The sequence below is a fragment of the Micrasema longulum genome, unplaced genomic scaffold (genome assembly GCF_059751315.1).
Source record: "Micrasema longulum isolate JH-2025_06_02 unplaced genomic scaffold, ASM5975131v1 h1tg001508l, whole genome shotgun sequence".
Taxonomy (NCBI): Eukaryota; Metazoa; Arthropoda; class Insecta; order Trichoptera; family Brachycentridae; genus Micrasema; species Micrasema longulum.
Window position 1 is genome coordinate 54,345 of NW_028278692.1, and position 288,358 is coordinate 342,702.

At 32.8% G+C, this 288,358-nt stretch overlaps 1 protein-coding gene across 1 annotated transcript; it reads right to left on the reverse strand.

Annotated features, from left to right (window-relative positions):
- Window positions 1-23,069: 23,069 nt before the first annotated feature.
- Window positions 23,070-201,301, reverse strand: LOC148275119 (nuclear pore complex protein Nup88-like; the record flags this gene model as incomplete). Its single annotated transcript, XM_088236118.1, has 2 exons — window positions 201,057-201,301; window positions 23,070-23,239 (listed from the first exon to the last, which is right to left on the reverse strand). Coding segments are annotated over exons 1-2 (374 nt in total), but the record flags the coding sequence as incomplete, so codon positions are not given.
- Window positions 201,302-288,358: the final 87,057 nt, after the last annotated feature.

Genomic DNA, 288,358 nt, shown 5'->3' on the forward strand with positions numbered 1-288,358 from the left:
AAGGTTTAGGCATTTACAGGGCTTATGACCTGTCGTTGCCTGGTTCAATTGGCAATACAACAATATTTCGTTAACCGTGTGCCGCATAATCATTTGTTTCCACCAACCACCAGTGTTCAGCTCCAGATCGGGGGCATGTCCTGGTGTTGGTGCCGCTCGCAATTGACCAGTCGGGCCGCAATTCCATCAAGAACAAACCAGGTTAGTGGCATCCATTCGTGATCCATTTGATTTGTTGGGGTTGAGACAGATTGACATTGCATACCGCATATCAAAGATATTAATTCATATATATTTTAAAATTAAAAATACAGTCCACTATTTCGTAGAAGCCCTAGGGCTTTGCCCCCGCTATTCCTCGCCCCGCACCTGCGTGGGAATTCGTTTTCCAGGCATAATGGTTATGTAACATTCACCATTCTGCTTATATTTGAACACCAGAATATCCTCAACTCTTCCATCTGTTGACTTTTGTGAAGTAAAAGAGCTGAAACTTTTATCATGTGGGTGAGATTCATCCGGCTTAACCAATTCACCTACTAGGCAACGCCTGAAAACAATTTTCCAATTTTTATACTTCTCCTTTTACCAGGTAGTCAATTCAAAAATGTTTTGAGTGTGTCCAAATGCTTGCAAACTGGCTGGATTGCCTCTCTAGGGAATTATTCATATAGGGAATTATCCAAATGCTTGCAGACTGGCTGGATTTCCTCCCTAGAGAGTTATTCATATTTAAATTTGTTGCAACAGAGAGGGAAAACATTCAAACATAGACAAAATGGTGAATGTTACACAGTGTGTTAAGTGGCAACCAGCCAATGACAGGTCATAAGCCCTGTAAATGCCCTGACCTCCATTTTACCTTCTCAAAAATGTTTTCCCTCTTTGTTGCAACAAATTTAAATATGAATAACTCTCTAGGGAGGAAATCCAGCCAGTCTGCAAGCATTTGGACGCACTCAAAACATTGTTAAATATAAACAACTTGAATAAATATTTGTATATAACCACTTACCGACTTTTATGTCTACTTTTTGTTGTGCAATAACTATGGTAAAGGTGTATAGTGGGTTTTGCATGTTGGTTTAATTAGCGTTCTGACGATGAGACGGGCATGTCTCGAAACCGGTTGACATAGAAAAGTAAGTAAGTGGTTCATTGCATTGGCCACGCCCCTAATACGTCACGATTTGGTTGAATTTTGAATTTCGTTTGTAACTGTATTTAAATATAACATCGTCACGAATCTTGAAGTCACAATTGTCAAGGCCAACACGTCGTGTTTTTTCAAGGACTTATTTTTCAACAATTTTTTTTTTAAATTATGCAAGAAAACAGTTTTTCATAATATATATATTGGTTTGAAAATATAACGAATTTTCCTAAATCCATTTCACATGTTTTTATCGGTATTCGTAGAACGTGATATTACTCCATTAGACCTAAGCAAACTCAGTTTAAAAATATATAAAATATGTAAAATAAATACTACACCATGTAGGTGCATCCGCACACAAGTCATACGCTTATTAGTCATTAATATTGCCGGCGCGAGTTGAGAGCCGGCGCCATTGCTACGTGCCCATTTGCACAATATCATAATCCCGATAATTACCTCCCGGGAACCGAACCCGCCCCACCGGGACCCGAAGCTAAGTATTCACTGCTTACAGTGCTTTACACCCCCTCGCAAAGATCTTCAATTCATAAAAAAACATGCATAAGACTTAGGTGTTTAGTATCAGACGTTAACATAAGTTGTTTGCGATTGTCGTTTTGAAGGAGACAGTCTCGACAACTTACGCACCTGTAGAAATGATAATGGACTCGGTATTGATGTAGACATTTTAAACTGCACGTTGCATTTATACAGAAAATTTCTTCATGGGGTCGATTATTTGGGATAGTTGCTGAATGTGCATCTTGAGTGGTTTATGCTATGAATATGTGCCGCATGTAATGTATATGTTTGTGTATGTTTTATATAAGCGTTCATGTGTGTGTGCGTGGATATCTCGGAGTATGCATTCGGGTTTCATTTTTATTTATTTTAATTAATTACCAACGATAACCTCCATGGAAAACGTAAATGTTAACAATTATTTCTCACTTAAATATCTAATTTATTTTGATTTTTTGTCACATTTAATGTTTATATCTTTTGCATAATTAATTAAAACTTAATTAGTCTTTTTATGAAAAAAATATTGTTTTTATTACTTTTAAAATGATTTTTTAAAATATTTTTGTATTATTTTTTTTTGTTTTTTTTACAATATTCATAAGAGGTAAAATAGAGTATTAAAAAAATTATGCATAATTACATAGCAATGAAATACATTTTAATAGTAAAAATAGTAAACAAAATCCCACAAACGCATGGCCTGTTTGTGGGTATACAAGAAAATGCTAATGAATTTTTTCTCTTTTAATAAAAAATGGACTGTTTTAATATTTTTGTGTAACATAAGAAAAATAAAATAAATTATTCCGTAAAAGATTATACAGTATTTTTTTATAGTAATAAACATGGAATCATAAACGAACAACACACATGAGCCAAATTGTGTAAAATAAATAAAAAATAAAATATTCAGTCGCATTTTTCAAACGCAGAATGGAATGCAAAATTTTTAGCTGAATTTCTCCACCAGACTCAATCCGGTATTAGTTATTCAGAGCTGATCTTGGTAAAACTTTTCTGGCAGAGACTCAAGGATGGTTAGTCAATACTGCAAGAAGTAACCGGTTTGTAGGATTACGCCGGTACATACATAGTAGCTACTGCATCCCGAGGGGGATGGCCTATACTCTACAATAGGATAAGGGTTGTACGCCAAAAGGTATACAGAAAGGAGGGCGAAGGAAATTAAGGTCGTTAAAAATACATACATTTGATATCTGTACCTCAGAGGCAGACGGATGCAAATCCAGAATGTGGTGAAATGACATTTCGATTTTCGGATCTAGTTTATGATCAAGTCCATTGATTTTGAAGAAATTTAAGCCTTATAATGAAAGAACCAATGTATTAAGATACTGAAAATACAAATTAATACAATAAATTATTAGAAATTACTTGGAGAAAGTAGATTCTTTAGGCTTGTTTTGAACATTTGATGTTTGGATTTGCATCCGTCCACCTCTGAGGTACAGATATGATATTTTTATTTATATCGCTACAGAGATGAGGTAGATTTTTTTTCAAATTCAGGATTATGGATACTCGAGCGTTTACAGGGCTTATGACCTGTCATTGGCTGGGTTAAGTGGCCACTTTAAGTAGGTACTACAACATTCCCCATTCCGCTTATTAGCGAATATCCACACAGGTAACATTTTTTGATTTTTGTATATATGTTAAGAATTGAGAAACCATCCACAAGCGAGTTGGAGCGCCATCTATGTATTGATATTTAAGTTAAGTATTTTAATTAGCAGATTACTTTATTTTATGTAGTTAAGACTCTTCCGAGTTAAATTAAGTACTAGTAATCAAGTACACGTACCAAAAACAGATATGATACATTACTTTTTTTTCATGTCCATCAAGTTTTATTATTTGTTTATATTTGGTACAGATTTGTTATTACGTCTATTAAGATATGATAAAAAATAATGACAGCTTGCCCACCACATACCGCACTCCGCATCTGAGGACATAAGTCTCCTTGGCGGTGCCCACATACACGGAAAAGTTGCTTGTTGCCGAACGAGAAAAGCTGCCCGAAGGAGCTCTCTGTAATCTGGTAGCAAAAAGGTAATCCAGAAGTACAAAACATGCACTTCATTGAATTGAGAAAAGAGGGAAGTGTTTTAATTAAATTGACTTGACATTATCAATTCGCCGAAAAAGCCTTGAAATTCTTTTTGGAAGCCACCAGATCTGTATGTGCGACGGGACCTTTAATAGGGCCACGGACAGTAGCAAGAAGCTCCACTCGGTAATCATAGAGAGGGGGAAAGGGACAAGACCACAGGACGTGTTCAGAAGATTGATTAGGATATCCGCAGCAGCACGAAGGGGAATCAACAATATTAAAAACAAATAATTTGTCATTAAATTTACCACGACCTGGTGAAAACTGCGTAGTCCAGTGTTCGGAGATAACCAAATATGTACCAACAGTGATTAGTTACATCAAATGCATTCTTATAAAAGAGATAAATAAGTTATTTTACACCAGGACAAATTATTTGTACTATCAGGGAGCAAAGGGTCAGAGTAGACGTTTTTGATCATTTTTTTCTGTGAGTGTATTTAAACATATATTTTACATTGATTTATTTATTTATTCATTCAAAATTACAAAATTAAATATTTATGAACTTATTAAGGCTTTTTAGGCTATGCCCGTGTCAAGCCACAATAAATAACAATAAAAATACATAGTAAAATCAATTCGATCAAATTATAATGACATAGAATCACAATCTAGAAAAAAAGGTAAATGTAATAAATAATCAAATTCCAAAGAATACAATGCAAAAAATATATTCAGAAATAATTTTTAAAATATAAATTATACAAATTAAGAATCACACATAATCAAATATACAAAATAGTGGTATCATTAAAATCAACAAAATAATAGTAAAATATAGTAGTATTAAAAAAAAAAAAAAAACACAAAATAAGAGCATAATTTAAATCAACAGAAAAAGAATATATATATATATATATAAAAGCAAAATTGAAATGATAATTCAGTTATGTTTTCTAGAAATTCACTCAATTATAGTAAGAAATATAAGGAATAAGAGCAATAAATCATATGCCAAATAACAGTACGTACTAAATAAAATTATACAAAAATACATAATAAGAAAAACATAAAAATTATCAACATATATAAAAAGCAAATAAAAGTAAAAGAGTATGGAAGGAAAGCAGATTTGTAAATTTTTGCTAATTTCGTACTTTAAAAAAAATTGAAAAACCTCATCCCTATCGATGTGTAGCAACTAATTGCAAACATTCTTCTTAAATACATTGGCACTTGTGGAGTTTTTTATGGCTGCCGGAAGTTGATTAAAAAATTTCGGAGCCAGGAAGGTAAAATTTCTTTGAGCTAGCTTCAAGTGAGTGGTTGGGCCATGGATTGTAAATATATTTTATAAGCTTGTCCCACAAACATGGTTTTTATCAGTCTTTTAGCTATTCCGCGAAATAGATTGTTTGTTCAATAACCTGTTTTTGCAGTGAACCCTTAAGTAATTAAAGCAAAAACATAGAAAACAAAAAAAAATCTCGAAAAATTATAAACCATGGGATTACATAACCCGACTTATGACCCGTTTATCGGAACCAGCTGTGGTCAAAAGTCGACGACTGCCCGTATTTAGAATCGTCGCGTCGAGGACAACGCATTTCAAGAGGTAAGGAATTCGGTTTTTTATAAAAATACCAAGAACAGTTACCGTTTCACAAATTAAGCTGTTTCGTGAAGACGTTTAAAGAATAACAGTTTAGTGCAGTTGGCGACCCTCCCCCAATCTCAATTTAAGTATGTAAAATATTTTTTTGCTTCCCATTTCCCGATTGCATTGAATAATATGTTATGAATGAAAAAAATATTTAAGTTATTTCCGTTGCTCAATTTCCGTTGCGCCATTTCCCGTCGGAGTAGGCAGAGAATGGACCGCTACACACGTCGATCCTGGCATATATTCCTAGCTTCTTCCACATTTGTACATCTTGTCATATATGCCCTTCGGTTCTGTCTGCTTTTGACGTGACCAGACTTAAGATTTTAGTTTATCTGATCATGCCACGTCTTCCTTGGTCATCCTCGTCTCACGTTACCGTTCATTTTCACCATACTTGTTTTACCATTCTTTTGTCGTCCATTCGTCCTACGTGACCAAAGCATCTAAAAGATCCTAACCTCTTTTAATTATCCTAACATCTAAGAATTTTCTTAAACTTTTTTAAAAATATTTTTATTATTATTTAATTCATGTTATAGGAACCATATTTTATAGCTTAAAACTTTTATTAAATGCAAATAGAAAACTATAAATTCACAAAATGTCATTTAATTTATACCTTCATTATGTTTTCTTTCGGATTGTATGCGTATTAAATATACTTAATTATAAATTTAACATTTATAATAAATTACTCACGTAAAATTATCAATATTGTATATACAAGAAATTGTAATGTAAAATGCACATGTTAATTGGGCGGGCTTTTTTACTTACAATGTTTACGCGAGCTTATACTAAAATTGAGAAACTTGGTAAACTTGGCTTTCTTTTTATACAAACGGCAGAGTCAGCATTTCAGAGAAATAGTGCGTTGATTAAGTGCCTCATTACTGTATGTAAATTCCGATAATATTGTATTAAGTTTGGATGGACGTGTCAAAAACGTAAAAATTAACACCCTACTAGTATTTTAACAGGGTTCCTTGAAACGCAGTTGTTTTTAAACGCTGTGCCTACACCGTTGTGAGCCTTGCCTTTCGAAAGGGTAACTGCTCTAAAATAGCAGTTACATTTTTTTTACCACCTCTACGCAATACTCGCTAAATATGAATTGCGGTTGGTAAGGCAATAACGTGTCTATTAGTTATACGTCAGAGGAATATACGCATCATGATAAATAACAAGTTGACACACTTTACGGCGTACTACATTATGATAACATGTCGTCCTTAAGTGCACACTAAATGGCTTGTCTCCACAAGATGAAATTGCCTAATATTAAGGAATTGATTGCAAAATGCGGAAAGACGGCGGATAATGGGCGCAGTAAAATTAAAACACCGGTCTATCCTGAATTAAAATTTACTAGTACACGGCCCATTATGCTTTGAAGTATCTCTTAGAAACATGTGTGGCTAATTGCCTATAGGGAGAGCGTTTCCTTTACCCACAGCATTTCAAATTCGCACAAAATGAAAATAGTTATCTCTCGGAGTAATCGAATTCGGAACATTGTCGCAGATTTTCAAAACCTTGCTCATTAAAATTATTTATTTTGAAGAAACAAAAAGTCGACAATAATATAATAACAAAAATACAGTTTAAAGACAGACCAGCAAAGTTTCTAAATATCATACATATTATTAAATTGTGTTACAACAAAAGGATGTGTTTATGTGTATTTGTATGAGAGTAAGTGTAGATGTGTGTTTATGTGTATTAGTGTGGGAGTAAGTGTTCAGGAGTGTGCATCATTAAATAGTAAGTGGAATCGTATCGCAGCCAGAAATAATAAGTCTTAATTTATTTTAAATAAATTAAGGGGTATGTAAAATATATCAATAGATGAAGAAAAAACATTAAAGTTAGAGCAAGAACGATAGAAGAAAGATTTATTGACAATTATTGCTGGAATTCCATTGTAATGATGTAATTACTTATGTTTCAATAATTTGTCTCCCTCTGTTCCATTGAAATATTGCGTATTGTATATTTTTCAACTTATTTTTAAATGTACCTACACTTAAGATAATATTTAGTTTTATATAAATGATCCTTACACTGTATAATATTCACCAGTCTGAAGATGCCCATTAGAAGGTGAAAGTGCTAATTGGTCAAAATAAATAAGTGGAAGTGTACCAAGTATTTTTGAAATTAATAACTTATATGCAAATATAAGTTATTACATCATTAATATAAATTGGTTTATAATGTACAATGATTTTGACAATCGTATTTAGATTTTAAAAACTTCCTAGGGAGTTAATCCTGCCGATCTAAAAACATTTGGAGTATTGTTGAACAAAAAGTTCTTTACATTTTTGAACAAAACGTTATAATAATACTAATTATTTATTAACCATAATATACAATGTGATAAATACAAAATAAAACAAAGGTATACATGGTAAAATGGCGGACTTATTGCCACTAGCAAATTCTTACAGCCTGACTGAAAACCAATAAAAAATACAACAACAATAAAAAATAATTGTAAAATAAATAAATAAGGGAAAAAAAGAATCGGGTTGGGGTCCCATGGCTGGTGTTGCGGACTTACGGATCAGAGGTCCAAGGATTTGAACCCCACTCTACCCCAACTTGATTTCCGTTTTCTAATAGTGAGTTATTTACAACTCAATAAAAGTGGTTAGCAAAATTGAAATATTTGGGTAAATTATAAGAACTTTAATTGATATTTTTTTAAATAATATATTAAGCGAGGTGTTTTAATTGTTGTCAATCCACTATTTTACCGTGCCGTTTAGATTAAGACGAAATGTGTGAAATATGCTATTTTCCGTCGGGTATCACGCGGCTGGTTTGTTTATTTGGAAATTCTTGTAATAATGAACAGACTTTTTTGTGATGATAATGAACAGTGTTTTTTAAAGCATTTTTTCCTTTACAATCCTACAGACGAATTTGAAAAAAGAACAATTTATTTAAAAGGTTAAACATTAAAGGTTGTAATATTTTTGCAATTGGAATGGTAGAAGAGCTATATATCCGCACAGCTAAAGCTATAAATGCCACCACGAGACCATATAATAATTTTCTATGTTGTACACGCGTGGGTAAGGGAAACCAGAGTTGGGGGTGTAAAACATCGATGTAAAGATATGGGGATGAAAGTAGAAAGAGATGCATTTGATTTATATGAATTTCGTAATACTTTCGGCAGAAATGTTGTTGTAAACATTTTGGTTTTGTTCTGTGGCGCGCATAATTAGCGAACATTATTTCCGCGAAACACGGCAAACCAAATCAAACCGCGGAAGCTGACAGAAGGCTTGGAGAGACTGTGAATACCGAGCCTTACTTTTAAACCTGATATAAAATTACGCCTAGGTATAGTGGTAGAAAAAATATGGAATTCCCATCTTTATAATACGGGTGGTATCTCATCCGTATTACATCACTTTATTTAGGCGTAACTTTATACAAAGTTCATAAGTAAAGCCCACCATATTTCGCCCAGAGCCCAGAGAGCGGACACAGGTTATGTAAGTAAATACAATCGTATACAAATTAAGAAATACCATCAACAGATAGAATGAAATGATTAAAGGAATATAGATTCTTCATAAATCTGTTTACTTAATTATATATTGCACCAAATAAATGTATTAGTATTATTATTTTATTTTATTATTAAAGAAGTAAATCAAAATTTTAGATATATGACAAAATACAACGGAGATGAAAAACATTTAAGAGAAGGGAATAAAGAAGTCAAGGCATCCAGTGGGCTTTTTTTTCTTAAAATAGGGCACAAATATCATACATATTGTTATATGTGTTCTAATAATAACATTGCAAATATATTTCATTTATAAATTGTTTATCACATATGTCTTGACCATTATTTTAAATTTTGATATGTTTTTTTCTTCATAAATATTTTTTTCCATTTCGTAATACTTTTTAATTGCTTTAAACAAAATTGAATTTTGTGACTTTGCCTTTTTCCTAAATGGAAGTCTAATTTTGTTCTTTTCTCTAGTATTGTGATTGTGTTCATGCTGGTTCCGATCAATTCTGTTTTTTTATTAGAGTTTATAATTTTATGAACAAATATCATTGTATTGTAAAATATTATTTGTTTATATGCTAATAATTTCATTTCATTTACCATCGACTTTACCCTCGTATATCTGTTTTTTTTCAAAATGATTCTAAAGGCTTTATTTTGTAATACAGTTAGTTTATCTATGTTTTCTTTGTTTGATAAAAATAAAATGCTACTACAGTAGTTAACGTGTGGTTCAATAATTGCTTTGTAAATAGTTTTGCAGGAGTCCTTATCAATAAATCTTCTGATCCTTCCCAAAATTGATATTTTTTTTGCAATCTTATTTATTACCATCTTAGCGTTTTGGTGAAATGTAAGTTTTGAATCCAACATTACACCTAAATATTTAATTTCACACTGGCACACTGTGTAACATTTACCATTATGCCTATATTTGAACATTTATATTCCTTCGATTTTTTCCATCTGTTGACGTTTCTGAAGTTAAAGAGCTGAAACCTTTATTGTTACGTGTGAGATTCGATAAAAATTTGGACAAGATCAAAACATTGTTGATAAATTCACCTGGTCCAAGAAGCATACAAATTGAAAAATGTTTTCAGGCGTTGCCTAGTATGTCGGCAACATATGAATATTTTACGACATATATGAAATTTTATTAAATTATATTTTTTTTATTTTTTTTATTTTTTTTTATTTTTATTTTCTTTTATTCAGGAAACATACAGTACAGTTACAAAGTTTAATATTTAACACAATTGGACTTAATTCTAATGGACCAGTGAAGTTTCCATATTAAAAAGCAATTAAATGTAAGGTTAATTATGAACTGAGTAATCTAAATGAGTAATCTAACTGTCAGTTGCCTTCTGTACGCCGATGACGCAGTCCTCCTAGCTGACAGCGAAGAGGAACTGCAATCCTTGGTTACAAAGGTTTACGAAATGTGCAAGGAGAGTGATTTGCTAATGAATGTGCAAAAGTCGAACGTCATGGTCTTTGAAAGAAATGTAACTATGACTGAATGTAAGATTGTAGTAAATGGAGATAGTTTGAAACAGGTCGAAGAATTTGTATATCTGGGTAGTATGTTTACTAGAGATGGAAATATGGACAAGGATATTGAAAGGAGGGTTAGTGCCGGTAACAGAGTTAATGGTGCCTTAAAGTCTGTCGTAGCAAATAAGTGTCTATCGCAAGAGGCTAAATTAGCAGTTCATAATGGAGTTCTGGTACCAACCCTAATGTATGGAAGCGAAGCATGGAGTTGGAAAAAAAGGGACGAAAGTAGACTGAATGCTGTTGAAATGCGATCCCTCAGGCGAATGTGCGGAAAAACAATGTATGATAGGTGCCCTAATGTCGAAATTAGAGCAGAATGCAAGGCTGAGTTAAGCATTATCGACAAAATTAAGAAAGGTCTTTTGCGATGGTTCGGTCATGTGGAGCGAATGAATGATGAAAGAACGGCTAAAAAGATTTATGATGCGAATGTGTCTGGTTGTAGAAGTCGAGGAAGGCCGAGAAAGACATGGCATGATCAAGTACAACAAATTCTTGAAAGTGGTCATGTGAAAAGTCGGAATAATCGACGTGCGTGCATGAGAAGATGTATGAGTGTGAAGGAAGCAAAGGAAGTGTGCCAGGACAGAGTGTTGTGGCGTTCTATCCTCTCTGCCTACCCCTCCGGGGAAATGGCGTGATGGTTAGTTAGTTAGTAGTTAGTTAGTTAGTAATTATGAAAGTATAAAAAAGAGAAGGAAAAAGAAAACATAAATGAAAGTTGTTTAAAAATTAAAATTTAAGTGGAAAAAATATATTTTAAGGTTTGTAGTTTGTAGTGAGTATTTACAAATGGAAATAATATTAAAAATGAAGAAAATTTGTAAGAGTAATTAAGAATTAAGAATGGAAATAAAGAATGAAAAACATGCTCAGATGTAAAAATAAAATAAAATAGTAATAACATTTTTTAAAAAAAAGGATAAACATAAACACATATTTATTTTAAGGGATTCAAAGAAACGATGAGAAGAATCTTTAAGTGAAATATAAGACAGTAAATTTAAATTTAGGTCAATTTAAAAAACATCTTCAAAATTAATGACACATTGTAAGAGCAGCAATATATTGATTTTATTATCATATAGATTTATGTGTCATAATACTTCAAAATGCAATGATTTTAGTATATAACGGCTCTGTGGTGAAGTGGTCATTACGTTTATCTGCCATGATAGAGGTCTGGAGTTCAATTCCCGACATGACTGATATGAAATACTTATTTTAAAAATGAGTTTTTAAACTAGAATATTTCATAGTCCCTGGACTGAAGCGTAAGACTGATTATCTTACCTTCATGTAACGAAAAATGATCAAGTTACGCTGCGATTGGTGTAGCAATGCAGTGCCCTATGCGGAAAGGGAATTATGATGATGATGACTTTAGTATAGAAGAGTCCCGACTTAGCACGGAATTTTCTAACAAATCGGGACGTAAAAAATAATAATTGTGCAATAATAAAATTGTATATTGTGCGTATTAAATAAACATTTTTAAAAAATATGTTTGAATTTAGGCAGAATGGTAAATATTACACAGTGTATAAAGTAGCCATTTAAACCAGCAAATGACAGGTCGTAATCTCTGTAGATGCCTAGACTTCTATATTCCCTTCTCTAAAATGATATTCATCTCTGTTGTAATATATTAACAAGTCACTATCTTTATATTTTTGATAATTTATTTTGAGCGACGATGTTCTCAGCCCAGTGGCGCACACTGTTTCGCTTCATATAAGCTAGACGCTACAAATTTTCGAACGAAGTCGTCTTGGATAATCAGCTTGACAAATGCATGCTTAATTGGTCTGACTAATTCATGCATTTACTAATGATTGTATCCTTAAGTACATATATTTATTTGTGATTACTTAGTTGCATTCATTCGCTCATTGCCGCGCTACAGTCAAGGTTGTATTTTCAGTTTAAAGTGTTTATGTTTGTAAAAAAAATAATTGAATGTTACTTTGAAAGGATTGCACTATAGTTTTTTCTCGTATTTTATTTTAAAACATGGTAGTAGCTGCTGAAAAAAATCTACGAATTTGGTCATTTTATTTATGGTCGATATTTTTAGTTTTTACCTTCTAGAGAATTTTTCGCGAAACTTGAAAAATTGTCTCTTATTTTTTTGTAAAATATACAGTTACTTATTTTAAATTCAATAATACATTATCGTCTTTTCCTAGCAAAACATCGCAATACGATTATTACTTTATTTTTCAGACTCAACGTACATGATTTACAGGCAAGAGATTTGTAGCAGTCAGTGTATAATAATATTATAAATAAATTTCAGCTAAAAAATCAAATGTGTTACGGTTAAAACACACACATTTACGACAATTTCAATTTCTAGAGAATTTAATATGTTTGTTTCAGTGAACTATCATTTATATTGATTTTTTGATAATCAAACTATTACAAGTTTTTTACTGTGAACGCTGACTCTACAGATCGCGTGTAACTAGCGATCGCGCCCGCAGTGCCCCTAGCGGTTGAAATATAAACAACTGGTCACGTAGTTAACGGACTGATCGGCAACGTGGTCATTATGGGATTGCACAACATTGCAGCAATACCGTTGAAGTACTGGAGGTTTCTATTATAATTAAATACTAAAATATTACTCTAACAATACATAACTCAATTCTTTATCGAAACAGGATGAAATACATCGCACAAGCCAAAAATTACCCGAAACTTCGTCTCAGCCGAAACCTGCGGTCGCGATGTGCCGGATTACGTTGGACTGTAAAATTAGCACAATTCGAGACATTGGATTGTTGTCCATTTAAATAATAAGTTATTGTATTGCTTTTGTCTAACATAAAAAACCGGGCTGTGGTCCCGTGGCTAGTGTTGCGGACTCACGGATCAGAGGTCCGATGTTCAAACCCCACTCGATCCCAACTTGATTTCCATTTTATGATAGTGAGTTATTTACAACTCGTTGAAAATGGCCACCAAAATTTAAATATTTGGGTAAATTATAAGAACGCAAATATTTATTTTTTACAAAAAAAAAAAAAAACTAGATCGATCTTGTTATTAGTCGACTATAGTTAGTAGTTCTAGGATCTTCCATATATATATTTCATTGTGTATTTTATTTAACACTTATTTTAATGAACTGGTAAGATTTAACAATAAAACACCTAATTTTAAGCGTTTTGAAGTGACTTTTAATTTATTACAGAGAAGAGTCAATACTTTTTTAGCTCAAAGGCAGCAATATTATATAGGCCCGAGGGTATATAACCTTATCCCAGTTTCGTGGAAATGTGGTGGGATTGCCAGGCTGAGGAAGGTGTTGACTGCATTCTTAATCCATATTGGTCGGAGGGAGTCAGAGAATTTGTTGTCCGATGTAGAAGGACGTAAGCTGGTTGCTTGTTTTACTAGTAATGACTTGGGACTTAGGATATAGAGATTTTGGTATTATTTATGTTTTCTCTGGATATTCATTGTTTACCTATAAGACTGAAAAAGCACACATTATGATAAAACTGTAAATACTTTTAAATATCATTATAAAATACATAATTTACTGCATTAGAACGGAGAAGCTATCCCTAGTTAGGCAGTTTAGATGAACCAACAGCAAAAATAAAAAAATATGTATGCTTACTTTTACTACTGAATTAATTTGTTGTATAAATAATTACTTGTATATTGCTGTAATAAATATGTGAAATAATAAAAAAAAAATAAAATAAAAAAATTTAAATAAGTTTTAGTTTTGACCGAACTAAAAAAGAAGCCGAAAATTTTGTTTCGGTCGCTAACTCTTAGCGTCTAGCTTGTATGGAACGAAACACCGTGCGGCGCATGATCAACCGGTCCGGCTCCGCCGAGGCACACACAACGCGACTATTCCGACAGATAGATTCAACTCTATCCCTCGTTCGTTATTGCCTTAAGCATTCGGCTTAGAGTCCTGGAAGGAGTCGGCACCCGCCACTCTTTTGTATACATTATTGCGCGTCGTTTGCATATTTCGGCAGTAAAATTAATTCAAAGATTTGCCCGCTTTTCTGGCTTGTTCCGCCCCCGCCGCCGCCCCGACACGGTGTACGGAGTGCTGACGCTAAATCCGAACTTATTATTTATACTTTGCAAAACGTGAGGACTGCCATTTTAATGACCGGTTTCGGGGCGTCATTGGCTTCTTGCGCTTAATGGATCGAGTTTATCCAAACATCCCGAGATAAGTTATACTTTAATGGCACTTTTGTTCCGAACGGGAACGCCCGATTACGGCACGAGACATCATATTATGATATAGATATCTCAGGAGAGACGAGTGAGAGGAGTTTAGTCATGTGAAGGTCATATTACCTGTTGTTGACTAGTTTACCCTAACTAGTTTTTAGTAAATAGTTTGTATTTAGCGTTATTTTCATACATAAACATTCCAATACAAAATGTGAATTATGACTATTTACTAACACAGCTCAACCTAACAACACTTTCTGAAAGAAAAACTATTAATGACCTCATAGCACTGTATAAAGTTGTAAACTCTATTTTTGACGTACATTTCAGAGTACCTGCTGTCAACACTAGGAGTACTTTATTGTTTCATTGCTCCAGTACTTCTTCCAACCGACAAAACAATTCATTGATACCGAGACTGCGTAGTGCGTAGGTAAGGTAACACTTATGGAACGGCTGCAGACATTTCGTCCAATTCTTTATTATCTTATAAGTCCACAATATCAAGTTTATTTGTAGCTGCTCGTCAAATTATTATTGACAATTCAATTCCATAAATTAAAAAAAAACTTACTTGTTTAATTTTATTACCTTATACTTGTTTTTTATTTTTTACTATTATATCTAATTGCATTGTGGTATTGGCAAATACGCGTTTCATATATACATATTTTTATTTATTCTTTTTGCGCGATAATATTTTATTTTATTTATTTATTTAAAGAAAACAAGACCAAGCCAGACAAGCCATTACAACAAAAAATACAGTATATACAAATAAACCAAAATTTTAGGCCAATTATAATTTTCTATATAAAAACTAAATAGAATGTAATTTTTTTTTAAAAAAAGCGTACCTGTATTAAGCCACTCCGTATCATATCACTTGCAAAAAATAAAAAAATTAATAATAACTAAAAGTACAAAATTTAATTTATTATTATAATTTTTAAATAATTAAAAAAAAAAAATTATTTTACGGATCCCCACGGAGTAGCTTCAGATCAGCTTTTCCTCTTAGACATAAATACAAATGTACAAGTATATAACAAATTACAAATGTTAGATAGATAGTACTGATTAAGTTAAATGATTATTATCTGCAATTATAGCCTTGGCATTTTTCTTATAGTTAGTTAAAGTTAGAAAATATATATCAATTTCAAAAAAATGTTTGTTATAACTATTTAAGATTCTGGGAAAAGGTGCATTCTTGTTGTTATTTGTGCTTGATCTTCCAACATGAAACAATTGCTGCAGCCGAGTTGTGCGCTGAGGGATACGAATATTAATTTTCTCAAGAAGTTGGGGACAATCTAATTTGTTATTTACTATTTTGTAAAGGAAGACGGTATCAGATATAGTTCTTCTGGATTGTAAGGTTTCAATATTGTGATATAGTACAGCTTCTTCATAGTTATTAAAATGTTCATTTTGTCGATAGTTTAGATGCTTCATAAAAAATTTTTGAATCCTTTCAATTCTTAAAATGTATTTGGAGTATTGAGGAGACTAGACTGTAGAGCAATATTCAAGAATACTGCGGACATGTGCAAAATATAATATTTTTAGTGTTTGTGGATAGTTAAATGGTTTACATACTCTTATTATAAAGCCTAATGTTTTGTAAGCTTTGCTGACCATCTTCTCTATATGTTTCTCATAAGACAATTTTTTATACAAATATACACCAAGATCACGAATACAATCAACTTCGGTAATTGTGCATCCATTAATACTGTAAAAGGATGGTTTTAAAATTTTATTTCTAGTAAAAGACAATATATGCTTGCTTGTTTATTAATTTAATTAAATTTGTCTTTCTTGCTTACCGTAACACTTTATTTACTGTGTTTGCTTTACAGAATTTATTTCATAAGCTTATATCTTTGCTTTTTTTGTTTATATGCTCACTGTTTTTTCTTGCATACCTTTGTTATTATTGTTTTTTTTTTTTACTTTGTAAAATGGTTTATTATATCCTTTCTAACTAATTTCACATATTTTTTCTGTATATTCTGTATTATTTAGTATGTTAACAAGTATTTTATTTTTTGTAAATGCCTTTTGGGCGTTAATGAACAAAATAAATAAACATAGCGGGAGAACATTATACAGAAGGACACATAAGAGTCGATGATTATTTATTTATTTATTCATTTACAGGCCCTACGGGCTTCTACATTTATTAGAAATATATTCAAGTGAAGCAGTGAAATATAAGTATGTACAATGTTTAAGTATGTCCAAATGCTTGCTGACCGACTGGATTTCCTCCCTAGGGAGTTATTTATATTTAAAATTATTTCAACAGAGAGGGAGTCTGCAAGCATTTGGACATACTCAAATATTGTTGAATTACTACCTGGTAAAATAAGAAGTATAAAAATTGGAAAATTGTTTTCAGGCGATGCCATAGGTGATTTGGTTCAGCCGGATGAATCTCACCCCCGTGATAAAGGTTTCAGCTCTTTTGCTTCACAAAAGAGCTTTCACTTCTTCTTTGGCTCTTTGCGGACGACAATAAAATTCTTAAAATTATTCAAAATACAAATGATTGTTTGCTGCTTCCGTAAGATATTAATTCTTTTAATATGTGGTGCAAAGCCAGCTAACTAGAATGAAATATTTAAAAATGTAAAATAATGTCTTTTATAGAATGAAAAAACTCCATTGACTACAAATCTACAAAAATTACTATAAAATTATGAAAAAAAATAAATTGGTAACTAAATATCCACTTTTCTTAATAAATTATCTTTAAATAGTGTTGTTTAATAATTTGGACGGCAAAGCTATCAAGAAATCACAACAAAAAAAATATTTAAAAAAACTGATATTTTCAGTCTGGAAAGATTTCAGTGCTCGCTACTGTATACAGGGTGTTCATTAAACCCTGTCACATCCGAAACCACGATGATCAGTATGAGCAAGAAGACATAATGGTACATTAAAATATTTTTTTTAAACAAATAAAATTTAAAAAAATTAAATATAAAAAAAAGCAAATGGTTGGTTACTTCTGCAGGGGAGAAACGAGAAGGGAGAGCGGAGAATCTGCTACTGCGCCACGCTGCCCTCACCACTCCCCTGCAGAAGTAAGCAACCATTTGTTTTTATAAATATTTTATTTTGAACATTTTTTTTTGTTCTAAATATATTTTTAAATATGCTAAAATGTCTTCTTGCCCATACTGATCATTGTGGTTTCGGATGTGACAGGGTTTAAAGAACACCCTGCATATTTCACGTCAACCCTGCCAGGAATATAATCCAGAACCTAAAGAATGGTAGGTGAACGCGTCGTCTACTTTACTAACTAACTTAACTACTTTACATGAGGCGGACTTGTCACCATTCAATTGCCTTATTTAGGACTTTAAGTCGAAAACACTCGTCCAAGGATAAGGTTTTATTTCACAGATATGTATTCTTCATCCGTCCATGCCCAGAAAAAAAAACGCGTAAATATAATACAATGTATATCTATTTCTATTCGTTATTTAATTATATATATTTTATGAAATCAGACGATACACCAGGTGTTTACGAAGAAACGTCAAAATGGCGAAGGCGAATTTTAGCTGAGTAAGCAAAGCCGGGATAAGCAACATGACGGGTGCTATGGCCGGCGATAATATTCGCGATGTTTTAATAATAATGATAATAAGTATTAAGTCTTGGCGCTAATCTCCTCGCGCCTGCCCCGGTGGGCTCCTTAGCGCTTACTTCCTTCGACCTCCCCCGATCAAAGGGCTCAGAAATTAGGCAGTCATTTCTAATAATTGCAATGGAAAGTTAACAGAGTTATTTTCAATGAGGAAGTTCAGTGGTTTTTTTAAAATTAAATAATAAATTTTTTTATTTGTTAATAGACTGTTAAACTAAGTCAATTTTTTTTTGAATTTTTATATATCGTATTATCGGCGCTACGATTTTTCAAAGTTTTGTATTTCTGAAATAACTCCGCGTGTAACGTCAGAGGTTCATTTCCGCTTATTCTCATTCAGTTCTTCCCATTGGTCCAGAAGCGACAAGCAAATCGAAAATCTTCCATAGCTCTCAGATCATAGGTTGATTCACATGAACCAGTGACGTCATTTAAAGTAGTGCGTTTTTATCAAAATATTTTTTATTATTTTTTCTGTACATTTTCAAGAAACTTTGCGGTACAAATTAATGCTCTAATTTTTACCCCACGTAAGAAAACATTTTTGTATCCAATTTCCCGTAGGGCTGAAGTTCCTCATTGTCAATAAAGCAAAGTGTAAATTTCTGTAGGTAATTTTAAAGGAAAAATAATTATGTATGCCGCCGACACAGGTCTATTTTACAAAAATCAAACTGACGCATTTACTAACAAATACATCAACCATGACCTAACCTATGTTAACTAAATAGACAAACACAAACTTTAGCAATGTTTAAGTATGTCCAAATGCTTGCAGACTGGCTGGATTTCCTCCATAGGGAGTTGTTCATATTTAAATTTATTTAACAGAGAGGGAAAACATTTTTGAGAAGGGAATATGAAAGTCTAGGCATTACAGGGCTTATGACCTGTCATTGGGTCGTTTTTTTTTATTTTTTATTATTAAGTTTTATTCATTTTAACAAATAAGTAACATACAAAATTGTATTTTTGTTCCCGCAAAGCCGAAGCTTGTCTGCGGGTTACATTACATTTTTAAAAAAAAATTATAAGTAAGTACATAGTTTAATAATAATTAATGAATAAAATATATTTATACACTTAAGTTTCACTTGCTGTTTAATAATTTTTTGACTGTTATTTTTAATGAAATTAGGTTTTTTTCTTCACGATTTTCAGCTGGTATTAAATTGTACAGTTTTGGTACTACACTACCCATTGTTCTGTCACCATAGTAGTTTTTCTGTCGTGGTACCATCAGCTGCTGTGCCGATACTTGTCGGGTCATGATCTGGTGGTTTATTTTGGATTTAAAATTGCAATCAAGGAAATGATCTGTCACTATCTTATATTGACGTTTAAGTGGCCACTTCACACACTGTGTAACATTCACCATTCTGCCCATGTTTGATCATCCACATTTCCTCAACTCTTCCACCTGTTGACGTTTGTGAAGTAAAAGAGTTGAAAACTTTATCACGTGGGTGAGATTCATCCGGCTGAACCAAATCACCTACTAGGCAACGCCTGAAAACAATTTTCCAATTTTTATACTTCTTTTTTTACCAGGTAGTAATTCAACAGATGAGAGAGTTGATGAAATGCGGATGTTCAAAAATGGGCAGAATAGTGAATGTTATACAGTGTGTAAAGTGGCCACTTAAACCAGCCAATGACAGGCCATAAGCCCTGTAAATGCCTAGACTTCCATATTCCCTTCTCAAAAATGTTTCCCTCTCTGTTGAAATAAATAAAAAAACACAAACTTACCTACACATAATGGAAAAAAAATATATAAATCTTTTTTAAAATTTAGAAAAAATAACTTAAAATAGATGCTTACATAAACAAAGAACGACTAATTGAAATTAAACATCTGTGAAAACAAACACCTGTAAACGCTCGAATATCCATAATCCTGAATTTGAAAAAATTCTACCTCATCTCTGTAGGGATATTAATAAAAAATATATACCTACTCCCCCTTGAGAGAAATCCAGATTTGTGTCTGTACAAAATACACGTACCAAAAATAATGTTGTGTAATAAGATCTGGTCAAAATATAAGTAAAAATAAATTGCAGAGTCATCTGCAGGCGATTACTAGTACTTAATTTAACTCGGAAGAGTTTTAAATACATAAAAAAAAGTAATATGCTAATTAAAAATACTTAACTTCAATATCAATACATAGATGGCGCTCCAACACGCTTGTGAATGGTTTCTCATTTAATAACATATATACAAAAATCAAAAAAATGTTACCTGTGTCGATATTCGCTAATAAGCGGAATGGGGAATGTTGTAGTACGTAAAGTGGCCACTTAACCCAGCCAATGACAGGTCATAAGCCCTGTAAACGCTCGAATATCCATAATCCTGAATTCGAAAAAATTCTACCTCATCTCTGTAGGGATATTAATAAAAAAAAAGAAATTTAACATGTTAAATATTTAGGACTTCCACCCCCGAACATACCTAGGGCCGACTCCATCCCGTCTCTCCGAGTTCCCACCCACCCATTCAAATCTCCTGCAAGTATCACTCTCTCACTATCTTTTTTTCCAGCCATTACATTCATCACACTTGTCCAAAACTTATCAAAAACTTATTAAAATGCATGTCGTGTTGGTTTTATATTTTTGTGCAACAACTGTGGTGAAAGTGTATAGTGGGTTTTGCATGTTGGTTTGATTGGTGTCCTGACGAAGAGACGGGTGCACCTCGAGACCGGTAGAAATAGAAAAGTCGGTAAGTGGTTACATACATATATTTAATAAACCACAAAGTTAATGCTTTAAATATAATCTGTATTACATTCACAAGGAAAAGAAAAATTCTTAATTATGATTACAAACTAAACAATAATGTACTAATGAGAAAGCGCGAAATTAAAGATCTTGGGATTGTTTTAGACTCAAAACTACTTTTTGAATCGCATATCAATAAAATTACCTCCAAAGCATTGAGCATGTTAGGTTTCATAATTCGAATGAGTAAACACTTTAATAATCCAAAGGCCCTTATTTCATTATATTATACATTTGTCAGAAGCCATTTGGAATACGCCTCTCAGATATGGAATCCCCAGTATGCCATATATATAAGTAGAATAGAAAATATTTAAAACAAATTTATAAAGTACCTTAAATACAAAACCGGTATTTCTTATGTCCCTACTCTCACTGCCTCCACCTTCCATGGAATCATTTCTCTACAATACCGCAGAGTGTGTGCGGACCAACTACTGCTTTATAAAATTGTGACAGGAATGGTTGACTGTACAGAGCTGCTTGGTTTAATAACAATACATGTGCCAGCCAGGATTTGTAGACGGTACCACCTGTTTCATGTACCAATAAGTAAAACATCGTATGTTAAAAATGCTTTTTTTCGTAGGACTTTTTCAATGTACAATACAAAATTTAAAAATGTAGATTATACAAACATCACTCTGTCAGATTTAAAAATTACACTAAAAATGTATTATGTAACTTAGTAGACATTATAATAATAAATATGTACATCTCCCCCCCCCCTCCTTATCCTCTCTTCAAGCATTTTTGTCCTTATCCCGCCCAATTTACAGTAACTTAATGTTCTTAAAATTAATATTTAAAAAATCTTTGATTATTGAGTACAAGAAAATAACATTTTTATATGTATAAATTGTATGTATTTATTTGATATGTAATATATTTTCTTTACTTACTTTGTATACTATGTGGAAATCTGTTATTAGTTTTGAGTTTATACACTATATCTGTTTGTTTACTAAAAATATGTATGTAGAAATGTTGATTTCCCTAATAAAATAAAATAAAATAAATAATAATGTAGAAGTATTATTAATACACTCTACTTGATAGTAGATATTTATTAGTTCATGTAAAACATATTATGATTGAATGGATTTAATGGATTTAATGGATTTAACGGATTTAACCTCAAGGAATAAATAAATAAAATAATTAAGGTTACTTACAATTTTTGGTTTATTACACACGAAAGTACAAAGATTACACAAATAATATTCAAGATACTGGTGAAGACAGAGAATGGCGAGTGACGTATTACGCGCCCTTATATAGGTCCATTAGGCACTGTGGCCATAGACAACAACACATCCTCGTCTCTCACTCTCTGGTTCCCACAATAACTTATATTTTTGTTTAAGTGTTTATATTTGTAAAAAAAAAAGTTTCTTCGTCAGGTATTTATAATTGAGCATGGTCCGAAAATCATATAAATATGATTATGTACAGATCATCGATTTGACTTTATATGTACATTATCGAAACTGCATTTTGTGACGAGCTTCATAGCATTGAAATACAATAGACACATGTTCGGCAATTCTACAGAATCTGATAGCTTCTTAAAAAAGATCAAACTTTGTTTTTGCTCTTCTGTAAACCTCGCAAATTCCAGATTCGATAGTTTACGTAAGGACTGTCGATATATAAAAAAATGATATATTTTTGCATGAATAATAACTGAAGGAAAACAGACGTTAAAAGACAGTATAATTATGTGGACAATATAGGCACATCAGGGAGGTTTTCGATTTTAAGGGCAGTCGGAGGCAAACGGTTGAAGCCTAAAACAATTAACACGAACACGCTATTTTTACTACTGAACAGAATTTTCAAGAAAATGACTTACTTGCAAAGAACTGTGGGGCGTCCGCCCTGGAACAGAGACAGGGGCCCCGATTTGCGTGGGAGCCTGATGACGCACACGCCTTGGGGCCCGGCAACACAGGCGAACGTCGACAGCGGGTTGAGCAGCAGTCGGTCAACAGAAAAACCAGGAGTCTCCGTCGGCAGGAGGCGCTAAAATAACATTTTTACGATTAATATACTGATGATGTTATAACTTATATTTACAAATATGTTATTGATTAAAAATATTTGGTACACTTCCACTTATTTATTTGACCAATTAGCGCTTTCACCCTCTAATGGGCATCTTCAGACTGGTGAATATTATACAGTGTAAAGATAATTGATATAAAACTAAATATTATCTTAAGTGTAGGTATATTTAAAAATAAGTTAGAAAATATACAATACGCAATTTTTCAATGGAACAGAATGAGATAAATTATTGAAGCATGTGTTGGTGGTGTACTTTAAGATAAGATTCTATTATATGAAAAAAAATTGTTTTTTTACAATGTACAGGATCCAACTATCAAGTATCAAGTACCAAGTATTTTAAAATTAATAACTTATATGTAAATATAAGTTATTACATCATTACAATGGAATTCCATCAAGAATTGTCAGTAAATAATTTAAAAAAAGATTAATATACTTGTACTTGTTTGTATTTTTTTTTATATACAGAATAATGTTCCCTCACTGGGGTGTCCCGTGCCGAGGGAAACATTTTACAAAATGTGAAACATGCCTTAAAGCATTTAAGAATGATTATCAAAATTATGAGTTCTTTTAAACCTTAATGAGGAAACCTATCAACCACCTTATCGATCGATGTAAAATTGTTAAGAACGCTCCGGCCTAAAATCCAAATTTAAAAAGACTAGTAAAAATAAACAAAAAATACATATGTCCAAGTACTTATATACACATACATATATGATAACACGTATATTTGTATAATATGTAAATATTTAGGATGGTTCTTTTAGAACATCAATAATGAAGTTATTTGTTCAAATAAAAATAAAGTAAAAAAGTTAAATGAAAAAAAAAATGTGAATAAATTGGAATCAATATTTTTTACAAAACAATCTTTAACTTCTTTTTGTATAAGAAAAAAAGAAGTAGTAAAATCTGTATTTTTATTTTTAAACCATCGATGTTTCGTACAATTCCACAGGAGCAATTAATCAAAAACTTGATAAGCAATTCTACTGAGAACAGGGACACTCGTGTTAAAAAAACTTTTATTAAAAAGAACAAAAGCCTCTTCCAAAGATAATTGATAATACAAAACGACGAACGTCCTCCCCCCTCCACCCGGCGGGGCAGGGGTGGGGGTGCCGCCGATGGCGAAGCTCTCATACTGTAAATAATTCGTTTCGAAAATTCATTCGTTTCGTATGCGAGGGAACGAGAGCAAAATACGATTTCGGTCGCGCTAGAGTGAGTCCGATAAATGACGAATGAACGAACTTACGAAACGAAATTGTGTCAGAATAAGCCTGCAGCTTTACGTGCGCCGAGAACTTTGGGGCGAAGATGGGCGATTTTCAATTATTCATTCCAATCTTTATTTCGTTTATTGTATTTTTTGTTTTGTTTTGAGGATCGCGCGAAAAACCAGGGATTTGAAGAATTTTTATGTAATTTAATCTAAAAAATAAAAAAAAAGTTATTAACACAGAAATAACGGAAAAACAAATGGAAATTTTGGGACACAGAAAAAAAACTATTTAAAACATGTTAAAATGAAATGAAATTATTATTATTGAATAATTCATTTACGTATTTTTTAACTGGCATAATGGGAGATCTTAAGAGACTCCAAATAATACAAAACAAAGCGATGAGGATAATATTCAGATGTGGGAGACGCACAAAATTTAAGCAAATGATTCAACTTCTAGATATTATGACAATTGATCAAATAATCAAATTCAATGTTGCTAATGAAATTGACAAAATTATTAAGGCTGTAGTCTAGTAAAACGCACGCAAAATGATGAAATCATACGATTTTGCCATTTTGAAACGAATGTTTTTTTTGATCGTGCAATAATAAAAGAACAAACACTAAATAAAAAAAAAAAATTTTAAAGGTATTTCTGTTACAAAATATACTTAAAAGTTTTATGTAACTAAAATATAATTACTTTTAGACCGGCAGATTACGCCATTTCAAATTGAGACTAAACTTAGGTATCTGGGATCTCAATAAAGACTAAAAATCGAACTAAAATTAGTAGTAGTAGTATTAGTAGTAGTAAAAGAATAATAGCGAGTCCATAGTGAGCAAAATCACAACTCTAGTACCAAATGAAGAAAAGTCATAACGCCATTCCTCATAAATGTCCATTTTAAGCCTTGACAGAGGAACAATCGTATTTTGAAACCGGTCGGCATGTTGTATTTCTTTTATTAAATATACTCAATGTTTACGCAGTTTAAACAATGAAAAAAGCTTCGTTAAAAAAAAAATTAGAAATACAATAAAAACTTTTCGAACAGCCCTCGATCTTGATAGGCGTTCGCCAAAAACAAAAGAAAAATGCGTAAGACATTAATGAAAAAATAGAATAAAACAAAATCATAAAAAACAGCTTATCTTGTGTAAGTTGGAGGGTGCAGCTGACAAGAGACGTAGAAAAATACACATTATTTAGTCGCTAAATTAAAACCACCCCGTGAAAGAGAACGGGCAATATCAAAAAAGAAATCAAATTACGGGGTATTGAAAGACACCCTTTTCAAAATTCGCTAATAAGGGATTTTGAAAATATGAGATGGACGAAGACGAATGAAGATATTCTGCCGTGCAGAGCCAAAACTGACATACACACCACAGCAACTCACATTTTGTCGTTTTTGAGTTATTTATTGATTCGTAACCAGTATTTAATTAGCTATAAGCGTATCCGACTCATTTCGGAATGTTGCGCAGTAACATCAAGATTATTAAAATACGAAAAAATGTATTACATATTAACAAATTACAACAGGGATGGAGAATACCTTAAAAAGGGAACATGGAAGTCTAGGAATTTACAGGGCTTTGGTCATTGGCTGGTTCAAGTGGCCACTTTACACACTGTGTAACATTCACCATTCTGCCAATGTTTGAGCATCCGTATCTCTTCAGTTCTTCTGTTTGTTGATTTTAGTGAAGTTAAAGAGCCGCAACCTTTATAGTTGTAAAGAGATTCATCTGACTGAACTATTTCACATACTAGGCAACGCCTGAAAACAATTTTCCAATTTTAAAACTTCTTCTTGGACCAGTTGGTTTTGTAACAATATTTGAGTTTGTCCAAATGTCTGTAGACAAAAGACTGGATTTAACCCCCTCGGGAGTCATTAAGATTAACAAATTACAACATATTTTTTGGTTGATAATGCTGATATTTTTATTTGCGAAAATAAACGCCACTTGTTTTTGATATAATAACTTATATTTTAATATAAGTTACCAATTTAAAATACTTGGTACACTTCCGCGTATTTATTTGACCAATTAGCGCTTTCACCCTTTAATAGGCATCTTCAGACTGGTAAATATCATACAGTGTAAAGCTAATTGACATAAAACTAAATATTATCTTAAGTGTAGGTACAATTTTAAAAAAAAGCCGAAAGAGATAAAATACATAGAATGAAACAGAGTGAGACAAAGTTCTAGAAAACATGTGTTGGCCGTGTACTGTAAAGAAGGATTCTACTTTAAAAAATATTTATTGTTATTTTACAATGTACAGGGTCAAACTAAGGGGGCTAATAAGGGTGAGTTTTTCAATTATATCTGCTGATTTATTTAAATTCTATCGCTATTGATACTATTTTTTACTAAAAAAAATCTGATCAATCTAACTTTGGACCTTTATGTTCTACATGTGAAATTTGAATGATAACTTAAATCAAAGCCTCCTGTTTTATTTTTTACATTATATACCGCGTATACACAGACTAGAAAATGAAAGTACCTCTTAAATCGACATTTTTGACTCGAGTCTCTGTGAATTCAAATCATCTCTTTATAAATATTTTATGATGTTCTATAGTAACAATCAACGAACTATTTGCAAAAGCTACTTTATGCCAATGATCTGGTGTTAATTCATTTAATATTGTATTGTGATATTTTATATTGTAAAAGGCACTTGTGCCGTAAAATGAATAAATAAAATAAAATAAAAATACTAGGCTGGTAAAAAAAAACACGTCTGTTTCAATTACAAGTCGAAATAAGTATATGTTAATATTGACATATTACAACAGAGATGAAAACATTTTGGAGAAGGGAATATAGAAGTCTAGATATCCACAGGGATTATGACCTGTCATTGACTGGTCATTGGCTGGCCTAGACACCCATATTCTCTTCTCTAAAATGTTTTCATCTCTGTTGTAATATGTTAATATTAACATCTCTCTAGGGGGTTGAATCCAGTCATTAAATATAAAACATTTGAAGCGGGTTGTGATCCCGTGGTAGTAATGTTGACTCACTAGCCTAAGGTCCGAGGTTCAAATCCCACTCTACCACAACTCGATTTCCATTTTTTCAACTCTATAACAAAGTTATTTACGACTTGAAGGAAATGGTCAGAAAATTGAGATATTTTAGTTAATAATAAAAACTCAAGTATTTCTTTTTTTTATTAAAAATAAAATAATAATTTTAAACAAACTCAAACCATCGTATCTTCTACGAGTATTAGTTTTCTTCAAAAACCAAGTAAAACGCAGTAAACATTGCGAAACTGCATTTTAGGCTGTAATGATTACAATTTTTTTGAATCGCATATCAATAAAATTACCTCCAAAGCATTGAGCATGTTAGGTTTCATAATTCGAATGAGTAAACACTTTGATAATCCAAAGGCCCTAATTTCATTATATTATACGTTTGTCAGAAGCCATTTGGAATTCGCATCTCAGATATGGAATCCCCCGTATGCCATATATATAAGTAGAATAGAAAATATTCAAAACAAATTTATAAAGTACCTTAAATACAAAACCGGTATTTCTTATGTATCTACTCTCACTGCCTCTACCTTCCATGGAATCATTTCTCTACAATACCGCAGAGTGTGTGCGGACCAACTACTGCTTAACAAAATTATGACAGGAATGGTTGACTGTACAGAGCTGCTTGGTTTAATAACAATACATGTGCCAGCCAGGATTTGTAGACGGTATCACCTGTTTCATGTACCAATAAGTAAAACATCGTTTGTTAAAAATGCTTTTCTTCGTAGGACTTTTTCAATGTACAATACAAAATTTAAAAATATAGATTATACAAACATCACTCTGTCAGATTTAAAATTTACACTAAAAATGCATTATGTGACTTAGTAGACATTATAATAATAAATATGTACATCTCCCTTCCCCTCCTTATCCTCTCTTCAAGCATTCTTGTCCTAATCCCGCCCAATTTACAGTAACTTAATGTTCTTAAAATAAATATTTAAAAAATCTTTGATTATTGAGTACATGAAAATAACATTGTTATATGTATAAATTGTATGTATTTATTTGATATGTAATATATTTTCTTTACTAACTTTGTATACTATGTGGAAATCTGTTATTAGTTCTGAGTTTATACACTATATCTGTTTGTTTACTAAAAATATGTATGTTTAAATTGGGTTGTGGTCCTGTGGCTAGTGTCTCGGACTCACGGACCGCAGGTCCGCGGTTCGAATCCCACTCTACCCCAACTCGATTCCATTTTCTAATAGTGAGTTATTTACAACTTATTAATTTCGTTAATGTTTTTGGTTGCTTATGTGTATTTACCTACTTGTTACTATTGTTATAGTTATGCAATTTTATAATTTTTTGTCATGTATTTATTTATGTATTTTTTTTCATATTTGTGTTCAATATAGGTTAAGGCAATTTATGCCGTTTATGTAAAAATAAATAAAAAAATATCTTTGCGATTTACTAGTTTGAAATGTTTTTTGCGTTTTTCATGAAAGTGGATTTTTCGAGTAACGTTGGCTTAGGTATTGCACGGCAGTATAACATGTTTTTTTTTATAAAGGTACTAAAACATAACCACTGCGTGAAAAGGAATGAGAGAATACACCACAAAACCAAATGCCAGGGTCAGGAAATACATCCTTTTTGTAATACATGATTTTTGAACAATGAGATAGGCTGTGATCAATTTGAATTATTTAGACAATAAATAAAATCAGCGCGTAAAAAGGACGCATAGAATTCACCGCAAAATAAATTTTAAGGTGTAGTGAAATATCCCATTTTAATGAGTTAAGATTTTTTAAACATATATTACGATAGTAATGACAGATCGAATTATTTGGGAACTAAAATAAAATCACGGAGTCAAAAGGGAGGCGAAAAACACAATAAAATATTCAATATAAGGATAATGGATGCACCCTTTTTATTATTTAATTCGCAAATAAGGAAATTTGAAAATATGAGACGACGATTGGAAATAAGGGTGGAGGTGAAATTAAATATAAGAATGGGGATGAATGGGGTGGTTCCGGGGTGAAATGACAAGAACAAAAGTGGATTCAGCGGTTGGATGTATATTGTAGAGGGTGGTTGGGTGAATATTGTGATGGGAGGTTGGGTGAATTGACGATTGTATTGTCTTAGCTAGCGATTCGGTTCAGGGGAGTGAAGTTTGGTGCTGGTCAGGATTAAAAAATAAGGGATGATTATAAAAGCATTTGATTTTTTTTTTAAATTCCACATCAACAAATTATTTATAACGACAGATCAGCCCTGTAAATGCCTAGATTTCCAAGATTACCTTCACAAAAATGCTTTTTAATTGATAATTCAGTTAGATGAATTTCTCAAAAAGTCAACAGATACAAGAGTTGTGGAAATGTAGATGTTTAAACATAGGCAGAATGGTGAATTTAACACTGTGTGCACATTCTAAAATGAGACAAGGATAGCCGAGACTAATGAGCCAGGTACGAACATGTCCGCCTTCAAGTATTGTTGGATTTGATCGTGCCATGTCTTTCTCAACTGTATGCGTTTTCTGCATTCATCAACATTCGCATCGTATATCCTTTTTTTAATTTTTTTTATTCCATTAAAAATCTTTTAGCCTTTCTTTCGCTGTCCATTCGCTCGACATGTCCAAATCAACACAGCACCCCTTTCTTGATTCTGTATATAATGCTTGTGCCTTACATAGTGCACGAATCTCGACATTTGTGCAGCTATCATACATCGTTTTACCACACAGAAGCCTGAGAGATCAGATTTCGACAGCATTCCACCCACTTTAATAATTACTTTTCTAATTCCATACTGCGCTCACATACATTTGGGTCGGCACCAGAGCTCCATTGTAAACTGCTAGTTTTGCCTCTTGCGACAAACATTTGTTTGCCAAGGTAGATTTCAGTGCACCATTCACCCTGTACCCGCCACTCGCCCTCTTTTCAATATCTTTCTCAGTCTTTCCATCACTAGAAAACTTACTTCCCAGATGCTGAAATTCTTCTACCTGATTCAGAATATCTAAGTTTACACTGATCTCAAACTTCGTTATAAGAAGCACGCCATTATCAGAAAACAAAAGACAATTATGTTAAAAATGCTGACACTAACAAAAATTTTCACTGAAAAAAAAAAAAATGAACAAAAAATAGAAAAAATTAGATTTTTTGAATATTTTTTTAGAAAAAAAAATGTTTGCGTTCTTGTGATTTACCCAAATACTGATTTTTTAAGGCCATTTTCAACGAGTTGTTAATAACTCACTATTAGAAAATGGGAATCAAGTTGGGGTAGAGTGGGATTCGAACTACGGATCTTTGAGCCGTGAGTCCAAGATACTAGCCACGGGACCACAACCCGATTCTTTATTTAATTCAGAAAACAAAGTCATACGTAATTAGTATAAAAAACAATAATTTTTTAACATAAAAAGACAAAGTAAGTTAAGTATATATAACTACTTACCGACTCTTTACGTCTACCGGTTTGGGGACACACCTATTTCTTCGACAGGACACTCACTAGGCCAACATAAAATATTTTTTCAATACAGCCCACATTTTCTTTTAAAATTAACCTATAATGTAACTTTGAACCTTCTAACCCCTTCCTTCCCCAAACCCCCACCATCACCCATTCTTCAAAATACCACTGAATTTTATAAAGATAATTTTTTAGTGCATGTTCGGTCGCGGCGGTGTATGTATTCCCTTTAAATCTGCATGTTATTAATTTATTTTTTCATAATTACTATATATTCTACGGTGCATTTGCATGTAAGTGTAGTGAATGTCCTGACGAAGAGACGGGTATGTCTTGACTATATATATTTTTTTCTTTTTACACATTATATACATATAAAGGCGGGCCTTATGCCTAGGGCAATTTCTTCGTACCCTACCCAAACCGTTTAGTTTGAGAAAATTACAAGTACATGGACATATTCTAACAGAATACAATTTTATATAACAATTCAAAACAAAAATTAACTAAAAATTTTACACTATATTATGAAGAGAGGAGAGGAGAGGTGATAGGATGGAAAAAATAAGGAGGAAGGAACAACTCAAACATTTAGATAATGACATTTCAATCTTGATTTAAATGTAAATAAAGAAGGGGCCGTCTCGAAAATTAGTGAGTAGATTATGTCACGGTCGAGCGATTACTACTGTGAAAGAGGAGGCAAGAAAATAAGAGCGATGAAGGGGTACTAAAAGGGTTCTCTCGTTACTAGAGCGAAGATATAGATGTTAGAAGAGCTCTCTGAGATAGACAGGCGAAGTGGGATGATTAAAAATATCGTGAAGAAGTGATAGAATGTGAATGAAAAATAGTAAAATAAATAAAAATCACGCTGTACACGTGTAATTTGACGGTGTTTTCTTGCAAAGGCCAAAAAATATCGAAGCGTTAACTGCGAATGAAAAAATCTTCCACTGAAACGGGGACAATAATTGAATAACTTTTTAATAAAAACATTGTCCGTGTGATTGTTTCCCCCTCCACGGATCCCACCCCCCACCCCTACTGCAAGCCCCCTACTGCCCCGCATCGGAAACCATAAATATCTCGACCAATCAGAGGGCGAGTAACAATGGAACTGAGAACAAGACTTAATCAAAAACTCCTAGTTGGAATTTTGTTATTGAATTTAAAAAAGGAACGTCATTGAATATTAATCAGCATTCTTTTGTTTTTTTAAATTCGCCAGAAATCTATTGTCTGACGTCATTATATTTTTCCCGCGCATTGTAATTAGATTTTTACAATTGGTTTTTAATTTGTTTTTGGTCATATTCAAATTTGGAATATTACGATATTTTTTTAGTTTGAATAATGTCTTAGCGTGGTGGGAGACATTTTATTAAAAAATCATTCCATAATAAATAAATAAATTTTGTTTATTTATTTTTATTTAATGCACAAAATACACAATTTTATAATAGACACAATTATTTGTTTTTCATGTCCCGACTTGTTAGAAAATTCTCATAAATCCAACAAAAACCCAAATTGTACTTGTTGGTAGTGCACAAATGTATTCAAAAGTGAATTTTTCCACACTTCCTCTTTTCAAAATAGATGGTACAGAAATTCCATTCATGACTTCAGTCAAAAACTTAGGTATTATCATTCATAAGCATTTAGAGTGGCACGATCAGGTAAAAGAAGTTAGTCGTAAACTTTATAGCAGTTTGCACTTACTTAAAAGATTACAGAATTTTCGCCAATTTAGGTTAAGCAAACATTAGTCCAGAGCTTACTTCCTCCACTCCTTGACTACGCGGATGTATGTTATCCAGATGCTCAATCTGAATTGCTTGATAAGTTAGAACGATGCAGAATATCTGTATTCGTTATATCTTTATATAGATAGTGTATAATATTAGTCCAGAGCTTACTTCTTCCACTCCTTGACTACGCGGATGTATGTTATCCAGATACTAACTCTGAATTCCTTAATAAGTTAGAACGATTGCAGAATATTTGTATTCGTTATATCTTTAATCTTCGCAAATTTGACCACATAACCGAGTATCGCACGCAACACTGGCTCAGTATCAGGCATAGAAGAAACATTTACATTCTATCACTTCTTCACAATATTTGAAATAATCCAACTTCGCCGTTTATCTGAGAGAGCTTATCCAACCTCTTTTACAACACGGACTATCTTAACGTTCTAGTAACGAGAGAACCCTTTTAATACCCATTCATCGCTCTTATTTTCTTGCCTCCTCTTTCACAGTAGTAGCCGCTCGATTGTGGAATAATCTACCCACTAATGTAAGAGACGCCTCTTCTTTATTTATATTTAAGTCAAGATTCAAATGTCACTATCTAAATATTAAAATATTTCCTTTATCCTTCTTCTTTTCTTCTCATCCCCTCTCCTCTCTTCATAGTATAGTATTTTATTTTTTAAAATTTATATTTTAATTTTGTTTAACAGTTTTAATAGTTTTTTTTCAAACATATAAAGCGGGATGTAGGACTGTCTAAGTACGTAAAAAACATAGCGTCGGCTACCTTTATATAAAAAATGTAATGTTACAAGAAAATATATTACCTTTTTTTTGTGTGATTTTAAAAAAACTCTTAAAAATATATAAAAGCTAGGACGACCTCGAGAGAAGATCTGGTCTATCCTAGGGATTTTTTAAATGAATAAATAACACCAAAAATACGAGATTCGGTTTCGAGTTTATAAAACGACACAATCGGTTCATTGGTACATGCAAGCCATAATTTATGCTGTGCTGATCGAGGAACAGCACATAATTATTTGTAAAGTTTAAAAAAAATCATGTGAAGAGGGAATATACTAACGCAGGCTATGAAAATATTATGTCTCACGGGGGTTGTTGGGAACATTGTTTGGAAACGTTTTAGCTACAGGGGTCAATTTTATTTTTCAGAATTTTTATCAAAAGTTAGTTCGCATCACGTTTCTATAATTTAATTCCTTTTAATAATGCAATGGATGCATCAGGCCGGAGGGATTATAGCTTTCGGTTAGATAGTGCGCGCGGGGAATTTAAACGAAAAATAATGCATTCGTTTGCATTTCATTTGGACGGCTAAATGTCAGAAATGCACTGCATGTGTTCTATTTTTCTACTTCATTTTCAGTGGTCTTTTTTTCAGAATTTTTACCGGAAACACACGGAAAGTTTTTGTTTTCAGCCGATGTACCGAACCAACGATAAAAACATATTTTTTTAGATTGTTGCCCTAAACATATGATGGAAACAGTCAATTATTTTTTATTGCAAATAATTGATATTTTGTGTAAATTTGGACATAATATTGTTAATTACCTTATAAAAGACTGCGCTGAGAAGTCCCATTGCGAACGATGCTGTAATGTGATATTGCATAAATCAAAAAATGATATATTTGGAAATAAAGGTAGCTAAAAACAAAAAAAAAACAATACAGTAGAGATCTTCACCCGTGACCCTGGGCCAGAGATTGCGTTATACCTCGCAATACCTTTTAAATTTATTCAAAATTGTAAATTCAATATGGGATTGCCCTGAACTATTATCTCTCATCAACTTCAGGGTGCCTGGAAGAATGACTAGACAGGTGCCACCGTTTTGTAGCAACAATTCACGGACAGTGTATACTTGTAATGCCGTATAAAACAGACTTCATGAACTCGGCAATAGTTGTTCCCACGGATCCGATATATTTAGTGTAGGGTATTGTTCGTATAGAACAAACCCTTTGAACTTTTTCAAAGGTGGTAGATGGTAATTATATTTATTTATTCATGCATTTTATAATATACACAGTCAATTGTTCACTTTGCCCAGCTGTATAAAACAGTACTTATGATTTTCTTGTTCTATTACTGTAGAATGTTTTATTATTTAAACTTTCTACTGGGTATGCTGTATAATTTTTAGGTTAATTTTATAAACATAAATCTTGTATAATTTTAAGGTTTAATTTTTTTTTTATAAATCTTAGGTATAAGGAAATTTATGTTTTAAAATAAAAAAAATAAATATTGATAATAATGTTTGGATAATTTATATAGCGCCATTTTTGTGAAAATCACCTCAAGGGCGCTGTACAATAAATAAATATCCAAATTAAACCAAATATGTAGTATTATAAATGTTTGTAAAAGGCAGATTTGCCGTTTATGTTAATAAAATAAAATAAATAAAATACTGGGTCCTCGTCCAAACTTTCAATTGAATACCTAATATCGACCTAATTCATAGTGCTATTTTTATTTATTTTTTAATGAGTTATGTATGAAAGTAATGGATAGTATACATATTTATATATTATATCACGAAGTTACGTCGTTTGAGTTGATTTCATGGATGAGGTTGCTCTATCACACAGAATCACATAAAAATATATATTACTTACATTATATTATGAACCATCTACGTAAGTACAAATAAACGTTTTTTTTTATAGCTTACCTGTAAAACAAATCACCATTCGCCACTGCTACAAATAGAGTACAATGCAATGCCCTATGAATCGTGAGGTGCGGATAAGGGAAGTGATGACGAGCTTATTTTTTGAGCTTTTGGTAGCTTTATTTAAAAGACATGAATTAAAATGAATTGCGTATTCGAAATTATGTAAACAGGGTGGGTTTTTACTTTTTAAAGAAAATAACCTTGGCAGGACTGGGGTGAGTGGTAAATTTACGTGCACGGGGTGAAATAAACCTGCAGGTTTAAATCGAGGTGTACTGTTTTGGACGTGCGTCTCACGTCACTTCTACATTATTCAAAAAATGTACCAAATCATTTCTACCTTTCATTGTTCACGATGTTTTTCATGTAAGCTCAGGGTCATTTAAAAAAAATCTTAAATATAAAACAATTTATTTACTTCTGAGTAAAAACTTTTTTAAATATTTAAAACTACGTAGGTAGAAATAAGAAAAATAAGGGTAATTTGTTAAGGAAAAGAAAAATTAAAACACTATACACATACATATGTACCATATTTAATTGTCATTATTAATTGTCATTATTATAAATTTTTTTTAATTAATTTTTTTTTGATACAAAATAATTTTATATTATTTAATATACTTATATTTTGTACATTTTAAAGAAAAATATACAAAAAATATTTTCCTTTTAAAATTTTATTTGCACACATTGTTTAATTATTTTTTATATCTAAATATGTTTTTTATACAAAAAAGCTGAGTTATATATTTAGTATTTATGTAAAATAATACTTTTATATTAAGTTTTTCACATTATTTTTAATATGTATCTCTTTAAGGTAAAAGGCACTGCGTGCCGTGTATGTTAATAAATAAATAAATACAAGGAACTCACCTGAAAATTAATGCCTACTCTCGGCTGACCTAATATTGTCTGTCTTAAGGACAGTTTTCCTGTATGTAAACAACAAAATAATCAAAACATAAAAAATACTGATTACCTAGCACGGATGTCGAATAAGAGAACATCACTATTTTTGAGAATGATACATACATAAGGATCTATGAAATACTGTGGAGTAAAAAAAAAATTTATGTACTATTAATAGCATAAACCATATTTTTTAATTCGCATTTTTTTACTCCCGCGAAAACGGTGCATTGAATTGGCTACACCCATAATACGTTACAATTCGGTTAAATGTTGACTTTTGTTTGTGACCGTTTTAATTCAAATAGAACGTCGTCACGAATCTCGACATCCCAATAGTCAAGGCCGAACATGTCGCGTTTTTGCGAAGACGTATTTTTTAACTTCTTCTACAGTCTTCTGTCCTCCACTGCTGGATATATGCCTCTTCCATATTTTTTTTTTAATAATAAATTTCATAAAAAGAACATGTATATGTAAAATTCTAACAAATCTACTTGTACACACCTGGTAAATGTTATCACTGTAACTCTCCAAAAAAGAGACTAACTCTTGTGCTTGGAGAGTGACTTACACTGTTTTAGTTGTTTATACATAGGAGTTTATTTAATTTTAAATACGAGTACATGAGAAATAAAAATAAAAACATATCCTTCCATTTTTCTCGGTCGGTTGCTACTTGAAGCCAATGCCAACCCCCTTCAGCAGCTATGTCGTCGGACCATCTTTTTTGAGGTCTTCCGACGCTTCGCTCCATCTTGTGGGTTCTTGTCTCGCAACACGTCCTGCCCATTGCCACTTCAGCCTTGCTACGCGATCCATGATATCCGCTATTCAGGTTCTGTTCCTAATTTCCCCATTTCTTACTCTGTCTTTTAGGCTTTTACCGAGCGTGGATCTTTCCATGGATCGCTGTGTGCATTTGAGCTCTTCTACATTTCTTAGTGTGAGGGCCAGCGTTGCCAGAGCCGATCAAGCGAAAAACAGTAGATTCAGAAAAATAAATCGGTAGATTTCGGTAAATTCGGGAGAGGGGGTAGGAGGGGAGGAGGAGGGCAAAAATAAATTTGACAGTTGTTCGAAATTAAAGCGCCGTTTTGCCTAAAGCCGTTGCTTTAAATAGTTGCAAACGCTTGGTAAATAAACAATTGAAAACCCAAAGGACTGTAATAAGTGAATCACCAAAATATAGTGATTTATAATGTCTTCGTTTTCTTACAAAAAAATGTAAATTACAATAGTTCATTTCAATACCCAAATATTCATTTAAGAAAATAAATATTTGAGTTGGTTCTTATAAAAAATAATAATATAATATATAGATTAAAATCCAAAATATTATTTTATTGAATGAATGACACAATTTTATCAAAATATATAGTATTTTTATTGTCAAACAAAGAAATAATTAACGTTTTAAAGTTCTTTCAGTGCAACTTAAAACTTAATAAAAACTGCTGAAGTACTGAACAAATTAAGAAAACAATGATCAACTAAATTTAAATAGATATTTAACTGAAGATAAAACCATTTATATTATTTTTAATATGAAAAGTGATCCCTTTACATTTCACTTCATAAAATAGACATATATACATTTTTCAATAATGTCATGAAATTCTATGCCATGATTTATTTTACCATATTATATTCAACAATACTAGCCAATTCCATAATGAATATATCATTCATTGTATATGTACGATAGATAAGCAGTTTTTTTAAATAAGCAACTGATGGCAATCGAAGTGAGCAAATAAGCAAAAAATTATTATAATATGAATTCGTTTTATTTGCATCATTATAAATTCATTTCCCATAATTTTATTTGTATTCGTAGTATTTGATATTTCCCTATTGCTGAAAGCAAGGAAAATAGACGACGACCTCAAGTCCCTACTCGGAAGTATAGTGAACGCTATGGACAACTAATATAAAAGCAGTAGCACTCTTCACCATCAGTCGTTTAGAAAAATTCCGTTCAGATATATAGTAGAGATCAGTTCGATTCAGTTATAGCCGTAACTCTTTCGCTGTATAACTAAATTCCGTATTTTATTCAATATTAGCGGACCCGTCAGACGTTGTCCTGCCCGAACGTTGGCTTCCCTGCTATTAGCTTGGAAAAAGACTTTTCATTGATAAGTAGGTACCTACCTAACTACTTGTCTGTGATCAAATTCCAAAACTTAAAATTGATAATATTCAAATATTTCATTTAAGTAGGTACCTAGGTACTTGTTTATAGTTGAATTCCAAAACATAAAATAATTTTGTTTTCAAATATGGCATTCTTTTAGCAAACGTCAAACTCCGGTCGTCTCACCAACAAAAGGGGTGTACTTATGTATGAATACGATTTTTAAAAATGTATTGAATTTAATATTATTTAAGTGTTACCAAAAATCCAATAAAAAGAAACAAATGGGTAGAAATTATAACTAATTTTAAAAAAATCAGATTGAGATAAAGCTGTTTGTTTGAACAAAAGCTGTTTGTAAACATTCGAAAACAAACTTTTTTATTCACAAAAACTCCTCGAATGCAACTCTGGTAGATCGATGAATTAAACATTTATGCTCCTAACTTATTTTTTACATATTCGATTGAAGATTTTAATATCTACGAACACGCAGAGCGCAAATATCTATGTTTCTCTGAAAACCGCACGTAAATCGGTTAAGCCGTTTACGAGGAGTACGGTGACATCACACGTACAGAGAATTTTTTTATTTTTTTATTTATTAATTACATTATACATACATTTGTTAAGGACAGAGACACAGTTTATAGCGACACAATCAGGATGTCCGTGTTGTCGGGGCACTTGTAATGCATTCATAACCATACATTCACACACATATATATTCGCACATACATATTTATATTATATTTTATACATACGTATACATAAACATATATATTAAGTTTAAGTTTATACACATCATTGATACCTTATACATTACTACATTAATAAATAAATATTAATCATTTACCAGTTAGTCAACATTTGATCGCAGAAATCCATTCCCGTTCGAGCAAACCAGTTACTCAAACCAGATTACCTGATCTAGTAAAATAAAAATTCTTGGACCTACCACAGAGAAGTGTCTCTTGGCCAAAGTTATTTAATTTTTGGTACGTAGTAATTTACTTTTGAGGACTATCTTGTTATTATTTCCTGTTGTGTTCTTTGTTTACTACTTGTGGTCCAAAAGCTGATCAGATCTGACCTATAATAGATTTGTCTAATTGAAAGTACTTTGGCCTCTTTAAACAATAAATCCGATGAAAAGGTATGAGGATATTTAAATATTATTTTTAATATGGTTTTTTGAGTTATCATGAGCGGTCTGTAGATTGTCTGAGCACAACCACCCCATCCTATTATGCCATATGTTGCCACTGATTGAAACAGTGCGAAATACACCGAACGAAGAGTGTTGAGGTCTGACACATTTCTTAGGTTGTAAAATACATAAATAAGTTTTCTTAATCTATCTGTTGTTGTGTCTATGTGAGATTTCCAGCGAAGATGTTGGTCAATGACTACTATTATATATATAAAGATGTAATAAATTCGGATTAAAAGCAAAACGTCGTGATCTTATAGCAATTAGTGATACCAATAGCCAATAGCAGTGAGTATGAAAGAGCAGAAAGTAGTTACAAAGTGTGCAAGAGAGTGGTTATGGGAAGAAAGATTGCAAAAACTATTAAACGAAGAGGGAGGTACAAAAATATCCACCCTTTTTCTTCTTTTTTACATCCGCTACTAAGTGGAGCGTGTGGACATCACCAGTTGCCTCCAGGAGACGCTATCGCCAGCCAGCACTCTCGTCTCCTTCTACGTCAATCCAGCGCCCCTTAATTCCGTCGAATAAAGTCGAAAGATCGTCATTGACGGCTTTCCAAGACGGCGAGAGCCGGCAGTTTTAAACCCCATTTTCATAAATAATTAAAACTTTTTTGGAAATTGGTGAAAAAGACGAAGAACTCCTCCAAAAGTGGAAGTATAAAAGCGATTGAATCAAAAATGGCCGAATGTAATGAATATACGTAATTGCCGAAGTGGAGGAGTGAGATGACTGAATTTAGAGATTCCGAAAATAAGTCTCGCTGCAGCATTTAATACTAACTGGAGGCGAGTCATTTTGTTTTTTTTTAAAAGAAAAATACATATTTGCGTTCTTATGATTAACCCAAATATTTAAATTTAAAGGCCGTTTTCAACGAGTTGTAAATAACTCACTATTAGAAAATGAAATCAAGTTGGGGTAGAGTGGGATTCGAACCACAGACCTTTGATCCGTGAGTCCGAGACACTAGCCACAGGACCACAACCCGATGTTCATTGGTAGACCAGCATAGATACAACAACAACAACAAACCATCACGTCGTTTCCCCGTAGGGGTAGGCAGAGAGGATAGAACGCCATATCACTCTATCTTTGCATACATACATACATACATACATCTTCTCATGCGCGCACGCCGATAATTCCCACTTTTGACATGTCCATCTTCAAGTATTTGATGGACTTGACCGTGCCATGTCTTTCTCGGTCTTCCTCGTTGATTGCATTCATGAACATTCGCATCGTAGATCCTTTTAGCCGTTCTTTCGCTGTTCATTCGCTCTACATGCCCAAACCAACGCAGCACCCCTTTCTTGATTCTGTATCGACTCTAGATGCCCTGCTTCCAAATTTCCTTCTATTTAATGTTCTTCATCTCTATTGAAATATGTTAATCCTAATGACTCCCTAGGGGGTGAACTCCAGTACATTGTCTAAAAAAATTGGGACAAACTCAAAATAAAGTTGAATTTTTTTAGTAATGTCACTGTTGTTATCACTGGGATGTGCTTTGTGTGATATAAGCTCGAATCGTAGATAAAGCAAAATCTACGTGAAAAGAAAAATGGCATGGCATTCTATCGTCTCTGCCTACTCCTGCGTGGAGGGGGCGCGAGTTAGCAAGCTAGTTTTTGATGATAATTAATTATGTCCCGAGAGTCTAGTACGTAGAATGTAATATGCAAAAATACGTTTCGAAATTTCACGCTTTTCTGAACATTTGAATGTGCCTGAAACTACCTACAAGCCATCTTAAACTTCACAGGGCGAATACAGAGGGAGAGTACAGAAGGGCGGGGGTACAGAGTACTGGTAAAATAATTAAAATTAGCACCGTGAATGCAATTCAAATATTTATTAGCATTTAAAAAAAACAATCTCAAGAACTGTGTAATTTTATGTTAAATGAGTTAGCTATTTAATTTTGCGCAAAATCACTAAAATATTTTTTATATGGCGATCGGTTTTAGAGCATTTTCCTTTGCCAAGGCTTTAAACACAAACTTAATACTTAGAATCTTGACAAAGCTTTTGATAAATTTGTTGCAAAAGAGAGGGAAAACATTTTTGAGAAGGAAGAAGAAAATATTTAACATATTACAACAGAGATGAAGACCATTTTAGAGAAGGATATATAGAAGTCTATGAGGCATTGGCTGGTTTAAGTGGCCAATTTACACACTGTGTAACATTCACCATTCTGCCCATATTTGAACTTCCATATTCCTTCACTTGTTTCATCTGTTGATGTTTGTAAAGTCAAAGAGCTGAAACCTATATTTATGTGGGTGAGATTCATCTAATTGAATCATTTCACCTACATACTAGGCAACGCCTAAATTCAGGCTATTTATTTGTGTTGCATTAATCCGGCGGTTCGCAATTCAAATGTCAAAAAAAACAGTCGCCATAGAAATCGTGATTTAATTTTCACTTTTTTGTATTAGATACTCTTAACTATTTTGCAAATGCAATAAATTGTATATTTTTTTATAGTAAACGCCGATTTTTCGCCAATGAACTATATTTATTTACGAGGAAAAAAAAACAAACCGACACGAGCGTTGAATTAGAGATAACACACGCGTTGACTTATGACTGCGATAACTTAAGCATGTTCATTGTGATCGCTCAAATGCTTAGCATGTTTTTAAGCATGTCGATAGTTATTTGTGATTGAGCTACAGGACCTCAAATATAGTAGGCGAGTACGCCCACCCTTCCTATTCAGATTGTTCGGCCATCGAGTCAAAAACACTCATTCAGGATTTTGGTTCTATTTCACATTCACCGATCGTAAAATAAATAAAAAAATAAACAAAAATAAAATTAAGTTATAAAAAATAGCATTTCATATGCTAACGAAATCAAACAAAAATAGCAATATTTTATCACTGGCACAGAAGCAGAGTTACAGGGGAGAGTGGGGTAAAGAGGAAGCGTGGGGGCAACTGTATGTGACACTCTTACAAAACACCGTGATTTTTCTTTCATAATAATAATTCCGCAACAAACACGCCACCGCAGCAGAGCACAGAAATAAATAAATAAATAAAATGTGTTCTCGCCGCACATGACTCGCGGAAGGAGTTGACAAACTGGTTGGAAAATGAGAACGTAAATTGAAATGTGTACAGCTATCGGATTTCGCAGAGGGCGTTACGCCCTCGCGACACTTGAAATGGAAAAGAAAATAATCCACACGAGTAAGCAGTAAAAATAACCCTTTAAAGGTAATATCTGCAAACAAGTACAGGGATTTGATATTTTTTGACATTCTTATTTTCTCCATCCGCTCCTAAATGGAGTATGTGGACATCACCGGACGCCTCCAGGAGAACCTATCGCTGCTAGCATTCTCGCCTCCTTCTACGTCAATCCCGCTTTCGTCAAATGAAGCCGAAAGATAGTCATCGACGGCCTTCGAGGACGGCGACAACTTGGGTTAAGGTTCTCCTGAGGCATGTCCAGCACGTGTCCAAGCCAAGTCCACCGCCACATCATTAAAACGCTCGTCCTGGAAGGCTCCTGCGTCCGTTCTTGGACTTAAACCATCTTAAGCCTAATATCCTCCTTAAGTACTTAATCTCGAAATTTGGAAACAAGGTCTTTTGGGTTTTGGTAAACTCCCAGGATTTTAAATTTTTTTTTGTTAATAAAACATATAATACAAAAAGTATATTTTATAGTATAACTCATTTGGGACCGTACATAATAAAAAACATTTCTTTGATTTAATCCATCCGAAATAAAAAGAAAACATTATTGTATGAGAAACATAAAACACCATCTTATATAAACTACATGAATAATTATCACTATCAAAAAGATTTAAGAAATATTTTTTAATTGTGACACTTCTGGATTTTTAATTCAATTTTTCGTGTTTTAGCTCATCAGGCAGTTTATTATATTTGGAATGGCCAATATTTTCCAAGGACCTACTGTCAAACTTTGTTGAGCAAAACTTAAACACATGAAGATTCCCTGAATAACGCGTATTGTAATTATGAATATTTTGACCAAATGTGTATTTTAAATTTGAGTGAGCAGAAAAGTTTATGATATTTAAATAGTATTGGTTATGTCATGCAGTGGCATTACCTTGAAAGGAAGTATCTTTGTTTGTCGGTAGATTTCCTTGACATAGGAATCCCATTTAAGTCCAAGAATTTTTCTTAGAGCTCTGTTCTGAAGAACTCGTAATTCCGAGATCTTATTTTTGCTGGCAAAACCCCATATGCATGATAAATAAGATAGGTGGGAATAAATCATAGCGTAGTAGACGGCAAACAAAACGGAATGAGGAAGCAAGCCTCGAAGTCTATGCAATACGCCAGTTACGGGATTCGCAGCCATAGAAGAGTACTGGCATTATACAAGAGTTGTATAGTTGGAATTTCGTTTTGACTGAACATAGACTAGAGTTCCAGAGAGCACGCATCGTGTTAAAAATTCCTCCAGCAATTCCTAGACGGGTGGCGAGCTCTTTGTGCATGTTGCCATCTTTAATTATGTGAACTCTCGAGTATAAAGCTGTCATCTTTCTCGATCCTCTGCCCATTATTGTAGAGAAGCTGACCAGGTTAAGGGAAGAATTTGTTTCACATAATCTGGGTCTTTTTGACATTTGACTAAAGGAAAAAAAATGCGATGGGTGATTTAACTTTGTTTGGTGATGATGCCATTTTGTTTGCTAGCAATCAAGAGGACCTGCAATTCTTGGTGATATATGTCGAATATGTGTGTAAGGGGAGCGATTTTCTGGCGAATGTTGATAAATGTAATGTGATGCCTTCAAAGGAAATGAAAGAATAATTAAATGTGAGATCACTGTGAATGAGGTTCATCCTGGAACGGGTAGAATAATTTGTATATCTGAGATGTTCGTTGACTAGGGATAGAAATATTGAGAAAGATATTGAAAAGGTTGAGAGTAAAGGTAACAGGGTGAACAGTGCACAAAAATCAACCTTGGCAATGTATAGAAAAAAAGTATGGGATTGGAAAAACAAGAATGACAGCAGGCTTTATGCTGCCGAATACGCGATCTTTCAGGCACATGCGTGGTGAAATTATCGACGTTAGTTGTGCAATTGTCAAGATCCTTGCATTACGTAAGGCTGAGAGAAGCATTATCGACATAATACGGAAATGAGTTCTGAGTTGGTTTGGATACGTAGAGCGAATGGATGACGAAAGGACGCCTAAAAAGATTAACGGTGCGAATATTGATAGATGCAATAAACGGAGAAGATCGAGGAAGACATGGCATGACCAAATACAACAAATGGCTCGCCTACAATCTGTATTGAATGCTGCAGCGAGACTTTTTCGGAATCTCTAAGTTCAGTCATATTACTCTATTATTTCGGAAACTACGCTGGATACGTTTTCCACAGAGGGTCGATTACAAACTCTGTTGGCTTATGTATAAGTCACTGCACAACTCTGCTCCGGAATATCTAAGGGAACTATGCATTCCAGATGAACTAGCTGACAGGCGTCTCACGCTTAGATCAGCTACGTCTACGGCGAGAGGAAAAGTTATTATACCTCTAATAACTTTTCGGAAAAAAACTTAAAACTCACTTGTTCTTTAAATCATTTGAATAAATCCGTAGCATGTGTCAACAAAATAAATTGTTTTAATTGAATTACCAATTTAAAAGCTTCAGTGAAAAAAATAACTATAGAATCACTACGTAAAGCGCCCTTGAGGTATTATATTGCAAAAATGGCGCTATATAAGTTATACATAATAATAAAATGCTTGAAGATGGACATGCAAAAATACGTAATAATAGGCGTATGTGCATTAGAAGATGGATGAATGTAAAGGAAGCGAGATCTGAATGTAAAGACATATATGGCGTTATATAAAGTCACGATTAAAACTGATTAGGTGATTTGCGAATTCGGAACGTGAGAATCTTATTACAGAAAAAAAACATATGCTTTTTACAATTTCAATAGCCGATACCAAGATTTAATTACAACTTTGTGGCATTTTCTCCATCAATATTATTAGTAATTTAAATAATATGAGAGTAAGGGATTCGACTACCCTTCGGACAGAAAACATCCCCCGGTCTCACACTAAATCAGCGCCAACAGAAACGTAAAGCACAGCCTTGTCGCATATCATTTTTCTAAAGTACGCGACCGGAATAAAGTACCACCCGATATTATTATTAAAACAAAATAAAGCTTCGGGCGTACCGCAAGGATTCTAAATTGGCCCCGTATCTTTTGCGGGGGAAATTAATATTTTAAATACATCCCTTAACTGTTTATTTTAATTTCGCGTGTGCTTATGTTTTCAGGCATTTTTATCCGCGGAGTACGTCGTTGCAATTTTAATGCGGAAGATTTGTGTATTGTGTAAATACGGGACTGTTATATTAAGGGTTTCCGCCTCCGCGCAATAGGACTAACCGGTTTGCGGTTAATTTTACAACGGACGACGGACAAATCGGTAAAAGTAAAAGTTTTATAAGACAGATTTAAAAATGTAAATAAAGAAATAAATAGTGTGTTCTCAATATTCATAGAATCACTCTGTAAAGCGCGCTTGAGTCATTACATAACAAAAATGGTCCTTTATTTTTTTATTTTTTTTATTTTATTTTTATTTTATTATTATTATTATTATTATTTTTTTTTTTTTTGAAAATTTATTTATAAACCCTTAAGGATTATAACATTCATTTTACATAAAATAATATATACATTTTTCATTTATACTCTGTTGTTCAAAATAATATTTTTTACATCTTTTGTAAAGTTTGTCCGAGTCTTTTGTTTAGTTTTGTCTGGTAGTTTATTGTAAAATTTCAGTCCCTGGTTCATTAGTCTTGATTGTCCTTGTCTTGTTTTAGAAAGTTGTATATGGTATTTGTCTGATATTCTCGTATTATGTACATGTTGACTACAATTTTTTACTAGTTTTAGTTCTTCGTCTACAATTACATTAGTGGCTAATTTATGGATAAATTTTAATGATTCTAGTTGAAAGAGTTCAGTTATATTTAATTGCTTAGTTTGTTTAAAAAGTTCTCTAGTTGCAGTTAAATAGGGAAGGTCATATACTAACTTTAATATTTTATTTTGTTGTCTTTGTAGTCTGTTTATGTCATTTTGATATCCTGCTCCCCATAATAGTTGCGTTTAACATATTTTAGTTTTTACATAGGCTTCATACATTAGAATTTTTCCGTTTTTGGAACAAAGTTTTTGATTTTTAAAAAAAGACTCGATAATGTCGCCACTTTGCTAATTAAATTGTTGATATGAATTGTCCATGTTATAGGATATCCATAAGAATAACAAGAAATTTAGATGATAAATGTTTTAAGTTCAGTCATTATAAAATCCTCTCCTCTCTTTATAGTATAGTGTTATTTTTTTAATATATTTATATTTTGTTAATCTTTGTTTTTAATTTTTGTATAAAATTGTAAGATTCAATATGTCCATGTATTTATAATTTTCTCAAACTTAACGGTTTGGGTAGGTAGGAAGAAATTGCCTTAAGGGAATGTGCCCGCCCTTATATGTATCTATATATTGTATATGTATATAAAGTCAAATAAATAAATTAATGTAAAGCGCAGTAGTGAAACACAAGTTTTTTTTTTGTAAAAAAAAAAGTTTTTGTTGCATATCAAACCACAAGGAAAAAATGACGTAAATCTTCCCAATGAACTAAAAACTATTAAAAATAAATTATCAATAAATAAATATAAGTTAATGAAAATACATTAAATTTTAATTAGTATGAATGTTAAATTGTTTGATGTTTTTTCTTTAAATATCCTATGTTTTTATTTTCTTTTTCATGTTCTCGTATTTAAAATTATATAAACTCCAAGCATAAAAGTTAGTCTCTTTTTTTGGAGAGTTACAGTAATAACATTTACTAGATGTGTAAAAGTAGATATGTTTAGAATTTTACAAAAACAAGTACTTTTTATGAAATTTAATAAAAAAAATTAAAATTAAAAAAAAAATTTTTTTTCTTAAAGTTACAAAATATTTTGAGTTTATCTAAATGTTTGAAGATAAATAGAAGAATTACATATTCAAAGTAGATAAATAAAAAAAATTGAAAAGGAAAAGTTGAAATCTAAATATTTAGGGGCATATGACATCAAACATTTGCAAGAGAGTTGTTACCATCTTAAATGTTATTATTAATTTTTAGTAATGTTATTTACTTTTATACATTTTTTGAAGCAGAAAGAAGAATAAACTTTAATATAAGAGTAAAAGAACACTAAAGGTGCCTAAATAATAATAATTGTTCTGAATTTGCAAACCATCTGATAGAAAATAATCATTATTTCAATAAAGACACAGGATTAAAAATTCTTCATGTTGAAATAAAAATATTAAAATTCAACAACGTGGAAATCTTTGAAATTAAAAAAAACAATTCATAAAAAGAAAAAAAACTAAATAAACCATATTTTCTTAAGTCCACTCCAGTCTAGTTTTAAGCGTATCCATCTCAAATTGTGCTTCCCATCCTTATAGCACAAAGATAATTGATTCATTAGTTCCATGCGAAGCACAACATTGATTGAATAAAATATGATTGAATTCATTGGTTAGGTAAACCTTGACAAATAAGCTTGTATGGCTTTGAAACCGGTCGGTAGAAAAAATAAGTGGTCAAAAACAGAGCTGTTTTTTTTAATTTTATTATTTACTTTTATTAATTGATTTATTTATATTTACATCAACTTCATAATACTATAAACAAGGCCCAGACGATATTACCAAATCATAAAACTACTACTACTACCATCACGCCATTTCCCCGCAGGGGTAGGCAGAAAGAATGGACCGCCAAACACATTTATACTGGCATACATTCCTAGTTTCTTCCACATGCCCTTCGGTTCTGTCTGCTTTTGACATGACCAGACTTTTGATTTTGGTTTATCTGATCATGCCACGTTTTTCTTGGTCGTCCTCGTCTCACGTTACCGTTCATTTTCGCCATATATACTTGTTTTACCATTCTTTCGTCGTCCATTCGTTCTACGTGACCAAACCATCTCAGAGCCCCTTCCTTATCTTACCAATTATACTCGACTCAGAGTTACACTCTCGCCTGATTTTATCATTCGTAACCCTGTCATACATTGATTTCCCACACATTTTTTTTTATTTTTTTTAACTCTTTGTACATAATGTTATTTGTACATTGGCGGGCTTGTACACATTCGTCTGAGAGATCGCATTTCAACCGCTCATCTTAGATCTACATTAGATCGCATTACCAAATCATTTTTACTAAAAAAGATTGCCCTAACCGGTGTGAAAAATACAACGTTTTCAGTGCAATTGATGAATAAAATGTCGCGATGGTGTTATTTTAAAATGGCAAAAAACCGTTCACCCGGTCTGAAGCCCTTGGAAGTCGCAGGTCGCAGGACACGTGTTGTTTTAGCGAGTTAAAAATATCGGTGGGGATACATCGCACGTGGTTATTTCATTCTACAATTTATTAAATTGGGGCTGGGGGAGGTGCACACGACACAACCCACACAGATAGCCGAGGAAAACGATGTGATTTATTTTACGCGGTTATCAAAATGTTCGCTAGGATTTCCCAGAAGTAATGATTAGAAAAAACAGAAATATTGTTACAAGTTGCAGTAGAAACAACAGGAACTATTTTTAGAAAGACCACCCAGATATTAGCCTACGCAGATGACCTAGACTTAATCTCCAGAACTGTTCCGGGATTAAAAGATGATTACTTAAAGTTTGAAATGGCTGCAAATGACATGGGTCTTAAAATAAATACATCTAAGAATAAATATAAGTTTGCAAGAAAGTCACAAATAAACTATGTACAACAGGCAATTGACGATGGGTCACACCACATAGACAATGTCAATTCCTTTAAATATTTAGGCACTGAAATGACTAATGATAACAATTATAGTACGGAGATTAGAGCACGGCTATCGGCAGCAAACAGATGTAATTATGGCTTGTTTAAACATCTGGGATCCAAATTGCTCACAAGAAAAACTAAAAACATTATTTACAAAACTCTCCGCAGACCGGTCATTACATATGGTGCCGAATGCTGGGTTATGACTAAAAGAGATGAAAATATGGTATTAGTATTCGAAAGAAAAATATTTATGAAGATATCTGGTGCTGTCAACCAAAACGGAGTGTGGAGGAGACGGTTTAATCACGAATTAGAGGCACTGTATGGCGAACCCAACATTGCGCAATTCACCAAAATAAGAAGATTACAATGGTTGGGCCATGTGCACAGAATGAATGATAACCGCACCCCAAAAAAGATTATTTATACCAATCCGGAAGGCAGACGAAGCAGAGGCAGACCAAAATTAAGATGGCTGGATAATGTGGAAAGTGACATAAGAGCGATTGGCCTGACGCACTGGAGAAGAGCCGCGGGGTGCAGAGACGAATGGAGACAAATTCTGGAGGAGGCCAGGGCCCACAACGGGCTGTGGCGCCACTGGTGAATGATTAGAAAAAACAGAAATATTGTCACAAGTTGTAGTAGAAATGTATCATGTGAGCGGCATGCGCATTGAGGAAAAGAGCCTTTCTATATTTATGGGGACAAAATCAAAAGTGTTTTATTGACAAATATTAATACGAAAGTGAAATAGGGTAAAGTGGGTAATGATTGATCGCTGAAGGTAATTTTGATTTTGAATGGTAGGTTTGACCTTTTTCACCCAATAACAATGACTCGCCTACAATCTGTATTGAATGCTGCGGCGAGACTTATTTTCGGAATCTCTAAGTTCAGTCATATCACTTCACTACTTCGGGAACTACACTGGCTACGTTTTCCACAGAGGGTCGAATACAAACTCTGTTGGCTTATGTATAAGTCACTGCACAACTCTGCTCCGGAATATCCAAGGGAACTATGCATTCCAGATGAACTAGCTGACAGGCGTCTCACGCTTAGATCAGCTACGTCTACGGCGAGAGGAAAAGTTATTTTACCTCTAGGCAAACAGCGCAATAAATTTAGTGAACGCGCATTTGCGGTCGCAGGCCCTATGGCATGGAATGCTCTCCCAGCAGAGGTGCGAGGCTGTGAAAGTGAAGTGATGTTTCGGAAAAAACTTAAAACCCACTTGTTCTCTAAATCATTTGAATAAATCCGTAGCATGTGTCAACAAAATTAATTGTTTTAATTACATTACATATTTAAAATCTTCAATATTTTATTTTTTTAACTATAGAATCACTATGTAAAGCGCCCTTGAGGTATAATATTACAAAAATGGCGCTATATAAGTTATCCATAATAATAATAATAGCAATAAAATAGTTTCATATGATTTTTTTATACATTTACCTATTGTACCTTTGTATTAAAATATATAAAGTGTAACATAGTGACCATTTTATTATTTAATAAAACAAAGCTCATAAAATCACAGTGATTCTGTTTTTATTTATTTATCATTTTTTTTATTTGTAAAAACAACAGAAAATTTATAAGCAACTCATATTAAATAAATAATAACACTTCGCCTGTTTATCTGCAAATGTTCTTCCAATCTCTATCACAACACGGATTATCTCTTCGTTCTAGTAACGAGAGAACCCTTTAATACCCTTTCATCGCTCTAATTTTCTTGCCTCCTCTTTCACAGTAGTAGCTGCTCGATTGTGGAATAATCTACCCACTAATGTTAGAGGCCCCCGTTCTTTATTTACATTTAATTTCTTTATTTTGATTAATTTCAAATATAAAGTATTATTAAGATTTCTGTTTGAAAAATACAATATGCATTTTTTTTCTCGTAATGTTTTCAATTACACAACACCGAAGAAGATACTTTAAACTTTCATACAAATATTGACATTTTATAATTAAATTTAGAATTTAGTTTGCGGACAGTCAAAGATAACTCTAAAATTTATATTTCAAGCACTAACTTGAATACTTGTGGTTATTCATTATAATAAATAAATAAAACAAATTTGTTTTCAGCCACTATTTTTTTATATATTTTTTCCACTGAGGGGCGATTTAATCTACATTGGAAAAACTAAAAGAATCTTTAATAATAATATAATAATATGTTTTCTGAATTCGTAAACCAACTGATAGAAAATAATCATAATTTCAATAAAGACACTGGATTAAAAGTTCTTCATGTTGAAAATAAAATACTAAAATTAGACAATTTGGAAATCTTAGAAATTAAAAAAGCCAAATAAACATATCCATCTCACGTTACCATCCTTTCAAGACAAAAAAACATGATTTATTAGTTTCATTGGCAGCATAGTGATAAAATAAAATAGCAAAGAATTCATTGGTTAAGCATACCTTGGGAAACTAGCTTGTTTAGCCTTGGAACTGGTCGGTGGAAAAATAAATTTTTGGTTAATAATAAAATTGTTTTATTTATTTTATTAGAGTTTTTAATGGAATAACGCAATTTCCAGTAACAGAAATGATCCAGATACGCTACGGTTGGTGTAACCAATCTAGTGCCTGAAAAGAGAATGATGATGATAAAAAATAACAATGTACATATTTATATTTCATTTATGTTGTTTAAAATATATTTATTGACCTTCAATAAATCTTGTTTTTTTTTTCTCATAAATGTTTCTTAATTATTTTTGAAATGCAAATAGTAAAATTCCTCTCGATGCATGCACTTTTAGTAAGGCAGGTCATTAGAAAACAAAAAATATGTAATTATCAAAAGAATGATATAGTTTAATGGTATTACTCGGCAAGAGATGTCTATAGCATGTGCAAAACGTGAATACAAATTGTGTTTTGTCTTTTTACCACCAGGTTCGTAAACGTCTAGCCGAGATTCTAACCAAAGAAAATGTCTAACAAATGATTTCTTTTATCAAGTTTATTAAATAAAAAGTGAAAAAAAATTAAATAAACATGATTGAATAACTATCAGAGCTATGCACTTTTATATGATTTAACATTTATTTTATGTCGACAATAATTAAAACGTTTATAATTATAATACTTGATAAATCTTTATTGTTGTGAAGAGATACATTTGATAGAATTATTTCACACACTAGGCAACGCCTGAAAACAATTTTTCAATTTTAAAATTTCCTCTTCGAACAGTTGATTTTATTGCATTATTTTAAGTGTGTCCAAATGTTGGTAGACAAAATACTGGATTTCACCCCCTAGGGAGTCATTAAGATTAACAAATTACAATAGAGAAAGAGAGCATTTTGAAAAAGTGAATATGGAAGTCCAGGCATTTACAGGGATTATGACATGCCGTTCGCTGGTTTAAGTGGCCACTTCACACACTGTAACATTCACCATTTGTCTATATTTAAACATCCTTGACTCTTTAGGGGCTAGGGGGTGAAATCTAATATTTGGTCGACAGACATTTAGATAAACTCAAAATATTGTAACTTATATCGCGACATTTTCGTAAAAAAATAAAAATAAATTTTAACTTTTTGAATTTGTAATTTAAGTAAAACAATTTACTTGAACCGGTTTGTGGTCCCGTGGTAGTATTGCGGACTCACGGGCTTAAGGTCTGAGGTTCGAATCCCCCTCTACCACAACTCAATTTTCATTTTTTCAGCACAAGTTTTTTAAGACTTTTAGGAACTGAAGTATTTCTCTTTAAAAAAAAAACTTTGTTATCACACGCTACGGATTGTTTCAAATGATTTAAGAATGAACTAAGATAGATAAGTGTTTACGCCCAGCTTAATACGATTAAAATGGTATAAACTTTTAGACCTAAGACAAATATATTGTTTTCAATGTTTAAAATATATATTTAAAATTTTTAAATATATATTTAAAACATTGAAAACAATATATTTGTTACTCAAAATTTAATTACAAGTAATTTAAATAGATCAGGTCAAAGAAGGAATCGTGTGTTAGAGAAAACCACGTTGTAAAACGAGGCTCGCACAGAGACATGTATATTTTATAGGCCCAAAATTTTTTAATTCTTTTTTTACTGATAATATTTCATTGATTCCAGACTTTCAAAAATTTCCTTCTTTTAAAAAACATGCACTATCCTGGATTCAAACTAAAGATATGAACTCTTTTTTTCTATGATATATTTTGTTGCCCTTTAATAATAAGGAATATTATTTTGTTTTTTAAAATATTTTTTATTTCTTCTTTTAATTACTATAAAAAAAATACCACATTATATTTTAAATAATATTTTATTTTTTCTTTCTTATGTTATCAAAAAATATTATAGCTGTCCATTATTTATTATAGGAGCAAAAATTTATTGACATTTTTTTTGTATACCCACGAACAGGCCATGCCATTGTGGGATTTTTTTGTTTACTATTTTTACTATTAATATGTATTTCATTGTTTTGTAATTATGCTTTTTTTATACTCTGTTTTATCACTTATGTTTATTGTAAAAAAACAAAAAAAATAAAATAAAAAAATTTAGAGAACAAGTTCATCAATTATATATTCGTCCCAATGCAACACAGGACTTTGGTTCCATGGAGTTGGGATGTTATATAAACATATTATGAATAAAATAAATAAATTAAGTGTTGTTTATACACGTTAATCCCCTTAGGGGTAAAACACAGCATTTGTCTACAAATTTTGAAATAAATTAAGAATATTGTTGAATAAAAAAACATGTTCTGAAGCAATTTATATATGTAATATAATATGAATTAAAGTATTGTTATACTAAATGTTCTTAAATATTTGTATATAACCTCTAAACGACTATTCTATGTCTACCGGCTTCGAGACGTACCCGTCTCTTCGTCAGGCTGCATAAAATTGATTTATTTTGTTATTTTTATTTATTTTTTTATTTTATTCTAGATTTTTATAGCTATTGCACAAAAAATAGGTAGAAATATATTAACAATACTAGAGCCAATGAGAAAAATCCACTGTAAATCTAACGAGACATAATATATAAGAAAAGAGTTTACATAATTGTATGTGTGTGACGTTGTATTCATGTAAATGTGTATATGCCCGAATGAATGCGGGAGAGGGTGCGTGTGTGTGGGTGCGTAAGTAAAAATATAGTTTAAAACTGGTAATTATATTAAAAATGGTACACGAAAGAGCTTGGTAAAAAGTTTAAAGCCTTTTTGTAAAAAAATTAAAACAAGAAATGTTATAAATTGTTTTTTTAAAAGTATGGTAAATTTCATAACCGAATTCTGAAAAAAAAGCATTTTATTTTAAAATTGAACTGATACACTCTGAATGAATAATGTGCGACGAGTCCCATACAATACGAGTACGGAAGGTAACTACAAAATGCAGTAACTACAATATAATGTCAACAATAAAACATAATGCGGATAATGAGGAATTCCAGCCCAACCCGGAATTAAATTTTTCAAATGTTTTAGTGTACACGTGAATACTTAAAAAATTTGGAGTAGGATGAAATATCTCAAAAATGCACGCAAAAATAAATAAAAAATGTTAAAAATAGTATTCATTTTAAAATCGTAAATAATGACATCACTCCTTATATCTACGTGTAGTATTTCCGGTTTCCGCTTTAAAGCCCCCGCACCTTGTAAGGAACGTTTTGACCATAGAAAAAAAAGAGTATAATTTGTGATTGGTGATATGGCGGCGAATAATTCGATTACGATCTACGACCTGAAATCCGGCAAATAATACTTTGTTGACATTTCAACCAGAGATTATGTCAACTTTCTAGGTTTTTCGAAATCGAAACGTTCGTAAAAACAACCATAACATAGAAATAAGCAAATTGCGATCAACTTAATGAAGTAATCAAAGCAATATTCCATAGATTCTTGTCAGGTTTGTTATTGGCTGGAGAAATAAAACTTACCGCTATCAGTGAAAGTAAGAACGCCAACCGTTTCATGACGTCACTACTGAAAAGTGACACACTGATTACAGTCATTTGGCGCGGTATTTGATAAATGTAACTTTAACAAATCATATCTTTGTAAATAACGCACAAAAAAAATAATATATTTTTGCTTAGTTAAATAGTACGCTTATAGAAAAAAATAATTAGAAAACAGTGGAATTCCTCATTGTAATGTTTTTTTTGTCAATTTGTTCTACGTTTAGGTAGGTTATATGGAAAAGTTGTGTGAAACGCGTTTACTTTCAAACATTGCATTATTTTGAAATGAAAAATAAATAAATTATTTCGGGAAGGAAATGGATAAGAAAAATGAATTAAGAAAACAGAAGATATTGAAAGGGCAATAACTCAGAGCTTCTACGTGGGAACGCGTATTCAAATATGTATGTAATAGTTATGACGCTTCCCGCGAGATTTATTCCGCCCATAAAAAAGTTAAAAACAGATAATTTCCAAACGAAACTAATAAATTATTTTTAACTGCAGCTATTCGATGGTTTTCCATTTTTCTATGGGGAAAAATACTTTTAAATTTCCATATCAATTTTCCCGAGGCGCGGCGGGTAGCGAGGAATACGCAGTTACATGCATAATTACCTAAGGCGGGCAAACGCGCTCCTTAAACTTGCGGGGGAGGGGGCATTAATGATCTATAAATCAAATGAACCATTTCATTAGATGAAAAAATCGGTATAGCGAGGCGCGGCCGAATAGTTTCATTAGTAAAATATTTATTTATTTATTCATTTTTTTTTTTTTAGTTTCCCGTGCCGAGGACACTTAACGATATATATATTTTTTAAATTACATCTGAGAATAAACAAAGAAGACTAACTTAAAAAAACGAAGATAACTAACAAATATATAGAAAGTTTAAAAAACAAGGTATTTATGTACATCTATATTATTTATATTACAAAACACACAATGAAAATAACAAAAACCTAACATAAGCTATACACTTGTGGAGCAGTTGATTCAATATTGGTATGGGCGAATGAGACAATCCATTTTACTTCTACCTAGCTCCACTACCCATTTTTTTATAGCCTTTTTAAACATTCTCTCGTTACTATGTGTATAATGCAAATATTACTTCTTCTTTTCTTCTTCAGCTTTATTCTCTCCATTGCTGGATAAAGGCATCTTCTAAACGCCTCCATTCCTTCCTATCATCCGCTTTCATCATCTACGTTTTACCGGCAATAGAGGCAATGTCACCGATCCATCTTTTCTGTGGCCTTCCAACACTTCTTTTGTTTGCCCATGGTCTTCACTTTATTATTCTGGATGTCCACCTGCCATCATTTTGTCTCGCCAAGTGTCCTGCCCCCTGCCATTTCAATTTCGCTACACGATCCATGATATCCACGACTTCAGTTCGGCGCCTCATTTCTTCATTTCTTACTCCGTCTCTTAGACATACACCGAGCATCTGGCTTTCCATGGATCGTTGCGTGCATTTTAATTTCTGGCTACTTTTTTGTGTTATATACGTGGTTTCTAGTCCGTATGTTGTCACCGGCAATATGCACGATTCGTATACTTGTTTTTTCAAGAAATATTACTTAATTAATGAAATCGGATATGCAAAACATTTTCTTAAATGTGGTAAAAATAATATCATTTAACTATACAGCGAAGTTTCACGAATACGAATGAAAAAAATTAACTGCTTTTGACTACGTCAAAAGTTCTTCTATTCCAAACCACAGCCAAAGATTCCTGAGCCGCGATGCTCTTTTACATGGGCTCATTTTAGTTGGGCTTATCGAGAGACCAATATACGTATAATGAGTTAGAAACTACCTTAAATATATCTCCTCTTCAAGACCGTCGAAATAAATCCAACCTTATAGTCATATTTAAAATCCCCAACTTACTCTTTGATGCGCCTGAACTACTGAGCTCAATTAAATTAAATATCCCAACTAGAAACCTCAGACAAAACTTACTCTTTCATACCGATAACCATATAATTAACTATGGTTTTCATTCCCCTATGTCCAGAATTCTTAGGTCTGCCAAGAAACATACCAGTCTTGATTTATTTGGTAACTAGTTGTCTTCTTTCAAACGATCACTGAATCAAATTCAATTATAAACACTTCTCTCCCGTTTCCACTCCCACAAAGTCTAGTATATACCATTGAGTCCTTCTACTTTTTTTATAATAATTTTCTATGTATAAATATGTATTAAAAATCCCCATTGGGCGTATATAAAAATAAATCTTCCCGTCCACTATGAGCTGTACAAGGGCATATTTTTCCCCGTGGAATACGTGGTCAAAGTATCCGGCCTTTTTTCTTTTGACATTAGTTAACAGTTCGCCATATGTTTCCATTACGTTCAGTACCCTTTCGTTGGACACTCGATCAGCCCATTAGATGCGCAGCATTCTCGTGTACGACCACATTTCAAATATCTCAATTTTATTCATATAACGAGTAGGGAAATATCACGTACTACGAATACCGATAAAAATATATAAAATGGATTTGGAATACTTAACTGTATTTTCAAAATCAATATGGATATTGCGGAGAAATGTTTTCATATATAACTTTAAAAATGAAAAATATGTCACAAGAAAAACGCGATATGTTAGGCATTGATGTCGTGACGTCAAGATTCGTGACGAAGTTCTAAAAAAACATGAATAGTTTGGAAGAAAGTTGAAAATAAACGTAAATCCTGAGGTATTTTCTTGTTACTTGGCAGTATTTTATAGACCCTGATTACTGTGAAAATGTAAAAAAAAAAACGTGATATTTCCCTATATTGATCGAGACCAAAAATGCTTTATATTTTTCAAAATTATTGTTACTATCACTATTATTATTATCAAAGATAACTTATAAAGCGCCGTTTTCGTAATATAATAACTCAATGGCACTTTACAAAGTGATTATGTAAATATCATTTTATTTTGTCTTCACACGATATGGATTGATTCAAATGGTCTAAATAACTGGTGGGTTTCAAGTTTCTTTCGAAACCTAACTTCACTTTCAAAGATTCGCACCTCTGCTGGAAGAGCATTCCATGCCATAGGGTCTGCTCTACCGCAAATGTCCGTTTTGTCAAACTAAGTGCGCTGGTTGCGTACAGGTATTGTTCGATTTCCGAGTTCCCATTTCCTAGCGTGCTCTACGCAAAAATAACTAAACGTGTGAATGTCGGTAACAAAATTAAAATTGCAGTACTAACCGAACCTCAATCGAGTGAATTGCTTAACAAATCTTTTATCAAGCGAGCTGTGCCAGCGTCCATTTAGATCGCAAGCTCCATATAAGCTGTGCCAGCGTCTCACGACCGCCAGCTCCACCAGCCAGGTTCCAGCACACGTCACGCCTCATCGTCAGCAGGTTAGTGTTGCGCAGTTGCGCAATCTTCCTTCCCTAACAATACTGTCCACTCCACCTAAGGCGAGGTATCTTTCACATCTCGTACACTCCTCAACAGGAATGATTACTTACATTTCATATCGCCGTAGATGTAGTTGATCTAATCGTAAGACGTCTGTCAGCTAGTTAATCTTAAATGCATTTTTAAAAATATTTCGGCGCTAAGTTGTGCAGCGACTTACACATAAGCCAACATAGTTTGTATTCCACCCTCTATGGAAAACGTGGCCAGTGCAATTTCCGAAGCGGTGAAGTAACATTTATTTATTTATTTATTTACTAATATACACGGCACGCAGGGCCTTTAACCTTACGAAGATACATATTATATTTAAAGAATATAAACACTTCAATATGTGAAAAATATGAAAATCAAATTTAAAAGTATTATGTTACATAAAAACTACAACACAACAGTTTCGTATAAAGAACATATTTAGATATAAAAAAAAATAATTAAACAATATGTACGGATACAATTTTAAAAGGAAAATCATTTTTATATTTTTTTCTTTAAGATGTACAAAATATAAAGCATTAAACACAATAATGTCTCAAAAAAAATCCAAAAAAATAGTAATAATAATAACAATTAAAGTCATTTAAATAATAATTATACACGTAAATATGGTACTCAAAAGAAAACACATAAAGCACTATAATCTAAAAAATGTAAATTACCGTTCACCATCTTTAAAATGATTGAAAATAGTTGATTTATTATTTTATTTAATACGACTGAACTCAGAAATTCCAAAAATAAGTCTCGATGCGACGTGCGAATATCCACATTTTTATACCATATTTTTTAAATTAAAAGTGATCCTACAAAAACTAGTTGAGATAAATTCGATTAAAAATAAATGAAGACTTCCCCCCTAAAGAGTAAATACCGAGAATACACAAAGTGAACAGCGTCGTTAAATAAATATTTAAGAGTAACAATAATAATATAAAATTTGTAAATTTTACGACTGGGAATAAACTTATTAAGCGCTCCTCAAATTTCTCAAGAAAGGCTCATAAGAAAGATAATCGAAATTGGAATATCGCCCACTATGAAATAGGGGTTAATCTCATTTTTATTACACACGAACCACCCAATAAGGGTGGTTTTATCGAACCAGACGTACCATTGGCGTCCCTCTCCTTCCGAGTCTATGGTTCCGGGAGAGAGAAGGACAAAGCGGTAATTGAGATGCAACTTGGATAAGTCATTAGAGGGCTTAGAATATTTCATTTTTGCAATTATTTCTTTGGAATGGTATGGTTTATTGGGAATCATAGGATGGGGTGGGGTGAACAAAATTTAAGGGAACAGATTTTAAAGCTGATTAATCTTTCCCTTGTATCCGCGGTACCTAATTAAAATGTCAAATATTTAAATACAAGATAGACATACCCTGACTTCAAAAAATGACCTGTGATATGGTCATTTTTAATACAATTTTTATTCATTTTAAATTGTTTTTAAATACATTATATTTTTTTGCTTAATTTTATTCGTGTTACTATATTACAATAGAGATGAAGAACATTTAAGAAAATGTAATATGGAAGTCTATAGTCTAAGTCATTGATCGAGCTAATAAAGGAGCGCCATTATCCTTAGTGCGCAACTTAGAAAGAGCCAACAATTTCATTTATCTAGGTTCTCTCATCAGCGATGGCGGTAGGTGTGAAGGTGAAATACGGCGACGTGTTGGTATTGCCAAAAGTGCTATGAGTCGGCTGGTGAAGATCTGGAAAAATCGCAGTATAACCATTAACACCAAAAAGAGACTGGTGAAGGCCGTGGTTTTCTCAGTGAAGGGACAAGGTCGCGTGGACGTCAACCGACAAGATGGAGCGGCACAGTCACTGAGTTATCAGAATCATCACTGACGAATGCCTATAGAAGAGCACAAGACCGTTCCAGATGGAGGGAGACTGTCCACAGACAAGCCGTGCCTGGAGTCAGGCGTAATCACCATCCTCAGACATGAGGCACGGATTGAAGATATAATATAGAAGTCTAGGCATCTACTATTGGCATCTATAATTGGCTGGTTTAAGTGGCCGCTTTACACACTGTAACATTCACCATTCTGCCCATATTCGAATATCTATATTCCTTCAATTCTTTCACCTGTTGATGTTTGTGAAGTTAAAGAGCTGAAACCTTTATTTATGCGGGTGAAATTCATCTAATTGAATTATTTCACCTATATACTAGGCAACGCCTGAAAATGATATTTTTTTCAATTTCTTTACTTCTTCACGGACCAGGTGGATTTAGCAAAAATATTTTGAGTTTGTCCTAATTTTTGTAGACAAGGACAGGATTCAATTCCCTGGGAAGCTGTTAATATTAACGTATTACAACAGAGATGAAGAACATTTTAAAGACGGTAATATAAAGGTCTAGGCACCTACAGAGCTTATTGGCAACTGTCATTGCCAGGTTTAAGTGGCCACGTTACACACTGCGTAACATTCACCATTCACCATTCTGCCCATATTTGAACATCTAGATACCTTCAATTCTTTTACCTGTTGATGTTTGTGAAGTTAAAGAGCTGAAACCTTTACTTATGCGGGTGAGATTCATCTAATCGAATTATTTCACCTACATACTAGGCAATGCCTTAAAATTTAAATTTAGTAAAATAATATTAGTTCCAGGTTGGCACCTAAAGTGTAAGACTGATCATCTTATCTACACTTACCATAAATGATCAAGATACGCAACAGTTGGTGTACGAATGCAGTACCCTATGCAACACAATAAAATAGAATGATAAAAAATAATTATTGCCGGTATAAAATGTTACTGTAACTTGATATTTGATTACAATTTCGCTCTTTTTTGCACCGTTAAAAGGTGTTTTGTTTCAACACGAGAGTCACACGACGCAAAAAGGGATCGCATTTATGCGAGCGACCTATGTAGACTCTTAACAAGCGAAAATGATAAAAGGAAAATGGCGGCCTTTGACGCATAAAATAATATATTTAAAAATATAAAATAACAAGAAAACAAGCCTCGTCTCGGCGCGGAACGGCGTCTGATACAAGAGAAAAATTACCCACAAAAAAGAAGGCAATTTTCGCAAACGAGAAAAAATAGTCTTACTAAAACTACCACCCCTTAAGATAAGCGAATACGCACAATTCGCCCTTGTTACAAATCACGTGAAAATTTTCCGAAGAAAATTGACGGCCGCGATTAATTGCAATTTTAAACTGTGGAATGTAAAAAGGTTGCATATTTTCATGTGTGATTCTGAATACAATAAGGGTTAAACATGATTTTTTTACGGGCGTTCTTATTTTGTTGTTGTGATTTGTCGATGTGGATGGATTTTAAAGTTTCATATAAAGTAATATTAGTAAATAATAGTGTATAACTATTTACAGACTTTTTTTGTCTACTGCTTTCGAGACGTACCCGCCTCTTCGTCAGGACGCTCACTGACGGAGGAAGAGACAGGTACGTTTCGAACGTTTATTTATACCTTTTTACTAATTAACATATTACAACGGAGATGAAGAACATTTAAGAAAAGGTAATATAGAAGTCTAGGCATCTACAGGGCTTATGACCTGTCAATGGCTGGTTTAAGTGGCCACTTTACACACTGTGTAACATTCACCATTCTGCCTATATTTGAAAATCTATATTCCTTCAATTCTTTCATCTGTTGATGTTTGTGAAGTTAAAGAGCTGAAACCTTTATTTATGCAGGTGAGATTCATCTAATTGAATTATTTCACCTACATAATAGGCAACGCCTGAAAATGTTATTTTTTCAATTTCTATACTTCTTCATGGACCAGGTAATTTATCAACAATATTTTGAGTTTGTCCAAATTTTTGTAGACAAGGACTGGATTCAACTCCTTGGGGAGCTGTTTATATTAACATATTACAACAGAGATGAAGAACATTTAAGAAAAGGTGATATAGAAGTCTAGGCATCTACAGGTCTTATGACCTGTCAATGGCTGGTTTAAGTGGCCACTTTACACACTGTGTAACATTGTGTAAAGTGGCCTAAAGTAGAATATAGATGTTCAAATATAGGCAGAATGGTGAATGTTAACAGTGTGTAAAGTGGCCACTTAAACCAGCCATTGACAGGTGATAAGCCCTGTAGATGCCTAGACTTCTATATTACCTTTTCTTAAATGTTCTTCATCTCTGTTGTAATATGTTAATATAAAAAGCTCCCCAAGGAGTTGAATCTAGTCCTTTTTACTAACATTAGTCAAAATATTTGACCATAAATTTAATGCATGGAATAAAAATAATATTCATATTAAGTCTTGCGTGCATTAATCCATTTGAAAGTGCGAAAAATAATATGATATTTTAATACACCGTGTGTTAGAATCTGAGAAAACAAGTATCATTAAAAAAAAAAATAGAGAAATATCATGTTTTTTTAAAACATTTTTAAAGAAATAAAGGTGTATGAAATACTATCCATTAAAAAAAAAATTTAGGTAAATATTAGTGGCATAAAAAATACTTTTAAATTTGCTATTTTGATTATAATAATAAAATTATGGATATTATTATTTATCATTGGGTGAACGGTGCACTAAAATCTACTTTGGCAAACAAATGTTTATCGCAGGAGGCTAAACTAGCAGTTCACAACGGAGTTCTAGTTCCAACTCTAATGTACGGGAGCGAAGTATGGAATTGGAAAAATAATGATGAAAGTAGGTTGAATGCTGTCGAAATGCGATCCCTCAGGCGAATGTGTTGTAAAACGATGTATGATAGGTGCACAAATGTCGAGATCCGTGAAGTGTGCAAGGCTGAGACATGCACTATTGACAGAATCAAGGAAGGGGTTCCGCGTTGGTTTGGACATGTAGAGCGAATGGACAGCGAAAGAACGGCTAAAAGGATCTACGATGCAAATGTTGATGGATGCAGAAAACGAGGAAGACCGAGAAAGACATGGCACGATCAAGTCCATCAAATACTCGAAGATGGACATGTCAAAAGTAGGAATAATCGGCGTGCATGCATAAGAAGATGTATGAATGTAGAGGAAGCGAGGTCTGTATGCCAAGATAGTGTTATGGCGTTCTATCCTCTCTGCCTACCCCTACGTGGAAACAGCGAGATGGTTTGTTGTTAAATTATGTATATAGTTTTACTCCACTTTTATTTATAATATTTTTCCAGTGACCGGGTTTCGTCGTGACCGACATCGTCAGACTGGTGGGAGACTCAACAAATTTCTACGTTATATTCAAGTGCAAGCAGGGGTTGTAAATCATGATTTTATATAATTATGGAAATGAAAGAGTTTAAATAAAAATAATTTAAGTGTTAAGCAATAACAATTATTTGGAATATTGCTATTGTAGAAAATTTGTTTTCAGGCGTTGCCTAGTAGGTTATTTGGTTCAGCCGGATGAATCTCACCCGCATAATAAAGGTTTCAGCTCCTTTACCTCACAAAAGTCAACAGATGGAAGAGTTGAGGAAATTTGGATGTTTACATATGGGTAGAATGGTGAATGTTACACAGTGTGTAAAGTGGCCACTTAATCAGGCAATGACAGGTCATAAGCCCTGTAAATGCCTTGACTTCCATGCTTACTTGTGAAAATATTTTTCATCTCTGTTGCAATCAATTTAAAAACAATTGTATGAACAATGTTTTGAATACGTCCAAATGCTTGCAGACTGGCTTAATTTTCTCCCTAAGGAGTCTGCAAGCATTGGGATATACTCAAAACATTGTTGAATTAACTATCTGGTAAAAGAAGAAGTATACAAAATTGGAAAATTGTTTTCAGGCGTTGCCTACTAGGTGAATTGGTTCAGCCGGATGAATCTCACCCACATGATAAGGGTTTCATCTCCTTTACTTCACAAAAGTCAACAGATGGAAGAGTTGAGGAAATGTGGATGTTCAAACAAAGGCAGACTGGTGAATGTTACAGTGTGTAAATTGGCCACTTTAACTAGCTTATAACAGGTCATAAGCCCTGTGAATGCCTAGACTCCCATATTCCCTTCTCAAAAATGTTTCCCTCTCTGTTGAAAAAAATTTAAACAATTATATGAATTTAAGTTTTGTTTGAATGTATATAATAAATACCGGTGAAAATGATTTAATTTTATTAAATTTTATAATTAAAATGTATTTGAATTATATGTATTTAAATTTAATTAAAACAATAACAGGGGGTGCTGGTTGGTAGTTCCATCGACAGCTATGTCTCCGGGCCCCGGGGGTAATTAAGTGATTCTCAAAAAATAAAAATTCCCGGCAGTTAATTCTTGTCAAGTGGTTTTCATTGTTTGTATTTTAATGGATACAATAATGGAGAATGAAGGTGTGTTACCTGATCGTTTAATATGATTTTATCGGGTTTAGTCTCCCATTTGTTCAGTCTCCCCTTCGTTTAGTCTCCCACCAGTCTGACGATGTCGGTCACGACGAAATCCGCTCACTGGTTAAATATTATAAATAAAATCCCTTTCAATGGTTTCGTCAATAAAGGATCTTGGCATTACTTTAGATAGTAAACTCTCCTATCGTGAACACATTGATAATATTGTAAACAAATCTCTCAAACTTCTCGGTTTTATCAATAGAGTGACGGCGGACTTCAAAAATATTAATACCATCAAAACTCTTTATTGCTCACTAGTTCGACCCCATCTAGAATACGCTTCTCCTATTTGGTCTCCATTATACAGGACTCATATTGACCATATCGAGTCTGTCCAACAACGTTTTTTAAGAAAAGTGGCATGGTTGCTCGGATTACAAAGGGGTAATTATTAAAAAGTTTTATGTTCTTTTTGTTCAGTTTCTTGCATTTATGTTTCTTCATGTAACTGTTGTAGTTGGCTTAGGCCGTATATATATATATAATAAATAAATAAAAGTGGAATAAAACTATATACATACGTATTTTTATTACTATAATTAAAATGCAGTTCCACCAAGAAATATTATTAGAAAAACTCAATCTATTTGTAATTTTGAATTCCTAACCTAACCTATCCTATGAAGAATTTGCTGATGGTAACCAAAATATGAAACGTAGGGCATAATCTTCGGACTAAGTTGACGTACACACGCTATCGATATATCAAACTATGCATCACATTTAAATGAGTAAAAACATAATTTTGACGAATCAAAATACAAACATTTTACATGTAGGACATAAAGGTCCAAAGTAAGATAGATTAGAAATTATAGAAATAAATAGATTAAAAAATATTTTTTAAATCAACCATTTAAAAATAGCTTATTACTCAATTGTACAATCTTAATTACAATATGGTATTGTAGGATGGGGTGGTGCTTATACCAATATGTTAAGCCCTCTTAAAATAGTACAAAGTTTTTTTAAATAACCCGCTAAACCTCTATTTTGAGGCTTGTCAGCAGGTGGGATAGAGAGGATATGGAAGGAGGTAACGAAAAATATGCCACAACACCCAGACCAATTGAGAAAAAATCATTATTGGATTTTTTTCTTGCAACTGGCGGGAATCGAACCCGCGACGCCAGTTTCACAGTTGGCCGTCTAACCAACTGCGCCACGGCGCCTATCAATCAATCAATTATTAAAGCAATTCTAAAGAAACCTTCAACATTCAATACGGAAAGTCAATTTAAAATATTTAAGATTCATACAGTAGACACTCTTTATAAAATAATAATTATAAAAATATTTAAAAAAATAAAATAAAATAATTTGAGATGAATAAGCCTCTCAGATACCAACATAATATTAAAATTCCTAAATTCCACACAAGTCGCGGTCAAAATAGCTTTGTCTTCAAAGGTGTAAAAAATTATAATAATCTTCCCAATGAACTACAAACTATTAAAAATAATATATCACTAAATAAATTTAAAGTAAATCTAAAGAAATTTTTCGAACACGTGTAAAAACAAAATAAAATTTTAATTAGTATGGATGTATAATTGTTTTATGTATTTTCTTTATATTTCAAATGTTTTTTTTTCTCATGTACTCGTATTTAAAATAATATAAACTCTTATAATAAACAATATTTAACTACAACAGTGTAAGACACTTTCCGATTTTCATCTCTCGTATATGAAATATGGAAGATTCCTTATAGACAGTACACCCGTTTAGTTGTACGATGTCAGAAATTATGTATGTACTCGTATGATCATATGTATGCTCATATGTTCAAATCGGGTTGTGGTCCTGTGGCTAGTGTCTCGGACTCACGGACCAAAGGTCCGTGGTTCGAATCCCACTCTACCCCAACTCCATTCCATTTTCTAATAGTGAGTTATTTACAACTCGTTGAAAATGGCCCTGAAAATTAAATATTTAGGTAAATCATAAGAACGCAAATATTTCTTTATTAAAAAAAATAAAAAAATAATGTTCATTATTATATTTTGTACCTTTTATATTATTTTTATATAACTTTTTTCTTTTCTTATTCTTTAAACTTATCTTGTTTCTATTTACTTTATTTTTGTTACTGTATATAAATATACGTATTTTTATTTTATTTGCAACTCCTAAGTGCCTAACATTTCTTAATTGTTAAATTGCTTTTATTTTGATACCGATAAAGTACTTAATCAATAGTTTACACCACTGGAAAATTTGTATTGACTATTTTCACAATTTTCGTTTATATATATTCTTATTTTCTGTATACAATATATGTAAAAACTGTTGCCTTTTTCCCAAATAAAATAAATAAATAAATAGCAGTGAAGATAATGGATTTCATCGAACGAAAATAATTTTAAAATAGCATTAATTTTCATCGTTCGCGTTCGTCGCTTGGGACTTTAGTGGCGTGGGGACCGGCTAAGCATTATAATGGCCGCTTTGACTTTTTAGATGGATTTTTTAATGCAATAATTTCAATAATTTATCGCTCGCGGCCTCCGTCGGTAGCGGGGAATTCAAATTAAGAGCGCGGAGGAGCACAAAGATGGCGCCCTCAGACGATGCTGATAATCGCGTTGGAAGAAGAGATGATAAGAAAGCTCTATAACTTACAAGAGTTTAAAATAACAACAGGGACGTTTAAGAAAAGGGATACGGAAGTCTCGGCATTTACAGGGTTTATGATCTGTTGCTGGCTGGTTGACATACGTCTACAATGTGTGCAAGGGGATAGATTTTCTGATGAATGTTAATAAATCGATATGGTATTATTTAAAAGAAACGAAAGTATGAATAAATGTGAGATCACTGTGAATAAAGGGCGAATCGTCCGTATAATATAATATAATATATACTAATATAATATAATACTGTGGAATCATGTTCCATCCACCATCAAAGATGTTACTACATTATCTCTGTTTAAATCACGTCTGAAGAAACATCTCCTTTATCTTCCTTAATCTCTCCTCCTTTCCTCTTTCCTCTTTTTTCCCTTTTCCCATTGAGTAATAGTTTTGATTTAAGGTAATTTATAAACAAATACGTTTATTTCTATTTTTACGTATCTTTAGCTTTTTTTTTTCTATTGAATATGTTCTGTAACTTGAATTATAAATACAAAACATTTATTTTATTGGTTGGTTGGAAGAAATTGCCATTTGGCAATAAGCCCGCCAATGTACAAATAACATTGTGTACAACAAGTTAAATAAATATAAGCTTTTACGCGCAGCTTACCGTTATATTTGACTGTCGATAATAATATTTAATGGTAGTTGTATTTATGGGAAAATAAATGTAATTTGTCATAAATTACCGTCACCATTTATATATGCCTCTAAAAATTTTTTTTTTCTTAAAACCCTGTTGGTGTTTTTCCTTCTCGAGTAAGCTTGTTGATTACATATATCATTTGAAGATCGTCTATTTGAAAAATAGTATTTCGAAAATGACTTCCTAAAGCCTATTTTTCTTTAATGCTATAGAGTTGACAAATGGCATGCGGCACTCGATGTGGCTCTTTTTGACATTATTTATTAATGAAGAACTCGGCGCGGTGCTTTGTTGACATTTCAATAAAAATGAAAATAATACCTACTGTATTCTACTATGTAAAAACGTTGTAGAATATAGCTAATTTATTTTTAAACAAATTAAGGGTCATGTAAAATATATCTATGGATGAAAAAAAAGTATTCACGGGGACCCGTCACAATAGCTCTTCACAGGTGGCAGTGACGCCAAGAGCTTGTGTAGTACCGATTTCCACTTCTAAGAATCAAAATAAGAATATGTTAACATTCAATATATCGACTTTGTATATGCTCATTGGTCGCATATATAAATAAATAAAAATTCTTAAAATTTTAAACTTTGAAGTGATGATTTTTATGAGAAAGTCCTAATATTCTTCTTCTTTGCTCCAGAACGGAAGGGCTTTTCAAAAAAATTTTGACGATTGAATAAAATATTTTTGCGTTATTAACGAGCTCTATACAACGTTCCCAACGCGATTAGTATGAAATTCAAAGCATTGAAAATTATGATAATAAAAAGGGACACACTTGGATAATACAGCACAGTACGTACGTGGGTGTGATGGAAAATTCGCTATATTAAGACACTTTGTAAAAAAAAACACTGCTACTGGGGTGGGAAAAATTAAAAGCATTTCAATTAGGGGTGAAGTTGGGTGACCTTTTACCCTTAACGTTAGGGTGGAGGGGTGTGATGGAGAATAAATGAAAAAACTGTATCACTTTTCATCCGGTAATCAGGTAGTTAAAGAAACGTCAAACAGGCGCCGACGGGGGAGTATTTTCTTATTTATTTTTTTTAAAACCGACCCCAGTCTTACAATATTTATATTTAAAAAAAAAAAGTTTTTTACGACTTTCCTATTTAGTTATTTAAGGACTTATCCATTCCATTTAGTTACAACAAAAAACATTTTTAATATCTACAACGTTTTTTACTTTGTGGTATGACATTTTACAGTCATTTATTTATAAATTTGTATAAACTACTTTAACTCAAAGTTTTGTCTAGGAGAAGACACCATTGCAGGAGACTGCTGCGAGACAAAGCATAGATTTATACACGGTTTTTCAGGGCCAGACCGCGAAACTTCAGAGGAATATTCCTCATGGTAAGCTTTAAAAAAATCCTTATAAAATTTTTCCAAAATGTCAATTAAAAAAAAAAGTATTTTTTTATTTCAAAATGTAGTAAATCTTTAATTTCTCGGACAAGCAGGCCCTCCACAAACCCCTACCCTTCTCCTACCCAGCCGCTTTCCTTGCCTGCGTCTGGTGCGTATCGCTTCGTTGGTCAAATACGTTTTTATCGCAGTTTAATTTTGTTAGAGAGGTATTAGTTTGCAGAAGGGATGCTTGTCCGAGAAATTAAAAATTTACTCCATTTTGAAATCATTATTTAAAAAAAAAAATTTAAATGGCTTTTTGGAAAAAAATTGTTACGTTTTTTTTCAAAGCTTACCGTGAGGAATATTCCTCTGAAATTTCACGGTCTGGCCCTGAAAACCGTATATATTGTAAATCGTGTTGTCCACATGTTGATTAAAATAAAGGTTTATGTATTTAATGGAGTTCTGGTACCAACCCTAATGTATGGAAGCGAAGCATGGAGTTGGAAAAAAAGGGACGAAAGTAGACTGAATGCTGTTGAAATGCGATCCCTCAGGCGAATGTGCGGAAAAACAATGTATGATAGGTGCCCTAATGTCGAAATTAGAGCAGAATGCAAGGCTGAGTTTAGCATTATCGACAAAATTAAGAAAGGTCTTTTGCGATGGTTCGGTCATGTGGAGCGAATGAATGATGAAAGGACGGCTAAAAATATTTATGATGCGAATGTGTCTGGTTGTAGAAGTCGAGGAAGGCCGAGAAAGACATGGCATGATCAAGTACAACAAATTCTTGAAAGTGGTCATGTGAAAAGTCGGAATAATCGACGTGCGTGCATGAGAAGATGTATGAATGTGAAGGAAGCAAAGGAAGTGTGCCAGGACAGAGTGGTGTGGCGTTCTATCCTCTCTGCCTACCCCTCTGGGGAAATGGCGTGATGGTTAGTTAGTTAGTTAGTTAGTTTATGTATTCATTGTTTTTGTAGTGTTTTTTTAATAAAATGTATGCTTCCGCTTTCTCCTGCTCTCTCTGGCTTCTGGCCTCATGAAGTTAAGTATTAATAATGATAAAAAAATAAAAGCCAGTAAGATAATACAGGCAGAAATGGCAATTACCCACGAATTGAAATGCCATTTTTTTGTGATAGTAATATATGTCACTGGGTCTACAGATGCAAATTTATAAACAAAAAGTGTCGGTACATATAAAGACTGTCCTCTTAAGAGCGCTCGAGAAAAATAAGCACATTATGTTAAAGCCATCTTCTCTGTTTTAATGTCTTGTAAAATTCCGATACTTACAGCTGTTCGGGTGTCACTTTATTAATGTGATTACTCGGCCCGTGTCGGGGGCGGAGGCGGAAGCCGGCGCCCCCACGGGGGGGACGGAGCCCGACACTGAGATGTGACAAATAAGAAGGCCATTAACTCCGGAAGATTAGAATCCATCGGCGATGAAAGAATGCAAAGGACAAGATAGGAAAATAAGCGTGACGGAGTGGCGGAACGTTTCTTTCTAATAACAATGGGTACTTATTTAATCCGTGTCCGGGCGGATGAAAAAAACAGTCACGTGTGTGATAAATGAAGCTTTGGTACGAGCTTTTTTTTCAACTAATTCTCCAACAACATAAAATATTTTTATAACCTCGGGTTGTGGTCCCGTGGCTAGTGTCTCGGACTCACGGATCAAAGGTATGTGGTTCGAATCCCACTCTACCCCAACTTGATTCCCATTTTCTAATAGTGAGTTATTTACAACTCGTTGAAAATGGCCCTCAAAATTAAATGTTTGCGTAAATTATAAGAACGCAAATATTTCTTTTTTAAAAAAAAAAAAACCTTATCAGTGCATAAATGCATGTCGTGTTGGTTTTATGTTTTTATGCAACAACGATGGTAAAGGTAATGATGTAATAACTTATATTTACATATAAGTTATTAATTTAAAAAATACTTGGTACACTTCCACTTATTTATTTTGACCAATTAGCGCTTTCACCCTCTAATGGGCATCTTCAGACTTTTTAAAATTAAAAACTTATATGTAAATATAAGTTATTAGATCATTACAATGGAATTCCATCAAGAATTGTCAATAAATAATTTAAATGAAATAAGATGGTAAAGGTGTATAGTGGGTTTTGCATATTGGTTTATTTAGTGTCCCGACGAAGAGACGGGTACGTCTCGAAATCGGTAGACACGGAAAAGTCGATAAGCGGTTATACACAAATATTTAAAAATATTTCGTAAAATTTTTGATCACAAAGATGGTGGTTTAAATATTAATAATATTGCTGCTGTATATCTTGACAACCATAACCCCCCCTTAGTCAACCCTCCTTTGGTTCCTCTTTCTGTTTCCTTCCAAACTCATAACCCGGGTCCGTATTCTGATGGAAGCTAACGTTAATGTTTAATTTTATCTACTAAGTAAAATCAAGTTTTCTGTAAGTAAAATATGATATGTTTATATATTTTTTTATAAACATGTTCACTCACATTTCCTCAACTCTTCCGTCTGTTGAAGCTGTAACTTTTATCGCGTGGGTGAGATCCATCCGGCTAAACCAAACCACCTACTAGGCAACGCCTGAAAACAATTTTTCAATTTTTATACTTCTTCTTTTACCTTTTACCAACAAAGTTTGAGTATGTCCAAATGCTTGCAGACTGGCTGGATTTCCTCACTAGGGAGTTATTCATATTTAAATTTATTTCAACAGAGAGAGAAAACATTTTTGAGAAGCGAATATGAAAGTCTAGGCATTGACAGGGCTTATGACCTGTCCCTGAAAAAAAAACCACAAGACCATTATTTAAAAAAAAAACAATTCATTATAGAAAACTGGACCACTAAAATATTTTGGTTTGTTGATCGAATTGAAGTATTTTTTCAGCCCTACTGAACATTTTTGAAAATTGAGTGTCTTCTGCCACCTGACTACCAGTTTTTTGTAATATTTTTTTAGTTAACAATTTTGACCAATTCTGCTTTTGACAAGTCTGTTTTTTGGTTGGCTTGAAGAGATTGCTTTTAGCAATAAGTCCGCCAAAGACTTCATTTTTTTGTACTTGTAAATAAAAATTAGTGAACATAGAACCAGAATCCTGGGCAAATCGCACACCCGATAAAATAATCATAAGTAAAAAAATCACTTTATCGTAAAACCATGCATTTTTCTTTTTTCTATGAGTCTCTTTGTTTTTTTTCCACCATTTAAAGGAAGCCGATGTGTCATATATATTTTAATTTGTTTTGAAAAATGCAATAACATTTATTAAAGAAAATCTCAAATGTCATAAAGAAAATAGTTAAAACATGACACTGTTTGAGAACGGTGGCGTTCAAATATGTTTAAGTGTTAAGAGGAAACGCGGTGAACCTTTTTTTCATACAAACATATTTCCGTATTTTCTCCGTGGATTATATTATCACTACTTTATTTATATAAAGATACATATAACAAAAAAATAATAACGTATTCCTAACTATATGAGGCCAAAAGCCCTGTGTTGAGTTGGGATACAAAATAATGTAAGTGGAAGCATGAATATTTTTAAACAATAGAAATTCCATATATTTCAATAAACTTATGGACAGCACCAGAAATATTATTTAGTGTGTCATAAAGGTAAATCATAAAGCTAGAATAATTTCAACTTCTGACACGTCCATCTTTCAGTTTTTGTTGGATTTGATCATGCCATTTCTTCCTCGGTTTTCCTCGATTTCTGCATCCATTGACATTCGCGTCGTAAATACCTTTTGCCGTTCTTTCGCTGTCCATTCGCTCATAAACAATGACAAAAAAATTGGAAAATTTTTCTCGAGTTTCTAAAATAACGATACCCGGTAACTGAGAAAGTTTACGGGAGAGGGAGGGGTAGCATTAAAAAATATCTATAAGGCAACCCCCTCCCTCGCTTGCCTCTTCGCTCACCCAAAGTCTATGACCGTAGCCGTAAAAAACGCAAATTGTATTGAAGTAGCGAAAAAAGCACTCGCCGTTTGAAAAGCTAATTAAAATCAGCTCGAGTGATTTTTAAATTAAGCAGTTAAAATTATCAGGAAGCCATTCGATAATCACTTTGAGAACAAAATTTTAATTATAAAAACAAATACGTAATGATGACATAACTTACTCACTAATGGTTGAGATAATACAGAGGAAGTTTCTTCGATCCTGTATTTTTATTTAACTTTTTGTACATAATGTTATTTGTACATTGGCGGGCTTATTGCCAAATGGTAATTTCTTCCAACCAATCAATAAAATAAAAGTTTTATTTTTATAATTCAAGTTACAGAACATATTCAATAGGAAAAAAAAAGATTAAAAAGTTAAAAATATATAAAAATAGAAATAAACGTATTTGTTAATAAATTACCTTAAATCAAAACTATTACTCAATGGGAAAAAGGAAAAAAGAGGATAGAGGAAAAAGGAAAGGAGGAGAGATTAAGGAAGAAAAAGGAGATGTTTCTTCAGACGTGATTTAAACAGAGATAATGTAGTAACATCTTTGATGGTGGATGGGAGATGATTCCACAGTCGAGCCGCATGGACACTATATGAGTTAGAGGAGAAAGAGGAATTGTGTATGGGTATTAAGAGAGTGCCTTGAGAATGAGAACGAAGAGGTAAACCATGAACTGATAAGCGTTGAAATTTTTCACACAGGTATATAGGAGCGGTACATTGAACGGAAGTGAGAGGGAGTGATAGTCTCTCCGCAGTCTAATTTTGAGCCATTTCAGTTGCCTACGATAATCAGAAATGTGGTCATATTTCCTAAGACCAAAAATGTACCTTATGCATGTATTCTGAAGTCGTTCTAGTTTATCGAGTTGCTCACAGCTTAAATCAGTCATGGAAACATCAGCGTAATCTAGAATGGGTAGTAGTAATGCTTGTACAAGGGTGCATTTAGTACTAATGGGTAAGAATTTTTGCAACCTTCTAAGTGAGTGTAGACTGAAAAATATTTTGCGGCTTAATTCATTAGTATGAGCTTGCCAGCAGAGATGTTCATCCATTAGTACTCCTAGATTTTTTACGGATTTCCTGTATTGAATATTGGTACCATTGACAATAAGAGGATTAAGTGAAGGTATGTCTAGCTTACTAAGCAATCTTTGACTACCTGCAAACATAATTTGTGTTTTAGACGGGTTTATAAGTAAATCATACTCTTTTGTCCATGTTGACACGCAATTTAGTGTATCCTGTACATGAGAGACTGTGGATACTACCCATTGCCGTACTCAGCATTGCAGAGGCGAACCGTCCATATAATCGATTCTGCGCAGCTATAAAACATAACAGCGGCATAAGGCGGCCTCCGTGGTGTAGTGGTCAAGACGCTTGACTCACGCACGGAAGGTTCCGGGTTCAATTCCCGGTGAGAACACAAAAATTAAAATGTGATTTTTCTCAAGCCTGGGTGCTCTGTGATGTAATTCACCACTGTAATTAGGCCTCCTGGCCTGTTGTGGTGCACAAAAAAAAAAAAAAAGAAGTAATGTAAATGTAAAAATGTAAAATGTAAAAAACAGATTACTACAAAACATTATAAATAATAATGTTTTATAGTAGTTTTAAGTAGGTACGGGAGAGTAAATAAAATAATATATTATAAATTAACGTCACCGTTGTTTATATCTTCTTCAAAAAATAAATATAAGCGTCTAAAAGCGCACCCAGCGCATAGCCCGTTCTCAAAACGTGAAAGAAACCAGCTGATTGTTGAGAGCTGACTTTTTTAAGAGTTCTTGAACTTCACTAATATCAACAGATGGAAGAATTGAAGAAATATGGATGTTCAAACATAGGCAAAATGGTGAATGTTAGACAGTGTGTTAAGTGGCCACTTAAACCAGCCAATGACAGGTCATTAGCCATGTAAATGCCTAGACTTCAATATTCCATCACATCGCCTTTGCTTGATGACAGTTGTCATCGGCGTTTGCTGCGTCCGTTCTCTTGTTACTTCATTCCTCACAAAGCCAAAACCGCCGCACAACCAAGATTCTCCTTAGACAACTATTCTTAAAACTAAGAATTTTCCTGTTTTGGGCTCTAGTGAGGTGCCACGATTCGCATCCGTAGAGAAAAAATAGGTGTTATGCAGGCGTTATATAGGCGGCATTTGGTTTTTATTGAGTAACAATCCTATCTCCAGGCAGCATTCGAACTGTTGAATGTGGCACCTGCTACCCCTAACCGCACTCCCAGTTATTTTTAAAAACTGCCATTTTATGTGACATATACTCCCAGGTATTTGAAACTATTTTGACAGAACCAAGGGATTTTGAGTATCAAGGCACGAAGTATTACACAGTACATGGGTTCCTGCAATATTGATTTTTAAACCCATGCATGCGGAATTGAGAGAATTCAAAGCATCTATTTGTAAATATTTTATGATGTTCTATAGTAACTCTGTTTCCAATGCACCAGCAAGGCTTATTACGGGAGTAAATAAATAATCTCACATCTTCGAGATTTGCACTAGTTAAAAAGCCCAGAGATAATACAATACAAGCTTTGGTGGTCAGTATTCTAAAACCTTCATTAAATGGCTCCAAGATACCTATGGGGCCTTTGAATTAGGGAAAATACATGTCGAAGAAATCTACTCTTAGGTCAGCATTTGATTCAAGAAGAGGAAAACTTAACGGAATCTGGCGTTCCCCAAACAATAGATTTGGAGATCGTGCTTTTGCCGCCGCCGGCCCCTCTGCCTGGAACCAATTGCCTTCAAACTTACGAATTATTGACAGTCCCAGTCAGTTCAGATCCCAGCTAATATCTCACTTCTTTAGATTATCATACCTTCAATTTTAAATCAGAAAATATAATATGTCACTTTAGTTTAGTTAGAATGTAAGTTTAAGTATAGAATTGAAAAGCGCCTTTGAGGTAATTTTTCATAAAAAATGGCGCTTTGTAAATCAGCCGAATATTATTATTATTATTAACTACTATCATACCTACTAAAAGTAAATAGGTGCGAAGGTTTTCACGGTCACTGTTATCAATATTATGTATCTTTTTTGGGTGATACCGTGTATGTTGGATTTGATCCGACGTTTCGGCTACCATTGCAGGAGCCATCTTCAGGGAAAAATGTGAGAAGATGGCTCCTGCAATGGTAGCCGAAACGTCGGATCAAATCCAACATACACGGTATCTCCCAAAAAAGATACATAATTTTGTTAAAAGTAAGAACTTTTTTTTTTGTCAATATCTCTACTAATAATATTCAACAGCACAAAACCGTTCCAGATGGAGGAAGACTGTCCACAGACGAGCCATGCCTGGAGTCAGGCGTGATCATCATCCTCAGACATGAGGCATGGATTAAAGAGAAAATTAAATCAAATAAACAAAACAATTGGGCAATTTCGATGGAAAAATAAACACAAGTAAATATAATTTATAACATACACAATAAGTATCCCTACAGGCATTTCAGTGATTTAATGTTGCCTATGCATAATTAAATTTTGAAGCTCGATTTAATTTTACTGATTTTTTTCGTTTCATTACTGTCAGATGATCCCCTTCGAAGAGTAGTAATATTAAAATCAAAGTAACGCTGTTTTTTCACGTAATCAGCGTATAGCTTCTTACTCAGATAGGGGGGAGGGGGTCGGACCACCCCGGGTAAGCGCGACCCCGTCACGGGGGTGTTGTGTACCACGGGGGACGATTTCTATGTTGATGTTAAATAATTGATAATTTGAAGAAGTTGTGCCGTCGAGAATAAAAAAAACGGAAGCGAAGATATACTTCTCAATATATAGAACATATTTTTAAAAATCTATGATTTAAATAAGTACATATAAAAACGAAATTGAATCCAAGAATAACACGTTTTATGCATACTTTTATTTTATTTTATTCAGGAAAAAAACAGTACAATTTTTTCCATCATTTTACAGTATACAAAATAAAACATAATTCTAATGGACCGGTGAAGTTTCAATATTATATTACATGCTAAGGTGGTTAATTAATTAACTGCGGCCTCCGTGGTGTAGTGGTCAAGACGCTCGACTCACGCACGGGAGGTTCCGGGTTCGATTCCCGGTGAGAACACAAAAATAAAAATGTGATTTTTCTCAAGCCTGGGTGCTCTGTGATGTAATTCACCACTGTAATTAGGCCTCCTGGCCTGTTGTGGTGCAAAAAAAAGTAAAAAAAAAAACAAAGTAAAACTATTTTTATTATCTCCTTGCCATCACGATTATAATATCTTAAGGAAAATAAAAAACGATACTAAAAACAATTTTAATATCAAAAGAAATAAAAATCAACATTAATGCAAGTAATGTAAGAAAAAAAAACAATACCAGAAGTGGCTGGTTTAAGTGGCCACTTTACACAATGTGTAACATTCACCATTTTGCCTATGTTTGAACATCCATATTTCTTAAATTCTTCCATTTATTGATTTTAGTGAAGTTAAAGAGATTCATTTGACTGAATTATTTCACATACTAGGCAACGCCTGAAAACAATTTTCCAATTTTTAAACTTCTTCTTGGACCAATTGGGTTTGATTTGTTAATCTTAACGACTCCCGAGGGGGCGAAATCCAGTCTTTTGTCTACAAACGTTTGGACAAACTCAAATATTGTAATGAACCAAGAAGTTTCATTGATAAGTTTATTTATAATTTTATCATAATCATTAACTATGGAGTTTTATCAAGAAATATCAAAATAAAACATCAATATCACATAATAATATACTGTTTTTTAACATTTTTGCATGTGAGAATGCAGAGATAATTAGACAGTTTTAAACACTACGTATTTAAGTTTATATTTAATGTATGTACAAATATATTAGTTATATTTTAAAATGCACAATAAAACAACAAAAACATAACATAAACTATACATTTGTGGAGCAGTTGATTTAATATTGGTTTGGGCAAATGAGAGAATCCATTTTACTTCTACCCAGCTCGACAATCCATTTTTTTTATGGCCTAATTATTAATTTTGTAATTTAGTATTTGTTTCTATTGACATCGTCGTCATCAGCATCCCTCTATCCGCACCCAGTGGTGCAAAGGGCACTGCATTAGTAAATCAAATTCAGCATAGTTCGATCCTTTGTTACATGTAGGTAAGGTAAGACGCTTCAAGTCCAGGAACAATGAAATATTGCAGGTGGACTTTTCTGCCCTTGATTTCCTAGGTCGGGATTTTTTACCTGAGAGCAGCCGCCGAGTCGAATGTACTCGTTAATGGTTCTGGTTCTATTTCACGAGCAGAACTGTATTCTTCATCCCAAATGAACGACAAAATATTTTTACTTTCGAAATTCACATTCTACTGTTAATGACAATATTTTTAATGTCTTTTGTAAAGGTTGTCTGAGTCTTTTGTTTAGTTTTGTCTGGTAGTTTATTATATAATTCAGTTCCCGGTTTATTAGTCTCGATTGTCCTTGTCTTGTTTTAGAAAGTTGTGTATGATATTTTTCTAATATTCTCGTATTATGTTCATATTTACTACATTTTTTTACAAGTTTTAGTTCTTCGTCTACAATAACATTAGTGGCTAATTTATGGATAAATTTGAATGATTCTAGTTAAAAGAGTTCAGTTATATTTAATTGCTTAGTTTGTTTAAAAAGTTCTCTTGTTGCTGTTAGATAGGGAAGGTCATATGCTTACGATATTTTATTTTGTTGTCATTGTAGTCTGTTTATGCCATTTTTATATCCTGTTCCTCATAGTAGTTGCATGTAACATATTTTTGTTTTTACATAGGCTTCATAAATTAGAATTTTTTCCGAAAAAAATTTCCGAAGTTTTTAAAATACGCCGTTGAAAATAAAATGGCGTCGGCTTCAGGTAGGTGCTTGTATTACATAAGATCCCTTGTAAAATAATCACAAAACAGTCAACGATTTAATCTTAAGTGGGTGTAATACAAAACCGCCATCAGATCACTCTCACACACTCATAACGGGGGTTGAACACACATAGGCAGGTTCTCCTCGCGGGTGTGGGGGTAAGAACGAGGGAGGCAAACAATAAAACGTATAGGAAGGAAGTAATGAGGAGGGGGAAGCAATTGTGAATAAGTATTAAAAATTAATACTGACATCAAAGGATAAAGTTTGACGCCAAAACTCTTGGATTCTGCTATTTTGATGCGGGAAATATAATACTAGATAGATGTGTATGTACATACATATTAACGTCAGCGGAAATTTAATGTGGAAAAAGCAATATTGTTTATTAGTCAAATATAAGAAAAATGACATTTAAAAAACCAACGACAGGCGCAGTGGCACAATTCGTCAGACGGCTAAGAGGTGAGTTTTGCATAGCGAAAAAATCCAAGAGAGGTTTTCTCTCAATTGGCTCGGGTGTTGGGGCGTAACTATTTTATTTATTTTAACACTTTATATACATAAACAGTTAATATACAGATAAGGGCGGGCATATTGCCTTAAGGCAATTTCTTCCTACCTACCCAAACCGTCCAGTTTGAGAAAATTACAAGTACATGGACATATTGAAGCTTACAATTTTAGACATAAAGAATGTTGCTTAGCAATAAAATCCAAGAAAGGTTTTCTCTCAATTGGCTCGGGTGTTGGGGCGTAAGTATTTGATTTATTTTAACACTTTATATACATAAACAGTTTATATACCTATAAGGGCGGGCATATTGCCTTTAGGCGATTTCTTCCTACCTACCCAAACCGTTCAGTTTGAGAAAATTACAAGTACATGGACATATTGAATCATACAATTTTAGACATAAAGTATGTTGCTTAGCAAAAAAATTCAAGAAAGGTTTTTTGTTAATCGGTGTGGGTGTTGGGGCGTAGGATGTTGCTTAGCAAAAGGTCGAAAGAATGTTTTTTTTAAATTGGTTTGAGTGTTGGGGCGTATATCGCGTAGCAAAAAATCCAAGAAAGGTTTATTTTTGACTTGTCTGGTTGTATTTGGCATAGCGAAAAAATCAAGAAAGGGTTTTTCTATTTGTCTAGGTGTCAGGGTGTATGTTGCGTAGCAAAAAATCCAAGAATGGTTTATTTTCAACCTGTCTGGTTGTATTTGGCATAGCAAAAAAAAATTAAGTACCGAAGGCCTCAAACGTTTTGGGGTGTATTTGCGTAGCGAAAAATCCAATAAGTATTTTTCTCAATCAGTCTGGGTGTTTTTGCATGTATTTTGCATTACTTCTTTTATATCCTCTGTTCCCCACCTGCCGACAAGCCTCTTAAGTTTATTTATTTATTTTTCAACTTTTGCAACGCAAACAGGTTTATTGTTTTACCCTTCAATGCCCAATTTCTCTAATTCTAAATTATTATATTTTTATGTATGTTTTTCATGCAAATACTGAGAAAAAAAAGGATATTTTTTTCAGTTTTAATTTCATATTTTAGTCTATGTGAACAATATGCTACATCGGGCATTTAAGGGTTAAAAAATAAAAGAATGCAAGGAAAACAAGAACTAACGATTCTTAGAAACATCTTTTTATCTACGGGTAATAATGAAAGTGGCAGAAACAATTGTAACTTCAAATCTTTAAAATAATTTTAAAAACCACCCTTTAAGCTTTAGCAAAATTACACTTTTGACAGAATACGTGCAACGAAGCAAAGAAGACCTTCGATTCTTGGTAAAAAAAAGTCTACGATGTATGCAAGAAAAGCGATTTGTTTATGAATGTTGATAAATCGAAAGTGATGGTTTTTGAAAGGGACGAAAATATAACTAAATGTGAGATCAGCGTGAACGGAGATATTCTGAATCGGGTAAAAGAATTTGTGTACCTGGGAAGTATGTTTACTACGGACGGAAAGGCCGAGAAAGATATTGAATAGAAGGTGAATGCCGGGAACAGGGTGAACGGTGCACTAATATCTACTTTGGCAAACAAATGTTTATCGCAGGAGGCTAAACTAGCAGTTCACAACGGAGTTCTAGTTCCAACTCTAATGTATAGGAGCGAAGTATAGAATTGGAAAAATAATGATGAAAGTAGGTTGAATGCTGTCGAAATGCGATCCCTCAGGCGAATGTGTGGTAAAACGATGTATGATAGGTGCACAAATGTCGAGATCCGTGAAGTGTGTAAGGCTGAGACATGCATTATTGACAGAATCAAGAAAGGGGTGCTGCGTTGGTTTGGACATGTAGAGCGAATGGACAGCGAAAGAACGGCTAAAAGGATCCACGATGCAAATGTTGATGGATGCAGAAAACGAGAAAGACATGGCACGATCAAGTCCATCAAATACTCGAAGATGGACATGTCGAAAGTAGGAATAATCGGCGTGCGTGCATGAGAAGATGTATGAATGTAGAGGAAGCGAGGTCTGTATGCCAAGATAGAGTGTTATGGCGTTCTATCCTCTCTGCCTACCCCTACGGAGAAACGGCGTGATGGTTTGTTGTTGTTGTTGTTGTGCAACTGACTTTTTGTTTCAAATTTTATCGAAAAATGTTACCCTGGTGGCGACGTTTTAAAATAAATTATTATGTTATTATTTATATCACTACAGAGATGGGTAGAATTTTTGTTTCAAGATTATGGATATTCGAGCGTTTACAGGGCTTATGACCTGTCATAGGTTGGGTTCAAGTGGCCACTTTATGTAGAATTCTACAACATTCCCCATTCCGCTTATTAGCGAATATCCATATCGGTGACATTTTTGGTTTTAGTATATATGTCATGACATATATACTAAAACCAAAAATGTCACCGATATGGAAAAACGATAACGATATGGAAAAATGTCACCGATATGTCATGACATATATACTAAAACCAAAAATGTCACCGTTACGGATATTCGCTAATAAGCGGAATGGGGAATGTTGTAGAATTCTACATAAAAGTGGCCACTTGAACCCAACCTATGACAGGTCATAAGCCCTGTAAACGCTCGAATATCCATAATCTTGAAACAAAAATTCTACCCATCTCTGTAGTGATATAAATAATAATATACCTACTCCCCCTTGGGATAAAACCCAGAATTGTGTGTGTATAAATATGTAAATATATATACAGATACCAAAAATAATATTGTGTAAATTATTATGGCTAATATGTATACTATATAATAAACTAGTCCTCGGGTGATAAATATGTTTGAAATCACTTTTATACACCGATTATCGATACGTAGCACATCATCTACATTTGGCACTGTAAGGTTAAGGTTCTGACAAGCTAGGAGCCTTCCGGGTTTAATCAGTAACTTTTTATTATTTATTCTTTGTTATTTATTTATTTATTCATTTAAAATTACAAAATTAAATATTTATGAACTTATTAAGGCTTTTTAGGCTATGCCCGTGTCAAGCCACAATAAATAACAATAAAAATACATAGTAAAATTAATTAGATCAAATTATAATGACATAGAATCACAATCTAGAAAAAAAGGTAAATGTATTAAATAATCAAATTCAAAAGAATACAATGCAAAAAAGATAATCAGAAATAATTTTTAAAATATAAATTATACAAATTAAGAATCAGACATAATCAAATATACAAAATAGTGGTATCATTAAAATCAACAAAATAATAGTAAAATATAGTAGTATTAAAAAAAAAAAACACAAAATACGCATAATTGAAAAATTGAAATATTTAAAAGCATAATTGAAATGATAATTGAGTTATGTTTCTAGAAATTCACTCAATTTTAGTGAGAAATATATATTCTAGTAAAATTCTAGTAAAACATTGTGCAATTTGAAATTCATGTACCTCCAAGCTGGTGGTCTACACATTTTTTAAAGATGTCAGCCTTGATAACAATAGGAAGTTAGGAGAGATATCTTCAATTGTCTATAATGTAAAATATAATTTTCTGTGCACAAATATGTATATTCGTATGAATAAAATCAATGTATTTAGTTTTGTGTCGACGTACAAAACAACTTGGGTTAAATAAATACAAGTTACAAATTTGAAGGAGGCTGATTTTCACTACCCTGTAGCCCAGTTCGACAAACAATCTACACCAGTTCTTTGAATCCGCCCGCACCCTTTAATTTCATCGGCCCCCGAATTCCACCCCTTGCACTATATTCTCCCAAGCGTCAGATCTTCGATTCCTAATCTCAGCTGATATGGCATGCACTTTCTATTGATTCACCGAACATGGAATAAAATAAAAGATGATTAATGTAATAAAAGATACAGAAATATGGAAATCTAGGCATTCACTGGTCTTATGATCTTTCGTTGGCTGGTTTAAGAGGCCACTTTACACACTGTGTAACATTAACCATTCTGCCTATGGTTTAAACACTAAATATTTCTCAATTCTGCTGACAAAAAATAAATAAAAGACCTGAAACTTTTATTGATATGGGTAAGATTCAACTGGCTGAATTATTTCACCTACTCTGTAACGCCTAAAAACATATTTTAATTTTTTGTACTTTCTTCCAGACCAGTTGGTTTTTATCAACAAACATTTTGACAAACCTTAAATATTATTTCATTTATTTATCATACCGCACAAGTGCCTTTTACAATATAAAATATAACATTATAATGAGTTCAGTCATACAAAAAAAAAACAATTTGAAAACATGGAATTATTCAAAAATAAAAAAAAATATGTTCACATACATGTATGTCAGCATACAAAAGATATAAAAAAGTCGGTATATTGTGAACATAAAATTAAATAACAGTAGATCATTAGCATAAGTAGCTTTTGCAAATGAATCGTTAATCGTAACTTTAGAACATCATAAAATATTGATAAAGAGATGATTTGAATTCACAGACACTAGAGTTAAAACTGTCGATATGAAAGGTACATTCATTTCCCAGTCTGTGTATACGCGGTATGTTGGCTTAATTATTAATATAATCATTAATATAATAATTATTATTTATTATTAATTTTTTTTTTGTAGCTTGAATTTCATTTATTTGTATTTTATTTTATTAGTGCCTGTATTTATTATAAGAAATTGTATTTACCATCGTTAGAATGGACTGCATAAGTCCGTCGAATAAATATAAGTTAGTTGAATCATACACACACCAATAAAGGTTTCAGATCTTTTATTTCACAAAAGCTGGGAGAATTAGACTGGTGAATGTTAAACAGTGTGTAAAGTGATCACTTAAACCGAAATAAGTTGTGGTCTAGTGGTAGTGTCGCGGACTCACAGACCATAGGTCCGAGGCTCGAACCCCGCTTTATCAGCAATTGTATCTATTTTCTTAACCACTTATTTACGACTAACAAAAAAAAAAACACAAAATCGAAATATTTGGGTAAATTATAGAAACATTTTTTTTCTTGGCAACTCATTAGCCCTCTATTCTTTCATTGAAATATTTTGTTTTTACCAATGCAATAATATTTTAGAATTAAGGTTAATTATAAAAAATAGTTTTGTGACGGTTTATGGTCCCGTGGCAGTTTCGCGGACTCACGGATCAAAGATCCGGTGTTCGAACACTGATCGATCACAATTTTTACCTCATTTTCTAACGCGGCTATTAATGGTTATCATGGAATGGCCCCGACATTAGGGTAAATCAGAAGAAATATTCTTTTTAATTTAAGGAAAACAATGTACTTTGTCACCACATGCTAAGGATTTATTCAAATGGTTAAGAGAATAAGTGGGTTTTAAGTCTCTTCCGAAACATCACTTTACTTTCACAGTTTCGGACCTCTGCTGGGAGAGCATTCTATGCCTTAGGGCCTGCGACTGCAAATGCGCGTTCGCCGAATTTAGTGCGCTGTTTGCGTAGAGGTATAATAACTTTTCCTTTTGACGTAGATGTGGCTGATCTAAGCGTAAGACGTCTGTCAGCTAGTTCATCTGGAATGCAGAGTTCCCTTAGATATTCTGGAGCAGAGTTGTGCAGTGACTTATACATAAGCCAACAGAATTTGTATTCTACCCTCTGTGGAATACGTAGCCAGTGTTATTCCCGAAGTAGTGGAGTGATATGACTAAACTTAGAGATTCCAAAAATAAGTCTCGCTGCGGCATTTAATACAGACTGTAGGCAAGTCATTTTATTCATTGGTAGACCTGCGTAGATACCATTACAATAATCGACTCTAGACACTACATACGCATTTATTTATTGACGGGCGGCATCAACTGGCAATTTTTTGCGTATGCATTTAATCTGTATCAGCTGGTAAAAGCATGAGCTTATTGTTCTACTAATTTGAGCGTCAAGAGAAAGGTCAGGATTAAGGATGACTCGTGAAAACCACGTGAAAACACGGGACCGGAACACAATGCATGGTTATTATAATCACGTGTTTACACGGCTCCGGGATACAAAGCACAATAAAAGAAGTGAAACCCTGTATATGTGCGAACATTGCAATGTGGCTCGCTACAAAGGCCAATGTTGGCAAAACTATCATGAAAAAGGGCTTGGTGGACTTATTAAATTGTTTAAAATAAATATGAGAAGTTTAAATCTGTTTAACCCAGTATTTTCATAATTATGACACTTTTGAGAAACCCTTCACAAAGCATGAAATTTCACAAAAATGGGCCGGGCACCGGGTAAATTCTATGTGTATTCGGCTGGTGCTGAAGTGTTAAAAAAAAAAAAGATTTCAAAATGGAGTAAATCCTTAATTTCTCGGACTAGCGTCCCTTCCGAAAACCCCTTTGCCTCCCCGACAAAAAAATGCGATATAAACGTATTTGACCAACGAAGCGATACGCACCAGACGCGGACAAGGGAAGCGGCTGGGTAGGAGTTTGTGGAGGGACTGCCTGTCTGAGAAATTAAGGATTTACTACATTTTGAGATTCCATTTTACGGAAAAAATTTATTAGGATTTTTCTAAAGCTTACCATGAGCGGATGGATCCATAGCTTAGCGTGGATGCTTGGACTAGAGAGAGATAATTATTCTTATGCTGAAATAGAGTCAATGTTAAATATTTCTAGTCTACAAAAACGTAGAACTAATATTGACTTCATATATATGTTCGGCATACTAAATGGTATAATCGATGTTCCATCATTACTGGGACAAGTAAAATTCAATATTCCGACTCGTAGATTGAGAAACAATGAATTACTGTTCATCGATCAGCATAGAACAAACTATGGCCTAAATTCTCCAATGACCCGCCTTTGTCGTATTGTTAACTCAAGACAGGATCTGGACTTTTTTGGTTTAAGTTTACAACGATTTAAACGAGCACTAAATAAATAGTCCAGATCTTGTCTCGATGTCCCTTATGCTTGTCAATGCTTCTTTCTTTTTTTTAAAAATGTTTTAAACTATTCTTTTATTGTAATATTTAAACCTTATAAATTGTATACATGGACAATGTCCGTTAATAAATAAATAAATAAATAATAAATAAATAAATAATAAATAATGAGAAATGTTCCTCTAAAGTTTCACGGTCTGACTCCCGTGAAAACCCGTGTATGATTTGATTGAATGAAATGAAAGTAAACGCTAAACTATTGTCAGAATCTCGGAGATAAGTTTTGCACTGCGCTGCGTCTTTAATAACACCGATAATCCATTCAGTATTTCATCGAACTGACTGAAAAGTCTACCACTTACCTATCTTTATTAACGAATTCAAAAGACCCCCGCTCGGGGTGGGTCCGCCCCCGAGAATTAATCAGGGGTATGTACTACCTGTATGGGGAAATCTCGCGTATCAAATTTAATTTATCAACCGATGTCAAATAACATCGCAGTCAAAAACACGGTTGCCAGAATGCCGATATATTAAGTGGAGTATCTTTGAGAGAAATGATAAGAAAGGAATATATATTATATCATAAGGGTGGAAAGTGTTCCGGGGTGTTCGGAAGAATGGTGGAAGGGGTGTTTTTAAACGTCCGTATGACGTGAGATGTCAAACGGTAGCTTGGTCTACGGGAAACAATGAAGACTTTAATGAAAATAAGCGTTCGCGATTGACTTCCGAATTATTATTTATCGGAACGAGAATTCTGATGGAAAATGGCTAAATATCTGCCACATTATTAGGGAGATCGGGTTATACATAGATCAACGGATTTTTAAGCGATTTTAGTAAACACGCTATGATGAAAAAAATGAACTAGAATAAAAATTTTCAGTGGCTTTTGCATTTCTTTTTTATTTGTGAATAGACCATTAAACTAAGCCAAAAAAAAATATTGCATTCTTATGTTTCGTTTAATAGGGAAATATATTTTTTTTATTTACATTTTTAAAGTAATAAAGGTCCATGAAATACTGTCCAGTAAAACATTTTTTTAGCTAATTATTAGTAGCATAAAGTTCCCCCAATAACGATCATTTCATTGGCCACGCCACTAATACGTCACGATTCATGTTTATTTGTTCCCGGCGATTCAAATTTGTTTAGAAGATAATCACGAATCTTGACCTCACAACAATCAAGGCTTTCTTGCAACATATTTTTATTGAATTTCTTTCTACATTTCGGTAGATTATTGAAAATAAAATGGTAGATTCGTTATCAACTAGAACGGTTTCTCAACAAATACTTGAACTGTTACTTGTGACGGGCCACGCTGCAAAAAACGAAACAGTTTTACATTGCCGCGCTACTCTAGAAACTGTTTTGAAACAGTTTAAAAACCGCGGTGAGCTGTTTGAGAAGCATAATAAGTTTTTCTGGGTTAATATGCCGTGTTTCGTTCGTACTCTTTACAGACGTTTCGAATCGCATTACAGCGTCCATTATCAGGGTTGATTTACGCCATAATAACCCAGAAATACTTATTGTGCATCTGAACGGTCGCGGCCGTGAAAATCTAAGAAGTTTAATCAATTGTTAAAAGACATTTAAAAATCGTAAGTGGGAAATTTCAAATACCACGATACCGATAAAAATATGTGAAAGGATTAAAAATTATAAAATGTAATTTCAAAATATGGATATTATGGAGAAATTTTCACAAACAAAATTTTAAAAAAGAACTTTTAAAAAAATATGTCGCTGGAAAAAAAAATTAAAAATCGGGTTGTGGTCCCGTGGCTGGTGTCTCGGACTCACGGACCAAAGATCCGTGGTTCGAATCCCACTCTACCCTAACTTGATTCCATTTTCTAATAGTGAGTTATTTAACTTGTTGAAAATGGCCCTCAAAATGAAATATTTAGGTAAATCATAAGAACCAAATATTTATTTAAAAAAAAAACGCAACAGTTGTGACGTCAAGATTCGTGATAATGCTCTTAACAAATTTGAATGGCCAGGAACAAATAAACATGAATCGTGATGTATAAGGGGCGTAGCCAATGGAATGACCGTTTTCGCGGGAATTCAAAATTACAAATTAAAAAATACTTTTTATGCTACTAATAATTATCAGATTTATTTTACTGGAAAGAATATTTCATAGACCCTTCTAACTTTAAAATTTTAAAAGAAAATACCTTTACCATCGAATTCGGTAGCTCGAAAAATCGGTAGTTGATAACGCCGTTCTGGACACATTTCCTAATTGTAAACTATTCAAAATTCTATGAAAACGCCGAAAAAAATCTAAATATTTCGGTAAATCGCATGAATTGCAAATATTTATTTAAAAAAATATATATTGATCAGAATCAAATTGTTTTACAAAATGGCGTCAAGATACCGAGGACACAATCGCGAGGAAGAGATATTGTAATATGTGAGAATAATGAAAATCGTCAAGCGTGAAAGATGAAACGTAATTCGCGCGTGTGTGTGTGTGTGTGTGTGAGGGGAGGGGGTGTTAGTATCGGAGGGGTGCGGGCGTGCCGGGGGAGGGGGGAGTCCTACTAACGCCATCTGGGTAAATACTTAAGGTGTAATTTCCCTAAAAGTAGTAATCGGCTACGTAGGCGTAGGAAAATATACAGAAAGGGTTGTGGGGCCCGCGCGGAAAGGGTTAGAAACAGGGCTGTCAAAATGTGAAAAAAGGCAAAATGTTTTCCAGTTACAGACACACTTTTACACGTTGTTTTATTCTATTACAGTGTACGCGAGCAGCCTAATATGTGTGTTAAATTGTTTCCGAGTTAGTTTGCGTTTTGTGTTTAAGAAAAATAAAAATAAAAATGTATGATTATATTTTTATTTTGTCTTTATTAAAATTAATAGAATATCCAAATGTAGTTTATGCTATGATTTAGCAAGAAAGGAAGCAACAATCAAAGCAAAAGAAATTGGATGCTTTTTTTAAAAAAGTGTGAGAATTTAATTTAGTACCGACGAACTGGTTAGTTAGTATTTATTATGAAAAAATCATAATTTATTTATTTAATTTACGGACTTATGCAGTCCATTCTAACTATGGTAAATACAATTTCTTTTAATAAATACACGTATTAATAAAATAAAAAAACAACTAAATAAAACTAAAGCTAGGACAAAAAAAAAAAATTACTACCTCAAGACAAAATCCGGTCTATCTTAGTGATTTTTTAAATCTATAAAGATTTACACCAAAAAAGTCCGGATCTTCTCTCGAATTTACAATACGACACAATCGGTACATTGGTGCATGGAAGCCATAGTTTGCACTGTGTTGATCGAGGAACAGCACATTATTATTTCGAAACCGGCGGATTTGAACATTGAATGCCACTAGTTCCAGTAAGTCCGGTCATGTCAAAAGCAGGCAGAACCGAAGGGCATGTATGACAAGATGTGTGAATGTGGAAGAAGCTAGGAATGTAAGCCAAGATAGACGTGTGTGGCGCTCTATTCTCTCTGCCTACCCCTACGGGGAAATGGCGTGATGGTAGTAGTAGTAGTAGTAGTGAGTTTGTCCAAATGTTTGTTGACAAAAGACTGGATTTTACCCCCTCGGGAGTTATTAAGGTGAACAAATTACATGTATGTATGAAAAGATGTATGAATGTGGAATAAGCTAGAAATGTATGTCGGGATAGACGTGTGTGGCGCTCCATTCTCTCTGCCTACCCCAGACGGGGAAATGGCGTGATGGTAGTGGCAGTAGTAGTAGTCAACAGTAATACATGTAAAAAAATATACAGAGAACAAAACCAATGACAGATAGAAGTTTAGAAGACGTAAATAAAAGCTTACCCACCACATACCGCACACCGCATCTAAGGACATAAGTCTCCTTGGCGGTGCCCACATACACGGAAAATTTGCTCGTTGTCAAACGAGAAAAGCTGCCCGAAGGAGCTCTCTGAAATCTGGTAGCCTTAGCATCTTTGTGCTGAAAGAAAGTAATCCAGAAGTACATAATATGTACTTCATTGGATTGAGAAGAGAGGGAAGTGAATTCTTCACTGACTGGGATTAAATTGATTGGACATGATCAATTCGCCGAAATGATTACAAAACTTTTTAAAAGCCTCGAAATTCTTTTTAGAAGCCACCAGATCTGTATATCCGACAGGACCTATAACAGGGCCACGGATAGTAGCGAGAAGCTCCATTCGGTAATCATAGAGAAGGGGAAAGGGACAAGACCACAGGATGTGTTCAGAAGATTGGTTAGGATATCCGCAGCAGCACGAAGGGGAGTCAACAATATTAAAAACAAATAATTTTTGATTAAATTTACCATGACCTGATAAAAACTGCGTAGTCCAGTGATCGGGGATAACCCAAGAAGATTCTAAGCGCTGACGGATTGAAGGAAAAAAAAGAAAGGTAACCCTCCCTGAAGAGGAAGATTCCCATCGCGATTGCCAAGCATTAAGAAGAGCATTTAAAGTCATTTTTCTAATATTTGATTGAGACATTCGTTCAGTTAGACGTAAATAAAAACAAAAAATGTGTCCTTTAAGGGAGAAAAATATCGAGACGACAGGAGCGGGCGGGTATTTCACAACCCTGTTCGAGGGTGTGCACCAAAGATATTTGATGCGAGAACATCATCAGATGTTTTAATATGTGGGGAAATTACGCACTTCGGCGCGGGTCCCTTTGTGTCTGTACGAATCGCTCCTTCAAATTTAAATTGCCGAACATAATCCGAGAGGGGGTGGGGGTGGGGGAGGAAGGCGGGTGCGTCGGGCGGGGGGAGGGGCAGGAGGCATACGTCACGCGCGAACCACACTATAAACTGCTAACTGTTGAATTATCAGAATAATTATTAATATCGGTGGCGTGTAGTGATGGCAATTAATGCGATTTTTAATTAATTACATAACCATGCGAAATCAACTAGTCGTACCGTACACGCGAAATGCTATCACATGATGCTATATTTTTTTATATATTACTTAATTTGGAAACTCTTAACTAAATAAAAATTCACGACTGCAAAGGTAGCAACATTTTTTGTTTAACAATGTTTTGAGTATGTCCATTTGCTGGCAGGTCATAAGATAAGCCTTGTAAATGCCTGGACTTCCATATTCCCATCTTAAAAATGTTTTCCGTCTGTGATGCAACAAATAAAGATATGAATAACTCCCTAGGTAGGAAATCCAGCCAGTCTGCAAGCATTTGGACATACTCAAAACGTTGTTTAGACATACTCAAAACATTGTGAATGAACTACCTGGTAAAAGAAGAAGTATAAAAATTGGAAAATTGTTTTCAGGCGTTGCCTAGTAGGTGAATTGGTTCAGCCGGATGAATCTCACCCACATGATAAAGGTCTCAGCTTTTTTACTTCACAAAAGTCAACAGATGCGAGAGGAAATTTCATAGAAAGAAGAGCCATAAATGCGTATGGAGAGAGGACCAGGGCGTATATACTCCCTCGCATAGTAAAGAGACTCCCGGACGAAATAAAGAATAGTGATATGAATACAAAAAAAGTAAAATTGGTTTTAAAAATCTTTTTCTTAAATTCTAAGTTTAGTCTGTAAAAAAAAAAAATATATAAAAAATGGGGAAACCAAACAATTTAAAACAGTGTCAAAAAAAGTGTTTGTTTATTATTTTTTATATATTTCGTTTTCAAAAAAGACTTGATTTACTTGTATTTATTTTTTTTTAAACTTTAATTTTATTGATATTTCAAAGATTTTTTAAAAAATATTTTATGTAAACATTATTATATTGTGTTACAAAAATGTTTAAAGAGAGAAATCCCTGCAAAAAAACTGCTTTTGCAGTTTGGCGAGAATTAAAAATAAAATTGTTTAGAATTTAAAAAAGAAAAATAAATAAATAAAAAAAATAAAAATAAAAGATGGAAGAGTCGAGGAAACGTGGATGTTCAAATATATGCAAAATGGTGAATGTTACACATTGTGTAAAGTGGCCACTTAAACCAGCCAACTACAAGTCCTAAGACCTGTAAATGCCTAGACTTCCATATTCCTTTCTCAAAAATGTTCACCCTCTCGGTTGCAACAAATTTAGTCAATTTTTGTTGTTCAAAAACATTTCCTACATTTTTGCATTTATTTTCAGAACAAGTGATCACACGGTTTTCATTGTAAGGGTAGGCAGAGAGGACAGACCACCATCATAAAACACTCTTTCGCACCTGATAGTACACAGGGCATTGCATTGGTAAAGTAAAACGTAATGTTTCTCCATCATCTGTTTCAGGGAGGTCTTAGTTACGTAGATCAGTCTTACGTTTTAAGCCCAGGAACAACGAAATGTTGCAGTGAAAACCACCGTATAAACAAATATTGCATGTTGCCCTTTCCTAAAATCAAACCTGGGACCTCCAGCATAGCCTAGCTTCCTATTCATGTTTCACATAACATCTTTTTGTGAATGCACATCGATTATTTCAACATTCTATTGAAGTAAATTTTTGGTTGTACAATTATGTTTTAAAATAAGAAAACCTAGTATTTTAATCACAAAAATTAAGTGGAAATTTTCTAAAATAAAGGGTTGAATTATGCCCCCGAAAACGTTTAAACAAAGTAAAATAGTAAAGTAAAAAAACTTTTTTATGGAAGTTTTTCCATTATTTATTTTTTTTGTCGGCCTCGTGGTGTAATGATCAGGGCGTTTGCCTACCATGCAAGAGGTCTTGGGTTGGATTCCTGACATGGTTGATATGAAATATTTATTTAAAAGGGTGTTTTCACACTAGAATATTTCATAGTCCAGGGACTGGTACCTGAAGAATAAGACTGATCATCTTACCTTCATGTAACTAAAATGATCAAGACACGCTGCGATTGGTGTATCAATGCAGTGCCCTATGCACCATTAGGTGCGGATAGGGAATGATGATGATAATGATTTTTTTCCATTATAAACTAATATTAATAATAAAATAATGACACCTCACTGGGGTGGGGTTACTCGTACCGAGGACACTTAATTATATACTATTTTTTAAAAATTATGTGAGAATAAACAAAGAAGACTTAATATACAGAGATACTAAACAAAATGTTTAGAAAACACCTATATTAAAAATCGAACAATAAAATTACAAAAACATTATATTAACTATACATTTGCGGAGCAGTTTATTCAATATTAGTTTGGGCGAATGAGATAATTCATTTTACTTCTACCCAGCTCCACTAGCCATTTTTTTATAGCCTTTCTGAAGATTTTCTCATTTCTAATTGTTTTAATAAACAGTGGAAGTAGGTTATAGATTTGAATTGCATAATACTCAGAATCCCAAAAAATCGATAAACCTTATTGTTGAATTTATTTTCTTCAAATCATTAGAACAAATTTGACTTAAATACTTCATCAGGTATTTCTGTTAAAAATGTATTAAAATGAAAAAAAAACTCAATAAGTCATTCAAAGAAATTTTAATTTTATACAGTCTTTATGTGAGTATTAGCGTACTAATCTTAATTTCCAGAGGCGTAATTTTCCGGTCAAAAAATATTTAAATTTTAGTTATGGAAAACTTTAAGTATATTTTTTACCAGAAATTCCTTGGAAAATGGTAACTTAGAACGGTGTTTCGAAATGGAAAAATCGTATTCTTATCATACTCTGGAAGAAATGAAATCAAATACAGTATTAATTAATTAATAGTACTGCTATGCACAAATACAATATGCAAATAGACAATTAAGAGGAGGAATAGCTGTACAGTGCACCGAATATCCGGGTAGCAGAAATTTATAGGAGATGTTCAATATGTTCGCACAGTCCCTGTGATGTCTTACCCTACATACAATATTCTCCGGGACAATAGACAATGAACAAGTTTCTTACATCGTAGGATATCACCCCCGCCACGGCTCCGGGTTGTTTACTGAGAGAAATGAAGGAAAACATGCACTCCTAATATTTAGCAGTGACCATAATGTGTTAAAACGAGAGTATTATAAATGTTGCTAAAAAAACATGCAGAAACCTCTCTATGAGTTCGGTTGACCAGAATTTTTTATCGATACTTACAAATTCGATTGATAGAAGTGTGGTTCCGATGGATTTATTTTGCCTTTTTCGCTACAATTATCCTGGCATACGTTTCTAGCTTTTTTCACATTCATACATCATCTTCGGGTCTGCCTGATTTTTCTTTCTTCTTTTTTAAAAATTTATTTATTTAGTTCTATGTAACATAGTCTAATATATATTTCCTATACTTCTTCACAACATTTTAAATAATCCCACTTCGCCTATTTATCTGAGAGAGCTCATCCAACCTCTTTCACAACACGGACTATCTCTTCGTTCTAGTAACGAGAGAACCCTTTTAATACCCTGTCATCGCTCTAATTTTTTTGCCTCCTCTTTCACAGTAGTAGCCGCTCGATTGTGGAATAATCTACCCACTAATGTAAGAGACGCCCCTTCTTTATTTACATTTAAGTCGAGATTGAAATGTCACTATCTAAATATTTAAATTGTTCCTTTATCCTTCTTCTTTCCTTCCCATCCCCTCTCCTCTCTTCATAGTAAAGTGTTATTTTTTTTTATACATATATTTATTTTTGTTAATCTTTGCTTTTAATTTTTGTATAAAATTGTAAGATTCAATATGTCCATGTATTTATAATTTTCTCAAACTGAACGGTTTGGGTAGGTAGGAAGAAATTGCCTTAAGGCAATATGCCCGCCCTTATATGTATATTTATTGTATATGTATATAAAGTGTCAATAAATAAAACAATAAATATTTACAACACAATATTTACATCCATACTTTTTTACATTTTCATTAATTATATTTACTATTTACACTATATACTACCTAATATTTTTCGGATATATACTTTTTACATTTAATTTTAAATATATTTACAATAATTTCATTTTTTATGCTTTCTGGCATTTCTTCAAATAGTTGTATTCCCTTGTACATAAGGCAGTTCTGGGACATTGCTTTTGATTTCTTGACATGACCAGACTTAAGATTTTGGTTAATCTGATAATGCAACGTCTTCCTTGGTCGTCTTCGTCTCACGTTACCGTTCATTTCCATCATGCATACTTGTTTTACCATTATTTCGTCGTCCATTCGTTCTACATGACCAAACCATCTCAGAGACCCTTTCTTAATCTTATTAATTATACCTGACTCAGATTTACACTTTCGCCTGATTTTGTCATTCGCAACGCTGTCATACATTGATTTCCCATACATTCGTCTATGAAATCGCATTTTAACCGCGTTCATTTGGCTTTCATCCTTACTCTGCCAGTTCCATGTTTCACATCCATAACATAAGTGTTGGGACTAAAACTCCGCTGCGCACTGCCAGTTTAGCTTTGATTGACATATTTTTATTAGCAATTACTGTGCTTAGTGCGCCGTTCATTTTGTTGCGCGCATTCACTCTCTATTCAACATTTTTTTCTACTCTTCCATCTCTTGAAAACACGCTTCCCAGATACACAAATTATTTCACGAAATTCGTTGTTTACATTAATTATGCAGTCTAATAATATTGAATAACGATCTCCATGGTGTAATGGCCAAAACACTTAAATCACGTACGGAAGGTCCCGGGTTCGATTCTGTGTGGTGATACAACAATTAAAACGTGATTTTTTTAAGACCCGGGTGTTTTTGCTGTAATTTACTACATTAATTGGGTTCCTGGTCATCTGTGGTGTAAATAAATATTAAAACCCAAAAACAAGTTATTTATTTATTTATATACAACAATAGGGAAATATCATGTATAAAAATATATAAAATAGATTAAGAATGATAAATTGTTTTTTCAAAATTAATATGGATAATGTGGAGAAATGTTTTCATACATAAATTTAGAAAAAAAATAAAAATAAAAAAATACGTCAGAAAGTACTGACAGTTTTGACGTCAAGATTCGTGACAATGTTCTAAACAAATTCGAATGGTCAGAAACAAATAAACATGAATCGTGACGTATTAGGGGCGTGGCCAATGGAATGACTGTTTTTGCGGGAGTTAAAAATTACAAATTTAAAAATATTTTCAATGCTACTAAAAGAATCGTGATACTTCCGTATTATGCATTATTAAAACAAGTTGTGCAACAAACGAACGAACGACTTAGAAAAACAGGGATGAAAGTGTAGGCTGAATGGTGTCGAAATGCGATCTCTCAGGCGAATGTCTGGTAAAACCATGTAAGTTAGATGCAGAAATGTCAAGATTCGTACATTATGTAAGGCTGAAGTAAGCATTATCGACAAAATCAAGAAAGGAGCTCAGCGTTGGTTTGGGCATGTAGAACGAATGGACAGCGAAAGAACGGCTAAAAAGTTCTACGATGCGAATGTTGATGGATGCAGAAATAGAAGAAAACCGAGAAAAACATGGCATGACCAAATTCAACAAACCCTTGAAGATGGACGTGTCAAAGGTCGGAATAAACGACGTGCGTGCATGAGAAGATGCAAGAATGTAGATGAAGCAAGATATATATGGAAAGACAGAGTGATAGGGCGTTATATCCTCTCTGCCTAAGGGCATGGTCACCCCTAAAATGCAAGCTCACATATCGATCACGTGTACGATGCAAATTAGCTAAGGGAACAACAGACGAAAGTTTCCGAAGATTGGAACTGTTACACGAAGGAAATTCACAGTACGTCTGAGGGTACACGGCCGGGGGCTATTTTAGCGGCGGATATCAATAAATACACGAGACATTATTATAGATCTCCCTTTGCGTCGAGGGGTTGTCTCTGTAATGAGGCCAGGGGAGACATATCTAAATTAGTTGATGAAATATTTAGAATTTAAAAACAGATATCCTTCAATGAAAAATGTAAAGAAGTGATCAAATTATTGATTCAAGTAAAACAAACAAACCATCACGCCGTTTCCCCGTAGGGGTATGCAGAGAGGATAGACCGCCATAACACTCTATATTGGCATACAGACTTCGCTTCCTCTACATTCATACATCTTCTCATGCACGCACGCCGATTATTCCTACTTTTGACATGTCCATCCTCAAGTATTTGATGGACTTGATCATGCCATGCCTTTCTCTGTCTTCCTCGTTTTCTGCATCCATCAACATTCGCATCGTAGATCCTTTGAGCCGTTCTGTCGCTGTCCATTCACTCTACATGTCCAAACCAACGCAGCACCTCTTTCTTGATTCTGTCGATAATGCATATCTCAGTCTTACATAGTTCACGGATCTCGACATTTGTGCACCAAGCATACATCATTTTACCACACATTCGCCTGAGGTTTCGCATTTCGACAGCATCTAACCTGCTTTCCTAATTATTTTTACAATTCCATACTAAGAGTTGGCACTAGAACTCTATTGTAAACTGCTAGTTTTGCCTTCTGCGAGAAACATTTCTTTGCCAAAGTAGATTTCAGTGCACCGTTCACCCTGTTCCCCGCCCTCACCCTCCTTTCAATATCTTGCTCGGTCTTTCTATCCCTAGACAACATACTACCCAGATACCTACACAAATTCTCCCACCTGATTCAGAATATCTCCGTTCACATTGATCTCACATTTAGTTATATTTTCATCACTTTCGATTTATCAACATCATTAGCAAATCGCTTTTCTTGCATACATCGTAGACTTTTGTTACCAAGAATTGCAGGTCTTCTTTGCTGCCAGCAAGAAGCACGGCACCATCAGCATACAGAAGACAGTTTTTTTTAAGCCAATCAACAGACTTATGAAAGGCCTAACAGATTGGCATTATTGAGTATATATTATATAATAACACTTAATCTTAACAATTTTAAAGTCTATTTATATTTACAAAGCTATAATTATGGCATAATCTAGGCGGACATAGAAAGTGTGTCATCTCGAACCGCTTGCTTCTTGAATGCTTGCCTTTGCTGTAGGAACACATCGACAGTACCGTTTAATAAGATTTCATTCACTGTTCTGAGGCTCCTTGACAGAGGGGAAAATAATCCGATGTTGGTTTTATAATTTCCCACGGCAAAGACAGCATTGGTACGCAAGTTACGGTAAGGTATATTAAGGTTAATTTGAGCAAGAATATCATGGGCTATACAGTTAGATATTAATTTGTAAAAGAATAACAAACCAGCCAAAATCTTTCTGAATTCTAAACTGAAGATATGAAAGTACTCTAGACTACCATAATAGTAAATTATGAAAATATTTGATCCGATTCTAAGAGTTATATCACTCATTTTTGCTCACATTCTTAAATCTCATTTTTTTTGCTTTTTGCTCCCATTCTTAGTTCTCTGTAACTGTTCCATAATAAATTAAATAAACAAATATCAGTATTTTGATGAATCTTTACTCGAAGTATTTTGCGAATTAAATTAGGTTTAATTGTTCTCCCTCGAGCCGGAGCATAGCGTGCCCGTTTGATGCAACGTAACGCCATTAGCACAATCGATAAGGGCCCGAGATGAGAGCCCTGAGGTACTCCACAACTGACCACGTGTCCTCACTATCCGCTGGCTTAACCTATTATCCATTGCTATCAGCGTGGAGTCACGCCAACCACCAATCTATCAGCGGCAAATTGGAGATGTAATGGAAAGATATAGATCATTTGGAACAACATTTTTCTCTATTTCAACACGCTATTGTGTAACGTACCTATTATTATTCACTCTCCAGAGTATGGAATATTTATCAAATGTTTATACCTACATTTATATCTTATGGAATAATTGGATGGGGCGAGCCTATAATAATCATATCAAACCATTAAAAACTGATTATTAAAATTATGTTTCATTAATAATGATAATTTGGAGATGAGATTTTTAAGATCGAGTTAGCAAAAAACTTTTACGTCTCAAATATTTCATTTTTATTTCACTTCTTACCTATTTCAAGAAAATAACAGCCATTACAACACAAACACAAAGTTAACACATAAGCCAAAATAAAAGTTTAATATATATTTCTAAATACAGGCGGCCGCGTGGTGTAATAATCAGCACGTTTAAAAAATAAATTGTTAAGTTATTAAAAAAATTAAAATTAAAAACTATTTTTAAAATGTAAGGTTTTAGATATAAAATTGTTATATAAAAAGAATTGTTTACTTCAAATACATAAAGACAAAATAAAAAGTAGTGTTTCTACGTCACAAAACGTAAGTACGCAACCTAGAACAGGTGGTAATCTCTTATTCCAAAATTAAAAACAACTACAGCAAATCATTATACTTACAGAGGAATATTTTTCTTTATGAAATGAACAATGAAAATAAAAAGTGCAGTCAGGAATACAATATATTTAAGAAAGAAGTGAAAAGTTACATTTATAATTCTTTTTTGTGAAGCACTGATTCAAACACCGTTTTTTTTGTAACTTATAAGTTATCCTAAAAATATTAATAATAAAAAAATTAAATAAACAAACTATTGTACGTCACTCCCCATTATGTACACAAGAATTGTTTTTTTCTTTTGCGTAATGGGAAACGTTAATGTAAATATATGTATTTAATTCATATAAAAATTATATTTAGTAGTAATATTGTTTACTCATGTTTGTGATCTAAATTAAAAAAAAAAAACAAAGTAGTTTTATATTTATTTTATGTTTTATTTATTGTAACATATTTTTTGCATTTAACAACACATGTTACAATTGCAAAATACACTATTTTATTATAATGAATAACCACAAAGTTAGTTTTTCGAACATTTTTTTTTTTTTAATAACTTTTAAAAATACATGAATTAATTCCTGTGACCGGGCGGATGAAGAAAAAATATGAGTTAGGACACAATACTAAAATAATACAGTACATAGATTTGTTAGATCCATAATTTCGTGTATATTTGAATGAATATTTATCTAAATTTATTGCAACAGAGAGGGAAAACATCATTGAGAAGGAAATATGAAAGTCAAGGCATTTACAGAGCGTTTGACCTGTCATTGGCTGGTTTAAGTGGAGTTGAGGAAATGTGGATGTTTAAACATGGTCAGAATGGTGAATGTTACACAGTGTGTAAAGTGGCCACTTAAACAAGCCAATGAAAGGTCATAAACCCTGTAAATGGCTAGACTTTTATATTCCCTTCTCAATAATGTTTTCCCTCTCTGTTGCAATAAATTTAAATGTGAATAACTCCCTAGGGAGGAAATCCAGCGAGTTTGCAAGCATTTGGACATACTCAAACATTGTTGAATATTTATTTATTCATGTACACGCACAATGTGCATTTTGTATACAGAAAATTATTATAAAATAAAGTAGAAAGACACAATGGTATATAGTAGACTTGGTGGGAGTGGAAGCGGGAGAGAGGTGTTTATAATTGAATTTGATTTAGTGATCGTTTGAAAGAAGACAACTTGTTATCAAAGAAATCAAGACTGGTATGTCTGTTGGCAGACCTAAGAATTCTGGGCATAGGGGAATGAAAACCATAGTTAGTTCTATGGTTATCGGTATGAAAGAGTAAGTTTTGTGTGAGGTTTCTTGTTGGGATACTTAATTTTATTGAGCTCAGTAGTTCAGGCGCATCAAAGAGTTAGTTGAGAATTTTAAATAGTTCTAGAAGGTGGGATTTATTTTGACGGTCTTGAAGAGAAGATATATTTAAGCTAGTTTCTAACTCATTATACGTATATTGGTCTCTGGATAAGCCCAACCTCTAACCTATCTATCAGGGGCGAACCGTGTATAGAAGCAATTATGCGCGGCCTACCATTTTATTTGACTAACCATAATAATGTTTCATTGTATTTTTATTTACAGAAAAACAAATAAATAATTAACAATTATTTTAAATCATTTCCACCGTTTGTATTTTTATCCTAATATAAATATAAATTTTAATAAATCGCGCCTAGCGCCTGCGGTGAGCCAAGAAACTAGCCGATTATTTCAGCTTATTTTTTCATAAAAATAAGTATACTATATTTCCTTAGTGCGGGTTTTTTCTCCTAGATTATACTTGCAGATTACACAATTTTTTGGAAGATTCTTGATTTGGAAAACAGTATTTCAAACATTGTTTCTTAAGGACTATTTTTCTTTGAGATGGTACTTTTGACATAAGACCATAATTACTTTCATGTGTTATATTGCAGAACATATGGCGCTCGACGCGGCCGTTTTTAACAGTATTGATTACTAGAACAATGCGGCCAGTTGACATTTCAATTGAATACCTAATATCGACTGAATTCATAGTGGTTTTTTAAATTTATTTTTTAATGAATTATATATTAAAATAATGGATAATATATCTATATAATATAATATATCACGAAGTAAAATCGTTTGAGTTGATTTCATGGATGAGAGTTGTTCTATCACGCAGAATCAGAAAAATATCAATTTATAGTGTACGTTACTTAAATTATATTATGTACCTCCTATGTAGGTACAAATATATGATTTTTTCTAGCTTACCTGTAAATAAAATCACCATTGGCCACTGCTATCTATCCAGAATATTATTATAAGCCACATTAATGTCCGGGCTTTCATAATTTCCGTCTTAAAGTGGTATATTTATGTTGGAATATTTGTCAAGATTGTTTACTCCTTATCATACAGGCGATGGAGCCGATGGTCCAAGATTGTGTGAGGGTTCGATCAGAAACCGAAGGATGCAAATTGAGTCTGCAAATTGGAAACCGATGAAGCTGTAGCCCGCGGGTGGGGCCTAACGAGAAGCTGGATGAATCATCAATCCATTATGAGAACAAGCTCTTATGACTTGGCAAAGGGCGACTCGTCAGCGTTACCGAATATTTAAATTATCAAATCTTCATGATCACGGAACAACGACGCATGTGATTTTTTTCAACTTTACATCAGAGCGGTTTATTTTTTTACTTTCCGTAACCTGATGAGTACGAAAGAATAATCGATTAATTAGTTTTTAAAAAATATTTATTTATTAATATACACGGCACGCAGTGCCTTTTACCTTACAAAGATACATATTTTATTCAAAATAATATAAACACTTCAATAAAATGTGAAAAACATAAAAATCAAAATAAAAAGTATTTTGTTCTCAGAGTTATACACTATTTAGGTTCGTAAGTAAAAATTATTGATGGAAGTTCATTATAATTTATTATATAAATAAAAGACGAGTGATACTTTAATCCAGAAATTTGGAATATCCAGTGACCGGTTTCATCGCTTTCACGACATATTCGAGACTGGTATCTTTACTACCCTATCACTATGTTTCATAGAACGCAAGCGATGTTGGATTGTTGGTTAGCAACCAATTGGTGGCCATTTTGTTTTATTTGATAACATAAACATAACGGTTCGATCGGATGCTTTTGTAGCTGTGCTTGGTATTGTTTGGAAATAACTTGGATATTTACGTTATAATAAATACAAATCGACTATTGTGAATTGCAGTATGTTTGGTTGCAGCAGTAGGAGCGTCAAAGGTGGTAAAGGAGTCAGTTTTCACAGGTAATTGATTTCGATTATTTTCCTATGATTTACATTGATTTTTGGCATTTATTGTCTCGACACGTGTATTATGTTGCTTAAAAACTTTCCTTATATCAACATATTTACTTCAGATACTATTTTGTTTAATTAAGGGGATAAATTTTTTAATTAAAGTATGTTTACTGTTGATAATGGCAGTTGATTAGGGGCAATATGTCAGGGCCGCACTAGGCATCCATATAAAGTTAGAGTTTTTATCGAGTAGAGGTCAATTAAAATTTTACTCAAAAATAGCAACGTTTACCTTGAAATCGCATCTTAAATGACGTGTCCAAATTTGAGGCCGCTACGACTCGCCATTTCGGAGATGTGACGGACAAACAAACAAACAAACTCAACACAGGACTTTGGTTCAATGGAGTTGGGATTTGTGTCTCAATAAATATAACATAAATATATTGCGAATAAAATGAATAAATATATAAAAAAATAAACACAAACATTTTTTCAGTTTTATAAAATAAATATGGGCGAATTATAGAAAAATAAATTGGAATAACCCTGCAATGATAAACACACATCTACAAATTTAAAAGTAATTACAATGCAAATAAATATCCATTTGGCCATTCTCGACCTGAGTACGGCCCATTGTTTTGCTGCGAACTGTAGCTAACTTAATACCCAATAGTCATAGAATGGTTTTCCTACGTTTGGGCTCCTCTCTAGGTTACGAATTATTGCTATGAGATTATGTTACATAAATACTATAACACAGCAGTTTCGTATAAAGAATATATTTAGATATGAAAAAAGTAATTTAACAATGTGTGCAGATAAAATTTTATAAAATTTTATAAATTATAAAAATACAATAAAATTCTTTTGTCTCAAAAATCAATTGGCTATGCAGTTTATGTGACTAACGAAAGACAGCTTTTGATCGAAGATGACGCCTAGATCTCGCACTTCAGAAACAGAAACTAATTTATCATTTGCAATAAGATAATCAAATAAGATATAATTTTAAACAAACAAACCATCACGCCGTTTCCCCGTAAGGGTAGGCAGAGAGGATAGAACGCCACAAAACTCTATCTTTGCATACAGATCTCGCTTCCTCTACATTCATGCATCTTCTCATGCACGCGCGCCGATTATTCCGACTTTTGACATGTCCATCTTTAAGTATTTGTTGGATTTGGTCATGCCATGTCTTTCTCGGTCTTCCTCTATTTCTGCATCCATCAACATTCGCATTGTAAATATTCTTAGCCGTTCTCTCGCTATCCATTCGTTCTACATGTCCAAACCAGCGCAGAGCTCCTTTCTTGATTTTGTCGATAATGCTTGTCTCAGCCTTACATAATGTACGGATCTCAACAATTGTGCATCTATCGTACATAGTTTTACCACACATTCGCCTGAGAGATCGCATTTTGACAGCATTCAGCCTACTTTCATCCCTGTTTTTCCAAGTCCATACTTCGCCCCCATACATCAGGGATGGGACCAGGACTCCGTTGTGAACTGCCAATTTTGCCTCTTGTGACAAGCATTTATTTGCCAAGGTCGATTTAAGTGCACCGTTCACTCTGTTCCCGGCACTCTCCATCCTTTCAATATCTTTCTCAGTCATTCCATCCCTAGTGTACATACTTCCCAGATACACAAATTCCTTTACTTGTTTTAGTATAACTCCATTCACAGTGATTTCACATTTAGTCATACTTTCATTTCTTTCAAAAACCATCACATTCGATTTATCGACATTCATCAGCAAATCGCTTATCTTGCATACATCGTAGAAGGAGTACAGCATCGTCAGCATACAAAAGACAATTGACTTTTAAATCACCCATTTTTGCTCCCATTCTTAAGCCTTTCAGTTCTTTCATGCAGTTATCGATATACACGTTGAACAGCCATGGTGACATAACATATCCCTGCTTCACTCCTTTATGAATGTTAAACCACGATGTGTATGATCCATTTACCTTAACACATGTTGTGCTGTCTTTATACAGAGAAGCAATAGCACGCGTTAGATTTCCGCTTACTCCGTACTCCGATAACACCTTCCATAATTTTTCTCTGTCAATTATTATTAATAAAAACTATTTTTCTATTAATATGTATTTCATTGCTATGTAATTATGCTTTATTTTTTTAATACTCTGTTTTACTAATATGTTTATTGTAAAAAAACAAAAAAAAATAATAAAAAAATAATAAAAAAATATTCTAAAAAATCGCATGATATGACATTTTTTAATGTTAAGTTGCAACTTGTTTGTCGAACACCACAAAAACAATTTGTCAATTTTTTTCTGTAGAGTTAAAAAATCATTGCCAGTGTTTATTACTTTAAACATCTTTATATCGCCAGCAAACAACAAACCTCTACATTATTAAATATATAAACTGATAGAAAATATGCGAAACTGAAGAAAGACACAAACAGTTCCGGGGAAAGGATGGTTGCTTTAATTGTACACATTTAGTAGTTCATCAATTTAATTATGTTTTTCACATACGAATCAGAATACAACTTGTTCGGAAGAAATTTGCTTTTGGCAATAAACCCACAAATGTGCAAAAAGTCAAATAAACGGGAATTCCTACGCAAAACTGAAAAATATTGTTGAAAAATTAAAAGCGTCTACACCACTGCATCGCAAGATCTGGATTAATCCACAGATGACTGTCCCGAGGCCTTTGATTGGTGGCGCTTTACCACCCCCTCCTCCCTAAAGTGAGTGCGCCCTCTGTCAATATTGCTCTATCGGCTGTAATAAACAATATTGAGACTTTTCAATTAATACGGAAACGGGGGCGTTCTAATAACGCGACAGATCAATGCTGAATCCGATACGATCAAGCGGATATTCGTCTAAAGGAAAATGTGTGGCAAAATACATAGTACTACTCACATGGAGATGTTTTTTAAATTTTATTTAAATGTATAACACAGCATGACTGCCAATTGCAATGTTCATTTTTATTTTTATTAGTGTACACGGCATAAATGCCATTATAAATAAATATAAACACGCGATGTGCATAAAACATAACAACGTTCTATTACAAATATATTTAAAAATAACAAAAACAATTTAGCTATACACATTACACAGGTTTTAAAAATTAATATAATACTATGCAATACATTATACTTAATACACTTAGGTAAATAAATAAAAGCAGTAAATAAGGAATGGTAAAAAACATAATTTCTTAATTTGTTGGAATTGTTGAAATGTTCTGATATTGAATACCCTTAATATAATACAAAACACGTGCGACTTTTGATCAGATATTTTTTTCTTTCGTGGTCTTAAGATTGTTTGATGTCACGGATAAGCATATTAAGTCTTTCCAAACGAGAGGCATTTTCAAAAGAAGTGCACAAGTTTGGATTTTGTCTAAGGGATGAGACCATTGCGGGAGACTGCCGCGAGATATTGCATATTTTTATATGAATATACTACTAAGCGCGTTGTTCAGATGTTTATTGAATTATATGTTTATGTAATCATTTTAAATTTTTGCTATTATTTAATAATGTACATGCTTCCACTCTCTATTTTGTAACACAAGACTCTTTGCCTCATAGCGTTATGGATGCGCTATTTTTTTTGGTAATATACATGTATTTGCATGAATAAAATAAATAAAATTAAATAAAAAAAAAAAAATAATAATAATAAAATAAAATAAATTAAATAAAATGAATAATAAAAATAAAAAAATTAAATATATAAAATAAATAAATAAAATAAAATAAATAAAACAAATAAAATAAATAATGTAAATTAAATAAATAAAATAAAATAAATAATTTATGTATATTACATATGCATAATGGCGGGGATATTGCCTAAAGGCAATTTCTTCCTACCTACCCGAACCATTTAATTTAAGAAAATCAGCAGTATATGAACATATTGTTGGTATATTATAATATTTAGAATATAAAAAAAAAATCATAAAAAAATTCTATTTTTTAAGAAATAAAAATTACTAAATATCTACACTGTACTATGAAGAGGGGTTGTGGTAAAGAGGGAAGGAAAGGGGGGGGAGAGAATTGAAAAACTAAAATATACAGCAAGTGACATTTCATACGTGATTTGAACGTAAATAAAAAAAGGCCGTCTCTGACATTAGTGAAAGAGGAAAGAGGTCACCGAGTCGATCAAGGAACCACCAGTCACATTGATTTCAATAGAAACTACACAGAACATAATATTGACTGTTTGGCTTTTTCTCAATAGCAGATGATAAAATGGTTCTTTAACTTGTTTAAAAAAAATATTTCACTATTGTAAGAATTCAGTGTGTAAAGTGGCCACTTAAACAAACCAATGACAGGTCATAAGCCCTGTAAATGCCTAGACTTCCATATTCCCTTCTCAATAATGTTTTTCCTCTTTGTTTCAATAAATTTAAATATGAACAACTCCCTAGGGAGGAAATCCAGCCAGTCTGCAAGCATTTGGACATACTCAAACATTGTTGAATAAAATAGTATTTTAATGAATTTTTAATCAGGTTCCTTTACTTTTTGTTTCACCTGTACGAGAGTAATCAAAACGAATATAATATAATATGATATTAATATACCTACAAGTTTGGGTCATAAATGACTTTTGGGTTCAGAATCACCGGCATTGAACGGGTCAAATGGCTCATTTGACTACCTCACCTTAATGGGCCGATAATGGACGGAAAGGGTTAATATTAGTTGAGATGGGACCCTCTGGGCCGCCATTGGCCCCGGGCGTTATGATCGCCTGTTATTGGGGCCGAAAGGGTTAAGGGAACGAATGAGAGGGAAGGCTTTATAGATTGATAAGGGTATGTTAATATTATAACGATTGTTAAAATAAATCTCAAACAGACCAAGAAAGGCCTCCTAGAAATTTGTGAATAGTTGTGACAATGATTTATTTATTTTCAAATTATTAATTTATTTACGTCAGGACACGTGTGAGTTAACTAGAATATAGTACTATACTACACTCGCAGATTACCTTGTTCGTTTGATATATGAAGGCAAGATGACCAGTCTTACGGATCAGATCCAATCCAGCGAATATTTCACGTAAAACTTTTTTTAAATTTTGTCTTTTCAATATGAACACCTCACTAGGCATAACCCATATCAAAGCATCCATTTACGTTATGTTCTAGTTACAGTAGTCGGTATCCATGATAATACTCGTATTCTGTATGAAAAAAGAATACAAACAATGTAAAAGTATAAATAAATATATTTATTTTATTTTTATTTTGAGTCTTGAAATGGGTCACACATAAACATGTTCTTATGTGCGCTCTAATAATAACAATGTACATATTTTTAATTTTCAAGTTATTTAACACATATTTCGTAACCATCGGTTTAATTTTTTTTTTCATATACACCCCCAGCAACATAAATAGCCGAATGACTAATTAAATAAAAAAAATCCCGTTAAGTGTTCAAAGTAATTGAACCTTTGATTTTAATAAAATTATAAATAAAGTTATCAATGAAACTTCTTGGTTAAGTTTTACTTTTTTATTATTTTACAACTAAAATAATATAATTAACATAAACTTGACTATCAAAATGAATAACTTCATTCCATAAACAAATGTATTATCTAGATATGTATCTTGCAATATTTCGTCATTCATCTATAGGTATGTAAACTTCCCTGTCAAGAAATCAGAGTATTGTGCTAACTTTATCTGTTAAAATGTGTATTTCCAACTCTGTTGTATTTCGCCATGTGTTCTTTTCCCACCTTTTAAATAATAAAAGCATAATTTTAATTTCGTTCCGAAAACTCCCAAAAATGAACTGTTTAGCAAACTAGTGGTAAATATTTATGATTTCTGTCCCCTGTTAAAATACTTATTTGATCTTCTTATCTCCGAAATATGATAAAAATAGTATAAAAGCTGTTTACAGCTTTACAAAGTTTACTTTGGAAACAGTTCAAGAGTCTTGAAGATGCCTTCTTAGGCGAAAGCCCTCATTAATCAAAATAATAAAAAAGCAAAACTAAACCTAGAAGTTACATTGATAACTTTATTTATAATTTTATCAAAATCATTGCTTTTGGAGTTTTATCAAGAATTTTTCAGTTTTCAATTTCAATTTTCTGCTCACTCAAACTTAAAATACACATTTAGGTTTGATATTCACAATTACAATACGCGTTACTCGGGGAATCTTCATGTGTCTAAGTTTAGCTCAACAATATTCGGCAGTAGGTCTTAGGAAAATATTGGCCATTCCGAATATAATAAACTGCCCGATGAGCTAAAACATGAAAAATTGAATAAAAAATCCAGAAGTGTCGCAATTAAAAAATATTTCTTAAATCTTTTTGATAGTGATAATTAATAATGTAATTTATATACACGGTGTAAAGTATTGTGTTTTATGTTTCTTATACAATAATGTTTTCTTTTTTTTTCTTTAGGATGTATTTATATATATGATATTACGTATTGTCAAAAAAAAGTTTGTAGTGATTACTGTATATTACATCGAAAATATGGAGCTAATAAGTCAAGTCTTTTTGTCATGTTGTTCTTCTTGCTTGTGTAACTAATGAGATTTATTTTTGCCCGCCCTTATATGTATATATATTGTATATGTATATAAAGTGTCAAATAAATAAATATTTAAAAAAAAAACAAAATTGTTTTATATTTATTTTATTTATTGATTGATTCGGTGTTTATTTTGTAGAACTACATATTTAAACTTATAATATTTTAAATCAAACACCGATTTGAGTCTAATAACACTTTATTTTATTTTTACAAATATAAAAACAAAAATTTCTTTTGAAAATGTTCGTTCGAACATTCGTTTGAAGATGCCCTAACTAGGCGAAACAATTGTCACGAAATTTTTATTTTTTATTTTTGTAAAAATAAAATTAAGTGTTCAGCAGACTAAAATCAGTGTTTGATTTCTAATATTATAAGTTAATTTTATTTAATTTATAAATTATTTAAATGCACAATCGGTACAGTCTTGGCGTGATCTAGACAGAGATGGCAAATGTGTCATCTCAAGTCAGGTGTGATAACACCGCTTCCTTCTTGAATGCTTGTCTTTGCTGTAGGAACACATCGACAGTACTGGTTTTAATTAACACACAAAATTGTAACCAACTTCTCAATCAGCTGTGTCACGGGAATACCTACGTAAAAATAGACCCAAAAAATAAATAAAAAATAATATCTTCAAGCAAAGAACCATGTAAACATTTCATAATATTTGTAAGAAAAGAGGAGGTTTGAAGTTATTAAAATATTTAAAAACGTATTTACAAATACATAGAAGCCTAATTTCTGAAGGGATGTTTAACAAAAAAGGTAGATATTTTTATAAAAATGAAATTATCTAACTTACATTTCTCGTTGATAATCCAAACAAGATTACTCGTATAATAATGATACAAAAATACATACATCTTAATATTGCATGTAATTTATAATGTATGGCAAATTGGTACAATTTCCGAGCGAGTAATGAGTGTCTTCAGGGCACATAATAATGTATGGCGAAGGCGTATGACTTTTAAATAAATTCAAAAGAAAACGGAATTCATTCCTATAAAATGTAATCTATCGTGATTCGTAAATCAAATTAATATTGAAAGCGTGTGAAAACTACCGCCTTCTATTTTTTTCTCCTTTTAATTATCAAGAAATAAAAATGCAATTACATGGGTTGAAAACCACACTATGGACGATTTACTTGTCACTTTTCAATATAATCTCCGTTCATTTCAAGAGTTTTGGTCTATTTTTTACAAAGAGCATGTATTCCATTGAGGTAAAAAGCACAAATGTCAAATAATCGTAAGTATAGATTTATTACACTACCATTCATCTAGACATTCAAATGAATCAGGGAGGTATTTTGTATGTGCAGATAATACTCTATTAATATATAGTGGTGATAATGAAACCCAACTGCAAAACAACATCAATGAGGATCTGAATAAGTTTATGTACTAATTAGAAAATAACTTATTAACAATATTAACAAATCACAACAGGGATAGAGAATACGTTAAATAAGGGAATATGGAAGTTAAGGCATTTACAGGGATTATGACCTGTCATTGGCTGGTTTAAGTGGCCACTTTACACACTGTGTAACATTCACCATTTTGCCTATGTCACGTTCACTTCACTAAAATCAACAGATGGAAGAATTGAAGAAATATGGATGTTCAAACATAGGCAAAATGGTGAATGTTACACAGTGTGTCAAGTGCCCTGTAAATGCCTTGACTTTCATATTCCCTTATTTGAGGTATTCTCTATCACTGTTGTAATTTGTTCATCTTAATGACCCCCGAGGGTGTGAAATCCAGTCTTTTGTCTATGAACATTTGGACATACTCAAATATTGTCATTAACAATAAATACAAATAAGACTGAGTATACGATAATAAAAGAAAAATACTTAACCTAATAATTAAAGATGAGCAAATTAAACAAACAGAAAATGTAAAGTACTTGGGTTTGGAAGTGGATGAAAAATTAGCGTGGACCAAACATATCAAAGTAGTTATAAATAAACTGGGTTCAATTATTGGAATAATGAGAAGAACAGAAGTCTTTGATAAAAGTACAAAATTAATGATATACAATGCATTTATACTTCCACACTTTGTATATGGAATTATAATATGGTCGCAATGTAGTAAACAAATGCTAGATTCAATACAAAGAGCAATGAATAAGGCACTTAAGGTAACATTTAATTTTAATAAATATACTAGAACCAGAGATTTATATAGAATAACAAAAATGCTCAATCTAGAGGAATTAATCTACACAGAAAAAATAAAAATGATATTTTAGATAAAAAAGAATAAAATAAAGACAAATATTAAATTAAATTTTAACTACAACATACATAAAATAAATACAAGAGCATCAAATAATTTAACTTGCGAACAACCTAGGACCAACAGAAAAAGAAACAGTTTTTTGTATACAGCGATAAATTTTTACAATTCACTTTTTAATAACCTAAAAAATATACAAAACATATACGTACTTAAAAAAACACCTAAAAAAAACAGTTCTTACAGACCGTGTGACGAGTGATATGTGATGTTATTTTATCGACTTTTTATTTAAACTATTGTGTTATTATATATCTTATACCCTCATGCCAGCACTTCTGCTGATTGGGAATATTTCGTACAAATAAAATAAATATATATATATTATAATGTATTGATTTTTTGGTGTATTAGTTTAATGTAATAATAATGTTGAAGTCAAACTGAAGGATGGGTCATGGGGTCTACTACAAACTCTGAATTCGGGCAAAGAAATTTGAGGTTTCTGGGCCCCAAAATATTCAATATGTTACTCGTACATAACAAAACCTTGACCCGAATTCAATTAAATAAATTTGTAAAAAATGGTTACTGGATTTAGGCAGAGAAAAATCGGAAAATTTACTCAAAAACATGTAGAAATAATAAATGGTATATTTAAATATTTATCATTTATTTATTCATGTATATGTACATTACAAAATGGAATATCTTAATTCATACATATAGAAATAATTAGGTAAAATTAGGTATTATACATAATATCCAAAGAATAATATGTTAAAAAAGTAAGAGAATCTTGTAACGAAAAACTCCCCTAGAGACGTGAAAAATGACAATGTCCAAAGTGATGTTGTTAAACATAGAGATAGCCCTTCCAACAGGCATAACCATTGGCAGGTTGGTCCTGTATATTGGAATGTGAAACATTCTATGCTGACGCTGTCTAAGGTAATTACCAGGAACATAAAAGCTAATGCTCCGCAGAACTAATTTACAAAACAATCATTCTTCCACATATAGATTACTGCTTAACAATATTATTTTTAGCAAACGAAGGAAATTTAAATAAACTAGAAATTTTACAAAATAAAGCGATGAGAATAGTTCTTAAGAAAAATAAATATAGCAATGTAAAAAAAATGAGAGATGAACTAAAATGGTTATCTGTAAGAAGGAGACTTAAATTTAATATGTTGATATTTATACATAAATTTTTTCACGATAAATTACCAAAATATTTTAAGGATAAAGTTGTCTTAAACAAAAATTGTCATGAATATGCTACTAGACAAAAGGATAAAATAAGACTACCATTATTGAAAAGAGCTGAGTCGCAAAATTGTTTGATGTATAAGGGTTTAAAAATGTATGATGAGATGCCTGAATGTATGAAGAATGAAAAGTGTCTAAAAGAATTTAAAAATAAATGTATAAGTTACTAAGGAAATGTAAATATATATAGATGATGTAAATGTACATAATAGTTTATATTAGTTTTAATATAAGCTAACTTAAGAAATAAATAAAAAAATAAAAAATAAAAAAAATAATTTCAGGGTTGTCAATAATACCGCGCAACAAACGAAAGAAGTGCGTTGTTAAATACACATAATATTGTATAACTCTATAAAAAATAAACTAGTCGGTAGTCGTGTTATTGTTTATTTTTGCATTAACATGTCTGCCTAAACAGGTTGTACCTAGTTAGGTAGACTAGACATAATCCAGAGAATCTATTACGTAAGTGTGGATGTAGTAGATAAATTGTAATTTTTTGTTAATAAACCATGATGATTATTATTATTATTTAAGATTTGAATGGAATGTATATTTTTAGGTGTTTGAGATACATTTTAAAACATAGCACTTTACCATGAAACGGTGCGTAAAATTCTCCCTTCCTATGTTTAAATAATTGTTTTTCCGTCCCTAAATTGTGACAGAATCCACGCTCGGTTATGACTGGGGAGACAGTCAACACATTCTGGCCACACGAATTTACGATACCTTTAATTGACAGGAGCAATGGAAACGCGGATCAAAGGGGTCCTGATAGGAAGGGGTGGTTACTGCACCGGCCGGATGTAACACCAGATATTCCACCCCGCGAAAACAGGGGTCGAAATGCAAGCGAAACGCATAAATTTAAATGCCACGTCAGTAAAGAAAGGACAAAAAGAAAATTAGATTGAGTTATTGGGCCAAACAAATTTTGAAGTATCAACTCCATACATACTTTACGGGTTATTTTTAAGCGTTGACATAGGAACTGGCATGTTCTGAAACCGATCAGCATAATGAATTTATTTTTATTGATTTTACACAAACAATTATTCAAACATCCCAGTTGTAATTTGTTAATCTCAATGACTCCCGAGGGGTGAAATCTACAAACTTACTTTTGTCTACAAACATTTGGACAAATTCAGTCAGATGAATTTCTTCACTACAATAAAGGTTTCAGCTCTTTAACTTCACTAAAATCAACAAATGGAAGAAATATGGATGTTCAAACACGGGAAAAATGGTGAATGTTACACAGTGTGTGAAGTGGCATCTTAAACCAGCCAATGACAGGTCATAAGCCATGTAAATGTCTTGACTTCCATACTACCTTCTTTAAGGTATTCTCCATCCTGATGTAATTTGTTAATCTTAATGACTCCCGACAACAACAACAACAAACCATCACGCCGTTTCCCCGTAAGGGTAGGCAGAGAGGATAGAACGCCATAACACTCTATCTTGGCATACAGACCTCGCTTCCTCTACATTCATACATCTTCTTATGCACGCACGCCGATTATTCCTACTTTTGACATGTCCATCTTCAAGTATTTGATGGACTTGATCGTGCCATGTCTTTCTCGGTCTTCCTCGTTTTCTGCATCCATCAACATTTGCATCGTAGATCCTTTTAGTCGTTCTTTCGCTGTCCATTCGCTCTACATGTCCAAACCAACGCAGCACCCCTTTCTTGATGACTCCCGAGGGGGTGAAATCTACAAACTTACTTTTTCCTACAAACATTTGGACACATTCAGTCAGATGAATCTCTTTACAACAACAAAGGTATCAGTTATCGTAAAGGTATCAATAACTTCAGTAAAATCAACAAATGGAAGAATTGAAGAAATACGGATGTTCAAACATAGGCAAAATGGTGAATGTTAGACAGTGTGTAAAGTGGCCTCATAAACAAGCCAATGAAAGGTCATAAGCCCTGTAGATGCCTTGACTTTCATATTCCCTTTTTTAAGGTATTCTCCATCCTGTTGTAATTTGTTTATCTTAATGACTCCCGAGGGGGTGAAATCTACAAACTAACTTTTGTCTACAAACGTTTGGACAAACTCAAATATTGTAATAAAACCAATTGGTCCAAGAAGAAGTGTAAAAATTGGAAAATTGTTTTCAGGCGTTGCCTAGTATGTGAAATAATTCAGTCAGATGAATCTTTTCACAACAATAAAGGTTTCAGCTCTTTAACTTCACTAAAATCAACAAATGCAAGAATTGAAGAAATATGGATGTTCAAACATAGGCAAAACGGTGAATGTTACACAGTGTGTAAAGTGGCCACTTAAACCAGCCAATGACAGGTCATAAGCCCTGTAAATGCCTAGAGTTCCATATTCCCTTCGTTAAGGTATTCTCCATCCCTGTCGTAATTTGTTAATATTATTAGATGTTTACATAAATTGTGTCCGTTTATTTTAAATTTGAAAATAAACACCAAAAATAAAACAAAATAGTTAAAATTATACGTCATTCGAAAAGAGATTTTCAGCCCTACAAGATGTTGTGTTTGCTTTTACGTTACCAAGTAGACGGAAGTGAGATTTTCCGACACCTCCTTCTGTTCGCGTTCAATCGAGGAAATAAAGCTGCCAACGATGCCCGCGATATTTGCGCAGTGTACGGTGAAGATGCTATGAATTATTAACTTATTTGTTTAAAATAATGAAGGAGAATACATTTTTAACTAGTTTGTCTTGTTATTTAAAAAAAAAAACCGTGAAAACTTACACCCATACTCAAATTTTTATCACGGTTTTCGAGAAAGGAGTTCTTATTAATACCGACCCCGATAATTCTCCTTAATTATTTAACAACATATCAGTCAATGATGTCCTCGTATTCTCCTTATTTGATTTCTCCTTTATTCACTCGAATGAACGCGAACAGAAGGAGGTATCGAAAATTTCCATTTTGGTCTTCTTGTCATTCCATTTCGAAGGCTTGTAATCAAATTGTATAATTTAATATGCAACGCAAAAACAAACACATTTTTTATAAAACAAAGAAATTTTCTTTCGAAAGACTTATTATTTTAACCACGTTGTTTTACTTTTTGTATCCTCCTTTTTTTTACTAAAAAAAAGGACACAACTTATGTTTGCACTGTGACTGTTGTCTCTATTGTCCTAGAATTAATTTTTTTAAATTTGTATCTGTATTTAGTAAAAGAAAATGTGTTTACTATTGTTGTAATTTACTGTATAAGTCTGTCAATAAATAAATAATAATAAAAGAAAAATGACTGTGTCGTGAAAGCGTGCAAAAATTGTCCGGATAAAAGGCAAAAGACTTTTCATTGATATGAAGGTACCTGGGTACTTGTTTATGATTGAATTCCAAAACTGATTATTTTTAATATTTAATAGTAAAATTTAATCAGGTACCTAGGTACTTATTTATTTTATTTATTTACTTATTTATTTATTCTTTTTTGCCACAGTACAGTTGCTTTCTTGACTCGCCGTCGGGAAAGAATATGACGTCAGGGACTGTGAAAATCAAGACAAGGGTCACCGAATTTTATAGTATAGGACGCTTTGACACTTGAATCGAAATATACACGAATCCAAAACATGGGGATTCCCGGGTTCAGGAAACGGGAAAGAAACTTAAATTCGTAGCAAAATATTTGCGAATTTCGATTTTTTAAATAATTATATAAATAAATAAAAATAGTCAGCAAAAACAAACTTACTAGAGTAGTTTCATGTTCCGTACATTGACATTTCGTTTGATCACCCCCTTTGGGGTAGCAATAGCTTGGATCAGGTCCCAACCCCTATCTCCGGCACCAGAAGACGGTAAAAAGCCTAATTAAAATATTAATTACCCTCTTAGGGGTGCATGTTGTGGAATTATTAGGAATATTGGCGAAGGGGGTGGGAACGCTAGATAAACCGGGAGATGTGATGGCACCATTAATAAACTCGAAGTAAGGGATGGTTTTACATAAATGCGCGTGAGTACCTTATGCACAATATTAATTCAGTAACTGGTGCCAATGGGATGAAACAAACATCAAATATTGAATATAATGACGGTGAAGTCTCAGTTGGAATATGCATTTCAAACATAGAATTAAGAATAGTCCAGAAATACGAGCATCAAACAGAAGACGACTTAACTACTCATAAATTAGTAGTTTTACGTTTTGACCCATTAGTTTCCTTGTAGACGTGGCTCAGTACGCAACCCTGATTTGAATTCAACTATGCCGTGTTGTGTCCTTTTAAAGTGTATAAATACTGCTAGGATCTTAAAGAAACAGGATGGGATCACATTTCATGTATAATGAGCAAATAAGTGGGTAAATAGCAAATACATTACTTAAAAAATGAATTATTTTTCAAACTGTAAGATTGTCGAAGAAATCGAAATGTACATTTTATTAGTGTTGCCAGGGTAGTAATTTTGTTTACCCTACATTGCTCATCTAATGAGAGAACGAATGAAAATTGGACCTTGGATTAAACAGCTCTGTGGTGGACATTTGACCGACAGTATATTTAAAACATCAAATATTATTTAACATGATATAAAAATATCCGTTTTATGTAAATTAAATTTGTTTTATATTTTCAGTTCAAAGTTCATTAATTAAATTACTCTTATTAAATAAACCTTTACTTATCTACTATGTTGTGTCAATCAATATTTCTGAGTGCACAATAAAATTTTAGAGAAATTAACAGATTGCCTTTTTTTATCTTACATTTGGGTTATGATTATATTTTTTCTCATCGTGCAACATGACGCGGCGACATCGCGAATGCGCGCGGCGAAAGTGGGGCATAGTGGGGGGTTTTTTGGACACAGTCCGATGTATTCAAATATGATTCTACGCTCCTTCTGGACTATTCTTAATTCTATGATTTCAAATCTGGTTGCCTATTTCTAGCACGCATTTCATTTATTTGAAAACAGTATAAACATTGTTATTACAAAGATCCTCCAATATCTTTCTAGAAAATAATAATGTCAATATAGATAACTTAGAGAGAGCATTTATTCCAGCAATGCATGAAACATAAAATGCTATCAATTAAAAAAATAAATATATATTTATATATATATATAAACTTATATATGTATAACTAGCGGACCCGGCAGACGTTGTCCTGCCCAAACGTTGGCTTGCCTGCTATTTATTACCTTGGAAATAGACTTTTCATTGATAAGTATGTACCAAAGTACTTGTTTGTGATTAAATGCATTCTCCTAGAACGCAACCTCGGTAGATCGATGAATAAAACATTTATGATTCTTACTTCTTTTTTACATATTCGATTAAAGATTTTCTACGAACACGCACAGCGCAAAGATCTATATTTCTCTGAAAACCGCACGTAAATCGGTTAAGCCGTTTAGAAGGAGTTCGGTGACATCACACGTACAGAGGAATTATATATATAAAGATAATTAAAAAAAACACCATTCAAACCTTAAGATTCAAAAACTAATATCAATAAATTTCCGAAAAAAAAACCGTTTTTATAAATATATTTATGAGAGTAGTAGTATTAGTTCAAAATAGGCATATAACATATTATAAAAATGAGATTTTATAAGCAAATAGTTTTACTCACGGTTTCTAGAGAATAAAGTGTACACGTGTTTTAAGGGCCAGACGGCGAAACTTCAGACGACGATTTCTCATGGTAAACTTTAAAAAAAATCCTAATAATTTTTATTTTTTTTAGATTAAAAAACAGACCAACGAAGCGATACGCACCGGACGTGGTCGGCTTAGAAGAGAAGAGGTAGGGGTTTGTGGAAGATATGCTAGTCCGAGAAATTAAAGATTTACTTCATTTTCAGATTGCATAAATAAAAAAAATATTAGGATACTTTTAAAACTTTACTTTACTTGCTCAAAAGTTTCGCGGTCTGGCCCTGAAACACCGTGTATAATCCCAAATTTATTAATACGAACAAAATGCATGCAAATCCACTTCTTTTGCGTGTCAAACGCGTAATTTTGACGAAAAATCGACAATCCATTCGACAGAAATTAGTGATGTGTCCCGAATTGGAACATTGCCATTAGTTCCAAATGTGTTTGTAATAATAACACGGAGTAGCGTTTGAAATTTAATATTAAAAAAATGTTTTTTAGAATTTAATTTAAATGAAAAATACTAAACGAGATCAATTTGACGACATCGAGTAAGGGCGAAGTGTCTATGATATAATATTACTAATTATAGGCGTCGGAGGGAAAATTCACCGTGATCGCTAATAAATGATAGGTTTTCTAAGTAAATTACGCCGCGTCAGTTAATAGGCATTATTTGGCCGCACCCTCTGACGAACCACGTGAGGATAATAATCTAATTGATTAAAAAAAGGTCATTAATGAAATACGAACAACGCGATATTAAAGGCGGCCACAAACACGTAATAATGATTACAAATATTTCATATTTCGGATTAAAACGATCATCGGACGCTATAGCGTGTAGACATTTCAACAGATATGAAGCGAGCTCGACGATGTTTTGAGTTTTTCCTAATTTTTGTAGACGAAGGCTGGATTCAACCCCGAGGGCGCTGTTATATTAGGTGTACCCATAAGTAATCAATTATTTTTAGTGTTTGATAATGACGCTTTAAAAACACGGGTGGAAACGAATCCTAAACTGAATATCCAGGAAATAGCAAACACTCTTTAGGCTACTTGATCAACAGTTCATCTTCACGAAATCGGGAAGGTTTGCAGACAGGGTATATGGGTCCCACATCTATTGTCAGAGATGAATAAAGATCATCGGCGTACAATTTGCACATCTCTTTTGTGCAGAGAAAGACGTGATCCATTTTTGCGAAGGATTGTTACCAGGGACGAGAAATGGGTCTTGTACAACAACAACAAGCGCACTAAACAATGGTTTTCTCCAAATCTACTAGCCGCACCTACTCCTAAACCATCCCTCACTTTAAAGAAGGTGTTATTGTGCGTTTGGTGAGACTGTGGTGACATCATTAATTTCAAACCACGAAAACCGGGAGTAACAGGAACGGCTGAATTATATTGCCAACAATTGGATAGATTGCACAACCAATTGTTGGTATAACGACCAGGTCTGGCCAACAGAAAAGGGGTTATATTGCAACACGATAATGCCTGGCCGCATGCAGCCAGATTGACCCAAGAAAAAAATAAGGCAGCTAAACTGGGAAGTTTTACCACATTCCCCATATTCTCCAGACATAGCTCCATCCGATTTTTATTTATTCCGGTCCATGGAACACTAGCTGAAAAATAAAATTTTTAAAAATGTCGATGTTCGAACTTACCTAGAAGCATATTTTTCTTCAAAGGATACTGAATTTTACGAAAAAGGAATTAATAGTCTACCAAAAACATGGCAAAAGGTCCTAGATAACGATGGAGATTATATAAAATCGATTCAAATTAAATGTAGTTAAATTCTTTTTTTTTTGTTGCCATTTAAATAATTAATTATTTATGGGTACACCTAATATTATCATATTACAACAGACGTGAAAAACACTCAGGATAAGTCACTCAAATAAAAGTCCGAATACAGTATTCATTATTTTTTAACCCGTTTATCCCCTTGTAATCTTGGGGGGAAGGGACAGTTGTCAGATCTTGGGAAATTCATGCCTCCCCCATATGGATTTATGAATTTTAAAGGTACTAAATTTTATGCGAATTACCGAACATCATAGGTCACTATGTTACTCTAGAAAATCCATAAGAGATGCAGGAGTAGAAACAACAAGAACTATTTTTAGAAAGAGCACCCAGATATTAAGCCTATGCTGATGACCTAGACTTAATCTCCACAACTATCCTGGGATTAAAAGATGATTTCTTAAAGCTAGAGATGGCTGCAAGTAACATGGGTTTTAAAATAAATACATCTAAGACTAAATATATGTTGGCAAGAAAGTCACAAATAAGCTAAGCACAGCAGGCAATTGACGTTGGGTCACAACACGTAGACAATGTCAACTCCTTTAAATATTTAGGTACTGAAATGACTAATGATAACAATTGTAGTACCAAGATTGAAGTACAGATATCGGCAGCAAATATATGTGATTATGGCTTGTTTCAACATTTGGGATCCAAATTTCTCACTAGAAAAACTAAGACAATTATTTACAAAACTTTCATTGCATATGGTGCCAAAAGGTTGGTTTTGACCAAAAGAGATGAAAACATGGTATCAGTATTTGAAAGAAAAATATTAAGGAATATAATTGGTGCGGTCAACCAAAACGAAGTGTGGAGGTGACGGTTTAATCATACATTAGAAGCACTGTATGGCGAACCCAACATTGCACAATTTATAAAAATAAGAAGATTACAATGATCGGGCCATGTGAACAGAATAAATGATAACCGTACCCCAAAAAAGTTTTTTTATACCACTCCGGAAAGTAGACGAAGCAGAGGCAGACCAAAATTAAGATGGCTGGATAATGTGGAAAGAGGCATTAGAGCAATTGGTCTGAGAACTGGAGAAGAGCTGCAGGGTGCAGGGAGGAATGGAGACAGATTCTGAACGGGCTGTAGCGCCACTGATGATGATGATAGGCCACAATAGCCGAAACGCCCATCTCTACTATCTATGGAATACTGGAATCGAATGATTCATTCAATTAATACATTCGATTGTACAATTCATTCAATTATTGTCGTCTCTAATTGTAGGTACTGTTTCAAGTGTCAAAAAAACAAATTCATCAAATTTATAATATGTGCATGCATTATCTGCTCACTAAACACCTTTAAAATCTATAAATACACACATTTACCAATTTACTCCGGTCGGGAAAATTTCACAAGTTGTCTACAAAACCATGCACATATTCGTATGTTTTTTTTATGAAAACGTGTTCTATAATATTACGTCATCGTATTTCATGTTCGTTCCATGTTTTTAAAATTGTACCGGTCAATTGCGAAAATGCGCGCGATGTTTATGTATTTTCGAATAATATCCTGAAAAATGTTTTCCTGAAAAATATGCGTTGTTTTTTTCAACATAGATTACATTGCAGGGGGAAACGTGTATGGGTACGAAATTTTAACACACATGTTTTGTGCGTTCATTGTAAAACTACTTTGGTATTTGCTAAAATACCAAGAAATTTCAATGTTTTTCAGAAATGAAAAAAAAATGGATCGGTCATGGTCCCGTGGCTAGTGTCGCGGACTCATGGATCAGAGGTCCATGGGTCGAATCCGACTTTGCCGCAATTTGATACCCATTTTCTAATATTAAGTTATTTACAACTCGTTGACAATGCCGCCCTAAATTGAAATATTTTAATATCATAAAAACGGATATATTCAATTAAAAAAAATATCGTATTATCGTAAGTCCAGGCGGATGAAGGATACGTATGTGAAATATAAGCAGTACCCTAGAAGAGTGTTATCGACTCGATAACTCTTAGGTACAAAATATTAAAAAGGAAATCGAGTGGAGATTAGTCAACCTCATTGTGTAGTTGTTTTAGGTTTGAGGTTCGATTCCAGGTAGGGCGGACGCGAAACATTGAATATAAATGTGGTTCTACACGGCAGTAATTTGTTATTCCTGGACTGGCTGGCACCTCAAATGTAAGACTGATGTACTTACCTTATATGTGATAAAAGTAATCCGGATTCATAGCAATTGGTGTACTAATTCTCTATGCACAATCAGGTTCGGACAACGATATGATGAAGATGATAGTGTGATATTTTTTCTTATCGATATTAACTTTATAATGTTTTATTTCTAAAAAATTCTTAATTCGGCACTGAGACTGAATCTAAAATGATATTTTCAATGTAATGCTGATTACCGACGTATACAAAAAAATAGGGGTTCCAGTAATTAAAAAATAAATTCGCTGCTTTTAAATTTCGGTAGATACGAGATAATAAAATCTAAAAATTCTTAAATATTTTAATGAACACCCGGCTGAAAGGGTTAATAATAAATTGTGGAACAGGTCAATAGATAATAAAAAAAAAATAACAATATTTAAACCACTCCAAATTTTTATAGACAAGAACTGGATTGAACCCCCTTCGAAGTTACATATTAATATTAATATATTAAAACAGATATGAAGAAAATTTTATGAAAGGTAATATAAAAGTCTAGGCATTTCAAACATAGGCAGAATGGTGCATGTTACACACTATGTATGTGGCTACTTAAATCAACCAATGGCAGTTCGAAAGCCCTGTAAATGCCTAGAATTCTATATTCCCTTCCATAAAATGTTTTTTTTAAAATAAAAATAGAAATACTCTTATTATTTACTAAAATATTAAAATTTTTAGATTATTTTCCTGAAAGTTGTCAATAACTTGAGTGGGGATTAAAAATGGGATTCGAACCTCGGATCTTCGGCGCGTGAGTCCACAATACTACCACGGGACCACAACCCGGTTCAACGTTCCTAGGTTCAACACCCGGTTCTGCATTTCTATTGTACCCAATGTATATTTTTTAAAATTAATTCCCTAAGTGAATTATCAAAAATATATCTTTATCTTTCGAATTGTACTCGTGAAACTTAAAAACCATTTGCACTAGTTAAAAGCTTGACGGGTTGCAATAGGCGCATTTTTTTTCACAAAAAAGGGTGCATTTGGGTACATGCAGGGAGGGGGTTGCAATCAACAGTTGGTTCAAAATGACACTGCTGTCGAATGTTCATAAATTCGATGATTTACGCGCTGCAAAGCTAACAGACTGCTCCATACACTGTAAAGCTCCTATCAAATATACCGCAACCCTCTATCGGGGAGGGGATTATGGATGCGATCATAGATGGCGAATATGATTTATATAATGGGATCGGATTTTACGTGCGGTTCGACGTAAATAAAAGTACAAGATATTAGATAACTCGCACCACTTCGATTGCCTCAAAAAACATGAAAATAATATGAACTAATTTCAAAAGAGACGGAGAACATTTTAGAGAAGGCAATATGAAAGTATAGACATTACCGGGGCATACGACCTGTCATTGGAATTAAAATATATATATATATTTTTAAAATTACACGGCTCAACGCCTTAACAGTACACAGTTATAAAAAAATATATATCTGCTACATTGGTACGTGTGATGAGAAAATTAAAATAAAACAAATTGCTTTAAAATATACGTTACACAAACCAAATACATCATCATTTCTTTTCCCAATCCCTTTTCCCATTCCCCATCATCAGGACTTTTAGTCCCATGAAGTTGGGACTTATGTCTCAAATAATGTACAATAAACTTATGTATGCACATAAATAAAATTCACTTTCCGCACCTAATGGTGCAAAGGGCACTGCATTGGTAAACCAATCGCAGCGTATCTTGATACCTAAATTCCCCATTACCTATTAAACACTTAGCCTTGACCCTAACTAATGGTTTTTCCCACAATTATAATTAATGTACATACCGCCCTTGAGGTGATTTTCACAAAAAATGGCGCTATATAAATTATCCAAACATTATTATTATACTAAATAAGATTTATTTTATTTTTTAATTAAACACCTTGAATTATATAACTGTAAAAGGAAATTTAATCCATCTAATCTTCACATTCGTTTGAAAACGCCCAAACAAGGCGAAACAATTGTCACGAATTTTTTGTTTTTATATTTGTCAAAATAAAATAAAGTGTTCAGTAGACTCAAATCAGTGTTTGTTTTCTTATATTATAAGTTAACATTAATATAGAGTTCTACAAAATAAACACCAAATTAATCAATAATAATATATTGAGTTTTTCTACTGACATTTCTTGGTGGAACTGCATTTTAATTATAGTAACAAAAATACTTTATAGTTTTTTTCCACTTTTATTTATAATTATTTTATACATTTTTAACCAGTGACCGACATCGTCAGACTGGTGGGAGACTAAACCCTGCTTGCACTTGTATATAAAATAGAAATTTGTTTAGTCTCCCACCAGTCTGACGATGTCGGTAACGACGAAACCCGGTCACTGGTAAAAAAATTATAAATTAATTATAAATAAAAGTGGAATGAAACTATAAGTTTTTTATTATTATGAATAATAATATATATTTTCAAAGACTTACGTGACCACCGGATCAAATCAATGGCAGAAAATAAATACCTGTGGACAAAAAAAACAGCATATTATTAATAGAAAATGAAATTTACCAGTTCACGAGCTAGCAGTTTATAATGGAGTTCAGATGCCGACCCTTATGTGTGTACTTGCAAAAACAGGCATGAAAGTAGGCTGAATGTTGTCGAATTGCGATCTCTCAGGCGAAGGTGTGGTAAAACTATGTACGATAGATGCACAAATGTTGAGATCCGTACAGTACGCAAGGCTGAGATAAGCACTATCGACAAAATCAATGAAGGAGCTATGTATGTGTTGGTTTAGACATGTAGAGCGAATGGAGAGCGAAAGAACGGCTAATTTATTTTATTTTATTTTATTTTATTTATTTTACTTTATTTTATTTGGGATTTTTACAGCAAAAAGTTCATTAGTTGCTGTTAGATAAGGTAGGTATACAGCTTATTTCTTGGTTAAGAAGGTAGGTAGCTTTTGATGAAAAGCTAACCTTTACACACCATAGAATGACAATTGCTAAAAAGGATATGCAGACGCTGGCCTTCATTATCCGGAATACGAGTAATTTTTTATTTAAATTTTAAAGTAGGGCACACATATCATACATATTGTAATGTGTGTTCTAATAATAACATTGAAAATATATTTAATTTATAAATTGTTTATCACATATGTCTTGACCATTATTTTAAATTTTGATATGTTTTTTTCTTCATAAATATTTTTTTCCATTTCGTAATACTTTTTGATTGCTTTAAATAAAATTGAATTTTGTGACTTTGCCTTTTTCCTAAATGGAAGTCTAATTTTGTTCTTTTCTCTAGTATTGTGATCGTGTTCATGCTGGTTCCGATCAATTTTTTTCCAAAATTCTGTTTTTTTATTAGAGTTTATAATTTTATGAACAAATATCATTGTATTGTAAAATATTCTTTGTTTATATGTTAATAATTTCATTTCATTTACCGTCGACTTTACCCTCGTATATCTGTTTTTTTTCAAAATGATTCTAAAGGCTTTATTTTGTAATACAGTTAGTTTATCTATGTTTTCTTTGTTTGATAAAAATAAAATGCTACTACAGTAGTTAACGTAGTAGCGTTAGCGTACTTTAGTAGCGTCGTTTCTATAAAATATCTATCGTGCTCTGGTCCGATCACAACTGAAATATGCATCGTCAATCTGGAGCCCTTTGTACAACTGCAACTCTTTTAACTTGGAAAGAGTTCAGCGGAAGTTTTTACGCTACATACAGTTCAAAAGGGGTAAACCTAAAAATGAAATTTGCTACCAAACTTTGATGTCTGAGTTGAGGTTACCATTGCTCTCCACCAGAAGGACAATTGCTGACCTGACTCTAATGCACAAAGTGATATGCACCATAATAGATTGCCTAAAATTACTATCCCTGATAAACTTTCGTGTACCCACAAGGACCACCAGACTCCGACATATATTCCAGTGTGAGTACAATAGGACAAACTTCACCCACCATTCTCCCCTCCCCCAGTGAGCATCCACAGAACTGCCAATAATTATGCTGAGCTGTTGGACTTGCTCCACACCACTCCTGCTTCTATTAAATAACCTATCATTTCCATTGATTGACCATCCTCTCAATTCTTCTCTTTTCGATTTCTATTCATCTTTACTTATTTCCTTTTTCTTTTCTTTTTTACAGATATCATATTAGTGAAATATTTCTGATTATATTACTATATTACTATCATTAATATTTTATTTTGCTGTCTTTGTAGTTTGTTTATATCATTTTGATTTCCTGTTATAATTATAATTATGGATAACTTATAAAGCGCCATTTTCGTAATATAATATCTTATCGTAATGTAATATCTTATCTCTTTCTGATATTAATTTATCAAGTATTTTTGTGTACCGTATATTATATTATTTTGACATGTATACTTACTGCTAACTAATTTTCATTATTTGTTTTTAACAATAATTTGCTGATACCATTTTTTTATACTTATAAGCATATGAAAATGTATTTATTTTTTTGTTTGAATTCTTTACAAGTTATTTACAATTTGCTTTTTAAGTCAATTACTTTTATTATATCCATTTATTTTATTTTTTCGTTTTTACTATGTAAAGTTTCAATTTTCATTTTGCATGGCAGTATGCTTCTTATTGTTTCTAAATGTATACAAAAAAGCATTGTTTATCTTTTAAATTTTTACGCACTATGTTTGTACTTACCTGTATATTTTTTGTAAATGCCTCTTGGGCGTATTGTAAAATTAAATAAATAAAAAATAAATAAATAATACCTCAAAGGCGCTTTACAAAGTGGTTATATAAAGATATAAATTTAATTTTGACTTTTTAATTTAAGAAAAATAATGTACTTTTTCATATTACTTTTCCACCACATGCTAAGAATTTATTCAAATGATTTCCCCATAGTAGTTGCATATAACATATTTAAGTTTTCACATAGGCTTTTAGTACATTATATTTTTTCTGTTTTTGAAACAAAGTTTTTGATTTAAAAAAAAGACTCGATAGTGACGTCATTTTTCTATTTAAATTGTTGATATGAATAGTCCATGTCGATTGTTTGTCTATTGCTAGTCCTAAGTTTGACATTCTAATGTGATGCTTTTGAGTGACAGTAATGTCACCGAGAAAAAATGCTCGACGAAGGGACGCGCTCGGCAATTTTCGTCAGATTCAGAACGTCTCACCTGCACGGTCCCGTTGCGTACATTTTCGTCCGGATAAAAAGAGGAAATTACCTAATGTGAGTATTCCCAAATCGAAAAGACCGCACTCATCTGCGCGCGGTGATAATAAATTTGGCGCGGGGCGGGGTTGAGTAAACAGAAGTGGTGGGGGGAGGGGGTGTAAGTAAGATATATTTTGGACAGAGCCGGTGAATGAGACACACAGAAAAAAAAATCATAAAAAAATGTAGAGTACTTATGTAAGTGTAAACATTTGTAGGCCGGATACTGGAATTTAAACGATTTAGGATTTAATCTCAAGAGAACGAGATCTCAATAAAGATGAATAAAATAAATTTGATAAACGTCACCATCTACATTATCTCAGATGAATAAATTGAACGAATCAAACAAATCACAATAAAGTCTCAAAATTGCATTACGAATCATCGTTAATATCATTAATTTAAAGGACACTGCACTCGTACACCAATCGTAGCGTTGTTACATATAAGCAAGATTTATTTTATTTTTTTTATTTATTTTATTTATGCTTTATTAAGTTAGTTCATAACATTTTAAGAACTGATATAAACATTTAATTATATTACAATTTTTTTTCAAAATTTCTCAATAACATATTTTTTCAAATTAATTTTAAATATTTCAATTTTTTCTATTTGTTTTATTTCTTCAGGTAACTCGTTGTACAGCTTCAATCCCTTGTACAATGAGTTTTGAGATTCTGTTTTTTTCCTCATTGGTAATCTTATCTTTTTTTACCCTTTGTTTTATATGTATGACATTGTTGGTTAAATTTTATTATTGTTTTTATTTTATTCATCCCCTTAATTATTTAATGTATAAAAATTGCCACATTATATTGAATTTGTTGCTTTACTGTGAGCAAGCCAATTTCTTTATGCATTCGTTCTACATTAGAATATATATATTTTTTAGTAAAATCCTCATTGCCTTATTTTGAAGAATTTGTATATTTTGAAGATGATCAGTCTACTCGCTTCAGGTACGAATTTTTGACCAATTTTTCCTTTGAGCAGTCTACTTTTCGGTTGACAGGAAGATATATTATTTTAGCAATAAGTCCGCTTAAGTACTTATTTATTGTACTTGATGTTTTAAATAAATAAATAAAATTAGATAGAATGGTGAATGTTACGCAATGTGAAGTGATCACTCAAATCATCCAACGACAGGTTATAAACTGTGTAATTTACAAAAAACATAGACTATTTCCTAGTAATACATTATACGTTGAGAGTGGACTACTTAGTTTTAGAAAATTATATTTATTTCAGTGCCTGAAATATGTTTTCTTGAATAGGGAATTGTTTAGTGATAATTTAAATCGGATTAGTAATAGATCCGATAGTGTACTTTCAGTTCCAGGATGCAGAATTAAGTTTGCATAGAGCACTCCTTACATGTTGGTCCAAGATCCTTCAATCTTCTAACCAAGGAACTACAAAAAAATGAAATAATTGATACAGTTTAAAGTAGGTTTGAGGTCTTGGATTAGCATGGAAGGAACAGATAGACACATTCTTAAAAAAAAAAAAAAATGCATACTGTAAATGCATTATGTTTTCGTAATATCCGCATATGTTAATTTGGTTTTTCTTTTATTTTCTTTTCATGGTCATGTCATACCATATATATATGCTATAAACTTTTTAATAATTAAAAAAAGAATGGCCCACGCTCAGACGCTGAAGTCTTTGTGGGCATTTTTCCCAACTCATGTTATAGCTTAATTTTAAGATGTATTTTTCTAAAGTGTATTTTTGTAATTATATTTCTATATAAATAATATGTGTATGGAAAAATAAACAAATAAAAATAAAAAATAAATAAAAATGCCCGGATTTCTACATTTCCTGATACCCCCTTGATCTTGAAGTAGAAAGCTATCAACGTTTTTTTCTTTTCCTATGTTAAGATATCGGTGTATTTGGAAGTAATGAAGTATTTAATCGTTCTTCTATTTGGTTGTAATAGACGATATAAATTAATTAAAAAAATAAACTGATATTGGAAACATAAACTTAAAATAATAAAAAGGTCTCCCAAATATTTTTTTACTTGAAAAATATAATGTGGATGCGCCCCTGTGCTGGGAGGAAAAAAACTTCTGTCCAGTGTTGTAGTAGGGGCTAGTAAGAAAAATTGCCTCCCACTGAGAAAACATAAAAGATGGACACTCGGCATTGAGTGAAATATCGTCGGGATCTAGGTTACGTTAAATCAGGGTTGCCACAAAACTAAATTAGGTAAAAAAATATTTAAAAAATTGGAAGATAAAACATCAAATGAGACAAAAAATAAATAAAAAAACTTTAGTAAGAAAAGAATAATCGTTAACATTTACGTTTTTCATGACAATTGATAAAAATAAAAATACCGAATGCTCACTCTTGAGTCATCCATGCACACATATATGAACGTATACATATACACACATGCATATGCACATCTATATGCATATATAAAACATGCACATATCAAACAAAACGTATATATGTATACATATAATATATCTATTTGTTTTTAGTTTTTACATATGCAATACTTTTATTATTTAAAAAAAATGTTTTTTCTTTAATTAGAAGATAGAATAAATAAAATAATTAGTTAAGAGATACCTGAAACATTACATATACAAACAGTCGTACTTACTGAAGTGGGTACTACTGACTTTGCAACTATAACCGCTGAACCAGAGATTCAATCTGTTTTTATAATATACTTATATCAAGGTGTATTTATTTTTATTTTTGCTGAAGTTGAGTGCCTAAAAATATGTGCCTATGTAAGATTCACAAACCTAAAATGTTTTTTTTTACTATACATTACTTGTATAGAGTATTAACAATTAAGTATGTTTTCTTTCCATTATATTTAACTTTAATTTTGTACAAATCGGCTGCAGCTGCGGCCGTTAGTTATAATAATAAATAAATACACAAACACATACATTACATGCGGTACATATACATAATTATAAACTACTCAAGATGTACTTTCTGCAGCTATCCTAAATAATCGGATGTATTAATTTGTATGATATTATGTATTGTCAAAAAAATGTTTTTTCTTATGTACGGTCCAAAATGAGTTTCTAATAACTCCTGGGAGTATAATATGTAATGTTTGTATTATCTGTTTTATTAATAATGAAAAAATAAAAAAAAATCAACTTCATGAAGAAATTTTCTGTATGTGGGCAGTTAAAATGTCTACATTAATACCGAGTCCATTATAATTTTTACAGGTATGTCTAATAAATGAATTTGAGGTGTAATTGTTTTTACAAGTTGTACTGTAGCCGTGCACAGGACAAGTAAGGCTACTTTTTTTACAAGTTGTACTGTAGCCGTGCACAGGACAAGTAAGGCTACTTACTAACTATATACGTCCCAAGAATATATTATTTAAAATATATCAATATTTCAATAGAAAATTCTTTGCGGAAATAAAGATAAAAGACTGGTAGAGACTGAAGATGTCACGAAAGCAATGAAACCGGTCACTGGTTATTCCAAATTTGGGGATTTTTTATTTATGGAAATCATTTACGAATAACTTAAATTAATTTTTTTTCTTCTAAATTTTGTGACCCTGTTTTCCGCACGATTTTTCCGTAATATTTGGAAAAATCCGCGGCCTCCTGGCGACCGCATGAGGAACTAAATAATTAATGGTTCGGGTCCAGAATACGTTGTATTGCAGAGAATGCTATGACATGTGACGCGCGTTTGAGTGGCCGACCCCGATTTATGTGTTCTTCTGGAAAAATCTAACCGAAATACAGCGAAGATTCACAATGAATGAGAAAAATCTCTGCACGGAATAACTTACGTACAAAAAAGATTATTATTTTAACAACCTTCTGAGCATGTCCAAATGATCGATTAAAAATACTGGATTTTACCGCCTCGGAAGTTCATTTAAAGTATTATTATTTAGAAGTTTTCACAGCACTGTAGCGTGAGTGGGATGTGTGCTGCTGCTAGACTCTTCACTAGAATGGACTGCTGCGAAAAATCCCAAATGCAAAAACCAACTAGTGGTAGGTACATTGCTGGGCCTCGTCTGTACGTTTTAATTAATATTTTTTTAATAAAACAACAGATATGAAGAACATTTTATAGAACAATGGGCATTTATAGAGCTTATGACCTGCCATTGGCTGGTTTAAGTGGAGACAGTGTGTAACATTCACCATCTTGCCCATGTTTGAACATCTATATTCCTTCAATTATTTCATTTGTTGATCATTGTATATTGTTTTCTTTATATAGGCTTTATCGAATCTCTTATAATTTTCACTAAAATTACAACTATAAAATATAAATCAACAACTACAAAATGTAAATTAAAAATTAGTAAAATAAACCTATCAAACGAATCATTTTGAATCAAGAACCCAATTTAAATCGACAAACTAAAATCAATAAATTATAATCAAAATCAATAAACACGAATCTAATACCAAGCTGTCATCTCGCAAATAATCTTCGACTCTATAGTAGCTCTTTCCAAACAGGCTGTGCTTGACAAAATCTAAAAATTTTTTTTTGACAATGCCTGAATTTCAAGACGTACCTTATTGTAAAATCGTATGCATTGAGAAGTTAAATGAATTACATAACTGTATATAAGGACCTTAATCATCATTCCATGTCCGCTTCCTAGCTGGAGCATATGCTATCCACAAAGAGCCTCCATGCATCTCTGTCGGCCGCCAATTTCTTTGCGTCCTCCCAGGTCAGGTTCTCGTCCCGGAAGGACCTTCAGACTAGTTAATTTTCACATTCGTTTGAAGACTTTAATTCCGTGTGCCATCTAGACCGACAAGACAAAATCTTCTATTTTACACAGACAACGCGTCAACAAACTATTTAAAACAATCTACAATACCTGGAATATGCGAGCAATATAACAATCGATTTACCGAGGCTGATATTTTTTATGACAATCTATGTAAATGTAAGTAAAAAATCATAGAAACATTGAGAGAAGAAGATATTTAATTAATTTTATTATTAAAAACATATTTTTCATTTCTTATCTTTTGCATTTGTTATATTTGACTTATTTTAAAATATTGTCTTAAGTGTAATCAAATTTTTTAGTGTGTGCATGAGTGTCCGACACAAAGAAATTGTCATTTTTTAAATACGTACCCAATAAAATAAATAAATGCCATAACAAGGAAAAATATTTGCTAGATTTTTTGTTTCAGAGTTTGAAAATATTTAAAAAAACTTTTTAAGTGTTGGTGACGCGAGAGAGAGGCGCGAAAGATTTTTCCTCGATAGCTTAGAGAGCTCATGAACTGATCCAAGATGGTCCAACAAGGTCAGCCAACACACGCGTTATTAAGGACGTTTTCTGCCACTTAATATGCAATGGAAATCGACTCACCTGTGTTGAAGTGTTTCCCTTCGCTCCACCAGATAATAACGCTGGAATGATGCGGATGTTAGGTTCTTTCTCGTTCTGGTTTGTGCATCAGTATTTTTGGATATTGGATGCGGTGATGATAATAATGCTAACCTTTAGCGGTAACTTTATATGGCAAGATAGCGGTACGAATCTTATTTGTTGTCAATTTTTCATGCGGGTCACAGAAGACATCATTTCTTTGAAGGAAGAATAAATGTCAGTTTTATTTGAATATGGAATTTGTGAATTGTTGCAATGCGGTAGGTACTGCCAGGCTGCTCGGGTTCCTACTTCTCAAGAAAATCCGACAGCCAAAACATATAAATGGCAGTAAACATTCACGCGTGACCAAGTGTACTCAAATCAGTGTTGAATTTTAATATTAAAATTAAAGCATGGAGTTCTACAAAATAAACGCTAGGTCAATTAATAAATCTGTTATATACTGTTTAATAATGTATTTACTGTTATTCATAAAAATTATCTTCTAATTAAAACTTTGAAAAATCAAAACACGACATTTTTTTCAATTAGAGAAGTTTCAAGGCTTCTATTTTTTGTACTCATGTGACAAGATAGCCACACACGAGTTCAAATATTGCTAGAATAACATTTATTTTCTGTATTATATCCGAGTGTATCGAAAGTTCATTAAATTGCAGTCCTAACATCCCTTGCAAGAAAGGAGTGTTGCCATATGAAAATCTGGGGAGGAGGGAATATTATTGCGACATTATAACCATTTGCGGCGCAATATATACGGCGAGTTTCTGCAACTGTTTTGATCAATGGCAACACAGGCTGTACGGCGGAGACAGCGAGGCAATTACGCCCAATACCGGCGCGATTTTTGAAAATGTATTTTTTTATTTATTAACTACGAATTTTATTTATTAACTACTTTTTATTTATTAACGATCGCATTTTCGCCAATAAGGCTTTTACATGCCAGACATAAAATTAAAGAGTTTTGTGGTATAAATGTATTTTACCCCCAAAACGAATTGTTTAAGTCCATTTGCTCCCTGGCGGTACAAATTTGTCCAGGTGTAAAATGACTAATATATCTTATACAGAGTGTTCTTTAAACCCTGTCACATCCGAAACCACGATGATCAGTATGAGCAAGAAGACATATTGGCACATAAAAATAAATTTTTAGATCGACCAAAATCTTAAAAAATATAATATGGAAAAAAATCTAATGGTTGCTTAATTCTGCAGGGGAAAAACGAGGAGGGGGAGGGGATACACCGTCAACCGCACATCCAAGCCCCCCTCGCTTCTCCCCTGCAGAAATAAGAACCTCTTGTTTTTTTTACTATATATATATTTTTTTTTTAAATTATCGTTCTAAAGATTTTTTAATATGCTTATATGTCTTCTTGCCTATTCTGATCATTGAGGTTTCGGATGTGACAGGGTTTAAAAAACACCCTGTATAAAGAATGCATTCGATGTAACCTTTATTTCTAAATTTGTCGCAACAGAGAAGGAAAACACTTTTGATAAGGGAATATAGAGTTCTAGTCATTTAAAAGGCTTAATGACCTGTCATTCGCTGGTTTAAGTTACCACTTTTTACACACTGTGTAACATTAACTAATCTGTCCATGTTTAAATATCCACAATCTAACAAATACTTGGAGATGGCATACCACCAAAAGCGGGAAAAGAACGAGATGTATGTAAATTATTTTATTTTAACACACATTCTCTGTTAGCCAAATAGCTTGCAAACCATTTGTACAATGGCTCGTTTATACCATGAAGGTGAAGTTTGTTAACTATTTTTTTTTAGACATATTCTGACACGTCAAAAGTCGGAATAATCGGCGCGCGTGTATGATAAGATATATTAATGTAGTGCAAGCGAGAGCTGACCGCAAAGACAGTGATATGGCGTTATGTCCTCTCTGCCTACCCTTATAGTGAAACGGCGTGATGGTTTGTTGGTGTAAATAAGTGTTTAATTTTCATATTAAAATTATATAATGGAGTATTCAAATCTTATACCGACGGAGTCTTGAACCAACAAGAACAAGTTTAAAAACTATCGTACATGTAAAAGTAAAGATAAGGTAATGATTAAGGCAAAATATAATAATAATGTATTATTTGACTATGTTAACGTTTTGCCTATTGACAAACAGTGTATAAAATAATGACAAATCATTTCTTCGACTGAAGTGTTAAATACAAAGTAACCCACCAGATCGTGACCCGACAAGTATCGGCGCAGCAGCTGACGGTGCCTCGACAGAAAAACTACTATGGAGATAGAACAGTGGAGAGTGTAGTACCAAAATTGTTTAACTTAATACCCAGTGAAAATTGGGAGGGAAAAAACTAAAATTCATTAATTTTTTTTATCAAAAACACACTAAAAAGAGCATCTAAATTGTGCACATAAATATTTTCTTCGTTTATTATTACCTCTGTACCTACCTTATAAAAAATGTAATGAAACTCACAAACAAGCCTCGGCTTTGCGGGAACAACAATACAATTATGTATGTTTTTTTTTGTTAAAATAAATTAATATTTAAAAAAAAAAATCTACAAAATAAACGGCAAGTCAATAAATAATACATATGTATGTACGTCAAATAAATTAGTATTTCATCTTTGTTGAATTATGTGATTAATTGAATATTTCAGATTCTCATGAAATTGAAATCAATGTAAAAGTATGTGTTTAATTTTTTAGTTTGATTTTTTCGCTGAAACTTGCACAAAATATTGTTTCTATTAGCGTTCTATCTCTTCTGCCTACCCCTACGGAGGATCGGCGTGATGATATGTTTGTTTTTTTTTTAATAAAAAAAATATACATCATTGATGGTCGTTGATAGGAACAATACCTTCTACAACATGCCTTAATATTTTCCACCGTATTCAACGCAAATAAATGTCCCAACTACTTTAATTTTATTTCATTGGTTTTCAGTATGGAATAATTTATTAGAGGAACCCCTTACAATAGGGAAAAGTATCTATCCAATAATTAATTGCGGTGATATAATCCAATAATCTACATCTCAACGTAAGTGCAAGGTTATGAGATTTTTTCACCGAACGATGAAATATTATCATCTGTGTCTAGTATACGAGATTTGGGTATTATTCTTGACACTAAACTTTATTTTACAATTCATATTGAACATGTTATCAACAAATCCTTAAAACTTCTTGGATTTATTAACAGAAGCACAGCTGACTTCAAAAATACCAAAACCCTTAAAACTCTCTTCTGTTCCCTAGTTCGCCCGCACCTAGAGTATTCCTCTGTTATCTGGTCTCCATATTATGATGTTCACATCAGGAATATTGAATCAGTTCAACATCGATTTTTAAGAAAGATAGGCTGGAGGTTGGGCTTATCCAGATACCTATATACGTATAATGAGTTAGAAACTACGTTGAATATATCTTCTCTTCAAGACCGTCGAAATAAATCCGACCTTATAGTCCTATTTAAAATTCTCAACTCACTCTTTGATGCGCCTGAACTACTGAGCTCAATAAAATTAAATATCCCAACAAGAAACCTCAGACAAAACTTACTCTTTCATACCGATATCCATAGAACTAACTATGGTTTTCATTCCCCTATGCCCAGAATTCTTAGGTCTGCCAACAAACATACCAGTCTTGATTTCTTTGATAACAAGTTGTCTTCTTTCAAACGATCACTGAACCAAATTCAATTATAAACACCTCTCTCCCGCTTCCAATCCCACAAAGTCTACTATAAACCACTGAGTCTTTCTAATTTTGTTATAATAATGTTCTATGTATAAATGTGTCCATAAAAATGCCCATTGGGCGTATATATGAATAAATGAATAAAAAAAATAAAAAAATAATATAAAGCTGGCATATGGCACAGTGATGCGCCTATTGGCTACTGAGAGAGACATCGAGCTCGATTCCAGGAAATTCCCCATGAAATATTATGTTTAATAGCGAAATACTGAATAAATTGCACGTATAATTAACAGCATATGCGGTGATAAGACTATTTTGATGAAAAGGTTTTTTTTTTTTTTTAGTTTATAAATTAAATTAAGTATTTTAGAAGTATAATACGTTGAATTACATTCCCAGGAGTTACAACAACTTAATTCGGGACATAAATAATATTAACATTTAAAAAATAACACATATTGAGAACAACAAAGAAACAAAGCAAGTTTAGCACCTTTATAACTAAATATAGCACAACAATATATACGCCTAAAACCTTTTCTTACACAAGCAGAATAAATATATTAAAAATACGCTTTTAAGAATACTTTAAAAAAGCAGTTAATCTACTAAGGGAGATAAGGTCATTAACATCACATGCCATGCAGATGATGCAGCCATAGTGATGATGAGAACATATCCATCTCAGTTAGTAAACATCTGGATGCCTAAGAAATGTCGTATAGTACAATGAACACATGATTATTGGAAAGATAATTCGGATATACAAAACGTGTGCCAGACCGATCATGGTGTATACAATAGAGGCGAGGATAGATAGAGAGAAAATAAAAAATACGAAAAATCAAGTAGAAAAACAAAACAGAAAAATTAAATAGAAATTTAAAAATTGTTTTTCAGTAACTCTCAAGCAGATCACTGGCGGCCTCCGTGGCGAAGTGGTCAAGACGTTTGACCCATGCAGGGAAGGTTCCGGGTTCGATTCCCGGTGAGAACACAAAAAAAGGGATTTTTCTCAAGCCTGGGTGTTTTGTGATGAAATTCAACACGGAAATCGGGCCAACTGACCTGTTGCGGTACAAAACAAATATTTTTAAAATATCCGTTTATATAATAAATGATTACCGATACTGTGCGAAAAAGATAACTGCACGTCGGACTGATTATATCTAATTAAAATCGACGTTTCGCAGTCCCGTTTTCTGCACACCAGAACTGAACCGATTTCGTTGTTTTTTTGTCAAAGTATAAAGACTACATAAGACGTAACGCTACTCAAAAAAATGTCATCGTGAGTGATAAGAAAAAGAGTTAATTCCACTGTCAGTGTGGAAAACAGAAAATATATTTGAGTATTTAAAAAAAAACTGAATTCAACTGTCCATTTTTATTTAAAACGTCTCTATTTCACTTCAACACCATAGATTTTTTTATAATCTATAAATATAAAAGGCAATGTTCGTATGTGATTGAGATCCACAAAATGCAAATGCTGTTTGTAAACATTCAAAAACAAACTTTTTTTTTACCCACAAAATAACAACATCGTTCCATTTTTTTTGCAAATGCATTCTTCTCGAATCCAACCCTATTTTTCTTTTTTTTTCTTTTATATTTAAAAAAAAAAAAAAAATTATACGCCTTCAATCGTTTGTGCAACCCTATTAGATCAATGAATAAAACATTCATGCTCCTTACTTTTATTTTACATATTCGATTGAAGATTTTAATATTTAGGAACACGCACAGCGCAAAGATCTATATTTCTCTGAAAACCGCACGTAAATCGGTTAAGCCGTTTAGGAAGAGTACGGTGACATCACACGTACAGAAGAAATATACATATAAAGATAGTTTTAGCAATGCGCAGACTTTCAATATGCTCTCGAACCCCCTTCCGTTTACTTTCTTTAATTTCCACCCTTCAGTCTGACCGCATCACTTGACGCCTTCCCCGTATCCGGCCCTACGCTATAATCTGGCCCGTTCATTTATCCGGATCTAGCTCTGGCGACTTTAATAATGAAAGAAGAATTATTTATTGCCGTTTCAGTAGTACGGAAGTACAACGTACCTACCCCCATACCTGATACAGACAGAACTTTACTATCATATGTGACGGAAATTGTTGGAAACATGTTTTTTTTTTTAAAGTCAGAGTCAAGTATAATTGATAAGATTAAGAAAGGGTCTTTGAGATGGTTTGGTCACGTAGAGCGAATGGACGACGAAAGAATGGTAAAACAAGTATATATGGAGAAAATGAACGGCAACGTGAGACGAGGACGACCAAGGAAGACGTGGCATGATCAGATAAACCAAAATCTTAAGTCTGGTCATGTCAAAAGCAGACAGAACCGAAGGGCATGTATGACAAGATGTATGAATGTGGAAGAGGCTAGGATTGTATGCCAGGATAGACGTGTGTAGCGGTCCATTCTCTCTGCCTACCAAGGGCGAACCGTGTATGGAAGCGATTATGCGCAGCTTAGCTTTATATTTGACTAACCAGAATAATGTTTTATCGTAACTTTATTTACAAAAAAACAAGTAAGGAATTGACATTTATTTCAAATCATTTCCACCGTTTGTATTTTTATCCTAATATACATATGAATATTAATAAAGCGCGCCCAGCGCCTGTGCTGTGCCAAGAAACTAGCCGATTATTCCAGCTTATTTTTTCATACAAATAAGTGTACTGTATTTTTAATGTATTAACCCCAGTGCGGGTTTTTTCTCCTAGATTGAACTTGCAAATTACACAAATTATTTTCTATTATCTATACTATCTTGATTTGGAAAACAGTTTTTCAAACATTGCTTCTTAAAGACTATTTTTCTTTGAGATGGTACTTTTGACATAAAACCATATTTCTTTCATGCGTCATATTGAAGGACATATAGCGATCCACGCGGCCGTTTTCATCACTAAGAATTACTAGAACGATTCGGCCAGTTGACATTTCAATTGAATACCTAATATCGACTGAATTTATAGTGATATTTTTTATTTATTTTTTAATGAAATTTAAATTAAAGTAATGGATAATATATCTACTTAATATAACATACCACGAAGTTACATAGTTTGAGTTGATTTCATGGATGAGAGTTGTTGTATCACACAGAACCACAGAACAAGATCAATTTATAGCAGATATTACTTACATTATATTATGTACCTCCTATGTTGGTGGAAATATATGATATTTTTTTATAGCTTACCAGTAAACAAAATTACCATTCGCCACTGCTGCCTTTAAAATTATTTTTTTTTTAATATAATAAAATAAAATAAAATAAAATAAAATAAAATAAAATAAAATAAAATAAAACAAAATAAAATAAAATAAAATAAAATAAACTAAAATAAAAAAAATAATAAAAAATGATATTTAATATATGACATGATCGCTGAGGGATGGCTTTTCGACAGCATTCAGCCGACTTTCTCTCTTATTTTCCTTAAACCATTCATCACTTCCACACCTTATCTAAAAATATTGTAAATTTTTTATATCATTTACACCTCTTCACTCTTGCAAATGTAGAACCGGAGGCTCTCAACGCCTCACGTATCGCCTGAATTATTACTATATAGAAATAAATGACGCAATTTCTAGAACGTACGACTGGGCGGGTGGCGGCGGAGTGCGGCGGAGTGGGGGGTCTAAGAGGGAGGGGGTGATGAATGTCTACACACGAGGTGATAGTGATTTCGCTTGCGCACGCGCGCTATTGTCAATAGACGATCTTTATTGTCAATTTCGTTGACGGAACATAAAATACAAACATATTTTTAATCACGATATTTTGAGTTTGTCCTACTGCTTTACAAAATTATGACAGGAATGGTTGACTGTACAGAGCTGCTTGGTTTAATAACAATACATGTGCCAGCCAGGATTTGTAGACGGTACCACCTGTTTCATGTACCAATTAGTAGAACATCGTATGTTAAAAATGCTTTTTTTCGTAGGACTTTTTCAGTGTACAATACATAATTTAAAAATATATATATTACACAAACATCACTCTGTCAGATTTAAAATTAACACTAAAAATGCATTATGTAACTTAGTAGACATTATAATAATAAACATGTACATCTCCCTTCCCCACCTTATCCTCTCTTCAAGCATTCTTGTCCTAATCCCGCCCAATTTACAGTAACTTAATGTTCTTAAAATAAATATAAAAAATTCTTTGATTATCGAGTACATGAAAATAACATTTTTAAATGTATAAATTATATGTATTTATTTGATATGTAATATATTTTCTTTACTAACTTTGTATACTATGTGGAAATCTGTTATTAGTTCTGAGTTTATACAGTATATCTGTTTGTTTACTATAAATATGTATGTAGAACTGTTGATTTCCCAAATAAAATACAATGAAAATAAATATTTGTAGAAAGACTGTATTTTACCACCAAGGGTACAGTATTGTGCGAATTAATGGATTACGAGTAATTTTTGTCATTTTTTACGTATAGCAACTAATATGTCAATTTGACAGTTGTTTGGCGAGAAAAAATATGACTTAAGCTAGGGTTTCCTAGGACAGCGGTGCCCGTATTTTCACGGCCGTAGTGAACGGTGATGCAGTGGACAGCCGTCGTAAAGGTGACTAGAGTGTGGTTTTCTAGGAAAACGGTGTTATCAACACCTTTAAATAAATATTGTTATCTGTATGTCCCTAAATGAGTTTTTTTTTAAAACTCCTTGGGAATATTATACAAAATTATGTATTTACGAAATTATTTATATCCGAAATTATGTAGTTTTCAATTTAATAAAAAAAATAAAAAAAAGAAGAAGCATAAAAATGCAAAAATTGTTTTCAGGCGTTGCGGTGGGTGAATTGGTTCAGCCGGATGAATCTCACCCACATGATAAAGGTTTCAGCTCTTTTACTTCACAGAAGTCAACAGATGGAAAAGGTGAGGAAACGTGGGACTTAAGGCGATCCATCCAGCGCGGAGCAAAAAAAGGCAGTTTTCAAACTAAAATTTAGAGTCTAATAATAAGTATAACATTTTTTTTTTAAAACCACATAAAAGATTAAACATTTATCTAGTAAACTGATGAAGTAAAAATTTCTTTTTAAAATTTTATTTGACTAAAAAATTGCAAGGAAAAGTGCACTTTTCGTTTTTTTCAACATTTTCAACACAAATTATCTATATTTAGATAATGTATTGTAATATGTTTTATTGTAGTTATTGAAAGATCTATTATTTATCTAAGCCGAAGATGAGTTAGTTTTTTGAAAAAAAGCATATAATTTTCGTAAAATACAATTCTTTCAGAGTCCATTTTGGGTTAAATTGTTTAAACTAAATGGCTCTTTCTTATGCATATTACTTTTAAAATTGTTTTTTTTTTTACATTTCTTTATACAACACACATTTTTCTAGTTACATATATTTTTTAATTTTCAAAAAATGCTAAAATATAAATGTAATTAATATTATAAAATCATGTATTTTCATTGAGAATCAATCATATATTAAACGTACAGTTTGGTATCAGTTCTCTCGGGCGTTCACCGAGTACGGACGTGTTTTCTGTGTCGGATTTTTCGGGACGTTTCTTCTGTGATTTTTTAAAGTTTTTGAATTAAAAATGGGTTCCAAAACAATTAAAGCTAAAGGTTTTACAAGAAAACATAAATATCGTAACAAGACCAAAAGATTTGACAAGATAAATGAAGAAAGAAATAGGTAAGAATTTTTTTTATATTTTCGCATGTATAACTACAGTGTGTTTCGGAATCGAGTATTCTTTAGCATATTATATATGAGGCGCAGAGCTTCATAGAAACTGAAACGACATTACCAACTGATTGATTTGTTTTCTGAGGCCTTGAATTATCCAATAAATATTTATTTATTTAACGTTTTGTACATAATGTTATTTGTACATTGGCGGGCTTATTGCCAAATGGCATTTTTTTCCAACCAACCAATAAAATAATAGTTTAATTTTTTTTATTCAAGTTACAGAACATATAAAAATAGAAATAAACGTATTTGTTTATAAATTACCTTAGATCAAAACTATTACTCAAGGGGAAATATGAAAAAAAGAGGGAAGGAGGAGAGATTAAGGAGTAGAAAAGAGATTTTTCTTCAGACGTGATTTAAACAGAGATAATGTAGCAACATCTTTGATGGATACTTGATGTTGTGTTGATTGTTAGTGCATTTAAAAAATATATATATATATACCTCTACCCACCTAAACAATAAACGTGTTTCAGGAAAAGGGAATTGGCTGCCCAAAGATCTTCTACAGACAAGCATATTGTTTCCAGTAGTTTAAATGAAGCTGATGATGGAGAAAATTACAATTGCGATACTCTTCATTCAACCGTATGTATTGTCATAAATTTAATTACCTAATATAATTGATTATAAACAACTAACTAGTAACTAGTCATTACGGCATTTCTATAAAGGGGTAGGCAGAGAAGGTAGAACGCCACACCAATCTATCCTGGCATCATATATCTTCACGAGAATAATTCATATGTCCACTTTCAAGCACTTGTTGTACTTATAAATTTAGGCATACTCGCATCATATTTATGCTATGCTCAATAACTAACTAAATAACTAAACATCACGCCATTTCTCCAAAGGGGTAGGCAGAGAGAATAGAACGCTATACCTCTCTGTCCTGGCACACGTGGCATGCTTCTTTCTTCGTTCCGCATGAGCGAACCATCATAAAAGACTTTTTTTTATTTTGTTCTACAACTTTTGAAGATGTTTTTTAAATTGACCTAAATTTAAATTTACTGTCTTATATTTCACTTAAAGATTCTTCTCATCGTTTCTTTGAATCCCTTAAAATAAATATGTGTTTATGTTTTTCCTTTTTTAAAAAAAAATGTTATTACTATTTTATTTTATTTTTACATCTGAGTATGTTTTTCATTCTTTATTTCCTTTCTCAATTCTTAATTACTCTTACAAGTTTTCTTCATTTTTAATATTATTTCCATTTGTAAATACTCACTACAAACTACAAACCTTAAAATATATTTTTTTTTCACTTAAATTTAAATTTTTAAACAACTTTCATTTATGTTTTCTTTTTCCTTCTCTTTTTTATACTTTCATAATTAACATTAGATTCAATTGCTTTTTAATATGGAAACTTCACTGGTCCATTAGAATTAAGTCCAATTGTGTAAAATATTAAACTTTGTAACTGTACTGTATGTTTCCTGAATAAAAGAAAATAAAAAAAAATAAAAAAAGCTTATCTCAGCTTTGCATTCTGGATATAGTGCTGGTTTTAGTTTTTTTTTTTTAGTAATAATATTACCAAAAAATGAAATAAATCATTTAATTTATATACCTACTGAGTTAATTATCACTAGCTTATTAAAAATAGAATTCACCGAAACATTTATGCACACTCCATGATAAGCACTGTTGATTCTTGGAACTACATATTTATTTGAGTCAAACTCGGATTTTTTGGTGATTGAAAATGCATATTAAAACCACAGCTAATTGCGTTCCTCATTAAGGGTTCTTTTCTTAGAAAACTCAATTATGTTAATAAAATTTGAACATAATAAAATAATGTTTCCTATTTTATTGTCTTGTGCACTGTTAGATATTGCAAATACCATATATATATTTTTTTTTTCCAACAGGTATCTGAAACAATACTTGAAGAAGATGTTGGATATTGTTTGAACGTAAAAAAAAAAGAAGACGACAATACTCATTTTAGTATTAGTGGACGAAGAATAATTGATTTAGGGTTTTTTTTTGAAAAATTACAAGAAATCGCAAAACATGACAATGCTTTACAGTGCTCCATTATAAATTTAAAGTTTAGATCTGAAGTTAGGAAAGGTTTTTATAGCACATTTGTTGTGAAAAGTGAAATGTGCAATAGAATATTTTCGATACATTCAGATCGTAATGAATCAAATAAAATTGACATAAATCACGCGATAGTTTCGGGAATTATGAGCATAGGTAGCGGATTTTCTCATCTAGAGGAATTAACATCGGTGGTAGATATTCCTTGTATGCAAATTTCGGTGTTTTGACTTCAATAAATGTTTTTTTTTTAAAGACATAACAAGTATATTATATTTTACTTTTATTATGTTGTTTGTGAATAAAGTGTAGCTTTAACAAAAAATATGTTAAGTATTAGATAGAATATGTGTGCTTTTATTAATAATTAAATGGTATTTTTTACTTTCTTTTTATCAGCAATAATATATTTGTTAATGTAATTGGATATGTATCTGGATAAATAATAAAATATTTACTGATGATAAAATATTGTTTTCTTTTTTGTATACTTTTTATGCATTAAATCGTATCCACCACATTGATATATTAAGACTAAGGAATAAATAATATTCCAAAAACGATGTAAAAAAAATAGTTTATACGAAAATTAATGATAGGTGAGAACAAATTTATAATCCAAATATAATAAATAAATTGAGCCGTGAGTCCGTACTGTAACATAATACATATTATTTATCTTGCAAAAGTAATTATAGTTTTCAAAAGGAACTATTGGAACTCAAATTCAAATTCATGACCATGCAGGTAAAAAAAATCTCATTTTTGCGGGTACTTAGCGGGCATACTGTATTTAACTTTACCCAAGCTTGACTCACCCGCGCGCACGGACAAATATATTGCTGTCTCTTTTTAAAACTCACTACCGTCTTAAAACGAAAATGAAATTGTGTTTGGCTGGATGAACCGCCTTAAAGTCCTGGGTTGAGTTGGGACGAGTGATAAGTTGACACAGGCACACGAGTACTATATCTTCACAAATATTTATATTGGGTCAGAGAGATAGTAATAATTTAAAAAATAAATATATGGCACATCAATATGGTAAACAACAAACTCAAACATTCAAAAAATCATCGAGGAGTTTCCTACTCAAATCCCTCCCACTAGGGAAAATCCAGTTCTTAACTCCTCTCTTGAAAATAGTTTATGTCCTTGAAAGCTTAATACGCTCTTCCAAAACATTCAACACTCTCGGTGCGATAAAGGAGAGATGCCTCTGAGCAAAAGTCGCACGGGTTTCGGGTATGACATAATTCGTGCTCTGCGAAAACCTCGTACGTATATTGTGATATATATTACTGTTGGTGAACAGAAAATAAGTAAATAAATATTTCCATTATAAATCAAATTAAAATTATCACAGAAAACTACAGATTGAAAATTTTAAGAAATCTGGATGTTAAAACAAAGGCAGAATGGTGAATGTTACACAGTGAGTAAAGTGGCTACTTAAACCAGTCAATGACGGGTAAAAAGCCCTGTAAATGCCTAAACTTCCATATTGCCATCTCAAAAGTGTTTTCTCTCTCGGTTGCAACAAATTAAAATAGAATTAATAGTGTATCGGAATAAACATGTTTTTAACCGTTATGTTTTTATTATTATAATGTATGGCCACTTAAACCAGCCATTGACAGGTCATAAGCCTTGTAGATGCCTGGACTTCTATATTACCTTCTCTTAAATGTTCTTCATCTCTGTTGTAATATGTTAACATTATTTATAAATTGTCATCATCTTTATTTTTTAAATACGGTTCATGTTAATTATGTCAGGAAGCTTTTCTTTAATTCATCCGTAAATTTTCCGTACTTTATTTCTCGACGTAGATTTTGTGGTAAATTATTGAAAAGCTTTCGTCCTATATAAGTATGATGATGTTTTTTTTATTATACCACGTCTTCCTTGGTCGTCCTCGTCTCACGTTGCCGTTCATTTTCTCCACATAAACATATTTTACCATTCTTTCGTCGTCCATTCGTTCTACATGACCGAACCATCTTAGAGACCCCGTCTCAATCTTATCATATGTATTAATATTGTTTTATCATGCGTATTCTATTGAAAAAATACTCGTATAATTGTAATTTTGAATAATAATATAGGCAGCTACAACGCTTTGATACAACTGCGATAAGGCGTCACAGAGCGGAAAAGCTATGAACGAGCTCCGCTAACCGCTAACTAGTCAAAGTATTGGAGACTTTAATGACTTGTTGATGGATGAAGTAACTTGGATGGAATTGAGGTTATGTGAAGTTACACGCAGAAATAGAGCTGCGATTAGGCACCATCTGGCGCGCGCCATGGCGCGGCGGCGGCGGCGGCGGCGGCGGCGGCGGCGGCGGCGGGAATCATAAACTAACTTTGATTCACTAACTCACTTAATCGACTAACGCGCATTTGGACATTTTGCACGCACGCTCTTTCGCGCGTGAAACAACTCGTGATCGTAGAACGACGACGGATGTGGGCAAAATGCGACAGTGAATTTCTTTTACTTTAAATTTTTTAAATATTTACAACTAACCCTAGCATCAAATGAACGTAGCAGAAAGCTATAAATCAAAAGAAATCGTTATAAATCAAATTAGAGAAAGGTGACAGACAAGGAGACACAATATCGCTAAAGCTCTTTACGTTAGCCTTGAAGGATGTATTTAAAACCCTCAATTGGGAAAATAAGGGTGTAAAGATCGATGGCATGTACTTGAGTCACCTCAGATTCGCAGATTCGCAGATGATATAGTGGTCATAAGTAAAGACATGGATGCGAAATGATTATGGAACTATATGAGGCTTCAAAAAGTATTGGTTTAGAAATGAATATTCATAAAACAAAGATTATCCAAAAGAACGAGACATTTTCACTAACAATAATAAAATCGAGGTGGTTGATGTATACATATATCTAGGACACAAAGTCAAACTTGGTAAAGATAACCAGTTAGCGAAGTTACCAAGAAGAATAGAGCTAAGTTGGGCTGCTGTCGGCAAACTACAATATATTTTTGAAAATAAAGAAGTCCCTATATGCTTGAAAAGACAAGTAGATGAATCGTGCATATTAACGATCCGTGGAAAGACAGATGATCGGTGTATGTCTAAGAGACAATTAGAAATGAAGAAATAAGGCACTGAACCAGAGTCGTTGATATCATGGATCGTGCAGCGAAATTGAAATGGGAGTGGGCAGGACACTCGGCGAGACAAAATGACGGCAGATGGACACCCAGAATAATCAAGTGGAGACCATGGGCAAATAAAAGAAGTGTTGGAAAGCCCCAGAAAAGATGGGTCGACGACATTGTCTCTTTTGCCGGTAAAACGTGGATGATGAAAGCGGGTGATAGGAAGGAATGGAGACGTTTGGAAGAGGCCATTCAGCAGTGGAGAGAATGAGGCTGGCAAAAAGAAGCCAGCTATATAAAGGTAAATCTGAGGTAATGCACTTTTGTGAAAAGGGTGAATGATCAAATCTACGCACTACTTGGAATGTTTTTTTACTTTGAAAAATGATAAATAATGCATACATTCGTTTTTTATACAAAAACTAATTTAATTATGTATTTGGTCAGTTTGAATGATTTTTAAAGTCTGGCTGTCCACATAACCTATGATTGGAATTTCGTAGAAAACAACCAGCCCTAGTAATAATTTGATCATGTCATTATATACTGAACTTATTATTCTATATTTATATTCGGATACTTAATTGTAAAGAATCACATAATTTATAATCACTTGAAAAATAATGTAATTATGCGTTAAAGGAATTTAAATGATTTTTGAAAGACTGGTTGACAACCTAACATAAAATATGTATTTTCCAGAAAACATGGCGTTAGAAAAAAGTTCAAATGAATGATCCGGTCAATGAAAAACTCGAATCGTGTCATTGCCTATAAAGCCCGGGGTCAAAAATACCCCGGGAACAAAGTCAGCTAATCCGCAAAGGGCCCCGATTGCGTCAAATGAAAAAAATCGCCCCGATATAAAGTCGCATTTCCTCCGGTGGGCAGGCCATAAATATAATAAGGTCCAGAGGCCAACTGTCAAATATTAATGCCGTTAAAAATGGCGCAACGGTCGCGGCGGACCGGGAAATTTATCAACCATAAATAACGGAAACAAAAGACAGTCGGCCGGACAGGGGCGCGCAACTGACAAGCCACGATATTGATTTTTGATATTTTATTGACAGAAGCGTGAACAAGATCTGGTTGTGGTCCTGCGGCTAGTATCTCGGACTCACGGACCAAAGTTCCGTGGTTCGAATCCCACTTTACCCCAACTTGGTTCCATTTTCTAATAGTGAGTTATTTACAACTTGCTTAATTTACAGTAACTTAATGTTCTTAAAATAAATATAAAAAATTCTTTGATTATTGAAAAATATTTACGAGTACATGAAAATAACATTTTTATACTACTACTACTACTACTACCATCACGCCATTTCCCCGTAGGGGTAGGCAGAGAGAATGGACCGCCACACACGTCTATCCTGGCATACACTCCTAGCCTCTTCCACATTCATACATCTTGTCATACATGCCCTTCGGTTCTGTCTGCTTTTGACATGACCAGACTTAAGATTTTGGTTTATCTGATCATGCCACGTCTTCCTTGGTCGTCCTCGTCTAACGTTGCCGTTCATTTTTGCCATATATACTTGTTTTACCATTCTCTCATCGTCCATTCGTTCTACGTGACCAAACCATCTCAGAGACCCTTTTTTAATCTTATCAATTATACTTGTCTCAGATTTACACTCTCTCCTGATTTCATCATTCGTAACCCTGTCATACATTGATTTCCCACACATTCGTCTAAGAGATCGCATTTCAACCGCGTTCACTCGGCTTTCATCCTTCCTCTGCCAGTTCCATGTTTCACTTCCATACATAAGTGTTGGGACTAAAACTCCGTTGTGCACTGCCAGTTTAGCTTCGATTGACATATTTTTATTAGAAATTACTGTGCTTAGTGCTCCGTTCATTTTGTTGCCCGCATTCACTCTTCTTTCAACATCTTTTTCTACTCTTCCATCTCTTGAAAACATGCTTCCCAGGTACACAAATTCTTCTACTTGCTCGAGACATTCGTTGTTTACATTTATTACGCAGTCAGTAACCTCATTATCCCTTTCAAATACCATCACTTTTGACTTACTTTCGTTCATCGCCAATTCGCTCTCCAGGCATACATCATACATTCTAGAGACTATTTGCTGCAAATCAGCCTTTTTACACATTTTTACATGTATAAACTTATACGTATTTATTTGATATGTAATATATTACATGTATAAACTTATACGTATTTATTTGATATGTAATATACACATTTTTATATGTATAAACTTATACGTATTTATTTGATATGTAATATATTATCTTTACTAACTTTGTATACTATGTGGAAATCTGTTATTAGTTCTGAGTTTATACACTATTTATTTATTTATTGTGGATAACTTATATAGCGCCATTTTCGTAATAAAATACCTCAAGGGCGCTTTACATGGTGATTCTATTGTTAAGTTAATTTAATTGAAGCTTTTAAATTTGTAATTTAATTAAAATAATTTATTTTGTTGTCACGTGCTACGGATTTATTCAAATGATTTAGAGAACAAGTGGGTTTTAAGTTTTTTCCGAAACATCACTTCACTTTCACAGCCTCACCTCTGCTGGGAGAGCATTCCATGCCATAGGGCCTGCGACCGCAAATGCGCGCTCACCATACCTGTTTGTTTACTATAAATATGTATGTAGAACTGTTGATTTCCCAAATAAAATAAAAAAAATGGCCCTCAAAATGAAATATTTGGGTAAATCATAAGAACGCAAATATTTCTTTTATTAAAAAAATATATATATATGAGTGAAAATAAGTCTACAATGTGTGCGGAGTAAAAATTTACTAAAGTCAGCACGTTTACCGGACATGCAAGATTCGGGTTTCAGGTTCGATACCCGACATGGTTAACATGAAATATTTATTTAAAAAGGTATTTTATAGGATTCACTGAACCACTTTATAAACGTCAAAAAATTACAACTATATAATACAATTCAACAATCATCAAATTAAACCTAACAAATAAATACTTTCACATCAAAAAGAAAACAACAAACAAACCATCACGCCGTTCCCCCGTAAGGGTAGGCAGAGATGATAGAACGCCCCATCAGTCTATTTTTGCATGCAGATTTTGCTTCCTCAACATTAATACATCTTCTTTGCACGCGCAAGTCTATCTTCAAGTATTTGTTGGATTTGGTCATGCCATGTTTTTCTCGGTCTTCCTCTATTTCTGCATCTATCAATATTCGCATCGTTAATATTTATAGCCGTTCTTTCGCTGGCTATTCGCTCTACATGTCCAAACCAACTCAGAGGTCCTTTCTTGATGTTGTCGATAGTGCTTATCTCAGCCTAACATAATGTACGTATCTCAACATTCAAACCAATAGACACGAATCTAATGCCAAGCTGTCTTGTCGTGCAAATATTCTTCGACTCTATAGTAGCTGTTTCCAAACAGCCTGTGCTTGACCAAATCTTTAATTTTTTTTGTTAGCGAAGCCTGAATTTCAAGAGGTACCTTGTTGTAGAATCGTATGTAGTTTGAGGTAAAACAATTATAATTTTTTAGCGGTCTAGTGGTGGGCACAGCTAGAATATCTTTATTTTTTTGTGTTGAACCTATGGAAACCTCTGAAATGTAAGTATCTGCTCTCTGGAGCACCAGAACGTCCCTGGGTGACCCTCAAGGCCGTCACTGGCGGCCGGTGGTCCTCATGTATGTAAAATAAAATAGGCACACACAGAATTTCTAACAACTAAGAAGGCGGCCTCCGTGGTGTAGTGGTCAAGACGCTTGACTCACAGACGGAAGGTTCCGGGTTCGATTCCCGGTGAGAACACAAAAATTAAAATGTGATTTTTCTCAAGCCTGGGTGTTCTGTGATGTAATTCACCACTGCAATTGGGCTTCCTGGCCTGTTGTGGTGCAAAAATAAAAATAAAAATAAAACTTGCCCTGAAGGAACAATACGAGTGACACATTTTGCTCCGTTACATTTCTCAAATTTCTTACGTGTGTCCTTTACGTTGACACTTAAAATTTTTATTATAGACTAATCATTTTCGCAAAAATGCCCGTTTGACGTAAATAAATAAATAAATTAAAAGAGTTTGAAATCTCAAAACTGAATCCTGCATACTACGACCAAGTAAGAGGATCGGTTCGCAGCAAATAGCTTCATTTCTATCTCCATCTAGATGGTCAACAAGATGGTATTTAATTGGCGCGCTTATATTCGCAAAAATGTTTCCTACCCCTGTTATCTTTGAGAGTGCTCTCGGATCTCGGATTCATCTGTAGATTTGGGGTAGTACGGCGGGTTATTTCTCCACGGGGTGGGCGGCGGGTTGCGGACATATGGCCTACCCTACAGCGGGGGGTGTCGGCGGAGAGTCGAGTAAATGACCGCCCTACGCCGCGTGTAGACAAAAGGAATCTGACGCAATAAACTAGGATTGATGAAAAGACGCTAAGCCACTGCTACGATGTGATGGGATGTGTATTCTGGGTTATTTTATTAAGAAAGAATGGCCGCAATGTACATACGCGCATATGTACGAGTGTACATATAAGGACGTATAGCGGCTCACTTAATCTGATTTAGAAATTGTATCGAAGATTTATTTTATTAATAAATAAAACACAAACGATGCTTCAATCGACAAATTCGAGATAACCAGTGATAATTATCATCGCTTTTGCCGCTATAGAGATCTTTGAAACTTGTATCTAAAATATAAAATTCTATGTCTTCTTCTTTTCTGCATCCGCTCCTAAGCGGAGCATGTGCACATCACCAGATGCCTCCAGGAGACCCTATCGCCAGCCAGCATTTTCGCCTCTTCCCACGTTTATTAGTTCCGCCGAATAAAGTCAAAAGATCGTCATCGACGGCCTTTCAGGACGGCGTGACCCCGTTGGTTTAAAGAAGAGGCAACTTAGGTTTAGATTCTCCTGAGGCATGCGCAGCACATGTCCAAGCCAGGTCCACCGCCGCATCCTCAAGACGCTCGTTATAGGAGGCTGCTGCGTCCGTTCTCGGACTTCAATGTTGGTAATGAATTTGCACCACCTTAATCTTAATATTCTCCTCAAGCACTTACTCTAAAAAACTCAGAAGTTTGGTGTTTTGAGCTTTGGTAAGGTATCAAGATTCGAACCCATATAGGAGTACTAGCATTATACGAATTCGAAATATAATTAATGTACAGGAACTTTTAAAAAATTATTTTGCATTGTGCCAATCAATTTTAGAGTACGGTATAATCGGTTGGGGTGGTGCGAGTGACACAGTTTTAAATAGTGTATTTGTTGCACAAAAATCCATCATTAAAATAATACTCAGAGTCCCGATACAGACATCTACTGAAGAAATATTCCATAAATCACAACTTATGACACCAAAACAATTATACGCCAAAACAATACTCACTTATAGATTCAAAAACTACTCTTACTCAAATAAAAGACATAACCCCCACAATACATCACATACAAATAATATAATCACTAGATCCTCAACACATAGACAACTTAAACAAATACAAACTAAAACCACTTTCGGACAAAGGAATTTTGAGTATTATTCAATTAAAATCTATAACTTACTTCCACTGTCTATTAAAACAATTAGTAACGAGAAAATGTTCAAAAAGGCGATAAAAAAATTGATAGTGGAGCTAGGTAGAAGTAAAATGGATTGTCTCATTCGCCCATACCAATATCGAATCAACTGCTCCACAAGTGTTTAGCTTACGTTAGGTTTTTGTTATTTCCATTGTGTGTTTTGTAAAATAAATAATAAAGATGTACATAAATACCTTGTTTTTAAAACTGTCTAAATATTTGTTAATTATCTTCGTTTTTTTAAGTTAGTCTCCTTTGTTTATTCTCAAATGTAATTCAAAAAAAGTATATTGTTAAATGTTCTCATTTGAGGCCCATCGTGATGTCACATTATTTTTATTATTAATTATAGTTTGTAAGCAAAAAATATGAATAAATAAATTGATTTATTATTTAATTTTACGTTTTAGACGAGTATAGACTAGAGTTCCAGACAACACACATCACGTTAAAAGTTGCTAAAAGTACTACTTCTAAATACTTTTGGGCAACAACTATGGTGAAGGTGTATAGTGGATTTTGCATGTTGGTTCAATAGGTGTCCAGACGAAGAGACGGATACGTCTCGAAACCGGTAGACATAGAAAAGTCGGTAAGTGGTTACATACAAATATTTAATAATATTTAGTAAAATGTTTGACCACAAAGTTAATGCTTCAATAAAAATAATATTTTGATTTATTTTATTATAAATACATTATCAATTATCATGTGGGTACGCTTAAAGTTAGCTTTACGCAAAACCCGACACTGGTGAAGAGGTCTTGTACTGCGAAGTTACAAGAAACATTTCCAACCCTCACAACAAGGCGTCAAGTACACGAGGAACAATGGGTGACCGTGTCCGCACTTGACCAGCCCGAGCCCGTTTGACCAGAGAGTGAATACTCACCCCATCTGTATGGGGCGCGATGCCAATCAGCGACCACTACTAAACTTAACCAGCCTGCCGATGGTAATGCCAGCAGGAAGAGCGATGTCTTTACTCGACCATATCTCTTCGGATGTCGACATCTTGCATGTTGGTGACAAAAAGTTCAGAGAGGATAGCTTCCTTGCACTCTAATTACTAAGTAATTTTATCAAAATATTACAACAGAAAGTAGAAGTGTTGGCATCCACAGGGCTTGTGATCTGTCATTGGCTGGTTAAAGTGTCCACTTTACACACCGTGTAACATTCACCATTCTGCCCATATTTAAATATCTCCGGGTAGTTGAATCCAGTCCTTGTCTACAAAAACTTGGACGAAATCAAAATATTGTTTACAGATAATAAATACTATATTTTCATGAAGGTTAAATAAGTAACTTCGATATTTTATAACTGCGTACCGTCGGTCTCGTGGTGTAGTGGTCGGCGCGCTTGGCTTATATGCAAGAGGTCTCGAGTTCAATTTCAGACAAGTTAACATGAAATATCTATTAAGAAAGAATAGTTTTTTAAACTTGAATATTATCATAGTCCCTGGACTGGCACCTGAAGCGAAAGACGGATCATCTTAGCTTTATATAACAAAAAATATCAAAATACGCTGCGATTAGTGTACTTTACGCTTCAAGTACCACCAGCCCAGAGACTATTATATATACTAGTGTAAAAACACTCATTTATGTATTTTAAAAAAAATAAATATTTGCGTTCTTATAATTTACGGAAATATTTAATTTTGAGGGCCATTTTCAACGAGTTGTAAATAACTCACTATTAGAAAATGTTGGGGTAGAGTGGGATTCGAACCACGGACCTTTGATCCGTGAGTCCGAGACACTAGCCACGGGGCCACAACCCGATTCAAAACTCGATTTAATGTCAACCGTGTCAGGGATCAAACCCGAGACCTCTTGCATGGCAGGCAAACGCGCTGACCATTACACCACGATGCCGATCATGTATAGTGCTCCTTGGTGCGAAGTAGTGAGATATCTCTACACGAGAGAGTGCCGGTATTATCCTTGGCTCTATCCGACCGAGTTTCTCCAGGGTATGCTTGGCTACAACAGTTTAGAGACTAGAAGGAATGTGTATTTGACTACACATTTTTATCGATTGTTGCGCGGTATTGTCGATAATTCTGAGATTATGATGAGCATTGGTTTGTATGTTCCTGATAATTACCTAAGACAGCGTCAGTATAGATTGTTTCATATTCCGACATACAGGATCAACCTGCCGATGGTTATGCCTGTTGGAAGAGCTACCGCTATGCTGAACAACATCGCTCTAGATATTGATCTGTTCCATGTATCCGAAGGGGTTTTCCGGAGCAGGATTCTCCTACTACTTTGACATGAATCTCTTTCATAGATTTTTTTATTTTTTATAGTATGTACGTATTAAGTGTATGTTTGTAATGTATATGTTATATTTAAATAAATGAATTGAATTGAAAAGTGTATCAACAAAAAACGACAAATCTCTTTTCTTCAAAACTTGGGTTTTAGTCTGGTTGAAAACTGGCGAAATACAGCGGTGTTCGGCGCGCTTACCGTTACATGGACCGGCCACTTTTGTATTATTGATAGCCAAAGGGTTAACTCGCCAGCGGCGTGCGAGGGTTATTTGATAACGTTGAATAAGAGAAAATGCACTGAGCTACGCGTCATTATTACTGCTACATATATGAAATATTCACTCTCGTCCAGACCGCCACATTCGTTTGTATGTTTCGACGAAAGAAACGTTTGTGACAAAACAGAAATAATTGGGAAGAATTTTTAAAAATGCATTAGCTTTCTTGTTTTATTTTAAAAAAACAAATATTCGCTTCTTGTTATTTACCTAAATGATTCCACAGAGATGATTTTTTAGCAGTAAATAACAGTGCTAGAAAATGAGAAACAACTTGTGGTAGACTGGGATTCGAACAGTCTCTCTTTTATAAACTCTAATAAAAAAACAGAATTTTGGAAAAAAATTGATCGGAACCAGCATGAACACGATCACAATACTAGAGAAAAGAACAAAATTAGACTTCCATTTAGGAAAAAGGCAAAGTCACAAAATTCAATTTTATTTAAAGCAATTAAAAGGTATTACGAAATGGAAAAAAATATTTATGAAGAAAAAAACATATCAAAATTTAAAATAATGGTCAAGACATATGTGATAAACAATTTATAAATTAAATATATTTGCAATGTTATTATTAGAACACACATAACAATATGTACGATATGTGTGCCCTATTTTAAGATTTAATTTTTTTTTTAATAAAAAAAATCTGATAAACGTAGTTTCTTTTTTTTTATTAAAAAAATAAATTATAAAATACACACATTATTACAAAGAATACAAAGTATCAAAAAAATATTTTGTCCCGATAAACTATTAAATTTTTGAAAATTTTTATGAAAGTTTTGTAGCAACAGTTCACGGACAGTGTATACTTGTAATGCCGTATTAAACAGACTTCATGAAGTCGGCAATAGTTATTCCCACGTATCCGATATATTTATTGTAGGGATTGTTCCTATAGAACAAACCTTTTGAACTTTTTCAAAGATGGTGGATGGTAATTATATTTATTTATTCGTGCATTTCATAATATACACAGTTTATTGTTCACTCTGCCCAGCTGTATGAAACAGTAATTATGATTTTCTTGTTGTATTACTGTAGAATGTTTTATTATTTAAACTTTCTACTGAATATGCTGTATAATTTTTAGGTTAATTTTACAAATGTAAATCTTGAATAATTTTTAGGTTTAATTTTTTTAATTTAAATCTTGGGTATAAGGAAATTTATGTTTTGAAAAATAAATATATATATACATTAAGCCAAATATGTAGTATTATAAATGTTTGTAAAAGGCAGATTTGTCGTTTATGTTAATAAAATAAAAAATAATAGTTTATCATAGGGTGCTCAGACATAAGTTTTAATTAAGAATCAAATAAAAGAGTAAAGACATATTACTGTATACATATAAAACAAAAACTATTTTGTTTTTGATTCTTTGAAAAATTAAAAATAGTATTAAGAATATAGAAAAGAAAAACTCAAAAAAACCAGATAAAATGATTTAAAATGATTTTTTTTTTTAAAATAGGAAAATAGTGAAAAATAGTACAATTAAAATTTGAGAATAGCCATACTTGAATATATTTAAATAGTGTGTACTCATAAATGTTATCAAAACAAGATTAAAAATAAAACAAAGTAAATCGAAAATTTCTATTCATATCTACAGAAAAAAAAGAATATATAAATAAAAGTACATATTAAAATTAAGATCTAATTTTTTTTAATAATTTCATTTTAAAATTAGTTTTGCCTTCAAAGGTTAGCGCCACACTCGGCGGAAATTCCGTCGCGCAGCCACACTACATCCGTGGCGGATTATTCGTCGGCTACCATGCGCTCTAAAAATTGGATAGAAATGTTTTTTTCTTACGCGCGGTAAAAATATTAGCATTAAATTATGCGGCACAGTTTCTTGAAAATGTACAAAAAAATATTTTTTTAAAAAGAACTACTTTGAACGACGCCACCAGTTCATTGGATGGGGATGTGCATATGACACATTGACCAAACAAATAATCATTGCACAAAAAGCCTCAATAAAAATTATCTTCAGAGTCCCAATCAGAACTAGCTCCCTCGGTATATTCGTAAATCTGAATGTTACATCTGTAAAACTACTTTATGTAAAAGCTCTGTTACTGTTCGCACACAAATATTATTCTCTACCTTCCATAACTCATTATACAAGTACAAGAGTTACTAGATACTCCATCCTGATGCAGCAAAAACAACTTACTACTGCTCGGTTAAAGTGTACAATCTACTACCATTGTCCATAAGGATAATAATTAGTAAGTACTCTCAATATAAAGTTGCTATTAAGAAATGGATAGTGGAGGTGGGTTGCGCACGGATCGATGAGTGGATCAAAAGTGGATCAAAATTGTTTCCTGATTATGAAATTCTGTCTGCAAGTTTATATGTTTATTATGTTTTTTATGATTATTTTAGTTTATTTTGCTTATTACGTTTACTGCGATAATTAGGTTAATTAGATTAATTACGTTTTTATTTCTTTTCATGTTAACTTAAATAACTAATTTAAGGCATGTTTAATTATGCTTATTGTAAAAAGTTTCCCTCGGCACGGGACACCCCAGTGAGGGGGCATTATTCTGTATAAAAAAATAATACTAAATTGTAAAAGCATAAATAAATAAATAAAAAAATAGAATCAACCAATGAAAACAGAGCTGTGGAAGAGTTCCGGTTTATTAACCGACAGCGGACCAATTGGCAGAAGTGACCGAGAAGAAGCAGAAGAGAACTCGAGACGTCACACGAGGAGTAATTTCAGAAATACAAAACTTTAAAAAATCATAGCGCTGATAATACGATACATAAAAATATAGTAAAAAAATTCCTTAAGTAAAATAGTCTATTAACAAATAATAAAAATAACAAAACCACTAAACTTGGTCATCGAATAAAAAGAATCCCCTCTTATGCCTTAAATAAGTGAGCAAACTCAATGCAACAAACAAATCCAAATACATTAATTTATATACGGTCCGCAAACTGCGCAGAACAATGGACATCTCCTCTGCCTCCTTCCCGGGACATTTCATTATGGGATACGGTGCTTTGAATAATAAATCCAACTCGAACCGGACAATCAATCCGGGGACCGGACAATCGGGACCCCACGAGGGCCCTACACTACAGTGTATACACTCAACATGAGAAGAAAGTGGCCGGTGATTACTTACCCCGCCCGGCCGACAATGGGTTAAGAGGTCGCGGCCAAAGACGGTTTGCGAACGTGAGTTGAAACTAGAGATGATTCATTCGAATTAAAATAATCGAATGTATTCGATTACTAAAATCATTCGAATGAAAGTCCGAATGCATTAATTCATTAGAACGAATTTGTAAATTGATAATTCCCAATGAATCAATTAATGATTGAAATGATTTTTTCTTTTTTTTTTAATCTTTACAAAATAGTCTTAAATTAAAGTCTTGCTTAGTTGCAAACATACAACTCGTCAACAGGTTCTTATAAATTGCATCGATTATTTACACTTAACCTGCATGACCAATAATTTTACTTAAAAAACATTATATATTACATTATCAAAAATTAAAAACTATGACTAATACAATTTTTTTTTTATATTAACCATAATTTGAGCAAACGTCACACTCCTGTATTTAACTCAGTATTTTTAATATTGTTTGGTAACATGTTAAATATTTTAGGTATATTTCACATTTCACTTTTTTTTTTTTGCACCACAACAGGCCAGGAGGCCTAATTACAGTGGTGAATTACATCACAGAGCACCCAGGCTTGAGAAAAATCACATTTCAATTTTTGTGTTCTCACCGGGAATCGAACCCGGAACCTTCCGTGCGTGAATCAAGCGTCTTGACCACTACACCACGGAGGCCGCCGCTGTCTCGCAGTGTCCTTTTGCCATATTTTTTGAGTAGATTTTTTGAAAATATGAGTAATCTTGGGGAGAACATCAATGTTATTTAGACAGGCGCCGTGGTGCAGTTGGTAAAACGGCAACTGTGAAACTGGCGTCGCGAGTTCGACTCCCGCCAGCTGCAAGAAAAAATCAAAGAAAGTTTTTTTTTTCAATTGGTCACTTGCGCAACCAATAGTTTAAACGTAATGCTGTTTCAAATGCGTTTTACTAGTTGAGAAAAAAATTGATCATATGGGGGTTGAACGGAAAATTAGTTATTGATGCCAAAATAAACTATTCATAAAAACCCACTTAACTAAATAATAGCGTAATTCAAAATTGTCTCTAAATCTCCCAAAAACATAATTCAATTGTGCTACTTGACACCGCAAACTCAGCATTCTCTGTTGAGTTAGTGAAGCATTATTATTTAAAACCTCAAATTTCTTTTTTCAAAGTTTTTCACAAATATCTCAGTAACTTCTTAAATGAAGTTTTGTAAGATTGCTTCTAATACCCTCCTATGTATCCTACAGAATACTTCGCCAAGAAACGGGTTGATGTCAGGTAAATATACTATAGTCTTTAAAATATACCTTGATTAGAATGACAGTTGTCAGCAAAAGTAACAACATAACTTTGTAGGAGTGATTCATATTGACACGAAAAATAATTCGTATCTGGCATGTTAATTTATTTTTTTAATACAATGCTTGGCATATAAATCAATATAATTATATAAAATCCGCTTAAAAACTAAAGTAAACCTAATTATTAACGACGTTCCTACAAGGTTACATCATTTTGCAAAAATGTGAGAGATGGGACAAATTGATCAATACAAATCGATCGAATAAAAAAAATATTAATTTTATGTTGTTCATGAAAAAAGTACAAAACGTATTTTTTTGGGTGAATAAATGTCTCATACACACTGTAATAGCCTTGTTTTTGCGTTTAGTAGAAAAAATAAACAGTTTTATACTTAACTTAATCTAACCTATCCTAATCTAACCCGGCGACTTTTGGTTCAGCTGTTTTCAAAGGGCTAGCTTTTAACCAGCCAACACGTTAAACGTAGAGTTATCCATATTCATTTAAGATTGGCCTAGCCATTTTATTCAATGCCGGCATTTGATGAACAGCCTAGCTGTCCAATCGAGTAGCCGATTTAACGATTTGGCGGCTACAAATACATAAAAAAACATAGTGATTTAAATTTCACTTTTGCTACCTTAAGAAAAGCCATATCGAAAATGTCTAACGCAAGAGAAATTAGGCAACAGAGCCTACGGGGAAATGGCATGTTGGTAGTAGTAATAGTAAGTATATTAAAAGACTGGAAATACATGTGTATGTTTTCACGTTTGTTTGTCAGTAACAAGCACTTGGTAACGGTAAGTTGTAGGGACGTGAAATTTAGATTAATTTATTTTGTTCATTAACGCCCAAAAGGCATTTACAAAAAATAAAATACATACACGCTAACATACTAAAGAATAAACACAGAATATACATAAAAAATATGTGAAATTAGTTAGAAAGGATATGATAAAAAGTTTTGAGAAGTAAAAACCAAAAACAATAATAACAAAGGTATACAAGAAAAAACAGTAACCATATAAACAAAAAATGCAAAGATATTAGCTTATGAAATAAATTCTGTAAAGCAAACAAAGTAAATAAAGTGTTACGGTTAGCAAGAAAGATAAATTATCGCGAAAAAAGAAGAAATTAAAATATGTATATATGAAATGCGTATTTGCCAATACTACAATGCAATTTGATATAAAAGTATAAAATAAAAAAAAAACGTATAAGGTAATAAAAATAAACTAGTATTTTTTTAATTTATGGAATTGAATTGTCAATAATAGTTTGACGAGCAGCTACAAATAAACTTGATATTGTGGGCTTATAAGATAATAAAGAATTGGACAGAATGTCTGCAGCCGTTCCATAAGTGTTACCTAACCTACGCACTATGCAATCTCGGTATCAATGAATTGGTTTGTTGGTTGGAAGAAGTACTGGAGCAATGAAACAATAAAGTACTCCTAGTGTTGACGGCAGGTACTCTAAAATTAATCAATTCAAGTATTTTCGGTACGTCAAAAAGAGAGTTTACAATTTTATACAGTACAATTAGATCATTAATAGTTCTTCTTTCAGAAAGCGTTGTTAGGTTGAGCAGTGTTAATAAATAGTCATAATTCACATTTTGTATTGGAATGTTTAATTTAAAGTTTATATATCGTAGAAATTTATGTTGAACGTTTTCTATATTAAAACTTGAACATTATAGCAGGGTGACTATATTGATCAATTAAAATCTAAATAACTTCTTACAAGAGAACAGTATAATATAGCAACAGTAGATGCGACATTTGTGATAGGAATTATAGATCAATCAACTTTCAAGCAAAACTTGTCTCGGTTTTTTTCGGTGTAAAATCACACTTAATAACGGTAAGTTGTAGCTACGTGAAATCTGAACACAAATGCTATTTTTAGATAAACTAATGTAATGTTTTGAAACACTTTTTCCTTCTGCGGTATAAAATCAATATCATTAATGATGGTAAGTCGTAGCAAAGAATTTTGGACACAAATCTAATATGCTATTTTGAGGAATTGCGTTTCTTGGCCACATTCGGTTTAAAATAATAAATTACTAACGGCAAGATTAAGCGAAGTATTTTAAAAAAAATCAATAAATGACTTTTATTCAGTTATGAAAATAAAATATAATATCATCATAATTTCCCTATCCGCACAAAGTGGTATATAGAGCATTGCATTTACACTTAGGTTGCGGAGTATGTAAACATTTTTGTTACATTGAAGATAAGAGGATCAGTCTTACACTTTAGGTGCCAATTCAGTTAGTAAACGTACCAACTATTTATTTATTCGTACAAATACATATTACAACAAAAAAAACAACTATCAATAACATGATTTATTTTATTGTTTTGTTTTTTTCATTTTATTCGATAAAACAAACTTCTTTCAATTGTTTTAGCATAATACGGTTGTACATAAGAAACATGTGTAGATAAATGAAATAGATGTACAAAGTACAAAGAGAAAGCTCTTGATGACGTCAAAACCGCCGAAACAATCCTTCATACAACGCCGAGCGCTTTATTGAAGGACCACCGACAAAGGAAAATGACCCTTATCCTTTGATCATATAACACTTGACAGGTGAGATTCATTTGTACAGTATTGAAGAATTCGAAGTTTAAGTGAGAGGCGATCAGCATCAGTAAAATAAATACAAAATACTAGTAAAATAACTGCAAAGAGAAAAAAGGGTGGTGTTGAAACAATACAGCATTTTTGTATTCCTTTTCGATAGTTCACATCTTTTTATGACGAATTATTATTTTCAGTATTGAATTGTTGGGGTGGTGGACAAAGGGAGTTAAATGCCCCAGGGCGCTCAGGACAAACAATCGCAATACTAGACGGAAGAAATTGATGATGGTAAAAGATAATATGCAGCTGGGGTTGAAATAATAAAAATATGTATTTAAAAAAACATCAAAATATGGGTAAAAAAAATAAGGTTTCTCAAACTGTTAATATCAAACTAAAAAAAACTGGGCTTTTCCTTCAAAATGCGTTGATTTGCTTATTTTTTTTTGTATATTATAAGCAAGGTAAATAATAAAGGCGTATATAATAAAGGTAAATAATAAAGGCGTGAAACAGGGATGTGTAATGTCACCATGGTTGTTTAATCTATACATGGACAACTGTATGAAAGAGATAGAATGTATGGGTATTGGAGCAAAAATTGATAATTTTTCAGTAAGCTGCTTGTTGTATGCTGACGATGAAGTTCTGTTAGCAAGCAGCAAGGCTGATTTGCAGCAAATAGTCTCTAGAATGTATGATGTATGCCTGGAGAGCGAATTGGCGATGAACGAAAGTAAGTCAAAAGTGATGGTATTTGAAAGGGATAGTGAGGTTACTGACTGCATAATAAATGTAAACAACGAATGTCTCGAGCAAGTTGAAGAATTTGTGTATCTGGGAAGCATGTTTTCAAGAGATGGAAGAGTAGAAAAAGATGTTGAAAGAAGAGTGAATGCGGGCAACAAAATGAACGGAGCACTAAGCACAGTAATTTCTAATAAAAATATGTCAATCGAAGCTAAACTGGCAGTGCACAACGGAGTTTTAGTCCCAACACTTATGTATGGAAGTGAAACATGGAACTGGCAGAGGAATGATGAAAGCCGAGTGAACGCGGTTGAAATGCGATCTCTTAGACGAATGAGTGGGAAATCAATGTATGACAGGGTTACGAATGATGAAATCAGGCGAGAGTGTAAATCTGAGACAAGTATAATTGATAAGATTAAGAAAGGGTCTCTGAGATGGTTTGGTCACGTAGAACGAATGGACGACGAGAGAATGGTAAAACAAGTATATATGGCAAAAATGAACGGCAACGTTAGACGAGGACGACCAAGGAAGACGTGGCATGATCAGATAAACCAAAATCTTAAGTCTGGTCATGTCAAAAGCAGACAGAACCGAAGGGCATGTATGACAAGATGTATGAATGTGGAAGAGGCTAGGATTGTATGCCAGGATAGACATGTGTGGCGGTCCATTCTCTCTGCCTACCCCTACGGGGAAATGGCGTGATGGTAGTAGTAGTAGTAGTAGTAAATAATAAAGCAACTCCCATACAAAAAAAATATAATGAAAAAAATTTTTTTTTTTAAAGTCGTAAAATGATGATACTTAACTGTTTCTAAAAAGACTAGTTAAGGATGCGTGTGCAAAGCCATCCTAACAGATTTTGGAGCAGAGTGGCAAAACCGTGGCCACTCTTTCCCCCATAAAAATTCATAACTAGCCAGGGTACGTGAAACTGTTTCCTAAATAAGAGTTTAGAGCGGCTCGTAACGAGTAACAGTTTAATTAACTGTTGTTAAACTGTTCTAGCAGTTGCTTGAACTAGATTGTTGTTTCTAAACTATTATTTATAAACCGTTTCATAATACAGTTTAATTTGTGAAACAGTAACAGTTACTGCTACTATTTCGAAAAACCGAAAGATTTTTTTAAATGTTGACGATGAAGACTGACCTCTGACGTTTCGCTGACTGGCTCTGAAACACCGTGTACGTACATTTTTTTAAATACGTTTATAATACATTCGTACATCAACTAATATTTAAATATATTTTAATTATTGTAAGTAAACTCATTTATAAATCTACTATAATCTATGATCAATTTTGATATTTCATTTATATATCTACAGTTTTATTTACAAAGAGTTTTAAATTAGATTTTTTTTTTACGTTAGGTTCGCATTATTTCACCTACTAGGATGCATCTAAAAATATTTTACATGTGTTATAGGCAAATCTTTTAAGACCGGATTTTTTAGACGATAAGTATAAGCAATTTATTTGACAATACATTTTAAGAAAAATGCAATATAAAAGAAGCGCTAAAAATAAACAAACAAGATTTATTAACACTGCACTTAAATAAAAGTATGGGTTCTAATTTTGAGAACCCCTTTTCCGTGACAATAGAAGATGACCCAAGAGGTGGCCCGGGGCGGCGGTTCAGAAATAAACACAGAAAAAATAACACTCCCCCACGCGCCATTTTACCCCGGCCTCCCCTCTAGAATGACACTTAAGATACATCTTCAATCATATATCAAAGAAGCGTATTCGGCATTGTTTCTTTTCTTGTGTTTCAGCCAGTAAATAATAGTGAAAAATATATTTTTTAAATATAGTTAAATAAAAATATAGTTTCAGAGCGGATTGAAATAGGTTACTCAATGATATTAAATATTTGTATATGACAACTTGCCGACTTTTCTATTTCTACCGGTTTCGAGACGTATCCGTCTCTTTTTATTAGGATACCAATTAAACTAACATGCAAAACCCACTGTACACCTTCACCATAGTTGTCACACAAAAATATAAAACCAACAGGACATGCATTTTGATAAGCAACCCTTACATGCATAGGTGAAGGTATATGGGCGTCGGCCTCGTGGTGTAATGGTCATCGCGTTTGCCTAGCATTCGAGAGGTTTTGGGATCGATTTCCAACATGGTTGATATGAAATATTTATTGAAAGAGGTGTTTTCACACTAGAATATTTCATAATCCCTGGACTGGTACCTGAAGCGTAAGACTGATCATCTAACCTTTACGTAACAAAAATTATCAAGATACGCAGCGATTGGTTTACTAATACAGTGGCCTTTGCACTATTAGATGCGGAAAGGGAATGATGATGACATTTCGACATACATATATAATAAGCTGGTGGTCCCGTGGCTAGTGTTGTGGACTCACGGATCAGAGATCCGAGGTTCGAACCCCACTCTACCCCAACTTGATTTCCATTTTCTAATAGTGAGTTATTTACAACTAGTTGAAAATGGCCAGCAAAATTGAAATATTTGGGTAAATTAAAAGAACTATAATATTTATTTTTAATTTTAAAAAATATATATATATATATAGTAGAAGGTTTAAAAAACGTGAATTTAGAATTACCCAAAAACAAGACGATTTTTTCTCGATGTAACAAACGGCGCGTATTACGTACCGCGCCATAATTTACGCAATGTTTGAAAGAAACGCATTCGGCGGGTATGGCGTTTGACGTCAAAATGACGTGACGTCAACTGCGAGCCGTTTTGCACGCGCTCGTTTTAACCTACATACGTATTATTAGAATAGTCAAAATAAGTATTATAACTAACATTTTTTCAACGTTATTTCCGATTTGTGAAAAAACCGTATTGTGACGTTTTTATCGAAATGGGTTTCTAAAATATATACTTATTTTTTCGCATCTGGCCTAAGTGGTAGACAGTAATGTTAGCATTAGACACATCTCCCCTACACCTGGCCCTTTCAATGCGTGTACGCACTGAAAAATCTTCGAGAATTGTGTCATGTCCTCGGATCATTTAGCAACCGCATTCCCTTGTCCGGCCGCTACTACAATGGGTAGGGGAGACGGGGGTACAATGGGCCACCAAGATGGGGACATCTACTCCTAATCACGTCACGCGACGTTATTTATTGTACAAGGAAACAATTGGCAGGGAATTGTGTGTCAAACGTAAGAATGGACGTTTTCTGAACATAAAAAAAATTAATGACAAGTCTCAGGAAGATTTTATTTCGCACGAGGCAGTTACTACGAAATATTTTGTATTAGGTGTTCGTTTAAAATTGAGGACCGCTTTTTAAAACCTCGACATTCGCTTAAAATATATTTTTTCAGGGGGGGTTTTTTTTTTCGCGTCAAATCACGAGAAAATAACACCTTACAATTAAGCCTGAAGGTAATCTAATTTATATTTGAACGTAGTTATGCAGAAAGCGACCTGTCTACAATTTAAAAAAAAAAAGATTTTGGTGTTATTTTATTTTTATTTAACGTATTGTGCCTAATGTTATTTGTACATTGGCGGGCTTATTGCCAAATGGCAATTTCTTCCAACCGACCAATAATATATATATTTTTTTTTTCAATTCAAGTTACAGAACATATTCAATAGAAAATAAATATGAAAAAGCTTAGGATACAAAAATATAGAAATAAACGTATTTGTTTAAAAATAACCTTAAATCAAAACTATTACTCAATGGGAAAAATGAAAAAAATAGAAAGAGGAAAGGAGGAAAGATTAAGGAAGAGAAATAAGATGTTTCTTCAGACGTGATTTAAACAAAGATAATGTAGTAGCATATTTGATGGTGGATGGGAGATGATTCCACAGTCGAGTCGCATGGACACTATATGAGTTAGAGAAGAAAGAGGAATTGTGGATGGGTGTTAAGAGAGTGCCTTGAGAACTAGAATGAAGAGGTAAACCATGAACTGGCGTTGAAATTTTTCACGCAGGTATATAGGAGCGTTAGGACTATGAAGAACATTGAACAGAAGTGAGAGGGAGTGATAGTCTCTCCGCTATCTAATTTTGAGCCATTTTAGTTGCCTACGATAATCAGAAATGTGGTCATATTTCCTAAGACCAAAAATGTACCTTATGCATGTATTCTGAAGTCGTTCAAGTTTATCGGGTGCAGTAAGGTCAATAGTATGTTTTTTTTATACAAAATAAACTTATTATTATTATTATTTTATTGTTCGAAGTCAATTAGAATTCGCATCTCCCGCTTGGAGCCCTCAATACAAAAAATACATTAACCGAATTGAATCTATACAATCAAATTTTTTATCGTATTGCAATTTTAGACGGTTGACTCAGAATACAGGTCCAGATGAATCTATAAACTTACCCAAACTCCAAACTCTCCAAACTCGAAGGAACGTGACGTCATTTTTATGTATAAAACTTTGAATAACATGATAGATTGCCCTAAAATTCTGTCACTTATTGATTTTAGAGTCCCAGTAACGCAGACCAGAAACCAATATCTATTTAAAATTTCGAAATGTTCAACGAAATCTTTTCAAAATTCATTTTTAAATAGAACCTGCCATATGTGTAATCAGAAATTAAATTGTATTGATATTAACAACATATCTTTAACTTCCTTTAAAAGTGAAATTTCCAAAAAAAAATTAAGTTATGATGTTGCGCCTTGAATCCGCAGCCTATATTATGCAGGTTATGTGCAGTTCTGTATGTAGGCACATAATAAAAGAACACTGTATGGTCAACTATACTTGTATTATATATTATAATGTGCAACTGTGTGACCAATATTCATCTACATTTCTAGTAATATTATAAGTTTTGTATGATTAGTTATTTTATGTTATGTATAATTTTTATGTGACAACATTTACAATAACAATATTATGTGGAAGCCTCTGATTGGACTTTATGATATGTATTTATGGTATAATTGATTCTTATAAATGTATAAATGTCTGTTAGCTTTCCAATGAAATAAAATAAAATAACATTTGTTTTTGTTAGAATTTTTTTTTAAATATCACTCTTTATTTTTATACAGATCTCAGTTCCTCTACATTTATTCCGACTATTGACACGTGCATCTTCAAGTATTTGTCACAAAATTCTAATTTATTTTTTATTTTTTTGTCATATTTAATGTTTATATCTTTTTAATTTATGAAAACTTAATTGGTCTTTTTATGTTAAAAAAATGTTGTTTTTAATACTTATTTTGTATGACTGTGTGTTTTCTGAATAAAATAAAATAAATAATATAGGAGCTAGATTACAGCACGTCTTGCAGCTACATAGCGCATGGACATAAAATCTAGCCCCTATTTGCATTTTTTATTTTATGTGACAATGAAGTTTAGAGTTTAAGTGATATTTTAAAAAACTAAATAAAAAACAATTTTATTGAAATAGAAGTTAGATTACAACAAGTCTTGCAGCTACTGAGCGCATGGACGGTTGGACTCCTTACTATTTTGCAAATGCAATATATTGGATAATTTTTTTATCGTAAACGCTGATTTTTCGGCAATGAACTGTATTTATTTACGAGAAAAACAAAAAACAAACCGACACGAGCGTTGACTTAGAGATTACACACGCGTTGACTTATGACAGCGATAACTTAAGCATGTTTATTGTGATCGCTCAATGCTCAGCATGTTTTTAAGCACGTCGATAGTTATTTGTGATTGAACTACCGGTTTGAAATGGTTAAGAAGTGCCCGGTCGGAAAAATATTTTTTGTTTATTATTTTATGACGAAGATAAACTAATGGAAATTTCGCCATTGCGTACTAAATGCAAGATAAATTAACGTTTAATAGTACGTTCGCTTACGAAGTAAACAAAGAAAAAATATCGTTCGACTAAAATAGTTATATTTAGTGGACGATATTACTTTCATCTTCTGCCTCGTCACCATTATATTGCTTTCCGGAAACAAACATAGTGTTCCAAGCACAAACAATTATGCCAATATTTAGACGTATATTTTGTGATTCTTGATTTCTGGTTTCACGCCCATGGTATGCAAAGCATTTACCTTGCATATGGCCTGAGGAATCGCATTTCGACTGCAATTCCACACTTCGCTTCCATACTCAAGGGTCGGTGCCAGGACTGCATTGTGATCGGGTTATTTCGCCCCCTGCGAAAAAACACGTAACTCATTTTTTACAATCGCGATATTGTATTTTATCCGAAGCTCACCGGCACACGAGTAGATGGGTGAGCAGTAATCTCTGAATGAAGCAATGAATGTTTTTTCATTTCTCTCCAGTCGCAATGGTCTCTCGTCTGCACTCGTATCTCGGGGCGCGGGGGCGGAGGGCGGATGCGGGCCGTGGAGTGGCCGTGAGGGCCCCCTGACATGTCGGGCCCCGAGGGCCGCGCTCGCGACTCGAGGGCATCAATTAATACGCCAGATTAATAGCGACGATAATTAAATACCGCGCGCGGTGCTAAGCGAGGAGAGTCCTTCATCCCGGCCGTCTCGTCGCGAGCGAGTGGAGAAAGCAATTTTTAAATAAAAGTCATTTTGTATTTGATGAATATTTCAATACTCACAATTTTTTTTTTAGAAAAAAGCATATCGTTGGCTTAAATAAATTGGAAAACTCGTAAATCCAAAACTTACTTTTGTTTACGGGAGAGTTAAAACAGTTTTTGCTTACGTAGCAAATTGTGGCGGTTTTTTTTTTCAAAACGTTAAAAAAATGTAACTATAGTCCTCAAAATATAGCTTGATTAGAATTACAGTTGTCAGCAAAAGTGACGACGAACTTTGTCGTAACGTCTAAGGAAAATTTTATATTGACACACAAAAAATCATTCGTATCTGGGATGTTAATTATTTTTTTAAATACAATGCTTGACATATAAATCAACATAATTATTTAAAATCAGCTTTAAAACAAAAAAATAACTCAAATAAACCTAATTATTAACGACGTTCTTAAGAGGTTACGTCATTTTGCAAAAATGTTAGAGATGTTGTGAAATGTTAGAAATGTAGGTGAAATAATTCAATTAGATGAATCTCACCTGCATAAATAAAGGTTTCAGCTCTTTAACTTCACAAACATCAACAGATGAAAAAATGGAAGGAATATAGATGTTCAAATATAGGCAGAATGGTGAATGTTACACAGTGTGTAAAGTGGCCACTTAAACCAGCCATTGACAGGTCATAAGCCCTGTAGATGCCTAGACTTCTATAGTACCTTTTCTTAAATGTTCTTCATCTCTGTTGTAATATGTTAATGAAGTTTAGGGTTAAAGTGATATTTTAAAAAACAAATTTATATAAAAAGAAGTTAGATTACAAGTCTTGCAGCTACTGAGCGCATGGACGTTTGAAATTCTAGACCCAATTGGCTAAATTTCGATATTTGATAACATTTACATAATATGATCAGTAATTTAACACTAGTGACATTGGTTTGGCAGCTGTCATTTTAATCAAGCTATATTTTAAGGACTATAGAGATGGGTGCTTCGTTCTGATTATTTAAAAGAGTAGAGGTAACAATTACTGCTTCAAAAATAACAGTTTAGAACAATGCGGACAAAAATATAGTCCTTGTATTGAGCCGCGCTGGTGGTCTGCCATCTTCAAGTATTTGTTAAATGTGATCAAGCCATGTCATTCTCGTTTTCTGCATCCATCAACGTTCACATTGTAAATCCTTTAAACCGTTCTTTTGTTTTCCATTCGCTCTACGTGATCAAACCAACGCACCACTGAATTCTTGATTTTGCCGATCTCAGCCTTTTACAATGCACGGATCTCAACAGTTTACCATACATTCGCCTGAGAGATCATAGCACTCAGTCTACTTTCATCCTTGTTTTTACAATCACAAACTTCACTCCTATTCATGGCGGCACGAAGAGACCATTATGAACTTATAATTATGTCTCCTTGGACAAACGTAAATTGATTAGAAATAACTCCCAGGGGTTTTTTTTATATTTTAAATATACATAAGAGGTAAAACAGAGTATTAAAAAAATAAAAGATAATTACATAGCAGTGAAATTCATATTAACAGTAAAAATAGTAAACAAAAAAGTATAATGTTTATGAATTATCGCTCTTATAATAAATAATAGACAGGTAAGTATTTTTGTGTAATATAAGAAAGAGAAAAGAAAATATTCTGTAAAATATTATAAGGCACTACACCCATAATTAATAAATTACAACAGTGCTATTAAAAGTGAACTGACATTGTTTGATAAATACATAAAATTTCAAATATCTGCCTTCTAATAACATACAAAATGATAAATCAAACTTCTATAACTAACTTATACAAAAAAATATTCATTTAAAAATGTGAATTGAACAGGAATGTTGCGTCTCATAAAATGAAATAATACGGACCAAAATGGACACCAAGTCATTGGAACAATAGGCATAATCCCCCAGTCTACACACGTGCGTTTCCAGAAATTCTCCAGCAGCCTAGTGGACCACATGGTGACGATATCTACCTACTATCTACAAAAGATTCTCTTCGGACATCTATCTCCCTTTGTTAACCATGGAGTTGATACAGTGCTTTATTTATTTAGTTTTTTATTGCTTAGTTCTTGGCATGAACACTTGACAAACTTACTACTATGCTCTATTTTTATAAATTTATTGATATCATTCTAACTTTGCTAGAATTCCACTCGTCCATGCGCTTTGTAGCTGCACGATGATTGGTTATCTAGCTTTCATATACCAACTTAAAAATACCTAAACTTTATAAATGGGGTCTAGAATTCCAATCGTCTATGCGCTTAGTAGCTGCAAGACGTGTTGTAATCTTACTCCTTTTTAGTATTCATATTATTTTTTATTTTTTTTAGTATCATTAATACACTAAATTTATTTGTCAATTTTTAAAATGTGTAAATGGGAGCTAAATTTCTAACTGTCTATGCGCTCTGTAGCTGCAAGACGTCCTGTAATCTAGCTCCTATCTGTTATAATTTTTTATTGATCTTAATTGAAAACGAGGAACTAGAATCCCAACCGTCCATGCGCTCTGTAGCTGCAAGACGTACTGGGATATTTATTAATTGTACAGCGCCCTTGAGGTGATTTCACAAAAATGGCGCTATATAAATTATCCAACTATATATATATATAAGGTACTTTCATGTGTGTGTGAGTGGATGGCTCGGAGTGTGCATTCGGTATTTTTATTTATTACCTCCATGGAAAACGCAAATGTTCACAGTTGTGTCTGTGTATATCAAAATCGGTAAAATCCATTTTCGGAAAAACGAATTTTTTAAAAAAATATTAGCATTACCCAGGTAAAGATCCAACGTTTTACTAAAGTAATTCAAGTTTTTAATTTTATCTCGAAATCGGCAACACCCACACCATGTTTCATTTCAAAACTAGCAATATCCGATGTGGCTAGAGTTTCCATTTTTTAATTTTTTTTTGTTTTCTTACAATAAAAACAATAATAAAACAGAGTATTAAAAAAATAAAGCATAATTACATATCAACGAAATACATATTAATAGAAAAATAGTAAACAAAAATCCCACAAAGGCATGGCCTGTTCGTGGGTATACAAGAAAATGTTAATGAATTTTTGCTCCTATAATAAACAATGGACAGTTATAATATTTTTGTATAACATGAGTAAGAAAACTAAATATTCTGTAAAAGATAATATGTTAATTTTTTATTTTTTATAGTTTTTAAAAAAGATAATAAAAAATTCAAAAAAAAACATAAAAATATTTCTAATAATAATAAATATAAAGGGCAACAAAAAAGAGTTAATATCTTTAGTTTGAATCCAAGATAGTGCGTGTTTTTTAAAAGAAGGAAAATTTTGAAAGTTTGGGATCAATAAAATATTATCAGTAAAAAAGAATCAGAAATTTTTGAGCCTATAAAAAATGAATGTCTCCATTTTTTTTGTTGAATCCAGTTTTCGTCTACAAAAAAATTGTCATGAGATACATCTATTAAAAAACATATATTTGTATGTGTGTATTTCCGTGTGAGAAAGTCTCCTGAAAGCGTCCCATGAGATTTCCATGCACAAATGACGCAGCATTGCAATTAAATCATTTTACAAATGCACTCGTATTTGAAAAGATTGCTACATGTTGGGGGTGGCGAAAGTCATTTACCGATTTAAACCTATCCCACCTGTAATCGGCACGGAAACTCATTGCACTAGACACTATGCACTAGACGCTAAGGGGTTGAAGGGGAGAATGCCCATGCAGAAAAGATTAACAAATGCATTTTTAATCGATTACAAAATTCTGATAATAAATAGTGAATACATTGATATCACTTTTTTTTCACAAGAATTCGCAAACAAAAAAAACAGATCAGCAAGAAGGCCGTCAATCTAAAAAATGTACTATTTGATGTAATGCCAACAACCAACATAAGCAGAAAAATAATAAAGACATATCAACTTAAGGGTACTAGAAATGTAAAAAATAAACTCGCCACTTTTTTTTATTTCAGTAAGTTAATAAATCTTGGCTGAAAAGCGTAGTAAAAAAATTGATAATAGGGAAATATCTCATGTTACGAATACTGATAAAAATATATGAAATGGATTTAGAATAATTAATTGTATTTTCAAAATCAATATGGATATTGTGGAGAAATGTTTTCACACATAAATGTAAAAAAAAAAAAAAAAGTTGCCAGTAAAACGCGACGTGTTTGGCCTCGGTTGTTGTGACGTCAAGATTCGTGATTATGTTCTAAACAAATTTCCATGGCCAGGAACAAATAAACATGAATAGCGACGTATTACTTATATTATCTGATTTCTCGACAAATAGTTAGAACTTCCTTAGCACAGAGACAATACTCCTACATAGGACAAAAGCTATATAATATAATGCCAGAGTCATGGAAATGTTGCAAGAACCACAAGCTAAAGAGGTTGCTGACTACTTTCCTTGGAGAAATTGGTCGCAGGGAGTCTGAGGGGTTAATGGTGGCTGTTAGATGGCCAACACATGTTTTAATTTAAATTGTTAATATATATTTCTAGTTTTTTACTGATTTAATTTTTAAGATCCTCATGACTTTTTAACTTGTTTTAACTATGTATATATTTTTAAAAAATTTTATTACATCTTTTACTTTATTTTTTAATATGCTGTTTTTTTTTCTTTCTTTAAATATGCTTTTTGCTATACAACATACATTCATTTTTTTATTATGACTTTAAATATGTTTCTTACTATGTATTCTGTTTTCATGTTTTCACTGCATTTATTACTTTGTTTTTATAATTTATTTTTTTTGCTACGTTTTTTTTACTACATTTTTTACTATGTTTTTACTACATTTTTACTATGTTTTTACTACAATTTTACTATGTTTTTACTACAATTTTACTATGTTTGTACTACATTTTTTACCATGTTTTTACTCCATTTTTTACTTTGTTTTTCACTTTGTCCTGTATCTTTATAACTGTTTCTATAAATTGATTACTGTTTTTTATATTTTTTTGACTGTTTTAGAACGGGGTAAATAGCCCTAGTTAGACAGTCAAAGCAACTTTACGTAAATTATAATTTTGTGTATGTAATATAATGATAATAAATAAATAAATTACTGGCGTGGCCAATGGAATGACCGTTTTTGCAGGAATTCAAAATTACAAATTTAAAAATATTGTTTATGCTCTTAAAAAGAACAAATTTTTTTTTGCTAGGCAGTATTTCATAAACCTTCATTACTTAAAAAATGTAAAAAAAAGTGATATTTCCGTATAACGGAGGTCAACATTTTTGTCTCACGAGTACCAATAGGTGCGCTTATGCAGTTTTTTGTTCTGTTTTCGAATATGTATTAAGAATGTTTCCATCACCCACAGAATTTCGACACAGTCATGGACAATACTCCCGCTTTCATGTACGTCGAACAGAAGTTTCCTAAAATAAATTATATTAATTAAAGAGGGAATATTTAGGTGTCAAAAATACGATCACTAATGCATGATGAAAAGTTTGAGGAACTATTTAATCCACTGGAGAACGCAGCTTGGCAAGAATTCAAAAATGTTACTCACAGTTTCTAGGTGTTTGAATATCGAGCAGTCATAAATGTTTGAATATCGAGCAGTTAAGAATGCGGAAAGTAATGAAATGATTAAAATTATAAACGCCTGTTTCTTGAAAATATTACATGATGTGAAAAAACCGTTATCATGTTTGAATTCAGGAGAAAAAATACTACCAGAATTAAATATTAAACCTTACCGGTCCAATGTCGATTCTCATTTAGGATCGCTTTGGAAAATTATTATATATGGATAATAAGGCCGTTATACTACGAGGGCAGAATAAAAATGAAGCTACCTAGCGCTAGATGGCAGCACAAACACAAAAAAGATTTATTTTTTCTAAACTGCGATCTGTCAAACGGCAGCTGTTAAAATGTCACCCAAATTCATCGATTACTTTATTTGTTGTAGTCGTTTGAAGTAAACAACTTTTGTGTTTCTTGAAAAATGGAAAAAAGCGAATTTCGTGCAGTGATTAAACACGTTTATTTGAAAGGGAAAACGGCGAAAGAGACAAAAGAAAAGCTCGATAAACATTACGGTGAGTCTGTTCCGTCAGATTACATAGTCAAATATTGGATTTCTGAATTTAAACGCGGCCGAACAAGCACTGCAACAATACCATCAACAGGAAGGCCAAAAGAGGTGGTTACTGAAGAAAATATCAAGAAAATCCTCGATATAGCTATGAATGATCGCCGAGTAAAGTTGCGAGAGATTGTTGAAATGGTAAACATCTCATATGAACGTGTGTTCAACATTTTGCATGAACATTTGCATATAAAAAAACTGTCGGCAAGATTAGTGTGCGTTAGTTATAAAATCGAACTACCTTTTACCAAATATTACTCTTAAGCACTTACTCTCAAAACTCAGAAGTTTTGTGTTTTGAGCTTTGGTAAGCTGCCAAGATTCGCACCCATATAGGAGTACTGGCATTATACAAGAGTTGAATAATCGGCATTTCGTTTCGAAGGAGTAAAGACTAGAGTTCCAGACAACACGCACCATGTTAGAAGTTGCTCCAGCAATTCCTAGGCGGGTTGCGAGCTCTTTGCGCATGCTTCCATCCTCGGAAAAAAAAAAACGAAAAATTTAGTTTCTATAATTTTCCAAAGTATGATATATGGAAAAAATCGATGCCGAATGAGATTTGACATTGGACCAATAAGGGTTTTAATATTTCTGAGACATCAAAAAAATTTTTTTTTTTGCCTAGTTTTATTCAATCTAGGTATGTATTTTCGGGTAGATACTTTTATTTCTTCGTGGAGTTGTTGCACCTGCCATTGTGGTAATGTTCAACGGAGGTTGGCATATTTGGAGTGCAAGTTATTATTCAAACCTCTCTGAAGTTCAAAAACAGAACAATGCTTCTCCCGGGCTGGATTCATAATTACGTAATTTGAATCTTAGTTTCAATGCCGATCTGGACTCAAAGTATCCACTTTACACCTATATGGGAACGAACAATGCGCGGCATAAGAACTCGGAAGAAATTAACGGGAACAGCGAACGTGGAAGAAAATTCAATTACGGGTATTTAAAAAAATAAAAACTGTTATTTTCATTTTCTAAAAATCATTTATAAATATTTGATGTAGCAAGTTTAAGAATGCTCGCTTATTATATTTCATTACGCTTTTTCTTATTTTTATTTGCCACCTGGCCCGCGACTATAAACGTTATCTTCATCGGTAAATCTCGAGACGATATAAACTAACATCGATATTTATGTACGAAATGGTGTATATTTGTATGAAAATTAAAAAAAACAAATTCCTACCGCTCGTGTGACAAGTGATATGTGATGTTATTTTATCGACTTTTTATCAAAACTATTGTGTCATAATTTATTATATTCCCTCATACCAGCACTTTTGCTGATAGGGAATATTTCGTACAAATAAAATATGTAATACATAAAGTTAAAAACGATGTATTTTATCATAAATAAATTAATCTAAATCTAAAGTATTTTCGTCGGTAACCGGTAGTTAAATATGATTCGAAAAAAAAATTGTAAACATATTATATTTTTCCCACTGAAAACTTAAACTTACTGTGTAGATGAAATTGAAGATAAAATTTAAACTCCCCATCAGAGTACGAACCCTGTTTAATTTTAAATTTTGTCGTTGGGCCGGCAATATTTTTTGTTAAGTGATTTTTCTTTCTCAAAAGTATTTTTTATTTCTCATTAAGATTATACAATTTTATTTCAACGAAATATTCTTACTTTTTTCCGTTTCGTCATCAAAAAAAAAGTATCATCAAAACGTAGATTGTTTTATTAATCTCCTTAACAATTTTTGTAACATTACTCAACAGATGTTGCCCGCGCAAGGACGGTATATGATTGAGCTGATAAAATCGGAGAATACCTCAAACAATAAGGTAGTTCAGTGCGACGGGAAATTGGATATAAAAAAGTAATTTGAACGTTTCTTGAAAATATATGAAAAAAAATATAAAAATGAACTACTTTGTTCTGTTCAAGGAGGAACATATCAAGTTCTCCAAAACAAAATCCGTCTGGAGAAATATTTAACATTGGATTTTAACTAACGAGACCATTGCAGGTTTATAATTATACTGTGGGGGACATTACCAACAAGCTGTGAAGTTGACAGGGTCGAACACCGCTTTGGCCCGCAACGCGTAATCCGATGCAACGTCAGCTCGGACTAGTTATTCGTGCATCGAAAAAATATACACATTTCATTGTAAATTCCTTCTGTACAAAATTGTAAGGATGTAACCCGTGTGTATCTACTCAATAAATAACTGCATTTGTAATCCATCTTTCTCATTTAACCTCAAATCAATTTACGAGCACCCATCCATACAATACAATGATTATTACGATTGAAATATATAAGAATGAAAATCATTTTTAAATGCATAATATTGAACGTTAAAATTGTTAAGCAAAGGCACAAAAACATCTACTTTTATGATATTTATAACAGTACGTCATTAAAAACTATAATTAATTGAAGAATAATCAAAAACAAAAAACAATTACAAAGTAACTACTACACGAGACCACAATTAAACTGTTGTCAATCAGAGTGGACATAAAGGCAGGGGTAGGTTGATTCAAGGGTACTTATACGAGTATGTACAGGGGCGCAAATACTTCCTTTACATTATACAAGGGTGAAACCGCAATGTCTCAGGACTCTAAAGGGTTGGACAACTGTATACTATCATGGTTGTTCAAACAAGATAGATCCATATTGTTTTTTTATTTCAATACCTTTTATAAATGAGCAGTAGTTTCTTCTTAAATAAATATTAGAATTCTTACGATTAAGTGCGCGAAATAGGCATACAAGGGGCGTAATTACCGGTGTAAAGTATTAAAATGTTTTTTAAATATGTTCGATAAGAATATGAAGCAAAGTTTACGGTATAAACTATTATTTCTATATGCAATACTTGAACACAGATAATCATATCTAAATATGGACGAAAACGTTAAAAAATACCTTAGATGTCAGCACAATTAGACGTAGACAGCAGCAAATCCATAATTTAGAAAAAAATAGATATTGGTGTTATCGGGTGCAGTAAGGTCAATTCTATGTTCTGATAAAAACAGCCGCCAGGCCGCTTTCTTACAAAAAACTCTAATAATTACCTTCTAAAAATAGTGTTAATCACAAAAACCGCATTTCTCAATTTGCAGAAAACGATCAAATTCAATGTTGCCAATGAAATTAACAAAATTTTTGAAGGAAGTTCGGAGATATTTTCATTTCCCATCAGAATACGTACCCAGGGTTCAGGTTCTATTTTACACACATAACTGTCTTCTTCACCCGCCTGGATACAGCGTGATTGAATGATTGAAATGATAAAATTAATAATAGCAACAATATTTCGGACATTCTTCTATTTTTAAGATAAAAAAATAATGACGCACTAACATTGAATCCAAATATTCGGGAAACAAGTAAGTATATTTATTTTAGTCATATCATCAAGTGCTTTAACTAAATTTAATACAGATAAAAATAGAAAAATAATTATATCGAACCAGTCAATGACATTTTTTGAATCAACAAATTAATTGGTCTATTCGACAAGAAATTAATTGCAATTATAATATAATGAGTTTGTTTGTGTTTTGAATTTGCGTACAATCAAATTTCTATCGGTAGCTATTTTAAAATGAAGCGTTGACATATTAATACACATAGACATGTTCTAAGCCCTCAAAAATGATGACACTTCTCATGCCGAAACGCTCAGTCATGCCCAACGGGTATAATATAAAACATATTATCATATCAGCCTGGTAACAGAGGACTTTATAGATTTCCACAAAACGCCGATATTTTATAAGTATGAAACGCGAAGATTAATGCCTCCAGAAATCTTGTTCTCAAATAAATATTTAAATTATACCCGCAATAGAAATATATGTTAAAATACAGAATGTCAGCTCATCCATTCAAAGTTTGAATGAGGTACTCGTATCATTCAATATAAGATCTGTCTATTTTCCGCAAAATGTTTGTGGTACCACACAAACAAAAAAAATTTTTTTTTATTCTTTTAGAAAGTAATTAGTCATATATAAGTCAGGTTTTTGTCCAATGTTATATTGAATTTCAATATTAGATTGTGTGGTCAGCCATTGAAAAATTAACAATATTACGTGTTCAATACATAATGACACAGCATGTATCAGAGTTATACTAAGGCTGGCTGTTTTCTACAAGTACGCATCTTAGGTTTTGTGGTCAGCTAGACCTTAAAAAAAATTTAAACTGGTCAAATACACAATTAAATTATTGTTTTTATTATAAAAAACGAATGTACGCATAATTTATCATTTATCAGAGAAAAAAAAAACTTTCCAATTGTTGTGTAGATGATTTGATTATTCACTCATTACACAAAAGTGCTAATATCTTAGTTTCACTTTTCTATGGTTGGCTGCTTTCTGTAAAAGTCTTACAAAATAATAATATGAAGATAATTATAATGAATTGGGTTGTGATCTCGTAGATATAAGTTTGGGTCAATCGGGAGAACGTAAATATTTATTCAAAAAATATAAATAAATAGGGAATAAAATAAAACGTGTATTTGTTATGTCATTTACTTGTAAGATTTTAAATTTTCTATGATTTTGCCGTGGGCAACTTTTATATACCTTAAAGCGTGTGTTTAAAAAATTGTTCTGAGATAAATATTGGAGTCGGGCTGATATAGCAGCTATAAAAACGTTCTCTATGGCCGCGAGAGCGTTTAAAATAGCAGCCCTGGTGTTCTAGTGATACATCTCGTTCTCTACTTACTGTAATAACCAGCTATTTTTATTTGACTATTTTTCACATTCAAATTGCATAGCTAATTTTTTTCGTGTAATGTTTGCCCTAAAATATGTAAAATTTACATGAAAATTTAAATTAAAGATTATAATTTAAGTTTTTTGCAACAGATAGGTAAAATATTTTTGAACAGAGCTTACGACCTGTCAAAGTGGCCACTTTACACACTGTATAACACACATAAAAGTCAACAGATGGAAGAGTTAAGGAAATGTGTGCTACTTAAACCAACCAATGACAGGTCATAAGCCCAATAAATGCCTAGCCTTCCATATCTCTTCACAAAAATATTTTTAATCTCTGCTCTAATAATTTAAAATTTAATAACTCTCTAAGTAGTGAAATAAAACCGGTCTAAAACATTTGGACATACTCAAAACATCGTAGAAAGATGTAATGGTTATTTAGACTGTCCACTGTGAATTTTTACCCAGCAGAATATGTTAGTTTAGTCCAGACAGATAGACCTGTGGTTTTCAAACTTGTCCTACGAAACAGCTATCTCCTGCCGTGCAGCGTAAGGGGTGGGGGGTATTTGCGGTTAACACTTTGCGGTCCCGTTCGACACTTCCGCCCTTGTGCCCGAAGAGGTTAATCAATTCCTAATGTAAACTGCTGTACTTCAAACATAATTAGCTAGTAGCCTAAACTTCTCAGCAGACAAACAGGTGGGTTTTGTATTGATTGTTCAAAGTTTGATAGAAACTTATATTAATAGGGTTCTGGTACTGAAAGAGTTAGAACAGTAGGGGACACGAGTTTAAAAAAAATCTCTGCATCCTCTGATAGCCATGAATATGGAAGTGAAGGAAATTCCTCCGCATACACGAAACCGTTTTAAAGACCGTGGGTCTTTCTTTCGGTCTCAGTTATACAAAAAAGCAATGTTGTTTTGTCAATAAATAAGTTACAGTCATTTCGGGTAACATCGGACGACTTCAACAAGTTTTTTTAAATATTTTTTTATTGGATTGAGCCAGCTGCAAATTTATGAATTATTTGGTGTTCTGAATGCTCCATTTAACTAAATTTGACCACAAAATTTATAAAATTACATGAAAACATAATTTTAATGATGTTTTTATGGGTGGTCTAATGTTATATTGATATTTCGGTAACTTTGGAATTAAGTATTTTCGATGAACGAATTTCTTGATTTTTGACTAAAAAATCTCTCCGGGTAACATTGAACTATATTTTATTGATATAAAATACTCTTCTGATCCAAAGCATTTTCATAAAAACGTGAATTTGCGTCCATTACCCTAAACATACTTACTCTTGGGCTCGAGCGGTGGTACCACACAAACAAAAAAAATATTTTGATGAAGCTTTTTTTATTCTTTTAGAAAGTAATTAGTCATATATAAGTCAGGTTTTTGTCCAATGTTATATTGAATTCCAATGTAACCTGGAATGACTGTATTCTTTTTTAAAAGAATATTACACATATCGCGATTTTTATCGAATTTAACTATACTACTTTCACTGCCCCTTTCACCGTGTGCTTGGCAAATTACATGGAGGAATTTTGTCGTATATTGTCATTCATTTTCATGACCATATTGAAAAACCCGAATGGTAGTATGGGCAGGCACTTTTGCCGTATTTTTACCACAAACAACACCGCGCAAGACACACCGGGACTTCCCGACGACGGACGATCGGAGCTCGCCAGAATCTGCGTGTGCCCGGTCTGCTTCGGTTCAGTTGGGTTTTGCTCTCTTTTTCTAAAACTTACAAATACCCACATCATGTGAATTCGTGTCACGGTTAATTCATTCAGTGTTGAACATAATTTAATCACATCTTTGTGTATCTTGTATTCACCATATTATCTATTGAATCTCTGAACAATGCAAGAAAATCTTTCATTTAATTTCACGCTACCTTGCAACGAAACTGCGGCAAGCCATTTTATATTGACGAAAGATTTCACTACAGTAGCTTAAACAGGATTTACTTATATCACAATAGCCTATGGCCACTATTATTATTTTCATTTATTAAAAACATTGTACATACATTTATAAGGGCCAGATACAAAGTTTATAGCGACACAATCAGGAACGACCCATGCCTGTGAACGTGCCCCGACTCGCTAGAAAATCCGTAATCCGTAGAGTCGTAATTATATTAATTTAATAACGTCAGATGATATTATTCTTATCATTATTTCAAAATGTTCTAACTCCGACATATTTCACAAAAGACACCAAAAGAAAAATCCCATAATAATGGAATATCTATGTACGCGACACGCGTCTAGTGACTCTCCAACACAAACTACTCCACAACACACGAGTACAATGTTATTCTACATTAATTTGTCATGCATTCAAATAATATTATGATGTAAAAAAAATCAAAAACAATGCTTTCAAAACTCTAACCAATGAATGGATTACTAAAAGGACTAGACAGGAAGCTGAAGAATATGTTTCGTGTATCAGAATATAATTTTAATTCCATAAAAGTTCTTTCTCGTCTAATTCAAGTAGGTATGATCTTTTTTTATTCATATGTTAATTTTTACACCTATAATATTTTGATATGACTTGACAATTGATGTGAAAGTATGTACTATTATGAATGAAAAAAATAATACACTGACACTCCGGAACGTGCCTGTGGGCCAGTGTAGTGGCTACATCCATAAATACAAAGAAAATATCATTGAATGTACCTATTGTATGAAAATTTTTTTGTAAACTGTGTATTTGTATTATATATTGAATTTAATAAATAAATAAAAATTAGATTTGAAGCACAAACTTTGTTATTATTATGACGAGCATTTTGTAGCGCTGTGAACGCTAGGATCACGTGGTACTAAATAGTTATCGTGCCGGCAGCGCCCCCAAGTAGCGACGAAGGGAAGTCACGAAGAAGATCACGTGGTAGACGCATTGACCGGGAGCATTGTGCATAACAAAAGGGATACAGAAATTCTACTCTATAAAAATATTTATACTATGATAAAATACTCAATTATACCTCTAACATGATTTATTATGCTAAAATAAATATATAAAACAAGTTTGTTTCAAATGAGTTATTTTTTTATTTTCTGATACAGAAACCATGTGATAGAAAATAATTATAATTTTAATAACTAAACTGGATTAAAAGTTCTTCATGTTGAAAATAAAATAGTAAATTAGGCAACGTGGAAATATTATTTAAATTTATTTCAACAGAGAGGGAAAACATTTTTGAGAAGGGAATATGGAAGTTTGGGCATTTACAGGGCTTATGACCTGTCATTGGCTGGTTTAAATGGCCACTTTACACACTGTGTATCATTCACTATTTTGCCCAAGTTTAAACATCCACATTTCCTCAACTCTTCCATCTGTTGACTTTTGTGAAGTAAAAGAGCTGAAACCTTTATCTCCCTAGGGAGGAAATCCAGCCAGTCTGCAAGCATTTGGACATACTCAAACATTGTAGAAATCTTAGATATTAAAAATGCGATTCATTGTAAGAAAAACAATATAAATAACCAAACAAACAATATTTCCTTTAGTCCACTCACGTCTAGTTTTAAAGATCATATTCATCTCACTTCACACTTCAGATTTTTAAAAGAACAATACGACAAAAAGACTTAGCTTATTAGCTGCACATGTATCGATGTAAGCCTTTAGATGTTTGTACTCGGCTGCGTGACATTTCAAATGAATATTTTTGTAATTCCGTTATAGTAAATAAGTAAATGTTCCTATAGCGTACATTGACGAACTGTTACAGAACTGAAACATAACAATGAACAAAAAGCGCTAAAAATAATCAAATTAAGTCATTCAATTTATGCATTTTGTTTCAGTATATATTTTATTTAACAGTTACTTTGATGAACGCGTAAGGTTTAACAATTAAAACGCAAAATTTTGGGCGTTTCGAAGTGCCGTTTAACTTATTTAGTTTCAGCCGAAACTAGAAAAAAAGCCGAAATTCGATTTTAGTTTCGGTTTCAGCTAAAAAAAATTGTTTCGGTCAATTACTATTAAAATCAGAGAGTTTTTGTCTCAAATCCCCCCCTCCAAGAAAAATCCAACCCTGAAACGCTCTCTCAAAAAAAGATCCAAAAGGATAATTAATCCTACGGAAAACAAGGGTGCAATATTTATTTTTTAGTCGGTGATCGAAAAATCGGATCTTTACAATGTACTGGCCACTAGCCACTAGCCGGGCATAACTTCTTCCTAGTGCCAAGTTTTGGGGCCGTTCAGGAGCGGACGAGTTACGCACGAGAAATTGGAATACCGTTTGTAGGGTGTTGTTAAGGCATAAACATCTCTTAACATATGTTTCCTCTAAGTCTTGAGAACGTAAGGGATACAGGGGGAAGAAATAGGCACAAACTACCATCCCCACACCTTGCCACAGGACGTTCGCGAACAAACTTACAATTCAGATCGAAGTTTTAAATATTGTAACGGGTTACATTTGCTAATTGTCACAGAGAATATTGCAACGATTCTTTGTGATTTTGTCTGTGGCGAACGCATCTACCAATGCAGTTTTTTTCCAAGCTTTCTTCCGTACGCGATGCGAACGGAGGCGGGTGCAATTTTCTAAGAAAGGGTTACCTTGAGCATTAGTGTTTTAAATGACTTTTATTCGTGCAGATCTAATGCTTCTAGACACAGAGTCCCCTTTTATTACATTTTAACAAATTATTTCAATTTAATTTATAACCTATTTTCTATTTGAAAATATCACACGGCCGGCGCCACGTTTTTGTAGTCCGATTGATTAAGTTCGTATAGTTCAGGAATTAAGATTACAATTTTAGCCATAAATTTGTCATTGAACATTATAAAAAAAGGCAACAAATGGATTTTGTCGAATGGACAATAGAATGAAAACAGAAACTGCCTCGTGGGGTCTTTCGAGAACTTTCTGTCCATGAGGTCATGGATGGGAACGGAAGCCTCAATCACTGAATCCGATGACAAGCCCAACCAGAGATGACCAGGACTTCAAATGAAACACCCCAGACTATTGAAGAAATCAGCCAAGTCCACTCGTCGCCATGCTTTTTATTTGCAAAATTTCGGTCAAATCAATAATTTTAGAATATTTTTAACGAATAATTGTACAATTAGCATTTTAAATGGTTTCAATTAATAATTTAGAATATTTTTAACTAAGAATAGTTGAATAAGCATTATAAATTAATTCAATTAGCAAATTAGAATATTTCAACCAAAATTGGTTTCATTGGCGTTTTAACTTATTTTTTAAATTTTTTATTTATTTCTTAAGTTAGCTTATATTAAAACTAACATAAACTATTATGTACATTTACATCATCTTTATATATTTACATTTCCTTACAGTAACTTATACATTTATTTTTAAATTCTTTCAGACACTTTTCATTCTTCATACATTCAGGCATCTCATCATACATTTTTAAACCCTTATACATCAAACAATTTTGCGACTCAGCTCTTTTCAATAATGGTAGTCTTATTTTATCCTTTTGTCTAGTAGCATATTCATGACAATTTTTGTTTAAGACAACTTTATCCTTAAAATATTTTGGTAATTTATCGTGAAAAAATTTATGTATAAATATCAACATATTAAATTTAAGTCTCCTTCTTACAGATAACCATTTTAGTTCATCTCTCATTTTTTTTACATTGCTATATTTATTTTTCTTAAGAACTATTCTCATCGCTTTATTTTGTAACATTTCTAGTTTATTTAAATTTCCTTCGTTCGCTAAAAATAATATTGTTGAGCAGTAATCTATATGTGGAAGAATGATTGTTTTGTAAATTAGTTCTGCAGTATCTTTATTTAATTTATTTCTCAATCTACTAAGGAAAAATATTATTTTTGATATTTTTTTATTAACGTGTTCAAAATTTGCATTTAATGTCAATTTTGAATCAAGTATTATCCCCAAATATTTCATTTCATTAACCTTTTCTATGGTTTCATTATCAATAAGTACATTCATCCTTGGGTTTGGCTTTTTCCTTCCTAACTCCATGTATTTTGTTTTTCCAACATTAAGCTGAAGTTTATTAATTTTGAGCCACTCAGATATTCTGTTTAAGTCCTCGTTTAATTTTTGTAAAGTCTCTGTATAATTTTCTCCCGCTATATAGATTAATGTATCATCGGCAAATAATTGTAGTTTGCAGTGTTTTATTATATTTGTGATGTCGTTTATATATATATATATAGATATATACATATATACCCAGTGAAATTCGAGAAAAATAATAAATAATACAAAAAAATCTTCGTAACGATACATGTGAATTTAGTTTATGGTCCCCCTGCACTTGTAAATATTAAGAGGGTGTCTTATTCTTAGGTGTGTAGTGCGGCGGTGACCGCGCGTTAGAATTACGCCTTGCCCCCAAGACGGACGGTCGGGTCCCTCTTGAGTAACGGGGGGCCTTTAAATAAGGGCCGGAGGGGACGGGATTAATAAACTTTACCGGCTAACGATGCCGTAAAACGATAAATAACGTGAATAATAATAAAATCTTCAACAGCCCAGAGAAGAAACCTAAGATCCGCCAGTACCTACAAAAACAATCATCAATGTAATAAAGTAAAATAAATAAAAACAACATTGTTTGTACAAGTACACGTACCAAAAATAATGTTGTGTAATAAGATCTGGTCAAATATAAGTAAAAATAAATTGCAGAGTCATCTGCAGGCGATTACTAGTACTTAATTTAACTCGGAAGAGTCTTAACTACATAAAATAAAGTAATCTGCTAATTAAAATACTTAACTTCAATATCAATACATAGATGGAGCTCCAACTCGCTTGTGGATGGTTTCTCGATTCGTAACATATATACAAAAATCAAAAATGTTACCTGTGTGGATATTCGCTAATAAGCGGAATGGGGAATGTTGTAGTACCTACTTAAAGTGGCCACTTAACCCAGCCAATGACAGGTCATAAGCCCTGTAAACGCTCGAATATCCATAATCCTGAATTTGAAAAAATTCTACCTCATCTCTGTAGGGATATAAATAAAAACATTGTTTTTAACCACTATTATTTTCTTCTAGCGACCGGTTTCAAAGGAACACAAGCTTCTTCTATCTTCTTCTTCAGCCTTCTGTCCTCCACTGTTGGGTATCGGCCTCTCCCATTTTTCTCGGTCGGTCGCTACTCGCAGACAATTTTTACCCCTTACAGCAGTTATTTCGTCGGACCATCTTTTTGAGGTCGTCCGACGCCTCGCTTATTCTCCCAAGGTCTCCATCTCAAAATTTTAAGGGTCCATCTTGCAGTGGCGAATGGTGATTTTATTTACAGGTAAGTTATAAAAAAAAACATATATTTGTACCTACAAAGGAGGTACATAATATAATGTATATACTATAAATTGATATTTTTCTGTGGTTCTGTGTGATACAACAACTCTCATCCACGAAATCAACTCAAACGATGTAACTTCGTGATATTTTATATTTTATATATATATATTATCCATTACTTTAATATATAATTCATTAAAAAATATATAAAAAATACCAGATGAATTCAGTCGATATTCGGTATTCAATTGAAATGTCAACTGGCCGCATCGTTCTAGTAATTAATGGTGCTAAAAACGGCCGCGTGGAGCGTTATATGTCCTGCAATCTGCAATATGACGCATGAAAGTAACTATGGTCTTATGTCAAAAATACCATCTCAAAGAAAAATAGTCCTTAAGAAACAATGTTTGAAATACTGTCTTCCAAATCAAGAATCTTCAAATAATTTGTGTAATCTGCAAGTTTAATCTAGGAGAAAAAACCCGCACTGGGGTTAAGACATTCAAAATATAATATACTTATTTGTATGAAAAACAAGCAAGAATAATCGGCTAGTTTCTTGGCCAACCGCAGGCGCTGGGCGCGCTATATTAAAATTTATATTTATACTAGGATAAAAATACAAACGGTGGTAATGATTTAAAATAAATGGTAATTGTTCATTTGTTTTTCTGTAAATAAAGTTACAATAAAATATTGTTATGGTTGGTCAAATATAATGGTAAGCTGCGCATAATCGCTTCTATACACGGTTCGCCCCTGCCATCTTGTGGGATCTTGTCTCGCAACATATCTTGCCCATTGCCACTTCAGTCCTGCTACGCGATCCATAATATCCGTTATTCTGGTTCTGTTTCTAATTTCTTATTTTGTGTCTTGGGCTTAAACCAAGCGTGGATCTTTCCATGGATCGCTGTGTGTATTTGAGCTTTTCTACATTTCTGTTTGTGAGCGACGTGGTCTCTGAGGCATATCTAGTCACTGGAAGTATACATGATTCATATGTTTTCCTTTTCAGATGAATCGGAATCTCTTTATTTTCAAGTATGTGCCTAAGCATTCCAAAAGCTGCCCAACTCATTTATATTCATCTTTGCAGTTTCGCCGTTTGATTTTCTTTGCCCAGATTTATCTCATGTCCAAGATATATATATTCATCTACCATTTTAAGCTTCTTTATTAAGGTATAATTACGTAATGAATTCTAACCTTTTTTATTTTTATCAATGTTTACTAAATATGAATTAATTCTTGGTAACAAAAGTCTACGATGTATGCGAGGGAAGTGATTTGGTGATGAATGTCGTGATGGTTTTGGAAAGAAATGAAAGTATGACTTAATGGGAAATCACTGTGAATGTGGTTATACTAAAACAGGAAGACGAATTTAAATATCTGGGAAGTATATTTACTAGGGATGGAATGACCGAGAAAGATATCGAAAGGTGGGTGAGTGAACGGTGCACTTAAATCAACATTGGCAAATAAATGTTTGTCGCAAGAGGCATAATTAGCAGTTCACAATGGAGTCCTGGTCCCGACCCTGGTGTATGGGAGCGAAATATGGGCTTGTATAAATTGTTCCTTTATCCTTCTTTTTTTTTAAAAAGTTTTATTCATTTTAACAAATAAGTAACATACATAATTGTATTTTTGTTCCCGCAAAGCCGAAGCTTGTCTGCGGGTTACATTACATTTTTTTTTAAATTTATAAGTAAGTACATAGTTTAATAATAATTGAAGAATAAAATATATTTACACACTTAAGTTACACTTGCTGTTTAATAATTTTTTGACTATTTTTTAAAATGTAATTAGGTTTTTTTCTTCACGATTTTTAGCTGGTATTAAATTGTACAGTTTTGGTACTAGTTATTAAGTTAAACAGTACTACACTACCAATTGTTCTGTCACCATAGTAGTTTTTCTGTCGTGGTATCATCAGCTGCTGTGCCGATACTTGTCGGGTCATGATCTGGTGGTTTATTTTGGATTTAAAATTGCAATCGAGGAAATGATCTGTCACTATCTTATACTGACACTGTTTGTTAATTGGCAAAATGTTAACAAAATCCAATAATATTTTATTGTTGTCTTTTGCCTCAATCTTTATTTTTACAGGTACGATAATTTTTAAGATTTGTACCTGTAAGTTCAAGACTCTATCCGTATAAGATTTAAAACTTAGTCCCCATATTTTTAATCCATATTGAATAATTGGGTCAACTAGCCCCAAGTAAACTAGTCTCAGCACTTCCTTCCCATCCCCTCTCCTCTCTTCATAGCATAGTGTTAATTTTTTTTTATATATATTTATATTTTGTAAATCTTTGTTTTTAATTTTTGTATAAAATTGTAAGGTTCAATATGTCCATCTATTTATAATTTTCTCAAACGGAACGGTTTGGGTAGGTAGGAAGAAATTGCCTTAAGGCAATGTGCCCGCCCTTATATGTGTATATGTTGTATATGTATATAAAGTGCCAAATAAATAAAATAAATAATGCTGTCGAAATGCGACCTCTCAGGCCAACGTGTGGTAAAACTATGTACGATAGATGCACAAATATTGAGATCCGTACATTTTATAAAGCTGAGATAAGCATTATCGACAATATCAAGAAAGGAGCTCTGCGTTGGTTTGGACATGTAGAGTGAATGTACAGCGAAAGAACGGCTAAAATATTTACAACGCGAATGTTGATGGATGCAGAAGTAGAGGAAGACCGAGAAAGACATGGCATGACCAAATTCAACAAATACTTGAAGATGGACATATTAAATGTCGGAATAATCGGCGCGCGTGCATGAGAAGACGTATGAATGTAGAGGAAGCGAGATCTGTATGGAGTCGCTAAAGTAATGGCATCACTACATAGCCTCTTCTACAAAATAAAAGATTTTATACCAAGAAAGGAAAAAATTATGATGTACGAAGCCTATGTCAAAAGTAAATTGAGTTACATGATCGCCCCTTCTGGGGAACTGGCAACAAGACAGACATAACAAGAATACAAAGACAACAAAAAAAAATTCTTAAACTAACATACAACCTACCCTACCTGACCTCTACGACTGAACTGTACAAAAAAACACACCAGTTTGACATAAACTACTTGACTAAAATTGAGACCTTAAAAATTGTGCACAAAATAACACTGGGAAACATACAAGACGACGACATAATATTAGTCAAAAATGCTGACATACACAAATATAACACCAGACAACAACAACACTATCATATTGAAAAAGCAAAGACAAACACAGGATAGTAAAAAATACTACATAATGGACTTAAACACTACAACGACTTACCTTACTACTTGAAAACTTTTACTGGAGACAAATTTAAAATCAATCTGAAAAAGCACATGATGACTGAACTAACTAGACTAGACGAGACATAAAATGACTAGACAATATTAAATTTCTAATGTAACCCTAACGGGTTTTTTAAAATTGTAAATAAATAAAAATAAAAAAAGATGGAGTGATGTGGCGTTCTATCCTCTCTGCCTACCCTTACATAAAACGGCGTGATGGTTTGTTTGTTTATTAAATATTGCACATGGAGCCAATAAATCAAGTGTTTTTGTCTTGTAAGAACGGGAAGCGTGATGTGAGATAGGTACGATCTTTAAAACTAAGCAGAAGTGGACTTTAGGACATAATACTGTTTATGTGGTTATTTTTTTCTCTTATATTTCAATTTCTATGATTTCATATTAATACAATCTTCTGCGTATGGGTAAAGGGTATATAGTCACATGAGCCTTGCATTGAAAGTCTCCTCCAATGGGGAAATATCACATACTACGAATACCGATAAAAGTATACGAAATGGATTGAGAATAATAATTGTGTTTTCAAAATGAATACGGATATTATGGAGAAATATTTTCATATATAACTTTAAAAAATAAATAGCAAAAAAAAATTGTCACTAGAAAAACGCGACAGGTTTCACATTGATAATTGTGACGTTAAGATTCGTTATGACGATGTTCTAAAAAAAATCACACGGTTTGGAACAAAATTGAAAATTAACATGAATCGTGACGGGTGTGGCCAATGGAATGACCGTTTTTGCGGGAATTCCAAATTATAAACTTAAAAATATTTTTTATGCTACTAATTAGTAGTAAAAAAAAAAAGTTTTTTACTCAATAGTATTTTTCAGACCCTTATTACTATAAAAACGTTTAAAAAATATCAGTTTCCCTTTTATCTTAATGCATATAAGCAAAATCTAACGACTGAGTTTTTAATGCGACCTCTGAATGGAAAAATGTCATTAGATTATCGTGTTTCTACCAAAAAAAGACCGCGCGATGGCAAGGAAATTTATGGCGTAGCCGAGATACTGCAATAAAAACGAGGATACTTTTGTTGGGTGACGTTAGTAGCCGCAACTTAAGGGCAACATCGTGGAATTACAACTGATAGAGAGAACTGTACCTAAAAGAAGCACTTACACACTTCTGGTGGAACAATAAGGAGAGGTTTCAACAAAATGTCCGTACGAGGTTTTCCCAGAACATGAATTGTGTCATACCAAAAACCCGTATGAATTTTGCTCAGAGACATCTCTCGTTTATCGCCCCGAGAGTGTTCAATATTTTGGAGTAGCATATTTAGCTCTCAAGGACAAAAACTATTTTCAAGAAAGTAGTTAACGACTGGATTTTCCTTAGTGGGAGGGATTTGAGTAGAAAACTCCTTGATGATTTTCCGAATGTTTGAGTTTACTGTTCACCATATATATACATATTTTTTTAAAATTATTTTTTATGTTTCTGATCCTATATTTGTGGTTATATACTCATGTGTCTGTGTCAACTAATTGCTAGTCCCATCTCAACACAGGACATTTAGTCCCACGGGGTTGGGACTTATGTCTCAAATAATGTGCAATAAACTTATGTATGTAAATAAATAAATAAATATATTGTTTAATCCATAAAAAAAATGCAAAACATAATAAAAGGAAAGACCACCAGGGACGGTATTCTGAATCTTCTGTATACCCTAGAGAGTAATTAATTTGAGGATTTTTATGTTTTGAATGCGACGACGCTTAACCCTCCCTCCCCGGTGATGTGTAGTTAGTACACATTGCGTCTAATAACTATAATATCTTTATAAATGTAATAAATATTGGGTTTAGATTTTCAGTATTCCTCCATTACACATTTACGTATCGACTGAAATAATTTGTTATTAAATAATAAGTACCTTTTAGTCACAAAAAAGCATTTTATCGGAAATCGAGGATAAATTATACTCACAGTGTACCAATGTTTCGCATTGTTGCGTATGAAGAAAAAAGTAAGGAATTTACGCCCGTCGCGGAGTCAGTCACGTAGTCCAATACTAGCTACTTAGTAGCTCTCGGGAAGTTGGCGCGGGTGCACGATTCGCCCGAGTCGTTAGCGATACCTATTTTTTTTTTCATGTTTTCAGCAGTTAGATTTGAAATATTATCATCTTTTAATTAAATTATGGTTCAACAATGTTTGATAATGTCCAAATGCTTGCGACTGGCTGGATTTCCACCCTAGGGAGTTGTTCATATTTAAAAAAAATTAAAGAGAGAGGGAAAACATTTTTGAGAAGGCAATATGGAAGTCTAGGTATTTACAAAAAATATAAATGCCCAAATTAACCACTCCCCGGGGGATAGAGAAGATTCAGAATACCGCCACAGGATTTTTTTGTTCTCAGACAAAATCCACCGAGGACGCATACAAATGAGGAAGTTCAGCCCTACGGGGAATTGGGTGTAAAAATGTGTTCTTACGCGCGGTAACAATTAGAAAATTAAATTGTATTATTCTGAATACAGACATTTTGCGACCAGCAATTTGTGAGATAGGTCGCGGGGGTGCCTACCACAGAACAGGCGAAGAAATTAATTAATTCCCACATAAATTGCATTTGGCAAACCGTTGCACAACTCAAGACTTTATTGCAATAATTCATTCAAGCTAACACCTTGAGACATAATGGTGAAGAATTTTTTCCGTGTCCTAGCGGAAAAATGAATACAATAAAGAAGTTTTGTGGTATTTTATTATTTTTTATTTGTTAATAGACCATTCAACAGAGCCAAAATTTTTTTAAAAGTATTTTTATGTATCGTATTATCAGCGCTTAAACTTTGTATAATCATTTTTAAATTGCTCCGCGTGTGACGTCACAAGATCTCTTCGGTGAGTTCTGCTGATTGGTGACATGGCTTCCGTAAACCGGAAATCTATCACAACACTATCATTGGTCGATTAGGAAGAAGTAGTGACGAAGTTCAAAGTAGTTCGTTTTAGTTCAAATATTATTTTTTTTCGTACATTTTAGAGAAATTTCGCCGAACAATAAAATGCTCTAATCAACAATATTTTGAGTTTGTCCAAATTTTTGTAGACAAGGACTGGATTTAACTCCATAGGGAGCTGTTAATATTAACATATTACAATAGAGGTGAAGAACATTTTAGAGAAGGTAATATAGAAGTCTAGGCATCTACTGGGCTCGTGGTATCATTCACCATTCTGCCTATATTCGAACATTTATACTCCTGCAATTCTTTCATATGTTGATGTTTTTGAAGTTAAAGAGCCGAAACTTTTATTTAGGTTGATAAACACACCTGCCCCATGAAGAAGTATCAAAATTAAAAAATAAACATTTCAGGCATTGCCTAGTATACGCGCCTACCATTCTTAAGGACCCGGGTTCGATTCCTGGCAGGGTGAACGTGATGTATTGATTTTAAAGGTTGTTTAAAGTGCAATACCGCAAAGTTCCTGAACCGGCACCTGAAGCGTAAGACTGATCACCTTACCATCATTTATCATATAAAAGACATACGCTGTATTTGGTTTACCAATGCAGTGCCCTATGTGCCATTTGGTGCGGAAAGGAAAATGATGATGATCGGATGTAAAAAATGTTTTTTAAAAAACTCAACATTTAATTGTACGGCGAAAATTTCTATAAAATGTATGAAAGAAATAGTAACAATAAACTACTATAAATGACGTCACAAATTCTTCTATATTAATCAATGATAGAGTGTTGTGATAGACTTCCGGTTTCCGGGAAGCCGACCCAGCAATCAGAATAACTCACCCAAGAGAGCTAGTGACATCACGCGTGGAGTAATAAAAAAAACACAGTACTTAAAAAAATCGTAGGAAAGGATTTAAAATGCAAAAAAATTTAAAACATTTTAAATGACTATACTTTCGTTTTTACGTCTCTAAAATGTTATCCATCTGTGTTTAAATACATTTATCTTAATAACTCCCTAGGGGGTGAAATCCAGTCACTGTTTACAAACATTTGGACAAGCTCAAAATTGTCAGGTATAAATATTTTTTAGCAGTAGCCCCTTAATGGGTTAAACAAGTAAAGACGAACTGGACGAGTTAATTTTATGCATTTAATATCTTCGTTTACGGGATAGAAGGTGTTATAAATCTTCGGTTAAAAAAAAGTTTTATTAAAATAAAATAAATATTGAAAAGTATACTAAGTCATGCCGAGTTCAGTTCTGTGTTTTCAAGTCGATGGCTACCGGTAAAAATCCTGAAAAGGGAAATCGAGTCGGTGAACCAATGCAGTGCCTTATGCACCATCAGGTGTGGGCAGAGTAATGATGATGATTGAAGTAATATTATACCATATTTCTTCGATTCTTTCACCTGTAAATTTTTGTGAATATACTAACTGGTCTTGTTGTTTATGATTTACTCTGTGTTTGGGCAGATGAAAAATAGTATTTGTCTTGTGAAATACAACCAGTATTTCACGTCCACTCTGCAACTAATCGAACTCAAGACCTCAAGAATGGTAGGCGAAAGCGCTAACCACTACACAACGAGGCAGACTTATCTCCATTCCGTTTCCATATTCAGGATTTTTACCCGAGAGCTGCCATCGAGTCGAAAACACTTGTCCAGGGATCTGGATCTATTTCTCACACATAACTGTAGTCTTCATCTGCCTGCACTCAGAATAAGTTCAAAATACTCAGAATAAGAAACAAGTTTCAAAACAGAATTTAAAAAGTACAAAATAAATAATAAATGGAATATTTGAAGTTATCTGGCCATCCCATCATTTAAATTGCATTCGTAGACATGAAATTACCATTTCACTGTTTCTTTCTTAATATTAATCATTCGCGTTTTAATTCAAGATGGCGCCTCGGTCCCACGAGCCAATTACAGGCAACCGAGACAACTGTCAAGATGCTAACAACTCAGGACGTAGATCAACAGAATACAAAATCTATTTGTAAAGTTAATTTACATCTTCTTGAATACTGCAGAAAGTAAAGTACTGATTATAAGAACATAGAATTTACTGGTCTATTTAATCAATGCTGTAATGGTAAAGAAGATAAGAAAACTTATTAATTTATTATTTTAAAATAAATTAAAATGTTATAAATGTTCTCTCACTGGGGTGTTCTGTACTGAAGTAAAATATTTGACATAATTTTAAAACATACCCTCAATACACATAAAAACAAAATCGTGCGGGAAATCGTATGACAGATGAAATCGGGTGAGAGTGTAAATCTGAGTCAGGTATAATTGATAAGATTAAGAAAGACTCTCCGAGACGGTTTGGTCGTGTAGAACAATGGGTGACGAAAGAATGGTAATACAAGAATACGTGGCAAAAAAGAACAGTAACGTGAGACGATGACTACTAAGGAAGACGTGGCATGATCAGATAAACCAAAATCTTATGTCTGATCATGTCAAAGGCAGGCAAAACCGAGGGACATTTATGACGAAATGTATAAATCTGGAAGAGGCTTGAAATGTATGCCAGGATAGACGTGTGTGGCGGTCCATTCTCTCTGCCTACACCTACGGGAAATGGCGTAGTGGTAGTAGTAGTAACTTTTAATTTAAAGGTGTTTTAGATTACAGAGCAATTAAATCTTGTTTTGCGTTGTTCTAACCAGTTGCGTCATATGGAATAATTGGATGGGGTGGATGTTTGGAGATAAATTTAAAGCCGTTCTTTACAACACAGTTGAAAATAATGCTTAGACTGCCACCCACCTACCATTTTCATATTCTATTTGAAACAACAAATTTATGACGGCTTTATGTTAGGGAGGTTCTAACAAATTTCTGGTCTTGATGATACATTGAAATGAGGGAGTCAGCGATGACTAGATTGACAAAGCTATGATAGAAACCAATGACAAAGTTAAAAAGGGAGAAATTGATCTTATTTGGTAGGAACAAAATAAAATTTCTATCAATAAATTATTTTAATAATTAATAATATTTATATGAACGTTGTGATTGTGCTTCTAATCGACAAAGAATCACAGCTAATTTATGGGTAGATGTCGATACTGAGCATTACTCTGTCTATATATATTTTATGCATGCATCCACTATGAAAGTTTTATGTCATTTTGTACATATTTTAATTATTTTAAAACTAAACAACAAATTCTTGAAAGTGGTCATGTGAAAAGTCGGAATAATCGACGTGCGTGCATGAGAAGATGTATGAATGTGAAGGAAGCAAAGGAAGTGTGCCAGGACAGAGTGGTGTGGCGTTCTATCCTCTCTGCCTACCCCTCTGGGGAAATGGCGTGATGGTTAGTTACTTAAAACTAAATAAATAAATCATTATCTGTTTGAGTTTCCCAATAATAAGTATGTATATAAAAATCAAAACATTAAGAAAATATCACAAAAAGATTTAAATACAGAAGGAGAAACAATGAAAATGTTATTCAAATATTATTAGAAATACATATAGGCAAAGAATTATTTACAATACCATGAGGTTTGTGTATAAAATTATTAATTCTACAAAACACAGGATTTTGGATAAAAATAAGTCAATAATTTCAGAAAAAAAGTAAAGATGAGACTCCCATTTAGAAAGAAGGAGTAATAAGTCGCAGAATTAAATTTTATATAAGGCAGTAAAATAAAGAAGAAAAAAATAATTTAAACCTAACATTAAGAAATATTTATAAATAATGTTATTTTTAGAGCACACGTAAGAAAATGTTTATGTGTGCATTATTTTAAGATAAATTTAATGAAATAAAATATTAAACGAGAGATAAACAAAAATTGTGATATCAATGAGAAAAAATACAGACTTGAAACTCATTGATAGAGGGTTTAAAATTGTACAATGAGTTACCTGAAGAAATAAAAGACAAATAAATTCTCAAAACATTTCAAATCATTAAAAAAATGTTTTTGATAAATTTTAATATTTATTAATTAATTTATACATACATTTCATATTTTACAAAATGGCACAAAAACACTCTGACAAATTCTGCTTGTACTAGGAGTAGGCTCAGTATATGAAGGGTCGGCAAGCCAGAAATATTAGTATGTCTTATGTTGCAATCGGTTCCTATATGGGCAAATGCTTGTTCTAAGAAACCGATTTGCTGCGGCAAATATGGTTATCGAATATGTTTCCCATAAATAAAAATATTATTGAAGAAATAGAAAAACAGTTATAGCCCAAAAGAGAAAACAAATATGTATAGCTTACGTTAAAATAATAAAATATATATATACAGGTCCGTTATATAGAAATAATTTTTGGAATACCGCTGTACGTGCTGTAATGTTACCATAGGTTTATATTAGTTCTTTAGATGTTAGGGAACTGACAAACTTAATAAAGCATAGATAAATTTACACTGTTCACTGTCAGTTACAGAAATGATATTGATTTGTATGGTAGAACAAGAAAGCAAATCACAAATTAAACACTACTAGAAAATTGTTACAATGATGACTTCAAGATAAATAATCGATTAATAATCCGTGGGTATAGAAGTTAAATACGGAGCATTTTATTCGTTGAATATTATTGGCAACGAGCTGTGTATATTACTAGATACTTAAGATGCATTATATGAAGCAGAAAATAACAAATCAACTATGTATTTATTTACGTACATTCAAATCGATGACAGTAAATCAAACCTTGTTATAATATTTAAGAACTAAGGTATACTATCAACGCAAATTACATCAAAACCAAGTGAAAAAAATTGAATAAATAAAGTTTCTAAACAATTTTGTATGAGAACATAACCTAAAAGCGGTGTTTGACAGTTGTGCAATACCACATCAGTTTAATGTAATAATAAAATAAAACAGGCGTAAAACTTGGTAAGCATATTTTTATAATGTATTAATATCAATTCGTGAGTTAATAAATACCTGGTATTCCACATTTTCTTCGATTTCACACGTCTTAATGTTGAGCGTCAAAATGCAGTTCTCAGCCGAACTCCACACGAATAACACATCGTCTTTACAGTCCATAATATTTTGCGTTTTATTTATGCCTTCGGGAAGGCTTTTCTGAAAATCCTCGAACATTTTGTGTTCGTTAAGATTAAAAACATTAGCGCGGGAAGTCATTTTTGCACGTTGTTTACGCGAATTTCGGCTTTGACGTTGACTTGACGTACCGGGCGGTCTGAAGTTGCAGCAGTTCAACGGATAAATGTTCCAAGTCTCAAAAATTGAATCGGAGTAGGTACCTGATGTTGAAACACTATATAAACGAAAACGACTCTGCAAAGTTGGTTTGACATTGATTTTATCGTTTTGTTATTATCAATAAAATGAACTGTATTAAAAAATAAAATACAATAATTTAATAACTAACTAAGCAATTATAAATTATTTCATTTTTATAACCAAGAAAAAGATTTCAAATAGCAATTAATTGTTGTTATTTTTTTACTCCAACTGAATTGATTTTATTTGTTAAAACAGCTTTTTTTATTTCATGGCCAAATTTGAGCGATAGGTGTTTTAATTTACTTCAGATATGTTTGCAATAGTAAATATTAACGAATGTAATATTAAATTAGCGTGCCACAAATGAACAATTTAAAAATCAGGGCTGAACAATAAAATATTTTGTATGCACGCTAAACATCACTCGAGTAATATTTGTGTATTATTTTTAAAAACGAGGAAGTTCAAAATTTGATATAAAAATGTTTTTTTACCCGCGGTAAAAATTAAAGCATTTTATTTTAAGGCGAAATTTTTTTAAAAAAATTTAATAAAAATGAACTATTTTGAAGTACGTCACAAATTTTTACAAATTGTCTAACGATATAGTGTTGTGATAGGTTTCCGAGAAGTCAACTCATCGATCAGCAGAACTTATTGACTAGAACTTGTGACGTCGAAGAGTTTGTAAGGTAAACAAAACGCCAAACTATCTTCATACCTTTATTTTATTTCCCTTTATTGACGCGTCTTCTTATTAAGGTTTATATTGCTATCCAGTTGCTCAATATTTTAATATTTATTTAACATTTTACATTGTTCGTATTCTTTTTTTAATACAGAATAATGTTTTTTCACTGGGGTGTCCCGTGCCGAGGGAAGCATTTTACAAAATGTGCTTTAATTAGCTATTTAACAAAGTTAACATACTCGTAATAATAACAATAAAAAAAACGTAATTAATCCAATTAACCTAGTTATCATTAACATAATAAACAATAAAAAACTAAAATTATCATAAAAAACATAATCAATTTATACAGACCAATAGAACGAATTTCATACACTGTACACACATTTTACCTATTTGGCTTGATCCACTCATCGATCCGTGCGCAACCCACCTCCACTATCCATCTCTTAATAGCAATTTTATATTAAATTATATCATAATGATAAAAAGGTCTTACGTATTTTAATTTTTCACCGCTCGTTTCCTTGGAAAGGTTGTTAATAATAATTGATGGTACACCTTTCCGCATACTTGTCTTATGGTGACGTCATGTTTGCTCTCGCCGGCCGATCGGGGTAAGTCTTTCGTAGAGGCATACCGCGCACCCTTATAATAAAATCGCTATCTTTTAATTAGATTATGTAAATTTTATATATCTGCGAGGGGAGGGGTTTATTCCATAAATTTATTAATCACCCTAAAGTGTATCTCAGGAATTAGTGATGGTGGCGCGGTGCTCTGTGCTGACTGACGTCATTGGCATTACTCGTCAAAAACTTGAAATTTATATTGATTTACAGGAGCGGAGTCAGTCATTTTCGTAAAATACTGTCATTTTGAATTCGACGTGATTGGCAGAGAGGGGTTATTTAGCTGCAAAGTACTTTTAGTAAATGTATAACACACAATGCCGAAACTTCAAGCCGATTTTTATTTTTTGTTTTATTTATTAAATATTTCATAAGGTTATGTTTAGCTCAAAGTCCTATATGTTTATCGTGTTTATGAATAAATTGTATAACATTATTTTATTGCACTTGTGGGTCTTTGCAAAAAAGTTTAATGTTCTTTTTGTTAAGTTTCTTGAATACATATGTATCTTCATGTAACTGTTATAATAGGCCTAGGCTGAATATAAAATAAATAAATAATGTATTCCTCACTAGGAAATCACGTGCCGAGGAAAACATTTTACAAGATTTTTGATTAAGTGTTTCTTTAAATATTTTATTTTCATATGTGTAGATATAACAGAATTTCATATTTATTCATATTTTTTGTCTTACAAACTTTAATTAATAATAAAAATAATGTGACCTCACTGGGGTTACCCGTGCCGAGGACACTTAACAATATAACTTTTAAAAAAATAAATATTTTCACATTTGAAAATAAACGAAGAAGACTAACTTAATAAACAGAAATAATGATAGAGAGACCGGAAAGAGAAAAGGTTCTGTTTCTAACATCACGAGATACTTGTTTATCGTTGCATCATTCACCAAGAAGCGCTTTGTGCGAAGACATCTCCAGAAGAAATTCAATATTTTGGAGTTGTTAATCAAGATTGTCAACACTGTTACGAACCTCATATAAACTCAGCCGCCCTTCCTGGGGCCTCTTGAATAATGAATAGAATAGAAACCTCGATATATGTAACATGAAATGCAACCTCCTCAATAAAGACTTTAATTTGTTACCTTCGAGGGTGGTTTTCGTTATACCGAGGCCTATAAAATTAGGGATTATTGTTTTTGATTATTGAATTTATAAATACATCGCATTGTCATTATTTGATTGAATAATAATATTTTCCAGTACATGTTTCTTACTGCTCGGCCTGCACCCTAGTGCGGGCAGGTGGCGGGGGGAGGTACTCCTTATACGTGGCGAGAGAGAGATAAATAGAACGGGCGACAGCGCGCTATCTTTCTCGCGACGGGATTGGTGGGCAGGACGCCATTGGCCTGCCGGTGGCGGCCATGCATATTTGTTGTGTATAAAAGGCCGCAGCGCCGTTAAGTAAATCAGTCTCAATCTTTCACTCGTGTTTGAATCATCTCTTGCTCTACTCTCCGTCGACACCGACTATTCTACAAGACCTTCGCCTGTCCCTTGGATTCGACTTCTGGACTTCTCACCCTACGGATCCCGACCACGGTGCTCTCTTTGGAATTAAAAGCCCTTTTCAGGACTACGAGTCAAATCGGCTTTTCGCTGCAGTGAACCAGTGTTTTGTGCTTCGCCCTTCGTGCTTCGTTCTTCGGTTTCCGCTGCCTTACAAACAGCGAAAGGGACGACCTTGTGCAAAATGGTGGACCCGCTAACTCGTCAGTAGCGCGTCAGCTACAAACACAATTGGTCAATTATCGCCAATTCAAAGAATTTTTAATTGAAATAGAAAGTGAATACGCAAACCTTCTACTACACAATAAGGTCCGTTGGCTTTGAGGAAACCTTTTTTTACGAAAATAAATTTGGCTCGCAAAATAAATTTTCATTCTTTTACCGCTGATATTTGGCTCGTTTGCCGACCACCGAGTTAGTCTATGTTGACGTAGCATCGTTACTATGTTTACAAATTCAAAACCCTACCACAAAATCAAAACGGAAAGCAATCCAAACTAACCCAGATAAAGTAAGTAAATTATTATGTAAATATCAACAAATAGTGTCAGTATAAGATAATGACAGATCATTCCCTCGACTGCAATTTTAAGTTCAGTCACTCACCAGCGCAGCGGTGCTATTCTGAACCACTCTCAAGGCCGTAGAAAACATTTTATCTAGTGTATTTTTACGTAAATACACGAGATAAGTGGTTTTTCTACGGCCGCGAGAGCGTTTGGAATACTAGCCCAGATTGTGACCGAACAAGTATCGTCACAGCAGATGACGGTGCCTCGGCAAAAAAACTACTATGGAGATAGAACAATGGGGAGCGTAGTACTGTTTAACTTAATAACTAGTGAAAATCGAGAGAAAAAACCTTCAGTATATTTTTCAAAATCATTAAAAACTTATTGAAAAGAGCAAGTGAATCTTAAATATAAATAGTTTCTTAAATTTATATTAATCTTTGTACCTACCCTTTATATATATTTTTTTTTGAAATGTAATGTAACCTGCAGACAAGCCTTGGCTTTGCGGGAACAATAATACAATTATGTTTGCTATTTTATTGTAAAAATAAATAAATAAAAAAAAATATGTAGAAAAAAAATACAAAAAAAAAAGAAATTTGAATTCGTTTCAAATTCGTTTTTTCTGATATCTCACCTTACCGCCTACTTATTTTCAAAAAATGATTATCTTTGTAAACATCTTTTATATTTTTTTCATCGTATTTTTATGTTATTCGGGATGAAAAATAAGCATTCTATTCTTGTTATTTTTTGGCATTATTCATTTTTAGAAGGAAGGAGTCGGGTATAAATTATTACTAACAGGTACAAATTATGAAAAAAATATATAACTTACCTGTTAAAAAAATCACTGTTCGCCACTGGTGTATGCAATATGTCTGTCTGCTTTCACGTAGACATTTTTGTAGATATAATAATTGATATACAGTAAGAAATGTGAACAACATCCGAAGGAAATATTTCTCAATAGGGAGGTTGCATCTACCCTATTGAAAATAATATTATGACTAGGATTTTTTTCAGCGGACAGACAAGGTTTTTCGTGGAAGTACCTATACGGTTTTTTAAAAATCTATATAGTTTTACATTTAAGTATTTTATATTGGGTAAGAACACCGTAATCAATATCTGTACCTCAGAGGCAGGAATTTGGTATAATGACATTTCGATTTTCGTATCCAGTTTATGATCATGTCCATTGAGTTAGAAAAAGGTAACCCTTATAATAAAAAAACCAATGTATTAAGATACTGAAAATACAAATCAATGCTATAAATTATTAGAAAGTACTTAGATAAAGTAGATTCTTTAGGCTCGTTTTGAACATTTGATGTTTGGATTTGCATCGGTATGCCTCTGAGGTACAGATATTTAAAGCATTAACACTGTAGTCAAATAGTTGATTAAATGTTAGTAAAAAGTATATAACCAATTACCGAAGACGTTCCAGGCTCTTCATTCCCCCTCCAAGCCCAGGTCCTTAAAGTATTGGGCTATTAGGTAAAGGACAAGTGCTTTTATATCCTTAGGTTTAACCAGTGGTCCCTCGAGGACGCAGCTTCTTTTATTATGTAAACCATCACGTTATCATTCAATCTGTATCGGTGGTTCACTATCTGCACTGCAGACTCTACATCTAGAAGTTTAAGGAAAATTCATTCTAGGTTCAATCTGCAGTGCCCTGTAAGGGCTTTTGTTATAATCCTCACTTGGTTTTTAGTGAGTTTCATTAGGTCGAAAGCGAACTTTTGCCAGGACTTTTTTAGCAGTTCCTTCGCAAATTGCCAACCAGGTGCTTTTTTCAGAGCATTATGCTCCGCTTCCGGGCTCACGACCTAAGTTAATTACGAGGAGCAAATTTAGACAACCAACAGTAAAACACCAAGTCTACTGGGAGTGTCGTACCTCCCAGCCTCGCCTATTCATCAGCTTCCTCGTTACCGTCGATATTTGCGAGTCAGTAGATCAGTCGGAGATGTTTATCCACGTCCATCCATAATCAATCAATCGTCCGCTCATAATCAATTTCACCGATCACATAGAAAGTGGATTAGTTTATCGTTGTCAGGTTGCAAAATAATTCCTCTTTCTTCTCTAATTCATATAGTGTTCATGCGGCTCGACTATGGAATCATCTCCCATCCCCCGTCAAAAATGTTACTACATTATCTCTGTTTAAATCACGTCTGAAGAAACATCTCCTTTCTCTTCCTTAATCTTTCTTCCTTTCCTCTTTCCTCTTTTTTTCCTTTTTCCTATTGAGTAACAGTTTTGATTTAAGGTAATTAATTAACAAAGACGTTTGTTTTTTTTTTATATATCTTTGGCTTTTTAATTTTTATTTTCTATTGAATATGTTCTGGAACTTGAATTATAAAAATAAAACTATTATTTTATTGGTTGGTTGGAAGAAATTGCCGTTTAACAATAACCCCGCGAATGTAGAAATAACATTATGTACAAAAAAATAAATAAATAAATCGCCAAACGTCAAACTCTAGTCAAATTTCAGATTGTCCATTTGTCGTTTGTTTTGCACTTTGCAAGGTTTTATTTCCTTGAAGTGTGGCAATATTAAAACATATGATAATCCCAGATCGATAATTTAACTATATGTTTCATTAGAATAGATGAATCGATGTACAATCGCGACGAGAAACATTTATTTATTTTTTTATTAATATAAATATACATATACAACAAACTCTATGAGGGCAAGAGCCGTATGTTGAATTGGGATACAACAAAATAGAAAGTGAAAGCATGCATATTATTAAATAATACTACAAATAAAAATTAAAACACAAACACAAATTTCAATTAACATCTGGGTAATACGCATTGCATCGATTATTTATGATGACAGTAGTACCTATCAAGTCAATTTTCCTTTGGAATCAGTAAAACAATAAACAATCGCGGTAAGGAATTTCTATCGCGTCCGAGATTATCGATAACAACATTTATTGTAATTGAGCAAAAGGTGCATGATTATGTTAATTTCGATAGTAATAACAAACAATATTTTGAGCCAATAAATATTATTTTCCACATCTAAACAAAATATAAAATAAATGGATTTATTTTCAACATGACACATCACAGCAGAACGCGGTGGTTCGATAAGCACCCGGAATCTGAAAAACGTGTCTTTATTTATCGCAAGAATTCCTCTATTGCGCCTTGCTTATGACAGACCAATAAATAAAGCACACATTCCTCTAAGAGATTCGCCAGATAGGGGAAATTTACCTAACCCCCTGAGGCCGAGCGTCTTAAATATTATTAATGCTCAATTACAGGTGTTTTTTTTCAGCATAAACATATGAAGCTGGTGAATACTAATGTAGCAACCGAATTGTCATTTAAGCCATAATACATATTGGCAAACCATATTAAAATACAGCTCAGAATTGCAAAGGGCCAATAGACGAATATCCGTATTGCATTTTGACTGAATCTAAATAACCATACGCTACATTGATATTTCAATTTCTTCGTTATTCTGTCTGACCCAACAATCAGCTTTAATGTTTAAGCAGATTAATGTTACCTTTTTGTTTATATTCCGACCATTTAAGGCTACTCTGGTGTTGGTTTGTGGGAATGTTATTTAAAACAAAAAAATATGATTTTGGGAAAAAAAACTGTACCATAAATTAAAAAGCATTTTTTACAACATAGTGTACAAAACAAAAAATAACTTATCTCATTTTTCGTTTTGTACACCATTTTGTGAAAAGGACCTAAATAATATTATTATGCTATTTGTTACAATAAATATAGTGAAATGTTTCCGCAAACCATGTTTTGTAAAATTGCCATTGAAAATAAACGTAAAAATAGCATTTTTCAATAAAAAACGATAAAAGTGCCATCTATGAATAATTAGTTTCATATTTTCGTTCAGAATCACCTTAAGCTCTACACCAGGAGCCGATCAATCTCCATTAATTTTCAGAATATTTATCTGAGAGCAGCCATTGAGTCAAAAATACTCGTACATGATTCTTGTTCTATTTCACATATAGAACTGTATTCTTCATTCTACCTTAGTTTAAAAAATATTTTTTTATTGCTAAATAATGTTATTTTTGTTGGTCGGTTTTTTGTGTGTACAAGAGGTTTTGACGCGAAGTAGGGGAAACGATAGAATATGGAAGAATTGCTTAGAGAGAGGTGATAAATCATAGGAAATAAGATCGATTAGGTATAGGTAGTAGATAGGGGAAGAAATATGTGAGAGAGTAGTGAATTAAATATGGCTTTGAGGAGGTACGGGTACATGTGAAGAAAGGTAGGTATTAGAAATTAATATTATTGGTTATGATAACAACCCCCGTACAATAAAAGCATTTTGATTTACATCATTATTCATGTAGATTTTTCAGCATTTTTCTTTTAAAAACGTTTAATTTTATATACTTTTGGCTCAAAATCAATACACCAGAGAGATTATAACACCGTGAAATCTTTGGCCTAGATCCTTAAATCTAGGCGCAAGTGATAATACGGAACTTATAGATCGTCTAGAGCGCTTGCAAAATCAATGCATCCGCTTTATAAAATCTCTAAAAGTATGACCATGTATCATCCTTTCGTTCCGAACTCAAGTGTGTTATTTTTTATCAGCGCATAAACTTTCAATCTCTCTCACTTCTTTATAATATTCTTCACAATCCTTGCGCTCTAAAATATCTTGCGGAGAATTTCATTTACGTTTCTGATAATGGTTCGCTTCGCTCTTCTCAGGAGAGAACACTTTCCATTCCTCGACAAAGCACATAATTTTTCAGCTTTTACTTTTCCATTCAAGCTGCTAGACTTTGGAATGAGCTGCCTCTTCATATAAACAATGCACCTTCTCTAGGTACCCTCCAAAAACGCAGGAAATATTATTAAATATCCCCAAAATCCTGAACTCCTCAAGTGTAGATAATTTTTTTTCATCTTTTTCTTAAATATGTATTTTTATCCCTTTTTTTCTTTCCTTGGTTTTTCTTTCTCTCTCCTCCCAAACACACTATCTGATCCTACATTCCTCATTATTTACATATTTTATAACATAATATACTTTTATTCAAGTTAATTTGTGCAAGCTTTATTTCCCAATAAAAAAACAGCGGTTATTTTTAATTAATTAGGTTTTTTTTTAAATTTCATGTATGTACCTATTTTTTAGTATATATTGATGTTGTTTTTAGTACAAAATTTTGACTAATCTCTTCTTCTTGACCAATCTATTTTTTGGTTGGCTGGAAGATATTGCTTTAAAGAATAAGTCCGCCAAAGTACTTGACGTTTTAAATAAATAAATAATAATTTGATAGGTTCGATAAATACTTTTTTACTGAACGAATCTCTGATATTTCGTATGACAATAATTATATTCTTAGAATTAAATATAATTTTAATATCTAGCGAGGAAGTGTGACCGACCAGGAAAGCAAAACCCGAATGAATAGAGCCGCACGCCTCACACCTCACGCCGCTCGAACTTAAAAATACACAACATACCAACACATTACTTTGTTAGTGCCTAAACACTAACATATAATGCATGGATATTACACACATTCTCACACTACTGTTCACTGTACTCGACAGTCATAACGTTCTTCCACATCAGTAGTCGCAAAACTTACTAGTCAAAAGAACCAAAGATTAGCAGTACAACAATTAAGATTTCTTTTGAGTGCCAAATTTATTTTGGTTTTAAAATGTTTTCTTTTAAAGGCTTACAAACTTTATTACGCAGCAAAACTCTCTGTATTTAGTCTGAATTTCAGGATTTATAGGTTGTATGCATCTCACAATGATCCATTTGATACTTAAGTGACATTAATGACATTCATTATTAAAGTTCATGCCCTTATGGGGTTCAATATAAAAACAAAACTAACAAACATGAATTAATGGTGCGCAGTCGTACAAGTCAATCGCTTTATTTCGATTTGTCCAGTAAATTGAAATGAATAATTATTATGACACAGTTTAAAAAAAAATCTTGATCTTATCCTAAGAATGTTCTTTTATCAGTGCTAGCTGACGAGAGTAGACGCGTAAGTAAAATGGCTTTCAGGGTATTCTGAGAGCCTGCAAAATAAAACAGACTGCAATTGCAACAAGTTTTTTAAATTGACTTAAATTTATTGTCTTATATTTCACTTAAAGATTTTTCGCATCGTTTATTTGAATCCCTTAAAATAAATATGTGTATATTTATGTTTTTCCTTTTTAAAAAAAAAGTGTTATTACTATTTTATTTTATTTTTACATCTGAGCATGTTTTTCATTCTTTATTGCACTTCTTAATTTTTAATTACTCTTACAAATTTTCTTCATTTTTAATATTATTTCCATTTGTAAATACTCACTACAAACTACAAACTTTAAAATATCTTTTTTTACTTAAATTTTAATTTTTAAACAACTTTCATTTATGTTTTTCTTTTTCCTTCTCTTTTTTATACTTTCATAATTAACCTTACATATAATTGCTTTATAATATGGAAACTTCTCTGGTCCATTAGAATTAAGTCTAATTGTGTAAAATATTAAACTTTGTAACTGTACTGAATGTTTCCTAAATAAATAAAAAATAATAATAAAATAAAAATAATGTGTCCGAATATTATAATTACCAGAATGTGATATACATATGTGGAACAGATTATGTAGATTTGATTAAGTGAGATAATATGACAGAGCCTCGAATGACTGAATAATTAACAAATAAGATGATTTCAGAAGCAGTAGAGGAGACACATACATTGTTGAGGAGGCCATACTACCGTCCATCAAGGGGTTTTCCTGTCACAGTCAAGCCACACGAATTGCACGAATAGCCGAGGAAGCGTCAGTTACTGTTAGAAAATAAAATTCAGAAAAAAAAACAGGTTTATAAAAAAACGGCTAAAATCAAGAAAACTAATGCCAGTTTCTTCTTCTTCTTCTGCAGCCTTATTCTCTCCACTGCTGGATAAAGGCCTCTTCCAAACGTCTCCATTCTTTCCTATCACCCGCGGCAATAGAGGCAATGTCGTCGATCCATCTTTTCTGTGGCCTTCCAACACTTCTTTTGTTTGCCCATGGTCTTTACTTTATTATTCTGGGTGTCCACCTGCCATCATTTTGTCTCGCCAAGTGCCCTGCCCACTGCCATTTTAATTTTGCTGCACGATCCATGATATACCCGATTTCGGTTCAGCGCCTTATTTCTTCAGTTCTTATTCTGTCTCTAAGACAAACAACGATCATCTGTCTTTCCATGGATCGTTGCGTGCATTTTAATTTCTGGCTACTTTTTCGTGTTATAGACATGGTTTCTAGTCCATTTGTTGTCACCGGCAATATGCACGATTCATATACTTGTCTTTTCAATGCCAGTGTTTAGCATTAGTTAATAACAATAAAATAGTAATTTTCTGAAAGTACTTAATATACATTTTTTTGATAAAAATGTTTCCATTTTTCTTATGTTTTATCTTTGTAATAAATACCAAAAGAATTTAAAAACATTTGCTTACCCGAAAAAAAAATGAAAACTATCATAAAAATACTAAAATACCTAAACTGAATGGGAGCATATTATACATTTTTGGTTTATTTTACTTAAGTGTTTTTTATATTAACAATATTTTGAGTTTGTCCAAATTTTTGTGGAAGAGGACTGGATTCAACTCCCCGGGAGCTGTTAATATTAACATATTACAACAGAGATGAAGAACATTTCGGAGAAGGTAATCTAGAAGTCTAGGCATCTACAGGGCTTATGACCTGTCATTGGCTGGTGTAAGTGGCTAATTTACACATTGTGTAACATTAACCATTCTGCTTCTATTTAAACATTTTGTTAATGATATATTACATTCTCTGAAATGTTCTTAATCTCTGTTGTAATAATTTTGTAGACCATGGAACATCTCTTCCGCATAGAGCCGTTTTGCATGACAAAAAAAAAATCGAACCACCTTAAGGAATATATTTAGTTTCATGTATCTTATTTATTTCACAAACGTAATGAAACTAAACAATAAATTATTTTTTAATTTTATTATTAGTTGAAGTAGAAAAAAATTATCGTTTGGGAACAAATTAATCAATGTGCAAATACAATTTTAATACACTTAAAGACACGTTAAAACTCTTGACGCACAGAAAGTGCCGGGTTCGATTCTTGATGAAAACACATAAATATATATTTTTATCTTAAGTCTGGGTGTTCTGTGATGTCATTCATTGCTGTAATTGGGCCTTCTGGCCAGTTGAAGTGTAAAAATAAATAAATAAAATGCCGTGGAAATGCGAAAATCTTGTCGAATATTAAAAAAAAAAATAGTACGTAGACTCATATTAATGTTCGATTTACGAGTATAATCAGATTCCAATTATTATTTTTATAATTTTTATTGTAATTCTTACGAAGTATTGGCGGCGCTGGGGGTGTTTCAGGTCACGGGGGAGGGGGTGAGTGGCCACCTTATGTCAGTGATACATGCCCATTGTCATTATTAATGACAACTCATCGGATCTCCGTCTTCGCGACCCTCCCTGGGGGCGGGGGAGGAAATTGTATCAAGAAGGGATGACAAAAGATCGTCCAAGCATTCACTTTACCAAGTTTTTTTTCGAAAACCTCTCCTGATTATATCAGTATTTGGGTGATTAATATTTTAAAAAAAGAAATTGAGTCGGATTAACTTCGTAACACTTTTCTCAAGACTGGGTGTTTTGCGCTGTAATTCACCTCTGCAAGAAAAAAATAATTCGTTTCAAAATTATTTATAGGAACAAAACTACAGTTTCGGGAGAGCACTCGTCCCATCGACGGGTGATACGAATTTCTCTGCTTGTCTCATTCGTCGATGAGCCGAGTGCTTTTTTTTACAAAACAATAGTTTTGTTAAAACATTCGAGTTTGTGAGTGAAAATTCTTGATGGAAGTTCATTTCAATTCTTGTATTTTAGTTACCTTGAAACACTTTGTTTAAAGGTGCTTCACACAAAAATTATTCAATTTAAATTACTATAAATCTATTTTGAATTCTAATCAATATTTTGTATAAATAGTCTCGAAGATGTCGTGAAAACGATGAAACCGGTCGATGCTTTTTCCAAATTTGTGGATTATCACTTGTCTTTTATTTATAAACAATTTTAAACAATAAAATAGTTTTGTTTTTTAATAAAATAAATTTAAATGTGTAACATTTGTAAGAAAGTTTTTATTTTGTAATAACTTATATCATAAAAAAGTTGATTTTTGTACATATATATTACACAGAATTTGGAAAGAAAAAAATGTACAAATTGGCCGGATTTTAATATTAAAAATATTTTTCGTTGCTATGCGAAGAATAATTATGTGATTAAAATTGATGGCTATACCACAATAAATATGTTTTACTGTATTAGAAAGAGGACGAGAATATAATAAATTATGACAAGAAAGACAGAGACGCTCTTCTGTGGCCGGTGTTGTGTGAAAGAGATAAAAACAAAAGAAAAAAATCATTTTATCAGTCGATTATTGGTAATGAGTGAGGGTGCACGCTATTCATATATGGACCGGCGTATTAATGATTTTTAATTTATTTTACTTTAACAGGCCAAAATTATATTATAATTTTTAGAAATTATGTAAAATTAAAAAAAAATCATAAAATTCATCAGAATATTCCGTCGTTTGCTTGGGGTAACACAATGTTACATCACCGCGTGTTAAATATTTTTTTAGCATATTCTTTTTAGGGTTAAACACAATGTAAAAAAGCGTACTTGTGTAGAGATAGTCTGATTCACTTCACCTGTATTTTTTTTATTTATGATTATTAATGAAATTAAAACAAAATAAATGGAAAAATAGTATTTATAAAGATAAGTATAAATGAAATATTTTATAAAAGTATTTAAAAATAAATGTGATTGAATTTTCAACCCTGTTTCTGCCAGGGCGGAATAATAATGGATTTTCAGATTCGGGCCGCAAATATATCAAACTGGATGCGACAAGAATATCATATCGTGTTTTGCCTTAAGACACATTACTTGACTCTTAGAAAAAGAGAAATATCCCAATATATTACCAGGATAACATATTCTTTCGTGCGGCCTTCTACCCTCCCCTCCCCTGGTCTCCGGGGATCAGAGTAGAACGACCTATTCCGCATGCCGGATGGCCCGTCAAAACTCGGGGGATTTTTAATCATGGAGTTATTGATTTGTGAAGCCTCATAAATATTACAGAAATACATCAAATTTAATACGTGAGGACGGACGGTGATGTAGTTAAATAAAATAGTATCAATAATGTTTTGAGTACGTCCAAATGTTTGTTGACCGGCTGGATTTCTTATGATTTAAATTTATCGCAACAGAGAGGGATAACATTTTTGAGAAGGTAGACAGCAAGGGCTTAGGACTTCCGAAGGTCTGTATTTTAGTACTGGTTGTTTAATTAAAGCGCGTTCGCAAAACTCACACAAACGCATTTAAAATCTACAAATACTGATTTAAAAAAAGGTTATATTAAATTTAATCCAAAACCTTTACTGTTTATCAATAAATGTGTATACATATTTATTCCGATATAATTTGTACTGTGCATTTTAATCTCACTGTATAATTTATTATTATAATGAACACAAAATATTAAATAAAAAGGTGCTTGCTTAAAAATAAATAAATAGGAGACATTTTCTTAAGTGATTTTTTTTGCTCTAATCCAAAAAAGATTTTTAAAAACATGTAATATTATACCAAGATTTTAAAAAAATGTATTTTGTTTATAAAAAATGTTTTTCATAAATTTTGCGAAAGCGCCAGCACTAGATAATCGACCTATACATGATTTGATTGAATGAAAATATGTATCTATTAACCAGTGTTTTTAATCCATAGCTGAATGCATATGCATCGAATATATATTATTATTACAATATTTAAGTTTGTCGAAATGTTTGTAGACAAAAGACTGGATTTCACCCCCCCGGGAGTCATTAAAATTAACAAATTACAACTGCTCCAAGAAGTTTGAAAATTGAAAAATTGTTTTCAGGCGTTGCCTAGTATGTAAAATAATTCAGTCAGATGAATCTCTTTACAAAAATAAAGGTTGCGGCTCTTTAACTTCACTAAAATCAACAAATAGATGAACTGAAGAAATACGGATGCTCAAACATTGGCAGAATGGTGAATGTTACACAGTGTGTAAAGTGGCCACTTAAACCAGTCAATGACCAAAGCCCTGTAAATTCCTAGACTTCCATATTCCCTTTTTAAGGTATTCTCCATCCCTGTTGTAATTTGTTAATATGTAATACATTTTTTCGTATTTTAATAATCTTAATGTTACTGCGCAACATGCCGAAATGAGTCGGATACGCTTATTGCTAATTAAATGCTGGTTACGAATCAATAAATAACTGTAAATGACACATACCGACCGGAGGTTCCGAGTAAACCGAAGTTTCGGGCAATTTTTGGCCAAAACTAAAACCCCTGCTGAACCTGGCCGAAATCGAAACCGAAAGTTCGGTCAGTAAATAAAACATAAATTTAATATCTAAAACAGCATGATCTTTTGCAAACATTCCATTATAACACCCACCCTCTCACACACTTACACTCACACAAACACTCTACATGTATGTATTATATCTGTTATTGGTTTTATTCTATGTATATTTAAAAAAAAATATTTTTTTACATGTATTACTGTTGATCCAATGAATAAAATAAAAATAAATAAAAGCAAAATGTGCTGGAACACTGGACTAAGAGGAATTTTTGTCATTTTTTACTAACGCAAATATTAGAGAATCTACTGCCAATGCGTCTACCCATGTCTGTGAATGTTTCGTATACAAAATGGCACGAAATGATGTACACCAATGTCGTAAATTAATTTAAATCTAAAGCATCGCATCTGGACATCATTCATCATTAAAATTTATACAACCTCGTGTCCCCTCCGTGTAATGGCCGACCACGCCCGACCCCTTCCGAAGTAACGTGACAACGTATCAAACTTAACATGTGGTCATAAAAAAATACCGCTTCCGTGTCATCTATCAACGGGAATTCCAACATTATCCGGCCAATGTTGGGTGTGACGACCGTTAACTGACGCATATTGTAACCGCAGAATCTTCTAAAAAATACGTGAAAATTATTGAAACTTAAATAACCAAAAAATAAAGTATTTCTTAAGAAAATACGGTAGAATTTACTTACTTTTCAAAATACTACTTTGGCTGGTACCAAAAATAATTAGGAGGGAAACAATGATTTTTTTATAAATAAAAAGTTTATGTCAAAAAGAATCTGGATAAAAAATTATTTAACTAAGGTTTACAATTATTATTTTTTAATTTATTGTAATTTTTTCTTTGCATTTTACAAAAAGTGTACATGTTGAAAAAACACTATTACGCAAACGCAAAAAAAACCCACAAAGCATGGCCTTTGTGTGGGTGAACATTTTATTTAAAATTTAAATAAAGGCTACTGGAAGATTGATAGATAGATGGATAGATTTCAAAAAATAAAAAAAAACAAGTGCTAATATAAAAAAAAAAAATTGTCAATAAAAATGAATTAATAATTGATAAAAAGAAATGTTTGCAATTCATTGAAAAAAGAAACTTTTTAATTTCCCTTTTCATACAGAATTAACGAAACCAATTCAATCAAATAATCATAATTTCCTTATAAAATTCTTTGCCCGGGTCTAAACTTAAAATAAGGGATTTCTAGTAAACTATTCAATTTTGATTATCAATTTTTGGTTTATGTACCTGTTGAATGATCATCATCATCATTCGATGTCTGCTCTCTAGTTTAAGCATATATTGTCCGCAGAATACCTCTGGACAGGCTGATAGCTACTGTGCATTCCCCAAGTCAAGTTCGTGTCCCGTAGTACTGACGTCAACTAACGACAAATAGCCAGCATCAGACGTCCAGGACGTTGAGAACCCGACGCTTTGTAAAGAAGGCAAGCGTTGGCGTTGTTAAGGGTCTCAGGAGGCATTCGCAGTATATGGCACAGCCAACCGTATCGCGTTCGCTCAGTTGTCACCGGAGTTTGCTGCGTCTGTTCACTTATTTCTTAATTCGTGACAATGTCAAACCACCGCACACGTGAGATTCTTCTGAGACATCTTTTCTCAAAACTCAGTATTTTGCCGTGTGAAATAATCACATAACTCGAGAAAACAGTAATGCTTAATTTTATTTCGTATTCAATGAAAAAAAGCCACTAAGCCGCAAACAAAAAAAAAAAACGTAGTTAAATACGTATGTAATATATACATGGTGTTGTGGTCGGCGTGTTTGCCTGCCAAGCAAGAGGCCTCGGGTTCGATTCCCGACATGGTTGAAATGAAATATTTATTTAAAAGGTGTTTCCACACTAGAATATTTCATACTCCCTAGACTGGTACCTGAAGCGTAAGACTGAACATCTTACCTTCAGGTAACAAAAATATGATCAAGATACGCTCCGATTGGTGTAACAATGCAGTGCTCTATGCACCATGAGGTGCGGAAAGGGAATGATGATGATGTAATATAAATTATGCGTTAATTAAAAAAAAAAAAAATCTTTTTTAATGTTGAAAAATGTATCTATGTACAGGTAGATGAAGAATACATTATTGTGTGTGAAATAGAACCAGAGCCGTGAACGACTGATTTCGACTGGGTGACTGCTCTTAGGTAAAAATCTGACAAGACGTTGAGTGGAAATGAGTCTGCCTCGTTGTGTAGTGATTGACGTGCCATTCTTGAGGTCCTGGATTTGATTCTCGGCAAGGATGATTTGAAATACTGATTTAAAATATTTTTTGAAGTGACATATTTCATTGTTCCTGGAGCAGCACCTGAAGCGTAAGACTGATCATCTACCTTCATGAAACAGATGATTGAACTTTGCTGTATTTGGTTTACCAATACAGTGCTCTATGCACCACTGGCTGCGAAAAGGGGGGTGACGACGATATGTTATGCATTTGATGTTTTTCTTTTGTAGTTATTTTTTTCTTTTATTATGGGTGTAGTATGTCTAAAACTGGTGCGTTCACCCTATTTGTAAAAATATGTAACATTTTAGGGAAATATTGTCACGCTTTGACTGTGGCGTATTAGATCATATTTGAAGGGCGAGTTTGTTTATTAAGAGTTAATTATTCAAATGTGCCACGCGACCATCGGATTTGTCCACTTTTGACGCTAAACAGATTACGTTCGATATGACCGCACGTATGTCGTACACAGATTAAACTATGTATCGTCCAACAGAAAGAACATAATTATATCAAATAAACAACGATAAAACAGCAAAAAAAAAAAAAAAAGAGATACCCATCAGTATGGTACAGGACCCGATTACGAATATAACCTCATATAAGACCAGTAGCTCAATCACAAATAACTATGGACGTGCTAATAAGCGGCGTGATTACAATTTCTCACCATGGTTGATTATCGTATTTGCGATCACAATTCAACATCCGCGAACACCTAATATAAAATGTCAAAATATTTACGTTTCACGACGTATAAAATTGCTGCGCAATTACATGTTTGAATTTCACCGTTGTAAATATGGAAAAAATTCCAAAACTGCTATTTTAATAAATTAATTTATTATTTATCATTCTTTTTATTGCATTTAGCCAGCGTTTCGCAAACTAAATGTCGAAAAAAGCAGTCCCCAAAGTAATTGTTATTTAGTTTTCACTTTTTGTATCAGATACTACTTACTATTTTGCTAATGCAATATATTAGTCACTTATTTGTTTATAAATTTGTATAAACCACTTTAATTTTTTTATTACACTTTGACCGGTTTCGAGGTTACTACCTCATCGTCAGGAATTTAACTAACTTATAATTACACGCGTTGCTATTTATATAATAAAATATTATATGAAAGAGACAGAAAATTGAAAGAAAGAGAGAGAAAGAAGATAAAATAAATCATAACGGGAATAGTTTTAAAAGAGGACTCGAAGTTAAATTTAATTGACTATTTATTATTTGAAGTTTTTGATTAATGGCTTTACTAATTTCTAATCGTTCTAAATTATCTAAACGAAAACCAAAAAAAATAAAAAAATTGAATGTCAATAAAAATAAATTCCTGATGATGAGGTAGTAACCTCGAAACCGGTCGAAGTGTAATAAAAAAATTATAGTGGTCTATACAAATTTATAAACAAATAAGTGTAAAATGTCATACCACAAAGTGAAAAATGTTTTTGATAACAATAATACAATATATTAGTATTATTTTTTTAGTAAACGCCGATTTTTCGCCAATGAACTGTATTTATTTACGAAGAAAACAAAAAACAAACCGACACGAGTGTTGACTTAGAGATTACACTCGCGTTGACTTATTTATTTATTTATTTACATACATAAGTTTGTTGTACATTATTATTTGAGGCAAAAAGTCGCAACTCCATGGGACTTAAAGTCCTGTGTTGAGATGGGTTGAACAATTAGTTGACACAGACACATGAATATATGACCACAAATAAAGGATTAGAAACATTAAAAATAATTATAAAAATTTAAAAAAAAACATATATATGGCACATCAATATGGTAAACAGTTAACTCAAGTATTCGGAAAATCATGATTGCGATAACTTAAGCATGTTCATTATTGTTCATTGTGATTGCACAAATTTGTGATTGAGCTACTGGACCGCAATCACAAACTCTATTTTGATCAATACATATCGAGACGGTATACTTAACTTTTCTACTATCAATATCTTCTTCGGTACGGCGAATTTTGATCTTCCGACATGTCGATTCGTGTTTTCATTACGTCATTTCGAACGTCATATGATCTTATTCAACCAATGGGTGGGAATGAATTTTTTCGCCTTGCAAGGAATCAAACCTAGAACCTCAAGCGTGGTAGGCGATCGCGCCAATTACTACACGCTAAAGCGTACTTATTTCCTCTCGATTTCCTTTTTCAGGACTTGTGAAAATCAATTTTCCTATTATAATTAACATTAGCATAACCAGGTAAGAATTATTTCTCTACAAGGAATTTCTTAGAGGAGTGTGTAGACAATATATCGCCAGGTCTCAGTAGGGGGTCATCGTAAACAAACGAGGGGCGTAAATTTAAACTGCCTCCCCACGGGGGCGCTGCGCGGTGAAGGCGTAGCACCCTTTAGAGGGAAGGGGCTCGCAAGACATAAGATAAGCCTCTATTGTGTATCTTGGACCAAACTTCGCTATGGTGGGAGTTAAGTAGTGGAAGGTTTTAATATGAATTAATTAATTATTTTTATTTCATTTTTTTAAATGTTTTTATGCGCCTGCATATTACATTTATTATATTCTTTTTCTTTTTTTTTATTATGTAGTACACTGTTATGAATATTAAAGAAAATATGTCTTCACTGGAGTACCCTTGCTCAAGACACTTAAAAATATTTTTTTTTGCATACATGAGGAAAATACACATTATAAAAATGTTGGCTGCTGTTTTCATTAAAAATGTTAAATAAATAAATGACATTAATAGAGAAAATTACATTTATAAAAAAATTAACTCATAACAAGTATGTTATGAGGAAGTTTAGTGGTTTTATTTGTTATGGACAACTATTAAACTAAGCTAAATTAAAATAAAAAATATTTCGCCATTTTTAAATTACTTCGCCTATGACGTCACGAGTGTTATCTGTGAGTTGCGATGACATTTAAAGGTTCAACCCCTTAGAATTACAGTATAATCATGAACACCAAAAAGAGACTGGTGAAGGCCATGGTTTTCTCAGTGTTCATGTACGGCGTGGAGTGTTGGACACTGAGGGAATCTGAAAAGAAAACAATCGAAGCTTTCAAAATGTGGTGTTGGCGGCGAAGGCGAATGATTCCATGGACGGCCAGACGTACGAATACATCTATACTCCAGAAACTGGACATAGCAGAGAGACTAACATCCATGTGCAAGAAAATAATCCTGCAGTTCTTAGGGCATATTTCCAGGGGAAACCCTAATAGTTTGGAGAAAACTTTTCTCCTGGGAAGTGTCGAAGAGACAAGGTCGCTTGGACGTCAACCAACAAAATGGAGCGGCATAGTCACTGAATTATTAGAATAAAAAAAATGACCGTTCAGTACAGCTAAAAAAAATGTTTTTGCAATGTGCAAATAAAAGAGGCCAAAGACCTTTATAACAGATTCGGGTGAGTGGGTGGAGCTTTTAATATATGTCCATAGGCTACTTACTTTTCATCACGAAAATTAAAAAAAAAGTACAATAAAAAAAACATGTGCAATATAATATGAAAATGACTAGGCGGTAATGTGAGATGCCATAATTTAAAAAAAAAATATTATTCTAATTTCTATAATTGAATTGCTTAATTTATGGCTAGTTTGGTTTACTATTCGCTTGTTATTATTTGGTAGAATTTTGGATTTGTGAACATAATAACGATTCTACGTCACCATAGTATAATGGATCATCGTATTTCTTTTACATATTTATATATACGCCCAATGGGCATTTTTAAAAACAAATTTTTTATACATATAAAATTATTATGACGAAAAGTAGAAAGACACAATGGTTTATAGTAGACTTTGTGGGAGTGGAAGCGAGAGAGAGGTGTTTATAATTTAATTTGATTCAGAAATCGTTTAAAAGAAGACAACTTGTTATAAAAAAAATCAAGACTGGTATGTTTGTTGGCAGACCTAAGAATTCTAGGTATAGGGGAACGAAAACCATAGTTAGGTCTATGGATATCGGTATGAAAGAGTAAGGTTTGTCTGAGGTTTCTAGTTGGGATATTTAATTTTATTGAGCTCAGTAGCTCAGGCGCATCAAAGAGTGAGTTGAGAATTTCAAATAGAACTAAAAGGTCGGATTTATTTCGACGGTCTTAAAGAAAAGATATATCAAGGCTAGTTTCTAACTCAACAATGGATTGAGTATGTCCAAATGCTTGCAGAATGGCTGGATTTTCTCCCTAGGGAGTTGTTCATATTTATGATGATGATGAATCTCACCCACATGATAAAGGTTTCAACTCTTTTACTTCACAAAATTCAACAGATGGAAGAGTTGAGGAAATGTGGATGTTCAAACATAGGCAGAATTGTGAATGTTACTCAGTGTGTAATGTGGCCACTTAAACCAGCCAATTACAGGGCGTTAGCCCTTATTCCCTTCTCAAAAATGTTGCAACAAATTGAAATAGTTTCTAACTCGTTATACGTATTTTGGTATTTGGATAAGCCCAACCTCCAGCTTATTTTTCTCAATAATCGATTTTAAACTGATTCAAGATTTTTGATGTGAACATCATAATACGGAGACCAAATAACATCGGAAGACCAAGCTGGATAACCAAGCTTCTTTTAATTCCGATAAATCACTCCATAGGGGAATTTCTTATTGATAAACAAAAACTCTTATTGATAAACACAAACATTGATAAATACCTAAATAATGTATCCCTGGTGCCGCGTGAGTGAAGTTGCAGGTAAAGGCTAGTAAATAATAAATAAGGTCACAGCAAAACATACAGACACGATTCGGTTGAGGATGAAATACGCGAAGGATAAATTCCGTTGGTCCGACTACCCACTCAAAGCTAGCCCAATGGAACCTTACCTTCCTGGCTCCTAAATTCTTTAAATCTCCCTTCCCGGTGATGTGTAGCTAGTGCACATTGCATCTAATAACTTTAACAACAACAACAACAACAAACCATCACGCCGTTTCCCCGTAAGGGTAGGCAGAGAGGATAGAACGCCACAACACTCTATCTTTGCATACAGATCTCGCTTCCTCTACATTCATACACCTTCTCATGTAAACGCGCCGATTATTCCGACTTTTGACATGTCCATCTTAAAGTATTTGTTGAATTTGGTCACGCCATGTCTTTCTCGTTCTTCCTCTATTTCTGCATCCATCAACATTCGCATTGTATATTTTCTTAGCCGTTCTTTCGCTGTCCATTCGTTCTACACGTCCAAACCAGCGCAGAGCTCCTTTCTTGATTTTGTCGATAATGCTTGTCTCAGCCTCACATAATGTACGGATCTCCACATTTGTGCATCTATCGTACATAGTTTTACCACACATTCGCCTGAGAGATCGCATTTCGACAGCATTCAGCCTACTTTCATCCCTGTTTTTCCAAGTCCATACTTCGCTCCCATACATCAGGGACGGGACCAGGACTCCGCTGTGAACTGCCAATTTTGCCTCTTGTGACAAACATTTATTTGCCAAGGTCGATTTACGTGCACCGTTTACTCTGTTCCCGGCACTCACCCTCCTTTCAATATCTTTCTCAGTCATTCAATCCCTAGTGAACATACTTCCCAGGTACACAAATTCCTCTGCTTGTTTTAGTATAACTCCATTCACAGTGATTTCACATTTAGTCATACTTTCATTTCTTTCAAAAACCATCACATTCGATTTATCAACATTCATCAGCAAATCGCTTCTCTTGCTTACATCGTACACCTTTGTTACCAAGAATTGCAGTTCTTCTTTGTTGTTAGCAAGAAGTACAGCATCGTCAGCATAATAACTTTAATATCTCCATAAATATTCTAAATTATAGGTCAAGATTTTCGGCATTCCTTCGTTAACATTAATGAATCGATCAAAATGCTGTTTATTTAATGATTCATGCTTATTGCAAGCGTAACATTTTACCAAAAATCAGAGATAAATCAAAATAGAAAGTTTACCAATGTGTCGCATGTTGCGGAGCACGTAGTAAAACAGTAATTCTAATATGAGAGTACTACTTGCAAACCCGGCCAAATCCAAAATCTTATTTATCATACAATTTTTTACAATAATTATAACACATTACAACAGAGATGAAGAACATTTAAGAGAAGGTAATATGGAAGTCTAGGCATCTACAGGGCTTATGACCTGTCAATGGCTGGTTTAAGTGGCCACTTTACACACTGTGTAACATTCACCATTCTGCCTATATTTAAACATCAATATTCCTTCAATTCTTTCATCTGTTGCTGTTTGTGAAGTTAAAGAGCTGAAACCTTTATTTATGCGGGTGAGATTCATCTAATTGAATTTTTTCACCTACATACTAGGTAACGCCTGAAAATATTATTTTTTCAATTTCCATACTTCTTCATGGACTAGGTAATTTATCATGCCATTTAGATGCCTAGACTTCCATATTACCTTATCTTAAATGTTCTCCATCTCTGTTGTAATATGTTAATATAAACAGCTCCCCAGGGAGTTGAATGCAGTCCTTGTCTACAAAAATTTGGACGAACTCAAAATATTGTTAATAATCATAACATTGTCAGTTTAAAATACGGCTTTACTTGTAAGAACTTGACTTTTAAATTATCGGGTTTGTTGCAAACATGGCAACCTCTTCTTGGGTATTGTAAGTTGGAATGTATAAAATAATTTTTTTTTATTCACTTTTATTTCTTGACATAATCATGTTTATGTCATCACTGCTTACGTATAAAATATTTACTGTTTATAACTAAAAGTTGAAGTTAAGCATTGTATCAGTGTTTTGTGATTTGCCCAAAATAAAAAAAAGATGGATTTCACCGGGTTTGCAAATAGTACCCTCATATATAATCGTTGTCTTACAGACTCTTCACGACTCAGTCTCGATAATACAGGTATATCCGGGAGCGAAAGAGACAATTTCACGCGTCACACGAGCGAACAGGTAAGTTTCTTGTACTTTTCTCAGACGCCAGTTAGGAGCTTCCGACTTTCGTCGGGGGTGGTTCTTTCACCCGCGCTGCGAGCATGAGCTAATAGTTTTTTCAGTATTTTTATCAATTAGATTAATAATATAATCACTGTTGAATTCAACTATAAATAATTGAAGCAATTATGAATACGACATTTATGAGACGAGGTAGCGGAATTTATAAAAGCTAAAAAATAATTTAAAAGTTCCATCTTGCAAAGTCAAAACTTAATAGTGACTAACTTAAATTTATTATATAAATAAAATACGAGTGATACTTTAATCTAAAAATTTGGAATATCCAGTGACCGGTTTCATCGCTTTCGCGACATCTTCGAGACTGGTGTCTTTATTAAGGAGTTTAATATATTTATACAAAACAAAGGTAAAGATAGATACCTACTGAACCTACTTAAATTAATGAAATAAATATATATTAAAAAAAAAAGTAACACTGAAAAACAACAGGATAATGTATAACAACATAAAATTAATTCAACTTTCGATCAAAGAGGATTGGCCTACAACTCGGTTAAAGTGTACAATCTACATCCATTGTCCATAAGGATAATTAGTAAGTACTCTCAATATAAAATTGCCATAGAAATGGATAGTGGAGGTGGGTTGCGCACGGATCGATGAGTGGATCAAGCCAAATAGGTAAAAAATTGTTTCTTGATTATGAAATTTTGTCTGCAAGTTTATATGAATTCATAATGTTTTTTATTATTATTTTTGTTTATTATGTTTACGATGATAATGAGATTAAATAGAGTAATTACGTTTTTATTTTCTTATTATGTTAAATAACTAATTTAAGGCATGTTTAATTATACTTCTTATAAAATGTTTTCCTCGGCACGGGATGGGGTTATTAGTGAGGGAACATTATTCTGCATAAGAAAAAATAATACAAAATTGTATACGTAAAAGCATAAATAATTATTAAAAATATAAAATAAAAGAACAATTAAAAATATTTTGTATTTTTAATACATAAATTCAGAACCGCATTCAAAGGATTTTTTTGGCACAGGCTTTTAAGAGGTAAGGTAAATCATTCTCTTAATCTCGTTTTTGGCTCTTCGCGGACGACAACAAAATTCTCAATATAATTCAAACTGTACAAGACTGCTTTCTTCTTCTTCAGACATGAACTCTTTTAACCAATGGTGTAAAGTCAATAAATTAGAACTAAATATTAAAAAATGCAATATAATGTCATTTCATAAAACAAAACAACCGATTTCCTTCGAGTACCTATAAGAAAACTCCAAAATTGATGTATTTAAGTCCATCAGAGATTTAGAAGTTGTTTTGGACTATAAACTGACATACAACGAGCATATAGATAATACAGTTAATAAATCACTGAAATTACTTGGCTTCATTAACAGAATATCCTCTAATTTTACTAATGTCCGTACAATCAAAACTCTTTATTGCTCAACTGTTCGCCCTCTTCTAGAATATGCCTCCGTGGTCTGGTCTCCATTCTATATCAATCGCATAAATCACATTGAATCAGTCCAACATCGCTTGCTTCTAAAAATAGCGTGGATGCTCGGACTAGAGAGAGATAATTATTCTTATGCTGAAATAGAGTCAATGTTAAATATTTCTAGTCTACAAAAACGTAGAACTAATATTGACTCCATATATGTATATGGTCGGCATACTAAATGGTATAATCGATGTTTCATCATCACTGGGACAAGTGAAATTCAATGTTCTGACTCGTAGATTGAGAAACAATGAAGTACTGTTCATCGATCAGCATAGAACAAACTATGGCCTAAATTCTCCAATGATCTGGACTTTTTTGGTTTAAGTTAACAACGATTTAAATGAGCACTAAATAAATAGTCCAGATCTTGTCTCAATGTCCCTTATGTTTGTCAATGCTTCTTTTCTTATTTTTAATGTTTTAAACTATTTTTTTATTGTAATATTTAAACCTTATAAATTGTATACATGGACAATGTCCGTTAATAAATAAATAAAGAAATAAATTAATTAATTAATAAGTAAAGGTGGTTGAAATATTTCACTGTCCTTAGACTGGCACGACAAACTTAACCTTCCTATTGAAAAATGAAAGGCTGCATTTGATTTTCCAATGCATCCTTGCATTTGGTGAAGGCATGGAAAATGATGATTTTATATCCAAATCAGTCGATGCTTGTATGAATTCGATTATTTATACTCGTAATGAGAAATCACTTTGTAAATTAAATTTAAACACGTGTAGATGGCCTTCATGTCCGTTCTCGAGAGGAGGGGGTGCCTTGTAGTCCGGGGTGTAAGAGGGCGGGGAGGGGGTGATTCTTGAGAACTTCGCGAGGGGTGGGTGGAGGGGGGTATCCAGATAGCTAAAGCCGACCAACTAACGGGTAAGGATACAGGTGGTACGGTAGGCTGTACCGCCCAATGAAATATCCACATTCGCCCTGAAAAATTTATTATACGTAATGTACCTCCATTTAATTTTATATATTAACAGCATATTCAAGACTGGATGCCTACTTAGGTGAAAGCGCTCGTTAGTCAAAATAATAAAAAGTAAAACTAAACCATGAAGTTTCATTGATAAGTTTATTTGTAATTTTGTCATAATCATCGTTTTTATACCATTCTTAACATATTTTGGAGATTCTTGAAGATGCCTACTTAGGCGAAAGCGCTCGTTGGTCAAAATAATAAAAAGTAAAACTAAACCATAAAGTTTCATTGATAAGTTTATTCATAATTTTATCATAACCAATAACTATGGAGTTTTATCAAGAAATATCAACAAAAAACATCATATTGTTAACATATATTATAAATGGTGTTTTAGGGCCAAACCACGAAACTTCATAAGAAAATTAATCATGAAATACATTTTTTCATATCTTGGTTGGGGAAAAAGTAATTTCGAACCCTTTTTTTTCAACTCAGGATATCTCGTTCATTATTAGTCACCTCAGATCATACTATACGGCGTTGTAAAGGTGTGAGGGTATACTACAAACGCTTTTTTCACAGTATTGCGCTTGGTGGGTTCAGTCGTGAACTATCGTGCGTCGAGTATGGAGGTCTCAAAGGACGAAATTCACCATATTTTACATTTTTACCATCTGAAAAAAAAAAAATAATAATAGTAAAAAAAAATCATCGCAGGAGGCTAAACTAGCAGTTCACAATGGAGTTCTAGTGCCAACTTTAATGTATGGGAGCGAAGTATGGAATTGGAAAAATGATGATGAAAGTAGGTTGATTGCTGTCGAAATGCAATCCTTCAGGCGAATGTGTGGAAAAACGATGTATGATAGGTGCACAAATGTCGAGACCCGTGAAGTGTGTAAAGCTGAGATATGCATTATCGACAGAACCAAGAAAGGGATGCTGCGTTGGTTTGGGCATGTAGAGCGAATGGACAGCGAAAGAACGGTTAAAAAGATCTACGATTCAAATGTTGATAGATGCAGAAAACGAGGAAGACCGAGAAAAACATGGCACGACCAATTCAATCAAATACTTGAAGACGGACATGTCAAAAGTAGGAATAATTGGCGTGCGTGCATGAGAAGATGTATTTAAAAAAAATAAAAATATTTGTTTGTTTTTCCATACATATATTATTTTCAAAGAAATATAATTACAAAAATACACTTTAGAAAAAAAAAACATCTTAAAATTACGCTATAACATGAATTGGAAAAAGTGGCCACAAAAACCTAAGCGTCTGAGCGTGGTCCATTCCTTGTTTAATTATTAAAAAGTTTACAGTATATATATATGGTATGACATGAACACGAAAAAAATAAAGAAAAAGATAAGAAAAACTAAAATTAACATGTGCTGATATTACGAAAACACGATTTATTTGCAGAATGCATTTATTTTTTATTTTTATTATTTTTTTCAAGAATGTGTCTATCTGTTCCTTCCATGCTGATCCAAGACCTCCAGTTTTCTTTAAAATGTACCAGTGATTTGATGTTTTGCAGTTCCTTGGTTAAAAAATTGAAGGATCTTGGACCAACATGTGAGGAGGGCTTCTGTGCGAACTTAGTTCTGCATCCTGGAACTATGTATGAATGTTGCGGAAGCGAGGTCTTTATGCCAAGTGTGATATGGCGTTATATTCTCTCTGCCTACCCCGATGGGGAAACGGCGCGATGGTTTGTTGTTGTTGTGTACAACCTGAATGGGAAAAACGCGTCGAAAGCGACCAAAAAAATTTGCGATGTATACGGGGCCGATACTCTTTCGGTTCGAGCAACAGTGGTTTGAGCAATTTCGTTTTGGTGTAGTGGAGGTGAATGTTGTAAGCTGTCGTAGTACCGCCCAAGAGCTGAATACCGATCGATAAAACCGTTTTGAACCATTTGAATAAGGCTGGATTTAAAAAAAGCTGACGCAAATAAACCTCATGGACCAAATTTCCATCTGCGATTCGCTGCTGAGTCGCAACGAAATCGACCCATTTCTGAAGCGGATGGTAACTGGTGATAAAAAGTGGGTTACTGACGACAGTGTCAAGCGACGGAGATCGTGGTCGAAAGCCAACGAAGCGGCTCAGACCGGGACTAAGCCAGGATTGACGACCAGGAAGGTGTTGCTGTGTGTTTGGTGGGATTGACAGGGAATACTCTTCTATGAGCTGCTCCCCTATGGCCAAACGCTATAATAACTTTGACTCTGCATAATTTAAGAACAATTTAGTAATATTATTTTTTATTATTAATAAATTTCATAATAGGTTTCTGTTTTTTAAAAATTCTATACAAATCTACTTTAAACATCTCGCAAATGTTATCACTGTAACTCTCCAAAAAAAGAGACTAACTCTTGTGCTTGGAGAGTGACTTACACTGTTGTAGTTGTTAATTTATAAGAGTTTATATAATTTGAAATATTTGAGTGCATGAGAAACAAAATAAAAACAAAGGATATACAGGATGTTCTATAAACCCTGTTACATCCGAAACCACGATGATCAGTATGAGCAAGAAGACACATTGGCACATAAAAATAATTTTTTAGAACGACTAAAATCGTAAAAAATATAATGTGGAAAAAATCAAATGGTTGCTTACTTCTGCAGGGGAGAAGCGAGGGGGGCGCCACTGCGCGGATGTAAGCAACCATTTGTTTTTTTAAATATTTTATTTTTGTAAATTTTATTTTTTCTAGCTATGTATTTTAATGTGCCAATATGTCTTCTTGCTTATACTGATCATCGTGGTTTCGGATGTGACAGGGTTTAAAGAACACCCTGTATAAAGAAAAACATAAACAATAATGCATTCATACTAATTAAAATTTAATGTAGTTTTTACACGTATTCAAAAAATTTCTGAAGATTTACTCTAATTTTTATATAGAGAAATACTTGTGTTATTTTTTAGTTTTTAGTTCGTTGGGGAGATTATTATAATTTTTTACACCTTTGAAGACAAAGCTATTTCGACCTTCAACTTTTGACCTTTGACTTCTTTTAATTTCAAAATTCCTCTCAAACATAATCATAACACACGCTTCACGTATTCACTTCAAGCATTTTATTTTGCTCACTAATTAATTAACTAAAGTGATCATATTGATTTTATCACTTTTATTTCTCCATGGTAAAAGAAATATTATGTTCCGAAACTAGTCAGCTCATTTCCGTGACATTATTTTCTGATGATTTATTTCGCCGGCGTTACAGTCCGGCGCATGTGAGGTCGCACGTCACAGCACCTTTATATATTGGTGTTGGATAATGAGCATCTCAAGGTGTGCCGGTACACATGTGCCGACCAATGGGTACACGGATCTTTACCTGTCCTACCCCACCACCCACCCTCCCCTGGGCGGCTGGGGGGGGGGACCCACCCGCTACGTCACTATCTCCGCTGGGGCCAGTTTATCAATCATTGAAAAACATTACAATATTCTGTTAATATAACTTATTCACAACATAACACATAAATAATAAAATAAATTTAAAGAACTTTTTTTTTAACCACTTTTATTTTTTCTACCGACCGGTTTCAAAGCTATACAAGCTTCTTTATCAATGAATACTAAACTAATGAATTTTATCATTTTTTATTTTATCGATGTTTACTAAATATTATGATGCGTATGTAGCTAATAAATCAAGTATTTTGGTTATATGAGGTGGATACTTGATTTATTAGCTTAATAAATAAAATATATTTACTGAGTCAATAACTTAAACAAGTACAAACTAATACCACTTTCGGACAAAGGGATTTTGAGTATTATTCAATTAAAATCTATAGCCTACTTCCACTATCTATTAAAACAATTAGTAATGAGATGTTTTAAAAGGCTATAAAAAAATGGACAGTGGAACTAGGTAGATGTAAAATGGATTGTCTTATTCGCCAAAACCAATATTGAATCAACTGCTCCACAAGTGTAAATCTTATATTAGGTTTTTGTTATTTTCATTGTGCGTTTTGTAATATAAATAATATAAATGTACATACGAGTATATATTTTGTTTTTAAAACAGTCTGAATATTTTGTTTATTATCTCTGGATATTGAGTTAGTCTTCTTTGTTTATTCTCAAATGTAAAAACATTAAAAAAAAGTATATTGCAGGCACGGGTAAACCCAGTGAGGTCACATTATTTTTATTATTATTTATAGTTTTTAAGAATAAAATATAAATAAATAAATAAATATGTTTATTTTTAATGAAAGATACATATTACAAAAAAAAATAATCCATACCTCTATACTGCAAAGAGTCCTGTGTTAAGTTGAGATACAACAAAATAGAAAGTGAAAGCAGGCATATAACAAAACAAACATATTACAACAGACGTGAAGAACATTTAAGAAAAGGTAATATAGAAGTCCCGGCACTACAGGGCTTATGACCTGTCAATGGCTGGTTTAAGTGGCCACTTTACACACTTTGTAACATTCACCATTCTGCCTATATTTGAACATCTATATTTCTTCAATTCTTTCATCTGTTGATGTTTGTGAAGTTAAAGAGCTGAAACCTTTATTTATGCAGTTGAGATTCATTTAATGGAATTATTTCACCTACATACTAGGCAACGCCTGAAAACGTTATTTTTTCAATTTCTATACTTCTTCATGGACCAGGTAATTTATCAAAAATATTTTGAGTTTGTCCAAAATTTTGTAGACAAGGACTGGATTCAACTCCCTGGGGAGCTGTTTATATTAACATATTACAACAGAGATGAAGAACATTTAAGAAAAGGTAATATAGAAGTCTAGGCATCTAGGCATCTAGGCCACTTAAACCAGCCATTGACAGGTCATAAGCCCTGTGGATGCCTAGACTTCTACTTTTCTTAAATGTTCTTCATCTCTGTTGTAATATGTTGATATAAACAGCTCCCCAGGGAGTTGAATCCAGTCCTTGTCTACAAAAACTTGGACAAACTCAAAATATTGTTTATATAACAATACTATAAATAAAAATTATTACGTAAACATAAATTTCAATAAACGATTGTTAATAGTTGAATTCTACCGGCAACACTACTGACTATTCCAACTCGTTAGCGTCCACGTCGCGAACCCTGGACAATGGGATCACACTCATAACGGTGTGATCACAGCAGATAGCAAGAGTATGAAAGGCGAGTTTCAGGCGCCTCAAAATCAAAACCAACCAGCTAAGGGAAGGTAACCACGAGAGAAAAATCCACCAGAGACGGCAACCGGAAACCACTCTGGTCATCTTTTACCAGAAATCACTATGGCGAGTACATCCAATAAGCAGTTGTCCAGGCTGCGGAATACAAGAGTAGCTCAGGACCGAGGTGCTTTCGCTGTAGTGATTGCCAACTTCAGGGGGACCTGACAAGGTACCGCAAGAAGAAGAAAGATTGTTCAATAACATGCCGGTCTCGTAGTATAGTGGTCAGCGCGTTACCCTGCCATACAAGAGGTATAGGGTTCGATTCCTGACATGGTTGATGTGAAATATTTATTTCAAAACGGTTTTTTAACACTAGAATATTTCATAATCTATGGACTGGCACCTGAGGCGAAAGAAACGTAATGAAACAAAAATCATAAAGATACATTGCGATTGGTATACCAATGAAGTGGCCTATGCATTATTAGGTGTGGAAAGGGAATAATGAAGAAGATATGAAATTATTAATACAAATTTTAAGCACTAACATTGTCGTCAAACATTTCTATGTTGGTAAATATTAATTTGACTTACCGAATTTTCTGTGTCTGCACTGGTTTCGAATTTGTGCAACTACTTTGGTGAAGGTGTGGAATTTGTATTTTAGTATTATAAATGTTCTGATGAAAAGACGAGCACGTTTCGTACCCGGTAGACATAGGAAAGTCAGTGAGTAGTCGGATATATAAATACATTGAGTTTAATACTGTTTTTAAAATCTGTTCCACAACATTCGAAGTTGTAACGGACGCGGACGCTGGAATAATGGCGTCTCGACGCTCGCGCCGTTGTTCATAGATCAGAAGCGTCGTTTGTTTAGCGTCGTTTTCACGTCACTGTTGCCTGTGGCTAGAACTCAATGTATGATTGTACTAGATTTATCATAACAATAATAATAGCAATACACGATAACTCAATAGTAAAGAAATAATAATCGGATGATTCTTTGATCCACAAATTTGGAAAAAACTAGTGATCGGTTTCATCGCTTTTATTTTACAAACCTTTTTTTATTCGAAATTTATTTATAAATTCTTTCGAATTATGTTCATTTAACAAAATATTTTTAAATTCGTATTTATTGTTAAGGATAATAATTATTTTTAACATCTTTTCTAAATGTTTCAGTCTTTTGTTTAGTTTTATCTAGTAGTTTATTGTATAATTATTAAGGTCTCCAATCAATTAGTCTCAACAGTCCTTGTCTCATTTTAGAATGTAAGATATGATATTGTTCTAATATTCTCGTATTGTGTTCATATTTACTAGTATTTTTTAAAGTTTTAGTTCTTCGTCTACAATTACATCAGTGGTTAATTTACAAATAAATTTTGACATTTCTAGTTGAAAAATTTCAGTCAAGTTAAGTATGCTTTGGCAAGTGTTTTCCAAAATACATTGGTCTGATAGCTATCTTGGAGCCATTTCATAAAGAGACTAAAATACTGTCCAGCAACGCTTGTATATTATCCTCTCTGGGCTTTTGAACCAGTGCAAATCTCTAAGATGCTGTGAGATGTGAAAATATATTTTTACTCCCGTAATAAGCTTTCTTGCTGCATTGAAAATAGATTAAAGTTCATCAGTTTGGTATTTTGGGAGATTTGCGTATATTCCATTACAGTAATCTAGACGCGAAGTGACAAAGGCATTCGCAATATTTCTTCTTACGGATTTGATTTGTCGGAGATGAAAAAAACCAGCACTTACCGTTTAAGAATGAAGAGAAAGATCAAACGCGCCAAGCACAACACTACTTTTTCAATATTGAAAACTCTCGTTCAATGTTATGGTTTTTTTTTATACAGAACTGTCCAATCCTTTATCCGCATTGACACTGAAAATGCACGTTCAATAAATATGTTATTTATATACTAGTCTGTGTCTGTGTCTGTGTCAACACAGGACTTTTAGTCTCATGGAGTTGGGACTTATGTCTCAAATAATGTACAATAAACTTACGTATGCAAATAAATTAACAAAATAAAATCAATAAAATAAGTGAAGGAAAATAATTATAAAAATTTGTGTCCTGTTTATGAAATTTGGTTTACAACTTTATATGAATCTGTTATGCTGTTTATTTTGATTATTTTAGTTTATATTGCTTATTGTTTTTATTTTTTTAGTATGTTTACTATGTTAAATAAATAATTTAAGGCATGTTTCATTTATTGTAAAATGTTTCCCTCGGTTTGGGACACCCCAGTGAGGGAACATTATTATGTGTAAAACATAATACAAACATTGTAAAAGTATACATAAATAAATATGTGATATAGCAAATGTTGCGTTGCCCTCTATATATTAAAAAAAAGATAGCGTATCATGATACTCATAAAATCATTCTTGAAAGACTTTCATTTACATCGACCGATCTTATGACTTTATATAAAATAATAAAACCAATGTTTGATACCCCTGATCTACTGAAATTGATTTCATTCTGTGTACCACCTAGATTAAGCAGAACATCTACAATATTTTATCGTCAAAATTCTCGAACGGTAGCTCAATATAACTCACCTATTGTTAGATTACAGAATACCGGGAATGAATATGCATCACATTTTGATATATTTAGTTTATCTCTGCCTAACTTAAAAAATAAAGTGACCAACATATTTTTATCAAAATTTTATCAAAAAGAGCAAATCATCTTCAGAAGATTGGGTTGGAATAGTTATAATTTGATTGATTAATGTATTTTGTTATTGTATAATTTCTTTAAAATATGTATGTATTTCAAGTCATTAATAATGTGTACTGTACGAGTATATTAATATTTCATACTCGATTTTTTTTTTTTAATATTTTTATTTCTAAGCACTCTTTATACCACATATATGTAAATGGCAGAAATGCCGTATTTAAATAAATAAAAAATAAATAATTAGTTCATATTTTTTTCTTTGCAATTCGTTGCCATAGAAACGACACTATCTGTCAGCTGCACTGCTCTGTACTCCCTTGGGTACACATTGGGAAATATTGGTAAGGATAAAAATGGCAATGAATCTCGGACCTTTGATCCGTGAGTCACAACACTACCACGGGCCGACCCGGCTCCGTGCAGGCAAAGCATCAACCCTACAGGATCAATCCTGGACGCCGAAATTCCTCTAAACATCCTGGCCCCAAATTACATACCCACACCAGCCCCCAGCCACCAGCCACCCGCCCCCTCCCCCGAAGAATACGAGGCCGAGTTTTGCCGATAAATTCCCGCTAGATGTCACTGCCTGTAATTAAAGAGAAAGGACCGTAACTATTTTGTTTGGCGATGCCAACGGTATGTAGGATGTATGTATATAATATGTACGTAGGACCGCCTCTATAAATTACCCGCTCCTTCGTAGTACAATACACGTCACTTGCACAAAGATGGACTCATTTGATACTTCGTTTTTAATAAACGATATTATTTTACAACAATGTTTTCAGTTATTTACGGGTTTTCGGGGCCATACCGCGAAACTTGCTAGGAACATTTTTTATAATGTACCTTTAAAAATATCCCAATTCATTTTTAAAAAAATAAAAAAACGAAGATTTTATAGTTTCGACTTTTTAGCTTAGCAGTAGCTTAATTACAAATAACTATCGACGTGCTTGAAAATATGTTAAGCATTTGAGCGATCACAATGAACAGTAATGAACATGCTTAAGTTATCGCAGTCATGATTTTCCGAATGCTTGAGTTTACTGTTTACCATATTGTTGTGTCATATATATCTATATATATATATATATATATATATATATATGGATATAGGAGTGGAGGAGAGGGATTTTCATGATAATATATATATATGTGTGTTTTTTAAAATATTTTTTATAATCAAAATGAACAATAATAAACACGCTTTAGTTATTTTTTATATTTTTTATTTATTAAGGAAAAACAACAGTTGTTATATAAGAATACAAAATACAAAAAAATAGTACAAACATCCAGTTAAAGTTTTTCACAAATATAATGAGAGAACATGTTACACAGTAAAGAGAAAAATTATATATTATATAAGACATGAGAAAAAAAAAGCTCTTAAGAAGGTTAAGGTATAAGGAAATAGAGTGGAGGAGTGGAGGAGAGGGATTTTCATAATAACAACAACAACAACAACAACAACCAACCATCACGCCGTTTCCCCGTAGGGGTAGGCAGAGAGGATAGAACGCCATAATACTCTATCTTGGCATACAGACCTCGCTTCCTCTACATTCATACATCTTCTTATGCACGCACGCCGATTATTCCTACTTTTGACATGTCCATCTTCAAGTATTTGATGGACTTGATCGTGCCATGTCTTTCTCGGTCTTCCTCGTTTTCTGCATCCATCAACATTTGCATCGTAGATCCTTTTAGTCGTTCTTTCGCTGTCCATTCTCTCTACATGTCCAAACCAACGCAGCACCCCTTTCTTAATTCTGTCAATTATGCATGTCTCAGCCTTACACACTTCACGGATCTCGACATTTGTGCACCTATCATACATCGTTTTACCACACATTCGCCTGAGGGATCGCATTTCGACAGCATTCAACCTACTTTCATCATTATTTTTCCAATTCCATACTTCGCTCCCATACATTAGAGTTGGAACTAGAACTCCGTTGTGAACTGCTAGTTTAGCCTCCTGCGATTTTCATAATAAAGTTGACCAATTCAAAATTCTGATATCATAATAAAATAAACATAACTAAAGGAACATAAACTTATTACACACTGACAAATGTTTTATTTTACAGTGTTTCAAAAAGTTTCTTTTGAAGTCACAAAATTTTGGATTAAAAATATTCAAATGAGGACAAGTAAATTAAATTTGGAACAGCTACGATAAATGAACGAGTTTTGAACATAATTTTTTTGGCCAATGCATTATAAAAAAATGAACTTGTCGTGTTGACTTTACGGGACAATTGATTGAAATACGCCCCAAGAGATATGGACTATCGATAAAATTGTTTAAAATTTTGAAGAAGAAATTATCGCAGTCATAAGTCAACGCGTGTGTAATCTCTAAGTCAACGCTCGTGTCGGTTTGTTTTTTTCGTAAATAAATACAGTTCAGTTGAGAAAATCGAGAAGAAAAAAACGTAATTTCATTAAAAAAAATAGTCAAAAAATTATTAAACAGCAAGTGAAACTTAAGTGTATAAATATAACTTATTCTTTAATTATTATTAAACTATGTACTTACTTATAAATTTAAAAAATGTAATGTAACCCGCAGACAAGCTTCGGCTTTGCGGGAACAAAAATACAATTTTGTATGTTATTTACTTGTTAAAATGAATAAAACTAAAAAAAAAAAAAAAAAAAAATCGACGTTTACTATAAAAATAATACAATATATTGCATTAGCAAAAAAGTAAGGAGTTTCTAATACAATAAAAGGGAAAATTAAATTACAATTACTATGGTGACTGCTTTTCTTGACATTTGGCTTGCCAACCACCGGTTAAATGCTATTAATAGCGTGATAAATAATATTTGAGTATGTCCAAATACTTGCAGACTGGCTGGATTTCCTCCCTAGGGAGTTATTCACATTTAAATTTATTTCAACAGAGAGGGAAAACATTTTTGAGAAGGGAAAATGGAAGTCTAGGCGTTTACAGGGCTTATTACCTGTCATTGGCCAAACATTGTTGAATTACTACCTGGTAAAAGAAGAAGTATAAAAATTAGAAAATTGTTTTCAGGCGTTGCCTAGTAGGTGATTTGGTTCAGCCGGATAAATCTCACCCACGTGATAAAAGTATCAGCTCTTTTACTTCACAAAAGTCAACAGATGGCAGAGTTGAGGAAATGTGGATGTTCGAACATGGGCAGAATTGTGAATGTTACACAGTGTGTTAAGTGGCCACTTAAACCAGCCAATAACAGGTCATTAGCCTTGTAAATGCCTAGACTTCCATATTCCCTTCTCAATAATGTTTTCCCTCTCTGTTGAAATAAATTTAAATATGATAAATAATTAATTAATAAATAAAAATAGCAGTTTTGGAATATTATACATATTCACACCGGTGAAATTCGAATATGTGATTGCGCAGCAGGATTATACGTCGCTAAACGTAAATATTTTGACATTTAATATTAGGTGTTTACGGATGTTCCATTGTGATCGCGAATACGATAAACAACCGTGTTGAGAAATTGTATTCACGTCACTTATTAGCACGTCGATAGTTATTTGTGATTGAGCTACTGGGCAGTATACTAAAGAGGTTTCATTCCCACGAATATAATCGAATGCATTGGACTACTACATTAATTTGAAAGTTCGAATGAAGTAACTTGTTCAAATAAATTAGTAATTAATGAATCAATGGACGAATGAATTAATTGAATTTATAATAACGCTCGTCTGTATTATCAATGAAATACCGGAAATGAATGGTTCATTCAAATGGTTATTTCATTCAATTACTTATAATTTAATTATGAAATTCATTCGATTATTTTAATATCTATACTGTTGAATATGGCGCCTGCTATTTTGAAAGCTCTCACTCCCAGCTCTTTTTGAAAGCTGCCTTTTTTCCGTAACATATGCTCTCAAGTATTTCCACTACTCTCGATATTTTTGATGACTTGGTTTGACAGAAAATCACATATTTATGGTTTGACATTGAAAAAAAAAATATTTTTTTGAATTATTTTATTTATTCATAAAACAATTTTTTGTATTTTTAAAAATATAAGGAATAGATAAAACGGAGTATTAAAAAAAAGAATAATTACGTAGCAATAAAGTACATATTAACAGTAAGAAGAGTAAATAAAAAAAACCACAAAAGCCTGTTCGTGGGTATACAAGAAATGTTTATAAATTTTTGACTCCAATGATAAATAGACAGGTATAATATAAGAAAAAGAAAAGAAAATATTCTGCAAAAGATTAGGTGGTACTTTTTTTTTTTGAGTAATTAAAAAAGGAAATTAAAAATAAAAACAACAAAAAAATATTCCTTACTATTGGTCAACAAAATATATCATAGAAAATAAGAGGAAGTATTTTTAGTTTGAATCCGGGATAGTGCGTGTTCTTTAAAAAAAGGAAAATTTTGTAAGTTTGGGATAAACGAAATATTATCAGTAAAAAATAATTTTAAAAATTTGGTCGTATAAAATATGCATGTCTCTGTGCTAGCCTCGTTTTACAATGTGGTATTTCTTGCACAGGATTTTTTCTTAGACTTGATCTATTTGTATTACTAGTAAATAAATTTTGGTTCATTAATATATATTTATTCTCGTAGTATTTTGAAAATAATGTAGTCACTTGCATAAATAGATTATAACAGTGCAAATAAATAAATAAAATATTTGAGAAAACATCAGAGAAAGTATGAGAAAATGTGAATAATAACATCTGGAGTCCATCGGTGAATAGAGGGTGGATTGTTAATTAATCGAAATACATCAAATTGTAATCATTAGCAACATTACATGGAATAACTGTGACTCAACTATTTTGTCCCACAAATTGACTAGCCCACACAAGATTAATCGACTCGCATACACAATAAAGATGTCCCTAATTAAGGTGACAGTTTGTGCATTTGTTAGGGTCCATAGATCACGCAGGTTGAACCCAAAGATCCGCACAATAGCGAAGCCTTAATGTAGAACTAAAAGCCTTATAAATTACCTTATAGGAAGGTAATGTATTGGGGTGGTAAAGTCTTAGCTCTAAAGATCATATTACGAACTTCGCGGACAATGGATGAATGGGGGTTAAATCGTCGAAGACGCTTTATTACAATAATGGCAGGGAGGCGTCTGCGACTCTCCTCGTCATACGAGTAAATAGGGTTAAGTTTATGATAAGTAAATCATAGGCCAATTTTACATGTATCCAATTGGATCGTCGAGTCCGCACGATACGATTAAAGATTGAAAAGAATGATTTTCCAGAACTGTATTGGGATTAAAATATGTTTTCTTAAAGCTTGAAATGGCTGCAAATGACATGGGTCTTAAAATTAATACATCTAAGACTAAATATATGTTGCAAGAAAGTCACAAATAAACTATGTACAATAGGCAATTGACGTTGGGTCACACCACATAGACGATGTCAATTCCTTTAAATATTTAGGTACTGAAATGGCTAATGATAACAATTATAGTACCGATATTAGAGCACGGCTATCGGCAGCATAAGATGTTATTATGGCTTAATTAAACATCTGGGATCCAAATTACTCACAAGAAAAACTAAGACCAGTATTTACAAAACTCTCCTCAGACCGGTCATTACATATGGTGCCAAATGCTGGGTAATGACTAAATAAGATGAAAATATGGTGTTAGTATTCGAAAGAAAAATATTAAGGAAGATATTTGGTGCTGTCAACCAAAACGGAGTGTGGAGGAGACGGTTTGATCATGAATTAGAGGCACTGTATGGCGAACCCAACATTGCGCAAATCATCAAAATAAGAAGATTACAATGGTTGGGCCATGTGCACAGAATGAATGATAACCGCATCCCAAAAAATATTATTTATACCACTCCGGAAGGCAGACAAAGCAGAGGCAGACCAAAATTAAGACGGCTGGATAATGTGGAAAGTGACATTAGAGCGATTGGCCTGACGAACTGGAGAAGAGCCGCGGGGTGCAGGGAGGAATGGATACAAATTCTGGAGGAGGCCAGGGCCCAGCGTAGCGCCACTGATGATGATGATCAGTGGCGAGCGCTGTTATTTTTTCATATCGGTAAGCTACAAAATATGTTTGTACCTGCATTTATGAGTAAAACGGGCTTTTTCGGTGGTTCTGCGTGATACAACCTAATTTTTCTGTTTCAATTGCTGACAGCAAATGATTTTGACCAAATCGATCAAATTAGCTCAAACAACAATCACTACCACTTACCAACTTTTCTATGTCCATCGGCTTCGAAACGTACCCTTCCCTTCGTCAGGACACCAGTTAAACCTACATTCAAAACCCACTATACACCTGCACCATAGTTGTTGCACAAAAATAGAAAACCAACACGACATGCATTTTAATAAGCACATGCACTGAAATATTTTATATAAAAACCAAACAAACCATCATGCTGTTTCTCATAAGGGTAGACAGAGAGGATTGAACGCCACATCACTCTATCTTTGAATACAAATCTCGCTTTCTCTACATTCATCTTCTCATGCACGCGCGCCAATTATTCCGACTTTTAACATGTTCATCTTCAAGTATTTTTTGGATTTCGTCATGTCATGTCTTTATCTATTTCTCCATCCATCAAAATTCACATTGTAAATATTATTAGCCGTTTTTTCGCTGTCCGACGCAAACCGACGCAGAGTTCCTTCCTTGATTTTGTCGTTAATGCTTATCTCAGCCTTACATAATGTACGGATCTCAACATTTGTGCATCTATCTTACATGTTTTACCACACATTTATGAGAAATCGCATTTTGACAGTATTTAGCCTACTTTTCTCCCTGTTTTTCCTGGCCATACTTCGCTCCCACAAATCAGGGTCGGGACCAGGACTCTACTGTGAACTGCTAAATTTCCTCCTTGCGACAAACATTTTTTTGCCAAGGTTTATTTATTTATTGAACACTTTATATACATATATAATTTCTTTATTTTATTTTTTTTATACTTTTATATTGTTTGTATTATTTTTTTATATGGAATAATGTTCTCTCACTGGTTTCACATTTTACGAAATGTGAAACATGCCTTAAATTAGCTATTTAACAAAGTTAACATAATAATAACAACAAAAAAAAACGTTAAGAATTAAATTAACCTAATTATCATTAACATAATAAACAATAAAAAACTAAATTATCATAAAAAACATAACCAATTTATATAGACCATTAGAACAAATTTCATATCACTTAGGCGAAAGCGCTCGTTGGTCAAAATAATAAAAAGTAAAACTAAACCAAGAAGTTTCATTGATAAGTTAATTTATAATTTTATCTTTTTTTTTGTATATTTTGTATATATTTATATGTATATATATATATATATATATATATAATAAATATATATATATATATAAATATATATTTCTTGTTATTTTTCTTTTTATGCCCATGTTTTAATATTGTTACTAACTAACTCATTATATTGTTATATTTTATATTGTAAAAGGCACTAGTGCCGTGCAATGAATAAATAAATAAATAAATAAGATTAAAAAAATAATAAATAAATAATCTAATGAAAGTTAATACTGTGGAGTTTTATCAAGAAATATCAACAAAAAACATCAATATGATAACACAATTGATAATGAAATAAATATGTACGTGTAAAGTGCCCTATGCGCCACGACTGATATTCAACACAGAGGCCTACAATTACCGGTAATTATTGGAAAAGAGACGCGGCCTTATTAGGGTGAAGGGGGATAATATGGCCCTCGCGCCCCGTCTTATTCTTGTGATATTTAAACCGATGGAAATCTTCGCTCGGTTTGGCAGTGTTTGCACTGGGAACGTGTTTTGCCAAGGATTATTCCGCATAACTTGGGCCAGATAATGCGCCAATGCATAGATAAGTACCCGCCACTGGGAATCGGAATTTTCAGAGGGAATTTTCTCCACGATTTTGCTATGGGGCGATTTTTATAGGGCGTAACGTGGAATTATTTAATTACTCTGCATCATCATCATTCCCTTTTTCGCGCCCGGACACGCGTGGGGTACTTCACCGGTAAAACAAAATCAGCAAATTTCGATCACCTGTTCGGTCTTGTGCCTTCGGATCAATAAAAAAAGCAGTTCAAAAAACCTGCCAAATTAATATTCGCCAGGAAAAATAAAAATAAGTTAACACTTTGAGCACCGGCCGAATACACATTGAATTTACCCTGTGCCCGGCCCATTTTTGTGAAATTTCATACTTTGTGAAGAGTTTCTTAAAAGTATCATAATTACAAAAATACTGGGTTAAATCGATTGAAACTTTTCATATTTATTTGAAATAATTAAATAGGTAATTTTTGTATGATAATTTTGCCAACATTTTACATTGCGCATTGCAATGTTCGCACATATACAGGGCCTCACTCCTTTTTTGTGATTTGTATCTCGGAGCCGAGTAAACACGTGATTATAATAACCATGCGTTGTGTCCCGGTTTCGTGTTTTCACGTGGTTTATCAGCAGCGAAAAAGTACTAATAAAAGTCACTAGATGTCAATAAAATGCACTTTTTTAGACAGCTGGTAAACCACGTGAAAACACGGGACCGGGACACAACGCATAGTTATATAATCACGTGCTTACACAGATCCGGGGTACAAAGTGTTAATATGGACTTTTTATCAAAAACAATGGAGAACAAATTTAAAACAAAATCAATATCTTACAAAAAAAAACATCTTCAAATAGTATTTCAATTTATTTCAACAGAGAGGAAAAAACATTTTTGAGAAAGGAATATGGAAGTCTAGACATTTACAGGGCCTATGACATGGCTGGTTTAAGTGGCCACTTTACACACTATAACATTCACCACTCTGCCCATGTTTGATCATCCACATTTCCTCAACTCAAGCATTTGGACATACTCAAACATTGTGGGATCTAAAAATCGATTTTCTCATTTAAAACTATAAGTCTGGATGTAAAGCATACATGGGCATATTATTTTGTGTCTCCTTATAATAATAATTAAATTGTAATTATTTTTTATACTGTATTATAAAATACTTTATTTACTGCCTTACAACGGGGAAGCTTTCCCTAGTTAGGCAGTTTAGATGTCTCACCAGCAAAATAAAAAATATGTATTTATACTTTTACTACTCAATTAATCAAATCTATTGTATAAAAAAAAATAGTAGTAAAAAATGCAAGAAGTAATATTTTCCAGGCAGCCGAAAAACAAATAACAGTATAAGAATCATTGTGCGTTGTGGTGAAAATTGTAATTTAAAAAACGTTAAATAATTCATAGTGAACTTTCATCATCCACTGCACCAATATTGGAGAAAACCCTTATCGTATCAAAGGTAGTTCCATTCCCGTTCTCCTTTCCTTTATTCAAATACTCTGACTTTCAACAAAATAGAATTATATTAATTCTTACAGTTTACAGTCCGCTCATCATTTTCTTTATCGCTTATCTTGTTTGCCAATAGAAAAAAATGTTGTTTAATTTTTTGAGTTCACATAGATTTTTGTTTTCAAAATACAGCTGTTTTTGGTAGGTATATTATATAGCTTGCACATATAAACTGATTAATAAAAATACTTGTATTGTACACATGGTGACAAATTTGGGATCAGGTAGTGAAAGAAACAAAATCCAGGAAAGGAGCGAAAAAATTTTTTTCAAAAGGAGGGATGTTAGGGTTTTAAAAATAAAAATAATGTTTTAGGCGTTTCTTTGAAGTGGTCAAAGAAGTTGTTAATTTGTAACTTGATGAAGTTAAAAGTCAAAAGTCTACATAAAATTATAATTAATCTTCCATGAAAAATAAAAGCTGGTAAACGGTTAAGTAAATGATCTTCTTCTTGTGCTTTCTCTTCGACTACGTCCTGTTATTGCTCAGCGCCTGATCCTGAGATGCGGACGTTTAACTGTCCAGCCATCTTTGTGGTGATCTTCCGGGGGGTCTAATGCACCACCTTTTCCAAATCTGCTCTCTCCACGTATTCTCTCCAGGAACGTCTTCATGATCTTTCCCATCGCACAAAATCTCCAATCTCTCAGATTCGTCTTATTTCAGAGTTTCTTACTTTGTCCCAGATTGTCGTTCTCGCAATGGGTTGGAGAGTTTTCGTTATGCCAAATGATGGTTTAATTATTATTAATATTTAAAGCATTAATTTTGTAGTCAATTTAATTAATGTAATTAACTTATTAGTATATAACCGCTTACCGACTTTTCTATTTCTACCAGTTTCAAGACGTACCCATTTCTTCGTCAGGACACCAATTAAACCAACATGCCAACCAACATGCAACACCCACTGTACACTTTCACCATAGTTGTTGCACAAAAATATAAAACTAACACGACATGCATTTTAATAAGCACATGCACTGATTAGGACAAACATGCACTAGTAAAATTATGAAAATATTATGTTGTTTGAGAATTAATAAAAAAAGAAGAGAGGGTGGAGGGAGGGGGTATGCTTAATAGGTTTAATAGGGTGACCTTACAGTGGAACATCGTATGAAGGACTTTATTGGAAGTTTGTTTGATTATTGATCAAAGGAACATTATTTTTAAAGCTTTCCTAATGTGAAATCTTTCTATATTATTTACTTTTAACCCTTATTATTTGTATGAAAGATTTGAACTCCTGTATTTTTATTAAAGTCATGATTTTAATTGATTAGTTGATTTGCAATTTCAGAGAAATTATTATTGTGAAGACACCTCATATGTTCTTCAACACGAATGTCATAATTTATTGATGTTCTTCCAACGTAAACTGAAGAACAAGAATCGCATTTTTATTGGTAAACACCTGAATTATTGAATAAACTATTTTTATCTTTATTGCAAAGCAATAATTTACCAAAATTGTTAATTGTATAAAAAGCAGGTTTGATATTATTTGGTAGAAGAAGAGACGGGTACGTCTCCAAACCGGTAGACATAGAAAAGTCGGTAAGTGGTTATATACAAATACTTAATAACATTTATGATAGTTTAATTCATTATTATTATGATACAAACCATAAAAATATTTAATTAACTAAAAATATCGACGCCCATGGATAAGAAATACAGTGTAGCGAGCAGTCAAGCTGATAATCGGCAAGCGACCCAATTGAATACCAAATTCCGAAAATAAATATTTATACACAATTATTATTACGCTTCTTCTTACCCCGACTTCCCCTATCGGAAGTTCGCCTTATTCAAATAACTGACTACAATACACCTGACAATAACGTTATTTGAACACTCTTAAAATATTGGGTGGAGAAAAATGGGGTTAGCTTGTAGTGAAGGACTGATACTTTTTTTAATTTTATTTTTTAAAAATTTTATTTCAATTTCATTGATGAACCCTTACGGATTACATACATTTAACAAAATATTTTCTTTTTTAAAATTCACATTCTTTTTTTAATAATAATATTGTTAACATCTTTTGTAAAGGTTGTCTGAGTCTTTTCTTTAGTTTTTTCTGGTAGTTTATTGTATAATTTCAGTCCATGGTTAAATAGTCTCGATTGTCCTTTTTTCGTTTTAAAAGATTGTATATGATATTTTTCTGATATTCTCGTATTGTATTCATGTTTACTACAGTTATTTTCAAGTTTTAATTATTCGTCTACAATTACATCAGTGGCTAATTTATGAATAAATTTTAAAGATTCTAGTTTAAAGAGTTCAGTTACAGTTAATTGTTTAGTTTGTTCAAAAAGTTCTTTAGTTGCTGTTAGATAGGGAAGGTCATATACTAACTTTAATATTTTATTTTGCTGTCTTTGTAGTCTGTTTATGTCATTTTGATTTCCTGTTCCCCATTGTAGTCGCATATAACATATTTTAGTTTTTACATGGGCTTCATACATTATTTTTTTTTCCTTTATTGGACTAAAGTTTTTGATTTAAAAAATAGACTCGATAAAGTCGCCACTTTGCTAATTAAATTGTTGATATGAATTGTCCATATCAATTGTCTGTCTATTGTTAGTCCTAAGTATTTTACATGTTCAATTTCAGTTAGTCGTTCATTATTTATGTAAGCATCTACTTTGTGGCATTTTTTTCTAGATTCAAAATGGATAATATTGCATTTTTTTTATTAAGTGTAAGTAAGTTTGGGTTTGTCCATTTAGTCAATATAGTAAGGTCTTCGTTTATGTCATTGTTTGTTTAAACGTCTGTTTGATTTTTATAGAAAAGTCCAATAAAAGGTATATAAAAAGAATGGTAAAATCAGGCGAGACTATAAATCTGAGTCAAGTATACTTGATAAGATTAAGAAAAGGTCTCTGAGATGGTTTAGTCAGGTAGAACGAATGGACGACAAAAGAATGGTAAAATAAGTACACATGGCAAAAACGAACGGTAACGTGGGACGAAGACGACCAAGGAAGACGTGGCATGATCAGATAAACCAAAATCTTAAGTCTGTTTATGTCAAAAGCAGACAAAATCGAAGGGCATGTATGATGCCAGGATAGACGTATGTGGTGGTCTATTCTCTCTGCCTACTCCTACGGGGAAATGGCGTGATGGTATTAGTAGTAGTAGTAGTGAAGGTATGGGACGTTTAAGGTCATTCGGTATGTACTTTTATCACTTTTTAAGTGTAAGTAAGTTTGTGTTTGTCCATTTAGTCAACATAGTAAGGTCTTCGTTTATGTCATTGTTTGTTAATATGTCTGTTTGATTTTTATAGAATAGTCCAATGTCGTCGGCAACCATAATTAAAAAAAATAAAAATAATAATAATAATTTTTCCTATAAAATTATACAGTGATAAGTCATTAATATATAAAATATATAATAGTGGACCCAAAATAGATCCTTGTGAGACTCCAAAATTTACTGTTTCGTAAAATATAAATCGTTTAAATCGTAATATATTGAAAAACAGTATGTATGTATTCCAGGTACGGTATCATTATCATATCTGATTTCTGATTTCATAATTTTAGTTACATTGAATGTAAGATGATCAGTCTCGCGATTCAGGTGGCAGTGTATGATCGAAATATCGCAATGTAGAATTCCATCATCAGCATAATGATTCCCTTTCCGCAACTTATGGTGCATAGGGCACTGCATTGGTACACCAATCACAGTGTATCTTGATCATTTTTGTTACATGAAGTTAAGGTGATCAGTCACTCACTATGAAATATTTTAGTGTGAAAACACCCTTTGAAATAATAAAAATGATATCAACCATGTCGGTAATTGTACCCGAGACCTTTCGCATGGTAGGCAGATGCGCTGAACGTTACACTACGAGGCCGACTAGAAAGTATACATTTTTTTAAAGCATTTATTTAAGAATTGGTCTCTGTACTGCTTTTAACTCTTAAAAAGCTGTGTTATAAAATTCCTTTACACGCGGTGATGTAACTTCATATTACCACAAGCAGAAGACAGAAATTTCTGAAGCTCGCGGCTTTTCCATGGTTTATTAAAACAAAATAGGTCAGTTAGAGCAAAATAAATTAAAAATCGTTAATACGCCCGTCATATGACTAGCGTGCACTGTCGCCTGCTGCCAATAACTGACTGATCGAACAAATTTCTTCTTTTGTTTTTGTCTCTTCCACACAATCACCGGCCACAGAACAGCGTCTCGGTCTTCCTTGTTATAAGTTCTCGTGCTTTGTCTTACACGGCAAAACAGATTTATTGTGGTATTGGCATTATTTTCATTCATATAATTATCTTCGATGGCAAGGATGAATATTTTTAAAATCAAATCCAGCATATTTGTACAAGTTTTAATTTCCAAATCTGATGTGAAAAGGTCCATTTGAAGATTTAAAAAAAAAAAAAAATCATTTAAATACATGAGAGAGATATATCATGTCTTCTATTCTATGTAAACTAGTGTTACATCATAGCTACACAAGAGTTATGTAGTTGATTATGTTATTATATGCTCCTCCCCATCCAATAATTCCACACTAACCTAATCGGTAGAGGAAAGGTATTATGTTTTTAATATTAACATATTACAACAGAGATGAAGAACATTTAAGAAAAGGTAATATAGAAGTCTAGGCATCTACAGGGCTTATGACCTGTCAATGGCTGGTTTAAGTGGCCACTTTACACACTGTGTAACATTCACCATTCTGCCTACATTTGAACATCTATATTCCTTCAATTCTTTCATCTGTTGATGTTTGTGAAGTTAAAGAGCTGAAACCTTTATTTATGCAGGTGAGATTCATCTAATTGAATTATTTCACCTACATACTAGGCAACGCCTGAAAATGTTATTGTTTCAATTTCTATACTTCTTCATGGACCAGGTAATTTATCAACAATATTTTGAGTTTGTCCTAATTTCAACTCTAGGATTCAACTCCCTGGGGAGCTGTTTATATTAACATATTATAACAGAGATGAAGAACATTTAAGAAAAGGTAATATAGAAGTTTTTGAATATTGTCTAATTTCCACTATGTTTCTAAGTTTTATAACTACATATGCACATTTTCTTACATGATTAAACATTTTTTTTGTTTTTCTTAAGAAAACGTCCATATTTTTCAACGTCTTATCTCAAGCTTTATTTAGACTCCATCCCCAATAGCCGTGGGGTAGTTTGATAAAGCGCCTCAGAGACTGTCCATATATGGCATATCCCAATGCAATCAATAGAACTACCCTTAGTGTATCTACCCCTATTTCTGTATGTATAAGAGCCTTACATCGCTTTGTTTTCTTTCGTCCAAATGGCGTGGAAGGAATTCCGTTCATTTAGAATGAAAATTAATTCCGTTTTTATTGCAAGTAAATCAATTACAATAAGATGCTAAGGGGTATAAAACGAAGCCTTTTTCCAAGTTAATATCTCAATAGAAATAAAGATTTTATAAAAAGAAAACAGATAAATCTTCATAGTAACAGATCACATGATGGTTTTTTATATTGACGAACGATTTTTTTCATCATCATCATCATTACCCTTTCCGCACACAATGGTGCATAGGACACTCTATTGGTACACCAAGCGCAGATTATCGTGATCATTTTAATGATATGAAAGTAAGATAAGATAATCAGTTTTTTACTTAGTCCAAGGACTATCAAATATTATACTGTAAATACATTTTAGAGTATTTATTTTTATTTAAAAAAAAAAAAAAAAAAAATTATTACTTAAACTCATTGAAATAGCATTATATCAACTCATTAGTTAACCCGAAAAAAAATTGATAATTATCCTTAAGATAAAAATAATTTTATTTAATTAACTTTCATTTAATTTTGAATTCTCTATCCTTACCTCTGTTTTGTATAAATACATTGAACTCCTTAATAAAGATACCAGTCTTGAAGATGTCGCAAAAGCGATGAAACCGGTCACTGGATATTTTAAATTTGTGGATTAAAGTATCACTTGTCTTTTATTTATAAAATAAATTACAATGAACTTCCATCAAGAATTTTCACACGCAAACTTAAATGTTTTTTTTAGTTTTTTAATTTTAATAAATTTCATAAATTAATGGTATATGTTTTAAAAGAATTCTATACATATCTACTTTTACACATCTAGTAAATGTTATTACTGTAACTCTCCAAAAAAAGAGACTAACTCTTGTTCTTGGAGAGTGACGTACACTGTTGTAGTTGTTTATTTATAAGAGTTTATATAATTTAAATACGTGTACATGAGAAAAAAAAAACAATGAATAAATAAAGAAAAAATATGAAACAATAATACATTCATACTAATTAAAATTTAATGTAGTTTTTACACGTGTTTAAAAAATTTCTTAAGATTTACTTTAAATTTATTTATTGACATATTATATTTAATAGTTTTAAGTTCATTGGGAAGATTATCATAATTTTTTACACCTTGAAGATAAAGTTATATTGACAATGACTTGTGTGGAATTAAGGAATTTTAATATTATGTTGGTATCTGAGTGACTTATTCATCTCAGATAACTCAAAACATTGTTGGATGAAAGTTTTCATCATTTTTGGCCGATGACCGGTTTTCGAACCATTACCAGAGTAACATGTGGTAATGCGTACGTTTCTGTGGAGGCTTTTATTATTTCCAACCCGTTGCTTCTGGTATAAAATATGCAAGGATTTTCAAGTTACACGTACTGCAGCCACAAAGCGTAAAGCCTACCAAAGAATTATATTAAATATAAAAAAAACACTGCTGCGAACCCCCTTCAGGTCGAAATAGACCCCTGGGGGTCAAAATAGACCACTTTGGGAATGAATGTCTTTGACGAATGTGCGAGAAATCAATGAATGCCAGAGTTACGAATGATGAAATCAGGCGCGAGTATTTTTAAATTTTTCATTGATAAACCTTAACGGGTCACATATCTTTAACAAAATATTTTTACTTTCAAAATTCACATTCTACTGTTAATAATAATATTTTTAAGTCTTTTGTTTAGTTTTGTCTGGGAGTTTATTGGATAATTTCAGTCCATGGTTTATAAGTCTCGACTGTCGTTTTCTCGTTTTGAAAGGTTGTATATGATATTTTTCTGATATTTTCGTATTGTGTTCATGTTTACTACAGTTATTTTCAAGTTTTAATTCTTAGTCTACAATTACATCAGTGGCTAATTTATAAATAAATTTTTAGGATTCTAGTTTAAAGAGTTCAGTCACATTTAATTGTTTAGTTTGTTTAAAAAGTTATTTAATTGCTGTTAGATAGGGTAGGTCATGTACAAACTTCAATATTTTATTTTGCTGTCTTTGTAGTCTGTTTATATCATTTTGATTTCCTGTTGCCCACAGTAGTTGCATATAACATATTTCAGTTCTTACATAGGTAGGCTTCTAACATTTTTTTTTCCTTTATTGGAATAAAGTTTTTGATTAAAAAACAAGATTAATGTACGTCGGTATGCTCAATCATAAATAACTATCGACGCGCTAAAAGGCGACGTGATAACAATTTTTCACTTTGGTCGTTTATCGCATTCGCGATCACAATGCAACATCCGTGAACACCTAATATTTAATGACGAATAATCTTGCTGCGCAATCACATATTTGAATTCCAGCCGTGTAAAAATGGAAAATATTCCTAAATTGCCATTTTTGTTTATTTATGTTTATTTTGCTATTTATTGCATTTCGCCGGCGGTTGGCAAGCCAAATGTCAAGAAAAGCAGTGGCCTTAGTTATTGTAATTTAATTTTCACATTTTTGTATTAGACACTCCTCACTATTTTGCAAATGCAATATATTGTATTATTTTTTATAGTAAACGCCGATTTTTCGCCAATGAACTGTATTTATTTACGAGGAAAACAAAAAACAAACCGACACGAGCGTTGACTTAGAGATTACACACGCGTTGACTTATGACTGCGATAAGTGAAGCATGTTCATTATTGTTCATTGTGATCGCTTAGCATGTTTTCAAGCACGTCGATAGTTATTTCTGATTAAACTGCAGGTACAATTGATAAGATTAAGAAAGGGTCTTAGAGATGGTTCGCTCGTGTAGAACGAATGGAAGATGAAAGAATGGTAAAACAGAGATATATGGTGAGTGAGGTAAACTAAAATCTTAAGTCTGGTCATGTTAAAATCAAATGGCAAGTATGACAAGATGTATGAATGCGGAAGAAGCTACGAATGTATGCCAGGATAGACGTGTAGCGGTCCATCCTCTCCGCCCACCCCTACGGAGAAATGTTGTAAGTGCGTCTTAGGGTAAGAAAAAAATTGACTGGGGTAGTAAATTCATCAATTGTAGTGTTGTGTATTTGGATATGATAAATGATAAAGAGACAAAAAGTATTGTAGGGACGCGGGAATAATAGCAAAATGGCATTAGGTCCAGCTAAATCAATTTATCGAGGGTTAAATTGTTTTATTTCGTCCGAGGATCGTGACAAGCATCATCTGTTCTGTGGGGAGGATAATGAGCCGGCCAATCACCAAGGCCCCAAACGCTACGAGGACTTTATTGTTTGGAAAATGAATAAAATGAAAATTCCGCTTTTTCCATGTAGGAAAATGAAGACATAATATTTTTAATGTGTTTATTTATCTAAACGCCTTGGTGTATGTTAAAAATGTTTTAAATACGTAAATATAAAGACAGACATGTATTTTACACCAAAGTAGCAAAAAATAAAATGAATTAAAAAGAATAATAATCTTAAACTAGTACAAAGATTAATTATTAAAGTGATTTTAAAGAAACCCCTAACATTCAATACGGATAGTCTGTAAAAAATATTTAAAGTTCATACAGTAACGCTATATTAAAAATAAATTCTAATATACAAATTTATAAACAAGAAAAAAAAAAAAATAAGAGATAAATAAGCCACCCAGATACCAAAATAACATTAAAATCCCTAAATTCCACACAAGTCATGGTCAAAATAGCTTCGTCTTCAAAGGTGTCCAAAATTACAATAATCTCCCTGATAAACTAAAAACTATTAAAACGAATATATCTATAAATAAATTCAAAGTAAATCAAAAGAATTTTTTCGAACATGTGTAAAAACTGCATTAAATTTAAATTATTACGAGTGTACTATTATTTTCTGTTTTTCTTTGTATTTCCTATGTTTTTGTTTTTTTTCTCATGTACTCATATCTTCAAAATTAAATAAACTAATAAATATAACAGTGTAAGTCACTCTCCAAGCACAAGAGTCTCTTTTATTGGAGAGTTACAGCTATAAAATTTACTAGATGTATGTAAGTAGATTTGAAAAGAATAAAAAAAAACATGTACCATTAACTCTTAAAAGACTGTGGTAAATAATCCCTTTGCGCGCGGTGATGTAACATCGTGTTACCACTAGTAAAAGGCGGAATAATTTAAAGTTCTAAAATTGAAAAAAAAAACATGGAGACATACTGTTTAATAATCCCTTTTCCATTATTTATGCAAATAAACTTATAATTTAGCCTTGTTTTAGTAAAATAAATTAATATTCATAAATACACCGCTCAGATTACGCGCGTTCGTTTCCCATCACTGTTACAACCGGCTGAAATCTGAATCTATTTTAAACTTTACTTACTTTTGTTGTCTCTTTCACACTAACACCTGCCATAGAACAGCGTTTCTGTCTTCCCTGTAATGAGTTTTATCTTCGTGCTCTTTCTTATACATATGTGTTAATGAATTAGTGGACACTCTTTTTTCGCGTAGCGAGGATAAATATTTTTTTGTATTAACATCCAGCATAGTTATATAAAATTCACTTTCCAAATCCGGTGTGAAAATGTCCATTTGAAGATTACAAAAAATACGAATTCATCATTTAAAAAAATAAGAGAGATATATCAAGTCTTGTGTCCTATGTCGACTAGTGTGACATCACAGCCACACAAGAGTCAATGAAATTTATTTTTGAAAAAAATGATTGACTAATAATTACTTTTCTAATTCACCCTAATAAAGCTAATCTGTGTACTCGTTTACACGTATGAACAGTCGTATGTAATTGTTCCGCAATAATAAAAAAATATTAATTTAAAAACAAATACCTTAAGTAATAAATACCCTGCACTATTGTTTTCCACGAATGCATCTTCCGGACAGACGGACGTAAGAAATATCGTCCGACTGACGAATGGCGCTATCATTTATTGTTCCTACATTTTATTTTATTTTATTGTGTACATATTGGAAGCGGGTCCCCTGGGAAGGGGGGCGGACGTGATGCCACAACACGAGGGGAGGTGGCTAACGTAGTAAGGACATGTTTTCTTATGAATTTGAATTGAATTCAATGTATGGCGGCCTCCGTGGTGTAGTTGTCAAGACGCTTGACTCACACACGGAAGGTTCTGGGTTCGAACACAAAAATAAATGTGATTTTTCTTATGCCTGGGTGTTCTGTGATGTAATTTAACACTGTAATTGTGCCTCCTGGCCTGTTGTGGTGCAAAAAAAAAGACTAAAGTATGTAATAATAAGTTTTATAATAATAACCCAGATGCATTAAGTTGCGTTTAATTAATTTATGACTGAAAAAAATTGTAACACCATCGCTAAATTTCCTTTCCGCACCTAATGGTGCATAGGGCACTGCATAGGTTTACCAATCGCAGCGCATCTCGATAAATTGTTTGTTGCATGAAGGTAAGATGATCAGTCTTACGCTTCAGGTACCAGTGACCGGGGACTACGAAATATTCTGGTGTGAAAACACCCTTCTAAATAAATATTTCATATCAACCATGTCGGAAATCGAACCCGTGATGATAGGCAAACGCGCTGACCATTACAAAACGCAGCCGACAAAAGATTGACAAGATGACAATAGGTTTGCAACAGAGAGGGAAAACATTTTTGAGACGGGAATATGGAAGTCTTCGTATTTTTGTAGAATGTATATAGCTCTGTAGCTACAAGACGTGTTGTAATCTAACTACTATATATCATTTTTATTTAACGAAATTGTAAACGGGGAATTAGAATCTTAATCTGCTATGCGTTCTGTAGCTGTAAGACGTGTTAAGACGTTTTTTGAACAGCGCCGTTGAGACGATTTTCATGAAAATGAGGACATGGAAATAACAAAAATACGTATGTGTCCGGGCGGGTGAAGAATACAGTTATGTGTCTGAAATATAACCCGAATCCCTGACGAGTGTTTCCCATTCAAATACTACTTTCAGCTAAAAATCCCGAAGAGGAAATCGAGAGTGAAAAAGTTAGCTTCGTAGTGTAGTGGTTGGCCTTCCAAGATTTGGTTCAACCGGATGAATCTCACCCACGTGATAAAGGTTTCAGCTCTTTTACTTCACAAAAGTCAACAGATGGAAGAGTTGAGGAAATGTGAATGTTCGAACATGGGCAGAATGGTGAATGTTACACAGTGTGTAAAGTGGCCACTTAAACCAGCCAATGACAGGTCATAAGCTCTGTAAATGCCTAGACTTCCATATTCCTTTATCAAAAATGTTTTCCCTCTCTGTTGAAATAAATTTAAAAATATTTATTTATCTATACATTTTATAACATATACAACTTTCGCTCACTTTCTCCAGCGGTATGAAACAGTACCGTGCGATTTTCTTGTTATATAACTTTATTTACATTTATTCTTAAATTGCTTAAACTTTATTTTTTTTTATAGTTAAATGAAATATGTGAATATTGTAAATTTTTTAAAAGGCAGATTTGCCGTATATGTTAATAAAATAAAATAAAAAATAAACAAGGGCAGAATGGTGAATGTTACACGATGTCTTAAATGGCCACCTAAACCAGTCGATGACAGGTCATATGCCCTGTAAATGCCTAGACTTCTATATTCCTTTCTCAAAAACGTTTTCCCCTTCTGTTGCAAAAAATATAGATTTTCATGTTTATTTGACGTTTAATTATTAGTGTGGCCATATAGGAAGCAAAATGTAAACGCATGCAAAAAATAAAAATCCTCAAATTGATCACTCTCGGGGGTAGAGAAGATTCAGAATACCAGGGCCATTTTTTTTTTAAAGTTATGACACTATTTTATCGGATGTGCGATGTATATGCTTACAACTTCTAGCACTGTATTTTAAAACGAATCCATCAGTACTGAATAAACTTGTGTTTTTTAAAACTACGGCAACAGGGGACTTACCTATTCCCCCGGTACCGACCTGTATTAATTATTAATGGCAATACTAGGCCGTGTGAGTGTAGGTGTTCATGTACGTGTACCTTTATATTGTGTGTGCATGTGTATGTGAGTCGTAGTGGTGCGCGGATCCACCGCTAGGTGGTAGCTTCGGCACGCCAATTCAATGGTAGTTATAAAATACACCGCCAGGAGCGCTTTATTTAGCTTCACGGTTTGGCGGGAATCTCTGACTGTGAGCCGATAATGTACCCGGGGCGGCAGTGCGTCAGGGCATTTTAAAAATTTAACTTTACAAAAATAATAAATTACACTAGCAATATAAATTATCCATAATACAAATAAAATATGTAGGTACGTCATTTAGAATACTTTCATATCGACGAGATCGTAGAACAACGACGCATGTGATTTTAGTCAATTTTACGTGAGAGTGGCATAATTTTTTCTTGTCCCAACTTAAAAAGTACAAAAGTGTACTATTCAATACTTGTGTTAGTTATATATCAAATGTGTATTTTTTTTCAAAACCTGGAAAAAAAGCCTTCATACAACTTTTTCAATATCAAATATAAAAGAAAGTCAATATCGCATTTTTCCCACATCCGTTGTTGTTCTACGATCTCGACAATATATTCTCATTATTAAAAACATATTTCATACCAATGTTTAAAATAAAAAACTGTAAATTTAACGATACCCGATCTTTACACGGAGCCTACGTTCAAGACGCACGGAAGGAATGCGGTAATGTATTTTGACGCTGCCCAGTAGAGTTTCGATATAGATTGGCGCCTCGATATTCAAGAAAATTTTACCTGCATCTTAAAGGATTAAACACGGGAGTCCGATTTCGATTAAACTTTTGCATTTTTCTACTTGTACTTTTATTTTACTATCCGTTCTTCCAGTTTTAGCTAACCGGTGTCAAAAATATTCTGATAAAACATCACCGAACATAATCATCATCATCATCTCTGCTCTGCACGATGATCAGGCTGGTGTAGTGTATTATGATCTCCTCAAACCCAACGTAACCATCACGGGAAGTTGCTATCGACTACAATTGATGCGTCTTAGCCGAGCATTGAAGGAAAAAAACGGCTACAATACGAAGAGAGACGCGACAAAGAAAGTTTTCAGCATGACAACGCTCGGCCACATGTTGCAAGGCCAGTCAAAAATTACTTGGAAACGATTAAACGAGAAGTCCTATCCCACCCGCCGTATTCACGGGATATTGCTTCTTCCGATTACTCCTTGATCCGATCGGTGACTCGTGACCTGGCTGTGTAACACTCCATTCTTATGAAAATGCCAAAAAATGGCTCGATTTGTGGATCAACTCAAAAATGGAGTCATTTTTTCGAGATGGTATTCATATGCTGCCCGAAAATGGAAGAAAGTAATTGCTAGTGACAGATTATTCTTTCTATTAAATGTTTTTTATTGTTTTATTCAATAAAACTTTTTTAGGTTGATATTTAATATAAATTTATAACACGGCGAATAAATAATGAATTGAATTATGTCACGTGAGTGTTACGGCGACGAGGGGTTGAACTGGCTGCAATGGGACTGACTGGGCGTCACCCCGTCCTAAGGTCTCTTTAGAGGCCACGTTCCTTTGTTTATGTCTCTATGACGTAAATGTACTGTAGGACATCGCTCTTACGTCTTGCAGAATATAATGTATTGAATTCAATAGAAAACGCCGAGTCGTTACACTATATTTCAGGTGAAATTATTTAGCACGTCTGTGTGTCATCGATCAATGGACCTATGGACCTCACACATTATTTTTTACGAAAAAGCAGCCAGAACTTATTCAAGTCTCTGATAAAAAGAAAACATTAAAAAACAAAATAAATAAATATGTTTATTATCGGCGCAGTGTTCAACAACGTATTGGAGGATTTTGTTTCAAATGGTAGAGTAAAGAAGAGAGAGCTATCTGAAATTTGAATAATGATATGAGATGGGAATGGGTTTTTTATTTATGCTTCTGCTGCTACATTTCCCATTCCAACTCTAAATATTCTCATACCCCCCCAACCCTCCCTGACTCACATCCTCATCCATACATTCCTTCCACCACGATTTTTTGCATTCAGTTTTAAGAATCTTTTATTCATTTCTGTGTCGTATCAACTCGTACAATCTTTAATTGAAATACATTCACTAAATAAATGTATTTTCATATTTCTTTATAACTACTTTCTGACTTTTCGGTCTACCAGTTTCCAGGCGTGTCTCTTCGTCACACACTAATTAATTACGAACATGACGTACTAATTTTTTTTTTCAAAGATATAACAAATACGATTAGTTTTGTTTTAGTATACGTTACATGACAAAACCAGGTTTAGATCCGTCTGGTGGTTTTCGAGATTTATAATATATTTTCGAGAGTCAAGTATACTTGATAAGATTAAGAAAAGGTCTCTGAGATGGTTTAGTCAGGTAGAACGAATGGACGACAAAAGAATGGTAAAACAAGTACATATGGCAAAAACGAACGGTAACGTGGGACGAAGACGACCAAGGAAGACGTGGCATGATCAGATAAAACGAAATCTTAAGTCTGGTTATGTCAAAAGCAGACAAAATCGAAGGGCATGTATGACAAGATGTATGAATGTGGAAGAAGCTATGAATATATGCCAGGATAGACGTGTGTGGTGGTCCATTCTCTCTGCCTACTTCTACGGGGAAATGGCGTGATGGTAGTAGTAGTAGTAGTGAAAGGTATAGGACGTTTAAAGTCATTCGGTATGTACTTTTATCACTTTTTTTTATAAAAAAGGTTATGATGTTTTGAAACTTAACAGGATCGGTAGACATAGGGCCTTTTGTAAAAATTTAAGTTTGAGACCTTGAACGACCACCGCTCATACGGCCATTTAAAAAAAAACAGTTTTTTGCGTACAACTGTCCACCAGATGGATCTAAACCTGATTTTCACTGTCACGTAACGTGTCTTAAAGCAAAGTTATTCGCATTTGTTATATCTTCGAAAAAAAAAATAAGTGCGTCATATTCGTTTTTTACCGAAAATTACCGTAAAATACCGTAAATTACGGTATTTTACCGCGCCTTTCGGTAAAACTACGTAATTTTACATTCATAATTCTAACTCATCACAGGGCTCATGGCGTCATAAAGAATATGTTTTCTTTTTTTTGTATTGAAATATTAAAAACAGTAATGCAAAGAAGGCAATCTTCAAAAATAAATTAATTGTTTGAGTATTTCTTGACATTATCATAATTTATTCATCACAAGTTACACATAAAATATTGACTGGTTTTAATAAAAAATTGAATTATAAAAAAAAGATGATGCGATTTATTTATTCATATGTTTTGCTTACAAACTATAATTAATAATAAAAATAATGTTACCTTACTGGGGTTTCCCGTGCCGAGGACACTTAACAATACACCCCTTTAAAATTACATTTGAGAATAAACAAAGAAGACTAACTTAAAAAAACGAAGATAATTAACAAATATTCAGACAGTTTTAAAAAACAAGGTATTTATGTACATCTTTATTATTTATATTATAAAACACACAATGAAAATAACAAATACCTAACATAAGCTATGCACCTGTGGAGCAGTTGATTCAATATTGGTATGGGCGAATGAGAAAATCCATTTTACTTCTACCTAGCTCCACTATCTATTTTTTTATAGCCTTTTTAAACATTTTCTCGTTACTAATTGTTTTAATAGATAGTGGAAGTAGGTTATAGATTTTAATTGAATAGCACTCAAAATCCCTTTGTCGGAAAGTGGTTTTAGTTTGTATTTGTTTAAGTTATCTATGTGTTGAGGATCTAGTGATTATATTATTTGTATGTGATGTAATGTGGGGGTTATGTCGTTGCATCAGATTTTCGCAATTTGCTCAAACTAAAGAAAGATGGAAATTATTAATATTTAAAGCATTAACTTTATTTAATGTTTGTACATAACCACTTACCAGCATTTCTATACCTACCGGTTTCGAGACGTACCCGTCTTTTCGTCTCCGTCATTTTGTCACTTCGATATTCCCGCGTTTGCAAATAATTCCCTTAAATATTACGTGTATTTTTTTGTAACGGTAAAATTGTTTTTAAATGCAAAATGTTGACATGAAAGTAATATCTGCAACTCGCAACATTTTTGATTTGTCGTTTCTTTTTCAATAGAATCTTTTATGTAGTACTACTGTTTGCATCCGAGGTCGGGTCTCAAGGGGTCAATTAAGTCCGCTCGCTTGTCGTGTTTACTCATTCTTATTGAACCCCAACCCATTCAGGACCAGCGCACATATTTTATTAAAATAAATTGACTCGACAAGTCCATTAAACTGAATTTAGAATGGAGAATTATTTCACAAAAATACTCCCCTTATTTCAAAAATATTTTGAATGTGTTAAAATCTATGCAGATTTATATTTTTTTTGGCAATTCATCCTATGAAGGATGATTTCTATAAGATCTGACTGGATTTTACCACATGTTTATTTAACACTCTATATACATTTACAATATGTATGTGATGTAGACATTTTTAATGCAAATATTTTTCATTTTAAAACGTTCTTAAATACATTGTTTTAAACTAATTATTAAAGTCGTAACACAACTTTCTTTTTCATGCAATTTTTTCTCTGTTTTTGATGTGTATTATTATTATCTTATATCTTTCTGAAATTAATTTATCAAATATTTTTGTGGTCCATATATTATATTATTATCTTATATATACTTACTGTAAACTAATTTTTATTTTTTGTTTTTAACATTAATTTGTAGATACCATTTTTTTTTGGTTAAATTCTTTACAAGTTATTTTCAATTTGCTTTTCAATTCCAACATTCTTCTTATATCTATATTTTTATTTTTGTTTATTTTTTTACTATGCAAAGTTCCACCTTTTATTTTGCATAGCAGCATGCGTTTTTGTTCCTACATGTATACAAAAAAAGTGAGGTTTATTTTTAAAATTATTACTTACTATGTTTGTTCTTACCTGTATAATTTTTGTAAATGCCCCTCGGGCGTATTGTAAAACTAAATAAATAAATATATATATATATGTAAGGGCGGGCATATTGCCTCAAATGAAATTTCTTCCTACCTACCCAAACCGTTCAGTTTGAGAAAATTACAAGTAAATGTACATATTCTAGGTATACAGATATAGAATCTTAAATCACAAAATTTAAAACAAAAATGAACTAAAAATGTACACTATTTTATGAAGATAGAAGAGTGGATGAGAAGGAAAGAAGACGTAGAAAAGAATTCCTCAAACATTTAGAAAGTGACATTTTAATATTGACAATGTTTGAAGTTTGTCCAAATTTTTGTAGAGAAGAACTGGATTCAACCCGCTAAGGAGTTGTCATTATTAACATATTACAACAAATATGAACAACACTAGGCACTAGAAGTCTAGGCATCTACAGGGCTTATAACACAAACATCAACAAATGGAAGAACCGAAAGAATATAGACGTGTTGTGATGTTATGATATTCTTTTAAGTATTTCAATTTTAATTTATTTATTTTATTTACGTTTACGTACATAAAAAAAATATTTCAATGCATACATAACACGAAAAAATTAATATTAAAATTTAAATATACAAAGATGGTAAAATAAAAATACCCAGCAATTATAGAAAAAGTATGCTCTCCTCTCTGAACTTTTTTTATGAAAAAGGTCGATATCCAAAATGCATGCATGTGCATGGGTATATGAAGGTATGTATATTTATGTATTTTTAAAATATTTTTTATTTTCTTTTATTTAGAAAACATACAGTTTAGTTACATAGTTTAATATTTTACACAGTTAGACTCAACTCTAATGGACCAGTGAAATTTCCATATTATAAAGTAATTATATGTCAGGTTATTAATAAAAGTACAAAAAGAGAAGTAAAATAAACATAAATAGAAGTTGTAAAAAAATGAAGAAAATTTGTAAAAGTAATTAAAAGTTAAGAATGAAAAACATGCTTAGATGTAAAAAAAAAAAAATAATAATATTTTTTAAAAATGTATGTGTGTATATGTATATATATATAAATATATGTATAAACGCATATGTGTGTATATTAATATGTTTATACTAGTGAATTAATTTTTTGTTTGTCTTTTCTTTCTATTTTTATTATTAATTTATTTGATTTAATAGCATAACTATACATTTTTACAATTTAAAAAAATTTCACTTGTTATATTTTTACTAAAACTAAAATCCCACCAAGCCACTTTTTGTAGCTTGTTGGTGAAGATTATATTTAAACTGACTTAATAATATTATTTACATTTATAAAAACAATGAATAACATATCAAAATTAACAGCCGGAAAGATCAGAATAAACATGTTAATACAAACAATATTAACTTTGAAATTATTAATATTATGTATTAAAATGCAATTGCCTAGCTTAGAACGGGGTATGTACCCTTGTTAGCTGAGCAAAGTGTACAAAACAACGTCTTTTTCATTTTTCATTATCCCTTTCTGCACCGAATGGTGCATAGGGCACTGCACTAGTACACCAATCTCAGCGTATCTTGATCATTTTTGTTACATGAAGGTAAGATGATCAGTCTTACGCTTCAGGTACCAGTCCAGGGGCTATGAAATATTTTAGTGTGAAAACACCCTTTTCAATAAAAAAATTATATCAACCATTTCGGGAATCGAACCCAAGACCTCTTGAATGATAGGCAAACGCGCTGACAATTACACTACGAGGTCGATCAATCCATCTTAACAATGTATGTATGGTAAAATGTATTTATAAATAAAAATAAAGGCAGAGTGGTGAATGTTACACAGTGCGTAAAGTGGCCACTTAAACCAGCCAATGGACAGGTCATAAGCCCTGTAGATGCCTAGACTTCAATATTCATTTTTTAAAAGTTTTATTTATCTCTGTTGTAATACATTCGTTTCAATATTGATTTAAAAGTAAATAAAGAAGGTGCGTTTCTAACATTTTTCTTTATTTATTTAATTCACAAAATACACAATTTTATCATAGAGCATAATTATATTTTTTTATGTCCCGACTTGTTAGAAAATTTCATGTTAAGTCGGGACTCTTCTATATGTTAATCAACAACATTTATTAACATATAAAACAATATACAAAATAATCAAAACAATAAACAATATAATAAAAAAATATTAATAATAAAAATTTATACATGTTGAAAAATGGAATGCAGAAAAGTTATGTAATAATATTTAATTGGGTAGATTATTCCACAATGAGGAACTTCAGCCCTGCGGGTAATTGGATACAAAAAATGTTTTCTTGCGCGCGGTAAAAATTAGAGCATTAAATTGTACGCCTAAGTTTCTTGAAAATGTCCAAAAATATTTTGATAAAATGCACTACTTTGGTTGACTTCATACATTGATATGAACCAACCAATGATATGAGATCTGTGAAGGATATCCGGTTGGCTTACCGTAAACGAACCAATCAAAAGAACTAACAGAGAACAACCTCTAAAGTCACACGTGGAGTTATTTCAAATTTACAACACTTAAAAAAATCATAGCGCTGTAAAATTAGAAAACTTTACCGTCGTCAGTAACCTGTAATACTCACTATTAAACTGAGCTTATTATTATTTATATTTTGTATGTATCGTGTTAGCCAAACACAATCTTGCCACACTGCTCTAAAAACTGTTATGACTGTAAGAAACAGTTTCACATTTCCACAACTACGGTTTGTCCACGCACCTTTAAATTGTTTCTATGCATAAACAGTTTAAAAACGAATTCAGTTATTTCCAAAGAATATCTGTTGTAAAATAACAGTTTTTTGTGCTGTTAAACTGTTTATGCTTTTTCGCAAAAAAAGCTGTTTTAAAACCGCCGTTTTATTTTCTAATCCGTATTATATGGCCCAGCCAATGGTACCGCCTCAAATTAATGACATTTGTCGTCAGAGTTTTCTGCGTCCGTTCTCTTATTCTCCAAGATTCTTCTGAGACAAGCAGGTAGTAGTAGTAAAAGGGTCTATACAAAAACCGTCAATGTCATATTTTTACATGCACGCTTATAAAGTAAAATATTTGTTTGCAAATCAAACACGAAAAATGATTCTTGAACATAAAAATGAAAGCATTTTTCACTGTTTGCTTTACCCGAGTAGACTTATTGTGCTATCGGTATTGTTTGCTATATCGAGCCTAGTGCGATTGTTACCCCCGCGACACATTGTTACCCCGCTTTACGGGGCGATTTCCATTGAAAGTCGAGTTTCTCACAAATCCACTGGGAGCACATTACAGAAACGTAGTGTGGGGTAACTTTTATCTTGCTTTAGCGATTCATTCTTTTGATACGAATTTTTCAATCTACTAATTGGGTTCTTTCACTGTTTGTACACGTTTTGAATAATGATATCCATTGAAGTGAAGTATTTTAAAGATTAATTTTACAAATTAATAAAAAAATAGAAAAAAATTGCAAGATATATTTTAATAATATATATTCTGCTGTGGTGTAGTGGTCAGCAAATAAGCATAACATGCAAGAGGTCTAGGGTTAAATTCTGGTCATTAACATGAAATATACTTTTTTTCAAAAAAGGTGTTTAAAAATAAAACTTTAAATTAAAAAATACACTGATATTGTCAGATATCTCATTATCATCATTCCTTCTCCTTACTTAATGGTGCATAAGGCACTGCACTGGTACACCAATCGCAGCGTACTTATCTTGATCGTTTTTTTTTGTTACGCGAAGGCATGGGTCCTGGCAACACCAAGTGCGGACCATCCTAAAAACAGGTCTCATTATTAATTATTCACATAAGTTTTCCATGTATGCGTTTTTTGAACAACAGTTTTCAAGAACTTTTCACTAGTCAGTTTTTTGGTTAGCTGGAATATATGGCTTAAAGCAATAAGTCCGCCAATGTGCCTATTAATTGTAATTGAAGATAAAATATAAATAAAAAGTATTTTCCTAAATTTTTGTTTTTCCAAAAATACCTGTAGATTTATAATCCCCTTATTCCCGTGCCAAGTATTGGGGTAGAAGTGGGGGGAATGGGAAAAGTGGAGGGGATTGCAAACAATTGCCCACCACTGTATGATTTCTGACTTATCATAAATTTAAAGGTTTCCGTTTACAGAACCGATATTAAGCCAAGTGCATGGAATTTCATAGTAATCCTGTGTTCGGGGCTTTCTCACATTATTTGCTTACATATGCTACAGGGTGATATGTATATTTTATTTTTATTATGAATTAATACAGTTACATTTGAGTTATGCTACATTTATATAACATTTTACTGTCTAGTTTGCATCCTCCTTAACTCAGTATGGGTTTGATGCATTTTATACACCTTTTTATACAATCGTTTTTATTGCAGAAGCAAGTTGATTCTGTATATACAGATTTCAGTAAGGCATTTATAAGGTGGATCATAAGATTCTCATACAAAAATTATCAATGTTTGGTGTAAGTGGTCCAATGCTGTGTTGGTTTAAAAATTATTTGACTGAGAGAACACTTACAGTGAAAATTTGTGATACTTTGTCAAATCCTTTTCTCGCTACTAGCGGGGTTCCACAGGGATCGCACCTGGGCCCATTATTGTTTTTAATATTTATAAATGATATAGTTGACATATTTGAAGGAGTCGAAGTATTATTGTTTGCAGATGACATGAAGATTTTTAGGACTATTAACAATGTTGATGATTGTGCTATATTGCAAAATAATTTAGATAAGTTATCTGTATGGTGTTCTATTAACAACCTTCAATTGCATATAAAATGCCATATCATGAGATTTTTCAGGATAAAAAATCCTATTTTATTTGACTAATCAATCGGTAGCACTGCATTGGATTCAGTTACTAAGATGCGGGATTTGGGTGTGATTTTTGATCAGAAATTGTCTTTTATCAGTCACTTTAATGATATTAGTAGTAGATCTTAGAAGACACTTGGGTTTATTTTGCGCATCACTAAGGACTTTAAAAATATAAACACTTTAAAAATTTTATACACCTCCTTGGTGAGAAGCATCTTGGAGTTTAATTCTACAATATGGAGCCCTTATTATGCCTCTCACCAAATTACTTTAGAAAGAGTTCAGAATAAGTTTTTGAGATATGTTAATTTTAAATTAGGAATACGTAATGAATTTCGTAACTATGATTATTTTTTAAATATATGAAATTTGATTAAATTAAGGGACAGGAGAACTATTTATGATTTTTAGTTCTATTTAAAATCGTTAATTCAGTATTGGACAGCCCTGAAATTTTGGCCCTTATTGGTTTTAAAGTACCAGTTAGAGTGACTGGGCTAGTTCAACTTTATCACTGCAACAATCATATCTCAATATATTTAGTGTGAAATCAATATTTTAATTATGTTCTTTCTAAGTAAGCATTAAAAAAGTTGTTATTGTATATCCTTACTGTAAATACTTATGTTTGTATGTAATGCAAAAGGTACTTGTACCGTTAATTCTTGAAAAAAAAAAAAAACTATATATACTATGGAGATGGTAAAGGTAAAAGTGTATTTTACTATGTTGGTGTAGTGAGTGTCCCGACGAAGGGACGGGTACGTCTCATAAAAAATATTTTTATTCTTTTTATTATTATTATTAATTTTTGTTATTGTTATTTTTATTACAGAATTCACCATTTCAATTTATATGGCATGTCGGTGAAGATCTTTCATCATTCACATCATTAAACTATTTATATAATTTCAATTGATACCAACTTAATGATAAGAAACGAGAAAATATATTTTTTTAGAATAATATGAAGATATTAAAAAAAAAAAAACTAACAATTAGTACACATTATTGCAATTATAAGACTAAAAATATTTTTAAAAATACGAAACAGGAATACCAAAATTTAAAATAGAAATGTGTCCAGAATAGTCAAAACCCCTTTTTTAAAACGTTTTTTATTTATATATCATTATCATAAAACTATTTTTTTATATCATTAGACTAATTGTCTGTCAACTATGTATTGTTTTTATATTTGTGATAGTTGAATGACCTCATGCTTTGATACCATATCTTATCCTCCACCAAGAAAAAATAAATAATTCTAAGTGTACTTACTTTTAGGCAGAATAAAAGATAATTTATTTAAAATACTAACTAGAGTCCGAAATCGATCACAAAGGTTAGATATCCATTTGAATTTTACATATTTATATATCCCTAAATATTTTTATCCCCTAAGATATCCGAGGTGATGCGATTAAGTAGCAAGATTGTTCTACCAACCGGCATGATCATTGGCAGGTTGGTTCTGCATCGTGATAGGTAAAACAATCGATGCTGTCTTTGTCGAAGATAGTTATCAGGTATGAACCAACCTACATCCATCAGAATTTCTAAGTTATGTATGCGATCACCTGGGAGAAGTGAACACCCAAATGAATGTCTCTTCTCCTCTATAATGACTGATAGCCTAGCATCCCCAGTAAAAAAATCGGTTGGGAAGAGCCAAGGGTAATATCCACACTTCTTTGGGTACAGATAGCGCAGAAATTTCTTCTGCGCTCTCTCCACCATCAAAGAATATCGAGCCTCATGTGGCAACAAAATTATGAAACTAAACTACAAACGAGTTATACAATGTCCTCATAACCTGAGTGTTAGAAAAGATCTTGGCATTTCTAAGAAAAAAACAGGCATTTTAAGGGAGTCATTACATAGATTAACTATACGAAGATTAAAAGATAACTGAGCGTCAAACAACACCCCGAGATCTCTGGACGTTGAAGCCCTTTCAAGCCTCACTCCAGCCATGAGATAATGAAATAACTTCCTAGGGAGGAAATCCAGCCAGTCTACAAACATTTGGACATACTCAATGTATTGTTGATTAAACTAACCGGTATTAGAAGTATACAATTTAAAAATTTTATTTCAGGTGTTGCCTAGTAGGTGAAATGGTTCAACCGGATGAATCTCACCATAATAAAGGATTCAGCTTTTTTGTTTCACAAAAGTCAACAGATGAAAAGGTTGAGGAAATGTGGATGTTTCAACAGTGTGTAAAGTGGCCACATAAACTAGCAAATGACAGGTTATAAACCCTGTGAATGCCTAGACTTTCAAATTCAAAATGTTTGCACAAAAATGTTTGCCCTATCTGTTGCAATAATTTAATTGAAAGCCGCACCCACTTACCCGGATCCGTTTTTTTAAAATTATATTTTTTATAAATCCTATAACACAAAGTATTTTACGGGTATAATACGTTGAATTACATTCCCAGGAGTTACAACAACTCAATTCAGGACATAACTAATATTAACATTTAGAAAATAACACATAATGAGAACAACAAAGAAACAAAGCAAATTCAGCACCTTTATAACTAAATATAGCACAACAATATATACGTCAAAAACCTTTTCTTACACAAACTGAATTCATATATAAAAAAAAACGCTATTAAGAATAAAAAAATTGTTAATCTACCAATGGAGATAAGGTCATTAACATCACATGCCATGCAGATATGCCATATTGCCATATCTATAGATGCCATAGTGATGATGAGAACATATCTTATTTTAAATGTCTTGTGACCTCTTTTTAAATCCGCACATTGCTAAAACATTTTTTTTAGGTGTAATTAACGATGAATTGAAAAAAAAATCTGCTTTCAATTCCCCTATCTTAAAAAAATGTCAAAAAAATGTTTTTTCTTATGTACGGTCCCAAATGAGTTTCTAATAACTCCTGGGAGTATAATATGTAATTTTGTATTATATGTTTTATTAATAATTAAAAAAATAAATAAATAAAAAACTAATCTGCCAACCAACCAAGAACTTTGTGTTGCATAATTTAATTTTGATAAAAAGTGTGGTTGAGATTTTAGCCGATAGATGGTGCCAATGTTCCGGTCGAGTTGAGTACATCGCGCCTCGAACGCAACCGCGTGTGAATTTTGACAATCGCTTTGCTTGCAAAATAGTGTTGTGATACGCAATTGTTTTGTTTTGTTTTTGTTTTGTGCTGCAAGATCTCCACAACAGAATTGTACTCACCACATCTCCTGCAAGTCATCAAGGAATCAAAGATACAAATTAAAGTATAATCTTGGAATTGCCCCACAGAAAGCAATCAGGCGGGACCACCACTGGAATCAAGTCAGTCATTTACTTATATATTTTTTGACAGGTGATATTTTTTTGTATTTGATGGCAATAACATTGTGTTTCTTTCTATCTAATGTGCAATTTTATTTATTTAGTTTATTTTAGAAATTTATCGCATAGATAAGTATACATATTTAATACCAGGATATCTATTTAAAACTAGTGAATAGAAAATGAATACAGAGCGATCTCTGGTTAGGTAGTTTCCATCTTACATGGATAAGCCTGTTCAAAGATGGAAATTTTTATATTTTACGTTTAAAAAGTTATTTACTAAAGTAACAATACTATATTCCGGTCTTTCCAAATTTGTTGACCTGATAGTTACTATTAATGAATGTTTGGCCTAAATACTTTTTAGTATAAAACATAACTAAAAGATGATTTTTTTGTAACACTTATTTTATTTTATTGCTAGTATTTCTAATATGATTTAATTCAAAAAATGTTTTCTTGCGCGCGGTAAAAATTAGAACATGAATTTGTACGGCAAAGTTTTTTGAAAATGAATGAAAAAAAAAACGGACTACTTTGAATGTCACTGGTTCATATGAATCAACCGATGATAACTAGCCAATAACAAGTCATACGCCCTGTAAATGCCTAGACTTCCGTATTTATTTATTAAACTTTTACATAATGTTATTTGTACATCGGTAAGCTTATTGCCTATTTGTGAAGTAAAAGAGCTGAAACCTTTAACACGTGGGTGAGATTCATCCGGCTGAACCAAATCGCCTACTAGGCAACGCTTGAAAACAATTTTACAATTTTTATACTTTTTCTTTTACCAGGTAGTTAATTCAACAATGTTCAAGTATGTCCAAATTCTTGCAGGCTGGCTGTAAAGTGGCCACTTAAACCAGCCAATGACAGGTCATAAGCCCCGTAAATGCCTAGACTTCCATATTCCCTTCTCAAAAATGTTTTCCCTCTCCGTTGAAATAAATTTAAATATATTTTTTTTTTTTTTAAATTACCTTAAATTAAAACTATTACTCAATGGGAAAAAGGAAAAAAGAGGAAAGGAGAAAAGATTAAGGAAGAGAAAAGAGATGTTTCTTTATACGTGATTAACAGAGATAATGAAGTAACATCTTTGATGGTGGATGGGAGATGATTCCTCAGTCGAGCCGCGTGGACACTATACGAGTTAGAGAAGAAAGAGGAATTGTGGATGGGTATTAAGAGAGTGCCGTGAGAATCAGAACGAAGAGGTAAACCATGAACTGATAAGCGTTGAATTTTTTCACGCAGGTATATAGGAGCGTTAGGACTATGAAGTACATTGAACAGAAGTGAGAGGGAGTGACAGTCACTCCGCTGTCTAATTTTGAGCCATTTCAGTTACCTACGATAGTCAGAAATGTGGTCATATTTCCTTAGACCAAAAATGTACCTTATGCATGTATTTTGAAGTCGTTCATATGGGTGAGATTTATCCAGGTGAACCAATTCACCTACTAGGCAACGCCTGAAACCATTTTCCAATTCCTATACTTCTTCTTTTACCGGGTAGTAAATTCAACAATGTTTGGAGTATTTTTGTTTTTTTTTTAATATTTTTTATTTCCTTTTTTAATTACTATAAAAAAATACCATACAATCTTTTAAAGAATATTTTATTTTTTCTTTCTTCTGTTATACAAAAATATTATAATTGTCCATTATTTATTATAGGAGCAAAAATTCATTAACATTTTCTTGTATACCCACGAACAGGCCATGCCTTTGTGGGATTTTTTTGTTTACTATTTTTCTATTAATATGTATTTCATTGATATGTAATTATGCTTTATTTTTTTGATACTCTGTTAAATTATTATGTTTATTGTAAAAAAACAAAAAAAAAATATAAATAAAAAAGTACGTCCAAATGTTTGCAGACTGGCTGAATTTCCTCCCTAGGGAGTTATTCGTATTTAAATTTGTGTGTGTTTGAAGTGGCCAATTAAACCAGCCAATGACAGGTCATGCGCCCTGTAAATGCCTAAACTTCCATATTTCCTTCTGAAAAATGTTTTTCCTCTCTGTTGTAACAAATTTTAATTTTTGTTTTGACCAGTCTGGATTTTGGTCGGCGGGAAGATATTGCTTTTATACGTCCGCCAAAGTGCATACATTTTTGTATTTAATAAATGAAATATTATTGAACCACCCTGTAATTCAACGTTGAGTGATAAGTAAATCTCGTATACGTTCTGAATCGCACAGTTAATTTTTGATGAGAAATCTTTTGATTCGCGGTGCTCGGGTTCGACTCCCGCCGAAATCTCCCCCCCGCTTGTCCCCGATGGATATTTTGAATTATAAAATAATCTGCCCGCCTCCGGTTAATGCGCCATCTTGTTTGTTTTGTGTTTGGTTCCGCATCATTTTCGATGTTTCGTGTTTCGCGTTGACCGCACGCCGACGTCAATAACGATATAGCTCAAATTCACATGAACAAAAATTTGATTGTGTACAAATGTTGTGTAGACCTCTGTAAATGTCCGCCTCGTAGTGCTGTGTTTTTTAAATTTTTTTAATAAAAATAAATATTTGCCTTTTTACAATTTACGCAAATATTTAATTTTAAAGGCCATTTTCAACGAGTTGTAAATAACTCACTATTAGAAATAGGCATCAAGTTGGGGTAGAGTGGGATTCGAACTACGGACCTTTGATCCGTGAGTCCAAGACACTGGCCACGGGACCACAACGGGTTGGCACGTTCGTCTACCATGCTTAAGGTCAGGAAGTATTTTATTTATGTGTCAAGAGGCCAAGAGATCTGTGTTGAGTTGGGATACAACATAATGGAAAGTGGAAGCATGTACATTAGGGTGGGTCGATAATTTTTTTCCGAATTTTGAAATGAAAGTGGTCTAAAAAGTTTCCTTTTGGATTACTCGGAATGCAAAAAATTTTGAAAAAATGTTTGATACTATTTTTAGCCCTCAACCATAGCTTAAATTTGTCGGAAAAGTCGATTTTTTGCACTAAACCGGCCGTCATTTCGTATTTATGTAAGAAAATCAGTCCAATTAAACTGTTTAATGTGCATCAAACCTTATTAAATAAGTATCTAAGGGCGGGAGTTGCACTTTGTTTTGTAATAAATGAGTAGCATTGTTTTAATAAGCCATTGTTTTCTCCAGGCGCTCAACGGAATCAGTTAAGCGGAGTGTAAACTTTTTGCGTTTCGGTAGTTTTAAAACGTGTTCGAATTTGTAATGTGATTAAGTTATATCTTTAATAACAAAAAAATATTTTTATCAATATGGATAATTAACAACATGTCCAGACAGTGATAAACTTCAAACCTCGGTTGAGGGCCAAAAGTAGTATGGAATATTTTTTAATAATTTTAATTGAATTTTTTAGACCCCTTTCACTTTGTCGTCTAAAAAAAACTTCATTTATCTTCGGCCCACTCTAATGTACATTATTTATTAATAGCAAAAATAAAAATTCAAAATTATTACTTAAATATATATTTCAAAGGTGGTTTTCCATTGAAGTGTTTTTACTATCCCTGGATTGGTACCTGAAGCATAAGACTAATACCCTTACCTACCTGTAACATATAATCATGATACGCTGCATTTGATTTAATATTGCATTGCCGAGTTGTCTAGTTGCATTTTAATTTTATTTTAGTATGTTTTTAAATTGATTTTCGTTTCCATTTTTAAAATAATTTCATATTCTTAATTTACCTGAAGTACCTTTGATTTTCTAAAAATATTTTTTTGTCCCCGTTAGATTTCTGTGTAGGTAATCATTTTTTAGAGTTACGCTTGCGTCGTTGCTAAGAGGCCACGTTTTTTATATTTTTTTATATTTTGACTAGGAATTTGGAAATAAAACGGGATTACGTCATTCGATATTAGGATTCAAAAACCTTTTAAAGGATTCATAACATGTTTTCGTTTTTTTAATGCACATACATATTTCTTCATTTTTAAAGTACATTATTTGCAATCAGCCGTACAAAATTTCAACAATGTATTGGCATTTATCATAATATTTTATTGCCATTTCCTTTTTTATTTGTCGGCCTCGTTGTGTAATGGTCAGCGCGTTTGCCTACCATGCGAGAGATTTCGGTTTTGATTCCCGACATGGTTGATAAGAATGATTTATTTTAAAGGGTGTTTTCCCACCAGAATATTTCGTAGTCTCTGGACTGGTACCTAAAGCGTAAGACTGATCACCTTACCTTCATGTTACAAAAAATGATCAAGATACACTGCGATCGGTGTACCACTGCAGTGCCCTATGCACTATAAGGCGTGGAAATAGAATGATGATGACAAAACATTTGTTGGTGTTAATTCGGTATGTATGTAATAATTTTATTGGATTCTAACTGACTTTGATAATGTCTCAACAAGACAAAATACGTCACATATATTTTATAAAGAATCAGGTTGGGGTCCCGTGGCTACTGTTGCGGACTCTCGGGCCAGAAATCCGAGGTTCAAATCCCACTTTACCAGCAATAACTTGCAACGTTAAAAATCGCCACCAAAATTGAAATATTTGGGTAAATTATAAAAACGCCAATATTTCTTCTTCTATTTAAAAAAATGATTAAAGTAGAATTAAATTCAATGAAAGTGTATTATTTTGAAAACATTACCAATTTTCATATGGAGTTCTACAAATTATCTGCATACACAATAAGTGATTTTATATTTATCCACATGATAAAAGTTTCAGCTGTTTTATTTTACATTAGTCAACGGATGGAAGAGTTGAGAAAATGTGGATGTTCAAACAAAGACATAATGGTGAATCTTACACAGTGTGTACATTTGCCACTTAAACAAACCAATGACAGGTCATAAGCCCTGTAAATACCTAGACTTCAATATACTCCTCTTAAAAATGTTTTTTCTCTTTGATGAAACAAATTTTAATATGTATACAGTATTGTGTAAATTAATGGAATAAGAGTTATTTTTGTCATTTTTAACGTATAGCAACACTCATATTATGTCAATTTGACAGTTGTTAAGCGCCAAAAATTATGAGTAATAGTTCATTAATTCTTAGAGAGCTCATATTGGTGTTTGTTGGTGTACTATCTGTTTTTTTTTTTACATTTCCTCAATAAAGGACTAATTTTATACATTTCTTGCATATTAAACAGTGTTTTTGAGTTTAAATCATGGACATCACGCCGAGGAAAAGAGAAAAGATTAATACCTTAAGTGAATAAACATCAATGACTCTGAATTGAAGAAGGAGATTGCAAATGAATGTTTTGTGAGTCAGGGAGCAGTCAGCAATATTATTTAGCAGAAAAGAGAAACAGGATCAGTTGAAGTAAAGAAAATTGGGAAATGTGGAAGAAACCCGAAAACTAGTGCTCCAGATGAAATATCTTTAGCCAGAAATAGTAAATTAAGCCCACAAAACAAGTTACGAACTTCAACAAGATTTGGCAGCCACTGGGGTGATGATACATGACTCAACAGCACGAAGAAGACTCATTGAATCTGGAAGAAAAGCAATTCGACCACAGAAAAAACAACTCCTGACGGCACGTATGATGAATCAAATGCTCATTTGGGCTAGAAAATACACCAAATGGACTGTGAAAGACTGGAGAAAGGTGCTGTTTTCAGATGAGACCCACCGTCTTGTGCAGAGATATCGCAAAAAATTGTTAGAAAAAGTGGGGATGAAAAACTTACTGTGGCTCATATTGACCAAACGGTAAAATATCCTGCAAAGAAGATGTTTTGAGGTTGCTTTTCGCATACGGGGACTGGGTCTTTAATACCGATAGAAGGAATAATAAATAGCCTTAAATATAAAGCTCTATCAGAGCAGCACTTTAATACAGAATTTAGTAAATGTTGCATTTAAATTTATTTCAGCAGAGAGGGAAAACATTTTGGAGATATGAATAACTCCCTAGGAAGGAAATCCAGCCAGTCTGCAAGCATTTGGACATACTCAAACATTGTTAAGTAAATGTTGTCCTAATGGTGGGGCTGTATTTCAACAGGACTCAGCTCCTTGTCACGTATCGAAGTTTATGCTTGAGTATTTCAATGATAAAAAGATAACTTTTAGACTGGCCTGGAAATTCACCTAACCTTAACCCTGTAGAAAATTTGTGAGCAATTTGTAAATCTGGGATTCAAATATTGGACTGCACCACCAAGATAAAGATGATAGAAGCTGTTATTTAGACGTGGTTTCGAGATGACAGAATAAAAGAAAATTGCCGAAGTTTAATTGATTTCATGCCAAATCAGGCTGTTATAAAAGCAAAAGGAATATACATCCTATTAAATAAAAAATACGTTGTAATATAATTATAAGTAATTTTATTTCATTAATTCGCACAATACTGTAACTTTTTAGGAAGGAAATCCAGACAGTCTGTAAGCATTTGGAAAAAATCAAAATATTGTTGGATTTTATACTCATTTTTGTAAACAATTTTTTTATTTAATAAACAAATATAACTATTGATACTCAAATATTTTAAAATCAAGCTGCGGCTGGAGTAATTATTTATTCGTACGTAGCGAATCCTCTCAGACATGCATTTCTGCAAAAAATTCCACGAAAATCTCATTACCACAATGCAGAAGAGAATCGGCGCGGCGTATGCAAACGAAGCAACATGTGAAGTATTAAAACTGTCTGTATGGAGAAATAAAAAGAAATACCCATTGCGGAGCCAAGTATACCGATACCATGAAGCCATATAAAACCTGGATGTAATGAAACATTAAATATTCAATGATTCGCTGGTCTCCCATGCCCCTCATTTGCTCCCTTACGCTGCCTTTCGCCTCCTTTTCCACCCCTTTTACCCCCACCCTACTTACACCTGCTTTATAGAGGTTTCGGCGTCCATCTCTCTACCCTAGCGAGTTTTGAGGATGATGTAAATCTGGATTCATACATGACTAATTTCAAACCGGTCGAAGAATTTATTTGTTGAATTTTTTTTTTGTAAAAAAATGTTTATTAGATTGAGTTTTTCTACTGACATTTCTTGGTGTAACTACATTTTAATTTTAATAATTTAATTTAATTTTTTTACCAGTGACCGGGTTTCGTTGTGACCGACACAAGCCTTACGATGTCACTGTGGATATAGAACTATACAAATAGTTTTATTATCATAATTAAATGACAATTTTTTTTTTTTTTTGTAATAGGGAAATATCACATACTACGAAAACCATAAAAATAAATAAAATGGATTAGTTAATAAAATTTTAGTATTAAAATCCAGCAAAAAGAAAGACCGACAAAGATATTGAAAGGAGAGTCGGTACCGCGAACAGAGTGAACGGTGCAATGAAGTCTTCTTTGGCAAACAAATGTTTATCGCAGGAGGCTAAACTAACAGTTAACAATGGAGTTGTAGGAACAACGTAGTTTCGGGTTTGGCTGGAGTTTCTACCTTAAATAGAGATTGATATAGAAGACACGAGGTTGCTGTTTGATTTTTATTTATTACATGGCGAATAAATAAACAATTATACCGTCGATGATGGGTTAAAGAGACTGCACTTGAACTACATGCTGGAGCGGTGTGACTTCGTTGGGCTGAACTGAAGTGAACTGAACTTATTAGGCCAGCTAAAAAATTGTTTAGAATTTTATAAAAATAAATAAATAAAAAATAAATAAAAAAATAAATAAAAAAACTGAACGAACTGACTGATGTTGGCTGCATCCTGTGGTCTTTTTATAGACCATATTCCTTTGTAGTTCATTTCTTCATGGAAGAGACGATGTGAATGTACTGCAGGGCGACGATCGTCTTGACCGTATTTATGTGCAATATTGCTAGAGTTGCATTATACGTATGTATTGGATTCGATAGAAAATGATGACATTGCATCGTCGGTCATTTGTCTACTTCAAGTGAACCAATTTAACACGTGTGTGTCATCGACTATGGACTATGGACCCCACAGAGTTTTAGTGCCAACTCTAATGTATGGGAGTGAAGTATGGAATTGGAAAAATGATGATGAAAGTAGGTTAAATGCTGTTGAAATGCGATCCCTCGGGCAAATGTGTGGTAAAACTATGCATGATAGGTGCACAAATGTCGAGATCCGTGGACTGTGTAAGGCTGAGACATGCATTATCGACAGAATCAAGAAAGGGTTGCCGCATTGGTTTGGACATGTAAACGAATGGATAGCAAAAGAACGGCTAAAAGGATCTACGATGCAAATGTTGATGGATGCAGAAAACGAAGAAGACCGAGAAGGACATGGCACGATCAAGTCTATCAAATACATGAAGATGGACATGTCAATAGTAGAAATAATCGGCGTGCGTGCATAAGAAGATGTATGAATGTATTAGAACCGAGGTCTGTATGCAAAGATAAAGTGATATGGCGTTCTATCCTCTCTGGCAACCCTACGGGGAAATGGCGTGATGGTTTGTTTGTTTGCAGTAAAAAGAAATAATTTTGTTGAAATTGTAAGGAATGAAAGGAAAAAATCTGATTGAGATCCACAAAAAACTAAGGCTGTCTGTAAACATTTAAAAACCAACTTTTTCTAACACCTTAAAACAGCATTCGTCTATTTTTTTGTAGATGCATTCTCCTCAAATGCAACCCACCAGGGTTCTACCAAGATCGATGAATAAAACTTTATATTTCTAACTTATTTTTTACATATAAGATTGAAGATTTTAATATCTACGAACACGCGAAGCGCAAAGATCTACATTTCTCTGAAAACCGCACGAAGAGTTCAGTGACATCATCACACGTACAGAAACATTATATACATAAAGATTCCACAATAATGTATTGTATAATTGAATTCACAATGTTTTCTCCACTGGGAAAACCCGTGCCGAGGAAGACGTTTTACGAGTTTAGTTTAATTTTTTTTTTAGTCGACAGTATTTCATAGACCCCTATTAACTCATAATTGTAAAAAGGGTGCTTTTCCCTATTGCAGTAAATATTTTTATAAAACCACTTATCGACTTTTTTATGTCCACAGTGCATCAATCACAAAAGCCGTATTGGTCGGTTATTGCCGACGCGATACATATTTATTTATTTACACTTCTAATCAAAATTACAATTTTACATTAACTTTGCCCAGCTGACAAGGGTACATACCCCGTTCCAAGCTAGGAAATTACATTCCAATATATGATAACAGTTAACAAATTAATAGAGAGCACGGACTAATACAATATAAACTTACTCGTATACACATTTTGATACATATACATACACACATACACATATATATATATTTACACACATATATACACATGTACATACATATACACGTACAAACACCCATGCGCATACACATACATACATTCATAAAACATAGACAATTTATTTGTAATGCGAAACTTCATGATAACCATCTGTATATATATTTTTTAAAATTATTATTTTTTTTCATACTTTACTTTCGACGAAGACTCTCCAATCCGTGGCATGTATCAACTTTTCTGACTCCCTACGATCAATGTCATGAAAGAGCGAGGTCAACACCTTCCGCAACTTGACAACACTCCCTTCGTTCCACGATTCTGGTAAAAGGTTATGGACCATATACCATATACTACATATTTTAGTTAGTGTTTTTTAAGGGTTTTCAATCGTCGTGATAAACATCTGTGATTGAGCCCCAGTTTTGAGACACACCCGTCTCATGGTACAATTTTTTATGTAAATTAAATAAATTCACATTTCAAAGTAAAACAAGTTTACACGTACATGCATACGCACACACGATTATGACATAAATAATAGAAATGAGTACAATACATGCGACCCCCCTGTTAAAATATTTGATACGAACATTGGAACTAATCATAACAAAACTATTACAAATCACAAAACAACAATAATAAATGTCGCGGCGCACCCCTGAATCGGGCGACAGACAGGGTTGGCACAATAAAGATACCGGTAATATTTACAACGCACCGTTATCTATCCGGTATAATATTAAAATATGTTTAATGTTATGAGTGATCGTGCGTGTTAGTTTTCAATTAGCCGCACGCATAATTGAAGAAATATTATTTTTAGGAGAGTTCATTAGAAAAGGGTCAATGCGATACTAATTTAGAATATTTAGTTTAAGGCAGAAGTAAGATAAAAAGTCATGAAAACACACGATTTTGCCATTTTCAAACGCAATTATTTGCGCTAATTAATTATAAAAAATAAACATTACGTAAGGAAAACCATTTACAATTTTTGTTTAATATGTTAAAAAATTGATGTACCCAAAATATAATTACTTTTCGATCGCTTTCGAAATTGGTTCTGTTTTTTTAATATTTTTAGATATATTTTTTTTATTTCTATCAACCGACAGGTTATAAGATAAACTCTTATGGATTGGCATATAAACAAGTATTCAAAAAGTTAATAAGGTTAAAATGTAAAAAGTGTTCAAACAATCAAAACATAAGTTACATATTGTAAACAACATAATATATTAGAAAAAATAAACTGAGATAAAATTTTTATAATAATTTCATTTTCTTTTTTTTTTTGCACCACAACAGGCCAGGATGCCCAATTACATTACAGAACAACCAGGCTTGAGAAAAATCACATTTAAATTTTTGTGTTCTCACCGGGAATCGAACTCGGAACCTTCCGTGCGTGAGTCAAGCGTCTTGACCACTACACCACGGAGGCCGCCGCGGAATAATATAGTGACAAGAGACAAGATATTAGTTTTTTTTTGAAATATGTTTTTTGCTATACACATATATATAGATAAATGTATTTTGAATACGACTATAAATATGTTTTTTTACTATGTATTTTCTTTTGACTACTTATTTTACTGGGTTTTTAAACATGTTTTTTACTATTTATTTTTCTTTGTTTATTATCATATATTTGTTTTTACTACGCATTTAACTGAATTTTCAAATATTTTTGATATTTTCTACTATTTTTGATTTTTAAAAGGAATAAACCGCTAAGACTCTATTTTAAAGCTTGTCAGCAGGTGGGATAGAGGAAATATGGAAGAAGGTAATGAAAAATACACCACAACATTCAGACCAATTGAGAAAAATATATTTCTTTGATTTTCTTCTTGCAACTGGCGGGAATCTAGCCCGCGACGCCAGTTTCACAGTCAGCCATTTAACCAACTGCGCCACGGCTGCCTGTATGTTTTTTAATGTGTGTTTTTCACAGAAATGCCGTATATAAATAAAAAAAATAAATAGTAACATTATTTGAGTTTGTCTAAATGTTTGTAGACAAAATACTGGTTTTCACCCTTTAGGCAGTCATAAGATTTACAAATTACAGCAGGGATGGGGAATATTTTAGAAAATGGAAAATGGAAGTTCATTACAGCTAGAAAAAATTGATTTAGATGTTATTTTTAGATTATTGATTGATTTTGATAAAAATTTTAATCTGAAAAGCGCGATTGGATGGACAATAAATATGAAAGCAGCGCGGCGATTAACAAATAATCTTGCGGATGGACATTAGGTCTAGTTATGTCATGGCGGGTGATAAAAGAATTTCAAAGAAAGGTAGGCAAGATTGTAGGTATATTGGATGTTGAAATTATGTCAAAAGTTGACTCATATGTATACCTACATACAGAATTTACGAGCAGACAAATGTAATTATTGATAAATTACCTGTGATTTAGACGCCGCATTTAACAGTATGAGAGCTGTCTGGAGATCAGATAAAGGTATCGTCATTCTTCATATCGCTATCAGAACCAAGTGGTGAATAGGAAACTGCATTGGTACTACAATGCCGTGCATCTGTATCATCTGTCAAGGTGATCAAGATGATCAATCTTACGCTTCGGGCATATAAATAATACAGTTTTGTTTGTTAAATAAAACTAGAACGAGTATTAATGTTTTCGACTCGGGAGTTATGACGTTGGCTTATTTTGCGTTAATTGTCCATGTTACCGAGACTAAAATTTTGATTGATTTTTTAGATTGGTTGGTAAATTATTTTTTTTTGGTTTAATGTCTCAGCACAGAGCGATCCCGAGAGGTCGACTTTAATTCCGTGAGTACATTGCCTTTAATATTGTATAACATAAAAATGAACAAATAAAATAATTGGTCCTTCGAACCGGATATCAAACAACGATATATTATACCTCAGATCAGTCTATCAGTAACCACCCACTTAGTAGTGATTTATTTAAGGGTGGCTTTATGAATTTCGTTCCGAATGCCAAAAATTATTTCTCAGTATGATTTACATAATTATGTTCTTTAAAATATTCATAACGCGGTCACGTAAAACAATTAAAAATATCCAGAAACATTTTTTACGTATAAAATTGTATGAAAAGCTTTAAATAAAAATGCGACGTGTCTGACATGAGTATTAACGATTATTTACAACCCTTACGTGACAAAAGGCCCTAATGCAAGCTCGACCTAATAATTAATAACGACAGAAGAGTTTAATGGCCGTTAATTTTAATAAATAAAACGAAGCTACAATAATGGCTGACAGGAGAAGATAACGCCTTCAGAGTACGCAGTTACTTTGCCGATAAATAACAGTGCTGATATATCGAATCACGAGTGAGGTCTTTTTTACGACGAAATATAAGTTTAGCCCTCGTGAGACTCGAGAAGGTATCAAATTTGAATATGAATAATACTGACAATGTATTTCAAACCTTGATATGGTAAATGCAATCCTATTTAATTCACTACAGACATGAGTTGGCAGATATAAATTATGGGTGTATGGAGTATGGAGTGAACGGCAATTTGATACAGGCTATTGCGTCTCTGTATAAGGACAACACAGCATGTGTTAGGGTAAACAGATCATACGCATCATGGTTTGGTATCTCTCAAGGAGTCCATCGGGAATGTGTGATGTCGCCTTGGCTGTTTAACGAAATTGCATCACCTTATATTTTAAGGTTAAAAAAAATTAAATAACATCAGTCCTGATATATTTAATAAGATTATAAATCATTGGCTGCCTTTTTTTCGAGTAAGGATTTTTATTTGAAATAGACGCGCAGCAAAAACTGCAATCGGATTTTAATCAAGTTTTAAGATGGTCACATGATTAAAGCCTAACAATAAATACAAAAAAACGAAAGCGTTACACATTACGTTTCCATATAATAGACCAAAAGAAGATTTGTTAATATATGCACCCTTTTACGAATGTTTGCATAAAAATCTACAAGACTGCAAATGCACTAAAATAGATCACGTATCAAAATATAAGTATTTAGGTATTATTATAGATGCCACTTTTAGTTGGGAAAAACAGATATAAACAGTTTGCAATAAGCTAAGAGTTTGCCTACTTAACATGTACCATTTAAAACCATACATACCATACCCAGTGCTGAGACTAGTTTACTACATATTGCCTTAAGGCAATTTCTTCCTACCTACCCAAACCGTTCCGTTTGAGAAAATTATTAATAGATGGACATATTGAACCTTACAATTTTACACAAAAATTAAAAACAAAGATTAACAAAATAAAAATATAAAAAAAAAAATAACACTGAAGAGAGGAGAGGGAATGGGAAGGAAGTGCTGAGACTAGTTTACTCGGGGCTAGTTGACCCAATAATTCAATATGGATTAAGAATATGGGGACTAAGTTTTAAATCTCATACCGACAGAGTCTTGAACTTACAGGTACAAATTTTAAAAATTATCGTACCTGTAAAAATAAAGATTGAGGCAAAAGACAACAAAAAAATATTGTTTGATTATGTTAACGTTTTGCCAATTAACAAAAAGTGTCAGTATAAGATAGTGACAGATCATTTCTTCGATTGCAATTTTAAATCCAAAATAAACCACCAGATCATGATCTGATAAGTATCGGCACAGCAGCTGACGGTACCACGACAGAAGAACTACTATGGTGACAGAACAATGGGTGGTGTAGTACCAAAACTGTACAATTTAATACCAGCAGAAAATCGTGAGGAAAAAAACCTAATTTTATTAAAAAAAAATAGTCAAAAAATTATTAACTAGCAAGTGAAACTAAGGTGTGCATATAAATATATTTTATTCTTCATTTATTATTAATCTATTTACTTACTTATATATTTTTTTTAAAAAATGTAATGTTACCCGCAAACAAGCTTGGGCTTTGCGGGAACAAAAATACAATTATGTATGTTACTGATTTGTTAAAATAAATAAAACTTAAAAAAAAAAAATAATTGAAAAACTGAATAATCGATTTAAAATACGAGTATGTACTCGTATTAAAAAAACAGCCAGTTTTCAATGCATTTTATTTTTTTGCAAATAACACAATTTAAAATTTAAAAAAATCTTTTTTTGCCTTAATGATACCAATTAGAGATGATAATTTTTTTTTTTTTAAAAACTATTTATTTTCATTATAACACAAAACATTGACATTAATGTATATTTTTTAAGAATGACTTAATATCTACACTTTACTATGAAGAGAGGAAGGGGTTCAGAGGGAAGGAAAATTGGAAAAGAAAGGAAAATCTCAAATATTCAGGAAGCGATACTTTATACATGAGAGAAGTCCATGCTATGAAAGAGGTAAAATACATAATATACAAAACGTAACGTACTGACTTAAGAAAATAAGTGTTTTAAGAATGATCTTGGAAAAGTCATAAGATCTAATGAAACCCTTAAACAAACTTCTTGTTCTTAATGTATTCACCTCCAGAGCTCGCAAGGATCATTCGGTCAAATATTAGATCCCGGCACTCGTTCAACCCTTCGGGGAGCGTAAAGTGCAATGCAAACAGTTTAAAGTTCTTCCCAACCCCGCTGATCTTTTGCTAAGGTGTTCTCAAGAAAGGGTGCTAATGAATCGAATTAATAATCGGCAAACAAGGGGTCGCCCGGGGAGGAAGGCTGAGGAATTTCAACCCCGAGATATCTGTGAGTAAGACTAAGATAGGGTTATATTTACATTTCGGATTTTCTCCACCACTGAAGGGTTAAGATTTCCGTGAAATATTGATTTGTACTGATTTTGATATTTCTTATCCTTTCATCTTCCTAAAAGCCTTATTGAATTTTGCACTGGGCACTACATTCGCCGACTAATAAATTACATTATTCCAAAAGTACCCCTTTTATTTATTTATTGAGTTTAACAAATTACAACAGCGATGGACAATACCTTAAAGAAAGTAATATGGAAGTCTAGACATTTACAAGGCTTGTAACCTGCCATTGGCTGGTTTAAGTGGCCACTTTACACACTGTGTAACATTCACCATTTTGCCTATGTTTGAAGATCCAATTTTTTTCAATTCTTCCATTTGTTGATTTTAGTGAAGTTAAACAGCTGAAACCTTTATTGTTTTGAAGAGATTCATCTGACTGAATTATTTCACATACTTGGTAACGCCTGAAAAGTGGCCACTCAAACCAGCCAATGACAGGTCACAAGCCCCGTAAATGTCTATCTTCTTTAAGGTATTCTCCATCGCTGTTGTAATTTGTTATCTTAATGACTCCCGAGGGGGTAAAATCCAGTCTTTTGTCTACAAACATTTGGACAAACTCACTTATTTTTTACATCCGCTTTTAAGTGGAGCACGTGGACATCACCAGACATCTTCCGGAGACCCTATCGCCAGAAAACATCCTCGCCGAAAGTAGAAACATCGTCATTGACACCTTTCACGACTGTGGTAGCCTGCAGATTTAAAAAAGAGGCAACTTGCCAAGGCCTCCCGTAGCTCAATCACAAACAAATAACTATCGATGTGCTATTAAGCGACGTTATAAAAATTTCTCACCATGGTTTTTTATCGTATTCGCGATCATAATGAAACATCCGTAAACACCTGATATTAAATGTGAAAATATTAACGTTTCGCGACGTATAATCCTACAGCGCATTCACATATTTTAATTTCACTATTGTAAATATGAAAAATATTCCAAAACTGCTATTTTTATTTATTTTTTTATTATTTATCATGCTATTTATTGCATTTAGCCGCTGGTTGGCAAGGCAAATGCCAAGAAAAGCAGTCGCCATAGTAATTGTAATTATTTTTTTACTTTTTGGTATTAGATACTATATGCAAAATACGAGTATTGTATTATTTTTTATAGTAAACGCCGATTTTTCGCCGGCGAACTGTATTTATTTAAGAGGAAAACAAAAAACAAGCCGACACCATTATGTGATTTATAAAAATATAATTGAAACTGTTCAGAAAAAATTTCTTCGTTCTTTGTCGTTTAAGTGTAACATGGGCAGAATACTTCAATGTTATGAAGAGCGCTTGGAGTATTTTAAAATTGAAAAGTTAGAAACTAGGAGACAAATTATAGATATGATGTACTTGTATAATATAATTCACAATACTGTTGATTCAGTGTTTTGTGTTCAAAATGTGAGATCACCTGAAACATTTTACCTTCCAATTTTTACAAACCATATGGCACATTTGAACCCTCTTGCAAGTATGTTAAGACTCTACAACAAAATGGAAAAAAAAGTTAACATTGACATTTATCATGATATATATGGTTATAAAAAAAACATTACTATGTATCTTAAATCAAATACCTAATCCTTATTTTTGTGTATGTAAATTAACTTTTGTCTATTTTATTATATCTTATATGTTTTTAATTTCTCTTTTCTTTTCTTTAAAAAAAAATCTTTCTTTATTTTTACCTTTCAATCTTTATCATTACTTAAATTGATTTTACACTCTTATTTTATATAATTTATGAAAGATGGTGGAGTTCTATAATTGAGAATATATGTAAAGAACGTTAGTTATGCGTACTTAAAAAAGTATGTATTTTATGTATTCTTGTTGAACTTCAAAATAAATAAAAATAAAAAAAAAACCGACACGAGCGTTGATTCAGAGATAACACACTAGTTGGCTTATGACCGCAATAACTTAAGCATGTTCATTGTGATCGCTCAAATGCTTAGCATGTTTTTAAGCACGTCGATAGTATTTGTGATTGTACTACAGACTTGAGTCTTACTTAAATGTAACTCAACCGATAAACGCTAAGCAATTTGGGTTCAGATCCAATATTTCTACTGAAGATGCTATAATTTCGATAAGCAATTTTGTTAATAATACCAACAAAAAATATGTTCTCATTATTTTACTTGATATCTCAGGTGCCTTCGACCATGCTTGGAGGCCAATGATTCTTTCCAAGCTACGTCTTCGACAAATACCTGCAAACTTGTTTAAAATTATAATAAGCTATTTTTCAAATCGAAACGTTGTGTATCCCGGTGGCAGTTCACTTTTATCCCGTGAGATTTCATGTGGCTGTCCTCAAGGCTCTGTTTTGGGACCACTTTTGTGGAATATATTGTTCGATGATTTTCTCGAACTTCCCCTTCCTTCATCGTGTATGATTCAGGCTTTTGCCGATGATGGATGTATTTTGATTGAGGGCAATAGCCGCAGATCTCTGGAGGGTGACGCAGCTAATGCATTAAATAAAGTATCCGATTGGGGTATTCGAAATAAATTAAGTTTTGCTCCTCAAAAAACTCAATTCTCACTTTTAAAAGGTAATTTTGTGTGTCCTCCTTCAATCAAATTTATGGGCACTTCTATTCGAGCGTCAAATTCGGTTTCAAACCTTGGTGTAATCCTTGAAAGAAATTTATCTTACACTTCCCATGCTAGGAAAGCCGTAA